Source organism: Pogona vitticeps, chromosome 7, assembly GCF_051106095.1.
Source record: "Pogona vitticeps strain Pit_001003342236 chromosome 7, PviZW2.1, whole genome shotgun sequence".
Classification (NCBI taxonomy): Eukaryota; Metazoa; Chordata; class Lepidosauria; order Squamata; family Agamidae; genus Pogona; species Pogona vitticeps.
In genome coordinates this window covers 27,120,735-27,357,232 of record NC_135789.1, presented here as the reverse complement: position 1 = coordinate 27,357,232, position 236,498 = coordinate 27,120,735, and the positions used below count along the sequence as shown (strand labels likewise).

Sequence of the window (236,498 nt, the reverse complement as noted above, 5' to 3'; positions counted from 1 at the left end):
CAGGAAAGGTGGCAGTTCCTCCGTCAGCCGGCTGCCTAATCCTTCCATTCCACTGACAGGCATCCACCTTCCCCCTCTTTTCTTTCTCTATGGGAACTACAAGGGGGCGGGGGTTCTCCTCGCTGGGGACCGGAGCCCCCTTTTCACAAAAAGGATAAAGAATGCAAGACGGAAACGCTCCTTCGACTCGCTGAAAACCCTCCTTGGCTTCTTTGCAGGGTCGGGCACGGCCCGTTTTGGTTTCCTTCGCTGATTTTGTGGAGCAGGGAGGGTGGCCCTTGCTGTGCGGGATGAGCCGAAGATGGGACACCGCCCCCCCGCCCCCCCCGGAGGCAGGATTTGTGTCCTAATCCTTTCTGGGCATGTCCTCCCCTCCCCTCCATGTGATTTTTTTTCCTGCCCATCCCAAATTTAGAAAAATGAATACAGTTCCACGGACATGCTAGGACAGAAGTGCATACATGGGGGCTCCGAACGATGCACCGGGTGCTTCCAGAGTGGTGAGCCCTGTTTCCTGGGCAATGCGCGTTAGGTTTGGTGGAATCTACATGGCGGGGTGAGCGGAAGGGAGGCTGGCTGGCGACACGGAAGCAGGAGAGGCGCCTTTCGTTTTCCCCTGGTGCCTGGCCCGAGCGAAGAGGCCGGCGGCGGCCGAGAGTTCCCTGCAGATGAGAAGCGTCTCGTTCTGAGCCACGAGAGCCGGTAACCGTTAAAGAGTCCAGGGGCCTGTTGATCTGTTGGGATAGTTAATGGCCAGGCTAATAGCAGCAATGTTTCTCAGGGCCTGTATGCAAAAGGACAGAGGGAGAGAAAGACACGGACGTCAAAGGCGTGATGATGAGTAGGGGAGGACTGTTCTCCTTCTCGAGGAACCCCCACGGACCTCCGGCAGGTTTCCATGCCCAACTTTGACGGTTACATCCTCCTTGCCTGCGGTTCACACAAAAGCTTACACCACATAAAACTCACTAGGCTTCACGCTGCCACAAGACTCTGCAGGAAAATATTAGAAACAGCCTGGGCTTTGACTCTGATAAAGCCTGTTAATTCATTCATTACACACAGCGCCTGGGGCGGGATCTATAGCCAGAGCAGGGAGATCTGTCACCACTCAAGAAGGTCTGGCCTACAGCGAAGACTCCAGTGTCTTCTAACCCTAGAGAACGCTGTCTCTTTGGCTTTGATGGCTTTCACTTGAGGGGGACAAATGCATTTCCATTCTAGATTTCCTCCTGCTAAAGGAGGTGGCTGCATTTCTGGCTTTCTTTTAACCCAGCCGGCGCAAGAGCTGTATGCAAGGCAAGCCAATTTTTACCGGCATCCTTCGGTCTACAGACATGGACAAAGAGAACTGAGGTGAAAGCAGAAACTGCCACCAGTTCAAAGCTGAACGAGACAGCTTTGTAAAGATTTTTTTTAAAAAAATTCTTGGGACAGGAAAAGACGGCGCGCTGCTGAAGAGCTGCAGGGCAGCTAGAGATCGCTGGGTGGCCGCCACCCCACCTATTCTGGGGGTGGGGTAACCCAGGAGGGCTTGGTCTGGGCCCGTCGTGATCTGCGGGACACCCAACTCACACTGCCCCGTGGGCAATGGTGGAAAAAAAAAAGAACGCCGTGCAGATCTGTGCACAGAGGAAGGCCAAAGGATTTCTGCAAAGATCCGTGGGCCTCCGAAGAGGTGAGAGCTTTCCTGGGGAGCCACAACTACGCTGTTTTAGAGAGGAGGACCCTGGAGGAGGAATGCGAAGGAAGGGCAGGGCAGGGCCAAGAGAGAGCGGCAGGAGGCGGGTCTCTCTGTCCCTCGGAGCTGGGTGGGTGGGGGCTCCAGGAAGGCCATTCGCGGGGTGGCTCCAAAGAGGAGACCCCCCTCCCTCTCCCCGCCTCCTGGAGGAAGCTCAGGGCTTCCTGGGCAAAATGGAGATCAAAAAGGCAAAATGGAGATCAGGAATCATGGAAACCCCAGTAACAGCAAGGAAGACAGAGCTATCGACCGGAGGTACAGAGTGAGGCGGAGCAGCCTTGGAACAAAGGGAAGTTGCTGGGCCAACGGGGACTTCCAGAGGTTTTTACCTGTGCTGTACAGTGATGGAGATGGTCTTCCGTGTTTAAGGCAAGCAAGTATTCCTGCAGATGTCCAAGTTCCTACAAGCAGACAAAACGGAGTGAGGCCCACAAGTCAAAGGTCAGAGGCCAGTTCACGCTGAGAATCCCTTCAGAAGGGAAGCAAACGGGTCCGCAGACAAATACGGTCAAGAAGAGGAACCTCCCGGTTCAAAGGCTCCTTTGTTGGGTTTTCCCACAGGCTAAAAACAGGGCTGTAAAATACGCTGAAGACCCCAAACGGCCAATGCCAGAAGGCTCTTTGCACACCAGACTCGGGAGAACGCGACCCCCCACGAGACAAGTGGAGGCCAAAACGTTATTCTAGTGCAGTTCTTAGGGGAAAATCGTTATTCAAAGCAGCAGCAAACTCACTCCAGTCAGACGCTGCCATTTTACATGTCGCACAGACAAAAACGGAAGGAAGGAAGGAAGGAAGATGATGGATAGAAGGAAGGAAGGAGATGATGGATAGAAGGAAGGAAGGAAGGAAGGAAGGAAGGAAGGAAGATCACCTGTGCCCCCATGGATGCAAAAAAAACATGGATAGTAGCAAACCCTATACTGTACGTAGCAAGGTATTTTTCTCTCTCTGGTGGCCAGTTTAGGTAATTACATTGTGGAAATACATATTTCTGTGGTTTTTTTTTCATTTAATATTTTTAATATTTTCAGACCCTGGCTAAGCGAAACCGCGGATACTGATCCCACAGCTAAGGGATACCTAATGTCCCCCTTAACAACAACAACAATGTGTGTGATACAGGGTGATAACAATAAGCCCCATACTAAAAATAAATGATGGGTACAGTTCCGCCCCTCCATATCCCCCCCCCAAATTTTTTACATGGAATATATGTTTTTTCGAACTACATAATGCCTTCTGGGACAGGGGAGGTTCAGTGGTTGAGAATCACGGATGCTGAATCTCCTGAATCCACCGGCAGGTTCCAGCGGCACCAGCCAGAACTGAAATACTTACGCTGACTTTGCTTTCGGTAACAAAGAAAAGTTCGGTGAGTGCCCGGTGGAGAGGGAGGAGGATCCCCGGCTTGGTCACGTCTTGATGCATGTTGTTTTCCATGCAGCTGAAAAGTTGCCAGAGGGGCTTCAGCAAAGTAAGGTCACAGTCCCTGGGAGGAAGGAGAAGCTGGGATTAATACAGGGATGGGGCCACCCTGGAAGACAGTGGCCACCTGCTCCTGGCCTGGCCTGGCCTGGTTTTTAAAAGCTGGCTTTGGACCGACTTTTCATGCACCCTAGGAACAGATCTGTAGCTTCGGAGCTGTGTACAGACTTAGCACAAGGGACGGCTCTGGGTTCAGCGGCCAGCATCTCCAGCTGAAAGCACTCACAGGAAAGGACAGGGAAAGACCACGAGAACAGCTGGGAGGAAGTCCTGAGATCTAGAACCATCACGGGTGGGAAACTGTTTTCCAGGTGTTAAGACCATCAGGAGAGGCCTTCCTCTCGGTCCCACCTTTGCAGGTGCATCTGACGGGGACACAGGAGAGAGCCTTCTCCGCGGCTGCTCTCAGACTTTGGAACTCCCTCCCACTAGAGGCTAGACGACTTCACCATCCTTCTGCAAGCAGGCGAAGACCCTTCTCTTCTGGCAAGCTTTCCCAAAGTGACTGGCTGCCTAAGTGGGTTTGTTTTTTAATGGATGATTGTGCTTTACTGCCCTGAATGTGCTTTTGGTGTTGCTTTTGTTTACTGGTTTTTAGTGTGGTCTTTGTGCGATCCTTTTTCGTCTTTGTCTATTTCTTGTTTTTAGCTGTAAATGTTGTCTTTTAAATGAGGTAAGCCCCCCCCCCGGTCCTTCTTGAGGAGAAAGGCGGTGGAAAAAAATATTTACAGCAAATAAACTTGTAGGACCCAATGGGCAGCGATTGTGCTCCTCCTGTTCCCCACCGCCTCTACGAAAATCAGCATTTTCACACACACCCAACTCGCACGCGCCCCCCCAAGAAATCTTACTCTGGAGGCCCAGGAAACACTTTGAAGGCATTCTGTCGCCCCATGGAGAGCAAGAAAAGGCTGTTTTGGAACAGGAGACCTACAGGCATGGCTGGATCTCCGCCATAAGAACAGGAAACTTGGGCTGAAAGGCAAAAACAAAGAGGGGAGGTGGAGAGACTCACCTCTCGCTGCAGCGCTGGACGATCTTCAGGAGCAAGTGGAGGGCCTTCAGGCGCTGGTGGCCGGTTTGCCGGCAGGCCACGCCCACCTGCCACGCCCACACTTTGTCCAACGGGAGGTGGGGGACGACCCTTTCCTCGGAGAGCATCTGCTTCAGGACCTCGAAGCCTGGGGTAGATCAGAAACGCTTTACACCCTTCGCTCTGCCTCTCCGATGAGCTTATTCTTTTTCCTCCCTCCTCCCTCCTGAAACACTGATTTTCAAGCAGGACGGCTTACAGAACTAAAGGGGGGGGAAGTGCTATTCAAATGACCAGCGCTGATCAAAAGGCCACTCTGGGGCACTAGAGCATCCGACCGGGGTGGGGAGAGCTGCCCCCCCGACCAGGGTGGGGCTCACCTGTCTGGAAACGGCCCAGGTGGCCGGCCGTCACAGTGAACTTGTAGCCCCACTCGGTGTTGCTCATGTCGCTGGTGAATCGGTAGTGCAGAGTATCTCCTGAGAAAGGAAAAACTGGTTTCAGGCTTGGCCAAAAAGGGAGAATGAGGGCTTCAGAGGAAGACTCTTCTGCTCCCTTGTACAGGAGATCAGGGTAAGGCAGGGAGTGCCCTGGCACCCCCAAAGGTTTCCACATCTGCACAAATGATATTCTCGTACTCTAGGAGTTTCGATCTGCACTGACAATCTTGTCTTGACAACCCAGGGGAAAAAGGCCAAGCCAGCCCTTGGAAACCAAGCCCTCTGAGGACAGACTGAAAGAACTGGGCAGGTTTAGCCTTGAGAGAAGAAGACTGAGGGGAGAGAGGACAGCCCTTTTCAAAGACTTGAAAGGTAGTCCCTACAGAGGAGGGGCAGGATCTGCTCTCGATTATCCCAGAGTCCAGGACACGCAACAAGGGGCTCAAGCGACAGGAAGCCGGATTTCGGCTGAAGAAGATCAGGAAAAACGTCTTAACTGTTCGAGAAGTACGACAACGAAACCCACGACCTGGAAAGGCTGTGAACCCTGGAGGCATTTAAGAGAAAATTGGACAACTCAGTGTGAGGGAAGAGGCCATTTAGAAGAATGGGGAGCCCGAGACTCTCCAGGCAGTTTCAGACGACCACCCCTGTCACTGATCACAACTGGATGGGGTGGGTGGGATCCAGAGTCCCACACGTGGAGGGCTACGAAGGATCCCCAAATCATGATCTAAGAGGCGGGACTCCTTGAATTCCCATCTTAACCAGAATGGGGTCCTCGGCAGAGCTGGTGAGATGTAACGTTCATACAGCTGGCTGGAATGAGTGTCTGCCTTTATCTACCATGGCTTTTTAAAAACAAGTAGTGATTAGAAATTATTATTGGAGGACAAGCTACGATTCTAAAGACAACAGAGGGTGTTCACATTCAGAGGTCGTGTCTGTCCAAACGTCACCGGCAAGAGGAAAACAATAAGGACGATGTGCTGTTGTTTTCAAGACCTGTCTGTGGCTGTCCCTTGCCGGATACGGGGTGCTGGGTTCCCCGAATCCTCATCCTGCAGGTCTTGCTTCACGAGTTCAAAAACAGCTCATCGGCATCACGGGCCCTTCGGCTAAGGATCTTTTTTTCCCAGACAAGCCCCCCCCGGGGCTCACTCCCGAACGAATGGCAAAGATTTGAAAATGGGAAGCCTGAAAAGTCCGTCCGCCCGATAAGGCTTCGGCGTCTCTCACCTGGAAGCTCGAAATCGGTCCACTTGTGGGGGGGTCCGCTGAAGGTGTGGCGGTCGTGGGCGAAATCGCTGCTGCTGGAAATGAGCAGCTCATCGCAACCTTCTTCTGTGTTACACTGAGGATCAAATTTGACCGAGAGGTAGATAGCTCCTGGAATGTGGACCTTATCCTATGGGGGGAAAGGGAGGCGGACAGTATTAAAGGAAGGGCTGGGGAACACAGAAGGGGAATCACGGGTCCCTGGGTGGGAAACCCTCGAGGCCAAAATGGTGATGAGTGGGGGCCGAGGGAGAAAAACCAGAACGCCAAGATGCTTGAGATGAAAGGGTCTGCCATCCGTTTCTCTCCCTCGGAGAGGCGTTTCAACGTTTTAGAGGTCTGATCTGATCACAGTGACAAATGCCCTAGTTAACTTCTCGGCTGGATTACTGTAATGCGCTCTACGTGGGGCTGCCTTTGGAAATGTTTGGAAACTTCAGCAGGTCCAAAATGCTACAGCCAGATGGCTAACTGGAACTGGTGACAGGGAACTTATTAACTCCCTTGTTCCAGCAGCTCCAACTGGATGCCGATCCGTTTCTGGACACAATTCCAAGGGCTGTTTTTAACTATAAAGCCCTAACCAGCTTGGGTCCAAACTAAAAATAAAACATTCTCCTTCTGTGAGCCGGCCCAGGCATTAAAATCCTCAGGAAAGGCCTTCCTCTCTGTCCCACCACCCTCACCAGGCATGCTTGGTGGAGACTCAGGAGAGGGCCTTCTCTGTGGCTGCTCCCAGACTGTGGAACTCCCTCCCACTGGAGGCCAGACTGGCCCCATCATTGCTGTTCTTCCGCAAGTAGGCCAAGACCTTTCTCTACAGGCAAGGTTCCCCTGAGTGACTGGCAGCCTGAGAGGGCTTTTTAAAAACGGATGGTTGAGCTCTGTTGTTGAACACATTTTAATCTTGATTTTATAGAGCATTTGTTTTAATTCTTTTTTAAAAATATTTCTATCCTTCCCTCTTTTTAGCTTTTAGATATTGCTTTTTAATCATTGTAAGTCCTTTTAAGGAAAAAAAGGTCGGGTAAACGTATTTTTAAATAAAATAAACGGAAAGTGAGCTCAACCAGCACCCCATGGGGCAGAGGCGAAACCCACACCACTGGCTTTGAGACTACCCGGGGCGTTTACCTCGAAATTGGTGTTGTTGTTATAGGGATGCTTGGATTCCCGCCCTTGGACGGCCATGCCCGGCTCCTCCATGAACTGGCACGCGGTGAGGGCCATGGTGGCCAGCATGCTCTCCCTGCATCCACGAAGCACTTTCAGGAGAATCTGGGGGAGGAGCGGGAAAAAACAAGAATGGGCGGCTTTCTTCTGCCGCTTTGCAAGGCTGACCCCCACCCCCCCGGGATCGCAACGCTAGGATTCTAAAATCCAGGGTGGAGAATGACCGAGGTGCGCCTGCCTCACCTTCTCACTCAGCGGCTTCTCTTCCAGCTGCAGCAGCATGTCCAGGATGTAGGTCATGTGGGCCGGTCCGCTGAGCTCCAACGTCTCCTCGCCGATGGCCACGTCTTCCGGCCACTTGGCCAGTAGCAACGCCAGGACGTGCCTGGCGTAGAGGACGGCCGTGGCCTCGTTGACCCGGTAGAGGTAGCCCCGGATGGCCTTCTTGCTCCGCGCGTCCAGCTCCTTGTGGAGGAGGGCGGCGCTCTTGGTCCGACGCTGCTTGGCGTAACTGAGCTGGAGGTCGCTCTCCGTGTTGGTGATGAGCTTCTGGGTGACGGGGTTTGACTCCTCCGTGGCTTGGCTGCAGGGGGCAGGCTTGGCCTGGGGGACGGAAGCCGGCCAGACAGGTTTAGAAGGATCCCTGTTTCAGATCCCTGTTTCAGAACCCATCACGAGCGTCATCCCCAACATTGCTTTCCCCATCACTCACCATGCGCCAGTGAAAATTCCAAGGCATGGAGGTGATGGTTAGAGGCTTCATTTACAATTGATGCCTTTTTAATATAAGCTTGACGTTCCTCCAGATGGGGCTAAACCGGTGGTTCCCAACCTTGGGTCACCCGGAGGGAATCCTGGACTTGCAATTCCCAGAAGCCTCTCCCCCGCCAGTGGTTCTAGCAACCGCCCTACGCGGCTCGTTAAGAGCAAGCAACGCCTGCTGTAGAAACTCACCAGACAAGGTACGATGATCATATCCGTATCCAGAGCCTTCGAACTCTGCTCCTCCGACCGCAACCGCTTACTGGGCTGCCATTTTTGAGCCAGGGTCCGGATCCTCTCGTCCGTGGTGACCACGTCGCCATCAAACCTTTCAGGACACAAAACATGTCACCATCGAGAGGCGCCCACCCGAGAAAGGGCATTTGCATCGCACAGCATCCCGTTTTCCATTTCTGAGCCGGCTTTCCCGGCCTTGCCCGTCTTTAAGGGCTGCTTTACATTGATAGTGAAATCGGGCCGGGCAGCAGGCTTGTTTACAATGCCCTTGGCTCTACGTGTTGCAAATCAGCTCACAAGACCTGCTTTTTTGGCTGAAGAATGCAAATAAATAGGGCCCCAAAGCTAGCTAGCTCCAGGCAAGACTTCCGCTTGCTGAGGGACCCTCTCTGAGGGTCATGGAACGCTGCTGGACGACGCCTTATCTGAGCGAAATGATCTGGATGCTGTTGGAAATACAAAGCCCATCGCCCATAGCCAGTGCGGCCGATGGTCGGGGCGATGGACCTTGTGGCCCCAACCCACCTCAAGACTGAAGGCTGAGGAAGGCTAACGGGGCTTTTTAAAAAAATTGTTTGACCTCTTGTTAAAAATATGCTGCCTCTCGTGCATTTCGCTGGCCACTGCTTTGGAGACGTGGGTGTACAGATAAAGCCGCTAATAAACAGCAATAAGAATGACATCGGCTTGGGGGTTCTCCCACTTTCTTTTCTCACCCAGAGGCCTCTTTCTAAGATCGCTACTTTATGCACTTAAAAGAGTCGCCCATCTTTTCTTAGCCACCACATTCAAAAACTCTCTTTACCGTTTCTGAACCTCCAGAAAGAAAGAATCTCTCTTTTTCATCTGCAATTCGTACATGGCTCGAAGAATGTGCAACGGAGCATCCAGGGCATCATGTGTCATCTGAAAATTAAGATGAATTAATTAGATGATACTGGATAGCGACTGAACCTGCATGAATCAGCCTTTACGGTGTCCCAAATTCTCTACCAAGTTTTCGAAAACTTGAAAGGAATGTATGTATTTAAAATATTTATACTTTTGTCTTTCTCCTCAAGAAGGCAAGAGGTGAATATTTATTTAGTAGTCAAAAGTACACAAACATTAAATAAATACAGTGAGACCGCCGTATCTGCAGGAAACGAGTTTCAGACTCTCTTGAATAGCAAACCCTATACATGGCTTCTGGCTTCTTCTACTGGCCAGTTTTGTGGAAATATGGTCTCATTTTTCTTTTAATATTTTCAGATGGTGGATAAGTGAAACTTCAGATCCCGATGCTGTGGATACAGGGGGTCCTCCCATATATATGAGGTGGAGGGAGGTACATAGTGAACAATTTCATAGCTGCAGCACCTAAAGTACTTTTATTCCACTTAATTCCAGTAGCCTTGATGGGATTTCACCGAAAGCTCACTGTGTTTCTTAGAAAACTAAACAGATGTAATAAAACCTGAACAGATTCAACATGAGCTTTCTGGGACACAGAAAGTAAAACCACACCAGCTGTGACTTTTCTTTGCATCTCTGCCATTGTAACAGACTCATATGGTGTTTTTTTTCCTGGAATTCGGGGATACAGAGAATCAAACGGAAGCTGACCACAACCCTATAGAGGTAGCAGGAAGAGCTAAAATTCACAGCGAGACAGGCAGTGTGAATTGTCTTCATCAATTACTGCAATGGGAATGTTTTGCAATGAATGAAGCATCAGCAAGCTTGTGGATCCTGCCTCCTAAGAATGTAAAAATATTTATCTTTTTAAGAAAAAGGGGGGGGGGAGTACTCAGTGGATACTGAGCTGTGCTAGACATGCTTCTGGGCTCCACTGTCTGGCACAAGCGCAGCCGGGCTTGTCCTCTTCCCCACCCGATCAGGCGTTTTATCCCCAAGAGGACCTACCAGGAAGCAGATTTTGGTGGTTTCGTCCAAGCCCTCCAAGGGGTCCAGCCGGCTCTCGTCGGCCCCAGCGGGAGAGACGGCGTCAGGATCGCCGGCCTGATCCTGATCCCCTTCGTGGAGTTCAGAGTCCTTGTGCTCAGCCAGGGAGCTGAGCTCCTTTTTGGAGGAGTAAAGCATGATGGACAAGATCTGGCAGAAGGAGGGGAAACATAACGTACAACTCAAACGGACGCTTCCACTGGGATTGGGAACTCGAGTCGTGGGAATCGCTGTCGAGTTGGACTTGAGTCACACCCGGCAAACCCACTTGGATTCGACTCCGGTTTTTTGACTCAGTTTGTGACTTGAGAACCCACCTACTCCTCCCTTGTTTTTAATGTTTGCTACATTCAGCAAAATATGAAGGGTATGTCTCACAAATGCACCTGATACCACCTTTCTTCGCCAGGCCGTTTTCGAGCGACTGGCATGACCAAGTTAAGAGCGTCGATTGGTGGCCCAATGGGCGATCACAAGGGTAGCTAATGCCTTAAGCCCACAAACAAGCCTCTTGATTACCTCCAAGTCTTGAAGGAGCCAGGTTTTGCTGAAGCCGGTGCCCTTGCTACACTTCTTCACGAGCAGTTTAAGCAGCCCCGTCTGGAGAAACGCCGTGCGGATTTCTTCAAAGGCGTGCGTCTGGCGGAGACAGGGAAGAAACATTCGCAGTTAACACAGGCCAGGCTACAGCAGAGCGAGAGGAAAGCTTTGCCCTGCACGGCTGTGGATAAACCCTCAGTAAAAGTCTTATGCGGTTTATCCAGAAACAAGTCACACTGATTTTAAGAAGATTGGCTGCCATACTAAAGGGGTGTATAGGGAACAGCGTCTTCACATGCTAGACTTTATGCTACTTTCTCTGAACTGTAATGAACGTTTTCTGGAGCCGCCTCTGATGGACAGCAATGTAACGGATTAAACTCTTTATTGGGAGAAAATAACTAAATGTATAGTCATTATCATAGAACCACAGAGCTGGAAGGGAAACACTATGGATCACGGAGTCCGACCCTTTCAAGGAGGAACAGTGGGGAGAATCAAACTCCCAACCTCCCCGCTCCGCAGCTTAGAAACTGAAACCACTTTTTTTTGACATGTACTGACACCAAATCAGTTACTAAGACAGTTGCAAAGTTTGTATTCCAAGTCTCAAAAAAAATTACATCCCACCTTATTAGTAACTTCTGCAAAGTGGCTAAGGAAATGATTTAAGTGTTAAGTGAAAATATACCTTCAAAACAGTTATTTCTTCTGTTTTGGAATTTCTTTTCTCCTTCGTTTATGAGATCAGTTCTCGGTTTAAGAACTCCATTGAGGATTGAAATACAACCTTGTGCGGCTGCGCTTTCTTCTGCAGACTGTCCTCAAGCGATTTCATATAGCACAGAATTACTCCATTAAACACACTGTCTCCCAAAATACGGTGGCAGACGAGGCATGAGGGCATAATGTACCTCGGAGACAAGTCACGCTACCTAAGAGAAGTGGTTCTCCAATTCCAAATATATATATATGGGTTGGAAATCCTCCCACTTCTTTTGGGGTTCTTGGGGAAAGGGCACATAAAGGTCCCGGGAAGGGCACATGATTGCACATGGACCACAGGATTCCCACCTTTGCGCTGTGTATCAGTCATTACCTTCAGGGCCCTGTAAAGGCCCTTCAGGGCCAGAGACAAGACCCAGGTGGCCTCCACGGCTTCCGGGCAGCTGCTGTCGGTGTTGGTCTGGAGGAGGTGAGTCGCCACGGAGGCAAAGGCCTGGAGGTACTGTCGCAGATGGCCTTGCGACGCGCTGTCGTCCCGCCCCCAGGGCTGGATCAGCTGGAGGTCCTTCACTAGAAAGGAGAGGAAGATGAGGCCACCGTCCTCCACTGGAGTCTCGGCCACGGGCGACTTTCTTTGCTTCCTACAGTAGGATCCCCCTTATTCACAGGATCAGTATCCACGGATTCACAGAATCAGAATATCAAAAATAGGGCTTATTTTCAGGTTAGGTCTTATTTTGGGGGAAATGGTGCTTCTTGACAATGAAGTCACTAGAACTGGCCGCTAGAGGGAGCCAGAGTCTATGCTATGTATCGCTTTCGGGATTATAATACAGGCACTCTTCATTTAATGATGGACTAGGTCGTTAAGCAAAGTGGTCAATAAGCAAGGAGCAATGATATTGTATTAAGGAGTCTCACAAATCACATGCCTTATTGTCTACAGCATGAAACTGAACCATCCTTACTAAGACACCCAGCATAGTGTAATGGCTACAGTGCTGGAGGCACCTATTCAAGATCCCCTGACTCAGAAATCTCACTGGTCAATGCTGGGTTGGTCACACTCCCACCACCTGATCTACCTCACCGGACCATGGGGGAAGACCCAGAGAGGAGAACACCCATGTTGGCCGTCTGGAGTGCAGTGGAGGAAAGGCAGGACTAACAGAGAAGATGCTTCCTCTCAGAGTAGAATCGTGACCTTCTCACGTTCCCCTTCTGATGGCCACGAACCCCTTGGGAGCAAATCATGAGAGAGAGGGAGAGAGAGCACACAAAAAAAATCAAGTGAACCTGTTTTCCTCTTTCGGGTTTTAACGTCCACCACGACAGCCCTGTTCTTCTCCGTGAAGTGCTTGAGGACGATCACGTTGTGGGCCTCGTTGGCATTATCCATGTACACCGACCGGGTTCCTGTGCACAGCACCTGCGCCAGCAGAAAGAGGGGTTCAGAGCCCCTTCGCTGGATCAACGTGGAAGGACGGCTATGTTTTCAACGCTGCCCCCCCCGTCTCCTCACTGAAGAACACCACGTTCTTTTTCTGGCGCCGTTTCGGAAAAGGCCCACCCCGCCCCGGCTCGATGCGCTCACCTCGGGGAAGCCGACGAGCACCAGGAAGGTAAAGATGTTTGTGTGCTTTAGCTGGAAAGGGAGTTGCTTGATGCAGTGGTCGGTGAAGGCCGCAACCACCGGCTGCCACTGGGCGGAGGCGCTCAGGGCTCGGAGGATGTCCCCCATGGTGCAGGCCCAGTCCAAACCCACGCGGCTGAAAGCCAAAAAAAAGATCAGAAAGGACCAGCTCGGTCAGACTCGGTCAGCGCTTCGTGCTTCCAACCCCCTTTGAGCCTAAAAGCCCTCGCCCTCCATGGCATCTGGGGACCCTCCAGGAAATGATCAGCGCCTTCAAACGTCCCCACCTTGAGAGTTCCCAGTCACAGTGTTCATTCTGAACCATGCCGTTTTATTAATGCTGTCATTCATCTATCATTCATCTATCATTCATTTAAGCATTCATGCAGAGGAAAGCCTTCAGGGAAAACAAACTGGCTCCCAAAAAGCCCCAGTGTGGAGACAAGGAACCACCTGTAATACTCAGAATTTAGGAGAATTCAAAAGCCCATCCGCTACTGAGGAATGGTATGTCGTCCTAAAGGTACCGCAGGCCTGTGGATGTTGAGTTTCGTTTCCTTCCTGTGCAATAACGTAGCCGACGCACAGACGTAAAAGAGGAAGTTGCCAGGATGGGTTAAGAAACAGAATGCTTGCTGAATCGAAAGCCTTTCGCCCAATGACGTACCTATCTAGACAGACAGCTCCGAGGCTGAACAAGAGATGGGTCGTCTTCCAGCCTTCGGGCACCGAAGAAGCGTCTCCAGCCGCCACCAGGCTGTGCTCGGCGGGGAGGACTTTGGAGACGGCGGCGTCGACTTGGGCGGGCGTCAGTCTCCGGATCAGCTGCCCGAGGAGCCCCAGGGTGAGGTGGTAGGTTTCGTTGAGGTGGCCGGCGTTCGAGATCACCACCTGGAACATGACGGGGAGGACCTGCTCCAGGTTGACCAGAGACGTCGGTAGGGCCTTGAAAGAGACAACAGGGAAGGAAGGGCAGAAGTCAGCGGCGCTGGCAAATCGGGAAGGGGTTAGTCCAAGTTTCAAATTTCATCGCGCCGAAGAATCCGCCGCTTGCCATTCCCTTTTCTACCCAGCTGGCAGCAATTTTTAAAAGAAAGTCTTATATTTCCATGTGTCACTAAAGTATAGTGACTGAAACACATGGTGCAAATCTTAGAGGTAACAATCTTGTTAAGCTGGCAACTGTTTAATAAGACCACCCGGTATATCTGTGGGGGATCATTTCCAAGCCCCGCCCAGGAGAATATTAAAAGCAGCAGATAATAGCAAATACAGTACTATACACAGCACAGTAAAAGAAATAAAAAAGAAAAAAAGTTCTCACCACGTATTACCAGAACTGGCCAGCAGAGGGAGCCAAAGACCAGGCTACATGCTCTTCAACAAGAATGCATAGCATGGTCTCTGGCTCCCTCTAGTGACCATTCTGGTAAATACATTGTGAAAATACACATTTCTAGCTTTAAAAAAAAAATATTTTTAGACTGCAGATACTGATTCTGTGGATATGGAGGTCCTATAGCTTTGTCTCCGTTTCCCTCTAGTGGCTAGCTCTGGTAATTGCATCATGGAAAGACATATTTCTTTCTTTAAAAATATTTTTAATATTTTTCATACCTTGGGTAAGTGAAACCACAGCTATGGGACTCCTACTGCATTTTGGAATAACTGCCATTAAAGGAAACGTAACACGCACACTTGAGGACACATGTTTGAGGCATCCTGATCAGAAAGCCGGTGCCTCCTCAGACCGGGAGTTATTTCTCAGCTCTTCTCCCCAGACATTCCTGACTCTTAGTCTTCCTCGCTACGTAGGTGGCTCCTTCCGCACTCGGGGCCCAAGGGAGCTGCAAAGCCCGAGGCTGAAGAGAGGCTAACAGGCCAAAGAGTTTGGCAGACTCTTGTGGCCATCCTTCGTCTTTCCTTCCTGCCCAGACGTTCCCCCCGCTGGCTTCTCCCCCCTTCTCAGGAAAAGTTTCTTACTGAGTTCAGGCGAGGCAACATGGCCGCCAGCAGCCCAAGGATCCTCTTCTGGAAACATTCAGCAAAAATCTCTTCTTGACTAGGAACAGCTTTTTCCTCAGCTTTCTTCAGCGTCAAAATATTGGCAGCTTCAGCATCTGTTAAATAAATAAATAAATCCCTTCCAGGCCTTGTTGACTGCTAGCTGTATCCCTCAAGTTTACAGTGCACATACAGTAGGTCCCCTGTTATCCACAGGGGATTGAGTCCAAGCCCCCCCCCCCCCGTTGATGTAGAAAAATGTGGATTACAGCTAACGCTAAAAACAGCATGGTCTCTGGTTTCCCCTAGGGGCCAGTTTTGGTAAACACATCATGAAGCCACACATATTTCTAGTTTTTCTCTCTCTCTTCTTTTAACATTTTCAGACCGTGGATAAGCAAAAGCGCGGATACCGAACCTGTGGATACAGGGATCCCACTGCATTTCTGACCTCAGGAGAAATCTTCACCTTACCTTTTGTAACCAAGTCTGAGTTTGCAGCAACCGCCTCTCTTTCCTGTAGCTTTGGCTTCTTCACCAGAGGAAGGCCGTTGGAGGCCTTGCTCGCGGCCTTCATTTTGGGCTCTCGTTTCAGGGGCCCAGAGGCCTGAATGCGACTTGCGTTTCTGCTACCCTAGTTAAAAAAAGAAGATCAGGAAGTCTGACTTTGCAAAAGAGGTACTTCCAAGCTACGGCCATCTCTTGGATAGCCTCGGATTGAATTTCTTGCTGATACCAACGTAGTTCCCACCGCTCCCGTGTAGGGTGGCCCTTCCGAGAAGTGAATTCCCACGGTAAGAGGACCCTTCTCGGCATCTGTCTTAAAACTCTCTCGGCCTCGATGCCACTGCTAGTTAGGTAAAACCCCACCTTCCACCCTTGTGCAGCAACCAGAAGATGACATGACTGTATTTAAATAAATGTAGATGATTGTATGTTTAAAAAAAATCCCCTGAAAATAAGCCTTAATGTGGTTTTTGGAGCAAACATTAATCTAAGACCCTGTCTTATTTTCGGGGAAACACGGTAGTATGGTCTTGTCTCCCTCTAGTGGCCAGTCCTATTAATTATATTGTGGAAATCTGTATTTTTTTTTCCTAATATTTTTCATATTTTCAGACCACAGGTAAGTGACACGATGGATCACATAGTTGGGTCCTACTATATTTACGACTGGACTGAGAAAACCACTTTGGGGGAGACAGGCAGAGAGACACAAGGATGGCTTCTGAGTCCATGTGGGGTGTTCACTTACGGCAGCTTTCAATGCACTGTCATATTTACAACAACCCGATGATTATGAGACTGAGAGAAGAGTGCCTTCTTTAAGGTAGTGGCTGAGAAGCTATTTGAACAGGAAGCCCCCCCCGTACTCCCTCTCCCCCTCCTCCCGAGCACACTGGATCTAAGAAGCTAAGCGTGGTTGAACTTGAGTCCTATTCGAGTTGGAGATCACCAGAGCTTATAGCAGGAGTTTCTTGATTGGGACAGGGCAGGATCTATCGGAGGGGCCACAGACCAGTGGAGATGATCCTGGCCTGAACGGAAGCATCTTCCCGTTATGGAGAGAAGAGTCGAGATCCTTCGTAGCTCCAGCTATCATTTTATAACAACGCAGTTGATTCTTATAAATCAGGTGGATAACTACGCACGAGGACCCACACCCACCCGAGGAGGAAGGAACGAGAAGCCGATCTGTAGAACATATTTACATTGCAATGGCTGAAAGATGCGGGCGTCATCTTGCTACTTTCCACGGCCTTCTTAGCAGCAGAATTTCGGAGGTCACTCTCTATGGAAGAATCAACAGAGGGCGTCACACTTTCAGACAGAGGTTCGCCTCCCGGCAGCATGGAGAGGAGGCCAAGGGTTTTTGAACCTGGACGCGAGAGAAGGAAGCGAAGAGGTTGAAAGGTGGGATATGGACGAAAGAAAGTCTACGTGTACACATAACTTGGGAGTTGGAAGGAGGGGAGAGAGAGAGAGAGACAGCCTGAGGATAATGACATGCTAGAAATGCAAATATCAGAAAACAAAGTTCTGCACAGATACTGTAGGAAAGCAACACCAAGTTAGAAAACAGGATAGACCCAAATCCCAACACGCAGATAGGTGGACTTCACCCCGGCCAGCCTCGTCTGCTGGTTCCACCCTCCTCGGTTGCTCCAAAAGGCAGGAAAATTTTCAAGCCGGAAAACTAAATTACATTTCAGAGGAGGTTTTGGAGGAGGGCTGCCTTCTAGGAGTGAGAAAGGGCTGAAGGGGAAAAGATCCGGGCCCCCAAAATATGAGCCAAGTTTGGTGAACGTTCCCCATGGCCCCCCCGCTGATACTGAGCTTGTCCTGCATATTTACAGAATCTCTATATTCTAACATATATGGATATCTCTCTTTTAAGTTACAACGAGGAAGGCTCTCCTCACCTATAATTAAAGGTGCGAGAAACACACTAAGGAAGACACATACACCCCCCACACTGTGCAGCCTGAACCAAGTCTCACGCAAGTGAGCAACAGGGGGAAGTGCAACTGATGTACTCCTGGACTGGAGGATTCGAAAACAAGATTCGGAACCAAAAAGGCCGTTTGATCAGCAGGGATGCAGGGTCGGTGCCAGGAGGGAGAACGCCCCCCGCCCCCGATGCTCAGTCCCAGGTTTCAAGCCACCCCGGGTTTACCTTTGCCGTGCTGCACTTTCACCAAGCAATCTCCGATGATGTGGACGTACTCCTGCTGGAGGGCTCTGGCGTGATCGAGGACTTGCCGGTCGGGAGGCTCTCCGTCCGCCGGTTCGCCGCTCGACAAGTCGGCACTGTACAGAGCCAGGGCGGAGAAGAGCAGCCAGGAGTAGTTGTGGAGGTACGGCTGGATGAGCCGGTGGCGGTCGCTGATCCGGAAGGTCGTCATGGGGTGCACGGTGACGCTGTGGGTGGGCAGGTGGCTGAAAAGGGAGGGACGGAGGGAGGCTTCCCGTTAGAAGGGCAAAGGGCCTGGAAGAGGAGGGGCGGGACCTGCGCCCAACCACAAGGTGCGCTTGGATTCTGGTAGGATCCGGCGATCTGGGCACGGACACTCTACCGACAGAGCAAGGACACTCAGTTGCACCCTGCCAGAGCCCCAGGAAGGAACAAGCAAGAGTCTTAGGTAAGGAAACCGAGGGGCCCAGTCAAATTCCATCCATCCATCCATCCAACTAGGGGGAAACCACTCCTTCAAATATCTGCCGTCCCCCCCATCATCGTCGTCCCCCCCGGCAGCTGTGGCAAACCCCACCTCTGCCAAGGATGCCCGGCCAAAGGACCGGAAAGCCTCACCGGCTTCAGAAGGACCAGGCACGCAAACAGGCCACCCTTGGCAAGATCGTGAACTCCGCCGAGGCTACAGCAGGTCAGAGAAAAGTCTCGCCCCCACTGTTTGAAGGCGTTGCCTGCAAAGCCTGATTGGAAGCTCCCGGAGGGCCACGGCTAAGCGAAGTCTACACCCCAGAGGGACGGAGACTGCCGGCTAACCTGCTGGCCTGCCAAGGGTGGAAGAACTGAATCCAGTCCCGTCATAATAACCGGGTCGGTCTCCTCTACCTTGGCTCCAGCTGCTCAGAAAATGCCACACCAGTTTGGCAGGAACTCTTCCCTTCCCACCCTTCCCGTCACCCCAATCTCGACAGGAACCTCACACAGACCACCTCTGAATTTCCCCAGCCCATGCACCAGGACAGCGTCACTTCCAGCCAGCAGCCCTCGCCAGCTTGGCGAGGCAGGCCTGCTGGCTACAGATCTTCCCACCGCTCCGGGAGCCGGGCGGACCTCCATTTCCTCTCTTGCCTGACATCCAAAGCTGAGCCTGCTACTCCTCCATGGCATTGCCTCTTTCTCTACAGAATACTCCCCCAGTCCTATTAGAGCAGGAATGGATGGAAGAGGCCAGCCCGCCTGCTACGGGTGGGTCCCAATCCGGCACCACAAGCATGACGGACCCACTGTGGTTTGGGAGGAGGAGAACCTTTGGAGGTCTCTGAGCAACCACCCTATTTTTAATGACCCCCCCCCCACACACACACCTCCTCCCCCCATGGAACAAGCCCCCTTTTTTCAGTCCCAGCCAGCGGAGACGAACGGAAGGGCAGCTGCACCTGTCTGAGTGCTTCTTCGCCGAGTAACACCCGAAGCAGAGGTCCAAGTCCTCGCACTCGGCGCAGCTCACGCGCTGGCCGACGATCACGCCTCGGCAGCCGCTGCACGTGTACTCCATGTTCACCATGTCGTGGCTGGCCTCGTGGCCTTCGGGTCTCACGCCCCCTGCGCAGGGGAGGCAAAACATCCTCCAATCAATTCCACATCATCAAGGGCACCGGACAAGGCCTGGGTGTCTCTCTCTCTCTCTCTCTCTCTATTTCACTCTCATTGCAGAAAGGCTGTGCGAGCTAAATGCGTACAGCTTGATTTCTCTGCTTCTCTAAACCTTGAGTATATCAGGAGACTGGGGTTTAAATCCTTGGAGAGCAACACAAATTCTCTCTCTCTCTCTCTCTCTCTCTGTTGACTGCAGACCCCAAGTCTTCCTGTGGCACAGAGGTGCTCCCACCCCGTCTTTGGGCAGGAGAAGCCATTCCTGCGCCAAAGAGTGGCCCTGGCAGATGGGCCATGTTTAATCACATTTCTTTGTCAAAACAGCAGCCGGTTCAGGGTGTCTGGGAAAAAAAAACTCACTAAATGCTGGCCTTGTACTTTGCATTTCAAAACATTCTGTTGCTGACTAAAGAGATGCTATTTATACTCCAGTATCAAAGACTGGAGAGGAACGTGGCCTTGCAGCCGCCCACAACCAAGATCCAACTACCTACATGGATTGATTCATGGGCGGCTTCATCCATTCACTCACCAATTCGTTCCTATGATTTACAATCTGCCCAGAGGTGACCCGAGACAGCTCATGGCAAATAAAAGAACATGGTATTGAATATCCCATTTTTAAAAAATGAAATGCATATTAAGATATAAATAAGATTTTTTTTTAAAAAAAAAGTTACAAATCTGTAACTTGCATACTTCGGCATCCTAACATTGGGTGGGGACTTCTGTTCTTTGTGTAGCTCTCCTCCGGCGGTACTAAACTGGTCCAGGGATTTCTTTCTCTAGCTGTCCAGAGCACATTTTTGGGTGCACAGATAATTGATTAAGGGAGGATTGTCAATTTTGGGGGAAGCAGTAGGACCGAGCAGAAGTACCCTACCGGACAACTGGCTAGTTTTAAATTTGCCTCTCCTACGCACTGAGCAGCCAAGAAATCCCTTGTCTTCCGTTTCAGGAAGTGGGGGACGAAGAAAAAAGAACGGGAAATGGCTGTAGCAAGTTTTGGGACTCTCATCCTTTGTCCTGTGTGAATTATATCATGCATTTTAAGGTTTAGGAAGCTGGCATGGAAGAACAAGAAGCAAAACTCTCTCTCTCTCTCTCTCTCTCTGAGGTTTCATCTTTAAAATTAAAAATCTCAATTTCTATAAGGGGAAACAGAAAATATATGAATGAAGCGATGCGGCTTTGGGCAACCCGACTTACCCAAAAAACAGGTTTTGCAAAGATCCATGTCGTTGCATTGCAAGCAGCGGTAACGATGCCACGGAGCGATTTCATCACACCCGTCGCACGAGATGTCCACGTGAAGGAGGTCACAGTAACGGGCAATGAACATGTGCATCTGGAAGGAAGAGACTTTTTTGCAATAAATGTCGGCGGGAGTATTAGGGCAATCTCAATTCACGAGCAACGCCGCGTCTAAGATCTAGAAAGCAACAGGAGGAAAGACAAGCCTGGAATGCCAAAAATAGGCCAAGGGAGAAGGCCTGAAGTTTGATGAGAAACCTCTCCAGGGCTTTGCAAAGAGAACTCATTGGTTGGGATGACAGCAGGACCCCTGTATCTGCAGGATCAGTATCTGCAGTTTCACTTATCTGCGGTCTGAAAATACTACAAATGTTAAAAGAAAAAAAGTAGAAATACATGTTTTCATGGTGTATTTACTAAACCTTGCCACCAGAGGGAGCCAGAGACCATGCCATGTTACAGTGGTGCCTCACTAGACAGTTAACCCGCATGACAGTTTTTTCGCTAGACACTGACTTTTTGCGATTGCTATAGCGATTCACAAAACAGTGATTCCTATGGGGGAATTTTGCTGGACAATGTTTGTTCCCTGCTTTGCAAAACGATTTTCGCTAGGCGACAATTTTGACAGCTCCCTCCGCGCTCACAAAACAGCTGTTTTCGGGACCTAAGCTTCATAAGACAGCTACTTAAACAGCTGATAGGCGGTTCGCAAAGCGGCTTTTCTATGGCCGATCTTCGCTAGACAATGACGATTCCTCCCCATTGGAACACATTAAACAGGTTTCAATGCATTCCAATGGGGAAATGCTTTTCGCTAGACCATGATTTCACTAAACAGCGATTTCAGTGGAACGGATTATCATTGTCTAGCAAGGCACCACTGTATTGTTGTTGGTTAGTTCTGGTAATGCACAATGGAAATACTTTTTCTAGACCATTTACTATGCTTTATGTATAGTGTTGGCTATTATCCATGGTTTATAGCCTCCAAGGGGGGCTTGGAACCAATCCCTCACAGATACGGGGGTCCTACTGTATTTCTTTTGAGTTTAGCTGTCCCCTAACAATAGGGACAGGCAACATGCAGTCATCCAGATACTGTTGGGCTACAACTGTAGCACAAGTGGGGGGAAAACTACCATAATTTCTCTCTACTAGGGATGCTGGGTAAGGGTGCAAAGGCTGGCCGGGAGCTGTAGGACCATAACATCTGAGCAGAGTGGTTCCCAACTGTGGCTCCCTGCATATTCTTGGATTAAAACTCCCAGAAGCCTTCACCACTTGCTGGGCTGGCCAGGATTTCTGGGAGTTGAAGTCTAAGGTCGGGAACCTTTGGAGCAAGATGCAACCCAACCCAATAGAAGCCCATGCCTTTTGCCCTGTCCTCAAACCCCCACTAAGGCTTCTCTAATGACCTTTCTCTGCTTCTCTGGGTCAGCTTGGCTTATTTTGTCACACCAGCTCTCAAAGACGGCTTCTTGACACTCGTCCATCCAGTCCATGTTCTGTTTATAGTCTGCGAGTTCTTCCTCTTCGCTCCGCGGACTAAGAAGGAAGCAGACAGTTAAACCTCGGGGAAGAAGGGCGAGGCTAAAAAAGGTCATCAGCTGGGGAACCGGCATTCACTCAAAACAAAGCTGGAGGGTTCCAATTCATTTAACAGTTCAAACATGTTTCAATTAACTAAACCATTGTAATTAACTAAGGCTAAAAGACAAATCAGGCAGGAGAAATGATCCAGCTAATATTTATGAATGAAAACGCAAATGCTGTCTCGTAAGATACATTTCAGCGTCTGTCACACAGAGAAGGAAATGCCTCTAACATGGTATCTCTTACGCTACCTGATGCTTAGTGGCGGAGATTGGCTTCACAACTATTACTTCTGCTGATGTGCACATTTAGTCAATCAAACCAACACACTGCATGATGAATTGCTTTTTATAAAAGGATGACCGTATCACACACATATACCCCCAAAATAGTGGAGGATACAGATCTTAAGGACAAAACTGAGATTCCCCCCCCCCTCGCTTTTCATGTTGATAATGCTCAGGGCTAAGTCAGCTCAGTCAGAATTTGTGACTGCCACTTGCTAGGTAAGATAGTCCGACCGGGGTCTTTTTTCTAGCAAACAGCAAAAGCCAATCCCTAACTCTTTAAATTAATTTCTGAACCTGACAAAAAAAATGTGTTTCTCACATATTCTCATATTGACAAAAGACAAAAAAAATTAGGGCTGGCTCATCCATCAGCTGAACACGTGGTTTAACTGAGATTTTGAAACTTAGCTGGCTGGATATTCTCAGTGGTTTAGGTATATCGCTGTTGAGGCAAAGGTGGGGAGTTCGATTCCCTGCCGGGACTCCTGGGAGAAAGAGCAAGCCTGTGTGTGTGTCTTGGGCAAGCGGCCTATTGCCAGGGGACCCCACAAAAGAGGGGGGGGGACAATATATCACTTTTGAGGACTTTTTCTACCTGGAAAACCCTGAAAACTCAGAATTGATTTGGTAGCAGAGAATAATGACGATGAACATAATGATGATGATGAAACCTTACTTAATGAGCTGCTGCCAGCTTAGCAAAAGATGCCCCTGGGGTGCCCACCAATTGTCCCCCCCCCCGCTTTCCCCTCACCGCATCAGACGTTGTACGGAACGATCCCCATCATGCCTGACCTCCCAGGGGAAATGGGCGCCTCCTGGCTCGCCCACCCAACGCTTCGAGGTCCCGGACTTACCAAACGGTGCTCTCGTGGGTGCTTATGTTCTCCCGCGACATGGCAATGAGGAGACGCGGCAGCTGCAGGTCAACAAAGAAGGAAAGGTCACTGGGCTCCCAACCCATATCCAGGAGGTAGAGGAGGGACGTCTGGACGCAAGACAAGGCAGGGAGCAACGATCTGGACAAACGAGGAAAACAGATCAGGGCAGCGTGATTAGAACACGAGGAAGACCAAGGCGGCAGGAGAGGAAGGGGCCAGACGGCTTTCGCTTGGAGTTCAGAAGAACAGGCTGCAGCCAGGGATGGTGGCGAGTCTTTGGTACCAAGTCCCAAGTCTGAGTCTCTGGTATCAAGTCCCAAGTCTGAGTCTCTGGTACCAAGTCCCAAGTCTGAGTCTCTGGTACCAAGTCCCAAGTCTGAGTCTCTGGTACCAAGTCCCAAGTCTGAGTCTCTGGTACCAAGTCCCAAGTCTGAGTTCTTGGTACCAAGTCCCAAGTCTGAGTCTTTGGTACCAAGTCCCAAGTCTGGGTCTCTTGTACCAAGTCCCAAGTCTAAGTCTTTGGTACCAAGTCCCAAGTCTGAGTCTCTGGTACCAAGTCCCAAGTCTGAGTCTTTGGTACCAAGTCCCAAGTCTGAGTCTCTGGCACCAAGTCCCAAGTCTGAGTCTCTGGTACCAAGTCCCAAGTCTGAGTCTCTGGTACCAAGTCCCAAGTCTGAGTCTTTGGTACCAAGTCCCAAGTCTGAGTCTTTGGTACCAAGTCCCAAGTCTGAGTCTCTGGTACCAAGTCCCAAGTCTGAGTCTTTGGTATTAACTCCCGAGTCTTTGATACCAAGTCCCAAGTCTGAATTTGAGTCTTTGGTACCAAGTCCCAAGTCCGAGTCTTCGGTACCAAGTCCCAAGTCTGAGTCTCTGGTATCAAGTCCCAAGTCTGATTCTTCGGTACCAAGTCCCAAGTCTGAGTCCTTGGTACCAAGTCCCTATGAAAAACAAGCTCCCCCCCCCCCAAAAAAGGGAGGGAGCCGGTGGATTCTAAGTCTTGAGTTGAGTCAGAATCATTGAAGAATAATAATAAGAAGAAAGCCCTGAGTCTAGTCGCTGGTGTGACTCAAATCTGACTTGACGCGGCGACTTGAGCCCCCATCAACCCTGTGAACAGGTGGGAGGTGACATTCAAAGACCCATTTTCAGATCCTGAAGCCATTTCTTTAATGGCTTCTCCGGAATTCACAAAGCCGCACGCTCTGTCCTAAACAAGACAGGCCAACCGAATCGGTAAGATCTAGATCTGTGGCAAGAAAATCCAAAATGAGGCCCATTTGGTCTTTTGAACCGACCATCAAGGAGCCTGGCATGGAAAGGGCCGAGACGCTGACGACGGCAGGGATTAATGAATGAATGAATCAGTCTTTGCGGTAGGGTTCGCCTACTGGTGAAAAAGGCACAACTACAAAGGAAGGGTAGGATAAAGAATGCCATAAATTTGGGGGATTTTTAAAAAAAAATTGCATGCATGCATTCCAAACGAGTGATCCTCCTACTTGTCACTGATGCTGCTGAATCCTTTCAGGGCATTGACCAAAAAGCGGAGAAGCTGGTAGTAGGATTCCCGTATTTCTCGGTGAAGCTCAGCCCCACAGCCTTCTAAGTGCCCGAAATAGCTGCAAGACAGAAGAAGGAAGTTGTTGAATCATGCCCAGGTTGTATCATGGTACAATCCAGCCAATACCCCAAGACCTGCCTTGAAACATTGGTATTTTTTTAAAAAAATCTTCACCGATTCCACCCTACTTTTCGTTTTGACAGACCCATACGCTAAGTAAAGGCCAAAATATTTGTCTGTGCCCTTTATCGAATAGGGATCCTTCTTTTTCTCCAAGAACGGGGCATTCAAGTCATGTACAAACTCAAAAACCAAAAACGTTCAATGTTTAAATCCAAATTAATATTAAATTAAAAATAAAATTAATTTAAAATAGCAGTGGCCAGTTCCAGTAAATACATGAAAAAGCACTTTTTTCCTGGATTTTTTTTTTCCTTTTACCATGCGATGCATAGCATTCACTATTATCCACAGTTTTCAGCATCTGCGCGGGGGGGCACTTAGAACCAATCTCCCATGGATATGCGGGTTCTGCTGCATTTTCTAGCACAAAATGCTAGGTAGGTTAGTAATTTGACTCCGCATTAGCTAGCGATCCACATTTCTACTTTGTGACTGGAATTCACAGGAGGAAAGTGTCTCCCCTAAGCTGCGGGGTTTGTCTCTCGCCTTACTTTGTGAAGTCTTTCTGGCAGGCAAGAAGTTCTAGCAGGAAAATGATGCAGGAGGGAACGAAACAGTGAGGCTGCCCGAGAGATTCCAGGCACCGAAGGATCATCCTCAGGACTTCCAGGATGTTTTTGGCCTGAGCTTTCCGCAACGCCAGGACTTTCAGTACACTAGAAGGGAACACATGCGCCCAGATGTTGACAGGGACAAACAGCGATACTGTAGGACCAGCGGTACCCATCAACCAGATGTTCTCGGACTGCAACTCCCAGAACAGCTTCCCCCCCCCCAGTACAAGTAAAGGCTCCTGGAAGCCGCAGGCCAAGAACACTTGGGTTCTCCAAGGAAGCAGAAAAGCTAGTTTTGGCCGACGGGTTGCCTGGCTCACCTTTCACGAGAAACCGACTGGTCCTTAATGAAGTCCAAGGTGTGCTTCAAGATGGGATATGTCTCCTTAATGCTCGGCGCAGGCCGGGATTCCTCCATGGAGCGGAAAGAGAGGAGGCGGAGCCGTCCGCGGCTGAAGGGGGGCTTGCGGGTGGGAGTCGAGGGAGGGGACAAGGGTTCTTCTTGGTCCGGGGGGGTCCCTTCCAGGGGTTTACTATGGGATGCCCCCCAGGGCAGTTCCGCCTGCGGGGAGTCCGGCGCCGGCGTTCTCTTCAAGTCAGAGTCCGCCGGCGGGAACGCCAGGCTGGTTGCTCCGCAGGGAGATGTCGAATCTGAGGCTTGGAAGTCGGCTTCTACAACAGAACTCGTCCTTTGGCGTTTATCTTTATGGCTCCGCCTCAAGTCCTCCGTGTTCTCTGAATCCTGGCCGTTCGCCTTGGCCCGTGCCGGCGAAAAACTCAGCAACAGAAGACTCTTCTGGATGCACTGCTGGGCTACATGGGTAAAGGCAACCCAAGGCCTGTTAGGATGTCTCGTATTAACTCAAAAGAAGCCTGTTTATTCAGAAAACTCACTTTTTCAATGGAATCGTTTTCAAAACAATGAATGAAACGAAACGAAACAAGTCTTTAAAAAGGCGATTAACAGGACAACAAGGGAAGGACATGAGGAATACCCAAGTGAGCCCTGAAATGGCACAGACATTATTCAGGGGGGTGGGGCCTGAACTACACACACAAATACCCTATTGGCAGGCAGACGCTAACTCAAAAGGCTTATTCTCCATAATAGACACTGCAGTCTTCGAGACGCTTCAAGACTGTTCTATTTTAATTCTGGTTTGTTTTTATAAAGTTGGAAGCTGTCTGGTAGACACCACATTCAGTGAACAAGACTTACCAAGGGTCTCTGGGTTTACTTCCACCGTCTCACCCGCCTGAGTCTCCTCCCTGTCACTACCTTGGTTCACGAGAAACTTCTGCTTCATTTCTAGCTGTAGAAAAGGGTATTTTTAGAAGAGTTGAAAGCGTTTCCATATCTGCACATCTGATCTTTCTGAGATCATGTTAGCAACCAGGTTTCATCAACATTGGCACCGTTCACAAGCCATAAACTCACTCTTAAAAAAAAATAACTGGTACACATACTTGGAAAAATCTCATAACCAGCTTTATTAAGGAGGCTTGTGGCACAAAGCAAACGGCTTTCAGCCAACATCTGCAAAGTTTCGAAGGTTTCGTGGCAAGCCCAAGACGGGACTAACTTGAGCAATGAGAAACAATTCAGAAAAGCCAATAGCCAAGTTTCTCTGGGCCCAAGGAGAGCGTAAGGATTGAGGGAGGAAATCTTACCATCCATATTCTAATCCCATCAGCCAGAGAATACACTTGGGCAAACTCTTCACTCAAGGGTGTTTTGCCTCCACTGTTGACTGGGAGGGCAGAAAGAGGGAAGAAAGAAGAGATGATTTTCGTATGTTCTGATTATGCCATCAACAGCAGAATGAAACAAAAACAAGTGCAGATATTTCAACGGAGCCCTGCTACCTATTTGCCTGGAGCCCAGTTTATATCCCACTGAGCGCACAAGCTCTCCAAGGACTAGAAAACGTTGCCCATGTAAGACAGCTTACAGTCCCCCAGCAACTGTAAGCTGTCTTACAGTTCCTGGGGGGGGGATGGCTTTTCTTGTTTAGGCTGAATGCACAGGGAAAAGGAACACTCAGCACTGCTCCGAGGCACTTGTTTTCAAGGAAAAACCCAGAAATAGAACTCATGTAGCAAATAATGCGGCAGAAATGCAGCTGTTCGGACTGGAACCACAATCGTAAGCTGTCTTACAGTTGCTATTACTACCTGTCTGCGGTTCATTCCATTAAAGGTCCAAAGCTCAATGCTTTTCAAGACATAAATTATTCCTGGTTTTATGGGAAAACAAGGATTTCTATCTCGTATCCTCCAGGAAAAGCCAGCATCCTGGTGATTCTTCCCCCTTCTCCCACAACACAACAGTTGTGTTTCCCAGGACTGGGGCTGCACGTTTCATCCTGCCCGCAAATGTCAAAGAGTATGTGCGACGTGGAAGGAATGTGTTGGCCACACTTTTACTGCCAGTTTACAGATTTAGGCACCGCACCAGAATTAGGCTTCATTATGGATGTGGAGTCATTGATGGAGAGTTACCGTATTTCTGAAGCTTCCCATACAAATCAGGAGAGAGATACACCAAAGCAGCGAACGTAGAGTGGACAGCTTGATCAACCGTAGAACCAGAGACTATCTCCGTCTTCGGGGCCTGTTTTTTGCATGCCTGGATAAGTCCTTTGAAAAGCTCAGAATTTGGCCCACAGAACAACTCCCAGGCGGGGTCTCCCTTTGAGAAGTTGTGGAGGAATTTGTGACACTCGGCGTCGGAGGAGAGGGCCTGAGAAGAAGATCAGGAAGATCTGGGTGAGCAAAAGCCACTGCCCCACCCCCACCCCCACCAGCGGTCCAAGCTCACGGCTTCCAGAATCCTGCCCATGCATGTCTCAAGATGCGGATGCCAAAGCAAGATAATCAGGTGCCCAACAGAACCCGCAGAGCTAAAAGCGAGAATGATGCATGAACTCTAGAAGAAGGATCCCTGATACTGAGAACACAAAGGTCGGGAGTAGGGATGGGCACAAACCTTGGTTCGGAGGTTCGTGCTGGTTCGTGTGCACAGGAGCAGGAGCATGGGCTCGCGGAGGCAAGGGGACTGGCTGAACAGCCCAAAGGAAAGGAGAGGAGTGCGCGCTGGCTGGCGGGTGAGTGGGGAGATCCAGCTGGGAAAGGGAACAGACAGCAGCACAAACCAGCACAAACCTCCGAACCACGGTTCGAGCCCATCTCTACTTGGGAGGCGAGTCGTCCTGCCCAGGAAAGAAAAAACTAAAAATAGCTCAGCTTGATCCCATGGTCTCATCATCCACCGCAGGTCAAGCCCCTCTACTCCTGGGCTCTACTCCCTGCACGATGACACTGAGCTGCGGTTATCCCCAAATTTTAAGATGGGAAACATGTCCCCCCATGGGCCAGATGATGCCCCAAAGGCATTTCTGTGGGCCACACTTCAGAGAGAAAACTCTCTGTCCCCCCCCCCCGCTTTAATACCCTTCCTTCAACAACAAATGTTGCCTCCAGGTGACATGGCTCTTTTTAACCTTCCTTTTCAGGCAGGTTTTCTTTGAAATGACTGACTGACCAAGGGGAATTTTTTTTTAAGGGATCATTCTATTCTGCATTTTATTTGTGCTTTTCCTCTTGCTCTGAGTTTTAACAGAACACTTCACGCTTCGTTCATATTGTCATCGTTTATTCTTAGTCTTTTAAACATTTTCCTTTCTTCGAGTATGGCAAGCCAAGCCTGGGCTTCTTGAGGCGGCACGTAAGCATTTGAAATAAATGAAAATAAAATTTAAAATGAAACGAGGCTTCCCTACACCATGCTTCAGCCACTGACCCTTAAAAAAAAAAAGAAATCAATTTTAAGGGTCACTTACAGGAAGCGACCCATGGCCATACATTGGGTCTCATTCTCCCCAAACCTCGGGAGGCTGATTTAACCCAGCTCTGAAAGTTCTTGAGAAAGTCGGAAAGCTGTTTTGTAGCTTGGGAAAGCTATATTCATTCAGTTTTGGGGTGGATGGGCTAAGGAGTACTGCCTTGGGACTAGATTTGAGAAACTGTCTTCATACCTCCTTGCTTTCTGAATCCGCCTGGCATGGCCGAGGGGATTTAGGCATCGGCTCCGAACGTCTCGGATGCGTGAAGACGGGTTTCCAGAGAGGAGAGTTAAGGACGGCGGCCACTTTTGCAGGAGGCAGTTCCATGTCGCTTCCTGTATCTAGAGAACCATGGAAGGGGGGGGGGGGAGAAATAAAACAACTGTTAAAAGTTGTAAGAAATGAGGCTTTACATTGAGTTCCCTCAATGCCTTATTAAGATTATGAGATCGGAAAGATTTTGGGGCTAGATCGAATTCTGAAGCTCAATTGGAAAATATTTCAATGTCTGGAATCCTACTATGTCAGGTTTGTGTCATTCATCGTGGCTAATAAGCCAGGGGACGCCTTTCTCACGACTGTTTAAGTACCTGATTGAGCATCCAGATGTGCCCAGGCACTGTGCCAATTAGCCACGAGAGAGAGAGAGAGAGAGAGAGAGAGAGAGAGAGAGAGATCATTCATGAGGTTGTCGTAAGTCAGAAGCAACTTGGTGGCATGTAACAACAACATCTGTTGTTAGACAAACTTGAAGACCAGTAGGATTCTGATGAATGAATCAACAGCTTTGCAAAGCCTGCTGAGTCAAGGAGCCCAATCTAGTTAGGACTAACAATTGCATTTAGATCAACGGCTTCAGTTTTCCGGGTCACAGAATCCTAGGCTCAAGGAGTTGGAAGGGGCTTACAAGGTCTTTGAGCCGAACCCCCCACCCACACCCACCCCTGCTCAGGGCAGGAATCCAAATCAACGTAGATTTGGCTCAAAAGTAAATCCAACTGCATCGTCCATTTGAAAGACTCCACCCCTTGAAAATGAAAGAGACAGGAATCTACCCACCCAGTGGGGATTTTAGTGCCATGCTCTGGGAAGCCAGCTGCCCCATCAGTCTGGCCACCAAAAGATGCAGGTCCAGCCCCCAGGAAACCTCGATATCGGGCAAGCCGTAGGCGGTGACGGTGAACTTGTAGCCCCACTCATTATTGCTGCTGTCCGAGTGGAAGAGGAACTGCAGCCGAAGTCCGGCCTTGAAGGTCACTTTCTATGGAGGAGAAAAGAGGTGCCGTTTTGGCCAAGCAGAAGACAGCAGGAAGAGATGCCAGGGGAACAGAGAACGCCAACTCAAACCTTTCCCTGATGCTTTCCTGTAGCATAATCATACACACAAATACAGTGGTGCCTCACATAACAAGCGCACCGTTTAACGACGAATCCGCATAGCGATCTATGTTTTGAGATCGCTAATGCGATTGCATTGCGATGTTTTAATGGGCAAAACATCACATTGCGATGTTTCTAAAACAGCTGATCGGCGGTTCCAAAATGGCCACTGGGTGCCCAAAATGGTCGCCATAACCATTTTCGTGCGCTGCCCTCGCTTACCGAGGCAGCGAAAATGGCGGCGCTATGGAGGATCTTCGAATAACGCGAGTTTTCGCCCCATAGGAACGCATTAAACAAAGTTTAATGCGTTTCTATGGGGTTTTCCCGCCTGCATTGTGATGTTTCCGGATAGAGACGATTAATCCGGAACGAATTAACGTCGCTATGCGGGGCACCACTGTACACAAACACACACAGCTAATTCACAGCATTGTACTTCAGACCACAATTTAAAAAGACATATTAAAATGTGACACTTTCATAACCATCAAAGTTTCTGAACTCCTTCCAAGAGGTGCATGAAAAGCTCACCAGGGCGTCTGGAACTAGAGAACGGATTTAAACACCCTGCCATGACACACACTGAAATGTCACTCTGAAACAAGAAGTCCAAAACCCTGAAAAGGAGTCTTAAAGGGGGCACTGTGTGGTTAACATTCTTGTCTCTTATTTTTCTGTTTTAATTTTAATTTTTTGGGGGGGGATTGATGGGGTTAACATGAAACATTCTCTCGCATTCTAGAGTTGAAGTTAAACCAGAATGAAGCTGCCATGTGAGAATCCCTGGAAAGCAGTTAAAACATGTTCTAACTATCACAAGCTCAGGCAAAATTTCAGAAGCATTTTGCTAAGGACGATTGAATGTGGAGTCTTCTCCGGACAATGTTCTGGCTCCCCCATCATGGAAGCAGAACTTGGAAATATAGCTTTTATGGGACTAAGATGCACCGTAGACAAGGTCTGCTAAAGACTCACGGATCTCCTTAAAGAATTACACGCATGCACAGAGTTGCAAGAAATTCACAGACTACTAAAACATGGCTGTTTAGACAGGCCTTTCTGGATTTTAGAACATCTTAATACACCTTCAACCCTTCTGCCCTGTTGTTTTATTATTCCAATTATTTTATCTGTCATCGCTGTCGCATTTTGTTTTAAGTTGTTACTTGGGTTAACCTTTGTATTGTTGCTTTATAACGTTGGAATCTGTAAACTACCCAGAGCAGCCTTCGTAGCCAGACAGGCGGTATAAAAATTCGACAAATAAATTAAAATTAAAATGAAATAATGGCGTAAACTCCATGAAGCTATTCTGAAACTTCTAAAACGCGGGCCTCATTTCGGCTGTTTGGGATGTGAAATCTGCTCACCTTGGGCCACTTGTCTGTGCCAACTTTGGTATCATAGCGTGTTTTGGCACCTTTGGCATCCGTAAATTCCAGGTAATCATACCTACAAAGAGGCATTTGTAAAAAGGAAGAAGGAACATGTTTTAAAATGGGCTCACATGGACATTTCCTCTGATTCAGAAAATGACGCATGTCACTAGCCCGGCATGACAATGCTCCGTGTCAGGATAGGGAGTGGCAATCCCCTAGAGCCAAACCTTCCCCCCCATGAACCCTTAAGAAGTACGCAGCCCCCCCCCTCAATTTGCTGCAAAGGACAAGGAGAGAGACAGGAATCGTGGAGCCACATGGCCATTAGAGAGACCTGCGTATGGCAGCCGTGGCCGCCTTAAAAAAGGGAACTAAAGTAAAGGGAAGCTCACTCCCTTAAAATACCGTCAGCGATAAAAGGAGGAGCCGGGCGAGAAGTCGCTTCCGTGAGTTACCTCCTCTCTGTTTCGCATCTCTCGTCGAACTCCACCTCAAAGTAAGTTGCCCCCGGGCAAAGGAAGACGGTGACGTCGTGACAGTTGTTCTCGTAGTTGTGGGGAGATTCTGCCGTCCACGTGCGCAGCACCACCGGTTCCTCTTGCTGCCAACTTTCCAAGCCCGTCTGGCAGAAAGGGAAACACAGACACAAATGCATCTGAAATCCGGTGAGATGCAATTTGACCTAGAGAGAGTCCTGATCAAGCAGGTGGCCAGCGGGAAGCTGAGAGCAGAGGTCTAAATGAGGCCCCCTGGCCGTGCGAGGCCAGCCTGCCAGCCTGCCTGCCTGCCTGCCTGCCTGCCTGCCTGGGTTTCTCTCATTGTGGCTGCAATCCCAAGATGTAAAGAGGAGCTTCTTAAGCCAGAGAGTCTCACAGGAATGGCACCAACATACACACTCCCCACCCCGCCTGTTTTGCTTTTTTTAAAACCTAGCCTCACAAAGAGTTTTAGAGAACGCACAAAACTCATCGTAAGAGCAAGACTGAAAACACAGAATAAAATGATCCCTTTATAAAATATCCCCTCGGGCAGCTGGTCGTTGAAAGCAATATTAAACAAGCATTGAATATATTAGAATTCATAACAAGAACAGTATGAAAAGCACAAGTAAGACGCAGAATAAAGCCACGGGGAAGCTTTCTCTCCGGCTACCTTGTCTGGCCTGTCCTCGGGGTCTGCCGACAGGGCGTTGAGCGGCTTCGTCAACCGGCTGAGCTCTTGCAGGAGGGGCTGGTGGGGAATGTCCAAAGCCGCGAACTCCTGCAGGAACATTATCTAGGGAGCACACACACAAAGAGGTCCCCCTCGTTTCAATCACAGACGTCACGCAACTCTTCGAGGGGTTGGGGGAGGGACGGGCTTGCCATCGGCTCACTCACCAGCTGACGGGCTACCATGGAGAAGACAGAGTTGCTCAATCTTTCCACGATGGTTTTGCTGTTGTGTTGGGAAAGGAGGGACTCCAGGATCATCCGGACACTCGAGAGGAACTGCTGTACGTCTGGGCAGGGGGAGAGAAAAAACACACACGACGGGTTTGTCTGAGTGATGACTACAGGGGGAATTTTAAGGTACCGCCATGGGGATCCTGAGCAGAATTTCTCCCCCCCCCCCCAAAGTGCTCACTTACGCTTCGTGAGAACTTCTGCCGCCAGCTTCCGGGCAGCAGCATCACTTCCCTTGAGCTGCAGGTAGCACCAAGACAGAAGGCTGCCCTGCACGGACCAGAACAAGGTCGAGAGAACCGGACCGGTATCCTGCTGGGGGGTGCCCGTCATCAACCTCTCACACTGGGGAGACGAAAAAACAAAAGACCCCCCCCAAGCCTTCAGAAATGTGAGATACATTGTTGGAATCAAAAACTCCAGAGGAAGAAAGGAAATCTCAGGCCAGCCGTCTGAATCCACCCCAAACAAGGTTCCAATTTATGCTCTCGACGTCTCCAACCGTCATTTCTGCTTCCCCAGGAGGCCGGTTCAACAGTTTGAGTGACTTTCCCTTATTCTAAGTGACTGAAAGATCTGTTTTCAATCACCTCCTTCTAAGGATCTGTTCTCCACCATCCCATTCTAAGGATCTGTTTTCCATCTTCCCAGAGTGCAAGACACATAAGAATGGGCTAAAAGCTACAGGAAACCAGATTTCAGGTGAATATCAGGAAAAACGTCTTAACTGTTAGAGCAGTACAACAACAGAACCAACGACCTGGGGACTTCCCACTGAGCGCTCCAGTGCTGGAGACATTCCAGAGAAAATCAGACAACCCTCTGTCAGATCTGTGTTGATTTGGATTCCTGCACTGAGCAAGGGGGTTGATGGCCCCATAGGCTCCTTCCAACTCCATGATTCTATAGTTTTATAGAAATCCATTCACCAAGGCTGTTTCTGGCAGAAAGAGCTTTCATGCTAAAAAGCGTTCGTATTTTTTGTCCTGCCCGTTGGTGGAAAAGCAGTCCCTGAAAAAGACTCTCCTGCTGAAAGAGATTCCTGATCCCTCGAACAACAGCGAGGGATCCTTCCTGGAAGAACATAATTCCGGCCACTCTTTTATTGCCATTCTCAAGCCAGTGGCCAGAATCCCGTCTTCAATTTGCACATGAGTAAGGGAAATTTGCACATGAGTAAGGGATGTGCTGGCGCTGCGGGCTAAACCGCAGAAGCCTGTGCTGCAGGGTCAGAAGACCAGCAGTCGTAAGATCGAATCCACGCGACGGAGTGAGCGCCCGTCGCTTGTCCCAGCTCCCGCCAACCTAGCGGTTTGAAAGCAAACAAATGCGAGTAGATAAATAGGGACCACCTCGGTGGGAAGGTAATAGCGTTCCGTGTCTAAGTCGCACTGGCCATGTGACCATGGAAGATTGTCTTCGGACAAACGCTGGCTCTATGGCTTGGAAACGGGGATCAGCACCGACCCCCTAAAGTCGAACACGACTGGACAAAAATTGTCAAGGGGAACCTTTACCTTTTCTTAAGGGAAATTGCCCAAACTGTGGCAGCAAACTGCCTCCCATTTACAACGGGCTCTCTGTAATCTTGGCCATGCACCTCTCTAATTCTAATAATAATTTTAAAACGCCCAACGGGAAGGGGAAAGTTCCCAAGTCAGAGGATTTAAAAACTCAATGGTTAAATGTTATAGGCAAAAACTGAACTACACCAGCCAAAGGTTACTAACCTCGATCGCTAACTGCACAGCTTACAACCTACCTTACATGTCATGAATTTTCTGCTGAAATCTAATCGTTCTGCTGAAATTTAATTTCTCCAGGCAAAGCAACTCACGCTGATCTCCACCTTGGACAATATCCCTATTACATAGTTACACTGGCAGACGAGAAACAGCATTACCTCCAGCAGCAAATTGCTGCTAATTAAAGAGTCCCTGTTCTGATTCATTGGTGTGAGTGCCGGCTGGGTGGCAACTCGTGCAACCAGGAACCCAATCATCGGTGAACCAGACGCAATCTGCCATGGTGAGTTATGCTATTTCTGTTCTCGTGGCATAAAAACGCAACAGGATATTGCCCAGTAAGTGATAAAAGAAACTGGGGCACTTCCTCTGAAACTGGGACTTAGCAGAGCAAAACCGATGGCTATTTGGCACAGAAATCTCACCAGAAACCTACGCAGCAAATAAAGCATAACAGTTCTCCATGAAAAGAAATAGAATTTTTTTTTTTGAAAAGAGCTATCACCTCTTTGTTCATCACCATCAGGAAGGTTTCCATCACAGACAGCACTTGGTTGACGTCAAAATCTGCCAACGTTCCTCTGTCTGGTAGTAACAGAAGCCCGCCTGGATCCTGGTCACTGCCAAAGAAAGGACACGTGTGCCTTATCAACACGGAGCTGCTCTTCAAGTCCACCGGCCCCCAACCATCTGAGAACATCCAGTACCCTAACTTTGCAACATCGCAAGCATTTCCACTGTTTTCAACTGGGGGAACCATCATCTCAGAGGCAACTGGACGACATACTCAAAACTGGCTCATTTTTCTTGCCCGAAAGCTCGAATTTCCAGACACCATTCCACTCATTAGCAGACGCGCGTTAAGAGAATTACAGATAGTTTGGAAATATATATTCATTACGGGACAATCTGTGGCCAGAATCCTATTTCTGTTGTGCCTGAGATCTGCGTAAAGTCTGAGTAACTTGCAGAAGCTAATTGCGGTTAGTTACTGGGGTGCCTGGGCATGTCCAAGGATGAATACATGGTCACATGCCTAATTGCACAATGCAGATGCATCCTGGCATCGCATCAATTAGCTACAATTAGCTGCAACAAATTACGCAAACCTTCCATAAATGCCAATAGGATTCTGGCCAGTACAATCATCATCCTCATCATCTTGGAACTGCAGAGCTGGAAGGGACCTAACGGATCCTTGAGCCCAGTCCTTGCCAACTTCTGGCTCTGTAGCCAGAGACCTTAACCACTGAGCTCTCCAGCCCATTCAGAAGTAGTTTACCCTTTCCGTTCCTCTGGGAACGTGCAGCTTGCTCGAGGCTACGCAGGCTGGCTCTTTCTCTTGGGAGGCCCCAATTAGGGGAATCGGACTCTGGACCACTGGCTCTGCAGCCAAAAACTCAAACCACTGAGAAACCCAGCAGTCCATGAAGCATCTCCTTACCTGAAATACGTGCAGAGGGATTTAAAAGCCAGTTGGACAGAAGGCTTGTGTTCCTGCTCTGTGATGTTCTTCTAAGAAACGGAAAAGATTTGTTTTAAAAAATACCAACTTTTTTTTCCGCAGCAGGACAAACTAAAGAAGCACCTGCTTCATAGACGGGGAGACCCAACATTCCATGACATCTAAACACTCACTCACTCGCTTCCACTTCTCATTTTTATAAGTTTTTTTTTCTTTCTAATGTATTTGTATGAAATGTCTGTTATATTTTGATAAATTTGTTCATTATAATAATTTTTTTAAAATAAAAGACTATAAACACCCACAAGAGGACTTCTAAGGACTCGATCTTAAAGAGAGGCCCAGTTTCTGCCAGGAGCAAAAAAAAAAAAAAAAACCAAAGAATCGCGGCTCTCCTTTCTATGCCCGCTACGTACCAACATTGCAAAAAGCTGCTCCCGCCGGGAGTGTCGGTGGGGGAAAAAGATGGCTGCTCCATTAATGAGCGTGTTATTCACTTCCTGCTTCAAGGTCGTCAGGGAGGTGGACTCACTACTGCTGTCCACCACTGTTCACCAAAGAAAGAAAGAAAGAAAAAAGACAAATAAAGACGTAGAAGAAGCTGAATCCCATTTCCTTTTTCATGTGTCTAAACTAGAGGCTCAGTTGGCCTCACTAAGCCCTATATATTTTAGAGTATATATTGTAATTGTAATTTAATTGTTGCAAGCCACCCAGAGACCTTTGGGTAGAGTGGGCGGCATATAAGTTAAATAAATAAATAAATAAAATAAAATAAAGGGGGCCACTTCAGACAGCTGTCTCCCCCCCCCCCCCCGACTAAGGACTCCTGCATCACAGGTGCTGAGATTTAAAGTGGGGGTGTTTTTGTATTACTTCTTGCTTGTTAGGCACCCCAAGAATCCTTTGGTGGAAAGGCAATAAATGGATCTTCAAAAGAAAAGGCCAAGAAAAGGCAGACCCGTCCGTCCCATTTTGACAAGCAGGACGTCCTCAGGGGTTTAGGTAGAGAGAGGCGTTCACGAGCCCTGCTGTCAAAAACCCTGGACTTTGGACCCTCGACATTCAAAGCAGCTGCCTGACTGCCGGATGACTGCTTTGTCTTATTGTTTATTTTAATTTACAAGACAGAACCTTCAGCTGGCTCAAAATGCAGCCGCCGGACGACTGACTGGGGGGGGCACCTAATGCCACCGCTCCAACAATGGGACTGGCAATCAGTCCGTTTCCGGGCCCAATTCAAAGCCCTATTTTGGCTTGGGTCCAGGCACCTAAATTTCCCCATATGAGCCTTCTTGGCACTTGAGATCCACCCCAGGAGGCCTTTCTCTCGGGCCCACGGCCAGCGCAGGCACGGATGATGAGGACACAGGTGGGCGCCTTCTCTGTGGCAGAACCCAGGCTATGGGATGCTCTCCCTCGGGGGGGGGGGGGAGATCAGGCTGCCCCCCTCCCTTTTTCTCCTTCCTCCAACAGCTGAAGACCCACCTTTTTAAGCAGGTTTTTAACCACCGTGACGGAATCCCTGAAAACTTTTTTTTAAGTTAAGCTAGTTTTTAGCGTTTTACCAGTTTAAAATTATTCAATTGTCTTTCAATTTGTTTTATCATTTAGTTTTTTTTTCTTAACGCACAACTTATTTTGTTTTTAATTCCCTTCTTTTCAGGATTGCAAGCTGCTTGGGGTCGTTTCCCCACCACCACCTTTGTCGGGAGAAAGCCACCCTCTATAAAGCAGAATAAAAAATAAATAGATAAATGTTTACTCATCAATGAAAGCACACCCAGGAGGACCACCATTTAGTGCGCCATCTCAACGCTACCGATACGGTGCCGGGTGGATCTCTTTCAGAGAGCCGGGCGGGCCACGGACAGAACCACGGGTGAAAAGAAGGTGTGTTTTCAGGAGGCAGGGTGAGGGCCAGAGGGGGGGGTGTCACCTTCACACAGATGCTTGTAGAGTTCCCCCGCCGCTTCTATGCTGTCAGGCGTCTTGCTCGGAGCCGCTTCCGAAGTCTTGGTGGTTTTGCCCTCCGAGGCAAGCACCGGGAAGCAGTTCTGGAGGAGACGCAGCAACAGGATCCGTGCATCGACACACTCTTCTCTCGGGCTAAAGGGGTGGGTGGGGGAGAAGCACAAGACTGTGGTCTAGGCATACACAACAGCAAAACGAGCGCTCGTTTAGAGGCAGGTTTTCAAAGGAAAGGCAAGAGACAGGATCCCATCCATCCACTTGCCCGCCCACCCACCCGTCCTAGATGTCACTCCCAGGGACCTACAATTGATGGAGCTGACTGTAGAAATTCCAGAAAAGCTTCAAATCCAGGCCTGAGAAGTCCAAGTACGATCTGTATCGTAGGCCGCTTTCTTTCTTCTGTGCCTAGGGAGACATGGCAAGACGGGGAGCCTCAGGGAGGTTTCCGGACCTGGCGGCTCCTTCCGGGGAGGGCAAGAGACCGGGCAGAGAAGACGGTGGTAGCCGATGGATGGCTCGCTTGCTTTTAAACCCCACTCTAGGGCGGGGGCTCCCACCCATGGGGGCCCCCAAAGGGTCTCTGGATTAAAATCCCCAGAAGAGAGACCTTCCTCCCATTTTCAGGAAGGAGGGCTCAAAGGCGGAAGTCTAGTCTTGGCGGAAGAGGCCACTACCCAACACAAACAGAACAGGCTTCTTCAAGACGGGGTTTATTCTGCATTTTGATTATTGCTAGGCTGCCTTTCTCCTAAACTAGGATCCAAAGTGGCTTACAGTCATGAACGAAACGAAGTTAAAAACCAACTTATAAATGGTTAGAATGTCTGTTTTTAAAAATGCATTAAACAAACATATGAAAACTACTAATCACGGCAAGGTTAAAAAAACCAGTGAAGCACAGACTAAAAGGCTCCCTTTAAAGAGTCAACCAGTTATTTCAAAGAAAGCCGGCCTGAACAGAAAGGTCTTGGCCGGCTTGCAGAAGGAGAGCCAAAAGGGAGTCAGGCTGGTCTCCAGTGGCAGAGAGTTCCAGAGTCTCTGGGAGCCGCCACCGGGAAGGCCCTCTCCTGGGTCCCCACCAAGCATACCTGTGAAGATGGTGAGACTGAGAAGAAGGTCTGAGGATCTTACCACTCAAGCAGGCTCATAAAGTGCTTCAGAATAAAATAATTCACCATATTTTATTAACCAGAATATCCTTTTTTTCCCCATTTTGTGTTGTGGGTTGCAACACACTGCTCACCGGCTGTGCGGTCAAGGAGGCTACCGAGGACTGAGAGTCAACCCCAGAGCACATACCATGTCCTGGGCCACCTGCTGGATGAAGGAGAGCGTCTTGAGGAGCAGCGTCATCCCGCACACGGCATCCCCCTCTGGCTTCCCGCACTCCAGGCAGCTCTGGCTCCTGTCCGGCTCCACCGACGGAGGACGGAGGTACCCGAAAACGCTCAAGCCTTGCACCCCAAGGCGCTCGGCTTTCTCCTGCCTCGTGCACAAGAACTTCACCATCAGGTACTATGGAAGGAGAAGCAGAGAAACACCTCCAAAGGTTTATATGGGAGAAGACGTGGCACCCCTTTCGTCCCAGACTTCACCCTTCTGGGGTCAGCATACTATATTTTCTATGCTTTAATCGGGAGTTAACAAACTGAGAAGAAACCATGGGGCTCTAAAAGGGGAGACACAACACGAGCCGTTAGGAGTGTGATGCTGCAAAATCTGATTGATCAGGATTGACCGGACTGCTTGGGGAAACCTAACCAACACAACCACCATTCAAATTTATGTTCCAACTATATACGTAAAAGAGGAAATTGGACATTTTCGTGCCACAGTTTCAGGACTGGCAGTAAACAATAATGACTTGAAATGATTCCTGTTGGTGAAAGTGTCCAAGCAAGATTGCAGTAAGAGTGTTCAAATTAAGGACTACAAAAGACCTGTATGGCCTTAAGGAGGGCAAGGAATAAACTGAAATGGTTAGGTTTTTTTCAATACTATGGTTCCATGATCAATCAAAAGGGAGCCTGCAAGCGAGAACTCAGAATGGGCCCATAACCGTCTGCAATGGTGGCAGCGGCGACAGCAGAGTGAGAGAGACCAAAAGGTTACCTTAGAAATTCTGCACTGCTGCATTCTGACTTCCACTTCATCCCATTCCTCTTCCAACTCGAACCAACCGACCGGATCCTGCTCTCCCAGCTCATCGCGAGAAAGGTTGCTCCTACACATTGAACACACACACACACACACACAATCTGACGGTGACCAGCAGGTGGAAAGCTTAACTCGAACAAACCCAAGGTCTCCTTAGACCTTTCTCCTTTCCATCAGCGCAACCCTCCACCATGGTGCAGCAATCGGAAGACGACAACATGACTGCATTTGAATAAATGTAGATTGTTGTACATGAAAAAAAAACTATCCCCTGAAAATAAGCCCTAATGTGTTTTTGGAACAAAAATTAATACAGTGGTGCCTCGCACAACGATGTTAATTGTTTCAACAACAAAAAAAACCCTTCTGTGAAAACATCGTTCTGTGAAACACCATTTCCCATAGGAATGCATTGAAAACCGGTTAATCTGTTCCAATTGGAACGGATTGCCGTCCTTGAGCAAAAATCCCCATAGGAAACATCGTTGTGTGAAACAATGTATCCCCCATTCAAATGCATTGAAGCCGACTCAATGCATTTGAATGGCATTCCGATGTCCGTTTTCGCTCCTGTAAAAGTGCCTTAAACTGTTTGAAACCTGTTTTAAATGCTTGGCATCGATAGTCCAGCTTGTGAATTTTTTTCTCTCTCATTGAGAAGCATTGCTTCACCAAAAATTAACAAAGACTCAGAACAACACCAAATTAAGTTTGCATACGTTTCACAAACTGGACTATCAATGCCAAGCATTTAAAACAGGTTTCAAACAGTTTAAGGCACTTTTAAATGAGTGAAAAGAGACATCGTTGTGCGAAAATTCCCCATAGGAAACATCGTTGTGTGAGGCGGCAAATTTTTCAGAAAAAGCCATCGTTGTGTGAATTTATCGTTGTGTGAGGCACTCATTGTGCGAGGCACCACTATAAGATCCTGTCTTATTTTCAGGGAAACACAGTAAATCGCCTGGATGGAAACAGACTTGTAGATACTTTGGAAGTGTGCCTATCTGTGGCTTTGGACTACACTTCCCAGAATTCCCTGGGCACCCTGTGGAATTCTGGGAATTGCAGTCCAAAGGCAGAGGGACATACACCACCCTCCAGATAGGATGCCAAAACCCGTCTTCTAAAGCAGTGGTTCCCAAGCTTGGGTCGCCAGGAATCCTTGGTCTACAATTCCCAGAAGCCTTCACCACTCACTGGGCTGGGCAGTATTTCTGAGAGTTGCCGTCCAGGGGACTCAAGCTTGGGGACCACGGGTCTAAAGGAAGAAAACTCACATTTAGCTTGGTTCAGCACAACATGTATAAATCAGCAAGAATTCTGGGATCAATAAGACCAAACAAGGAAGCACCTTGTGTATTGCTAATAAATAGGGATCATTTAGCTGCTCAAAATGATGTGGCCTGTTAGGCTTCTATAGGCTTCTTGTTTAAAAGCCACATGCTGATTCTTAGACAAAGCGTGGCAGCAACATCATCACCCATGGGCCTTCGAAAGCTCCACCCACCTCCCCATAGTCCCCGCCCACAAAGGCAGGTAGGGTGAAAATGAACAAGATTTCGGCAGAGGGGCCAACGCAACGCATTTCTCTCCGCGTTTACCTGGTCTTCAAGAAATGCCGGAAATCCTCCAGCTTCCACTTGTCGTAGCTCTCAAATCTTTTGAAGTGCTCTTCCGCGTGAAATTTTTCCGAGGGGCAGTTGTAAGCGAACACCAAGCCGCACCGGGCTCCGATAGCTCCCTTCCGTACCTGGCAGGAGAACAAAGCGGTCCTCAGACATGCGCTGGGAGGAAGAAGGCAAAAACGCTTCGTTTCCGGAAAAAGAGTACAAAAGCTGTAACACAGCCAAAGGTACGGACGACGTTCCTGTGGTGCCTTTCAAGCTAGGAAACCTTCCCAGCACGGGCTCTGGATGGCCAGCGCTATCCCTTGGCCGAGATTCCAATTTTCTTTACTCGCATTAAGCCCTCCTCGCCCTGCCCCCCCCAGTTATTCCCTGGGAATATTGTTCCTTCCCATGATTTCAGGAAAAATATCCCAACTGATCCAAGAGCAGCCATTCTTAAAGTAAGGGAGGGAAGAATGTGTGCTGTTCATTCTTGAAATGATGGTTTGTCATCACAACTCGGCTAAAATAGCAGTTATCTGCCATTTCCCTCCCTGAGTTTCTGTGGAGTGCAGCAGCAGGAGAGGGTCTGGATTCCTGAAGGGCTGCTGGCCCTCGTCTCAACCCACAGTTCCTGCCTGATTTAGGAGAACTTGCGTTTTGATTTATTTTCCCTCCTGGAACAGCCTGAAATTTCACGGAAGCACAAGGCATGTAAGCAAATGGACAACGAGTTACACAAACCAGCTGCTCGGATGTTTTGTGTCTCATTTGTTAGTCTGGAGACGAGTTTCCGAAGTCCACGAGGGGCAGAGTCCGTAAACCGACATCCTCGCCTGCCTAAGACTCTCCAGGCTGTTCAAAACCTCTGGCCACTTTCAGACACCCCACCCCCCAGCCCTCGACAAAGCAATCCACCCTTTCGAAAGAAAGGACATCGAATGTTTCGCGAGAGCGTCCAGACCTTGATGCGGATCTGTGTGACCTGCAGAGCTGACTCGGTCCCGCTCGAGAGGATGACACTGGCTCTCCTCTTTCCCGTCTCTGTAAGGAAGCCTTTGAAGAAAACACAGGTCTCATCAGCGTACCCTGAACCTTCTGGAGGCGGGCGTTTCAAACACAGAGCAACCCTGGGAATGAACAGGATCAACTCCTTGCTGGCTTGATTTCCTTCATGAAACCCAGAACAGAGATGGAAATATGGCAATCCTCCCGGTCATTAGTTCCCAGACCCTGGGTCTCCAGGGGTTCTTGGACTACAACTCCCAGAAGCCTTCAGCACGAGCTGTGCTGGCTAGGATTTCTGGGATTTGTAGTCCCAGAACACCTGAGGACCCAAGGCTGGGAAAGCATTGATGCAGAGGAGCGCAATCCCAAAGCCCCTCCTTATGGGTGCTGCGGATTATGGCCCATAAATCTGGCCCTGTGGTTCAGCGTTTCACAATCCAGTTTTGGATATTACACTTCGAGGAGGATGCCAGCGAACTGGAGGGCAAGAAGGATGGTCAGGGGGCTGGAAACCAAGCCCCGTGAGGAAAGATGGAAAGAACTGGGCACGTTTAGCCTGGAGAAAAGAAGACTGAAGGGAGATAGGATAGCCCTTTGCAAAGACTTGAAAGGTAGACCTACAGAGGAGGGGCAGGATCTGTTCTCAATCATTCCAGAGTGCAGGACATGTCATAATTTGAGTCCAACTTAAGCTAAATCTAAGGAAAAACGTCTTTACTGTTGCAGCAGTACAGTCATAGAAGCCATGAACCTTGGGAGGTGGTGAGCGCTCCGACGCTGGAGGCCTTCCAGAGGAAATCAGAAAACCATCTGTCTGCTCTGCTTTGATTTGGGCTCCTGCCTTGAGCAGGGGGTTGGACTTGATGGCCTTAGAAGCCCCCTCCAAACTTCACTATTCTGTGATTCTATATAATCCAGAATTTTAAGGGCAATGTTGGCTCTTTAGAATCTGACCTCTGACCCTTCTAATTCCCACTTGGAGGCTCCAGGCGGATTCCCAGCCACCCTTGGGGAAGACCTGTCTCACACTGCAGCTCTCGAAAATCAACCAGACAGCCCATCGCCACACACTGGTGGGCAGTCTGTAAGACACTTTAGGGCTAGAGCACCCATCTGCATATCCTCCAATTCACACGAATGAAGGAACCACTGGTTTGTGCGATTTGTGACAGTAAAAAAGATTTAATGTATTCACCTGGAGGAAAGGTGGATGGATCCCTTGCGGGAGCAAAACCAAATCCAGGCTTTTACCCCTTTCAGATTACTCTACTGTGGCCTCCAATGGGCGTCACTCCATTTGAGACAGAAATAACACCCGTTTCTGAAGACCGAGAGTCCAAGCCGGTCCTTACCGTCCCCAGTCCAAGGTTCCACAAGGAGATTTTCGGGTCCTGATTTATCTTCCTTTCCTTTGACATCACAGGCCTGCAGGGTCAGCCGCAAGAGAGTTCCTGGGGAAACAGGACAAAAGAGGGGCTGACCCACAGCTGTTCTCTGAGAGCAGAAGCTCACCTACAAATAGGGTTGGAAAACCTACACCTCGGGGTATTTTCCATCCAGGAGGGAAAACGTGACTAACGAAGGATACAGCCGGCTGCTTAAAAGTCCCAAATACTTTTCAAACCTGTATATATTCCCTAAGCCTCAACCTTAAGTGGACTATTACTACCTCCAAGGGGTAGGGAGAGCGATCTTTACCATATTTGTACAGCAAGTTTTGTCTGACGTTGGCCATGGAAGCGATCAGAGAAGCCGCTTTATAAGGGGTCTCCAGATGGCCCGCGATGGCGCTGAGCGAATTCAGCACTTTGGCGATGCTCCCTCTGGCCAGGGAAAAAGCCAGCAAGGTAAGATCGACGTCTGGAGATGCACAACAGCTGAGAAAGAGGAGAGATACTTTAAAATTAAGAATGCTCTAGTTCTTTCTGTTTTAAAAGTTTTTTTTAAAGGTTTATAGACCATCTAGACTGGCAATGTCTTTGCAATGGTTAATAAATATGGGCACGGGGGGTGGGGGAGTAAATTCACAGGTTTTCCAAAAGAAAAAAAATAAATCAGCCAAGATGGCGTCAGAGTGTTAAAATACTGTTATGGTAAGAGGCAGCAATAAGACTTAAAACAAGTCAAAGGAGGGAATGTCTACTAGAGAGTCTCAGTGCTAACAACGAGGACCCCTGGCAGTATTTTATGAGAGGGCCTTGGACAGAGGCGGCAGCTACAGAGAATGCTATTTTCCTCCCAGTCATTTTTTTTTATTAGTGACGGAGAGAAAAATCATCCAGAAATGACCTGGTCAGGAATATATAGGACATTTTTTCAATACTCAGAGGCTTTGGGACAAAATCGATAAAAGCCCAAGGAAGACTCTACTTTATCAACCTTGGAAATAACGTATTCGATTTAACACCTTGATGTTAAACCTGTCGTTTTGATGTTAAAAGGGAGCAATGCATTCAACCCCTTAGAAAATTTCAGAAGTCTTTTTAAAAAATGATTCTTTCAGATTTATCAGGTGCCTTGTCTACCTGTTTAACACGAACATTTGTGTTTTTAACATAAATGCACCATGTTAACACGTCATTTGCAAGCGCTGGAGGAGACACAGAGGAAGTGCATCGTTCCTGCCGCCCCCATTCACCACTCAAGATTTTGTGAACATCAACACTATCTTCCCCTTTTCTAGTTCATTTTGACATGCGACGGAAGGTCTGAAGTACACAGCTGCATTTGGGATTCTGTTCACACTTATTTAGCATCCTCCTGTTTATGTTCTGGCTTCGTTCGGGCGATACCTAGTGATTCCCAGGAGGAAGCTGTCCACTTCTTCCAGAACGCTGGGAGATAAGAAACTGGAGACGTCCGTGGAACCGGGGGACAAGGAGAGGGGAGGCATATGCTGGAGCGCCTTCCTGGAGGACAGGAGGGAGAGAAGGAGCCATTAGAAACCCTCTGAAGTGGATCTCCACAAGGAAGTGGTGCCGAGGCTGAAAATCGAGGAGGTGGTCCCAAAACACCACGCAAGAACCACAGAACCATGGAGCTGGAAGGGGGCCTATGAGGGCCATCAAGCCCGAACCCCCTGCTCAAGGCAGGAATCCAAATCAAAGGGTTAAAGGAAGTGTGTAGGTGAGATAACGCATCAAGTCTGGGCCTGGCTACTCTTACTTTATTGCGTTTTATTGACAATTCCTCATTTTTAGTCGGTCCCGTCTAGGAACCAGTTTTGTACCCCATTTGAGGCAGCCCCCTGCCCCAAGAGCTACTCATGGTTCAAGTGGTTAAACTGCAGTCCTGCAATCAAGACTCTGCTCATGGACCCAAGTTCAATCCCCTCATGGACCCAAGTTCTATCCCAACGGTTTCAGGTAGCCAGCTCCAGGCCGACTCAGCCTTCCATCTTTTGCAAGAAGGTAAACCCATTTCACTGGGCGGGGGGGGGGGGGAATGTGTAGCCGGTGTAACTAAACTGTAAACCGCCCAGAGAGTTCTTTAGGTGCTATAGGGCAGTATATAAGCAGCACAGTTTGCTGCTGCTTCTTCTTTTTTTTTGCTTTTTACGATAAGTTCGTGTCAAACCATAAAGCTGAAATTCAGCAACAACCCCAGCAAACATTTACAATTTTTCGTTGCATGAATTTTACACTCCTAAAGCCCAAGAAGGGGAAAAACATCTGCGGTTCTCCATGTTGCGGTGCAAACAGACTCATGGCAAAGAAGGGGGCTATCCGGAGAACAACAGGGCCAGAGGAGAGAGAGGACACTCACTGAGTATTCTGCAGGATGGCTTGTACGATGGCGGGGTTGGTGTCCATGGACGCCGTGATCAGAGAGGTCAGGAGTGACCAGTACCATATCGCCGAAGCGTCGCAGACGGAGACACCGCCCTTCTTCACCCTTTGGTAGCCCGTGGCCCGGAGGCCGTGGATTCTGGTGTCGCACCCGTCGCTCAGGCAACGCTTGATGTTGATCTGTACGTCTGTCAATGGGAAGCAAACCAGGGTAATTTCTCCCAGCCATTGCCCGGGACGAAAGCTCAACAGCTCAAATAGAAGTTTTAGCTTTACCCAAGAGGGCTTCGGAAAAGCTAAAAGGGAATCCCATTCCACGGGTGAGGAGTGTTCCAAGCCCAAATCGGGGCTATCGAGGGTGGGCTCAAGAGCAACCATAATTGGAGGGCCCCAGGTTCCCCATTTACAGCTTAAGCATCTAGTGTCAATACATACAGAGTTGCAACATATATATATAGAGAGAGATCTTTAAGAAACAGATGTACAGCGGAGCCCATTGCAACTTGGGACAAAACGGAGGGATTGGGTTGACGCCTCGGTCCCTCACCGAGCCGTGAAAAGCATTTGACCCCATCATCCTGTCCTCAAAGGGCAGAGCATCCGTTCCACCAGCTCTCCAAGGCACACCAGAAAGTCGACGATCATCGCCTAACGCCATTCCCCCCCCCCAGACAAGCCTTTTCCAGAAACCGTACCAAACATATGCCAAGCTTCCAATTGGGGCTTCACCCCACGCCATGCGATGACCCCACATTCAAGGTGACAATACAATCCACAAATGGGCAATATATTTAACAGGATCAACGACAACTTCGTAAAATGCACCAATTCTTCACCAAGCCAGATAATAATAATTTTAAAAAAGCTGGGGTGGGGGAAAAACAAAGGAACATCATCTGGGAAACTCAATTCCAAAATTTTCCAGCAAACGGTTACTTCCCCTGAATCCTTTACACGGAAGGCAGAGGAGGACCGGTTTCGAGCCAAGCATCCAAACTAGGACTGTTCTGCTCCTCTGACCTACAACACCTACACACTCAAGGCATCAAAGAACTGGTGGCGAGCTCAGTGGTTGGCGTATCTGGCTGCTGAGCCCAAGGTCGGGAGTTCGATTCCCCCACGGGGCCGCCTTGTCAGGAACTGAAATTGATGGTCCAGAGGGTGCCTTCCAGCTCTGCCGTTCTAAGATCATTATTATTATGAACACATAGCAAGAGGTCAGGAGGCCGTCAATACATGGATGAGAGGGGCACCTGTTTATGGATTGGCTTGCTTCCAGGCTAAAAAAAAAAGGCTGCTTTGTGAGCCGAATGAGACAATGATCGGGCAAGCTTTCCCACAGGCTCCAAACCTGCTTTAAGACAAGTGAAAGCAAGGCAATCCTATCACGTCTCCGGCCACCCGTTTCAGCCCGTTTTAAACTCCTGGGGCTCATCCTAGCTTCGTTCCCAAGTGCAGACAAGCTGAAGGCAACACCCTTGATCTCTACACCCCGGACAAGTATTTCTTAAATGTTCAATTCCCAGACACTTAAAAAAAATCTACAACACGTGTTGGAGGGGTTTCCTGGTGCCGCCCTGAGAGAAGCATTGCTCCGACTGAGCCCTGCATATCCCTTTTAGAGAGAAGTCTGAGTGGCTGAAGCCATTTGGCCATCTGTACGTCTCTAAGGCTTCTTCTGCAATTAGGTGACATTTGGAGATGGCGGAAGACTCCTTAAGACCTCACACATCCCTATCAGGTTACTGATAGGGATTTTTTTTTCGCTTCCTTTTTTAAATTTACAAATTCAGACACTTCTGCATCTCTGGGCGATCCCCTACCCATGGGCAAAGAGGCCATTCGCCCTCTTCCACTTTTAAACTGACAAGCCTTTCATCGCTGAAGTCTGATATTGGCACATGGGCTGGTCCTAGCCAGTGACTGGACCAAAATCCCAAGAAGAGATAAAATTCTGAGAAATGCAACACTTCTTCTCATGCTAGGGTGTCTGTCCAGCTGATACGTTCCACACTGTAATAGAAAATAGCCTTTACCAAGGGACAGCACCCATTCTGAATGAAAACCTATTGCTAACCCATGGTTTCGAGATAGCAACACGCTTCATCACCGCAGGGTGGCCCCCTCTACTGAACAGCCACGTTTCCACTTAAAAGCCAAAGCATGCGGTTTAAAAGCCCTGCCTGCGGCTCTCTCTCTCCCCCTCTCTGTCTCCCAGGGGAGCTCCTGTCTCTTCAAGCTGGGCTTTCGTTAAAGCGCCAACCGCACCTCCTGGCTACTTCCTGCAAAACCACAAGGGGAATGAATCCACTTTCCATGTCCTTTCTTTAGAAAAAAAAATAAAGAAGATTCTTTCCTTTCTACTTGAGTGCATGCAGGAGGCAGCAAAAACAGGCTGCCGGGCCTTTCTCTCAAAGCCCAGCTCTCTGGAAAACAAGAGAGGAAAGATCGATTCTGCTTTAAGTTGGTGCTTTTTGGGCGGGTCGGACAACCTCATCAGACTCTTGTGCAGATAAAGCAGGGAGGGGGAAAGCAACAAAAATCATCTTGGCCTCAGAGGAGGAAAGGAAGGATATTAATGTAGCAGTAGTAGTCATTGTACTAATACTGGCCAGAGAGTGTTTGCACTAATGAGGCAGTATAGTGGTGTCTCGCTTAACGGGCGCTCCGTTTACTGACGAAACCGCACAGTGATGAACTTTTTGCAATCGCAAAAGCAATCGCATTGTGATGTTTCCTATGCAGTTTTTTCGCTTTGCGATGATCGGTTCCCTGTTTCGCTTACCGATCATCGCAAAGAGATGATTTTTTAACAGCTGATCGGCGGTTCCAAAATGGCCACCGGGTAAAAAAAATGGCCACCCGCTGTGTTTTCGCGCTGATTCCTCGCTTTAGAGGCAGCGAAAATGGCTGCCGTATGGAGGATCTTCGCTTTAAGGTCAGTTTTTTGCCCATAGGAATGCATTAAACAGGTTTTAATGTGTTTCTATGGGCTTTTTAAAATCGCATAGCGACAAAATTGCTTAGCAGTGATTTTTGCTGCACGGATTAACGTCGCTATGCGAGGCACCACTGTATATAGGTTGAATTGCAGTAGGAACCTCGTGTGGATCAGTTTCAAGTATTCCCCACCTTCGCAGATGCTGAAAACTGCAGAGAACGCAACCTATACATAGCATGGTCTTTGGTCCCCTCTAGTGGCCAGTTTTGGAAATGACAGGGTGGAAATATATTTCCTTAGCAAATGCTATACTGTGTGTGGTCTCTGGCTCCCTCTAGGGGCCAGTTCTGATAACTCCCCCTTTAGAAACATATATTTCTAGGATTTTTCTTTTAATATTTTTAGTATTTTCAGACTGCAGATAAAGGAATCAGTGGATCCTACTCCCTCAGATAAAGGGGCCCCTGCTGTCATTAATTAATTGATGATGACAACGATGTCACGGGACTTGGGAAGAAAGGGGCCATTGGTAACACAAATAAGAGGGGAGGGGGGAGCCTGGACAGCAAACTAAGCCCATTAATTTCAATTCACTGAGTCAGCCAAAACTCGGCATCCTGCTTTTCCAAAAATTTTCCTCCCCTCCTCTTCCAAAGCCATTTTCTCTCTAGAAAAAGAAGAAACACCAATCGTATTGTTATTGACTCACACATCTGACTAATGTTAGCGTTTTCCAACAATGTCACATATCCAGTAACATTGCTGGGAATGTGAACATCGCGGACCTCCTGGAGATTGCCGACGGTCCTTCCCACCGCGACAGTAACTTGCTGAGGCATGTAGCTCTGGTCGCTGGCGGCCACGGCGATGGAGAGGTGCCTCAAGACGACCTCGGGTTTCATCTTTAAACTGCAAGGCAGAGAAAGGAGACATGAAAGAGATCAGGGCATGGCAGCACTGGGGGGGGGGGGGGAGAAGGGGGATCCTTTGGACTATCTTCCCTAAGAAGGCCTGCGACAGATAATAGACGAAAGCAACGGAAGAAAGCCAGTGAAGGCAGTTCTCAGAAGTGGCTTTCTTATGTCCCAAGGCACGACAAGAAACTCGTTTCCCTTTATCGGTGCTTCTCTTAAAGTGCAAACCACAATACACCATTTAAACTTTGTTTAAATTTTAAGAAAAACATGGCCGTTTCACTTTAAAAAAAAAAAGTAACAACATTTTGTTTATAAGGAGTCACCAAATTTGAAATGGACCATCACAAAATTACTGTTTTCTCCTTTAAAAAAAAATTTTTTTAGCTCCCAGTACCCAACCGACTAGTTTTAAACGAGTTGTGTTTAAACCATCCCTCAACGGATCACCATAACTAGGGGGGGAAAAAACAACTACGTTAACTAGCAAATATAACACGCTTTAGAGGTGATTATACCAGCTATGCTAGTTGTTCTTGTAGAAAAATGGTTTGGAATAGACTGCAGAGTGGATTTGATTCAAATCCTAATTTAAAATTTAAAAACTGGATCATTTTGGATGATTGAAAACTTTAAGAAATCAATTGTTCACTTTTTTGTGATTTAAATCCATTTGATCTTTTAAAATCACCAGTTTGTATTCACCCAGGTACAGAGAGAAGAGCCGTTTTACCGAAATAGGGCTTTATTCATCATAGAACAGACCGGGCAACTCGTCTTACCGTATCCAGTGGGATCGAGCGCTCCCGTCCGACTGCCAGAACGAAAACGTCTCTCCGTCTACCATTTTGTAAATATCGGCGGAATTGGAGGACGTCTCTATGTGAGCGTAGCACTTGGAAACGAACTTGAGTTTCTCTAGCTCCTGGGTGCCACTTAAGTCACTCGGACACTCTGCGAAAGGACAGCCAGGGAAGGGACAAAGAAAGGATGATTAGAAACCGTACGGTCAACCTCCAGACCTCGGCCTTCCTCTCTGTGTAGTCCTGTGCACCTGTTTTTCATGCTTTGGGCAGTATATAATCCCTCTGGTTTGTATACAAAAAGAGAGATATTTTTCAATTCCCTTGCAGCTAATAATGTAGCAGCAATAGAAAAGGCCTATAAACCATAGACCTGCAACCAACTCCTAGTCTGAGCAGAGAGCAGAATTACTAAATCAATGCTATTTACTTACATTTTGACCCACCGGGGATGTCGGCAAGCCTTTGGGTCCAAGGATCAAGCACTGAATCCCTAATAAAAAGAAGCTTCTCCCCCCCACCCCCAGGAAAAAGGGAAATGATTAGAGTCCAGGTTGTTGGGGGGGGGACCACCGAGTAGAGTCACTGGTGCAACTTAAGACCAACTCAACAGGGAGTCCCAAGACTCAAGTTCCCATCCCTGTGACTCACTCACTGAGCAATTAATTGAATGGGCCTCCTGTCTTCAGACCGGCAACTTAGAGGGTACGACTCTGCCAACACCGGCACCCCCTGGGTGCCAAGACAAAACCTGCTTATTCATTAGCGCCTCTGGGGGGGGTTGAGGATCTTGGCCGACACAGGTTTGACTGCAACGGCTTTAATCTTTTAACATTACGCGGTCCCAACTGCTTTAATTTTCAGCTGATTGAAAAAAGATCTTAGGTCTAAACTGTCCTATACGGTTCCGCAACCCACCCTATGATCTTGCGAGACAGGAGGGGGCTACAAATACTGAAAATGATTCACACCCACGGGAACGGGCAATGCGTCGCCGGCAGAGCCCATGCAATCACCCTCAAGGGCATTTGAGCAGCCTCTTAGTTCCCAAAAAGTATCTGCGTATGAATGAAAAACGAAGGGAGGAAAGAAAGCATTTTTTTTAACGGTCCATGGAGGACTCTGGGAATGAGTCTGTTTTACTTTAAGCAAGTCAGGAGGAGTCCACCAAGCCTTGCACAGACCGCCCGTCCCCATCCATGTACTTCCCAATCTGATTTATAAACTATATTTCTTCAGCCCTTTCTGGGCCTGGTGTGGCCTGTGATGGTGACTGTAGGTGAGAGGGGCCTTCTCAGAAACTCTGGAACTCCCTCCCACTGGAGGCCAGGCGGGCCCCATCTTGGCTGTCCTTCCGTAAGCAGCCAAAGACCTTTCTCTTCAGGCAAGCTTTCCCGGAGTGACTGGCTGCCCGAGTGGGGTTTCTGAATGGATGGTTGTGCCTTACGGCTTTTGACATTGTTTTTAGTACTACTTGTGTTTACCACTGCTCAGAGTGGTAACTGTTTGCTCCTTTTTAATATTTGTGCACTTACTGTTTTTAGCTTGTATTACTTTTTATACTCATTGTTCCTTGCTTTAAATATTGTCCTTTCACGATGTAAGCCATCATTGCATACTCACTGTTTTTAGCTTTAAATATGGTCTTTTAATGATGTATGCCACCTTGTAACAGTGTCGTAAAAATATAATAAATAAATAATAACAAATAAAATCTGCCCATCAGGGCCACCAAAGTGGCCCATTCCCCATTTATACCATAACCCTGGACTGTGCTGAGATGGTGTGTTAGTCAGGACTCCTCAGCAGACACTTGTGTCTATGTTCAAATGAATACAGTGTGTTGCAGAGAGCACAATATACATTGTGTTAGTGGACTTCACAAAGGAAGCATGAAAATATTACAACAACCCAAGCAAATAACATTTCATCCCCTAAATAAGGCAAAAATCTTGATGTTCTTTTTTCTGTGGTGGTTGTGCAATCCATAACATATGGATTTTACTGCTAAATATTTCATAGAATCAAAGAGATGGAAGGGGCCTCTAAGGCCACTGGTTCAAGGAAGGAATCCAAATCAAAGCATTTCACTGAAACTGAACTTGGAGGCTCAATGTAAGGAACACAATATATAAATAACGCAAACTAAGGAAAAGATAAATGGGGGCCCCCATACCGTTTTCTTTTAGGAGAAGCCGGTCTAAAGAATCCTTCAGGACCGAAGACCGCAAAGTGCAAATATTGTTGAAGTTCTCCAAAACCGGATAGGGGATGACCGTGCTGGCGATACGATGCCGATGCAGGAATCTCAAAATCATGGAAGCATGGAGACTAAGGCGCTCATTCGATTCTGAAAATATGTCTACAAAACCTGAAGAGAAAGACAATGAGTTTCCATGAAATGTTGGCAAAGAGCAATCTTCTCCTGACTTCCTCTCCTCTTGGATCAGCTGGGTGGAGGAGTCTCCTTCTGTCCTCTAAGGTCCAGCTGTCCAGTCTAATCCAGCACCGTCTTGGCCATCAAAGAATCTGAGAGGGCTCTTCCCAGTATGCTGATTATCTCTAATCAGCAGACTGGGAAGAGACCTTTTGGAAGCTGAATCTTTCTACCATTTGAGTGAAAAAGCACAGGATCTCTCCCTAAGCATCTGCTACTGGAGGACTGATACACCATACTCAGTTTTGACCCACTGAAACCCCTAATCCAACAGAAGAATCCTTTTTTAGCAGAAGGGATTTCCTCCCCCCCCCCTCCAGGTCTCACCTGGAACCAGGGAACAAGCCTGAAGCTGCCGGATCACGTGACTAAGTTCTCTTTGTATACTGGCTCCGCTGGAGTTCTTCAGCATCTCCAGCATGTTCTCCACGTCAATAATACCATCACCCTCAGTGTCAAACTGAGCAAAGACCTAGGAGGAAGAAAAAAATAGATGAGCAGACTGAGAGAGGACCCCTGTTTCTTTCTTCCTGCTGTCGTTTAAAGACAAGTCATCTGCAGCGGCAGAAAAGGCCACCATATTGGTGTCTCAGAATAAAACAGGTTATGACATGGACAGAGCAACCAGGTCTCTGCAATGAATTCTCAGAACTTCCTATTCTGCAACTAAATTTAGAGGATTATTTTTCAAAGCAAGAACCTATGCCCTAAAAAGGTGTCCAAAGGGGAGGGGGGGTCCTCCACTATTTATTCTTATGGGGGAGACAACATGGAACCTGGTCATCCACTACCATTTAATATGGCCATACATATCACTGGACCATAAAGAAAGCAGACCACCAAAGAATTGATGCCTTTGAATTGTGGTGCTGGAGGAGACTCTTGAGAATCCCCTGGACTGCAAGGAGAACAAATTTATCAGTTCTAAAGGAAATCAACCCTGAGTGCTCACTGGAAGGATAGATCCTGAAGCTGAGGCTCCAGTACTTTGGCCATCTCATGAGAAGAAAAGACTCCCTGGAAAAGACCCTGATGTTAGGAAAGTGTGACAGCAAGAGGAGAAGGGGACGACCGAGGATGAGATGGCTGGACAGTGTCTGCGAAGCAACCAACATGAATTTGACACAACTCCGGGAGGCAGTGGAAGATAGGCGGGCCTGGCGTGCTCTGGTCCATGGGGTCACGAAGAGTCGGACATGACTAAACGAACGAACATATCACTCTGCTTATTGAAAAATCCTTGAAATTGCATATCCAGTCTGCACACTAACATGGCGAGTGTCAAAGAAGTTACTGGACCTGGTCCTTGCTTATATGCACTTTTCCTTTCTATGAGATGCCCAAGTCCAACGTGCTAGAACAACGTTGAACTTTGTACCCCTTCTTAATTGCAAAGCCACCATGACCAAAAAAATCAAACAGGGCCATGACAACTCACGCAGAAACAATCTAGAAAAATGGTTCCCCAACCTTGGGTCCTCGCACATTCTTGGACTACAACTCCCACTAGTGCCTTTACCACCAACTGCGCTAACCAAAGTTTCTGGGAGGTGCACCTCAAGAACATTTGGGTGACCCAAGGTTGGGAACCACTGTGCGGAAGCAATACACAAGTGCACCTTGCCTTTCACTGACATGATATACTTCCAGAGAACATTACAGCCCAATACAAATGCAGCTGGAAGCCAAAGTCATCAAACTCCTGCCCCCCCCCGCAATCCTACCTGCCAGCTACAGATCTGAAGACTGTCCTGCATATCAAACACAACACATAAACCTTTGTCTATATTGTACCCATTTGGGAAGGTAATTTGACCAAATAACACTGTGTCTACAAACACAGAGCCACAGTCTCGAGACGCCCTTGGCTGCGCAACCAGCCCTTCAATTCCTGACCTTTGAGACTGGAAGATAATAATCCATCTCCCTTTACCAACAACAGGAGCAGCAATGATGCAGCTTATATCTAGACTAGTCTTAATTAGAGTGAACTCCCTAAGTAATAATGATGTGCCGCCAATATTCATTATTATACACAATCACAATAATTACGGCAATCCTCCCATGGTCTTTCTAGGTATCAAATAGAAGTGGTAGATCAGTCTCTCCTGCTGGTGTTTTTTTTTCCCCCTGGGACCGTGGCCACGGCTACATAGCTAGCAAGTCAGATATTCCCATCAGCCACAAAGATTCCCAGAGAACTTGCCTGGCCCCTCTCCTCGGAGGCACAGTGGGGATTCAAACTCCTGTGGATAAGTGAATCAGTGGATAATGATTCCGCAGATAAGGGGGTTCTTACTGTCAGCTTAATAGTGGTGAATACTTTTACCCCATTTGCCATGTGCCAGCCTGTAGCTTCTGCCTCAGGGCAACCCTAATACAGTTTTCAATCCGTGTGAGATGTTCAAGAAGCAGTTGACCGTTGCGAAATATTCATGGCCGTTGTGGGGACTTGAAACCAGACCAACCGAGTCCAGGGACAACGTTCTTTCCACCACACCCTCACTGTGTGTCCATGGCATTGGCAATGTAAAGTTCCACCATTCACTCAAAGCAGCATAACTATAAAATCTACTCAAGGGTAACCTTTGAACAGCCCCAGATGTACTGTGACCTGGTTTCTAAAATAAGCACCAGCCTGCTTTTGTGCACTTCGCCAAGGGAACTAGAGAATAACGGAACCCTGGTTCTTCTTCTTCTACTTCATTATGAGGATATGGACACAAAATTAAGGTTCCCCCTACATTAGTTCAATTGGCAGTTTGGACTAGACATGGGCTATTTGTATATCTGGGGAGGCAAATGAATCGTGGCACTACAGGGAACATTCCATCCCCCCCCCCAGAACTGACCGGTCCATTCATCAGTTGTTGTGCCAATCCGGGAAGAAACCCGGCAGACACTTCCCCACCTCCCCACACAACCAGCCACTTAGCAGCTGAGTGGGGAGACTCCCCGTTCAGCCTCCTTGCCAGAGTGGTCAGCTGCGTGGGGAGTCAGGGAAGCATCGGCCAGGTTCCTTCCCGGACTGGCACCACAACAACAACGACAAAGGACCCGAGTGTTGTGTGGCGACCGGTGAGTGCACCGGCCAGTTCTTGGGGTGGAGGAAATGGGCCTCCATGGCACCTGTGGTGCCACGAATCTGCCATACAGATTATTAGTGGAACTTGGGGCAGGCAATCAAAACTGTATTCTCTCCTAGGCCCCACAACCCACTGGGGCAGGAAATCAATTTTAAACGTGGCTTTTAGAGCTGTTTTTGGTTTGTTCTTAGAGGGGACTTCATTTCGTTTCTTTTGAGCTTTTTTCTGTGAGCTGTCCTGGGCTGAGAAACAAGATGTACAAACTTTTAATAAATAGATAGCACAATAAATTGGAATCAATTTAGCAGAGATCAAGTATATTAGAAGTATTCTTTTGTTGTTGTTGTTATGCCCAAAACCAATAAACAGTTCTTACTTACACATAAAGAATATTTCCACAAGACACCATATATAACGTATTTCCCTGAAAATTAGACAGGGTCTTATACTAATTTTTGCTCCAAAAAACACATTAGGGCTTATTTTCAGGGGATGTGTTTATTTTGTTCATGTACAACAATCTACATTTATTCAAATATTGTCCTGTCATCTTCTTCTGGTTGCTGCACAATGGTGGAGGGCGGAGTTTCACTTAAGTGGGGCTTATTTTTGGAGGTAGGGCTTATAAGCATCCTGAAAAATCATACTAGGGCTTATTTTCAGGTTAGGTCTTATTTTCGGGGAAAGAGGGGTATTTCTAATTCTAGCTTGAAAATATCAGTCTCAAAAATAAGCTTGATCTGTAAGTACAGATGGCTGATGAGAAGATCCTATGGATCTCCATTCCACCCACCCTTTAATCTGGTTTTGCATTTATATCATCACAGTTCCATTTAAGAGCATAACCCTGTAGGCAGATTTCATGGATCACGTTTATTCCATTCTACCCATAGAAAGGAGTGGTGGTTGTGGTGGTGAACCTTTGGCTTTTCAGACCGCAATTCCCACCAACATTCACCAATGGTTTGGTTAGTTAGGCTTGACAGGAACTGCAGTCCAGTTACGTCTGGACTGAACTAGGCAGACCCCTAGCTGCCCACACCCGAGGCAAAAAGGGGAACCACAATCCTTCCACTGTGTTCCCGATTGTGTTGCACACCACAGCTCTTTTCAACCTAAAACCAAAAGTGTAGGCTTGCTTCCACTTTCAGAGAAGGATCCAGGACAGAGATAGGAGCAAAAATGGAATCCCTTGCAAAAAAAAGATGCCACTTACTAAGGTTTGATGGCAAGATAAAGCAAACAGCTTCCTTGACCAAGTAACCAGGAGATCATGTTTCCTAATCGGGTGTTGTCCTCTGAACCTTTGCCCAGAAGCAGAATGTCAGCAATACCAGCGAGAGATGTTACATAAAGGTTACAACTTCCACACCCTTTCTCGCAAAGGCTTTGCAAATTCTCAGTACCTTCAACTTCCGTGAACACCTTGACCAGCTCCCCCTTCATTTGCTAAATTTTGGACAGGTTTCTGCTCCAAACCGATGAGCAAGAGATTAAGTCGGAATCCTGCTTCTTAATTTGCTTCTCTTAGCGCTCCTCTTCTCCACCTTTCCAACTTTAAATTTAAAATTGAGAACTCACTGAACTAAAATCTGCACACACTTAATTGCAAGAGACAGCAATAAGAGAAATAGCAAAAAGAGATAACCCTTTCCGATCTCACATGGAAAGGAACGAATGAGTGAAAAATACAGAGTAAAAACTTTCATATGATTGCTGGATAGCTCAGTGGTTCAGGTGGGTCTCTTGGACAGGGGCTGGCATTTATGATCTATTTATTTTAGTTTAAAATAATTTTACCTGGCCTTTCTCTTTAAAAAAAGATCCAAAGCGTCTTACATCGTTGAAAGTCAAGATCTAGAGCTGAAAACACTTGATTTACATTATTATAAGACCACATTTAAAGCTATCTCTGAAGTACTCAGATGGCCATTATTGCATATGAAAAACATCCTTTGCTGATTCCTAGTTTGGCAAACCTCCATTTTACTTAATACTTCTCCTAATGAACTGTTTGAGGAACCAACACAATGTTGTCAACATGACGCTCGTGAAGCTGCTCTTTTGCACCCACAGCCTTGATATGGAACATTTCTAATTTTAAACTGCCCTTCCAGAACATCCAGCGACTTGCAATCCAACACACACTGCTTTCTACACTCTTGGCCAGGGGAGGGGTAAGCGGGGGCACAATTGTGTATAGATCCACACAAACACACCCCTCTGGATTGAAGGTCACTGCATTCAAAAGCATGTGTGAAATCTTTCCTTGGGAGTCAGAGACCTACCCACAGGTTCAAGTTACTTATGGCCATGTGTCATTGGGAACGGGTTGCTAAGTGCCATACGGCAACACTGAACTTTGCACTCAACCGCAATGTGTCACATCAATCGTATAAAATTCCAAGAACTATTGAACAGGGCAGTGCCCTCCCTAGGTTCCTTCCCTTTTGTCAATATCAGCATTAATGCTGGCATTCTAGAAAAGGCAGTTTTCCCAACCTTCGGTCCCTGGATGTTCTGGTTCTTAAAACTCCCAGAAGCCTTCATGGCTTGCTGGGCTGGCCAGGACTTCTGGGAGTTGTAGGCCAAGAATATCTGGGGACCCAAGGCCGGGAAGCACTACCCTAGAGAATCCTTCATTCTGTCAACAACCTGCTCGAAAAACATTCTTGATCTAGGAAACCCGGACACAGCTGAAGCACTCAGAATGGTCGCTTGACACTCCCTCGTGTACTTTCTGAAGCTCTTCCTTACGCTTGATTTGCGCAGGGTTGTCTAGCACTGGTGATCACATGTCACAAGAAATGAATGATTTCAGGATGACAGCCAGCGCTTCAAAAGGTGTTGCATGACGAGCTGTGATCCCCACACACTTCACTTGGCCCATGAGCTCACCAATTAGACTTAGCAATTGGTGCTAATACCAAAGTGGGGAAGGGCTTCTCCCGTGCAACTTTTGCATACAGTCCTTTGAAAGCTCACCACCGACATTAATATACAATTCCTGGTTTTTGTATTCCATTTCACTGTGCCCCAGCCCTCACAACCACGTAGACGGTACCTCTGTCAATATTATTCCAGGTACATACATATAAACAAATGGATTACAATCCACCAAAGTGCACTTTAAAATCTTAAATGCCCCACAAAATCCATTCTCCCCCCCTTTTTTTTCCTCCTCTCCCTCTCCGATGAAGTATGATCTCACAGCTACCCTAAACTCAGCAGGGAAGAGAGCAGCTGACACTCCAAAGCTACTGTTGAAATCGTTTGGATGGGTTGGCGCTGACCAACCAAATACAAACATGTGCCGTTAGCATTTTCCCCTTCAACTCCCCTCACCCAGGTTTACACAAGCCTTCTCAAACAAGAACAAGGAAGTGTGCCACCTCATCTCTCTTTCTCTCTGTCTTCTGCTAAGTCCCTGTCACAAATCAGGCCATAAGGATTGGGAATACAGTACGGCAAGGACAAGTAACTCTGCCTCCCTCCCTTTGTACAGCCGAAAATCCAGGACACTCTTTACATTATCAGGAAGCAAACACAAGCTTCCTTGGTAGCAGGAAGATCTGTTCCCAATTCTATTATTATTATTATTATTATTATTATTATTATTATTATTATTATTATTATTATTATTATTATTATTATTATTATTATTATTATTATTATTATTATTTATTCCATTTATACCCCGCCTATCTGGTCATATTGACCACTCTAGGCGGCTTACAGCATAACTTGGCATAACTTTTAAAAGGTATTAGATCTGGGAGGTTTGTTTTAATTTTTAAGAGGGATGTTACGTCACCAGATCCATTCGCTGTCAGGAATTGTTTGATTCCTCTAATGACATTCTCTCCTCTGATGACAACATTTTTGCCAAAAAGACCTTAAGACTCAGTGTCGCTTTTGATCTCCTTAAAACAGAATGGTTTGGGCTGTTTAAAGTTCTCCTTTCCACATCCAGTGAAACTTGTTCAGAACCAGCTTAGGGAATGTTTAAAAGCGTGCAAAAGATATGATAGCGGATCACTATATACAACCCACCTGTGCCAGAAAGACCAACAACTACCAGTTTGGATGGCTCTAAAAGGGAATGAAGACAAAATCATGGATACTAAGACTGTAAAAGGCTACTAATCTATATTACTGTCATAATAGCTGTTAGGTTATATGTGCAAGGGCAGTGATACACAGCATTCATTTATGCAATTTTCAAAGACATGTGGAGGACTACTATGACTGTTCTTATGCTGTTATGACCACCCTTGGATTCAATTCTATGATGAACTCATACAATAGAGAGTAAGCATGTGTGTGCAAGAAGGCTTTCAAAGGCTGCAGCCCTAGACGCACTTCCCAGGTGAAGGGCCCGAAACAAATGCAGTGGAGCCTACTGAACAAGCCCACTACCAGGGTGCATATGCAAATAAGCAACTATTCTCACATTTGAGACACTCACTAAGAACGGACGCTGAGCAGAAGTTAGTAGGAAGTCAACACTGCTTGGGGTTGCAAGAAAACACTGAGCAAGGTTGCATCACAAGACCCACAATACTTTGTCCTACAGAAGCGGTTCCCAATCTTGGATCCCCAGATGTACTTAGACTACAACTCCCAAAAATCCTGGCCAGCACAGCAAGGCAGTGAAGGCTTCTGGGAATCACTATCCTACAGGAATGACAGCCGCCGCAAGGGTGAGCTGGCAACAGCATTTCTTGCAAAATCTGAGTGGCTTTCAGCCTGGGCAACAGATTTGGCTGCTGTGCTACTGAACCCAAAGGCCAAACTATCATTTGGCTGATGGCTCTTCTGCAATCAAAAAGATGGAGAAACCCGCCAGCTGGGACACGGACAATTTGCTTTGCAATTAGCTTTCAGATCCAACAGGCCTCCATTAGGATGGGCACTGGACTTGAGGAGAAAGACAAAATGCATATCTATCTATTTAATCTATCTATCTATCTATCTATCTATCTATCTATCTATCTATCTATCTATCTATCTATCTATCTATCTATCTAAATCCCAGAACTAATGTCCAGATGTCCAACCTAGGCTGTTTCATTTCAACTGAGCTCCAAAACTGATATTACAACCTTTGGGAATGAATCCAAGACATTTGATTTCATTTCAGGCTATGTTGGTTTTACCGTCTTCCTCTCTAGTTCCATCTGTACAAGAGTCTATCCACCTCCTAACATTTACACAGCTCCTGTCTGGCTAGAGGTGCAACACCTTGAGACAGGTAGATTTTTTTTAAGGGCCTGGTAGACGTTGCTGTCTTCCTCCAGTTACACCGACCCAATTCTTCTCTGCCTCTGACAGCTTTTGGTGTGTGGCCTCGGGACAGATAAAAGGGCACCAGAAACCCCAGGGGTTTGAGGTCTCTGGTTGCAGAGACCAGAGGCTGGGAGCTGGATTCTCCCAGGGTGCCCCTCTTGAGAGGGAGGCCTGGACTCCATCATCCACAGGGTCCCTTCCAGCTCTATAGGGCTAAGACCAGTATGTATGATGGCTCCTAATACTCCATCCCCCGAAGCATGCAAGAAGCAAAGAGTGCTCTCTTCCTTGGCAAGCCTCGGAAAGGGTCGCCGTCCCAAGGAGGGCTTCGAGGCCCACCCAGCGACCCACCCAGCGACCCTCGACCCTTTCCCCTCGCCTCACCTCCTCGTTCCTGGCCCGCTCTTCCTCGGCGGCGAGGGCGGCCGCCCCTTCCCCTCCTCCTCCTCCTCCTCCTCCGGCCACCCCGAGGGTAGTGGCGGCGGTGGCTCCGGCCCCTCCTTGGGCGCCGGGAGCGGCTCGGCTCTCGAGGGCCTCCGAGAGCTGCTCGACGGTGACGGTCTGCTCGCCGCGGCCCAGCCGCTCCTCCAGCCAGCGGACCAAGGCGGCGTGGTGGCGCCAGACGAGGGGCTCGGCCGTGGGCGCCTCCCGGAGCCGGGCCGCCGCTTCCTCCCGCAGCCGGGCCTGGCCCAGAAGCACCGAGGCTGAGGGAAGGGCCACTAACGAGGACGACGAGGAGGCCGGTGAGGCGGCCGCGGAGGGGGCGCCGCCCGAGGAGGCCTCCATGGCGCCTGAGGGGAAGGCCTCGCCGCTGCCGGCCGCTCCTCCGCCGCCGCTACTGCTCTCGCTGCTCCGGCCGCCTTCTTCTTCGCCTCCGGCCGCCGCCGCCGCCACCGCTTCCTCCTCCTCCTCTTCGCCCTCGCTGTGGCTGCCCACCGCCCCCATGGAGCGCCCGAGCCCGGCTTCTCCTTCGCCTCCTTCCTCCTGTCAGCCTCGGCGAGGAGGAGCCTCGGCCCTCTCTTTTTTTCCCTCCCCTCAGGCCGCCACACTTCCGCCTCCGCGTCGCAAAACGACAACAACCGGCCCCTTTCGCTTGGCGGCGCTTCTTACGACGCCCGCCGTAAAGTGCGCCGCGCGCCCCCCCTGAGACCTCTCGGGGAATTAGGAACCGAAGGAGGGAGATGGGAATAGAAAGGCCGCTCCCCCCCCCGCCCTTTTTGGTTGGCGCCGGACGGCAGTGTCGCCAATTTGTCGTAAAGCGGGGAGAGCCCCGGCGGAAAGCCCAACGCCTTGCCGTAAAGCTATCCCCCACCCAGTCCGATAGAGACGGTGTTGTTTTACGGCTTCGTTGTAAAAGACGACGGGCCACATGGGCCGCCTTGCCGGCTTCCGTCGTAAAAGTCACACCTCGCTTTCCGGCAGCTTGGTAGGCTTGATGGAGGAACAGTCCCCGCCGGCTAATAAATTAAACGGGCTGCGCTTTACGGCAGTGTCGCAAAACCACTGGCTTGCTGTGGCTTTCTGGCAACGTCGTTAAAAAACACTTAGGGGAATATTTATTTATTTATTTATTTATTTATTTATTTATTTATTTATTTATACCCCGTCCATTTAGTCAACTGACAATTCTGGGCGTCTAACCACATATAAAATAAACAATTTAAAATATAAGAAGAAAGTGTAAGTCTTTGTTTTATAGGCAGATTTAATGCAAACTTGCCCTCTTATGGAAATAAAAAATATGTGCACGGAGAAGAAATAAGATACGTATGTAACAATGAAATCAAGCTACAGGAAGACAAATTTAGGCTGAATATCAGGAAAAACCTAACTGTTAGAGCGGCACAACAACAGAACCGATGATCTCAAGAGGTGCTGAGCGCTCCAACCCTGGAGGCATTCGAGAGAAATTTAGACACCCACCTGGCAGATCTCCTTTGATTTGGATTCCTGTATCGAGCAGGGGGTTGGACTAGATGACCTTACAGGCCCCTTCCAACGTCACTATTCTTTGATTCTATTATGACAGCAAAGATCACAGTGTAGGAATGAAAGGTGGAGGCTGATGTTTGCACCGGATGACAGCTTGTTCTTCCTCATCCTGCAGCATCTGCATATGGAGGCGTGCAACGTGAGCGGGGATCCAGAATCGACACTATAGGAATATACAGCCTCAAGCACCGGATCCCGCTGAGCTGTAGCTAGCTTGTCAGATTCCACTCAGAAGCGCTCTGTTTTGGACCCCCGCTTAACGCAGCCCTATAGGGTAATTCACACAAGCCTGCCTTTATTTATTTACTTAAAATATTTTTACCCCGCTTTTCTCCTCGAAAAGGACCGGAGGCGGCTTACAAACAACGAAATACAACATGTAAAGCTGAAAACAATGAGGAGACCACAGGGGTTAACATCCTTAAAAGACAACATTTAAAACCCCAAACAATGAATAAGACGGCATCTCACAGCATTGTGAAAAAAGTGTTCTAGGTTCGTCTTAGGGCGTGTTTCCATTTACACTTGACTCACAATATGCTTCGTTCTAAATGGGATTGATTTTGAAACCAGATGGTAGTCACATGGTATTTGGGTTGGGGTGTGGGTATACTCTTGAGAAAGCTTCTGTTTGATGTTTTTGTCCTGCGAAGGGGCCTTGGTTTTATTAATCAAAAAGGGGCTAATTCAAGAACGAAACTGGACGATCATTGACAAGCATTTCAACATTCATCTGGATGGTGGTTGTTTAGTCGTTTAGTCGTGTCCGACTCTTCGTGACCCCATGGATCAGAGCATGCCAAGCCCTCCTGTCTTCCACTGCCTCCCGGAGGCTCCCTTCCATAAACATAACACAAATTCTCAAAGCATTAAAAAATGTGTTAACCTTTGAGAAGTCACTGCCACATCATCACCTCTTGCAAAAATCTTCCTCACAGCTATAAGAATACTGTATAAGAACAGTGAACTTAAGCTGCAAGTGCACAGTTAAGTCCTGTTATAATCATGTTTCAGAACTGTAGGAGCGTAAATTTTAAAATGTGGTATAGGAGATTATACCTTCAAAGGGCAGATAATCCATCTCTTTGAAATGCTAAAACATTTTAAATTTCAAAAGCTCAAACTTTTTCACCCATGTACAATTGAGGTTGACAAGCAGGGGGCGAAGGCTTGGGATGGATTTTCCTGGCAACGATACAGTAGGACCCCCTTATCCACAGGATCAGCATCCACTGATTCACTTATCCACGGTATGAAAATATTATACAGTGGTGCCTCGCTAAACAGTTACCCCGCATGACAGTTTTTTCGCTAGACATTGAGTTTTTGTGATCGCTATAGCGATTCGCAAAACAGTGATTCCTATGGGGGAATTTCACTGGACAATGTTTGGACCCTGCTTTGCAAACCAATTTTTGCTAGACAACGATTTTGACAGCTCCCTCCATGCTCGCAAAATGGGTGTTTTCGGGACCTAAGCTTCATAAGACAGCTATTTAAACAGCTGATTGGCGGTTTGCAAAGCGGCTTTCCTATGGCTGATCTTCGCTAGACAATGACGATTCTTCCCCGTTGGAATGCATTAAACAGGTTTCAAAGCATTCCAATAGGGAAATGCTTTTCGCTAGACAATGATTTCACTAAACAGCAATTTCAGTGGAACGGATTATCATAGTCTAGCGAGGCACCACTGTAAATATAAAAAGTAAAACCCTAGAAGTACGTACTGTATATATTTCTAAATATGAAGTTACCAGAACTGGCCACTATGGAGAGCCAGAGACCATGCCATGTATAGCATCTTGCATTAGAATAGGATTTGCTATACTGTAACCTGTATTTTGCAGCATCCACAGGCTGGGTGGGCTTGGAACTGATCTCTCATGGATACAGGGGTCCTGTGTCATTATAAGCTGCCCTTATCATTGTGCAAAATATTGGGAGGTGAGGAGAGGCTTTGTTGTGAATGGATGAGTAAGAACCATTGGCCTTGCAAAAGACCAGCTCTCGGTCGTCAGGAAACTACTTAAAAAAACAACCCAAAAAAGCATTTTCAAATGCATTTAAATTTGAGATGTGTTTGAAAACAGGCCGCACTGTTTCTGGACAGTCACGATGAGCACCTGCTTCCAAAACCCGATACTGTACTGTACTTTGAAACCCAGCACTCTTCAAAAAGCCCAGCCTGTCCCTTCCCAGTGGCTTGCAAAAGGAGGCCGTCCTTCACTCAGAGCATCCATCACTCTGCGAGAGAGAAAATAGAAAACGGAGCCCAGCGTGCGTCAGGTGATAGCAAAATCTCCAAGCAACAGGCGGCAGCCTGGAAGGGAGATTTTAAAAAGAAGGATGTCACAGGACTGTGTTCAATCACTTCCTCTCCCTGGCAGGATTAACAGTCTTGACAGCTCCAGCCCGGTGTTTCAGATTCAATATCTTTTTTCCCCCCACGGTTTCTTGAAGATGCAAAGCATTGCTTTTACTTAGGGAGCACTTGAACGGCAAGATGGAAAGACCATCGCAGGCAATTGCAGAAAGAAAACACTGAAGCTGGAACCGGTGGGGCGGGGGGCGTCTCTTCTCTCCGAAATACCAGGCTTAACAGGTGGGACTCCGAAACCCGGGGGTGGCCTCGGCCGAAGTTGGGGGCAAGTTCTAAGGTAAGTGGGGAGTCTGAAGGCAGAGTTCCCCCCCCCCCAAGCTAGAGACACCTAGCTGGGCTTCCTCTCTAGGGTGGAACATGGAAAAGTTACTCTTGGTGGATTCGATGCCCCGAATTGAGTGCCCATGCTATCTGGGTGGGGTTTATGGGATTTGTAGTCCAAAAAAGTCACTTTGCTTGAGCTTTTCTCCTGATGAGCTATAAACTGCTGGAAGTACGAATCCCCCCCCTTGTGCTTTCTTGACGGGAGCTGGACTGGATGATCCAGATGGTCCTGATCCAGCTCTGCAAGATTATTATTATTAGATTCATTTTGCTGTTTTTTTAGCATTCATGTGTAGAGAGGATCACATGAGGTTCAAGGGTCTTTAATGACTCCCTGTTTGCCTTTAATATTAACCCAGGCCAGTTCCTAACAGGAGAAACTTAAAAACAAATTCCTGGAATATGTGGACCTAGTGCTATGAGCATAAGGACCCTCCATATGCAGAAGCAGTCTACCACTGAATGGCACTTCCAGGAGTAAGCAGGTCACTATTTATCCATGCCTCCTGTTAGTCTGGACGGGCTGTTGGCTTGATCAACCCAACTCTTTTTATCCTTTCAGCATCCTACTTGGTGATCCGATAAGGAGCAGAGTAAGTTTTGAGGGTGGGGAATGGCCAATTCCTGCTTTTTAAATGAAATCTCTCAGAGAATTTAATGGAGAGAAAGGGCCCTTGGGCTTTTTGTGATTAAGGACTGATGTTTGGGTCCCCCTTCCCTGCTGATCAGGAGAAAGAAATGAATTGCCGAAGTTTTGTTTTTAAAAGTCTTCTGAGTGCCCGAGAATGAAGTTTTGTCTCTGGCTTTCAACAGGGAGCGCAGAAACCCACATGTGAGAGGGAAGGAAGACTTGCACCCGGCACCCACAGGGCTTATGATACATTAACCCTGTGTGATCTCTCAAGCTGCGTTCATCCCCTGGATTCCCTTGAGCCTCACTGTCCCGTGGCGATTTGAGACCCAGATGCCGTTGTGGCCATGCCAGGGAAGAACGAAATCTCAGGAACCTTGGTAGATCTCCTTCGAAAAGTCCAAAAAAGTTTGGCATATCTCTTACTTGTCTACACGCTCCTTTTGGGAGGCTTGATTTGCGTTGGGTTGATGTTTCGGCTCCTACCTGCGGAGTAAAGGGCGTGTTGAGAACCACCTTCGCCCTGTGTTTACAGAAGGGAGCAACGACTCTTTAATTGAATTAATCAAAGACTCCCCACCTTTTGACTCGTTAAAAAAACAAAACCCGCCCAGCAGAGCAGCTGAGAAATGCTGCCCAGAAGAGAGTAAAAACAACCGTCTCTTTAAACACACACAGAGAGACAGAGAGAGAGAATTCACAGGGTAAAGTCAACGGTGGTCATGGTAGACCCATTTCAATGAATGGGACCAGTTGCCCCCAAAAAAGGAGAAGAATTCCATTGATTTCAATGGGTCTGCTGTCGTTGGAGTCAACACCGGCTTTCGATCCCAGTTGGAAATGAATTTTGGAATTTTGTCCTTCCCCCAAAGCTTGAGGAAGAAATGATGGCACACCACGGACATTAATGACGGTGCCCGGTGGGCTTCTTTGGAGAGGGAAAGAGCCACCCTAAGCAAGACCGCTGCTCTTTATCTCTCTCTCCCTTTGCTAACCACCCATTTGACTTTTGACAGTACCAGAACTGGGAGATATTCTGATTGTCGGGTGGGGTGGGTCGGTGCTGCCTGGGGGATTCTGGGATCTGTAGTCCCAACCCAGGAATCTGGACACTTCTGTGGCCCTTGTGGTTTCTGTGGTTTGATTGCTTCTCCTTCCCTCCGTTTTCATACTGCTCAGTGTTTGGTTTTGGCTTCTAACCTTGTGTTTTGCAGGTTCCAATTTTTTTGCCCTGCGATTCCGTTTCAGATCACGGCACGGGGAAGAAAATCCTAAAATAATGAACAGATCCACGATAAAAAGCACATGTGAGAAAGGGGAGGTGTGTGTGAGCGAAACAGGTTTCAAGCAGTAGACTTAGCAGGTTCAAGGACAGCAAAATAAATTGACAAACGCCCAGACAAAAGCGGGCATAAGTAAGAATAAAATAACCAATTTAATTGTGTGGGGTTTTTTTTTAAAAAATGAGCTTACATAGCAATTCCAAGGTGTCGTTTTTGCAGGCTTGTATATATCCCAGTGTCAAAAATAAAAGATATGTAATATATTGAAATCTATTTGTATTTAAAAATGCACCCTTGGTGGCTTCTCCCAGTTGAAAGAACGGTTATCTTAATCTTTAACCCTGTGCCACCTTTTACAAGAAAATCCCTTCAGAGGAAGTGGGTAAAGTCCACGAAAGCTCACATCGAAATATAGCAGTTCGGCTTCAAGGTGTTGGAATATTTTTCTTTCTTTCTTTCTTTTCATTTTTCTGTTGTTTTTGGCCCGACCTCCTGGCACAGACCAACACGGCAACCTCTTCTAAAATTGTAAAATCCAACGTTCCGGAAGAGGGGGGTGGAAAAGGCTGCCCCATTTACAGGCTTAGGGGCATCCTATTCTTGAATTAGCAGCCATCCTTTCAAACTCAGAGCTTGGCACTGTGATATTTGGACAACAACTTCCAGAATCCCCCCACCCAGCATGCGTGAAGCCATCATCTCCGGTCGACCGCACTCATTTCGCTTCCAGCCCACACGGTCACATTCATCCTCGTACGGAAGGCGGTTCCGAGTTCGATTCCCAGTGGTGGATCCGAGTGCAGAAATCAGCTCCCCCTACGCAAGACACGAAGGCTGGAAAAGTTCCTTATTTGGGAATAAACTTCCCATAGTCCATGCCGGTTGTGTGACTCCAGGAGTTGTAGCCAAACCTAATGGTGTTTCTGGCTTCTGAGAAGCGTCATCTCAGAATCAAAAGGGAGAATGCTCAACATCTTCCCTAAATGAGAATCCCCAGGTTTCTCAGGAGGTTGGGAGGTGGCGGGTGGAGAGCAATGAGGATTAACCTCCTATGCCACCAAACCTGGGTTTTAATTGTGGATTTGTGCCAAAAGGATACCATCCTGGTATCATCAAGGATGTGTCGCTGGAGATGAAGACCGAGATCATCCACCCTCTTGTGTTTCTGATCACCATGTTAGAGAGTAAAAGGTGGACTGGGAAGAAATCTGATGGTGGGGGCGGGGAGAGAATTGATTTGTCTCAAATTGGTGTTGGCGGTGGGAGCTTTGCAGATACCTTGGACTGCCAGAAAGACAAAATATGTGGGTCCCGGAGCAAATCAAGCCCGAGTTCTCTTCTGGAGACAAAAATGACGAAACTGAGGTTGTCCTGCTTTGGGCACATCAAGAGAAGGGCGGAATCTCTGGAAAAGACAATAATGCTGGGAAAGGTTGAAGGCAGCAGGAAAAGAGGAAGACGCAAGGAACCTATGGACTTTTGTTTGCAAGAACTGAGCAGGGCAGTTGAAGATAGGATATTTTGGAGATCCTTCATTCATAGGGTCAACCTACGTTGGAGGAGACTTGACGGCATGTCGCGAAAAACCTGGGGCACAGAAGATGACGGTGGTTCAAATCCCATCCTCCCCACTTTCCTTTGGTTTTGCATGCAAATATCTGAGGTCTGGACGTCCAATTTGGGTCTCGAAGATCTCCAGATGTTCTCCTGGTGACATCCTCATGAGCAGAAGCTAGGCGTGCAGGAGGGAAGCACGGAAGTTCGGCACGCTGGAGAAGCTCAGAACTTGTTGGCCGGCTGGTCGTAGATATGGTGGGTCGTGTAACGCATGACGGTCGCCGGGTCCCGCACGGTCACGATATCGGCACCGCCGCAGACGTCGGAACTGTGCAAAAAAGAGACAGACAAGGAAGTACTGGCTTCCTGTGTTGCTTCGGAAAGATTGTCCTCTTGTGCCCTCGTGGCTCAAATTTTTTTTTAGAGGGAGAGTGTTGCAGGCAGTTTCCAATTACATTAGGACTCCCCTATCCGCGGATCAGTTATCCGCTAATTCACTTATCCACTACCTGAAAATACTCAAGCTAGAGACTATGCAATGTATAGCATTCTGCGTTTTCCCAGCCTCCGTGGTGGGTGGCTTGGAACTGATTCCCTGCGGGTACCATGATTCTCCTGTACATCCAGTGTCTCACTACAGCTCCCATCGTCCTCAGCCACCATGGCCATTGTACTGAACGGAGGGGCCGGCAGGGCACCCTGAACTGCATTGTGGAGCCACAAGAGGCCAACCAACGATGGCCAGCACCCATGCCTAGCTCCTGAAGGCTCGAGCCAGTGAGCCAAGCCCCAGAGGAGAAGACAAGCCCCCTCCTTCCGGGTTCACATGGTGGTGCCCCAAGAGCAGATGTTGGTTCAGAGCCTAGAAGGGATCCTCCCAGAACCCACCCAACTCCATCCAAACATCTGGGATGACCATCCCAAGAAATAAGGGCTCCCCCTTTCTATAGATGTTCCCTCTCTGTTCTCGGGGGGGGGGAACGTACTATTTATAAATCAAGGCAGCGATAAGGGCAGCAAGCAAGAGGGCGAAGAGGATGGAGAGGATAGTGGCGATGGCAATCGTTCCGGCACTCAGGTGCTCAGGATTCGTATCGATGGTCTCTGGGCTCTTCCCTGGGTGAGGAAAAAGAAAGAGAATCATTCTGACAAAAGCAATTCCATTCATTCATATATTTTGTTTTTCTTTGTCCCATCATTTGACTTTTCTGGTCAAATTCCTTTTGACGACATAACAGAAGTACAGAGACTTACAGAGGAGAATAGCATCAAGTTCCCCAGACAGTCCACCCCTTTCTCGTTCACCGGCACTTAAGGTCCCAGGAACTCACTCTGGGACATTTGTGCTAGAAAGGACAACATGTCACGACTTTTGGCGGTGAACCGATCAGCTGCACATGAACCGGCAGTTTCGAGAGAGGGAAAGGAACACTCAGTAAATTATGTTCCTGTTTTTTGGGGGGGAAGAGGGGAAAGAGGGCCAACCTAGGGCAGGTCTACTTAGAAGTAAGTTATTTGGGCTCAGTCCTTTGTTACCCAGAGGTCAGCGATTTGAGTATGCTTCCAGATCGGTGCATACACAGGGTTGCAGAGTAGGGGTGTGACTCCCACATGGGAAGATGTGGGATTTTGATGGGCTCAGATTGGGGCCTGTATCGCCATTCATAAAACCGGAACGGAATCCCCGCGTCTGTTCATCGCTACCTTGAATCAGGGGGATCGGCGACGACCATTTCGTCTCGGCCGTGGGGCCGCTGGAATTCATAGCCAGAAACTTGACTCTGCAAAGAAAAAGGAAAAAAAGGATGATAGTCATTCCACAGACCCGTTCCGGATCAAGCTGCTCTTATGACCCACTCCGTTCCACCTAAAGATCAGGTGGGAATTTTCATAGGATAGTTTGGAACTTTAAAAATAAAAATAAAAACCACATTTCCTCCCCCCTTCAGCCTGACTCCCTGAGCGGTCTGCTTCCGTGCCCAATTCAAAGTGCTGAAACAATAGGGCCCCCGTGTTTGTGGGAGGTCCTGCTGCAGGATCTGCAGTTTCACTTATCCACAGTCTGAAAATATTAAAAATATTAAAAAAACAACAAGAAATGCATATTTTCATGATTCATTTACCAGCACCGGTCAATAGAGAGAGCCAGTTCTGGTAATACATATGGAAATCATGTTTCCTGGATTTTTTTCTTTTACCACGCTTTATTTAGTGTTTGCCATTATCCACGGTTTTCAACATCCGCTGGAGGTTGGAACCGATCTCCCATGGGTATGGCGGTCTGATTGTACGAGGCCTTAAATGGTTTGGGACCACAGCGCTTGCTGGAGTATCTTTCCTTGAGATCTTCTACCCAGACTACCTGATCATCCCTGGCTTCCTTGTTGTGGGAGGCTATCCTGAGGGAGGCTTCGAGAACCACCATCAGGAACGGGGGCCTTCTTGGTGGTGGCCACGGCACTTTGGAACTCGCTTGCCTGTGGATTTACGCCAAGCCCCCTCCCTTCTGTTCTTCAGGAAGCAAGCAGATCAAAGTGGTGCTATTCAAAGACACTTTCAGGAGCATTCTCCCTATAGATTTCTCGACCCCTTCTGCGTAACTGTGATTTGCTTTAGCTGTCGCCCTCCGGGGAGATTTAGCTTATGTTCATGTTTTGTTCTTGTTACTGCTTTGTGTGTGTGTATGCGTCGTTTCACCAGGTGATGCGGGAATGTGTTTAACTCTTGCAGACTGCCCAGAGTGGGGGCTTCAGCACTAGACGGGTGGTTTATGGATGGATGGATGGATGGATGGATGGATGGATGGATGGATGGATGGATGGATGGATGGATGGATGGATGGATGGATGGATGGATGGATGGATGGATGGATGGATGGATGGATGGATGGATGGATGGATGGATGGATGGATGGATGGATGGATGGATGGATGGATAGATAGATAGATAGATAGATAGATAGATAGATAGATAGATAGATAGATAGATAGATAGATAGATAGATAGATAGATAGATAGATAGATAGATAGATAGATAGATAGATAGATAGATAGATAGATAGATATCCTCTCACTGGTAAGGCCCCGGTCCCGGGAGGGGGCCGTTACAATCTGGTCTCGAGAAATCGGCGATGCACTTGGTTTCGTCTCCCACCCGCAGCACCGTGATCTCGTCGCTGTTCTGTGTCGGATCCGGGCAGGGATAGTTGGAGGGGACGGTGCTCAAGGTCATGTAGACGTGGTTCTTCTCAAACTCCTGGTAGGGCAGTTCCGTCGGCGAGCGCGGGTTGGTGAAATTCTTCACGGCTGCCGAGGCAAAAGGAGCAACGAAATGATTGCAAAGTTCCCCCCGGAGGAGAACTTGGAAGGAAAAGAAGGTCGGGGTGTTTTTTTACAACCTCGCAGGCTGCCTGTGGTTTGAGCGGCGGGGAGGGACTTTTCTGGCTGTCACTCTGGCCAGCACTAGCCAATCCTTCCCTCCTGCCTCTGAAGTCAAAGACCAAATGCGAGATAGACCGACTCTCTCAAGGAAGCCACAGGTCTGAGTCTACAAGAGCTGAGTCTGCAGGATTGTTGAGGACCAGAGATCATTCATTCATAGGATCGCCATGAGTCAGACGGGCATGTAACGACAACAACATGAAGGGCCACAACATACCATTGCTCTGAGCCACCACCAGCCATATCTCATCGGTGGGGTTGACGACCCCGTTGAACACACACCGGGGCTGGTCCAGGACGAAGGTCGACGTGGTGATCTTCCCCCCGATTTGTTCTGACGTGAGACGGGGGGTATAGACAGAAGGCCCTGGGGGGAAAAAAGCCAGCGAGAAAACTCATTGAGTTTACTCCTCCCGTTTGGATCTCCTGCTCGGAGGAAGAGTTCATCCATGCACCAGATTTTCCCTGCAGTAATGGTGTCACCAAAACAGGAAAGGAAGCAGGAAGCACCTCCAACCAGAGGATTTAGAGGAGGGTCATAGGTCAGCAGAAGAACACCTGTTTTTGCCCACTATCTTCCAACACAAGTTGGGAGTTCAAATTTCCAGTTTCTGATTGAATTCTTCTACCTGTGCAGAGAAGTGCAAGGACCCACAGAGCAGAATAGTTTTCAAGTTCCCTAGAGATGACCACCCCTTTCATTTAACCGACACTTAAAGTCTCCAGAGCTCACTCTGAGGCATTAGCAGAAGAATTAAAGGTTTCATTACTTACAGTCAAAAGGTTCAAACAGCAAACTGACAGACATGACTGGCTTTAGCAACAGACCTCAACAGACTACTAGCTGCCAGCAGGCAACAGAGAGAGGAAAAAGCACTAAGCAGAGAAAAGAGGCTCTCTTTAAGAGGCAGTGAAAGAATGATTGGTTACTGCTGGATAGATTGGCAGTCACCCCAGCCCTGAAAAGTCCCGCCCAGCCAAACTTACTAAAGGCAGCATGCTTGGTTGTAAAAGTGTCCAACAAGGCAGACCTCCTAGGATGCCCTTTTGGAGCAAGTCATGACACAATGGAGCGGAAGCTACGTGCTTTGGTTCTTATAATAATGGTCCCACTCCGGATGGACTTATTTTTGTCATCAGGCAATACAAGTAGATATGAACCTCAGGTATATATATGGACAGACCAGGGGGTACCTCACTGCCAAATCTCAAAATTTAGGGGGCCCTGCTCCACTCATGAGCCATCTAAGGTCCCATCTAGGGTCAAATTACACAATACAGAGAGTAGGTTGATAAAAGCTGAAAGCATGTTAGTGTATATAGCAACGAAACTGCTATACAATAGAGTGGAGCCTTGTGGCATGGTGGTTAAATCGCAGTACTGCAGCCAAAACTCTGCTTACAACCCAGGTAAAGTCCCAGGTAGGATGGAAGGCTGAGTGAACCTGGCTTGAGGTTCACTCAGCCTTCCATCCTTCCTAAACTGAAGACCAAGCTTACTTGGACTGGGGGGGGAGCAATGTGTAGCCTGCAGAATTAAATTGTACATTACACCGAGAGTGCTTTGAACGCTATGGGATGGTATCTAAGCAGCACACTTTGCTTTTTGCTTTAATTCCTTCCAAGCTCAGTGCTTGAGTAATCCGAATGGCAAACTAAGCCCATGTTTACCTTTCCCTGACCAATTCCGAGACGAACCAAGCTGGCTGCCCAGGAGAGATACAAACGGAAGAGGATCGCAACCCGACTGCGCCAGAGTCACACAATCGCCAGAGAATATGGGACTTTCAGTCACATCGGAAAGTCCCATATTCTCGAACGGAAGATTGATTTCCTTCTGGAATCTCATCGATTCCCAGAAAAAGTTTCCCCCACATTTCAACGTCCGCCGCTTCTAAGTTAACACATTCAAATGCTGTCCGTGTGAAATTCCACCTTTCTTAAAAACAGATTTTATTTCACTGGGCAAACGGGATCGGGCAGGCAGAATCACAGGGGTGAGGCTGCCTAAATTAGACCAAGATGGGAAATTTCCTTTATTTAATTTTTAAAGACGGGAATTCCAAGAAGTCTCCCCGACCAAATTACCAACGCGATTCAGGGTGTCTTTTTTGTCGTTTCCCACGAAACCAAAGCAATCATGGCTAAGCTTTCTCCGCCGGGGCTACGCTTACGTTGGCGAATGCCATCTTTCTGTGGACAGAGTGTGCATTCAAAAAAAGGATTAAATTCCCCTTAAATTGAAAAGAAAGCCGTTGCAAGACAGACATACCTTGTCCACATGCGGCGCCGAACACCATCATCAACGAAATGGCCAGAGAGCAACGCATCCTATCTGCCACCTTTCGTCCTTCTCCGTTCCTCGCAAGAGTACAGTGGGAAGCGCTCTGCTTTGACTACCTCCTTTGTGTTTTCACCTTCATGGGCCTCACCCATGCTTGTCATCTATTTTTTGGACACCTGTATATTCTTAATCCCACCCCCCCTTCTCTCTCATCTCTAGGAGGGGTGAAGATTGGCAGGAAACAAGTCCGGCGAGTTTCGGAGAGCGGCCGGATAAATCGGGCATGACTGAGCAATGGAGAACCCGAGGCCAATCGTGCGGACAAAAGCAGGGTGTGTAGGGAGAAGAAGCAAACGCCCCTCACAAACACTCAGCCTCTGTCACCGAAGAGCATTGTCATTAGAAGCAGAACTGCCTTAAGAAGTAAAAGACATCCCATCATCTTAACAGGAGCAGCTCTCAATTGACATTTTTTACGAACTAACTGGCTTTTCTTTGCAGATTGGTAGTTGGGAGGCAAACACAGCCTTCATTTGAAAGTCTGGTTTGGTGGTCATGTTGTTTGGGAGGGTTTAGGTGCCCGGAAGGAAACTTATCCAAAGCAAGAAAATTGGGTTTCGCTTACTGCGTGACTTAAACTTTAGGGGTGGTTGATTTCAAAGGAAGAATACTCGGGATATAAACATGCTTCAAAGCTAGGTCTTGTTTTTGGGAACACATCACCCGAGATCTGTTGCCGAGGTTCTTAAGGACATTCCTGTTTTTCTTCGTTATTTAAACACTCTGGTGCGGGTGGATCATAGTGGTTCGTGTCGGTGGTTCGTGCCGGTTCGCTTGTTGGCTGAACGAGTGTTCAGCGCCTTCCCTGAATGGGCGCCCATCAGAGGAGGAGGGGCTGGGAAGCGCCAGACGCTGGTTTGGCTAAGAAACGAACTGGCACTAAGTTCTGTACTAAGAAGCAGCACCAACTCTGTGACTCAGAAACTGTTAATGAATCAGGACTCGGAGGATTAATGTTGTATTTTTTTTCGTGGGTGCAACCTATGCTGGGGAGATGAGATCCTCACATACCTGAGCGACTTGGTTGAGCAAATGCTGTTTGCTCACGTTCTTTTGGAGAAAGAGGACATGAAGCCATTTAGAGCACCGTTTTTAACAGGTCTACTAGGAAGCAGGTTCCATGGCCTGAAAGCCAGTCGTAAAGTCACAACTAGAGTAGGCCCACTGAATCAGTGGCAGTTTGGTGAGTCAACCCCTCTGCAAGTTCTGCTGGTTCAATGGGCCTACTTTAGACTATAGGATTTCAGCGGCTGAATTCGCCCAAGGTAAGTGGAGATGTAAGATATTCAAGGTGTTTATGCCAGGCGCCTCCTAGTGAATTTTCATGTCTGAGCAGGGATTTCCTTTTTCCATTCCTTTTGTTGTGATTACTTTCTTGTGACATAAGCGGAGCAGAAAGGCGATAGCCCTTCCTCTGTTTTACAAGTATTTGGTACTAACAGATAGACTGCTCCTGATACTGGAGGTTCTCTAATGTCTCGGGGCTAATTCCGTTGTCGGTACGATTCCTTCTGCGTTAAAAACCAGCTAAGTTTCCGGAGTCATGCGGCCCCTAATTCCATAACTGTTATAACATCTAAGGATTTAAAGGTGGTTCGTTAGTTGGCTCTCCGATTGGGAAACAGCTCTTGCAAACAGAACACCTCCTCCCGGACAGAAAATTAGGAGTGATTGGAAATCACTGTTATTCAGAAGGGGAAATTTGCCTGCTTCAGCTCTGCCTGACTCTGCGCCAGGCTGGCCTCGTTTCAAGCCCATCCCTTTTACAAAGAAAACAGAGAAGCGCCAACTGAAATGTTCATACAAGCGGATGAAAATTGGAATTCATGGTTGAACGAGCAGATGCTTCTAAAAACCTGGTTTGCTTCTCTGCCAGAACAGGCTTGTAACCTGGGTTTGACCCTACCTAACCATATAGATCATGAAAATCGCATGCTCGTATCACTTCTGAAGGATTGTGATCCTAAAGGGAAACAGATCGCCCTTAGGATGGCTTGTGGAGCAATTCCCTACGATCTCGTTTCCTGGCGATCCCACATCGTACAGCAGCATGTGCTCCCACGCCCGAGTCCAATCTGTGCCCTTTTTTTTGTCCAGTTGTAAGGCTTCTCCGATTCGGAGCCGGGCCAGAGCGATTCCTAGACAGACAGGAGATCTGGTTTAAGAGAGATCGTCCCCAACCAGCACAAAAGCCTGGGGTGATCACGTCTGCACCGTTGCGGCCGTCCGATTGCCCCTTAAATGGAGAACGAAGAGGAAAGTCGGAACAGGCCATTTAGAGACGCTCAGAACCACTTTTGACTTTTTCGTAACCCTCACACGCGATGCAGCGACCACGGCTGGCATCCACCAGATCACGTCCTGGCAGGGCCCCCCGACGTTGCCTGTCCCGCACCCAACCGTCTGTTCCTTTCCGCCAACGTTAGCATCAGGCCCCACGCATCACACCCTTTCCCCACGGTTGCAGCCACCTTGGGTGGGGCTCATCTCCTCGCACCGGCTGACTCACCGTGGTCCACCACGTTTCAGTGGCAAGGTGGTATGACTAAGGCTGGTCCACACCCCACCGAGGGTTTCGCAGGCTGGATCGAGAGGCGGCTCCTGTCCTCTGAGGAGCGGGTGGAAATTGTGTCCGGGGGGGAATTATTTCCACCCCAGCAAAAGAGAAACACTGCTGGTGTGGCTCGGACAGAAAAGGGGCTGCCCTTTTCTTCCTAGTCATGGTCTTAACCCACTCCCTTTTTGCCAGACAAACAGCTGGGTTAAGGAGCCTGATGCAGTTGGGTTCAGGGACCCAGGGTTCAAATCCTGCACACACACATCCTTGCAGTATGCAGAAATTAAAGAATAGGTTATGGATTTCCCCAATCCCCTTGCAATGTGTGAATGGCTCTATGGAATAGGGGAAGGACAGCCCCCTCTCCTGTGGCCCAGACGTCCCCAAAACAAGCACACCAACGGAAGCATATGGGAGTCGTTGCGAAACATCGCAACACAGCATCGCACCCGCGAGATGCACAGGATTTACACCCGTTCCCCTGTCACAAGGGGCGGTTGTGAGGGGGTGGATCCTGCAACCACTAGCAGGCCACCTGCCCTCACCCCCTAGTTCCCCCCCAGTGGGCCTGACAAAAGCTCCAGGAGGGGGCAGACAAAGAGATGGTGGACTATGCCCGAGTGCAGAATCCATGGTCAAGGGTTTGTCTTGAAGCCCCAGGGGCTAAGGGGACACGCAGTGGCAGAATGATGATCTTCAGTCCCACTACCACCACCTCTTTTTAAAAAAGAGATTCATGCAGATAATGCCACGGACCTGGAGGTTGGAATGTCTCCTAAAGGGAACAGGGTGGATTGGCCCCGATCTGTGTCCTCTCTACTCAAATGCAGAATGGGTCGGAGGGCAACTTCTTCAGGCTGTCCATATAAGTACCTAATATGCCCCCAAGTGATAACAAAGGACCTTGTTCTCCAGGCAGGGTCAAATCTGGAGATAGGCCAGGGAGGAACTTTGGAATGCTTCTTGTATTTTAGAAACCAAACAAAACAGTAGCGGTGGTCATTTGTGACTCTGAATTTAATGGTAGCAATGCATCTTCCGCGACATGTCCGTTTGTTGTCTTTGGTGGTGATGGGTCCTTCCCTTCCAAGGAACGGGGCCTTGGAATTCTTCACCAAAACCCTCCCAAGATGCCACCACCAGATGCTACAGAATACAATCCGGACGGATCCCCCTTATTAAAGAAATGAAGAACCCCGGTCATTTTGGTTGGAATGCATGGACTTTTGACGGCCAACACCCAAAGGGCGAAGAGAGACAAAGGGCAAACAAACCAAAGGTCAACCTCTTTCAACCCAAATCCCATTCCAGAGATGTTTCCGAGAGCCAGAGTCTACTTTGGGGGCAGGGACGAAGGCTGTGCATTTTCACCTACAGCGGTTACTACTAGGAACGGGACCTTAACAGAGGATTCCCAACCTTGTCAGATAGGGAAGAACTTCTACAAAATCTTGAAACCCCCCCCCAAAGCCATGGTGTTCCTGGGAAAAGGAAATGTGGAGCAGAGGGCTGGATTTGGCCCCAGAATCGGAGAATCCCTACCCCTGGAAAAAGGAAGACCTGGAAGGTTTGAGGATTTGTGCCTCGCCGGGGAAAGACAGGGAAGAAACTCAGTTGGGAGGAAACCGAGAGGCGTGTTGGATCCTGGCTCTAAGAGGAGGTGGAAATGAGCTGTGGGGCAGGAGGGATGTCCATGGCCGGTGGAGGTGGCGGCATAGGTGGGGCGGGAGGGATGTGATGGGTGTCGTAGCGACTGCCTTGGAAGGGCTCTGGATCCGGGCGCTGTTCCTGTTGGTCTTCAGGTGGCTCTTGCCTCAAACGCTTAAAGCTGTCGAGAGAGAAAATGGTCATTAAGGGATAAGAAGCAGCCTTGAGCAGCTGGCTTGACCTCTTTATCCACGGGATCGATATCCGCTGATTCACTGATTCGCGGTCCGAAAATATGAAAATTATGAAGGAAAAATCCTAGAAATATATATTTCTAAAGATGACGTCATCAGAACTGGTCAGAGACTGTGTTATGTACAGCGGTCACTGTTAAACTAACATTTGCTATAAACCCACATTTTTCAACATCCGAGTAGAGGGGTGGTTTGGAACCGATCTCCCACAGAAACAGAGGTCCTACTGTGATCAATTCCAAATACTCTGTTTACTGTTTGAAAAGTAATCCACTGTGGATGCTAGTTACGGTCTCGTAGAAATAACTGGCGCATTACGCTTGGGGTTTTGTTGTTGTTGTTGTTGTTGTTGTTGCTGCTGCTGCTGCTGCTTTACTTTGGAAAAAGAAAAGCAAGCAAACCATCATGGATCTAAATCCAATTCTAATTAAAACAGATCACCTCAAATCAGTTATTGAAGGGTAGCTCGACAGGTGTGTGTAAATGAGGCAATGGGTCTACTCTAGTTGGGGGGCGCCCAACGGGTTTCAGGCGTTTAGAATCGATGACAGAAGGGCATAAAAATGAAGAAACTCCTCATGAAAATCCCCCTGAAAATTCAAGTAACTGGAAGGAAACAATTTGTTCCGCTAAGCGAGCCCTGGTCACTCCCACTGATGAGGTCACTTTTGGAAATGAACGTCAGTCCTTATTACCACGGATGACAGCTCTTTACTTGTGACTTCTTACTGAGGTATTTGGGGACGTGACGCGAGTCCTTTCTAGAAGTTAGAAAACACAACTTCCTAAATACTCCAGGAAAAGGGAGTTTCCCCTGTTTTGGCCTTGTTTTCTTTCAGACAATGAAGGAAGAGCTCGGAGATGAAGGGTTCCTACTCACACGTAGACCCAACAGGTCTTGCCTACATGGAGAGCAGTAGTTCCCAACCTGAGGTCCCCAGATGTTCTTGGACTAGAACTCCCAGAAGCCTTCACCCCAATCTGTGCTGGCCAGGATGTCTGGGAGTTGCAGTCCAAGAACATCTGGGGAACCAAGGTGGGGAGCCACTGATAGAGAGCCTACATGTATACGTTGGCTCTCAAGCGTTGCCTCTTACCATTCATAGCCGACCGTGCTAAGGAAAGCGATGGTGACGACCCCGCAGAGCGAAGAGAGGATGACCGTGATGACAATCATGTCTCCGCTGCGTCGTCCGGGCCAGGTGTCAATACCTTTCCACGCCTCAGCTGAAAAGAGATGAGAAATTAAGCCGTGGCATCTTACCTGGTTCTCAGCTGTTTGTCTAACCTTCTTACGGCTTGGTCTTAAATATTACAAATTCCCAAAGGGTCACTGAAGGGCTCCTCAACAACAGAGTGGAGGGCCACTTGAACCAAACAGCTGGAATCCCTCCTGGTGTTGACATGAGGCTTGTAGAGCTGGCTACGGCTAATTGCGGCTAATTCACGAGCTGGCAGGGCTCACCTCCACCTTGCACTCAGGGACGTGACTGACTCAGGCACGCCACCGAGATACACACTTACACCATCAATGAGCAGCAATTATCGGCTGACCTGCAACAGAGGGTGGATTGGCCCGGCGGAACTAAGGGATCAAGGTGGAAATGATGGGAGTTGTAGTCAGCCAGAGGCAGAGGGCCCCAAGTTGCAGAAACCTGCCTTGGTTCATCACAAAGTCTCACTGTTTTCCAGTTAAAGTATTGTTACTGAAATATATTGTAGATCTGATTGCTTCTCATTAAAAAGATAGATATCTGTATGTTTCTGCAACCTCGCATGCTACGTGTAGTTTGTTTGGCTGGGCGGGACCTTTCTGGGCTGGGCTGGCTGCCAATCTATCCATACTAACCAATCATTCCTTCCTGCTTCAGCATTCAAAGACAGCCCTGGTGCTCTGCTGAGTGTTCTCTTTCTATTGTCTGTTGGAAGTCAACTATTTTTTGGTTATTAGAGTTTGCTGCTATCTGGTTTCAACTGTATGTAGCGAAACGGTTGAATTCTTTCTACTGCTACTGTCTCAGAGCGATTTACTGAGACTGTAAGTTCCAGTTAATGAGAAAGGGGTGGACAATCTGAGCAACTTGAAGCTGTTCTCCCTGGTGAATCTCTGTACTTCTGTTGTGTATCCAAAGGAGAATTGTAACTAGAAATTCAAAACTCTGCAACCCAATCTTGTTTGTCCAGAGTGTCAAAGCCTACATACCCTTGTTGGGCTCAACCCTAATAGAACCATTGACCCCATGGGGCCGTGGTAAGCCAATGTGTATGTAAGTCCCATTGAATCAATGGGATTTACCCGTTAGGTTTGGACCAGACTTTCCACCATATATCTCTCCCACTTTCTACCCGTCTCTCTGCTTCTTCTGACGTACCTTTCTTGAGAGTGATTGGAATTGACCACCGTGTTTCTGCTTTAGGACCTTTGGAGCCCATGGCAAGGAATTTCACTCTGAAAATAAGTTAAAACACCAACAAAGGGAGGGCAGAAAGAATATTAACAACATTCCAATCATCATCATCATCATCATCATCATCATCATCATCATCATCATCTCGGCTGGCCAGAAGGCTTGGTGGGGATTGGAGCGTCTGGCTCTGCAACCAGATGCTCCAACCCACTGCTCACCAGCTTGACCGCCCCCCCAACACACAGGGCTTTTATGTAGAAATAAAGAAGTGGAAGAAGGGAAGGGGACTTGACATTTCCCATTGACAACAACGAGGTTACAGACTTTCCCATTGTGGTGAACTGAGGGTGGGTTGGTTTCCAAATTTGCATCTAGGCATCTATGCAAATTTTATGCAAATGTGCATCCTCATTTGCCTTTGGCTTGTGTTTCCTAGGGTAGTGGTGATGAATCCTTGACCAACTCTATATGTTGTCTGGGATTGGTGGGTAGGTAGGTAGGTAGGTAGGTAGGTAGGAAGAAAGAAAGAAAGAAAGAAAGAAAGAAAGAAAGAAAGAAAGAAAGAAAGAAAGAAAGAAAGAAAGAAAGAAAGAAAGAAAGAAAGAAAGAAAGAAAGAAAGAAAGAATCTTGTTCAAGAAGCAGGGCTCTACATTCTAATCTCCTTTTTTATTAAAATAGCCACCATGAGAAAATGGCAATAAACTCCAATCTAATATCCTTGCACTGCTGTGGGGACAATCTCTAATAATATAATATAATATAATATAATATAATATAATATAATATAATATAATATAATATAATATAATATAATATAATATAATATAATATAATATAATATAAAAGCTTTATTTATGTCCTTCATAACAATAACAGGAATATTCTTATAATCCTATAATAACATAGTAACTTCTGTATCTTGGTGACCAGAGTGCCTCGAACGTGTGGCCGGCTGCATTCTCACAATCTTGATTCTTGTCTTGTTTCTGTCCCCCTCGGTAATATCCGCTCTGCTGGACAGCGATGTGGACAATCGGGTTGAACGCACCTCCCCTGACAGGAACGTCCAGGCGGAGGGACCGGTTCTCAGTGAGTGTGAGAAACTGGTCATGCCTCAGTCTTGAAAATATCAAGCGCTGACACGGTTGCTCAATTTCGAAGAGATAAATACCAGGAGAGATTACGCAAAACCCTTGAAAACCACTTCCAAGTAATGGTGGTGGTGATTTCCATTGTGATCTCTTGGAGAACGTGACACATGGGTCTGATAGTCTCAACGACAGGTCAACAAGACATAGAACTACTAAGGGTTCCCCCCGCATTAATGTTGTAAGCCCATGGTAGACCAAAATTAGAGAACTTTCTAGATATGGTCGAACGCCAGCCGACACTCCAGCAACATCTAGAAGGCTATAGATTACCTTAATATTTTTCCTCACTGCTTCTATCTCTACCCTGTTCTTGGCTTTGAAGTTTATTCTCTCTCTCTGTCTCTCTCTTTTTATTTGCTTCAGTTGTTTTACTTCAAGGTATACCATGTACCATCTGGTTGCTAATTGTCAAGTGTTGGTTATGTGCTTGTCAGCACGAGACGTGCAACCAAGCATGTAACCAGCACGTGACAATTAGCCCAACTAGCTTCTGCAATGGTGGTTGCAGGCGGGAAAATTCATACAGAACACTGCCCCTAGGAATTAAGATTTATTTATTTATCGACTGCATTTCCTCTCAGGCTCTCATGCTGAGGCGTGCCAGAATCTGGGATCTATACTCCAGAACACAAATCTGCACACCTCTAATCTCACGGTGCAGTAAACACACTCCAGCTGCACTTCAATCCTCACAACAAGCTTGTGAGGTAGGCTAATGGAGTGATACACAGAGAGGAGAGAGAGGAAGAAAGAGACAGGGACAGAGACTGGACCAATGATTTGGCATTTATGCTAGCTGAGTGCAGTGGAATACAGTAGTATGAAACTTACGGCAGGAGTATTTACTCCAGAAACTCATAACTGGCAAAAAAATTTTCCGAGACTTATGTTTATCTCTTCAGGAAAGCCTCTAAAGCCATAGAGGTTTCAAAAGCCTCTAAAGCCATTTCTGTATCTGAAGATCTACTCAGACATTATGGAGAAACGAAGCAATTCTATAGCTTTCTGTTGGGAAGAAAATTAAGAAGGAAGAAGGGACCTGAGAAAGAGAAGGAAGGAGGAAGACCTTTGCAGTAGCAATCCGCATGTAGATCTAGAAAAGACCAAAAGGGGAAAACAGAACCAAGCTATCTACCTATTGCCTGGTCCTTAGTTCAGGGTGCTTACCCACGCACATGGGCTCTGTTCCAAAAAGAGGAAAAATGGATTGACTCTGGGTGATATCAATGTGTCCCAGTTATGCTCACCTGAAAGGACCTGCAGAGGGCAAGGGGCCATTACAGGTAGTCTCGGTGTCGTCATTTTTGCAGCTTGACTCGTTGCCAATGCGGAGCACTTTCCCGGGCTTGGCTCCTTTGCACGGGTAGCTGGAGAGGGTGGCTTTCATGGTCATGTAGCCATGTGAGGAGAACAGGGCTTCATACGGCGGGATATCCTTAGGACTCGTTGGGTTCTTGAAGCTGGCCGTGGCTGTTTGCAGAGTGGAGAAGAGGAGAGCAGGAAGTTGAGCTGAGATGCTATTAGTGGAGCAGCTGGACAGCTCAGTGGTTTAAGTTTCTAAGCCATGGAGCCAGAGGCTGGGAGTTCAATTCCCCACTTGAGAGGGGATGGACTGGATGGTCCCATAGGGTCCCTTCCAGCTGTGCAATTCTAACATGATGATGATGAAGGACTATTATTGCAGTGGCTGCCCCAGATCATAAAAGCAATCTGCCGCTCCTTTTCACTAGTCACAAAGAAGAGGAGGACTTGACAACTCTGTTTGTCCTCCACCAGCTGATGTATTCGCCTGCGTGCAATTTCCGATCACCTCTGGCTACCAGGAGGGAGGCTTAACAGCAAGGCTAGTATAAAACCTCCCACTCGCCCCTTACGCTGCTCCATAACCTCAAGGCCATTCGAGTCTGTATTTGGTGTTCAATCTATTAAGGAGCGTAACTAGATGGAACATAGCCGCTGAGTCCCCAGGCTGGAGGCAGTCTGGATCGGGCAGAATTTGGCTCAATTTCCTCACTTCCCCCTCTGTCCCATTTCTTTTCTTTCATTTGCCCATCTTAGGTGACGTAGCAATTTTCCCTGGCAGATCCCCCCCCCTGTGAATCCCAGGTGATTAAAGAGAGGGCTAGGAAAGATGCCGATCCTTTTCTAGCCCAATCTTCAGTGGCCGCCGGTCAGAGTTGGACAACACCGGACGGCATGGACCAACAGTGTGACTCATTCAAAAGCCCCTTTGATGGACTAAAGTGAAACCAGCTAAAAAATAAATCCGGAAACAAAAGTGAAATTAATGATTACAAAAATCGAAAAGCTGTCTGAGTGAAGTAAGGAGACGGTTGTCCACCGCTACTGTCCATTCCCAGATAAACAATTTGAGAGGACAAGAAAAGTGGGCCGTAGACTCACCATTAGCGTATGCGATCGCCACCCAGATCTCGTCCGAGGAATTGACAAAGGTATCGAAGACACAGTTTGGGGGCTCCAAAGCAAAAGTGGTGCCTGTGGTCTTCCCTTCTATGTTCAAATCCGAGACACGAGGGACGTAACGAACCACCTCTACAAAGACACAGAGATTCAAGGGGTGGGGGTGTGTGTCCAGGAGACCCCGGTAGGTGGGGAAGAAGTGAATCATAGCATGTTGAAAAGTTTAACAGAAGATACACCATCAAACTCTTGTAAACTGTTCTTCAAACGAAGTAACTTCCAAAAGTTACTTTCGCTGAATGCCTGGCCCGCAGGACTTTTTATTCCGGGCAGGGTAGTTGGAAAAAAAAAGTAACAAATTGTCTGCTGATTCTTTCCAGGAAAAAAAAAGGCAGGGTCTCCGACTCAAGGAGATTACAGTCTAAGCTTCACCAAACAGAACCAAGGCAAGGAAGCATGAAAAGTTGGAGAGACAGACAGAGCAGGACAAAACAGTGGAGTACATCAAAGTATCCCAGACACGGTGTATATGATCAATGCCTCTTTAAAATTAACTTCTAGTTTAGAAAAATAATGAGCAACCTCTCAAAAATTTAAGAACTTGTGCCTGGTTTTGCTTTTTTTCCTCCTCCCTCCTCACCGTCTTTTCCTTTTGTGTTGTCTCTGTTAGACTTTTAATTTTTTTTTTTTAGACTAAAGGCAGGGACTCTCCCACGGGTTATTGATGGAGTTGTTGTTCCAGGCGCCTTTTTGTGTGTAGAGCAAGGTTTCCCCCCCAAAAAAGGCAAATAAGTAGATATTCCCCCCTTTAAACAACAACAACAACAACAACGTGATTGAACCATCCTTACCTATTTGGCCGACGGTCCCACCAGCAGCCAGCAACAGAAGCAGAAGGAAGGAGGCCATCCTCGCGGACGTGACTCGGTCTTCTCAAGATGTTTCTTCAGAGCCAAGTGGGGACAGAATGGCGATCCTCGCTCGCAGCCCTCAGCGTGTGGGTGAAGTGAAGCCCACGGGAGAATGATCTTCCGCCCAACCGGCCAACCCTGAATGCCTTCAGGGTTTGCCCCCGGACTTCCTGTGCCAACGGTCAACATTCCTCCCACGACCGGTCTAAACATCTCGACTCCGACGACAAACAGGTTCCTCCCGTTTGGTTCCCAAATAAAAACCGAAAAACAAGGCGCGTTGAGATGGGCAACGTAAGGAGAACACAACTCTGGGACGACAGGGGTTGGATCGGGGTGAAAGGCAGGTGTGTGGAACATAACACGACACCAAGGATGTTTTAAGGATTTCATAAAATGGTAGAACTGAAACGGACCCCGTGGATCATTGAATCCCTCCAAGACAGGAAACCCACAGCTGAAACATCTGGTAGCCACCCAACATCTGCTTAAAAAACTCCTGCGAAGGAGTGTCCACTCTTTTCTCCAGGCGGAACAGGCCAGCTCCCCTCAAAGGGCTTGGTTTCTAAGCCAACCTTGGCCCTCTCTTGGTTGCCTTCTGGCTTCTTCACCTGTCTGAGGTTGGGAGTCAATCGGATGGCCTAGCCAGATCACTCCCGGTGGCTTCGGGCAACAGAGGAGGAGACTTATCCTGAGCTAACCAGACCCTCCTGGGCTCCAGAGTGGATGAAAGGAGCATGAGATCAAGTGTCATTGAGGCTCAGTGCAGTCTGAGTGGTCGGTGGCCCATGGGTCCTCTCCTCTCCTTTGACCAGATGCTGCATCTCTGAATGGGATGTTCAGCAAAGGACGTGTCTAAACAGACAATTTGTTCTACTTTCCTTTCTCTCCAAATAATATGAGTTTTTCTATCCGTCCTACTGAACTAGCGCTATGCCATAGCGCTATGTTTAATGGTGGTGCTAGTCCTCTGATCACTTCCGGGGAGCAGCCCAGGATGTCGAGGGATTGACCGCCTTGTGCCCCTGATCTATGTTGAACATTAGGCCTCATAGACCACGGGGTGGGCCGTGAGGGTTTTCGTAAGTGTCATGAGGGATTCTGGGAAACTGTAGTCGTTTAGACAGTGGCCAATATCCGTTGGGCGTCTCTAGTTCTTTCAGAAGGATAGTCACTGTGGGCCGTGCGTGACTCCCATGCTGAGAGAGGCTGAGAAGAATGGGGGGAAAGGAAAAACATTTGAAAAATGCCACTGGACTTGACGGGACTAGGGTGTGCACGGTGGTGTAGTAAAAAAATCGGAGCCACGCAACCTGCTGCACAAGTTGTGTGGCCAAAGGAGGTCGAAAATGCAGCCCACCTGGTTCTCCGAGGCAGGGCAGAAAGGCGGCTCGCCACGTGGCTGGCCTCAGCTAGCCCAGATAGTCTCAGACAGACGCACAACCACACCTCCCCATGAGCTCAAGGCACATGGCTGTAGAAAAGGACACCCGCTGTCGCTCTGGATGAATGACCGCCCTGGTCTTCCTTCCTCCCGGCACTGCCTTTGCAGGGGGTTGGCAGGATGATCATCATGCCTGGAATGAATCTCCCTTCCCAGGGATTGTGGTTTGATATTGTGTTTATGGCTCAGGCACATGGAACCCTCCCATTTATAGGCTGGTGACGTTGGAAAGTAACTCAGAAGTAACCTAGTTACTTGTAACTTATAGTTGGGTAACAAGTACTGAAACTAGTAGTTATACTTTTATTGGCACCTGTGTCCTAACAAGTGCATTGATTATGCACTTTATCTAACTCACCTGTGTATTGATATAACTAATCAAGTTACGCATTTTAATTTGCCAACAAAACCATGGGAGATTTCCCAAAAGGGCTGCCTTTTAGCTATTCACGTCTGAAAAAGCGGGCACCGTATTGTGTTCAGTTTCTTCACAACAGCCTTAACATGAGCCAAGGATTGTAGGCAGGACCAAGGAATGTGCCTGTTTGGATAGGCGGAGTTTTGCAACCTCGCATGCTGCCTTTAGAAGGTTTGGCTGGGCGGGGCCTTTCTGGGGCAGGATGACTGTCAATCTATCCAGCAGTAACCAATGGAACTTATTCCTAGATAAGAACAGAGGGCTTTAGGGGATAGACGTATTTATGGGTGTAGAAGAGCCCACCAGACAAAGAGCAAACTCCTGTCCTGAAGTCCGGCTGTGTTAATTGGCCAAGAATTTAAACGTAAAGACAAACAGATGTTAACTGATTGTCCTGTGCATTAAACGGCCATCAATACAATTCAATCCTTACATTAAGGTTTCCCTAATTCTTGCTTTCTACCCTTGAGGTATTGTTGACACAAAAGGTCTTTTGTTTTGCTTTTCAGGCTAACGAACGCCACTCCCTCTCTCCTATTTGCTTGAGATAACAGACGTTTCCAAGCAGTCTGTACCTGTCTAGGCCATATCTTGGTTAAGAACGGATAAGAATGGCATAATATGTCAAGAAGGGGTGCAGGAACCCCTCTTAATAAAGAACCCGGTGGCAAAGAAATAAGACTTAAACATGGGCCCAATAGTTTCAGAAATGTCATGTTTTCAGTTGGTATTAATCCCCCCATACCCCAAATTCCACACCACTTCTGAAACATAATACTGTACGTAAACAACCCATAACAGGTTGTTATGATGTAGCTATATAGATATATACATACACATAAAGATCAGATGTTTTGTAAACATGTCTATGAGACTCATGGCATGGTTACATTATGAAAGTGAATTGGGAGATGGATCATTGTTTTTGAAACTGGCTTAAAGTCGCATGGCTTCTGGGTCAGTCAGTGTGTGCCTCCTCTTAGGAAAACGTAAACTGTGTCGTATCTGGATCGAGAGAGCGACATGGGCTTTTGAAATCGTTGCGTTAAAGGCAATGGTTTACGGCAGTACCGCAGCTGGGGTGTCATTTTTAATACTGCATGTATTCATCTTATATCTGGCATAGCGCTAGTTCAGTAGGACGGATAGAAAAGCAATTGAAACAGACCAGACCGCAAGCTTTCCCTGCAGCCCGAACCTTTTATGGACCTTTAAAACCCTGTTTAGATTTGCCACAAATCCGAAGCCATTTGAAGGCATAGAATAACAACACGGGGGTGGGGGCAAAAACAAGAGTCACTTCAAAAACACGGATTGGGGCAGAAACAAGAGTCCCTTCAAGCATTCCCTCTTTGGTACTTCGGGTTTTTTGTTTTTACAAGTCCCATTATCCCCCAGAAACCTGATTGGGGCAGTATGGGATCTGTAGTGGGTCCCCCCCTCTCAAAAAGGCACCCTTTCTAAGCTCTGCTTGCTCTTGCTCAAATGCCCTCTTCCGCCCAAGTGTCCAAGATCCTCCTGCTTCGGCATCGAGCCGCCCCAACGCGGCTCCTCGAGGCGAGTAACGGCGTTATTTGTTGCAAAGGCACCCCTTCCGTTCCCTTCCGTTCCAGCTTTTACATAATCTCCGGGCAGCTGCGGGGAGGAAGGAAGGGAGGGAGGGCGGCCGGCTCCCTTCCTTTCACGCCAGATTCTGCAAAAGGCGAAGTCCAGTTTACCCCTTTCGCAAGAATTAAAAGAGGCGGCTCCGTTACTTGTGCTCGTTTTTTCTTTTTTCTTTTAACTTCAAGCGAGGGCCATGGCCGCCCGCTTGTTCGAGGGGAAAGACCACGCAGTTTTCTACCAGAAATACCGGTTCTCCCTCCAGGAGAACCAGCAAAGGGTGATTTTCTCATACCTGGATGAAAAGGTAAGAACTTCTGGAAAGGAACGAGGGAACAGGAAAAATAGGGAGCGCTTCATCGAGCAGGGCTTAGAAAATATATGTTTTGTGTATGTGTGTGTGTGTGTGTGTTTGCATGCCACAAACATTTTTGGGTGTAAAACTCCAGCATGACTCGGTGGGTCTGGAAAAGGGAGGGACTGACTCAAGAATCAGGGTGGGCATCCTTGGCTGAGTTTATTTCTGCCCCTCCCAATTAATTAATTCGATTTATAGACTGCCCCATTAGAGCAAAGCATTCTTCTGGGTCGTTGGCAAACAGAGATGAAATATACAGTCCTAATCAATAAAAATGCACAAGAATTAAAACAGGAGCGAAATAAGATCAAGCTCTTTCCTTTCGGCCTCTGGAGGACTAGCAGCTTACTTTTCCTTTTAAAGGAGGAAGGCTTATGGGGAGATGAAAAGCGCCCTGCATCCAGATGTTTGAGGCTTCCACTTTACAGCATCTCTGAGGAGGGCTAGGAGGGAGCCTCTGACGGACCCTTTGAAGGGTTTGGGGTGGGTGGGTTGCAAGTAGACCTATAAAGCCCCAGCTTCTTGCACCCTGGGTGAAATCTCCAGGTCACGAAGACCTCTGTGCTTGTCTCTTGGGCAACGATGGGGAAGCGAGGCTCTCCAGATCCTTGATCTCAAAACACCCATCCAGTGGAGGAGGCTGGAAGATAAAGCCCCAAACCATCTGCAGTGGACAATCTGTGTGTGTGTTTTTTTTCCAGTGGATTGTGGTGCCCAGTTGCTTTAAACATGTTTGAGTCTTGATTTTAGTTCCCATCAAGCAGAGCACAACAATCCGTTTAAAACCCCGCTCCATCAGGAAGCAGGCGTGTGAAATGACCGGTATATGTAAAAGCAGAATATTTATACAGAATGTTATATAATATGCTAGTCAAAAGGTTTGCCAATTTGTATCCTCCTCTTCCTCTTAGACCTGCAGGGCTGGAATGGACCCTATAGAGCAGTGGTCCCCAACATCGGGCCTCCACATGTTCCAGGACTACAACTCCCAGAAGCCTTTTCACCGCCACCTCTGCTGGCCAGGATCTCTGGAAGACGAAGCCCAAGAACATCTGCAGGCCCAAGGTTGGGGACCAGTGCTATAGAGGCCCAGTGAGGGAATCAAACTCCCAGCCTCTGGTTCTGCAGCCAGAGACCTAAACAATTGAGCTATTTTTTGAACTACAGTGTTTTGATTGTTGATATTACTTTTTTTTGGTAGAAATTGCTTTCCTCTTACAGTGGTGCCTCGCATTACGACGTTAATGCGTTCCAGCGAAATCGCTGTAGAATGAAAACGTCGAAATGCGAAAATAAAAAGCCCATTGCAACGCATTAAAACCCGTTTAATGCGTTCCAATGGGCTGGAAACTCACCGTCCAGTGAAGATCCTCCATAGAGTGGCCATTTTCGGTGCCTGTGCAGTGAGGAATCCATCCCAGAAAACAGCGGGGAGCCATTTTATTTACCAGGCGGCCATTTTGAAACCGCCGATCAGCTGGAGGAAAATCATTGTTTTGCGAAGAATTGGTTCCCAAAGCAGGGAACTGATCATCGCAAAGCGAAAAAACCCCATTCAGACCATCGTTTTGCGATCGCAAAAAGATCGTCTTAATGCGGGGCAGTCATAATGCGGGGCAATCGTAAAGCGAGGCACCACTGTATTACATTCTCCAGACAAAATTGGGCTGATGCCCTTCTTGCGCTTACCTAGCCATGAAGTTTGCTCGCCTTTGGCGCATCCTTCTAAGCGGACATGATTAGGAATGAAGGCATTATATCACTGGAGCTGAACCAGAAGTAGAAGGTGTCTATAGATGAAATAATGTGATGGAAGGGGTGCATTTCTTACTGTTCTTCCTTCCTCCAAAGTTGAGTTCTTTTCGTCTGGCCGTGGACGTGGGGTGCGGCTCAGGCCAGTGCACTCACCTGCTGGCCAAGCGTTTCGAGAAGGTGGTCGGGACCGACATCAGCGATGCTCAGATTGAGGAAGCCAATCGGGCGCCCCACCCTCCCAACGTCTCTTACCTGTAAGTAAACACAGGTGGACACACACAGCATGCTTCCTGACGCTTGGTAGCTGGAACCGGGCACGGGACTCTGGGTGAAACCTGAGAACCCAAAGCAAATGAGACATGGAGCTTCGCTGTTAGAAGCAGAGCTGATTTAAGCAGCAATAGAGGTGTGATTGTCCTTTCATGGTTGTTCAATTTGCAACTTGGCTTTGTTTTCCTTGGTAATTTGTTTTTCCGAAGGAAAGAACAAGCCTTCTAGTTGCTTCGGAAACAGTCTTCTATTGGAAATGGTGGTGCTCTTAATTTAGTCCCAAAATCTGAGCATCTTCCTTTTAAAACACTCCCCACAATCCTGTGAAGCAGGAAGAGGATTCTGTGGCAGGTGGCGAGAGGTTCTAAAGGCCAGGAATTAACAAAGACACTTCCTTGGTGTTGTTTTTAAAAGATCTTATCCTTTAGGGGAGATGGAAGAGCAAATATAAAACAGTGGAAATGAGTGGCTCTGATTTTGTGGCACTCTCTGTGTTTTAGTCCGAACTTTATAGCATTTATCTGAGGTGCTGGATCCTACACACACACCCCCAAATAGATCCCGTATCTTGCACTGCTTGATAAAAATCAAATAAATTAATTAATTCAGCATCTTGGCGCGCTCCTTAGCCTAAGTCACCAGCGTCTGCCGACGTAGACTCTCACCTTGGCAAGAAAGTCAACGTGGACAATGGATGGTTTTAAAAACCAACTGTCACAGGAAAAAAAAAACAGTGTGCCAGGCTCAAGATGAGTACGTTTTATTGGGCTCCAGCTTCCAGGGGCTATGTGCCACGGAAGCCGATGCCCAATGAAACGTCTTTGTCTCTTACGGGCCACGTGAAAGGCTCTTGGGTTTCGGAGGCTAGCAACGGCCACCGCTCCCTCCCGCCACTTCGGTTTTTGCTGTCGTGAGTTCTCTCCGAGAGGTTTCGGCAAGGCGAGCCGGTGGCGGTGTGTCGTTCTAGCCTTGCGGCGGCCCTTCCTTTTAATGCAGCGTCTGCCCGGCGGAGAAGCTGCCCTTCGAAGACCACTCCGTGGACCTGGTGACGGCGTTTTCGGCGGCCCACTGGTTCGACATTCCTCGCTTCATGGTGGAACTGGAGCGGGTTCTCAAACCCACCGGTTGCGTGATCTTGTCGAGCAGCACTTTGGACATGAGGCTGCACTATGGGGATCGTACGGAGAAGCTCACACAGATTTTCACGCAGGTAACATCTTCTCTCTCCGACGGCCTTGCGCAGCCCAAACAGCATTGCTTTATCCGAGAGTTTTGCGGGGGGGGGAAGCTCTGTAGAAACACCCTAAGGTGGCGTGTGGATCCCAGAAACAGTGCAAACCAAATTTGCATGTGGTACATCCTCCACGCTGATGCTTGCAGTACAGTATGACAGGACACGTCTGTGTTTAATACTGTTGAGTCACATCCAACTTATAATGACATGTCAGAATGAAGTCCCTGAATGCCTTTTTAAACTTAAGATAGCTTTTAGGGTTTGCTTGCTTCTTAATTATTCAAGTGTATTTTAATTAGCATATCATTTAATTGTTTTTTTTTTTACATTTCCATTTTTTTTTCTGGAAGAAATGGAAATTTTACATCTCTAGGATTGTCCAATGTCAGTGAGATGTTGAAGGAGAGATTTTGATAATGTTGATGTCCAGGAGGTTTCCATGGCGGAGTGCAGATTTGAACCCAGGCCTCTTGAGTCCTAGTTTGTGACTCACTAGGCCACACTACGCAGAATTATAGATTTTCTGTCAGCCGGAATTATATACAGTGGACAGATGAGTAAAACTGATAAAAGACAGTATTTAAAAAAAGAGATTCAGAACTATCTCCGTCCGTCCGTCCGTCCGTCCGTCCGTCCGTCTGTCCGTCTATCTATCTATCTATCTGTCTATCTGTCTATCTGTCTATCTATCTATCTATCTATCTATCTATCTATCTATCTATCTATCTATCTATCTATCTATCTATCTATCTATAGCAGGTACAAAACATTTTCTAAAAGCCAGTTTTAAACCCTGGAAAAGCCCCTGTCTCATGTAGTCACAACTATCCTCGCTTCTCAGGGCATGCCACAGAGCCTTCCTCGAGGATCGTAGATGATAAGTGTCGAAACCATGCCTTAAAAAATAAAGACAGCATAGCAAGGCAACAGTGCATTTCTTTTGAATCCTGGTCTTTTATAATAATTTAATAGAAGCGCCAAACCAACTGAGAAATAGTGCAGTGTGAAACCGGAATAGACGATTGCATTCTCTCTGTTAAAGCGTGCTTCGTCAATGCTCATCTGTTTTGTGGAAGCAAATTCCAGAATTTGACTAAGCACGGAGGGAGGATTTCATTTTATTGGTCCCGTTCTGCCAGTGGTCAGTGTGTCTTTGCATCGCACAGCAAACACACACACACAGAGACACAGCTAGAGCTCCGTTCTAGTACTGAGAGAGGCGGAGGATGGGGGAAAAACAGGGAGGACCCATGTTTTGAAGGTATGACATCCAGGAAAAATGTTAGTGGAAACACTTGCCGGAGACTTGCCATGTGGATCATGCCCTCCCCCCCGTTCCTTCTTTGTAGTTTCAAGAACAGCTGTCTGTGTATGCCAACGAAAAGATCAACCGAGTTACGGACGACTATGAAGAAATATTCATGTCCCTGCCCTTCCAGGACAAAAAGAGGTGAGTGGATCGTGACCTTTTGGCCAGCACGTTGGGGCCATGGCAGTGAAAGCGGTCTAAAAATCCTATTTTTATTACAGTGGTGCCCCGCAAGACGGGCGCTCCGTTTGACAACAAAATCGCTTGACGTTGATGTTTTTGCGATCGCAAAAGCGATCGCAAAATGATGTTCCCTATGGGGGAATTTCGCTTTGCAATGATCGGTTCCCTACTTCGGGAACCGATCATCGCAAAGCGATGATTTTTTAACAGCTGATCGGCGGTTTCAAAATGGCCGCCGGGTAAACAAAATGGCTGCCTGCTGTGTTTTCGCACGGATTGGCCGCGCTATGGAGGATCTTCGCTGGACGGTGAGTTTCAAGCCCCTAGGAACGCATTAATCTGGTTTGAATGCATTTCTATGGGCTTTTTAAAATTGCATTACGACGTTTTCGTTCTACAGCGATTTCGCTGGAACGAATTAACATCGTAATGTGAGGCACCACTGTATTCTTTTTTTAGTGCAAACTGTTCTTAGTTCAGAGTGAACTGGCTCTGAATGCCATTGGCTCAGCTAGATGGCTTCCCTCTAGAATCAGGACCATTCTTGTTGAATCTAAACTGTGAAATGCACTTGAGGCAGAATTGTTCCACACGAGCGCCTTTAACATGTTTGCTTCCTCCTAGAATTACCGGTGTGCTTGATAAAGTCCCCATGACTGTGGCTGAGCTGATGGGATTAATCCAGTCGTTCTCCATGTACCAAATGTTTCTAAAAGACCAGCCTGAGGCAGCCAAAGCTGCCCTCCAAAACACCGAACAAAGGTAATAATAAATCCCGCGCCCACTGAATGAGCCCAACTGGTTGATATCAAAAAAGAAGTGTTTCAGGAATTTATTTATTTATTTATTTATTTATTTATTTATTTATTTATTTATTTATTTATTTATTTATTTATTTAGCATATGGGCAAATGCTTAAGAAGTCCCTTTCGGTCATTTTTATTGGTGCATTATAGTTCTGTTTAAAATTGTGTTTTTAATCTCTCTTTCAATACAGTATTTTTATTTGTTTGTGTCTTAACTGCGTTTTTTTGTTGTTGTTCTTATCGTGAGCTGCCTTGGCTCTGTTTTTAAGGGAGAAAAATAAGGTATAAGTGCCGGAAAACAAATAAAGCCATTTTTTTAAAAAAAAGCATAAGTTAACTTCTCCTAATACATTCTGACTGGGTTTGGGAGGTAAGTCCTTCAGGGACTGCTCTTGAAAAAGAGAAGAAAATTAATTTTAATTCTTTGGCTCAGAGAAGGCAGGAGGAACGGTTACGTAGTCGTCACCTCTGCAGATCCAGGATCGAGGATCTGTGTCATCTTGCATTGCCTTGTGGCGCTGAAGCGGATCGCTCTGACCGGCTGCTTATAAGTGTTTTAATTAATGAAAGTCTTAAGCAATTTAGTGCTTGGTTACTGGAGAAAATCGTTCAATCGCTGAGATGTCTTGGAGATAATCTCCTGGTGGCACCACACTCTCATGAGATCTGCCCTGCTGTTGTTTGGAGTAGGGTAGTTAATACAGAGGCACACTCTATACAGAATATCTTTTTTCTCTGAAACTCAACAAGATTTTTTAGTTTTAGACATATGCAGAAAACAAGAACCGCCTGCGTGACCCAACCTAACCTCTGTTTTCTGAATAACATAAATATTGTATTTTAATTTTGTGCCTTTTATCTATTACACATTGCAAAATTTGTGCACTGCTTTGACAGCAGGATATCTAAGTGGCTTACAAGTATTTGATAACAATAGTATGGTGTTGTTCACTGTTGAGCTGTTAATGCATCATGTTTTCTGCTGAACCCCATCTTCATTTTTCTCTAATCTGCTGTCCCTTTCCCCTAGGATCCTGGAGACGATGGGAGTTTCTTCTAAAGAAACGCAGCTGGAGTATTGGACACGACAAGTCTGTGTTCTGGGTTGCAGGAGCTCTTAACTGCATATCAGTGATGCCGCACCCCAAGAGAAAAATCAGGCCATGAAGAGGTGGGGTTGGGTAGGGGCAAAGAGAAAAGTCCCCAAATTATCCTGATCCTCAGGTACTGTGGCTCAAAGGTAGACTGCTCCTGCAGCTGGTGTTTCCATGGAATGCTCAGGGTATCATTTTTTGGGAGATACACTTTAAAAAGCTACTAATGCTCACAGCACACAATACAGTGGTGCCTCGCTTAACGACGATAATCTGTTCCAGGAAAATCGCTGTTAAGCGAAAACATCGTAAAATGAAATTAAAAACCCCATTGAAACGCATTGAAACCTGTTCAATGCGTTCCAATGGGGTAAAAACTCACCATCCAGCGAAGATCCTCCAGCGAAGGTGCCTGTAAAGCAAAAAATGGCTCCTAAACACAGCGGGGAGCCATTTTGTACACCCGTCTGCCATTTTGAAACCCGACAATCCGCTGTTTTTTATCGTCGCAAAGCGAAAATCGGTTCCCGAAGCAGGGAACCGATCATCGCAAAGCGGAAAAACCCCATTCAAACCATCGTTTTGCGATCGCAAACATCGTTGTCAAGCGGATTTGTTGTTAAACGGGGTAATTGTAAAGCGGGGCACAATGGGTTATATGGAGAGAACCTGGTTTGCAGAGAGTAGCAAAGCAAAGCAATACTGATGTAGAAAGAACTCAAACGCGTAGGTTGATATATCCCATTTCTGGTCTCAACTAGAGCAGATCCACTTGGTGGCGTTTAGAGAAGTGTTGCTGTACAGTTCAGACCTCGGTTGAATGGCCTGCTTCTGAGCTCAGACTAGTTACAGGAGATGACCCCCCAAAAGACTGAATTACATGGAGAGAGGAGGGTTTTGAAAATTAAATCTACGAACAATAAAGCATTCCTTGATGCAGTATCCCTGTATATCGGTGATAGGAAAAGTTACCCTTTTTCCAGCCATAGTAGTTCCGTCCCACACCTTTAAGGATAGAGAGGATTGTTAACACTGGGCCACACCGCAGGGTTGTTGTTCAAGGTCTCTGGTCTAGTGCGTCTGTCATCTGTCACAGAGTGATAATTATACGCGATGACATAGCAGGACTGTTGTGTGCTGGTGTCAGCTTTGAAGTTATGTACCTTAGGGTCAATGTTGCATTAAATGCAAGTAGATATGAAACTGATTTGGATTTCCATCTTTAAAAAAAACCGCAAAACCCAAATAGGAATTTAATCTAATTTCCAGCACCACTAAAGAGGCATGGGGTTGCATTTGTACTTCTTGAACTTTTCCTTCGTTAAAAACACTCAATAAAGTTTCTTTTGCACACGAAAAAAATTAATAATTAAGACCCGTGTTTTCAAAAGCGGAGCTGGCTTGGGTTGCTTATTTATGATCATCTGCCTTTAGCCTCAAAAAAAAAAAGGCAAAAGAGAACGAATGGGAACCCGAAAGTTTTGCGCCACCCGGCGCCCGCCAAATGGCTTACCTCTATGGACGAAGCGAGGTGGCACTGCCGGGGTGATCGCGCTGACCAATAAGACTTCGGAGCGTCTTCTCACGTGACGGTTCCAAGTTGCTCCGCCCCTAGGCCTGTAGAGCGCAGGCCACGTCGGCTCCGCCCCACTCGGAGCTGTCCAATCCACGCCCCGATGCTGCGCGGGGGAGCGCTGGCGGTCTTGGCTCTCGGCTGCGCGGCCGCCTGGCTCTGGCGTCGTGGGTTCGATCCCCGCTCGTGGCTCGGGGATCCCGTCTTGAGCGCCGCCGAATTGAGCCGCTACACGGGGACGGAGGAGAGCGCCGGGCTGTACCTGGCGGTGCTGGGGCAGGTCTTCGACGTGCAGCGGGGACGCCGGCATTACGGGCCCGGGGGCGCATACAGCTTCTTCTCAGGTCTCCCTGCAGGGATGGGTCTCTGGAGTCCCCTTCCTGATTCCTGGGTGGCTGGCTGGGGGATTCTGGGAGTTGTTGTCCCAAAGGAGCACGGGACACGGCTCCTAGGGCTGAGTTGATCCCCTTCCTCTGGAGGCGGATGGGTTTATCCTCTTCTTGTTTCCCACTGTTTGCTCTCTTGTTCCATTTTGGGCTGATTTCTTCGTTGCATTCCTTTGTTGATTTCTTGTTTGTTGCATTCATAGAATGCAATTATTTGCATGCAAACACCGATCTATTTTTTTTAATGCGCAAAAGCATCTCAGCCTTCAACCAGAACTTGCCACTCGCTTAACTTTAAAAGAACCCCATTCTAATCTTCTCCAGGGTCTTTTCGGTTGCTTTGCAGATTTCCTTCCTGACCTTGCAAAAAGAAAAATTTGGGCTCCCATCGGAGCATGGTGAGGCTCTACTGGAGAAAGCAGTGTTAAAGGTTTTATTTGTTACCAGGCAGGACAGAGGGTCCTGTTCTGTCTGGGAGTAATTGCAATTTGGGTTGAGTGGAGGCAGCCTAAATTAGTGGAGGAGAATCTAATACCACCAAGAATGGCCCTTCTTCAGCCTCCGGAGGCCAGAGAGAGCTGATTCTTAAGTACAATGATGTCTCCCCCTTGGCAGGGCCATATCATGATTCCTACCTAGCTGTCCACTTTTCCTTGTGATAAAGTAGGTAAAAAGTGCTTAGGGAAAGCTAGATCTAAATGTACCTTGAGCTTTTTGAAGGTGGAATCTATTAGTTAATAAATCACAACCCAGAGAGATGATATTCAGTAAAGGTAGTCTTACAGAGGAGGGGCAGGATCCGCTCTGTGTCATCACAGAGTGCAGGATGCGCAACAATGAACTCAAGTTACAGGAAACCAGATTGATGCTGGAGATCAAGGGAAACTTCTCAACTTTTAGAGTAGTAAGACAATGTGGAACCCAATGACCTCGGGAGGCGGCGAGCGCTCCAGTGCTGGAGGCTTTCAAGAGAAAATTGGACCACGCTCTGTCCGATCTGAATTGCTCAGGTTGGCCTCGATGGCTTTGCAGGCCCCTTCTGAGTTAATTGTATTGTTTTATAATATTTCCCCAGGTAAAGATGCTTCCAGGGCTTTTGCAACAGGCGACTTTACCCCAGCTGGACTGGTGGATGATATTTCTGGCCTTTCGCCCTCGGAAATGCTGATCATCCAGAACTGGCTTTCCTTCTATACTAAGAATTACGTGCGTATCGGTAGGTGATGGGAGAAATCCGCCCCCGTCCGATTTGAGTTCCTCTCGCCTTGCTTTCCAACCTTACTCACGGTCCCCATGCTCAAGCCAGTGGTAAGAGTCTGTGGCAGCTGTATTCCAGCCAGAATTGACTTGCCGGCCCATAATTATTCATTTGACAGCACATTAACAATTATTATTATTATTACAGAAAGTATGCTTTCCCCTCTGTGGTGATTCAAGGAGACCATACCCTAAATAGACAAGTGACAAGACAAAGGGCTTTCTGACATCGGTGCCAGAGAGGAGTGCGACAAATATCCACAATCTAAAGTCTGCCACAGTGACATGTGGTGATCCTTTGGCCTGAGAATTCTGGGAAGAGCATTTATTTATTTATTTATTTGATTTATACCCCACCTATCTGGTCTACTTGACCACTCTAGTAGTCTGACCCCCCCCCCCGAAATCTGTGTCTCTCTTATTTTCATTGTTAAGTCAATAGATATAGAAACCAAGTCTAATTTTTTTAAAATCCTCTACTTTTGGGAAGGTAAAGTGGCCGGGCGATTCTACCACGAAAACGGGACACCTACCGAGGTTCTGCGGCAAGCCCGGGACCTCATTGAAAATGGACAGAAGCTGCAGGCTCAGGAAGAGGAGAAGAAGCAGCAGTTTCCGCCATGCAATTCAGAATGGAGTTCCACTGGAGGAAGTCGTGTCTGGTGTTCCAAACAGAGGTACATTCTTCAAATGCAGAGAATGAGGCTGCAAAGGGTTAGGGAAGGGCACCAAAGATGCCGGAAGACAAATGACTTAGGCTGCAAAGATGAAATGTATTTAACTTTGCAGCGTGCTGATGTTTTTCCAGATTGAAAGCCCATTGTTATCGACTAGGACTATAAACATCCTTTACACGGTAGGACCCTCATCTCTGTAGGATCAGTACCCACAGTTTCACTTACCCGTGGTCAGAAAATATTAAAAATATTAAATGAAAAAAACACACCTGATATATTTCCAGGATGTAATTACCAGAACTAGTCACTAGGAGGAGGAAGAGACAGTGTTATGTATAGTGTTCACTATTATCTGTGGGTTGTAGCATCCATGGGGGGGGGGAGGCTTGGAAACTGATCTGCTATAGACACCGGGGTGCTACTGTAATATAATATATCAATCACATTTATAATGGAAACGATCAGATTGCTATTTTCAATCAAGAAAATTATTGATTTATTTATTTAATTTATATGCTGCTCACTCTACCGGCTCACAACAATTAAAATACAATTATTCACTAACAACCATTTTAGGATTTTTAAGTAGCAGTCCACTGATGATTCATAGCTACATTATTTACACTGTGCCTCTTTAGCCTATAGAGCGACAAAAGAGAATATTGAATGCTTGCCCCCTCGCTCTTCTGACTTTTGAGATTTGCATTGCACACCACAATGAGGACTAGAACCTTTTAGTGGAAGTTGATTTTCTTAAGAAGTTGAGTTGGGCAGCAGGGCTCTTGATTTAGAACCTAGGGACCAGTCGGTCTCTATTTCAATGGAAGAGATAGCAAGTGGGACCATAAGGATATTGACTGAGGCTGTCATTAAATCCAGGGTTGGGCAACATGGGGGCTTCCGGATGTTACTGGACGGCAGTTTCTATCAAGTCTCACCCAGCAGACCCAATGGTGAGCAATGCTGGGGACTCCGCTGGCTGAGCCCATCAGAAGGGTTACACGTTGCCAGCCCCTTTTCAAATACAGGTACATGAAGATTATTATACAGAGGGAGGGCCAGAATCTGTTCTCAATCATCTACGTGCAGGGCACACACCTATGGGCTCAAGCTGTGGGAAGCCAGATTCTGAGTATCAAGAAAAACTTTGCAACCGTTAGAGCAGTACAACAATGGAACCAGTGACCTCAGGGAGAGGTGGCGAATGCTCCAACGCTGGAAGCATTGAAGAGACAACCGGACACCCATCTGTCAGATCTATTTTGATTTGGATTTCTGCATTTATTAGGAGTAACATTCGATGGCCTGATAGATTCCTTCCGACTCCATTATTTTATGATTCTGTAGTTTCATCATCTGTTACACTTTCCCGTCTCTCCTTTATCTCTGTAGTGGAGGAGTCAACAGAGACTGGACCGGTGTCCCCAGGAAGCTGTATGAGCCAGGATCCCACCGCAGTCATTGCGTGTGTGTGAAGACGGAAGGGTCATCTCATTACAGTCCCAATCTACAAGAATACGAAGGGTGCCACCCACTCTCTGACTGGTGTGCTTTGAAAGACTGAGCCACTTCTGTTTCTCCAGCCGCTGTTAGATGTGCGTCTGTCCTCTTGTCACTCCCACAGACCTGTGAGATTCAGACAGCCCACTGAGGTGGGTCTCTTTTGTAATCCTTCCTGCCAATACGGGAGTGCTCATCCAGAGAAACAGGGGATCTTGCCCGCTCTCCAAGTGAGGGGAGGACTTGGTGGTTCTTGTGCACGAAAATAAAATAAAATCACATTTTCCCTTGCATGAGATGTAAAATATTTTCTGACCGTCTTGAGAGGGGTGTTTGTGCATGGTGCAAGAAAATGATGTTTGATACTCTGTGAAATTCTTATTGTTGGTTGTTCCATAGACTCTTGAGAATCTGAAGCAGGGGATGGGTGGCTTGCCTCTTTTTGAACCATCACTCTGCCCTTCTGTGCTTGCTGGATGTATGCCTCTTGCTTTGCTAAGGTGAAAGTCCCAAGTTTTGCCCAGAGACCTCGACAGGGATTCTAAAGAGGCCTTAGAATCACAGTTGTACTGAAGTCAAGAAATCTCACAGCCCATGGACATGCTTTCTCTGGGTCACATGATTAGCCTAATTTAACAATTTTTAAACATCTGCCTTCCCCTTCTCTCTCTTACACACAGCCTCTCTTTCCTACACACAAGGCGTTAAAAGACATCCATTAATGCTATGTTTAATGAAAATGATTTGCAGTTCAGCATAGCCACTAACTCTGTAAATCATGTTTGAATGAATCAGGAAAGCATGATTTTTGAAACTGCGGGGGCAAATCATAGTTGGGTAAGACATTTGAACTAAACAAATGTCTGCCTATTGTTCCACGTCCAACGGCTCCTTTTGGACCACCAAGCAGCTGGTAAGTGCAGAAGAAATTCTAAATCCTTAATTTATACCACTGGATGCTTGGAACCTTCACGTGGATTTTTACACTTTACTACACATCTTCCCTGTGATTTCTCTAGCAAATTTAACAGTCCTTCTCTACGTGATGGTATTCACCATGCTCCCTAGTGGCAAGAGAGCAGGAGAATTCAATTATCACATTAGACTGATTTGCGTTAACCATAGCAGATTCCAAGAAGGTCTTGTTATAGCAGACATGGGGGGAGTTTTGCCTTATTCCTTCTTTGCATCATCAAAACAGGCAATCGTGAAAGCGGCAACAGCATTGTACGAGGCACACAGCCACACAAGTATTTTTCCAGTTGCTGGTGGTTCTACCGGAAACGCACCAATACCATCTAGGCCAGTTTGATTTAGTGCACAAAGTTATACATAGGAATGCAAACACTGCAAAAGACACAACTGTCTGCTGAACAAAAATAAAAATTACCTATGATGTGTGGCCTATCGTTAAGCCGGCCTTCAACAAAATCCAGTTAGTTTCCACATTTATGTACAGGGAACTTTCTGAAGCTGTCTACTAAACCAGAAACAATTGTAATAATCAAGTGATGACTTTCCCCCCTTCATTTTGGTTCGCAGCAGAAACCACATTCACCCTGTCTCTAAAGCAAGGAAAATAGAAAAGTGTAATGACTAAATGTTTTTTTTTTAAAAAAAAACTTTTAATGCTGCTTAGTACAGAATAAGTTTATTGCTTACTTTTTATATTATTTTGATATTACTGCAATTTTGCTGTTATTTAAAGTGGTTGTCGTATTTTGTTGAAAACCGCCCAAAACGGCCTTTGCAGCCTGATGGGTGGTATACAAATAAAATAAATAAAACTGGCTTGCGAGTAAGGCCAGATAGAAATCATGAACACACCAGAGTTTGGAAGTTAATTGTGGAATTCAATACTCAGAGATCAACCTGGGGCTGTTGCAGTCCGAGAAAGTTAAGTTGCTCAAGGTTTTGTAAACACACACACACACACACCCCTGCAAAAAATAAAACAAGCCTCAAGGCTTCCCAGTTCAATCTCTCATTGCTTTCAGAGACAGGAGAGTGAAGAATTTTTTGAAGATCTAGAAATCAGCAGCAGGTTCTGCACAAATTCCCACAAAGCATGACAGCTCCTCTTCACGGGAAAAAAAAAGCAGATTTGCTTCTACACTCCTAGGGAAGTTTGAACCAGTCCTTATGAGAAAGCCAACCCAACCTTCTTCAGGAAAATGACTGCAATGCTTATTTCGGGGGGGGGGGGGACATGAACACTGTAACCTGTGGTATCCCATTTTTGAGCTCCTTCTGTAATGAAATCAACCCAAAACTTCATGCATTCCATCCACACAGGCGTTTCTGGTTAACAAACGGGGCCAGCCAGTTGCATAGACTCAGTCTTAAATGTTTTATTAAAAAGTGCTTTACAATGATCGTTTCTGTGCAACACCCAACCGAGGTTCACGCAAACCGAACTGCCTTGAAGAATCGGTTCTAGTTCCCGGGGTATTTCCAAATTCTGCCCCTGGTGCTGTGGCTTTTTCCTCGTCGTTACTGGCACCTCTGATCATCATTTGTACAAACATTTACAGCCTGGAGAGGGGCTGTGAATTGATCCGATTAGTCAAATGACCGATTAGTCCATTAGTCACACGCATAGAGAATGCCGGTTGAGAGAAATATTTCTCTCTAAAGGGAATGTTTACAGAATCTCTCTCTTTTGGGTGCATTACCGAGACCAAGTCAAACCAGAGCGTACGAACGTCTAGAGCCTCCAGTTAACCCTGGACAAAAAGACTATGGACGTTGTGATCTATTCCCACATGAAATGTTGGCATCTCACTGCTTGGCTTAGTCTTGCACCCCTGGAATAAACCTGATAAAAGGGCTTGATTCTTTTAAGGTGAAAAGTGAGATCAGTCTGGCACAGGGTTCGGAAAGGGGGAGACCCTCCCAGCTAGCTGGAAAGAGGGCGGGATTCCAGTTCATTCCATGAAGGCAGCTGGGAAACGACCAAGCAGCAAATCCTGGTATTGTCTGAAATGTATTGTTTTTACCATTGCACTGTTGAGACCTTATTTCCCAGAAAGCCTTTTCTTTTCTTTTTTTTTTTACTGCACAAGCCCAGGCTTTTTACTTAACATATAAAGCTGTTATATTTTCTATAAATCACAGTAATATATATATAAAAAAGAAGTAGCACTATGGTTTCAGCTCTTTTTACATATATATATAGGAGACATCATTAGAGGACTTATTAGCATTCTAGAAAGGCGGAGAGAGGACGCAATCCGAAGGTATGAAAGACCGCTCGCTCTCCCCCGCCTTACGTTATACACGCACCATCAAAACTAGTGGTTATGGAAGGTTAAGATAAGACATACATCCCCAACTGGTTCTTTCAAGGAGCAATAACAGAAGGTACAAGTGATGTCCATTGTTCGGGGGGGGGGGGTTGAGTTATTTTTCGAAGAAGGCAAAACAAAAGAAAACAAAAGCTTTATGCTAAAGGATGTGGCAGCTGGACCTCCCCACCCTCAGTGGGTTGGCTTCTGTCGGGGGGAGCGAGTCACCCACTGTGTTGCACCCGCCGTGCGCATGACAAGTGTCTGCTCAGAAGTGGCTCCGTAGGGTTTGCGACAGAGATAAGAGCCGACGTGAAATGCAGGGGGTTGCAGACCATCTGCATGAGAGGGAGCCCAAGTAGGTGTGAAGGTGAGGTAATGTGCGTGGGTGTGTTTGTGAGAAGGTGAGTACGTTTGTGCTCCGGTGGGTCACCTCTAAATCCTCCAGACTCCGAAGCCCATTAGTGCCGGCGAGCATTAGCTAAGAGTGAGCGCCAACCCAACAAGATCTGAAGATCATTCCCTTTCCCCACTCTTGATCGTAAGAGACCAGAGGCCGGGCTAACGTTTATCTGGCAATGAAAGCTCGGGTCCGCTGTGTGCATGTTTGATCCAGAGCACCTCGACGGGGCCAAATTGCCGACACAACAGAGCAGGCTCCCTGCTTCACCATCTCCCAAGGTGAAGCTGTGACTTCCCAGCTTCGAAGGGCTTGCCACCATTTTTACAAATACATATGCAGGAGATTACAGATCAGGGGAGTTCTCTCACCACCCTTCCCGTCCTGACAAACACCCACAGCACAGACTACACCACTAGCTGTGCTTACATGCGCAAAGGTGGCTCCAGCCCTATCTTTTCACTGCTAGGTTGCCGCCCCCCCCCCAAGCCAGGACTTCCTCTAGCATGGATGGTAAACACAGGACTACCTAGGCAACTGCATCAGCACATGACTAAAAGGACCAGCCACGAGCTTAGAAAAGCCTTCATCACATCTAGTAGCTAAGATATCTCCAATTCTTTCCCAAGACCCAGACTTCTTAAGATCTGAGAGGGTAACCCTGAAGGGAAGGAAGCTGTAACACTGGGATCCCTGATTTTTTTTTCTTTCAACAGAAGAAACGGTAATGCTTTTGTGATAAGGCCACCAAAGAAAAGGAAAAAAAATTGCACTAAACCAAACCCTGTATTGTAGATCATGCCTTCTGGACGAGGCCATCACTGTGTGTAGTTACAGCCGCCTGCTTTTAGGACAAAAAAGCCAGAGAAGAAAAGGACACTCCCAATTCTCTCAACAGAAAGAGAACAGAAAGGGGTAGGGGGACTCTGTTCATCGCACAGAGTCACCCAGAAATGTAAGTGCATCTTTTTTTAAAGAAAGAAACTGATGCGAGAGAGGGCATCAAAGGAATCCCCGTCAGCTTCACAGCCTACTAAGGCCTGTTTTTGTTACATGATTATTGGTAAAAAAATTTCATTATTATTATTAATTATTTGGTCAACCCTCTGCACTGCAGTAAGCTGACGGCCAAATGCAGTTCACGCTTACTTCTGCCGCAAAATGGTTCCGATTTGTTTCCCCGAATCCAGTTTCTTACCATTTGTCCCCATTAATGTTCATAGAAAAGAAAACAACCCCGTATATACTAGGATACAACGCTCGTGTGGTCCCTTAAGCCGACTGGTATGTCGTCACAGGAAGACAAAAGGAGGCTCTTCCGACGTCTCTCTGCGAGGCGAGGAGGGAGGGGTGGCTACCGGGAACCCCTCCCCATCCCTGCAGAGGACTAGGAGACCCCGCCCAGGGTTAAGACGTCAAAGCAGATATTGCAGACCCGGACCGGCTTGTTCAAGTCGAATTTAATGATGGGGATCTCCTTGGTCGAACACTTGTGGCAGAGGAGACGCCCGCAGTGCCGGCTGCGAGGGAAGGAAGGGAGAAAGGGAAGAGTCAGCGTGCCCTCGCCTGTCTTAGCCTGCGCTCCCTGGTGTCCTGCTTCCGTGCAAAAGTTCGGAACAGGGCAAGGGAACACAGATGCAGGGACGTCGGGAATAAACCAGTCCCGAGCCCTTTTCTAGGCTTCAGAAAGAGGAACGGAGGAAGCGGCCCGACAGCAAATCGTACCCTGCGCCCATCGAGCCCAGCCCTGCAAACTCTGAACGGCAGCAGTGGGTCTCCATGGGGTCTGGGCTTTGTTTGGGGAGGACTTCGTCCCAGTCCTGTCTGGCAATGCGGGGGGGGGGGGGCTCAGCCTTGAGATCTTCTGCACAGAAACCATTTGGCGGCCCTTCCTCTCCCCAGCCCGTGGCATTCCTTGGTGGTCTCTCACCCACGCACTACCCAGGGTCAACCTTGCTTAGCGTTTGGGCTCCAGAGTGCATTCAGGGTGGCATAAAAAGAAGGGTCAAGAATCTGGAGAAGAGTTCTGGATTTCAGCCTGCCAGGCGGAGGGGCTTGCCCTAAATCCACCCGTCCTGACCTCTGCCCAACGTGGAAAAGGACGAAGAGTCGAGCGGTACTGCCCAACGCATCTGGGGGGCGGGAGGGCGGGACTGTGATCCAGGACAAGTCGTCTCAAAAGGGAATCGAATCTAACAAAAAGGCGTCCCCCCAGAAAGCGAGAAACCCCCTGGGGAGACCCTCGGGGGCTTTTCCAGCAATACAATTCTAAGATTTCCTGGCTCTACAAGCCATGAAGCTGAAAGTTTCACCTCAAGGCACATCAGAGTTTGTTTGTTTGGTTTTTTTTGTCTTAATTAACAACAGACACGGGATTGGAACGCAGATTTTCATGTATAAATCTGCCCCCCTCTTTTGTTAGTGTTGACCCTTTTTTTTCCTTCAGTCTTCCAAACCTCAGTCCCAGGGGGCGCGTGCGACCTATTCTCTGGCCCCAGAGGGGGAAGCCCGACCTGCTCTTAGCCCCCTTGCCCTTTTGGGTAGAAACCCGTCCCTCGGTGGACCAAAGAAAAGACCCAAGAGGAGGGGAGCCCAGTTACCAGTGATGCTTCCTTGTGGTGACCCCGAACTTGGCGCTGCACTCGTAGCAATTGGAGCCGTCGCACCAGGGAGGTTCCTTGGACAGCATGTCTGCAAACACAAGGGAAAAGCAGGAGACTGCAGAGGTGGCTTGAAAGGGAGAGACCCCCCCCCAGGCCGTAACAGGTCCACGACTTGCTCATGGATTGAGAGGAGCCCCTAAGGTGACTCATGTGAGAGATGAGCACGAATTGCCCATTCGGTGGTTCGTCCTTCAGATGAATAGGGGTTTGGTCATTCCCAGCCTTGCCTCCTCCGGTGGGAGCCCACTCAGAGGCTTCCCTGCCCTGCCTCCACTGGGCGCTGCCTCGGAGGGGGCGGCTGCTGGAGGAGGCAAAGTTGGTAACCACCAAACCCTGGTTTGTCCAAAGGAGGAACCGGCACGAACCACAGGTCGGCCCCATCTCTAGTTCACACACAATAGCTGGGATGTTAAGAGGCTCCCCTTCCCTTCTCCACCTTTAGTTCTGCCAGATGAGGCAGAGCTCCAGCTCCCTTACCCAGAAGCCTGAAGAGCAGCTGCTTGGTCGCCACCTGGTAGTTGAAGATGTTGACCCCTTGGTTGTTATTGACGCCCAAGCGAGCCCCGGCTCTCACGATGGCACGGCACAGGTTGGCGTTCCCCTTCATGTAGGCCAGGAGAAGCACTGGTCGTAGGAGCAGGAGGAGAAAAGAAATTGCATTTTGGCCCTGAAACTACACTGGATTTCATGAGAGCTTCCTTGGTGACTGCTCTCAAATGTACAAGTCTGCTACGCTGGCTCCTTGGGTTGCTAACTTTCTGCCTGCGGGCCGAGGCCTTTCTGTCGCACCGGCCTCTAGGGAAAGGCCCTGCTCGCCTGCAGAAGGGGTGTTTTTTTTAAATCACTTTTGGAAAAGCGACTTGGGTTTTTATTTGCTTTAAGGGTCATTCTTCCCACTACCAATCCAAAGGGACAAGGAGGTGGCGCCGTAACGTCTTACCCGTGTGCCCTTCGGCGTCGGGCTTGTCCAGGGGGTATTCCGGCATGCATTCCAGGAAGAGGTCGAAGATGGCTGCTGCGTTATCTTTCCCGTATTGCCCCAGGATGTGCATCGGGGACTGGCCTCTGACAAGGAGACACGGTGTGTGTGACCCACATGTACACCCACAGCCCAGTTCCAACTGCAGTTCCGCCTCCCTTCCCCATTAAAAAACCCCTAGTCTCTCACACCTCCTAAAATTTCTCCACACATGGAATTAGGGGATGAGAGCACTTTAAAATCCAAATAAACTTCCAGGTAGAGACTAGAACAGTAGCTAGAATAGAACAGTACCCAGTGTGGGATAATGGATAGAAGGATGGACAGGAACTCTGGAGAACAGGGTTCAAATCCCCACTTGGTCATAAACTCACTGGGGAACTAGAACGGGTAAATAATAATAATAATTGCTTGCCGGCAAGTTAGTTCTGACATAGGATGGCCACTTTTCAAGGTTTTCGAGATAGAGAATACACATAAGTGGTTTCTAATTTCCTTCTTCCAAGGGGCATCCCTAGGATCACTGTGCAGCTTGCCCAAGGCCACCCAGGCTGGCTCTTCTCCCAGGAGGCACCCAGCGGGGAATCGAACTCCCAACCTTTGGCTCTGCAGCTGGAGACCTAAACCACCGAGCTGGCCAGCCAGCTGGAGCTGGAAAAGCCACCCCCTAAAAAAACCTCATGTACCTTGAAAACCCAGCTGTGGGCGAGTTCTGACGTTTCTGGACTAGAACTCCCAGAATGCCCCAGGGCAGCAATCGTGGGGGATTCTGGAAGCCCTCGTTCAAAACCACAAACCTGTCACATCCGGTAGGAGAGAAAAGCTGCAACTTGGCTGCTAACCAAACCAAGATGTGTTCAATAAAAAGAAAGGCAGGCAGTTTTGAAGCCGGCGGAATGGGAACTGGGTTCTACCCCTCAAGGTCCTTTCAGACACCTGCCTCAGAAAGAAACAGGGACCCCCTCCCCTCCCCGATAACCTCCAGAGCCCAAGGACAGCTGGTCCAAAGAGGGGCTCTTTCCCCTTCCTCCTGGGGCGGTGGTGGTGGTGTAGGCTGCAGCACCTACCTGAGATTAAAGGCTTCGGCATCCACCGTGCACTCCGTCAGGAGGACACGGATGTTGGTCAGACGTCCTTGCATGACCGCCAGGTGCAGGGCTGCATGTAGAGGCAAAGGAGCGCCCGTGAGCACGATGCAAAACATCAGACAGTCAGAGCCTTTACTGACACTGACACAAACACACACAAATCACATATACAAGGTAACAGACAAGCTCTTAATTAACTAGACCCGTGAACTGATGATGTCTCAAGTCTGGGGCTCCTCGTTTCCTGGCTCAAAAAGGCCGCCACGTTCGCCACTATGACTGACTGTCCTGTTGACGGAATATACCTCTGTGTGCCATCGTTCCCTCTTCTTTAACCAAAAGGGGTCTAAATGTTTTCTGCGGGGAGCTGTACAGAATGGACAATACAAAATCACGCGGGACTGCGACTCTTCTCCGTCCAGCTCACAGAAGCAGCCTGTCTTGCTTCTCTGCCCTTTTTTTGGGGGGGGAGGGGCTAAGATCACAGGTCTCTTCAAAACAGAAATCAGGGATGGATTTCAGTGCCTCTTTCTCTGTGAAGCCATGCTAGGGTTGAGCTGTTCACCCCCTTAGAAATGAGAACAAGAGCCGGATCTCTTTGGATAAAAATTTGGATTTTCAACCAAGGATTCAGGGTTCGTTTTTTCCAGCATTTATAGCAAGCAACCCACCCACCCACAGAAAAGATGTGGCATGTTAAGGGATGATTCATTTCCGTGGCTGAGGCCGTGGACTGTCATCTAGGAAAGTTCACCCTGAAATGAACCCTTTTATTTTAAGAGGCCACAAGGCTCTCTCTCTCTCTATTTTGTTTTTTAAATGTTGAAAAGGCTGGGAACCCACAAGGCCAACGTGCCGAATCTTTGGGAAAGCCCGGAGAGTTACCGTTGTTCCCGTTCTCGTCCACAGCGGCGAAGTCGACTCCGTTCTCCAGAAGGACGGAGCAAATGGTGGGAAGGTCCTGCTGGGCTGCGAGGTGGAGGGCCGTTTGGCGGTGCTTGTTCAGCTCGTTGACTTTGGCGCCTGCCAGGAGCTGGGAGGAGGAGGAGGAAGGATCAGGGCAGATTTGTTTTCAGTAGGGCTCAGCTCCCTTAGAGGGTTAATAACACACAGGCAGGCAACTCCGCTGGGTTTGGGGAGGGGGGGAGTCTTGCTTCTGTCTCTGCTCCCCACCTCCAAGAAATAAAGCAACTTTGCTAACCCATCAGGGCCACCGGATTTAAAACCTGGTTAGCATTGATTCTTGTTTTTTTTAAGGAGCAGAGACATCTTTAGGCCTCCCGAGTTAAGGCACTTGTGCCGTTTTAAAATCAACCGCATGGGCAGAAAAATAATACATATACGTACCAGGTTGCGCACAATGATTTCGGAGCCAGCCTGCACGGCGAGATGCAACGGGGTGAGTTTGGAGGCGTCCTGAACCCTGGAGTTCACGTTCGCCTGGACGCTGATCAGGAAGAGGACGCTCTCAATGTCTGAATTCTGAACAGCCACGTGGAGGAAATTCCGGCCTTTGTTATCAACCTGAAGGAGCACCGAATGTCTGGTTTTAGAAGTCGGGTGAGCGAAATCATCCTTGCACAGAAGTCTGGGCAGCCCAACGGCCAACGTTCTTCACAAAGATTACAGACAAGGAGCCTGGAAGCAGTAAAACCTGAGAGGTGTCTAGAAAGGTTTTTAACCACCGAGATAGTGTAGGTGATCTGGGCGTGACTGGCCCTGGAGCAGCCAGGGAATTAATTGCACAGCCAGCTGGGAGAGGACTGCCCCAGAGAATGGCAAAAGGCGGAGGGTGACTCCGAGAGGCTCCCATCGCTGGAGCAAGCCAAAGGGAGTCCCCTTTGCTCTCCTGTACCTGCTCCGCAGCTCCCGGCTCCCTCTTGAGGATGGACTCTGCTGCCTTGTTGTTCTTGTAGGTCATTGCGCAGGCGAAAGGTGTCATGCCTTGCCGGTCCCGGATATTGAGCTGGATGTTTGGGTGTGAAATCATTAACTGGATGATGACGCCGTGCTGGTTGATGATAGCCACGTGGATGGGCGTCCTCCCTTCTGCATCCTGCAACAACAGATCCCATGAGTTGGTAGCACAAAAGAAGACCCCAACACACACACACACACACACACACACACACACACAGAATCTGCCTTCAAGCCACACACACACACACACACACACACACAATCTGCCTTCAAGCCAAGATTAAACAAACTGTCCAGAATACTAAAAAAGTACAGGACGTTGGCGGCTCTCACTATGCTAGGAAGCATAGGTCCAAGCCCAGCCGATAGCATGGCATCTTTATCTTCTTGGGCAAACTGCTGCACATCAGCAAGGTAAACAGTGAGAGCCTGTGTCTTGAAGAGAGCAGAGCAGAACTCAGGGAGGCCTGGATTCCAATCCTGCTGGGCCATGGAAACTCGCTGGGTGATGAAATGGGAAACGACCCTTTGATCAACTCGCTTTAAAAACTCTAGTAGGGTCACCCTGCGTTAGAAGTGTCTTGGTGGCGTCCAACATAAGAAAGTGAACCAGAAATTTGGTTATCAAGTCTTAAGAGGCTTCTATAAGAGGAGAAAAGTATGAGAGGCGGCTTCAAGAAATGGTTCGGCTGATCCGTGTCTGGGCACTGTGGCCAAATTTCAAAGCATTGTGTTTGTAAGCCTTTAGAGTTGCAGAATGAAAGCCAGAGAAAGGAACCAAGACAATGGCTAGCTCCATCTGTTAACCCCAACTGAACAGGACCTCCTGAACGAATGGAACTTGTTAATACTTATGAGAATCTCATTATTTCAAGGTTTTTGGAGCTCTAGCCCTATCAGTCTGTGCAAGCATTCCACAGCAAGGAACACAACACAAAACAAAAGCAAGAAAATTTATCACGGAAGCCGGAAGACACGCACAAATGAGGGCCCCCATTCTCTCTGCCTGGATTGACTGCCAAAACACTTACCCTGGGCAAGAAGGCTTTAAAACTGCAGAGGCTGAGATACGTGTAAAGATTTGCAAGGCAGAACAGATCCCTATTGCCTCCCCCTTGGTTGATGAGGGGGACTGCCTAGCCACGAGCTTCTTACGGCCACCGTGTCCAAGTTCAATCTACACTGTCAAGGCCCTGAGAAGTCACTAATAAATACATAGATGAGGAAAATGGCGTGAAGAGTTTTGAATGAGCAAGCCCATTCATGGCATTTCAACTTGAAGCTGCGTAAAACAAGAGAACCATCGTCCACCAACCTGCTGAGTCTATCAGTGCCCGTCTCAGAGGTAGGAAACCTCTGGTGATCGCTTGCTGGGGAAAGGGAGACAAAGGACTCATGATTTGCTGATGGGCTGGCCACTCTGTGAACAGAAAGTTGGACCGGGCAGAACTCTGGCCCAATGAGAACGGCTCTTCTTACGTTCTTTGGGCAAGACCGAATGAACAAGCAAGGACCGTCCCTCAGTAAGTAGTTCATTTGCAGACATCAACTATAAAAGAGATGAGCTGATGAGCAGCTACTGACGTGGCACAGTTTGGAGAGGAGAGTCATCTTTGGGCGCAGAAAACCACGTGGCAGAGAACAAGGTGTCCAGCAGAGAGAGGCCCACTAGTGGCTTCTTTCCTACCTGTGCATTCACGTTGGCGCCAAATTCCAGAAGGCACTGGACAACTTCTTCAAGACCCCAACAGGCGGCCAAATGCAACGGCGTCTGCCCGTCGTGGGCTTCCTCGTCGCCCTCGCCGTCGGCGCCGGGTTGCCGCGGGCTGTTCACGTCGCAGCCGCTGGCGAAGAAAAACAGCCAACCGTCAAACCTCCACCCAGGCAAGGTCCCGAGAATGCAGAGTGAAGGGCCGCGGCGGTGGTCTTAGACCAAGTCAGACCGAGGGTCCACCTTAGGGCGTGGGTGTAGCCCTAAAGCTCTCTGGGAGGCGGGCCGGCCCCTGACCTGCGGATGAGAAAGCAGGCAATCTGTTCGTTGTTCTCGTCGATGGCTCTGTGCAGGAGGGTCTGTAAACAGCCGCCCGGTCCCGGACCCCAGCAAGTGGCATCACATCCGTGTCTGACCTGCCGAAGGAAGAAGGATTGGGCTGCTCAGTGGCTCACAGGCCGGTCAAGGTGTCTTGTTTTTTTCCAGTACTGCAAAACTCAAGAGATGGACCCTCTAGATGTGGGCATGTCACTATCCCACTGATCAGGGATCACAGGGAATCTCCTCCGGGCATTGGGCTTTTTCTTGCATAGGGAAGGGGGGGAAGCCACTGTACCCCTCAACTGAACGACCAGCTGGAAAAGCAGAAGCCCAAAGAGCCAACTGGAAACCAGAGCAGAGGCTCCGAGATGCTTCCTTCTACACTGACTGTAACCTCAAGAACAGCCTTCTATAAAGCATGTTGCAATAATCTAGTCACAAAGGGATTAAGGAACGGATCTGCTCAGGCTAAATCCACCTTCTCTAGGAAGGGCCCCCAAGGTGAAGCTGGGCAAAAGGACTCCTCGGCCAAAGCAGCCACCCTCCTTTCCAGGAACAACGTTGAGTCTGAAGTCCTTCTAAGTCAAGAACCCTTCAGACTTTCTTATCTTCCAAGAGTTTCCTTCTTTATCTTTTTAGACACTCCTATGAGCAAAAATGAACTGTTGATTTTTAACATGTTTTAGCATATTTTCTTATCTCTTTCACCTTTCATTTTGCTGCACTGTTATACAGTAAAACTGGTATTCGTAAATATGCCTGTAATGTTATATTTGTACATCTCTAGCTAGGATGGAGAGGGGGCTCAGAAACATCCTGGCTGGATATTTATAAGTCCTGCAAAGGGCAGCCAAATGAAGTTTTTTTTCTGGAGCATTCAAAATTTTAACCTTTTTTTAGTAATACTTTAGTGGCCCAATAAAATGTGGTATTCAACTCTGGTTTTTGGATTACAAGCATTGTTACCAATTACAAACACGGGAGAATAAGAATTCTATAATAAAGGCAGAAAGAGAATATTTTTTAAAAAGGACATCTTCCTTTCGTATCTCATCCAAATTCACTGTATCTCCACTCTCTGCGCCCACTGCTTAAAGCGGTGCCCTGCTCCTAACTTTGCGTGGAAATATTTCCAAACTGAGTTACTTGAAAGATGTTGGAGACAACAAAAAATTAAAAGGTAATGCTTGTTGGCTTGATGTCTCAGGTGGAAACGAAGGGGGAATGTTCACCACCACCACCACCAACGGCCCTTACCAGCGTTGAAGCGATGTCTTCCAGATTGTTTTCCAGGGCGAGCCAAAGCGGCGGGTTCCCTTTGTCATCCGGCACGGACATGTCCGCTCCCCGAGTGCAGATGGCATCCACCACCAGGGGAAGCTGGTTTTTGATGGCCAGCTGGAGGGCTGTCTCACCATCCTGAGTCCTGCAATGAGGGCGTCCTGCTGTTTCACACAGGCTTACTCGGCTCTCAGCTCTGCAGACCTCTCTTTCTCTCTCTCCCCCTCTGTCAGGATGAATTATTTCCCCTCCTCAAGAATCCCTCTGGACCGAAAAACAGTATAGGAACCAATGACAACCCCCGCCCAATAACATAATTTTCAGTTTCTGTACAGGGAGAGTCCCCAACCCCCCCCCCCCACACACACACACAGAGTAGCCCTTCATGGCACCCAAACACTGCTCACTGTTCATTCTTATACAGCCACAGATCAGAATAAAATATAACAGCAAAACCAGGAGAACAACAATTGCCCCCAGGAATTGTATTGCTGGCCCTAATTCCTAATTTCACAGAGAAGAACAAACTTTAACCCAGCAAGAGCACCAAAGGCAGTTTTAAGCAATTCTGTGTGAAGGCTTGAATGGGTCACAACAGTACGACCCCTGTATCCGGGGTTGGGGGGGGGTCCGTTCCAAGCAAACCCCCCCGCCCGGGCTTGGCAGAAATTGAAAAAAGTTGATTACAGCAAGCATATTCATAGCATGGTCTCTGGTTCTCTCTAGTGGCCTGTTCTGGTAGCTTCATCTTAAGAAATACATATGTCAAAGATTTTTCTTTTAATATTTTCAGACTGTGGATAAGTGAATCAGTGGATACCAAACCCACAGATAAGGGAGTCCTACTGTATTTCATTCAGGCACAGCCTGGTTTGAAATCAGAGAAAAACCAGCCATCACCTTCTTTCCCTTCTATCTCTCCCCACTTAATCCTGCAGATTTTTGGGAGTCAAAACTAGCCACTAGCGGAAATCCCCTTGTTTCTTTCGGTCTGCCCTAGTTTCTCCCAGAAACTGGGAGAAACGTAACGGCCGCCCTGCACGTCCACCAGGTCTGCTTCTTGCGGTGATTACCTGACGCCAATATCCGCCTGGTGCTCCAGGAGGAAGAGGGCGCTCTTGCTGTCCTGCCTCTGGATGGCCATGTGCAGCAGAGTCTGCCCGTCGGACATGGTGTCGTTGATGGAGGCCCCCGACCCGAGGAGCTGGGCGGCGATCGTGTGCATGCCTGGACGTGGCAAAAAAAAAAGAGAGAGGACGATACATGGACTGCCTTTCTAACCTGCCCCTCCATCGGCAACTTCCCTAGCACCATGTTGATCATCCACTTGTTTGTTTCCTAGATTTATATTCCACTTCGGCGCCCCCTCTCATTCCCTGTTTCATCCTCCTAGTAATCCTGTGAAGGAGGCGAGGCTAACAAACCATGAATGGCTGAAGGCGACCCACTAAGTGTCAAGGCACAGCAAGGACGAGAGTCCAAGGTTCGAGTCCAACACCCTAATCGCTAAACCACACCGGCTCCAATTTTTGCACCACGTTTATTTTTCCATCTTGACGGTTGCTTTCCATTATCAATACACAAGGAGGACAGAAGCCATTGAAAAATAAACAAAATCATTATTCAGGGAATCTCTGCATTCTTATCCTCCTCACCAGACACTTCCAACTGGCTGCCTTCCGGATACTTCAAACCCCCAGCCAGCCACGGCCTACGTCTGGGGAGAGGGAAGAGATGACCACACGGACATCTCTGGAGGGGCCGACCAACCTTTGGTTGTAAAACAAGCCTCTGGACCTTGCCTCGTTCTTAGGTGACAAGGTTTCCACCCTCCTCCACTCCCTACAAACAGCTCAGCTCTAGAGGAATTGCAGTCCTATGTTTACTGATGGTTTCTTGAAAGTGCGGCCCCATGACACATGTTTTTACAATTTCATGCCACGCCTGCCCCAGGGTTTACCTGTCCACAGCGCTAATCCCAAGACCGTCTGGTCTCTGGAGTCCTTGAGGCTGAAATCAGGGATGATCTGCAGGTTGTTGGTGGCATGAAGGGCGTTTGCTGAAAGACACATAGAAGAAAAACATCTTTTCTCTGAAGCTGTTGGCTGTTTTGTTGTTGTTGTTTTTTTGTTTTTTTACAGAGTGAAAGGAGACAGGCTGGTGTTACAGGGCTAGCTCACTTTCAGTTTAACGGGTTTTTTAAAAACAACAACAACACAACAGCAACCAACACCTGTGATTCAGGTGAGTCTTATAAAGCTCAGTGGTAAAGTACACTACCATCATCGGTACCATTATGATTGTTATTAGTGTTGGCCAGAACCCAACATAATATGAACACTAGTGTAAGCGGAGCAGTGTAACTCGGAGTGGACTAATTAATGTGATTGCAACTGAATTCCTAGTTGGCTCAGCATGCAATTAGAAATTGGCTGGGGGCTTGTTAATTTACAGTTACTTGCCACTCTGAGTTACACCGCTGGCCATGTGTGCGGGACGCTGGCCACTGTTAACAACGATAGGCGTGTATGCTCCGTCTATAGACTCTCTAGGATTTAAGCCTCCATATTTTTTCTTTAAAAAACTATCAGCAAAGATGGCAAAGGCTCTTTTCTGCCTAGCACCTTGGACCACAGCTGCCGCCAGTTCAGACTGGACCATACTGGGCTAGATAGAGCCATGATTGAACTTTGCAAAAAGCAGCCATTGCTCTGTTTTTTAATTATCACCCGTCAAAGAATTATAAGAAATCTGCAATAAAATCTAAGATAGGTTATTCATCCCAACATGTCAGGGCTCATTTAGAAGAATACCAAACCAGCCAGAATTAAAAGAACAGATATTCCGGGCCAGAATGGTGTATCAGTTCTTCCAGAGAAGACTCATATTTGAAAATGGCGCGCCCTCTCAAGACCCTGCTCAAGAATTTGAACAAAAGTTATTCTGGTGTTTAAAAGACCAGAATGTCAGGGGAGAACAAACCACTGGAGAAAGACTTGAGGGCAGAATAATGTACATGCCTTTGTTAAAACCAGTATAAATCCCTTTTTAATGCCAACTCCTTCGCCCCAGGGTTGGACAGCTGCTGAGTGCCCAGAGGGCTACACCATCTCATTTTCAACCCCCACACAACCTTGGCAAATATTGCACATTCCAAGCAGGTCCAGGAGGAGGGGAGAATGACCGTTAAAATACCAATCACACTTCCCTAGAGCAATGTGGCACAGCAGTTAAACTGCAGTACTGCAGCCAAAACTCTGCTCACCACCTGGGTTCAATCCGAGGTGGCCAGCTTGAGGTTCACTCCGCTTTCCATCCCTTCTGAGGTCAGTAGACTGAGTACCCAGCTTGCTGGGGGTGAGGAGCAAGGTCCGAACTGAATGATTATATTGTAAACCACCCAGAGAGTGCTTTAAGAACTATGGGGCAGTCTATACACCACACACTGAGCTTTTTTTTTCCTTTAAAAAGTCTTCTGGGGAGCATAAAATCCCGTTTTGGCTGAAATCTCTCCATGTGTATGTATGCGGCCTGCAGGCCTGATTGGCAGCCTCATCCACCCCTACCCTCACAGACAGGCTTCACTGTCTTCCTTCCAGGAATCTTGTTCAAGGTTCCCCTTCCCTAGGCACAAGGAATAGAGACCTCCCTCTACTCTGGCCAAATAAGAAGGTAACTCGTGCACACAGCAGAATGAGCTCTTCCCCTCTGTACCATCTTCCCGCTGACCTCCAAGGTCTTCTCCGCTTTCTTCCTCAGGTAGCTCTCTCTCCCAAAAAGCCAGTTGTTCTTGTTGTTTTCACTCTTGCACCAAAATTCTTCCCCCTCCCAGCCAATGCCCGCCTCGACCTCCCTTTTTACCTTTTTGCTCCAGTATGACAGACACCACGTCGGGGTGGTTGTAGGCGATTGCCATGTGAAGAGGGGTCTGCAGGCTGACGTTCTCCGCCGGGTTGGGGGTCCTCCCCCCCGCCTTGGGGGCAGGCGTGGCTTTCTCCGTCTGGATGTTCGGGTTGGCCCCCTGTTGCAGCAGCTCTGCCGTGAGGTTGGCGAGGCCGTGCCGGCAAGCGGTGTGCAGCGGCGTCTCCCCCTTTTGGCAAGAAACAAGGATGGACAACAAGGAGGATCAGGAGGCTCGAAACCAAGCCCTCTGAGGACAGACTGAAAGAACTGGGCAGGTTTAGCCTTGGGAAAAGAAGACTCAGGGGAGATAGGACAGCACTTCTCAAATACTTGAAAGGGAGTCCTACAGAGGATGGGGAGGATCTGTTCTCCATCATCCCAGAGTGCAGGACATGTCATCATAGGCACACACACACATACAGAGAAGTCCACCTTCCCTATCCTGCAACTTTCAATATGGCTCATTTGCTGGAAGGGAGAAAGCAAAATTATTTCCTAGTCCTTCCTGGAAATCCCTGCCTATTTCCTTGTAGCCCTCCATCTAATGGTAAATCAGACTGCAGCTCCCAAAAAGCATAGAAGTCCAGGTGTATTTTGGGCGATCAGTCTTTCTGCCACTGAAAGATATACCCTATCACTGCATTTCTGGGAGGAACTCTGGAGGTCACGGCATCCCTTCCACCGGCTGCAACGACCAGCTCTTCATGCCGGATCTGGCCTTGTTTTGCTTGACGCAACATTTCTTTTTCTCCACTTACCCATTTATTCCTGTGGTTCACTTTGGCCCCGTGCGTGGCCAGGAAGAGGGCGGCTGCCTCATTTCCTGCTCCGGCGGCTCTCTGAAGCAAACAGTTCCCTAGAAACCAACGAGAGAGTAAAAGCAGGAGACCGTGAGGGCAGGAGGTGAGGTTTCAACCCAGACATCCCGACCAGCTACAACGCAACACGAGGGATGTCACAACTTTGAGAGAGTCCCTCCTGCTTCCAATGAAAGCTGAGATTCTGGAGAATTTTAGTAAGATTGGCATGGTGGACCGGGGAGGGAGCTAGCTGCCCAGTCTATCAGTATAAGGTCTCAGGGGTGAAAAGTACTAATTTCACATTTCACATTTCAGTAGCACAACCTATTTGAAAAGATGGCTTCCTGCTGCCTTTCTTTCTGTCTCAGAGCAGGGGTGCTAACAGTCAATAAGTATAACCCAGGGATTTGATTAACTCTGTGCATTAAAGGTGTGATACGATAGGTGGGTGGGAGTTTAACTAATAGAAGGATTTTGATCTGTTTTATCCGATTGCGGCGTTCTGTTTCATGTATGCCTTTTAATTAAAATATTTTTACCCCACCTTTCTCCTTCAAAGGACCCCACTCCTTTAGGAATATTGGACTGCTTTAATCGGCTGCCGTTATGAATTGATCTTTCAGCACTTTGCTGACATTTTTAATGTTCTCCAATCTTATCTGCTCTGGGTGTTTTATTCAGCCTGAAAGATGGAAACTAAGTCATTAGCAGGGGCAGATGGAGGCTGATTAAAGGCTTCCCTGTGTGATTCTAGGGTTCATCTAGCTCATACGCAACATGGCAAAGTCACACAGACCTCCAAATTGCCAAAGGGAGTCTTTAAAACAGCCCTGTCTCCTTGGCAAGCACCCACTCGGGAGGCAGTGTCCCAAATCACCTGCCCCGCCTCCTCCAGGCACTGCCTCTCAAGTGAGCACCCGCCAGAGGCAGGACGTCAAAGCACCAAACATCTGTCTGGCCGCTCAACGAACCGGCACGAATGGACGAACCAGCACTTCGTGTCCATCTCTGTTACAGATACAATTCCGCGCCAGTACCACTGATGACAGAGCCAACCTCTCTGATGGTTTCACATGGGCCTAGCCTTCTTAGACAACACACTGTGTCGAGAGAGAAAAAGGCAGCTGCTTGCAATGGATGCCAGACAGAGCTGGTATTTTTGCCCCGCCAAGAGGACAACAGAAACAAACTAGGTGCTCTTATGTTTCCCATCAGGGCCCCAACCCCTAGGCAGCACTCTTCTTCTCTCACCAGTCACAGTGTCCGGGGCATCCGTATTGCTTCCTCGCTGGATGAGTCTGGCGGCGAAGCTATTCTCGTCAAAGGAGGTGCCGTTCTCCACCGGGACGTCTTCAAAGGGGTTGACGGAGGGGTCGGAAGACACCGTGATATACTGGACGGCGAGCCAGAGAGCCGTGCTTCCCTCGTGGTCCTTCAGTTCCAAATCAAGCCTAGCAAAGGGCAAGCACAACGTCTGAAACCCCACCACCACAACCACGCACCCGTCGGAGTCAGGAGTTCATTCCAGGGCAGCGCAAACCAAGCCCCGTTGGCATTCGGCAATTCACAGGGCTTTTCTCGTTGGCGCTGCTTTTGAGGATGAGCCAGATTTGCCACTAATGCAATATGCTCGACGGGTGGGCAGGAACACACTACAGAAATACTTTACATTTATTTGCTTGTTTGTTTTATTTATAGGCCGCTGGTAAGAGGACCCAAAGCGGCGCACAAAATGAAAAGAACAGAATTAAAAACGCAAGTTAAACCTTTAAAAATCAATTAAACTGTAGGCTAATTAAAATACGATTGAATAATTAAAAGCGAGTAAACATTAAAAGTGATCTTAACTTTAAAAAGATATTCAGGGATGCAATCGTGACTGTTAAAAGCCTGCCTGAAAAGATGGATCTTCAGCTGGCAGCGGAGGGAGGGAAGAGAGAGAGCCGGCCTGACCTTTGAGAGCCTCCCATCCCCTGGAAACAGCCACAGAGAATGCCCTTTCCTGTGTCCCCATCAGCTGTGCCTTATATGGCACCATTTCTGGAAGAACTGCATTGGTGGGCCAACCCTACACATCTGGCCTGGGTTCAAGATGCTGACAGAAGCATATGCCTGCTTAGCCATTAAGACCTGCGGGAGCATTCCATGACTCACCCATTAAGAGCACGAAACTACATGGAGAAGCAGGACAGGGTTCCCCCTGGTGTAACATCCAGGCTGTTGAATGCTCTCACCCGGAAGGCCCAAATGGTGCCAATCCCCTCTTTTGTTTCATTGACAAGCTACATTTTTCCAACCCGTCACTTTGCAATTTCATTTTTGCTTCCTTTGAACTGTTAACTCTATTCCACAGTGGGTTTAAAGTGGTTTAAATTATTTTAAAACAGTTGACTTGTCTTTATTATTATTATTTTTAATCATTCTATTACAGGTTTACTTTATCCGAGATCGGTCAACACAGGATGGTTTAGAAATAATTTAAATAAACAAATACAGTGGCCATTCTGCCACTACAAACATGTCAAATTGTGCCCGATTCTGGAAGCTAAGCAGGATCAGCCCTTCTTGGTGCTCGGATGGGAGACTACCATGGAAGATCAAAGGTTGTGTTACATTCTGGCCATGACAGAGACACATGCACACAAAAGTGTCTGCTGCCAAGGAAATAGTGGCACAACTGAAAGTTTAGAATATAACAACCTTTCATCAAAACTACCCATTACGTCACAAAACCCTGGTTAAAATTCAAGACCGCAATCCCTACAAAATGGTCTCAGAGGGCACCTCACCCTGTGATTTCAAATACCAAATAGGACAGACAAACGTCACATTTCTCCAGCTTCAAAACACTCACTGTTTGCACTGGAGCAGCTGGCTGAACACCTGGTCGTTCCTCACAAGAATGGAGGCATGCAAAGGCGTCCTAAGGAGGAAAATAAGAAACAGGACAGTCCCATTAGGGTTCAAACTGTGCCACAGGCCTGATGCTAAGAACCCCGTTAGCAAGCCTTGGCCCTTTACAAAAAAGGTGGACTCTACTTCTAGGAGTGGCAGTTTTGCACAGAACAGGCCCCTCTGAACCTGCCTTCCCAACAAAACTAAAGAAACTGGTTGCAGACGTCCTTCAAGGTCTAACGCTGGTTCCCCCGCCTTGGACCCACTGACTTTGCCAATCGCCACTCCGTAGGGCAGCTTCACCTCTTTAAGTAATCCACAGAAATAACAAGGCTAAGAAGCCACACAGGAAGATGCCTTCCCCCCCCCCCCCACGGCTGCCGACAGTCACCTTCCTTTGCTGTCCTGCATGTTCGGATTGGCCCCTGCCTTCAAGAGGGCCTCCGCAATCTGCGCCATCTCGGCCATGATGTCCGGTTTGTGCTTCTTCGGGCTGTAGGATGCGACAATGTGCAGGGGGGTCTCCTGGTCTCCCAGAGTGGCTGCGTTCACCCGGGCACCGTGTTTGATGAGGAAATTAGCAGCAAATGTATCACCTTTTGGTAAAGGGAAAGAAGGGGTTACAAGAAAATTACACAGTGGAAATGGTTTTGAAGGCGACGGCGGGGGGGGGGGGACTAAACACACCCTCATGGACGTAGTTTCTTACTTTTCTTGCAGACATCTAACACGCTGCATCTAAATTCCTCCTTGGTCCTCCTACACATAAGACTCACATTTTGGAATGAAAACAAATACAGTACAAGGTCACGTGAACTAAGTGCAGGTTTTCTGGCTCAGCGTTTGCAGTATCCTCACACGATAAAAGTGGGAGAGCAGCCGAGACACGGCATTTTCTAGTGTTGATCATGTCTTTGTTTAATGCGAATGCTAATGTCAGAACCTCTTAACAGACCAGAACTGTGCTACTGCCCTATTCTGGGGGACAAATTCCGAACCCTGTCCAACGGCGCCTTCAATATGGTTGATGAAGAGAAACACGAACCAGCTTCTAATTGGCAATAAGAGATCCTATTTTTTTTTCCCACGAAGACACATAGGGTTTCTTCTCAAGCTAACCCCCTCCCCCCCAAAACAGCAAATGATTGTGTGGCTTTCTGAACCCCTTGGAGGCTCGGCACATTTAGGTGGTCCTACAGAGGAGGGACAGGATTTCTTCCTGATCATCCCAGTCTGGAGGACATGTAACCATGGGATCAAGCTACAAGAAGCCAAATTTAGGCTGAGTATCAGGACAAACTTTTTAACTGTTAGAGCGGTACGACCATGGAGCCCATGACCTTGGGAACGTGGCGAGCACTCCAACCCTGGAGGGACTCAAGAGAAAACTGGACAGCCCTCTGTCAGGTCTGCTTTGATTTGGATTCCTGCCTTGAGCAGAGGAGGGGGTTGCGCTCAATGGCCTTAGAGGCCCCTTCCAAATCCATTATTCTAGGATTCTATGAATAGCGAAAGAAACGAGAAGTAGGATTCTAAACCTGCACGCCTGCTGCTCTGTCCAGGGGATATGACACTGATCTGCTCAGAGAACAGGGCTGCGCCTCTGAACCTATAACAATTTATCTTCCCTAGAGGGCACGGATGTCTCTGTGTCTTTCATGCCTCCCCAATTTATTGATAACCTGCAAGTCACAAACCTTCATCGTCCACACCTTTAGATTACGTTTCTTTTCTCCAAGCCCAAGGAATGACAGAATAGAAACTCCCAGGTATTGTTTTGCATTTGCTAAATGAAACAAGGGCAGACGACAGGCCCTGCGCTCTGCTCTTGCTGGAGAAAGACATTAACTCAAGATGTTATGTTCTCCTGCTCCCTGGACATCACTGCCATGGCAACCGATTCCTATCTGCCTGTACGAATCCTCAAGATGATCCCTGCCCTCACACTAAAAATGTCAGAATACACCAAACCTATCGAAAGCTGGGCAGGCCACCTGGTGTGTTGCTTCTGTCGCAAGGCCAGCTTCAGAAATGTCAATCTAATATTTAATATTAGCCTTTTGCTCTCCAACTTGGTCCAGAGAAGCTGGTCGGGGTAAGAACAACACACAGCAATAGCTTCCCCAATCTGATTAAAGGCGCAAAGCCTTCTGTCAGGTTAGAGGGACCGAGTGGTAAATAAACATAACCCTGTGTTTGCTGCAGAGGTTCAAAAGTGGTAGGAGGTGGGGAGATAGGTTGAGGAGGGAAGCATCAAGGAGGAGGAGGCAATGAATCCAGTTGCCACTTTCCCACCAAACAAACGCCAGATGGTGGCAGAATGGGTGGGGTGTGCATAGGAGACACAACGCATCACTGTGATTTTTGACTTGTGTGATAAATCAGGCAGAGTTTCACACTTCCCAGGACTCTAGTTCTCTTATTATTTTATTTTACTTATTTATGAGCACAACGGTGTAAAGTGCAGCCACGAATTGCTGCCAATTAATGAGTCACTCCTCTCATCCACACTAGATGCAACTGGCACAGAACAAGAGACATAAGCGGCGACTTGCTAACCAGTGGCAATTCACTGCTACCATTTATGGTACAGCCCGTAACACTGGGCTAACTGACTGTATTCTAGTCACAGTTCTTTTGAGCTGCCTGCTAAATAACGAGCATAGTGGAGTTTGCTAAAAAGGTAAGATACAAGACTACATCACAAGGACTAGAGAAGCAGAATATATAACCAGCAGGGGAGAATAAACTGTTTCAGCAGAGAGAACTAAATTCAAACCAGCAGCAAGACAGAAACAAGGAAGGTGTCAAAATGCTTAAGGCCAGCACAACAATGAGCATGGCGAGTGGAAGCGTTGCAGCCGTCCTCCGACTTGGGGGAAGGCAGTGGCTAGTGTGGATCCCCACGTCATTCCTATTTGCCGCATCAGGAGTAGAAGACAGGTTATGACAGGGTTGGGCCAAGTGAGGTTGCCCGGATGTTACTCAAGTGAAACTCCCATCAGCCCTAGCCAAGACAGGCTATGGTGAGGGATACTGGGAGGTGCCATCCAAGAATGCCCGCGGTAAGGACTTCCAACTTTGAGTCCTTGGACTGCAACTTCCAGAAGCCTTCACCACTAGCTGTGCTGGCCAGGATTTCTGGGAGTTGTAGTCCAAGAACATCTGGGGAACCCAAGGTTGGGAAGCACCGATCTAGAGGGTTACTCTGCACATGTCACCTTAAAAAAAAATCCAATGGAAGGGAAGCTCTGCCTTCAATGACATATAATTTGCCAAGAACAAGCAAGGAGTTCATCAGATCATGTACACACTGCCCTAGTTACTTGGCCATTTGGCAATTTAAAAGGCTGTTAGCTATGGAACCGAGATGTTTTCACCAGCCCTGTGCAGAAACGGGGTGTGTGTGTGGGTCTTTGTTGGGGATGGGGGACTCTGCATACCTACCTCTTTTAATCGCTTTATGCAGCAAGCTCCAACCTTTCTTGTCTACCATGTCAATATCTGCCTTGTGATTAACCAAAGTGGTGGCGATGCTTTCCAGTTTCCCGGAGAGGGCTAAGTCTAAAGCAAGGTCTCCGTTTTGATCCAGTTCGTTCAACTTCCCCGGCAGCTGGAGAAACAGGATTAAAGGACAGCTGTTGGGCGGTGTGGCAACGGCAGCAGCCCGTCGGTAGTGGGCAGATACAGCCTGGATTCTATTATCTGATCTACATTTATCGTGGGCTACAGAGGAAAGATATACAATGGGATGTCCTTTTGGGGCTGCTGCTCAGTAATCACAAAGGACATCCTCTGTGAGCAAAATGACCCACAAGCAAATCTAGGCAGAGATTAGATTAGAAGAGCCATTGATTAAGAACCATGAAACATTATGACCTGTGAGGAACAATAGAGAGAACTGAACAGGAAGTACCCATGTCTCAATCACAGCCTTGAAAAGTTAACTTGGTGGGTTACAACTCCCCGAATCGGTGATCAGGAATCAACGATGCTGACCAATGATTCTTGGCCTTTTTTTCAATTCATACACTGCTAGATGTGGAAGACAACTTCCGGGCCACAGAGAGAAGTTCAAACGCAGATATGGAAAACACAATTGTGCACTTCACAATGATTGAAATTATGTTTGTGGCTTTTTTAAAAAAAAAATGGATGTTTGCATTTCTCATTTCTGAGGCTGCTCGGGACACATACGGTCCTATCTCAAAAAAGGCCATCCTCATGCAGATGGGGAGAGGCGGTGTATCGTACCTGCGAGTCCATCTCAATCAGGTAGAGGAACACGACGTCTTCTCTCTCCACTTTAATAGCTTTGTGTAAAGGGAACTCCGTTTTCGATTTGATCATTTTATACAAGAGCTGAGCGCTCATGCTGCTGAAGTCTTCTTTCCTCAGGTCGTCCTGAAAAGAACCAGACCTTAAAGGGGTTGATCTCAAGACAGTTGCCCTTTAGATCACACGTCTAAGTAAATGCTCCAGTGAATGACGGAGGCTGGAATCCAACTGAGAGCTCTATAAATAAAATGTGGCAAGTCGTGGTGGCAACTTGGTACCCATGAACAAGGTGACAGTTGCATTCTTGGCCTGCGACCCATTGCGCACACCTGAGAAGGTAAACAACACCTCTTTGTTTAGTAAAAAAAAAAAGGGGGGGGAGGAGTTGTGGCACCTTAAAGACTAACTTAATGTGAGATTTCATGGACTTGTCCACAAAGCAAACAAACACCTTCTTTTAGGTGAGAAAATGATCAAAGCAGCAAGTCTGTGAAGCCAAAATTTATTTCCCCTGACACAGAAGTTTTGCATATGCCAGGTGGTTTTGCTCTGACTTCTGAGAACACGACCAGCCTACGATTCTCTGGCTGGATGATGCTAAACTAGGGCTACCTAGGGCAGGGGCGGGCCCCATGGGGTCCCCTCGGGGGGGCCCTCCAGTCTCCCCTACTTCCTCTATAAATGGAACAAGGGGGTACAACAAAATGGAAAAATGCACCCTCAGAAACCTGCAGGGGGTGCTACTCTCTTGCAGAACGAGACGAGACATGCACCACCACTTCTAACGGGCCTTGGTTTGGGTCAGAAAACACATTTTTCTGAAAACAGGAAGTGACGTGATAGTCCTGAAGGAGCAGAAGAGAAGTAGGCTGAGGGGGATCTTAAGGGGTGCAGGAAAATGGCTTCCAAACATGACCCGGTTGCCCACCCGGCAGTTAAAGCCTGAAACCGTTCTTCCTCCAAGGAAAAGCAAACACGCAGAGCTCCCAGTCCTGTTTCAGATTTTACACAGCGCTCCTGCCACTTGAACTTGAGCCAAAGCTATGGGCTGGAACGAAGCACGGCTGACCTTCAAACATGCCTCCCTCTTGAAACACGCCACGTTCCTATCGTTCAGCGCTTACCCAGTGGCTAGCAATGATCTCGGCGCAGTAGTTCATCAAAGTGCTGGCGTTCAGCTCCTCTGCTGTTTGGTAGAAGCGAATGCAGTTCCTCACGTTGACAAGGGACATGACTCCCTTTTCACACCTAGCAAGACAGATGTGGAAAAGAGGACCTGGGGTCAGTGTGGGAGGGAGGGAGGGGGAATCTGGATGAGATCCCTTCCATTACTGGCAACAGACAAAGAGAGAGAGAGATTTGGGCTGCGAGGGGCTTTGACTACAGTTCCCAGAATCACTTAGTCAATATGATCCCCTGAGGACACACCACGTTAAACCGGCAATCTTCTTGAATTGGAACCAAGAACCTCTCACAAACTACAACAGAAGTTCTTATACTTACACTGTCAAGCCTCCCATCTGATTTCAAGAGAAACATATTTCATATATAAGCTACCAACGTCGTCCTTTTCGAATTTACAATCGGAGCACTGTAAGTTATTTAAAACAAATACCATATACCTAAAATACCTGGTTTTTGGGGGCAGTCTGGACCTACTTTAGGGCTTAAAATATCCCGAAGGCAAAGAGATTCATCATGGCACTGCAGCCCGAGTCTTTATCACAAAGTGAAGAGCTTTAAAGAGCCCACTTTGATTTTGTGGTGTCCCGAGACCATAACTTGCTGGAGGAAGAGGGACTGAAGAGACCATCGAGCAGCCCAGAGGTCCCCAACCTGGGGTCACCCACCTGTTCTTGGACTGCAACTCCCAGAAGCCTTCACTACTAGCTATGTCAGTTGAGGTTTCTAAGAGCTGCTGTTCAAAGACCATCTGGCAACCCAAGATTGGGAAACAAGGATCTGGAGGGTTATTTGCACACGTCACATTAAGAAATTCAATGGAACTGAAGTTCTGCCCTCAATGATGTATGATTTGCCAAGAAGGTCCAAGGTTGGGAACCACTGATCTAGCCAACACAATGAGGGGGTCAACCCCTAGATATTGTTTTCTCCCAAGGTACTTCTCTCTCTCTCTTTCTCTTTCTCTCTCACGCACGCACACACACACACACAGCGAGACTCAAGAGAATAAAATGTGCCAACAAAACCAATGCTTTTTTTGTCATGAAGGCATTTGGCACCAAGGAACCATAATTTGCATTGGGGACTGGCTAATGACGATACAGATGCAACAGCTTCATTCAAAGGCTTGCCTTTCTCGGAGGAGCTGCAGCTGAAACCTGTTGGCTAGTTTCATCAGCTCTGTCAGGAACACATCATCCTCCCTCAGCTCCAGCTCATCGGTGTAGATCCAGCGCAGCATAGCCATGGTCACCTCAGGGTCAGCATCTGGCAAAACGGCATGAGATCTTTTATTCACATTTGGCTCTGCAACAGCCAGGGTGACTTGGGGTGTGTGTGTCCAACACAGTGATAGTATACAGGTCAAATCCTGCCCTGGCCGCAGCACCCAACCACTTTCAACTCTCAGCAGCAGGACTAGGAAAGGCTAGATTCTGGGACTGTGCCAATGCCGTTTTTGATAGGGATGCCTCCCTAATTAAAGATTTCTTGACACTTGGCCCTAAGCGGTGGTGAAAGATGATGCACCATCCCCTCCTGTTCTTGTGAATCTTCCAGAAGCAAGAACCAGGTGGGGCTTGGGAACGTGGGCTCCGGGACCGAGTCATGGGGATCTGTTTATAAGATTGCCGTGCGGCGCATGCTGGCTGCGCGCCCACCCCTAGAAAGAGGAGCTGAGTAACTCAGGCACTAATATTAGAAGGGGGTCACAGGGCCCCAGAAACGCCAGGGACTAGACACCAATAACGCGGCGCTGCCGGACGGGCATTAACACCTCACCCGCTTAAGCCTGCCAAAGGAACAGCAAAGGTCATAAGTACACATATTCTGGAACCCCTTCTTCCCATCATCATGTTTCAACAAGAGGAGGAATGGGGCTTCCTTTGACCTAAACTAATCCATGACCTCTTATATTTATTTATTAGATTTATACACCACCCATCTAGAACATGTCTACTCTGGGCAGCTTACATATAATAAGAATAAACTGAATAAATAAGAATAAATAAGAATAAGAATAAATCCCCTGCCAACAGAGGTTAAACTATCAGACTAAGAACAGAGGAAGAGCTGGTTCAAATTTGCTCCTCAGTTGGAAAGCACAGCTTGCATCAGCCATTTTAAATATATATATATATAAAAATAAAGGCTGGAGCTGCAACAGTTGCCCTGCAAAGAATTACTACAGAGAGACTCTTTGGACAAAGTCAGTGCTGCCCCCCCCCCCATACAAAAGGCATCATCGGGGCCGTTTTAAGACAGCTTTGTCTCCTGGCCTGTGTCAGGCTGCCACTCAAAAAAGATGAACAGACCTCCACGCTTAACATCTGCATCATTAAAATGAAAGAAGGCTGGACCGTTGATTTAAGCAGTGTTAAACGCTGAGCTTTCAAAGCCCTGTTAGCATGTTTTGAAGACAAAGGCTTCATCATTAATGGATCAAGCGTCTCTTTAGGCAGGCAGGGTCCCTCCTCCCTCCCGAAGCAGATTTCCATTTTTGCACGGCTCTTCAAGACAAAGAAAGCATCTCTCCCCACCACCACCGCCCGCCCGCCTTCCCTCTTCCTTCCTCAGCACTCATAAATGCGCCCCACGTGCATACAACTGCCCATCAGAAACCAACCTGACAGATCTAGCTCTTCCGTTGACACCAGGTTGGCCAGACTCCAAGCCTCGCTGCGGGCTGCCAATACGAATTTATGAGCATGGATGTGCTTGTCTCCAACCTTTATCTTCAGGTCACTGGAAAAAGAGAAAAGACGCACAAGCACACCTGTGCTTAGGATGACTTTGTGAACTGGGTGTAAACGCAGTGGAAATCCAGGAGGATATTCTATCGTGGAGACAGTTTGGAAGTCTTGGGAGAAGGTAACATCAAAGTCCATTTGCTATGACTCCCAAGCACCCGCAAACATTTTGTGGGTGCTTGGAATGAATCCTTTGAGGTCTATCCTGCAGGAAAATTTAGTATGTATTTCCGCTCTGTCAAAATGGAGGGTAAACAGCCTCTGGCTTCTACAAAACTGGGTTAGACTGCATTTCACCTGACATTCATTCAGTCTTGGAATTCTGTTTATCCATGTTCAGAAATAACCTAATGATTTACATATCTGGATGCATATGATTTACAAACCTTCTCTAGGCAATACACCTGAATGTTCAGATATCTCTTTAAGGCACTTTATTGATTTTTAAACTAAGTTCAATGACTTTTTTTCTGCAACGTTCTTCCGCAAGCCTGCAAGCAAGTAACATAATACTATGGAGGGAGAGCGACCAAGTCATTAAACAAAGGTGCAGCTTTCCTAAACTATACTCAGTAAGGAACAAGAGGGAAGTACAGAATTTTTAGGGGTACATAATTAGAAACTAAAGCTCACCTACCACTTAATGACATATGATGTTTCTTTATACTGTCCAGTCACTGAGCCATTTAGTCCAGTGGTCCTCAACATTGGGTAAATCAGGTGTTCTTGGACTACAACTCCCAGAAGCCTTCACCACAAGCCGTGCTGACTGGGGCTTCTGGGAGTTGCAGTCTAAGTACACTGAGCTAATCCAATATTGTCAGCTCTCCGGGGTTTCAGGCAAGATTGTTTGGTAGCTCTTCCCAAAAATGCTGAATATTGCAAAGGATGTGTGCTACCACAGAACTACAGTACAGAACTTCCCCAATAAAACACCGGATGTTATTTGTAGATCTCCCATCCGAATATTAACCAGGTCTGGCTTGTCTTCAGTGTCTGAAACCAGAAGCACTCAGGATGATGTGATGGTACAGGGAGAGCCACACATGTGGGCAAGATGGCAAAGTTTTAAAAGGCAGAGGCCAGGCTCAGATGTTATGACCAGATTATGCTCATTCAACTGATTTAATTCTATTAAATCCCAAGAGCCTAACATTAATAGCATTTATTTAACTGAGAGATAGCACACCAACATTCACTAAAAGCGAGACAACGTGCCATTATTTCCTTTGGCTGAACCACCGTCTTTCAGAGGAAGCTTCTTACCTGTACTGTTCTTGTTCATACAGCTCTGCAACGATGGAAAGTAGTCGGCTGATGAAGGAATCGCTGGAGTTCTCTTTGTTCGACTGAGCGGCAAGGAGAGCGCATTTCCTCTCTGTTTCCGTGAGCTTCTTCTGCAACTTGACATACTCCTGACGAAGAAGCATCAGGTGTTTCTCCAGTTTGGCCACCTCCTCTGCAAAGACAAGGACCCTCCATTCGAAAAGTTCACAACTGAGTAACGCAGCACTTTTTCCATAGGGAGAAGGCCTCCCCTTCAGTCTTCCCACCATGGAAAGGTCGACTCAGCCATGAGAGCTTGGAAAGACCCTGGAAAGCAACTGGAGGAGGTGGCCTCGACCTTTCTCAAAGATGGGGGAAGTGTGTCTTTCCAGATGTTATTATTCACCACATTTCCCACCCTCGATTTTAAAAGATGCACAGGTAAAGGCTCCCCTTGACATTTAGTCCAGTCGTGTCTGATTCTAGGGCACGGTGCTCATCCCCATCTCTAAGCCATAGAACCAGCGTTTGTCCGTAGACAGTTTCTGTGGTCAAAAGGCTAGTGCAACTAGACACGGAATGCAGTTATCTACCCACCAAGGTGGTACCTATTTATCTACTTGCATTTAGATATGCTTTCAAACGGCTAGGTTGGCAGAAGCTGGGATGAGTGACAGGAGCTCCCTCCATTGCATGGATTTGATCTTATGACAGCTGGTCTTCTGACCTTGCAGCCCAGAGGATTCTGCGTTTTAACCCGCAGCGCCACCCCGCCCCTTCTAAAGATGCAGAGTCCTTGATAAATCAGTATCAAGCTGCTTCCAAACAGGCAGGAAGTAAATCAAGTGAATCCATCATACATATGATTTGGGGTTTGTTTCTGCCAGGAGATGATGCTTGGAACAAGCTCCCGTCACCTGGGGTTCTCTGGATGTTTTCTTAGGAGTTAACTATTCAATACAGTCTGACCTTTTTCTGAATAAACATGCATGGACTTCCTTCTATTGCTCATCTGCACATCGTCTCCCAAGTGTGACTAAAGGACCACCACTGAAGAAAACGTTTTGCCAGCAGGGCTGTTAAGCCTTGAGATAAAAAGTAAGAACTAAAACAAGGCGAAGAGGTCTTAAGATGCAGAGTTCTGTCACTGACACGCTGCCAAACCTCTCCTGAAAATCTCCAAGAGGGAACTCTTTTCAGGCCGGCGGCCAAATTCAAACCCGCAGAAGCTCCCAAGGGGAGTCCCATTCAAGGCACAAGGCAGTGCCAAAGTCAAAACAGAGGGCAAAAATACAGGTGCAGTTCAGATTAAAGCTTTCAACTCTCAGTAATGAAAACTTGAGAGGCATTTCAAGCAGAAAAAAAACCCCACATCAAGGTCTATAAACCGAATATATCACAGAGAAACTGGGATGACTATATGGGGGGACCGAGGGTCCTTCTTCATGTGCAAACACCCCGAGACATTTACCACTAAAGCAAGGAGCAAGGGGAGCCTTTGTAAATTTCATATTTATTCATTTTTTACATCAATAAACTGCCTTTCCCCTTATCAGCTCAAGGCAGTATAATGGTCCTCCTCCTCCCCACAAACCCACGAGGGAGGTTCAGATAAGGGCCCAGAGTCCTGCAAAGAATTTCACGCTGTGTTGGGGATTTGAATCCAGGTTTCTCTGCTCTTAATTACAAAGCCACACTGGAAAGCATTTGCCCTCAAGGATAAGTCAAGCTTAGGAGGACTAAAGGGGTCCTGAAGCTCTTTTAGTTTCTGGCCTCATGGCCTAAGAGTGAAGCAGTGGGGAAAAATGTCTCTTTTTTCCTTTCCTCAGATCAGGTCATTGCAAAGACTGTTTCCCACTTTGGCCTAGGATTGCAAGTCCCCGCTTCTGCTCTCTGGACACGAGACAGAAACCAGCGGAGGTACAAGGTTCGTGGGCTAGAATAAACAGCCTGGCGAGAACCAGTCCCCAGCAGTCAATCAAAGCCATATATCACATCACACGTATTTTTCGGAAACTAAGTAACTTTGGAGAGACAGGGACCCACAGCATGACATTACAGCGAGGGTATGAGGGCTCTGGGGTGCTTCTTCACGCCCTCAAAACCCCAGAGACAAAACGGCATTGAGGATACAAGCTACCTGCAGAGTCAAATGCTTGTCTAAATACACCCAGAGTGAAATGTGACCACCAGGTTCACCAAGGATCCTCTACAGTGGTCCCCAACCTTGGGCCTCCAGATGTTCTTGGACTACAACTCCCAGAAGCCTTCACCACCACCTCTACTGGCCAGGATTTTTGGGAGCTGAAGAACATCTGGAGGCCCAAGGTTGGAGGCCCCTGCTCTGGAAGGCAGGAGGCATCTATACTGCCCATATTGTTGGGGAAAGCATTGTGTAGAATCAAGCAAGGGGGAATCATTCAATGCACAAAGCCCTGACAGGAGCGACAGACACTGCCCCAGCTATGATATAATACGAAGATTTTTAAGGTGCCACAGGATCCTTGGCTGGGCTTGCATTTCACTAGCACAGCTTCCCCTCCTGAAAATGGTCAAGAAAGCAATTTCTTATGGAAGGACCAAATCTCTGTGGCGGGACACAGGCTTTGTGCATGCAGAATCTCTGATGGCCAAAGGTTATTCTCCTGAGGGCACGTTAAGGAAAATGTGCTTAAACCATTTTACCATTTAAGGTTTAGCTTCCGCAGTTCTGCTGGCGACGGAGTCTGAAGGCCATACTGTCTTTTGGAAAATCACCGGGCCCCTTAAACTCAAAAGTCAGGGGATGCTTTTCAAGGCTGTGCCAAAATTTGCTGGGCCAAAAGATTCCCATTCTGATTTCATATGGGTTGCAAATACAACGAACTGGTAATATATCAAGTAGCACTAAACTAGTGAAGAAATAAGACACAATACTGTTCTTTATGAATCTAGTCCTAGACCTCAAGAACATTTATTCTATGTTCCTACCTGGGAGATGAGACCACAGAATTTTATCTTATGAAGACAAATATGAAAAACTACACTACACAAACAAGGAATGGATAATACAGAGTTTCAGATGCTCTTAGAGGCTACTCACGACTGGATACACTGCTTAAGGCTAATGGGAGTTGTAGTTCAACATGGTATGGAGATCCACACTTTGCACAAGACCAGCTACAACTCCCAAGCCACCATGAGCGCTCATTCTGAGATGTCCACTCCAGTAACTTGATTCCAATAACTCAACAACTCAATCATGTAAGTTGTCTTGAAAAATGACTGTTTTTAATATAGGGTATTATTATAATATTGCCTATTTTTAATGGTTTTAAAGTTTTAATATTGTTGTACGCCGCTCATAGACCACTGGTAATGGCGCGGCTAAAACAATCTTATAAATAAATAAATAAAAAGAAGACAGCGACTCCGCAGAACCCAGGAACCTGAGCAAAAGGGAGAGAACTTGGAGGACTCCCAATGGCTGTTGGACAGCATCTTATTGGCCCTGATCAGCTATGGGGGATTATGGAGGTTGTAGTCTAACAACAACAGGTTGCCAACTTTTGTTGTAGATCAGCATTACCACCCAGTGTCAACACTAATCGTGGCACATTGATCGGATTCTGAGATGTCCAAGACTTTTTACGAGGAAACAAACTCCACAGCTTTTAAGACAGCAAAAGACAGAGCTATCGATCCATGGACTTCCACTGAATAATGCAAAGAGTTCATCTCACATGTAATGCTTTTATCTACAGCAGTGGAAGATGATGCTAAGCATTTATTTCTCTGCATACAGCTAGGACGCAGACTGAGAATATTTATTCAAACAGTGGAGTAAGTGGATATTCAGAGGTTTCAGAGAGGAATAAATATGGAAACACAACCCTTCTCGGGTTCTCACTTTCGCCCTGACACGGACAAGCCTGTTTTCCCCATCTCCAGGAACCATCAAAGATCAAATGTTGAAACTGACATCCACGTGGTTTAGTTTCATTCTGCACAGCAAGTGGAATACTGTGGCCTGCTGAGGGAGTGTCACTGACAGAATTACCTTTGTTGTTGTTTTTGTTACTGCTGTCAAGTCACCTCTGGTCTATGGGGACCCTCACGAATCAGCAACCTCCACCTTGTCCTGTCCTCCATCCCCCTGCACAGCTCCTGTAAACTCCAGGCTTTGGCTTCCTTTAAGGAGTCATTCCATCTGGTATCTGGTCTTCCTCATTTCCTGTTGCGTCCTCCTGCCCCCTCCCACTTTTCCAGCTTTATTGCCTTTTCCACTGCATCCCGCCTTCTCCTGATGTGCCCAAAATAGGACAGCCTCAGCTTCAGCATTTTTGTTTTCAGAGATAGTTTGGGCTTGATTTGCTCCTGGACACACCTTTTGGGTCCCACCTTTACCAATTACCCTGAGTGATGTTAATCTATCCGGCTTCAATCCAATATGATGTTGTAGTCTGTACGACAGAAGCTCACAACTGCACTCTGTGTAACTCTGGTTCCTAAATGCACACCACCATTCCATCCCTTTCTTATCACCACACACTAGCGTTCCTCTAAACCACTGGTTCTTAACCTTGGGTTACTCAGGAGTTTTGGACTGCAACTCCCAGAAGCCTTCGCCACCAACTGTGCTGGCTGGGGTTTCTGGGAGTTGCAGTTCAAAAACATCCGAGTAACAAAGGTTAAGAACCACTGCTCTAAACCACTGGAGATTCAGCTCATACTCTCACACCCTGGGAGGCCTTAACCAGCAACAGTATCCAGGCTAATCTCCTGATGGAGAAGTTGGCACTTAAGTGGTTTTGGTAGAAAGCTAGAATACAGTATCAAGTTTACATAGAGCTTTTTTGGAAAATCCAATCGTGCTTGTTTTTGCTAGTTTTAACTTACAACATTATCCTGCAATTGTATTATACCTGTATTAAATAAATAAATAAATAAATATTATCCTCCTGCTCCTGGGCTGTGGAACAAACCTTCCCAAGGGGAGTATAAGCCAGCTTTCTCCCCATTGTCCTCCTGTTGGTAAACTAACTCCCCAGTCTCTCTCCACCAGACAAATATTCAGGCAGGCTTCTAGTATTTAGCCAGAGAGAGGCATGAACACATTGGGACTACACATTTTTTATATAAACGCAACAATGTATTTAAAAACCTCCTTCTAATTGAATTGTAATATTATAATTTGTTTTACAGTGTTCTAGCATTATGATTGTTATCTGTAAGTACTTCAATAGTTTTTATCTATATCTTTGTTTGATCTTGAGTCTCAATCCTGGGAGAAGGGTGGGAAATAATTCAAAACAATGTGCCAAATCAATCAATCAATCAATCAATCAAATTTTGACATGAGTCACATTATGGTTCATTTAAAAGAAAGAGAGGAATTGCTTTACAATAAAAAGAAAATTCACACAACTATCTGTGTGTGTTTGCATAGCGTCTGAGCAAGCAGCTTTCTGGTTCGTCACGGTTAGTGCTGGACTGTGACTCAGGAAACCTGGGTTCAAATCCATATAAAGCCACGAAACTGACTGGGTAACCTTGGACTATTCAGAGGTCTTCGCCTGACCCACCTCATCTGGTTGCTGGCAGAACAAAGCAGCAGCGAGATGAGCTCTCACTGGAGGACAAGTGAGATACAAATGCAATTCAGAGGCAAGGGGTTACCTGTCTTTCTGCCCCAACATTAAAGAAAAACATTTGCTCACAATGCTAGAACTACAAAGCAGGACCCTGAGAGTGGGTGAGGAACGGAGAACAGAAAGATACAGCTCTGTACTTCACAGCTATCTGGTAGCCAAATGACAGCTTGAGCAGAGAGAAAAACAAACCTGTGATTTTTCCAGCCATGCTGCAGTACAGAAGAAATAAACTATAGTTTGTTATGCATAAGCAGCTTTTCCCCTGCGCCCTAGAACCTGAAAGTCACAGCCATATATTGGAATAAGATTTGCAGAGTAAGGTAAAGTGCATACTTGGGACGAGACTGGATATAAGACTTCTGTGTAATGTGTGACATTTTGTTTACCGGTCTGGATTGCTAGCCAAGCCAAGCTTGCATGGGAAACTGGGCATCTACTGTTGGCAGCCACAAAGAATTGCAGCAAAAATTCACAGACTACTGTAAATTCCCACCTAGCCACTAATGGGGATTCAGGCGAGACACTCTTGGTCTCTCCTACCTTGTGAAGACAGGAATTTGTGTTAAAAAACTGAACAGGATAAAAATGTGACAGATGTAACACGACATTTCTCTCTCAAAACCAAACCAAACCAAACCAAACCTATGTCCTCCCTGCAGCCACAAGAAAGAACAGACATATTCTGAGTGGAAACTATCGCTCTCAGGATTTCTGCTGAGGAACAAGAGGCTCTGTGTCTTGTAACCCTATTTTGCGGCCAAAATTCCCTGCTTTGTATCTTTCTGCCACAACCTAGAAAACAAAAAAGGCTCCTTTTAGCAGACATTTATTTCAAAAGACGTGTCACCTATGTATAATTTTCTCATAGCAATTTTAGGAATCCAACAGGATAAATTCTCAGGGACCTGGGTTTTTCCCCAGCATGGTTTAACATCCAAAGACAACACATCCAAGTTAATAATTCTTCAGCTACACAGACAGAGGCTGGAAGCTTCAACAGAGATTACTAGTAAATCTTCAGTCTTAAGAAAGAGCACTGTGCTAGTAATGCCCTGTCTGCTTCTATACAGCAAATGTTTTAGTCTAATAATATATTTTAATCAATAAATCATCTCAATATTGCAGGCATATTTTTAAAGTTCTTCTTATGCTGCTGCTACTGCTACTACTACTACGCTGGCAAGTCAATTACACAACATATGATACCCCTTCTCAGGGCTTTCTAGGTACAGACTACCCAGAAGAGTTTTTTCAATGGCGAATTCTTACAAAAACTACATGTGCCTGGAGATCTTTTAAACAAGACAGCCCTCCTCCTTCTCATACATGGTATATATGTGCATGTATCCCTTAAGGCAACTACTAACTACTTGGGTCATTTTTAAGGAGAAAGGCAGGGTAAAACATTCATTCATTTTTAACGCCACCTTTTTCCTTAAAAAGGACCCAAGGTGGCTTACTTGAGAGCTGATATTTAAAGCTGAACATTTTGTTTATTTTATTTATTAAATAATAATTATAATACATTAGCAAAATAAATATTTTTATGCAGCGGCCAAACTCCTTACCGGAGTGAGAAAACACCAACATATTTCTCCTATTCTGGTCATGCTGCATTGGCTGCCCATCCGTTTCTGCATCGACTTCAAAGTTCTAATGCTTACCTATAAGGCCCTAGACGGTTTAGGACCTTGATATCTGGCGGAACGCCTGCTCCCACCAAGATCTACTCGGATCACCCGTGCGAGTCAGGAGATGAGGCTGAGGAGCCTGACGCCGAGGGAGGCCTGGAGGGAAAAGTCATGAAACCGGGCCTTCTCGGCGGTGGCTGCTCGCCTTTGGAACAACCTCCCTACGGAGATTCGCGAGGCCCCTACACTGGGTACTTTCAAATCCCAACTGAAAACATGGATGTACATCCCGGCCTTCCCTCCTGTCAACATCTGATTTCTTTTTGCTTTGCTATTTATTATTTATTATATTCTGCACAGTATTTGTTATTTTTTAATGGTAATGTTTTTATTTATTATTTATTTATTTGATTTATACCCCGCCTATCTGGTCCAAACGGACCACTCTCCTTTTTGCATTCTTTTATGTATTTATGATATGCTGTAAGCCGCCCAGAGTGGTAAAATATACCAGATGGGTGAATAGAAATCAAATAAATCAAATAAATAAATAAATAAAAATATTATAATGAATGAAATACATAAATAAAATGTGCCAAGATGTTATCTTAACCCCCCACAAAAGAGACATGGCTTTTGTTCATAATTATATATTCATATGTACAATTATTCAGTCTCCGATCAATTATTAAATTAAACCCAAATATCTATTTAACTAACATTTCTTCAAATGGGCGTCAGAAGAATGTGTTCGGCTACACGCAGTGGTGTCAAACTGTGGCCCTCCAGATGTTCTTGGCCTTCAACTCCCAGAAATCCTGGCCAGCAGAGGTGGTGGTGAAGGCTTCTGGGATTTGAAGTCCAAGAACATCTGGAGGGCCACAGTGTATGTTTACCATTACATTTATTTACTTTGGGGTTGTGTGGATCCACCCACATTTTGCTTTGCTTATCTGCCGCCATCTGCTCACAAACAGAAAGTCAAACACAAACATTCCAGGAATACTTCAGAAACCTAAAAAACAGATCTTTTTGTAACAAACGTCTGTGTCCTTCCTACTCTCCAGCCAAACTTCCTGAGAAAACAACTGCGTAGACAACACTAAGAGTTCTGACTCTGTGAGGAAGTTATGGCAAAGCTGCAAGGTCATCATACATTTCAACATATGGACTGATAATGCGCAATCCTGAATACTTATTCTGAATGGAAGCGGCCTTCGTAAATCCCAGCAAAGTGGGAAGCAAGCATTTTAAATAAAGAGCTCTCCTCAACAGAAGAGCCTTTTTAGAACTGAAAACTGATTTATTACCCCACCTTGGCCTTTAAAGTAAACTTCAACCAATGTTTGTGAACTGCTGCTACCCTGATCAGAACCTGCTGCTTCCACAACAGGGACAAGCAGTAGTTCTATGCAGTGATTAAATATTCTTACTGAAGAAAGACTTGCTGAAGGTTTTAAGATTTTCAGGATGCAAAATACAATTTGTGGTGCTTTGAAATGGATTGGGTAGAGTGGGCAACATGTGTTTCACCTGGAAAATCATGGCTGAGGGTAAGATTAGAAATTGGTTTCCACAGCTTCGAACCCAATATTTGACAGTATATCATGCCAGCTTTTAAAATGAAAAAGTCATATCCCTTCTACAGTGGTGCCTCGCTTAGCAATGTTAATCGGTGCAGCAAAAATTGCCGCTAACCGAAAACATCACTAAGCGATTTTTAAAAGCCCATAGGAATGCATTGAAACCCCTTCAATGCGTTCCTATGGGCAAAAAACTTACCTTTAAGCGAAAATCCTCCATACGGCGGCCATTTTCACTGCCCGGTATACAAAGAATCCGTCCCAAAACACAGCAGGCAGCCATGTTTTTTACCCAGTGGCCATTTAGGAACCGCTGATCAGCTGTCGGGAAAACATCGCTATGCGAAAATCGGTAAGCGAAACAGCTTACCGATCATTGCAAAGTGATTTTTTTCCATTTAAAACATGAGATTTCGTCATTAACCAGGGCGCTCGTTGAGCAAAGCACCACTGTATTTGTTTCCTCTTCTTTGGCTGATTCTTTAGAGGCAGAACTAGCCAAAGTTATCATCAGGTGATATACAAAGCAGGTTAGCTATCTTTGAAGCTAACCAAAAGAAAGTGTGCTGCTTATATATCGCCCCATAGTGCTTAAAGCACTCCCTGGGTGGTTTACAATTTAATTACGCAGGCTACACATTGCCCCCTGCCAGCAATCTGGGTACTCTGTTTACTGACCATGGAAGGTTAAGTCAACCTCAAACCGGCTGAAGTCAGGTTGCGAGCAGAGCCTTCACTGCAGTACTGCAGTTTAAACCACTGTGCTACGGGGCTCTTACACTACCATACACTGAACACTCTGCCATACACTGAAACAGTATGAAAGCCAAAATGGAGTATTGACTCCAACTTCTGTTTTTTATAAAGTTGACTGGCTGGTCTCTGCCAAGTCCCTTGCTCAGAGCTTCACGTATTTGTCAGGGTTGTTCCAAAGCCCCTCTAAGTTTCCTTGTAATTGGGAAGGATATGAATCACAACACAAGAGCACAACGAGCAGGGCTGCTGTGCATGCACATTTAACAACCAAGGGAAGTTTCTTATGAACTAAGGACAACAAATATCAACTCAAAATTGTTATATTTTACCCCAGAGAGACAGAAACACAGGGAGAGGGACAGGGAAGATCTCTAGCAGTATATCAAACTGAGATCTATCAATTTTTTTCTTCAGCTTTAGATCACCATAAATATATGCTGTCAGACAGCTGAAAGTCTTGCATAACAAATGTATGCGCGCAAAAAAGGAGAATCTCATTATAGGCTTCTTTTCCTGCTTGAAAACCTGTGAGATGCCTCCTAAGAGGGTATTCTACAGCCAATTTTTAAAGTGACTTTAATATGTCTACTGTCCAATTAATAAACACACTTCCCTAATCCATGAACAGTTTTTTCCCTTTTTAACCTGGGCTCTCTAGCTTTCTCCAAACTGGTGCTCTCCATATGCATCAAATTTCAAACTCAGATCATCCCAGCCCAACATGGGACAAGTGCCACTTGTACATACTTCAATAAATCTAGAAGACACCAGGTTAGGAAAGCTCTAACTCATCAGTTTTCCTGGGACCGTGCATTCTAATGACTAGAACAATGAACTAGGACTGGTCAAGAGCCAGCCTCCGGCATGACACTTAAGTAGATGATTAAGACTCTTCACCATTCCTTAACTTACAGCCATCAAAGGGATGTTGTGAGTGGTTCCCAACCTTGGGTCCCAGATGTTCTTGGACCAATACTCCCAGAAGTCTTCCCCACTTGCTGTGCCTGTGCTGGCGGCCAGGATTTCTGAGAGTTGTAGTCCAAGAACACCTGGGGACCCAAGACTGGGAACCACTGATTTGGAAAAGGGGCATCTTAAGGCGGAGATGTTCAACAGCGCAAGGCTCCACAATGCATTTTAGAAGTGAACTGTGATTTCTAGAGAATTTCCAGGAGCTGCTTTTCACTTCATTATTGAGGGAAGGGCTCTTGGTCGCAAAACCCAGACCATCCCACTCAGCCCACCCCTGATATAAATAGTACAAGACTAGGCAAACGACATTAATAATAGCAACTATAAAAATAATACATATTTACACTGTACTCTACACCAGACGCTCTTGCACTCTATGGATATAGTACTATATATACAGTTAAATGCATAGAACACAAAAGTGTCTGGTGTAGAGTGCACCGTGTGTGTGTGTGTGTGTGTGTGTAGAGATATCTATAGAGCACAATAGTGTCTTGTGTTAAGTGCAATGTAAATTTCTGTGTGTATGTATGTGCGTGTGCATATCTATATCTACACACACACACATAAATTAACATTGCACTTTACACCAGACACTATTCTGCTCTCTCTCTCTGTGTACACACATGCAGATAGACACACACACGGTGCATGCATGTGTGTGTATACATATCTACACACACACAGGTGTAGTGGTAGTCCATGAAGGAACCCCCTCCCCCTTTTCCATTTCAAAGAACTTCTGCCAAGAAATATATATGGACTTTCTCTTCCCCTCATTTGCAAACGGGCTGGAAAAAGGAAATTGCTGTCCCCTCTCTGCACAGACACACAAACCCACACCCCTCCTTTCCCACCTCTAAGCAGCCATTCCCCCTTTTCGGACATTCCCCCTTTTCACCGAACACCCCCCCTCCAAGCCATCATCTTTTCCCCTCAGACCGAGCACAGGAGCTTCTCTCAGGAAAGAGGCGCGCCCCAGCCGCCTCCCCACACCCGACGCCGGCGTCTCCCCCGCCTCAGCGTCGCCTTCCCGCCCCTCCCTCCAAAAAAAAGGAACCGCTCCTCCCCACAGAAAGCAAAACACCCCCCCACCAGAAAGAAAGCCGCCTTTCCCTCACGAAGCCGCCGCTACCCCACCAGACCTGCCCCCTTACCTTCCGCCATCTTGGCCCTGGGCCGCCGCCGCCGCCTCGGGCGCAGATCTCGCGAGATCTCCGGCCAAAGAGGGGCGGGGAGGAGAGGAAGGGAGGGGAGGGGGTAGAAAAAGGGAGCGAGCCGAGAGCACAGGCGCAAGAGGAGGAGGAGGAGGAGGAGGAGGAGTCAGAGGCGACCGCCGGCGGCGGCGGCGGCGGCGGCGGCTCAGGGGTTCTTCCCGTGGTTAGAGAACTTCAGGGCGCGGCGTGCCTCTGAGCATGCGCAGAGCGCTTCTCTCGGCGGCGGGGCGCGCGTCGCTTTCCTCGAGTGCGTCTCTGGGCGTGTGCAGAGTGCCGCCTGCCCCTGAGCAGAAGGGGCTGTTTTAAAAAAATCTAGCCGCCTAGAGTGGCCTTTCAGGCCAGATGGGCGGGATATAAATCAAATAAATTAGTAAGTAAGTAAATAAATAAATAAAAAATCTGTCTATTTGACCATTCATTCATCCATTCCTTTATTTATTTATTGGAGAAAAGATGGTCCGGTCGAAAGGCACCTTTTGAGGGTCCAGTCAGGGTTAGAAGATGCATCTCTAGTTCAGGATTTTATTTTTATTTTATTTTTTCCAGCGGAATAAAGCTTTCAGGTTTCTCGGGGCGCCATTTAAAAAAATAAATCACTGGATTACTCTTAGCCACTCAGTCTGATCTACCTGGCAGGGTTGTCGCTATTGAGGATTCAGGAGAGATTTTTTTAAAAAGGTGCATTGCTGTGAGCTGGCTGGAGAAAAGATGGGATATAAATGTAAACGTGGCTCAATAAAGCTTTTCATCATCTTTCATCCGGGTTAACCACCATCATGGTTTCCAACTTCAAATACTGCCTTTCAGTTGTTGTAAGCCGCCTAGGGTCCTTTTCAAGGAGAAAGGCGGGGTAAAAATATTTTAAATAAATAAAATTCTTCCTTTTTGACGTATAAAGTGTCTCTCTAAGTACAGGTCTAGGTTTTCTGTTGAAGAACCCAAGAGCAAAGTGCTTCTCTGCACATCTGCCAAGCCCTGCCCCTCTCCACCAAACCAAAAAAATTAAAAAATAAAAATAGTTTTTATCATTCAGATCTGGCTGCCTTTGAACACAAGCCAAGTGTCCTTTTCAATTTTCTTAAAAGTGGGCTACCTTCATCCTTTCCATCCTCCAAAGACCAGAGGATAAAAGTGCTTCTGGAAGCAGGCCAGGCATCCTTTATGTGAAGTCAGGAAGCAACAATCAGTTTTAGAAAAGTGTGCCTTTGTGAATATGTCAAGTATCTCCTAGATTTAAATATCATTGATCTATCAGATCCTCCTTTGCCTTTTCTGGCTTAATGAACTCATTTTCCAGGTAGAGCCACGAGAGTTCGCCCAGCTAGAAAAAAAAAGTCTAATTCAGTCAGAAACTGCGAATCCCATTTAAACTCAAAGGACTCACTATTCACTGCCGAGCCTTGGAGAAGGCTTTTTAGCACCAGAGAGCACAGCCAGGAAAATGTGAACAGTGTACCTTGAGCATGCACAGAGAAGCTATCTTCGACCACAACCCACCCCATACATACGGGGTTCAGATAACAATGACACCCCAGAAAAATTCTAAGATTAGAACTGAAAAAACAGGACCATTCATATGAACAAGAGCCTTATTAGTAACAATTTTACAAGAGGTAGGCATGTTTGTCTGTGCCAGCATATCAGGCAAAAAACTAATTACTTAGTATGTTTTACTTCTGACATTAAAATATGGCAGTTAGTCTTTAAGGTGCTGGCTTTGGCTTTAAATAGTTTTGCCCTGCCTTTCTCCTTGAAAAGTATCGGGGTAGTTTTGTTTCTTCAGATTTTTCCTGATCCTATTAATAAGAATCTTCAAGAGTCATGTGACAATGTGTATATTAATTAGGAGAGAGACATCATTGTGCTTTAGATTTGCAGCCTTATTTATTTATTTCATTCATTTCATTTGTGAACATCACCCTCTTGTCTGTCAGGTCCCTAGGGCTGGAAAAAAAATACTAATAAAAATAAGATTAAAATGTATAACACCAAAGAAGAAATTTTCAATAGCTGGCTGGACAGCTAAGTAGTATAGGTTGGGAGTTTGATTCCCCACTGTGCCTCTAGTTATTAAAGCCAGCCTGGATGGCCTTGGGCAAACTGCACAGTCCCAGGATTGTGCCCAGAAGAAGGGAATGGTCAAGCAGTTCTGAGTAGTCTCTTCCTGGGAAAACCCCCCAAAAAGGGTGCCATTAGTCAGAACTGACTTAATGACCCATGATTACTACTATGATGCAAGATAATGTGCTTGTTCCAGCACTCCTCATGCTGAAAGTAAAAACCACTGAAGTTAACAAGACCTAAGTGAGGTCTAAGCCCGAGGTCATTTCAACAGCAAACAAAACCGCCAGGTTTCTGGCAGCTCAATGATTGCCTTTTAAAGAGTGCTGCACATTTTGATAATCTGTAGTTATTTTAACTGATCCCCTTGTGCTTTAATAGCCAGAAGAATGCTTAAGAGTTGGGTAGCTTGCAGCAGCTAACACAAGAGATGCCAGAATCCTTATCACATTCTCAACTGTGCATGCACCTTTGTCAATGAGCTGCAATTGGCCACAGCAGATTACACCAACTTTAGGCGAATACCGATAGGATTCTGGTCAAACTTTATAACATATCTTTAAAAAAAACCTGTACTTCCAAAAAATTTTTTGAAACTATTGTAAGCTACCTGGAGTGCAAGGTTATGGACAAAAGAGAGGCTATTTAAAAAAAGAAATCAATTTAAAAAAGTCTTAGTGTAAGTAAGTACGGGTTTATTGCTATCATATGCAAAGCCAATCAATACAAACGAAAACCGAAGAAGCACAGTGTTCAGGCATCTGCAAATAATACTGTACTCTCCTTCTACATACTGCAATCAGGAAGAGATTAGCAAATTGAGCCATTATATATATGAGTTTTGGTCCGACAGGCAGTACATGACCAGCAACCTTGAAAATTATGCAGCAGATGATGATTCAGATTGATTCTAATTTTTAAAAAACTGTACAGTATAAGAGTATGTGACAAAAATTTCAGACATCCTATACCTGCATGGTCGATGTTTTTCTTGGCTTGGAGTTTCCTGAAATTGACCATGAAATGTCCGATGACACAGACCTTCTGGGGTCTGTCAACCCCGCAGTGGGTCCGTCGACTTCATGGTCCCCAACAGACTTGCCTGTACTGATCTTCAGTCCCAGAAGGAAGCCCTTCGTTAAGAGTTCTCTGCCAGATCCTGCTATCAGTAATGTCTCTCTTGATCTGGACCACAGCCTAGTTTAAAAGACATTCAAGAATTCGATGCATTGGATGAAATGGGCTAAAGACTGTGCTGGATAATAATAATTGCGTGCTGTCAAGTCAATTTTGGTGCCCCTTTTCAGGGTTTTCCAGGCAGAGAGTACTCAGAAGTGGTTGACCATTCCTTTCTTCTGGGGGTATCTCTGGGACTGTGCAGCTTGCCCAAGGCTACACAGGCTGGCTCTACTCCCAGACGGCACAGTGGGGAATCGAACTGCCAACCTCTGGCTCTGTAGCCATAAAGCTGAACCACTGAGCTATCCAGCCAGCTCAGAAGTGGTTCAGCATTCCCATTCCCTGCAGGCATTCTGGGACTGTGCAGTTTGCCCGAGGCTACACAGGCTGGCTAACTCGCAGACGGCACAGTGGGGAATCAAACTCCCAACCTCTGGCTCTGCAGCCATAAAGCTGAATCACTGAGCTATCCAGCCAGCTCAGAAGTGGTTCAGCATTCCCATTCCCTGCAGGCATTCTGGGACTGTGCAGCTTGTCCAAGGCTACACAGGCTGGCTAACTCGCAGACGGCACAGTGGGGAATCAAACTCCCAACCTCTGGCTCTGCAGCCATAAAGCTGAATCACTGAGCTATCCAGCCAGCTCAGAAGTGGTTCAGCATTCCCATTCCCTGCAGGCATTCTGGGACTGTGCAGCTTGCCCAAGGCTACACAGGCTGGCTAACTCGCAGACGGCACAGTGTGGAATCAAACTCCCAACCTCTGACTCTGCAGCCATAAAGCTGAACCACTGAGCTATCCAGCCAGCTCAGAAGTGGTTCAGCTTTCCCATTCCCTGCAGGCATTCTGGGACTGTGCAGCTTGCCCAAGGCTACACAGGCTGGCTAACTCGCAGACGGCACAGTGTGGAATCAAACTCCCAACCTCTGACTCTGCAGCCATAAAGCTGAACCACTGAGCTATCCAGCCAGCTCAGAAGTGGTTCAGCATTCCCATTCCCTGCAGGCATTCGGGGACTGTGCAGCTTGCCAAAGACCACACAAGATGGCTTTCTTTGCAAGAGACACAGCGGAGAAACAAATTCCCCGCTTCTGGTTCTGCGGCTAGATGCTTAAACCACTGAACTGTCCACCCAGCTCCTAAAGACCACGGAAGCTTCTGTCAAATGAAATGTGTTTGTTTTTTAAAAAGGCCACAGGACTCCTAATTGATTTACTAAATGTCTCCCAAATTGCACTCTAAACAATATTAATTGAAGGGTGGAATGGGAGAGTCCCATTCATGTTTGTTCACTTTCCTTTGGAGAGAAAATGTCAAAACCATTAAATCAGTGACCACATCAATAACTGCTTAGCATCAGGGATTTTCTCAGAACGGTCCTTTAAGTGGCATCAAAGACTCACAATTAACTCAGCCGCAAGAGCTACTAAGTAGACACATTTGGACCTCAAAACCATGTCTCATGCGGGCAAGAGCAAGGACTAAACTTTATTTGAACAAAATTATTATTAACGTGTCGCAATGACTCAACTGCAGTACTGCAGCTAAATCGCTGCTCACGATTCAGGTTCAATCCCAGGCTTGAGGTTCACTCAGCCTTCCGAGGTTAGTAAATTGAGTCCTCCATTTGCAGGGGGCAGGGAAGCAATGTGTAGCCTGCATAATTAAATTGTAAACTGCCCAGAGAGTGCTTTAAGTGCTATGGGGCAGTATCTAAGCAGCGTACTTTATTATGGGCAAATTCTGATTTTAATCTACTGTACCTGAAAGTCAGGACAGATTATTGATGTAAAACAAGTCATGTCCTTTGACTAAAGAGAAGCAAGGCAAGAATAGAATGTAAGTGAATAGAAGGAGCACCTCCTTGTAAAGCTCTCCCATCCCTCCTGGATCCTTTTGAAAGGTCATAGATCCTTCAAGCCACTTGCTCCCTCATTCTCCTTTCAATGGAAAAGGCTCCTTTTAGGTCCTCTGCCCAACTTAGGAATTCTCCAAGGATGGGGAAACTGTCCCTCTCAAACAGTCATCATCCTGCTGCCATTTATGTCCAAGGGGCAAATCAATGAATGCTTTGTGTCCTGACAAGTTGGGAGACCTTATTAATTCCACATCCAGCTGGCTGCCTTTTGGATCACAATAGCTGTCCTAGAAACACCGGGGTATTTTCCCTTCATATTTTAATTATGGAATAGACAGCCGGGATGCAAGGCAATCCGTAAGACCCCCCCACACACACACTCCCTCCCAATATGCCTTACGCAGGCAGAAAAGCACAAATGTTAGCCAGCTGGCTAGCAAGCCACTGCCTCGCCTCCCCGCCCCCCGCCTCAGCAGGAGCCAGGCAAATTTGGTTCTTGTTTGAGCAATTGTCTAAACCCAGCTATTGTGTCTAGGTCCTAACAGCTCAGTGGCGGCAAAATAGCTCTGTCTGGCTCGAAAGAGAGCGCTCGTAATTAAGGAACCCTTTCTAATTCATGGCAGCTTAAGAATAACTTCATCTGCCACATGTATCCAGATCAACCGGACTAAAAAAACAAAACAGGAGACCCTTTTTTTTTTAAAGAAGAAGAATGGAAGCAAGACTCTGCCACCTCCATTTCACATTTTTAATTGCTGCCGCTTCTAATTGGCTTGTACCAATCGGGGTTCCTCTAGCACTTGTAATTGGTTCACCGTTTGTATGCCTTCCCCCAGGCTTGCCTTTGTTCGAAACTCTAGACCCTGAAGCGAGCGAGTCTGGCCGACTGCGGGTTTAAAAAGTGTTGTTTTTTTTTAGTCGAGAGGTTGCTTTGCAGAGTAGTTTTCGTGAACTACTGTAGTTTGGAATCATCCATTCAGGCCCTGTGCAATTAAACATCATGGCGGAGGAAAAGCCACAGAAGGCTCATTCACCAAAGTCACGTTTAGCACATAAATGATTCCTTTTTCCAGATGGATCCTTCCTTGATGTTTTATTAGAGGCTGGCAACCTGACTTTAAAACCAGGGTGAGTGACATGTCTCATCAGGCAAGGGTGCCAGCTGTGCCTGTCCTGATTACATGTGACATAATGACTGGCATTCTGCTTAGATTACTGCTAAGCGCTTTGTCTGGGGCTGCCTTTGAGGAGCGTCCGGGAACTTCAGCCGGGCCCAACCACTGCAGCTGAATTGCGGTGCAGGGTTCTTTATAAGGCACAAAACACTCACACTACAACAGTGCTGCTGACTGCAAGGTCCGTTCCCAGGCCAAATGGAAAGCACCCATTACCTGTCTGTTATCTGCCTCCTGCTGCATTTTAGTTTCTGCTTCACGTCTCTTGGGAGTTTGCTGTTGGGGGGCTGCCCACTTGTTTGATCGATGCTTTTGTGCTTTTATTCTATCGCAAACCACAAAGAGTAAAGCGCTGCACTCATGAGGAAGCATATAAATGAAATAAATAACAATAAATAAATAAAATGTATAAAGCCAAACACAGTCAGAATCCAGCCTATACTCAATCTGGTATAGTAGACAGAGTGACAAGCTAGGACTCAGCAGTTCAAATCACTGCTCAGCCATGGAAATTCACGAGGGGTGTGGAACTGGTAAAGCTACTCCTTTGAATATCTGTTATCACCTTCCCTTACGAGCCTCCCCAAGTTTTAATATGTTCAGGGGAAGCCTTTATCTTGTTGGCTGCCCAAGGAAATAGGGTGAACACATAAGAGCGAGCCCTCTGTGGGGCTGCTCCCAGACGGTCAAATTTGGTTTAAAAGGAGGCTAAACTGACTTTCCTCCTGCTGCCTGAAGTCCAAACTCTTTCTTGACAGGCAGGATTTGGGCAACTAAATCTACTGTTGAGAAAGGTGTTGTAATGACTTCAAGGGTAACTACAGTGCTTCATGTTTTTTTTTTGACTTAGTGGCCATCTTGACATTATTAAATGCAGCTAGTATTATCACTGGTTATTTATGCTGATGTAAGCGCCATGGTGTCGAAATCACACTGGCAAATTGGTGCGAGTTAGCGAGTCGCTGTTTGCGTTCCTTGTTGCACACCGGTCACAGGACTTGGCAACCAAACAAGAAGACAAACCATGACTCGTTCCTAAGTGGTTACCACTGCCGCCGTTTACGCCCCTCCACTTTTGCTGATGTAAATCACTGACAGAATTTCGGCGATTCTGGTTTTAAGACCTTCTTTGGAAGCCAACCTGGGTTCCTGAATTGGGAGAAAGGCAGCATAGAAATGAAATAAATGAACGAACAAACCGAGGGCTCTTACAAAACAAACCTCTGATGCAGCACCACTATGGACGTGAGCCCTTTTTTCTTATCCTTGTCGGGTAACTCATCCTAAGTGCTACCTGCCCTGATGCTATACCAGAGGGACGTTGCTGGTATCCCTTTGGGGGTCTAAATTTACAGCAAGCAATTGGCCTCCAGCTGCTGCTCTGAAACACTGGTTATCAGGTGCATGTTATGTACACACTCTTAACAAGGAAAGACATACAAAGACATCCTACTATATATATCACGTCTGCAAGACAAAATGCTTGTAACAGAGAGCGATTTGGCATCTCTGGCTTATGGACCAGAGATTGGGGCGATTTTTACAAGGAGTTTTATCTTTACAAATTGTTGTCCTCTGCCTCTCTCTTTTTAAAAAAAAACACTTTTCAGATATATCCTGTTTCCTATGCCAATAAAGGTTACCGAATTGAATTGATATATCCCGTTTCCCTGAAAATAAGCTCTAGTATGATTTTTCAGGATGCTCGTAATAAAAGCCCTACCTCCAAAATAAGCCCGTTAAGTGAAACCCTGCCTTCCACTCTTGTGCAGCAACCAGAAGATGACATGACTGTATTTGAATAAATGTAGATTGTTGTACGTGAACAAAATAGAACATCGCCTAAAAATAAGCCCTGATGCATTTTTCGGAGCAAAAATTAATATAAAATTGTCTTTTTTGGGGGGGGAAACATGGTATGTAGCACAACTGAAGATTAGACTTAGCTTGTTTGATAGTTAACTTCCAGAGGGACCATCATTTCAGCTACTACAGTAACATTCAGTGGCTTTTTTTCCTGCCTCCTGTATTATCTTACTCCAAGATGGATGTTTTTTACTGTGAAGTGCAGGCTGCTTTTCATGCTGTAAATAAAGATTCGTGAATTCATGAAGAGGTCACTGGACATGCCACCTTCATCATCTAGAACAGTTAGTTGATGAAATCTTTTAAACAAGTATTTGCAGCCTGTCTAAATGTGGCCACCAGCATGGAGCTCTTTGCAATACAGTACTTAAAAACAACAACCCAAGAATGTATTTTTAAAGAGCCAGCTTGACACAAAACTATTGGAAAAATTTATATTTTGGAAGAACTCACTACAGAAGGTGACAGAATTCCAAAATCAAATTACATGAAAATATACATCGCAATTTCTCTTTGTACATTTAAGTGAGGAAAATTTGCAGATCAGAAGGCAAAGAAATATGAAAGGGTGAGGCAGGGGGAGGGGAGAAGTAGGAAGGAAGAGTGAAAAGGAGTAGAATAGCATTTGATAGCAAAACCAGAACTCACTTGAAAAGACTACAGTTCTTGCATGCCTTTATTTATCCAACTTCAAACCAGGCAAGAAATTAAAAAAAAAAAAGCAGTTCAACCTATACTGGGCTAACTTACTTAGCTGACCACTTCCAAAGCAAAATGCTCGCAGCCCTTAGGGAAAGGGGGAGCAGAAAGATCAGGCTTAAAGGTGCTCCACAGCTGTAAATCTTATTGCTGCATTGAAGCCAGAAGATGAGCACAGCTGGGTCACAACACAGGGAAAGAAGCGCACCTCCTGGTGATGGTGCTCAAGTCATTAATTCGAATCAAGGAACAGATTCTCAGTGTTGTTGTTTCTAATTAATGTAATCTGGAACAAAAAAAGTTAAGGGGAAGAGTTACAAAGGTATTAAACTTTATTAAAGTGAAAGATTTAAATGAAGCTTCAATGGCAGAAAAGAAAAGGCGTTAAAACGGAATTTATTTTTAAATCCTAATTTGTTTTAGTCTGACATGCTTCACGAGAAGTTTTTAAAGACTTGTAAGAAAAACATGAATTGGGGAGGGCTGGGGGGGAGAAGAAGGAGAACCTGCTAAAAATCTTTTAGAATTTACACGATTCTTATTCTAACTACAAGACAGCATTATTTGGTACAATGTGTATCTGTGGATGTACATGAACAGTATATATATTATCCGGATCATGTTGTGCTATGTACACATCTTTACAATTCTTCCTGAAGGTTAAAGCAGTTCCATTAGTTTTCAAAATGCGCAAATCTTTGTTGGCACTTGTTAGGCGCTTTGTCAGCATGAATGACTGGCGAGTTTTATTGCAGCCCAGTTCCAGCCAGTGTCTGCCAACTTGGTATAAACAGAAGTCCAGCAGTAGGTGGAGAGAGTGCAGGGAAAACAGTGCCATGTTTCCTCATTGGAGACCTGCAAAGGCAAGCAGAGACGGCCATCAGATAAACTGGATCTAGATGTCACAGCACAGGCTGGCCACAGGCTTCAGCAGGTTTCGAGAACATTTTTTGCAACAAAGAAATTCCAAGAGGAGCCACACAATGCACGTGGCAGAGGTCTGCGTAAAGAAGTGGACTCCTTTCGAACTGCTACTCAACGGTCCGATTTAATTTAGTCCAGACTAGTCTTCAGAATTCTGACCTTCAGACAGCATGCGAATGCACTGAGCATCTTTTGCAGTTAAATATTTAAAGAGGCAGCATTTCCTGCAATGGTTGTTTTCTGGGACTAAAAGCGACAGTAGTTGTGTAGGAGGGTCCTTCGGCCAGCTCCATTTAAAGCATAAAACTGACATCTGTAACATTGCCCTGGCAAAATATTTTGGAAGTTTCACGTTACACAGAACTCTTCCAAAACACATAATGGGAAAAACAGTTTTCAGATGGAACCTAAAACTACAACACAACAGTTTTTAGCAACTTCTGGCTTACTTAGCTATACAACACACACACACACACACACACAGAGGAGAATCCTGTTGAGTCAGCTAGTGGCGTGGAACGACCTCTGCAGAAGCATCCGGGGTGTTCCAGTGCCCTTCCACTGAATATATCTGTGTAAGCTTAAAAGCTTGTATACTTTAGTTGGGCAGGTTGTTGCTTAACAAGGTCTTGACCTATTTACTGCAGAAAGGGAACAGGATTTGTAGAAAGGGTTTGAAGTGCCAAAGCTTCAAGACAGAGCTCATTTGCTGAGTCTCAGAACATTACAACCTTAGCTGTCAAACCAAGTTAACTGTACATTCTGGCAGGATTTCATTTTCGTGCAGCAGCCACAAAAATCAAGCAACCCGAACCATCAACAGTAAGCAGGAGTCTATTACACTGTGCTAAGATGGTAAGTTAAGGAGAATTAGCATGCCAACTGCGGGGGAAAATACCTGCTAGCACTTCTGAGAGCTCAAAAATCAAATTATGTTTATTACACATACAGCCGCTCTTCTAAAAACACAGGGATCTTTTTTCAATATGCCTAGGCATTCTAGTCAAGATCTTGGTGAGTGTGAAAAGTTTACTGTCATTCTCCCAATAAATTTCCCACATATAAAAGTGTTTTGACTGGATCATTCAAGAGTGATCTCTTCCACCCTTGATATCTCACATGCATTTTTATATGTTAAAAGTCCCATTAACACAGACACACACATACCTCCCCTGGCCACCCTTAAACCAATACAGTGAAAGACAGTCTTGAAAAACTACGGTAGCTCACATCAACATTTAATTAAGCTGAATGGGAATCTTGCCCACTGGGCCTGTAGAGCACACATACTGACACAAACAAGCAGAGGTTTAGTTACCCAAACCAGCTCATTCTCATATATATATAGTCTTTACAGTGCTACAACTCCTGGATTTCTTTTGCATGTAATTAAAACAGCCCGCACACACACCATTTTTAAAGCTAAGCTAGCAAATGCTTTTGTGTGTGTGTGTGTGTGTGGTGCTCTGCGTTACTGATGCTAGAATAGGCAAAAATATGATGAAGAGCTCACATTCCAGACATCACCACTTTACAAAAAGTTCTGCTCCATTTACAACTACCACTTGGAGTTATCAGTGATACCCCTTATCCATGGGACTGACAAAACCTATATCAACATTCTTTCAGGCAAAACTCTGGCCTGGAGTAGTCTCAGTGTACTACAACCTATCTTTTTATTTTCTCAAAGTCAATGCTAAATGTGAGATTGCAGTATCCTTGGGGATTTTAAACTCTGCAAATGTTCACACGGTTGTTCAAGTGTATTAGTCATTTAGACCACTTCTAAAATAAACAAACTATGGATAGGCAAGAGTTTCTACACTAGTACTGTATCAATTTTTTTAGACTGTGGCTGCTGTGCTTCCATCGAATTTAGCTGCAGTACCATAAATAGATTCTGACTCAGGAGTAAAAGGGGACAAGGGAATCAGACCCGTTCAACAAATGTAGATGCAAGATGCACAGGAAATATGACACTGATATTATGCACATCCTTACCTCAGTGTCCTAAGTGTTCACCATGTACCACTAACATTTACTCTGCAGTGCCTCCAATTCAAAATCAAATTTTGTGCAACTTAAAAAAATATTACTTACCCTGAAAAAAAGTGAAGCTACTAGCTGCTGATTAAGTGTCACTCAAAAGCAGTCTCTTGGCTTTTTCTTACACAGCGGGCAACTTTCCTTTTAAATTCTCCATTTCTATCTTCCCTCCATTCTTTCTGTAGATTGAAACCCAGATTTCAAGTGATTCCTCCATACAATACATAGTTCTTTCTTTTTATTTTTTTTTCTTTCTTTCTGGCAGTTCCTCAGTACGTAATCTGAAGGGCTGTAAAACTACTTGCCTATTCTTTTCATGTAAGCGATACTGGCAATTTAAATGAGATCCCCCCCCCCTTATTTAATTCCAGTCCTTAAAAGACATTTTCAATGTGTAGCTTTCTGGATAGCTTCACAGGAGAATTCTACAAAATTTTCAAAATGTTTCTGGAGGAACAGGATGCAAGCTATACACTCTGAGGTCCAATATCAAGGCTATGTAGACATTCTGTGCTAGAAGAATCAATCTTCTGTGCCCAAGTTTGCATCTTTAATCTACATTTTGAGCAGATACACACAAATATCCAGTTCTTCTCTGCCATCAAGAAAGAACCTAGAGAAAACAGAACACTAAAGCCTCATGCTTCAGACCAGCATCTTCCAATGCCAGAAGATTTGTCAACCACTTAATTACATTTCCAGGCCCAAATTGTCACTTAAACACTGGAAAACTGACTCCAAGAGTTGTACTTCCATGTTTCTACACTGCGGTTTAAAGATAATCATCCAGAGGTTTAGAGATGCCCAGTTTTTCCCAAGAGAAAGAACTCTAACAGTAGTGATCTTTGTGCCATACTTGACCCACTGATCTCTCAGCTGCTACACAAGCAGAAGGGGAGAAGGTGGGAACATAGGCACATGCTTGATATTGAGTAAAAAAACAGATCTACTACCTGTATGCCTGCATCTTAGGAAGTTTCACTACCACAGTACAGCAGCCATACTTACAGTCTGCTTCTATGAAAATAATGTGGCAACATGTTAAAGTCAGTTGAGTGATACTGGACAGCAAAGGCATAGAGCAATTCCTATTTAGCTGTTTTAATACTACTGTATTCCCACAATACTTTTTCCACTCCTGTTTTCTTTATTATTAGGAAATTAGTTACGGGGAATAATCTTCACTGATTAACATGACTACCCGACAAAATGCTCTTAATTCAGTAGAGCGCACCAACATACTATACTTATTTATCCAACTCTAGAGAGATATTTTCAAGCCATACCGCTGCATCAACGTTAGCAGGAGAGTCGCCGTTGGGGTCTGCCAGCATAGAAATTACACTAATCATTATGGTTTCCACAGTATGGATGGGAAGCCAGCGTTCTTCAGGTTTCTCATAGCCATACTTGTCTTCACCAGGCTCATGAAGGATGGAAATACAGACATCACCATTTTTGTCAACTACAAAAGACAGAAAAGGTGGTTAGAGGCTCAATGTGCAGCAAAGGTTTTGCCTTTAAGAAATGGCGCAAAGGCAGGTCACAAGAGAGGATGTTGGAGAGCTGTGATCTCAATTGTGACATTATTAAGAATCATGTTATGACCATAGTAAGGTAAGTGTGAATATTTCAGGCATCAGTGCTAGAAATAACATATACAGAGAAGGGGTAGGATCTGTTTTTAATCATCCCAGACTGCAGGACATATAACAATGGACTTAAACTAAGGGATGCCAGATTTAGGCTGAATATCAGGGGGGGAACCTCTTAACTGTTAGAGCAGTACAGCAATGGAACCAATGACCTTGGGAGGTGACGAGCACTCTAACACTGGAGGCATTCAAAAGAAAATTGGATAACCATCTGTCCTATCCACTTTGATTTGGATTCCTGCTTTGAGCAAGGGTTTGGACTCAATGGCCTTATAGGCCCTTTCTAACTCAATTATTCTATGATTCTATGGAATAAAATTGAAGTTACAAGAACTCAGGGCAGATGCAATATCCCTTTATTTAAAAAGAAATTGCCACAATACAGTCGCGCCCTGCTTTACGATTGCCCCGCATTACGATGAAACGGCATTACGACGACATTTTTGCGATCACTTTATGATTGCAAAATGATGATCTGAATGGGCTTGTTTTGCTTTGCGATGATCGGTTCCCTGCTTCGGGAACCGATTCTTCGCAAAACAACGATTTTCAGACAGCTGATAGACGGTTTCAAAATGGCTGCTGGGTAAATAAAATGACTCCCCGCTGTTTTCTGGGAGGGATTCCTTGCTGCACAGGCACCGAAAATGGCCGCCCTATGGAGGATCTTCGCTGGACGGTGAGTTTCCAGCCCATTGGAACGCATTGAAGAGGTTTCAATGCGTTTCAATTGGCTTTTTATTTTTGCATTATGACGTTTTCATTCTACAGCGATTTCGCTGGAATGAATTAACGTCATAATGCGAGGCACCACTGTACTTAAGAGATGGGCTCTACTGTCTGAAACAGAAGGTCCGAATACAAGGAGCTTTATATTCAGTCTTTTAGGCTTAATGGAGCCAACGGCCATTCTACATGTAATTACTATTGGTTATCCTTGCCCCCAAATCCATCAGAAATATAGCATTAAGTATTTAATACACTTAACCTAACAATTATTATGTAACACAATCTGATCAAGTGGTTCCACCTTAGAGGTAGATTCATGCTGGTGTTCAAAATCACTTCAAGCTAAGGCCCACAAAACAAACATACATACAAATCATGATAGTTTGGGTAGTTTTTTTAAGAAAGAGAACAATGGATGTAATTACAGGGAAGGCGAAACATCTATAATTTGCTGAGGAATGCTGTGCAGAAGGTGGCCACTCAGGATAAATTCCAGAAGGATACTTTCTCAATGGCAGGCAGAAAGGAACTGAGGGGAATTAATAGGATAGAGTATTTGAAACTAGGGCTTTTAAATGTGTTCTAATTAGAGATTGGAATAAACTGGGGGTTCAGCATGGTTCATTTCCTGGCCGAACAGCTGATCTGAGGTTTGGCACCATACCCTGGCACTGTCCTGCCCCGCCTCCTCTGGGCACTGCCTCCAAGTGGGCACCTGCTGGAAGGGGGCAGGACATTGAACCACAGATCAGCTGGTCAGCCAGGAAACACACCACACCATACTGCCATTTCGCGCCCATCTCTAGTTCCAGTTCATTCCAGATATAAGAAAGGCCATGAGATTTGACGGACGATCAAGTTACTTACCATTTGGATGCCATATTTCTGTGATAAATTTCATTTTTGGCGGCCTGAGGGGGTAGTCCTTTGGGAAGGTAAGGTGAGCCTTGAAGACACCGCCTTCACTGAAAGAAGAATAAAAAAATATTTTAATAATTGACCTTAAAAAGCCAGTGTGGTTTTGGCTGACCACTGCTTTGATTTTTAATGGTTTTATAGTTTAATTTCCTTCCAGCAACGATTTTAAAGAATTTATTGGTTAACATGTTTTTCACTTTTTTCAGTCTGTGCCCCCTTTCCTGTGAGGTGAGGGTAGTTCTCTCCCTGCTGTCCTTCCCCCAGACAATCAGATGGATAAAGTTGAAGAGGAAGGAGCTGGATGTGGGATGCTACACTCTTCTTATTCTAAAACTACTTTTAACATATGTGGTTCTGCTTTTAATGCTTTTTCAATTGTTTTGAGCTAGTTGCCTTTTAATATGATTATATATCGATAATTACATTTTTTTATTTTTAAAAAAAGTAACTGAGTACATCATGATTTTCTCACCCTTACCCTTTTTGTCTCTGGCCCCTGAATGGGAAGAAAGGTGGGATAAAAGGAAACAAATAATAGATAAATAAATGTATCTGTAGTGATGTTAGTTGCCTTGAACACCTTTTAAAAAAAGAAGGGTCAGAGAGAAGTGAAATGAACAACAAATCTGAGTGTAATACTTCAGAGGACTGCTAGTGGGAACTGTGTTCAGAGGAGTCAGTGGCCAAGTTAGGTACAGATTTTTCAGTTAATATAAATATTGGATTTCAGCTTTAATGTCTACCCCAAGACTAAGACTCAGAGATTTAATATTGCCATAAATTCTGAACCATGGGACCAACATCCACCATTTTCTTCCCCTGGAAAAAAATTAGAAATGTTAGAAAAATTGAAATATATACAATATATATTTGCGTATTAAACCTAAGCACAAATGTTGTAGTAAACAAAGCAAGGTGTTTTATTTGGAGAGAAACACTGCCACTAAGGACTATCCAACAAAATAAGCAGAAGGCGGCCAGTTGCCATCCATAAGCAACCCTATTAAGCTATATTCATGAATATGTAGTACCCACACTACACACATAAGTATATCCTGGATTTAAGCAGTGGGATATGCACAGGAATTACTGCTCAGTTTCTCTTACGTAGAAATCTTCACACTATTCAGTTCCCAGGATTTTGAGCAGATAAAGCCTTATCTTAATAATAATACTTTGAGCTGCAGAGCAGGATGGGACCCTATGGATCATCTAGTCCACCCCTGTCAAGGAGGCACAGTAGGGAATCAAATTCCCAACTTCTGGCTCCACAGCCAAATCATCCACATTTCTTTCAAGGTTTCTAAACATTTCCAGCTTTCCAGTGGGAAAACCACACCTGGGGAAAAGTGGGGAAACCATCTTTTCTTAATGTTTTCCAGCGCCCCCCCCCCCAGCAAGCTTTATGTGTCTATTAGGATTAATCAATAATTCAAACAGCTTTTTGACTCTCCAATGATTTTTTCCATATAAAGGAAGCCTGCAATTTCAAAAGCAAGTACTATAATTCTTTTAAATTTAAAACCAGACTTTTACTGCCCAAGGACTGGGGCTGCAAGTTTTACTGACCTCTGTTGAAGTTTATTTCTAACAAACATTTTGATCTACATGTACAAAGGATAACATCTCTTGCTATGTGTTTACCATACAGGTTTTAGAGATGGCTGCATTTCTTTCTTTCTTTCTTTCTTTCTTTCTTTTTTGAGTTGGCTGTAGTAGGGAGGAAGTACTCTAAACCACTAATGGTGCTGAGAGCCACAAATAGATCATAGCAAAGAAAATGTACAGTATTTGCAGTGCAACTCTATACTGGATCCATACAAAGTTACACTCCCAACCCTCCTGCCTTCTCATTCCCACCACCAGAACTGAAGTTCAGTACAGGTCTAAACATTTCATGCTAGGAGATCTCTATTCTATCCTTTCTAAACAGTCTCACAAAATGACGTGCAGGTAAGGAATTATTAGTCAAACTGCTGTGTCTGCAGCACAGAAATAGCTCAGGAAAGACAAGCGAGAAAAAAGAAAGCAAGTAGACAGGGACTCATGCATCAAATTAAAACTGAATCCCATCCTGTAGATCAAAGAGAGTCCTGGGATCTCATGCTTGAAGCTTTTTCCTACCACTTTCCAAAGCAGTAGAAAAGGACACATCGAAAACTTTGCACACGGAGTCAGAAAGACGTTCAGATTTCTACAGGCAAAGGACTGACAAGAATTACCACATTTTTCACACCATAAGACACACTTTTTTCCCCACAAAACAGGGGGGTGGAAAGTCTGTGCGTCTTATGGAGCGAAGAAAACAGATTATATTTTCCTGTTTTCTTCTCCTAAAAAATTGGTGTGTCTTATGGAAAGGTGCGTTTTATGGAGCGAAAAATATGGTAGTTGCAAAGCGAGTGCTGCAGACCTGCCTGGCGGCTGCTCCGTTCCTGTTAAATGAAAGAACCAGCTTATCTGGCCATGTGCCTAAAGCAGCATTCTGTATGTGGCAGGTGTTAATTGAATAAACACTAGGACAAATGCCCGAACATGTACTTGTCAAGCAGTGATAGTAGCAAGCCATGAACTTCCATGTAGCAACACCATTTGTGTCCAGCACCTGTTCAAGAGAAAGGAGACTTATTCTGGGCTATTTTCTTTTTTAGCAGAGCTGTGTCTTCAAAAATGCTTCAATCTGATCGGCAACAGCATCTCATTCTAGCCGTCTGTGATGCCGGGCAGATTTTGTGCCAGGTGTTACCATCGTCCATCCAAAATTTATCCTGACAAGCAGGAGATTTTTAAAAAAAATTTTTTAACAGATGATGAACATGGAACTCATGGGAATGTTTGTGAAAAAAATTCTACATTTAAAGTGGTACATAGTCAGCTATGGAGAACATTAGCCCGGACAGCCCAGAGCACATATGCACCCCAGAGATACCAAGGAGAAGGGGGCAGGGGATACAATTCAGTGGCTGTACTACTTGCTCTTCATTGACAGGGGCATATTCATTACTTTTATATCCTGTTTTGTTTCCATAACGCTTAAGGAAGCATGAATCAAGTTTACTGGCAGTACTGCATCCAGACATGTAACCAGGTTCAACACTTCCTCTGCCTCAGAAGAGATGCTGGATGACATGTTTTCAGATAATGGCCCTGGCCTTAGGGATGTTACTCAGCTATCCTGTCAGGGCTTGTGTTGTTGTTGTTTAGTTGTTAAGTCATGTCCAACTCTTTGTGACCCCATGGACCAGAGCACACCAGGTCCTCCTGTCTTCCACTGCCTCCCGGAGTTGGGTCAAATTCATGTTGGTTGCTTCGATGACCCTGTCCAACCATCTTGTCCTCTGTCGTCCCCTTCTCCTCTTGCCTTCACTCTTTCCCAACATCAGGGTCTTTTCCGGGGAGTCTTCTCTTCTCATGAGATGGCCAAAGTATTGGAGCCTCAGCTTCAGGATCTGTCCTTCCAGTGAGCCCTCAGAGTTCATTTCCTTCAGAACAGATAGGTTTGTTCTTCTTGCAGTCCAGGGGACTCTCAAGAGTCTCCTCCAGCACCACAATTTAAAAGCATCAATTCTTTGGCGGTCAGCCTTCTTTATGGTCCAGGTCTCACTTCCATACATCCATGGGTAGAGTGCATAATCATATTAGAATGTTCAGTTTGTAGATCCCTTAGGCTTCATAAACTATGGTGTTTTTCTAGATTTGAACTGCAGCTCACAGTGCAATCTAATATATCTTTACTTCAGAAGTCAGTCCAACAGAGCTTGTATCTCAGTAAGCATGCTTAAGTCTGCAGCCTCAGTAAGAGAGGGAAAAGTCTGGTATCTCTTCTGTGGGTCTCAAAATTCATGTTACCACCCTACTCCAAAACCTTGCCCTGCCTCAAACCTGGATTTGCCATTCCATCCAAATCCTAAAGGTGAAGTCCATATTCAGGTCTTTCTTTCATCCAACTATTCATGGTGGAAATCTAATCCTCTGCATTCTGCCGCAACACCAAACAGCTTCCAGCCAGGGATGGGAAGAAGCTGCTAGGGTTGCTTATCAAGTATATAATACTACATTCAGCCTGATAAGTTAAACCTTGTTCACATAAGATGGGAAGCAGCATCAAGCAATAACAGTTAGAATCAGATTTGGAACACATTAGCTGTAATACTGGTAACTAGCACCCCACAAAATGAAATATTCAGCCCAGTTTTTCACAGTTGAATTCATTATATTCCACCTATGTAAAAAATAAATAAATAAACACACTGGTCATCAAAATACTAGATTCTTAAAAATGGGAATTTTACTTAGGCTGCTACTTACTACAATGTATCTGGAGGACCAATAATGAGGACTTCCCATCGGTAGAGATCATTGTCATCTATCAAGCCTGCTGAGAAGCCTTCTACGGGGTTTTTGTTAAGCTCTGTTTAAAAAAAGAAAAAAATCCTGTTATACATATGTCTTCTGCTTCATTCATGACAGAGAACATCGACGGCATATTCAAGTACAGTACTCTCATGGCTAAGTACTCAATTGCTTTGTTCTATCTCCTTGAGGTCCCACGTTTACCCACAAGCGAGCAAATGTAAGTCCACATTCAAGGACGTACCAAGTACTTAGAGCAGGCAGTCATCTTATAAAGGCCAAGTTGCTCATTCCTTTTTAGACTCTCCTATTTCCCGGTGAGCAACGCAACAGCTTGTCTCAAAGCTTCTCTGCCCCAAAGGATGGTTAACTTAACAATTATGCTGCGACCCACAAGTAATTCCAAGGCAACTTAGGAACCAGTCACCATGAACAAAAGGGAAGTGAAACTCCGTAGCCTTCAATTAGTGTTGAATTGGGACAATGCACCAAGCCTAATAAAATCAACCCTCGACCTCAGGTTGGTATGAACTTCCTTTAGGCTACTAAGCTGGTCTGTTAGCATTAAAATTCTACAAATACTTTATTTAAAAATACAAAATGATACAAGTTCTTTCACAAGAGCTGGGTAGAGATTATAATAATATTAGGGCAAACTGCCACCATATAAATACACATGCTCTTCTCCATATTCCCCATGTTAAGGCAGGTTGCGACTGGAGAACAGACCTCTTTTGTAGAGGAACCCAAAACAGTCTAACTCCCCTTTGTTTGCCAGGCATCTAAAAATGTCTCAACTTGATGCTACCAACAAAGTCTATCCTGTACTTTTACATGTTATAACTATTCTGAATCTCTACTGTATTTTATTTGGTCCTGGCTGTTTATTTTAGAGACTGTTTGCTGCCTTACTTAATGTTTTACCCTCTAGAGACTGTCTGTGGTGAACTTTAAGGAAAAGATGTGTGAAGCTATACATACAAAATTCAAAGACAGAAGTCTGCTCTGAAACACCCACCTCAAATCCAGAGACACGTTTAAATTATAATCCAACTAGCAGGTACCACAAATTCGTAGGCAATAAACAACCATATTTTCTTCATAAAAAAACCCTTACATTTGGGATGTATAGAAAGCTTACATCAAGGTTTTGCGGCATGGGAGAATCCAGCTTTGTTTATTTAAAGACAGAAGGACAAAAGCAGGCTAAGGCACTGACCCAAATGGATGCCACAGCTTTATTCCAAGAATGAAAAAATTTAGCATCTATGCAATGTGGACAAAGACATAGGAAGATACCATTGTGTCTTTCTCAGGTCAGTACACTGGAGGCATGTTTCAGCTGCATAAAGCAATTTATTCCTTATGCTGCAGTTTTTACATTTATTTTTTAACCCTGATTATTAACTGCAACCCATAGAGGGAGACAGCACCCATGTCTTTGAACAGCCTTAATTCTTTAGTTTTCTTTTGGGTTTCCCACAGCAAAGCTAGATTTTTATGTTACAGAACCTGTTGAAGTAGTCTTGATTTTATGCTTTAACTACCCACCCCCCACCACACACCATAAGGTGTTTAAGGCTAAGCAGAATGCCTGTTGCTCTCAAAAATTTGTCTCTCTGTTATGCTTTAGGGAGAAGGTTATGATATGAAACGGAAATGGACTCATTCTTTCCCACTAGTTTTTACTTGCTACCCAGATGGCAAAGTATTGAGACCTGTAGTTACAGTGACTTCCATAACCCCATCCAAAGCTAAAAAGGACGCTTTCATAAATAGTGTTTGAGCGATGGCTTTCGTTCAAAGGCTTTCTGAGCAAGCGGCACCGTCTTTGTTGACTTTGCTTTATAGGGGGGAAAAAAACCTGCCGTACATTTCCAAGTGAGTCAAAGCAGCCCAGTCAACAAAAGTGACTAAGCAGAAAGAGCCCTATGGCTAAAGGAGCAGCTATGCATGGCATCTCAACTCTTCAGCTTGCTTCAGTAGTTGCAGCCTGCCATTTTGTAATCACCTTTCAGCCAGAATGTCCTGAATACTAAAGAAAGAAAAATGGTCATGGTTCTCTGAGACGGCCTGTACGGCTAACAGATCGTGCACCTTACAATTCGCTATAACATTTAGATTAGGTTTTCGGCTGAACGTTTAAAGGTTTGCATCTGGCGCTTTGTCAAATCTGTAACTAAAGAAACTGGACAGGGCACATCTAACGCTCAGGTTTCTGGTTGCTCTGAACAGCCAAGGGGTTTTGAAGTAGTCAATCCAGCTCCTTCCTTCCGCTGTATGATATAGATTGTCCTATCACCACTGACTTCAGAAAAAGAGTACAACGATGGAAGATATCAAATCAACAAAACAAAAACAAAACGAACTACAGAAAATCATAAGCTAATATTTTAATAACAACAAAACATGGGACTGATCAAATCTCCCTGGGGGGGGGGGTTCAACAAACATGTTGCTGCAACCGACAAGGCCTTCCTGAAATTGTTATGCACCTGGTTTCTGATGCTGAGAAATGACAGAGAAGTCACCCTATCTGCAAGAAGTTTATCTAACTACAAAGGAAAAAGAACTGACTCTTAAGCGTGGTCCTTATAAAAATCAGAGGCAGGGAAGGAAAAACTGGTTACTGCTGGACTGATTGACAGTTATACCAGCCCAGAAAGCTCCCTCCCAGCCAAACCTACTAGAGGCAACATATGAGTTGCAATAATTCCAGGAATAAAAACTGTCAACTGAGTCAATTACTCTTCAATAGGTGGCTATTATGTGCCCCTGTCCCTCCTTTTCTGTAAGATCATAGCATGTTTACACATCATTCTCCAGCCTGCGCTGTAAGAATCACAGGGCATGTTTATGCAGGATTAAAGCAATCATCTTTTGACATGTGGGAATTCTCAACTGATAACACAACTCCAAGCTTCATTGTATACATGAACTTTAGTTCAGATTGTACATTAGATAATGTTAAACATACCAACAATGACTGTGCAGAAGAAAATTCAGTAACATTGTTGCATATAGAAACCAAGTTTCAGTTTAAAGAGGGCACTGGGAAAGCGTAGTAACAGGCTTTTAGAGTTGCAGGGGGACAAGACAAAGCTAGATATGCATAAATATGTAGCTTTGCATGAACACTAATATTAGATCAAGATTTTGCTAATGCATATTTGCCAAGAAGACTGATTTAGGATGTAGAATTATTAGATTTGTAAGGTATCAGTAAATTGTACACCTGTTTCAGAAAGGATTATATTTTCCATTAGGAAGTACTAACCATATATCTGCATCCATAACATAAATGGCCACTGTGCATACTCCTGCCATAAACAGACTTTGACAGAAACCCTAGAAGCAAAATAACTAAATGATTTTAACAAATAAAGGTAAGCATGAGAAGCGTTAACACAGGAAGTATGCAGCTGCTTCCAATCCATGTTAAAATCCACACACATAAAAGCATACGCAGAGTCAGACTGTTGGTCTATTTAGCCCAGTGCAACACTGGATCCTCAGAGGTTCTTGGACTACAATTCCCAGAAACCCTGGTCAGCACAGCCAATGGTGAATGCTTCTGGGAACTGGAGTTCAAGAACATCTGCTCTGGGGAACCAAGGTTGGGAATCACCAATCTAGCCCACTGTCTGTAGCGGGCTGCTTCGGATATAACATTTAACTCATGGTTTGGCATTATGAGAATGAGCCACAAGAACAAAGATAGGGAAGATACGCATCCTCACTTTGTGTCAGTGCGAAGAGTTAAACGTTCTTGTTTGCAGTTTGCCATGTTGCCTGAACCTCAATGAGCTGCTGATAAACTAAACTGCAGTGAGGCATAAGCAAGCCAATTTTGAATTGTGATTTACTATGCTGTTTTGCTTCCACTAACCATACTTTTTACACACAATGTACAGTTCAGATAACACACTAAGCAGCAGTGAATCTAAAACAGAATCCTCTGATCTCAATCCCATACTGGAGGAAGTACGTAGGAGCATGGATTCACTGTGGTTCATTCCTACAATACTACACTATCAGCATTATGTCCAAAACAGGTATGTCAGCCCCTAGCAATCCAAGGGTTTCAGATATAACTCTGCTGGCAATCCCTGGAGACACCAAGGACTGAGCCTAGGGTGGTGCACATGCCACGTATGTGCACTTTCACTGAGCTACCAATCTCGCCATTAATGTAGCAGTGAAGATTTTCAGAACTTCCTAAGCATACCATACACGTCTATTACAGTATTTCAGTTCATATACCAAACAAGAACCTGGAGAACAGAAGTTACCCTATTTTGGGAGAGCAATCCCCATGATCAGTGTTGCGCTCTATATATCAATATAAGTGTGAAAGAGGAGGTGGTAGTAGAAGCCATTTTATCAGGAGGTCCCTTTATGGACGGGAGCCATTCTGAAGCCATTTACAAGAAGCATACCAGATGAACCCTCTAAATCACCACTGTGGGTTAACACCTCAAAACTATGTTTTCAATAGTAGTTCTTTCAGTACTGTGCAGCGGTGTGCATATTTTGCACACTCATGCACACAGACACCATACTGTAGCAAGCAAATGAAAGTATCAATTCATGCTTACTCTCAAGGGAGATGGCTAGAATGTGCCAGAAGTCCAAAATTGATCTTACTCCACAAAAGTTTGTGGGAGGCAGGCAGCTCATTTATAAAGTAAAGCAGCCCTCCTCGCAATAGAACTCAACAATTCTAAGCAGAAATCTTTTGAGCGACTGGACTAAAATCTGGTCTCCTGAACTGAGAGCAGGAAAGCTAAGGTGACTGAAGATGAAGCCATCTGTTTCCAAGACAAAATGGATTTTTTAGACAGGAACAGCCATTCTGAGGCAACAAGACCATTCACTAAGCTTACCTTCTCTTTCCTGTTTTGTCAGTATGGTCTAATTACCAGTAGCATCAGCTGTAAAATAGTCCTGATGCCACAGCTCAGGCCTGTCAGCAGTCTGTGCTCTCAACCTGCTTGCAGTTGTTTCATTTTACACTTGGCTCAGCACAGTTCTGCTTGTTTACCTTTCCCACAAGCCAGACTTACCACAGGACATCCTTCGGTACTTATGATGTTTCTGCATCACTACTCTCTAACTTACAAAAAACAAAACAAAACAAAAAAACAAAGTGAGCATGCTGGTCTATATCTTCACATGGTGTTATCTATGGCGAGAGTGAAAATTTTCCAGAGGGACAGGGACCACAATGGTCCCCCTTTGGCTAAAATCTCAGTGGTTGATGTGTATTTCTACAACAAGATTTGTTGGGGTGGCCACAAAATCACTGCTTGTTTTCCCCTGTAAACAAGTCAAAAGGTGTATTCCTAGCTTTTTTTTTTTTAAGGTAAAATGTACTTTCAACAAAGAGGCAATTGCACCTGAAGAAGTGGGCTATAGTTCATGAAGCTTGTACCAAACAAAACCAATTAATCTCTAAGGTGTCACATCACTCTTCAATGTTCTTAAAAATAAAGCTTATGGCTCCCATCCATGTTGTTTATGTTGAAGAAAATGCTGTTTTTGCCACCCTAGTTCAGGAAAAGGAGAACAAAGAAACTACTGAGGGTTAAAAAAAATAATGCCTAGGACATATTCATGAATCACCCATTACTGGTCTAAAGGGACTTGTACAGTCACTAGCATTGCAGTAAACCTGTTGCCATACCCAAACAATCCAGCCAGTCTTCAGCCTACCTGCATATCCAGGAAAAACTATCTTCTGCTTTCTGGTCAAAGCACATTTATTAGATACACAGAAGCAAGTGATTAGCATCAAGGGCTACAAGTTAAAACTTCTGCCACTTCAAGAGGTTGGGTTTTTTTTGGGGGGGGGCTGCTCTAATCAAACAGATTTTGCTCACTGATCAAAATACACACCGTTTCAGCGGAGAGAAGTCTTGACACATTTTGAGTATGACAAAGTATACATTAAAGACAACCGAGACATTAAAGAAACATTTCCAAGAATCGTACTACAGTATTACACCACCCCAGATTTAGGGCATGCTTCAATGCCCTTTCACCCCTCCCCAATTTTAACTTAGTATCTATAATGCTCTCCTCACGGTGAACTACAGTGTCAATATTTGCAACCGAAATGTCATGCGGTGTTACTGTCATTGCTTCGCAAACTACAGGTTGCTATGACTTCCAACGATGATGGGTATGCTACAGCAAGCCAACCAGGCAATAAAGGGGCTTATTCTTGTCTTCCAAGTCTCCCACCAAGCACCCCCAAGTGTTCCCCTATCCTGTAGACATCATGAGTTCCCTGTCTAAAGGTGGGCAGAGTACAACACTTCAAAATCCAAGTTATGACTTCGTCCATCCCCAGAGTATCAAAACATTTTAAAAGCTTATTAAGTGTTCCTAACTAACAGTTTTATAAGATAAAGCTGATGGGCATCAAATATTTCAGCTGAACTTATGCCGTGGCACTGCGTGTGAACAACACAGGAGAGAGGTTGCTTTAAGCAGGGATGGGATAGGAACTCCCCTGTTTTCTAGAGCGTGAATGCCCAAGTCAATATTTAGACACTGAACTGGAGGAGAGATTTGTCTGGTAGCGAACAGCATTTTGACACACTGTGAGAAAGGAGGTTGAAGTGAGAGAGAGAATATGTGCCTATGTCTTGTAGCCCCTATCCACTTCCATTTCCAATTAACAGTATTTTTATATTACAAAGTATTATTATGAACCATGAGCCCTTGGAACATAGGTACTCAACTCAAATAGCTTTATTCTGCTACAAAGAGCTGGAGCTCTTTCCTGTTTCATACAAAGACAGATGACAATAAAGTTAATCAAACTACAATTTAGCTTCAAAACCATAAAACACAACACTGTATAAACTGCATGACACAGTAATAGCGCCTGCAGGAGAGGCAGTGCATGGTGCTAAAATTCCAACGCACATTACTTTAGAAACAGCATTCTGAAATTTGAGTTGCGCAAAATTTTGAGATGTTTTTCAGTCTGTCTTGCCTTGAACTCCTTCTCTGGGTGCAGCTGGAAGATAAGAAATAGCTTGTGTGCTAAACATATGACAGAGTATTTTTTTTCCCATGCCAGTTTGCTTTTATATTAATATGAGAGGGACTCATTCTCTCTGCCCTGCTTAAGAGAATAACTTCTCTGTGGTGAGAGCTCTAGAATACCTTCCCACAGAAGATAGGCCCAGTGCTGACATCACCTTCTTTTTTGGTACCAGGTCAAGGCCTTTTTACCTGTTCAGGTGTTTTTTTTTAAGAAGTGCAAGTTTTACCTATTTAAATTTAAATGTGCACCTGAGTTTTCATTTGACAGTTTTAGGCCTCTTGACATTACTATTCGTGTTTAGATTAAAATTTTATTGTACTGAATTATTAATGATTATACACACCACCCAGAAATCTTCTGAGATTAAAATATGTTACATGAATAAGATTATAATCTAAATAAATAGAAATTCCAAACAGCTGCATGCATGAATGCACGAAATTCTTTGCACACAATTAGATGAGCAGTCTAGGAAAGGGACAAAAGATATATATACTCTGTGTGTGTGTGCGTGCGTGTGCACGCACACAGTGTGTATATCTATATCTATCTATCTATATCTATATCTTTTGTCCTTCCTTTCCTTATATATATTGTTGCAGGCCTGGGAATGAGGAACAAGGCTGCATTCCACACAGAAAGGGATATAAGGAAACAAGCAGGCTTTCAAACAACCTGGTCTGAAGCCACAATGGAACTTAAAGGTCAAAACTAATTTTTGATCTGGGCTTGGGAAGTTAGCAGTATTCATGTAACTCATAATGGGACATGTGCACCAATTTAAGTCACATATATGAAGTAACACAGACGCTTGCTCAGACGCTTGCTTCAACTGAACCATCTTAACCTTTTTTCCTGGAATAGAGGAACAACAAACATGTTGCTGATTTGGAAGCTGCAAATTCTACCTCCAATTAGATATTGTGAAAAAATTTTGCACAGAAGTAATAGGCATATTAATCTTTGATAATATCACAATACTATGGATAAAGACAAATTAATTTCCTAACTTCTCAGAAAAGGTGAACTGACATTCTACACACTTACCTTATGTAGATGTTACTGATACATTTCTCCATATGGTTTTGCAAGATTTACTGGGATTTTCTATTTAATATTCTACGTCAGAAGGAAATTGAGATCAAGCAACACACTTGATCAGGTAATTAAATTTTCACAGAACATTGGGAAATTCAGATTTATGAGTTAAGGAACAATATGGTAATAAGGGAAACAGTTTAGAGAGTTGAGGAATGGAACACTAAGAGATCAGTAACTTGTTGGCACAGAGAAACACCAACCAAATACTAACATTCTGAATCAAAGGTGAGGAATATTGTGGCTTTGAACTGAGAGTCCTATCAGCTTTCACCAATGGCTAATGGCAGCTGCTGCGCAAAAACATCTAGAGGATCAACTGTTTTCTAGCTTTGCCCAAATGCTACATTTTTTATAGCCACTGCCTTTGGGATTGTACATGCACATGTCCTACACACATATGTTGTTTGGGGTGGTTTTTGAAGCACGAAGCCTGAGATTCTCACAAAGCTAAGCCTCAGTGCCAGAGACTAGATCCCTTCCAGAGTTCTGCGCATGCGGATTTACAAAAGCCAAGTAGTCCCCGACAGTAAGCTGCTCTCATCAGTGAAGTGATTTACTGTGCTTTATGGTCTTAAAGCATCTGTTCAGAGCTTTAGCTCCATTTCCCATTTCTACAGACTAGGAATGAGAGGACTGAAGGCATCAATTGAGATGCTGCCTTGAGCAGCTGAGATCATTTCCACAAATTCTTCTCTTTGTGCCCTATATTCAAGTAGGATTAATGCTGCACTGTGCTATGTAAGAACTTCATTCCACCCCCACATAATGAAAACCCATAAGATTTCCATACCTGGCTCTCCATTTCAAGCGTTAGGACATCAATAGAAGGGGGAAACTGTTTCCTTGAACCAGTAGTTCCCGCAGCAAAGTTTAATTGTTCTCTCAGTGAACAAGACTGGGTTATTACGTGGATTACTGTAGCTTCAACATTCTTTACAATATTTATAGTCAAATTTGGGCCAAAATATATATTTCAGGAGGAAAGGATGCATCAGGGGACTTTTAATAAGGCTGGGTGGGGTGGGGGTTAAGGAATTAGCTGGTCAAATATATTCTGAAACCAACAATGTCTTAGGCTAGGAGGAAGCCTATCTTAATTGCAACACTTATTGTGTCATCCGAAAGTGAGGCAGGAGTCAGCACACTTTGCTCTTAGCTGTCGAAGAGGTCAGGGTCCATCACTCCTTTCCCCTTGCCAATACAGTTTACAAAGCACCACCTGCCCTGTACGATAGCTGTATTTTAAAAAACTTCTACAGTTACTGCAAGCATTATTTAGGTTACGCCAAATGGCTCTAAAATAATTGAGACTGAAAATGCTATTGTTTGATAACTGAACTTGGTTGCATTTTCGTTAGTGTAACATAATTCTTTTAAGTAAAGTCTAAGCTAGGCAGGCAGGCAACTCTAGTTTTTACTTTAGATTGCAATTCAAGCTGCAGGTACCCTAGGAAGAAATAATTCATCCCACCAACAAGTCTCATTAAAAAGAGCTGATCTTTTCTGGTTTAAATTGCAGCTGTTATGAAACACCCCAATAAGAAGCATCCTGCTCTTAAGATAAGAATGATTACCACACATTTTTGTAGCAGTTTCACTAAGAGATTAGAGGTCACCCCTTCTATAACCATAATGATGTTCATTTTCTTATCATTTGTGGGTCAACAGGTTTAAATTTGAAATAACCGCAGGCTTTATTAGGAAACAAAAACCTCTGTAAATCCAACTTGTATTCAGCCACCCCTGCTTCCAATCTAGCTGAGAAAGTATTTAAACAAAATTATTTGTATAGACAGAACAATGCTACTGAATGTTAGGGGCCTATTCAAATATCACAGTAAGCCAGAATTCTTTCTCGCTATGAAAGCTGACCAACCCATCCTGCTGCAAGTGGAAGGGTCTGAACAAACTCAGGCTCCCATCCATTACCTGTAATGTCTGAACACAGCAATCTGGCTGTTCTTCACTCTAAAAAGTCAGATACATAACGAAGACATTGCTCTGGTCTGCTAGGAAAGGGGCAAGACAGGATTCAAACATCCCAGTATACAAGCCATACACAAAAGACTGGGTTAAAAGTGAGTGGACAGAACACCAATGCCTGCTTATCTCAGGAATTTTGACCTACTACAAACCAAGTCTGTAATATTCCCCTTCTTTCACTGAGTTGTTGGTAGAATCAAGCCACATTAGTACAGTCACCTCTCACATCTACTGAGAGTCTTAATTTTTTGCAAGAATTGTTCTGCTTCTGGAAATTATTCTTTGGTGGGGGAAGAAGGCTATTATAACATACCCTAATATTCCAGTCCTTATGAGTTAATAGCCATCTGTTTGGGGGAACAGGGCAGCTGTTTTTGTTGCTGTCTTTTTAGCTAAATTGCTTCCATATATTCACTGGTAAAGTTGGGAATACTCCAGAAAGAAGATACAGTATCTCTTTTTGCATTACCATTAACAGAAGGTTACTGAGTATCCTTGTTAAGGAGGAGTCCTGACACCAATCGCTCTTCATTCATCCTTCTCTTAGAAACTCCTACTTAATACTGTGGCAAATCATGAAAAAAATGTTCACCACAGAATTCTAAGGCCACACATACAGTACTAATTTCTCTTTGCTTCCCTACCTTCGTTAGCATATATGCACTGCTAGCAGATACACACATTTTCAATTTATATAGCCCACAATTATGTGGCAGCAGCTCTCAACAGGAGTTGTAACAAATTAATTCCAGGAATGGTTTTACAAAATCTTTTAACATTCAAAACGAGGATGAATTACTTGTTTTATTTAAAATATTTTTACCCTGCCTTTCTCCTCAAAAGGACCCAAGGTAGCTTACAAATTGTTAAATTTATAGCCCACCTTTCATTCAAGAGCTCAAGGTAGCACATGCGGTTCTCCACAGCTTACCCTCAGAAACAAATCTGACACAAGTCAGGCTATGACATTGTGACTGGCCTAATGTCATCCAGAGTATTTCATGAGTAATTGGGGATCTTAATCCAGGTTTTGCACGTCAAGGTCATACATCCTAAACACCACACCTCACTAGCTTTTCCAAAAAAAAGTTACAACTGTAGTTTTGTGAAATCCAAATGAGTAAATGTAACAGTAGGTTTAGAAGTTACTAAAAATGTCCGCTCCACAGTAAATAACTGTCCTGCCAGGTCCAACAGCTTCTGAAGTATCCCTGATGAGAAGTAGTTTTTCCTCTCAGAACTACACTTTCTAAAATATCACTGTCTGTTAAGGAAAACTCACCCATTAGGCCAAAAAGCATTCATTTTGAAATATGCTGCTCTTTTGCCATTGAAGAATACACCACTTGCAAAGCACTGTGTATCTCTGTTTAGTTTTCAAGTTTGTGGCCTTATAGGCATTCCGCTCTTGTAGCTGATGCTAATTTACCAGACTAAGGGAGACTATGTGCTGTAGTAGACACTATCACACAAGACCTTTGGAAGTCTAGATTCAAATCCCTGTTCAGCTATGGAAACTCACTGGGAGGTGGCAATGGGAAACTGCTTCTTGAAAATCTCACATTCTTCAATAATCCTCTTAGGGTCAGTACACATTGCAAGTGACCTGATGGCACATAACACACACACACCAGACTCAGGAACTGCTGGTAGTTCACACTTTTAAAGCAAAGTGTGCTGCTTATATACCGCCCCATAGCGCTTCAAGCACTCTCTGGGCGGTTTAGAAGTTAATTATGCAGGCTACACATTGCCCCCCCCCCCAGCGAGCTGGGTACTCATTTTACCAACCCCGGAAGGATAGAAGGCTGAGTCAACCTTGAGTCGGCTACCTGGGATTGAACCCCAGGTCATGAGCCCAGTTTTGGCTGCAGTACAGCGGTTTAACCACTGCGCCATGAGGCTCTTAATAATACTTTACAGATATATTGTCAATTTCACTAACCATAAAGGTGAAACTAACCAATGAAAAGCTTCTGCATCTTTGTAACCCATCTGGTCCTCTCTCAACCACAGGAAATGTAAAACAAATTCCTGTCAATGCTTAAGACAAGGTTCCTGAATTCTCATGGAGAGGAGGGTGGAATCATTGGCCCCTACAACCTTTTAGAGGCTTCGTTTTTCTTCCTTCACCCCCCCACATTTCAGCATCAATGACCCCCATCTTTATGGTCCAAGAGAGTGTAGAATATCTCCCTTAATCTGCAGCAGCCTGTCACAGATAAAGGAGGAGGTTCAAGAAAAAAGTGGCCTTTGGAACAACTGCCATAGTATTATTTTATTTTATTGCAAACAATTCACTACTAGCACATGGACTACAAGAAAAGAGGTTCACAAGGTGTGTGTTGCTCAACCCTGGCTTTAATTAGGATCAAACTCATGCATAAATACCTACTTAAATCTATCTCAATTCTTGCAACAACCACCTCGTAAGATGCCTTTGTACATGGGAGAAAACACTATGTGCCCAAAATTCTTACTTCCAGTTAAAAACAACAACAACCTAACCCTTTCAGCACTTTAAGAACTATCAAATTTAACATAGTATAAACTTCCATAATTGCTAAAATTCTATTGATAAGGTCATCTGCAGTGGCAAATAACCGCCGATTAAAATATTCCTTTTGTGATTACTTTGTAAACACAACTGGGTTGCATTGTGTACGAGGCACATCCCCACTGACCACATTATCCTTGTTACATATGTGGAGCTGCCCAACAGGATTTCAGCCAGCAAATCTAAGTTCTTCAGTTGTCACCTGGCATGGACTTACTTTAAATCACTATTTAAATGACTAGCCAGTAAGCATTTTATTTTTTTTTAAAAAACGGATTCAAATAAAAAATAAACAATCTAATTTAAATGAAAATAATCTGATTTAAATTTTAAAAATCCAGTTTTAAAAAAGAAATTAGATTTTTTAAAAAAATGCTTACTGATAAATAATTCAGTTTGATTTAAATAAAATCCACCGTGCTAACCCCACCCCCTTTTTTTGCTTCAACAGATTATCTTGGTTACCTTTCTGAAAATAAATGTCTAAACACAACTGACATATGTGCAACAGAGGTGGGCAGTAATATGACTTGCTCACATTCTGACTGTTTAAAGATTAGAACAGCTGTAACTTGAATGTACGTGCCAGCCAACAAGCTGGGGTTGTGGTCGTTTGAGAACATTAGCTGCACAAGGGAGTTCCCTCTTAGACTAGACAGCCATAGGAAACAGCGCTGGGAAGTCTGAATTTCCTGATGACTTTTTGGCGAGTCTCAATTCTCTTATCAAAAGGAAGTCCTACTTTGCAGAGATTTTAACAAAGAACATGAACAGAGGATTTATTTTATTGCTATTATGACTGAAGAAGGACCTATTACTACACTGTGTTATAACACGAACTGACACAGAATACGTAAGGATTGCTACACCTGCAATTCTCGAAGGCATGCTGAACCACAAACCTTTACTTTGTAAGTTTCCATTATTCATGTTAAGCCAACATTAATAACAATTTATAGAACTTATCAGCAAAAGCCTTTAATTTTTGACAGGAGTTAGTAGATAAAGCAAAAATTGGAGTCAGTTGGGATTTTTCCCAACTGGTCGTTGAAGTCACAGCTCTGCAGAAACTAAGGAACAATATTCTTCCTATTCCATGTTTGGAGCAGGACAGGGGTTGAGTTTTTCTTCCTTGGCTTCCACTGCCAAGGTATTCCAGTTGCTTCAGTGGTACGGTGGGTGAACAGGCCTCTTAACAGCCTTCCCTGCTCTAGAGTTGTGACATGGGGACAGGGAAGAATATGGGGACAGTTGTATCAGCCATACAGCTGCTGGTATGATTCTGCCTCTTTTTGCGACTTTGTGATCAGCAGAGACTCCATGGTCTTCTCGCTTGCCAGAGAGTATCAGCACACACATGGTGGACAAAAACGTCAAACCCTGTTAAATCATTCAGTCTAATGAAGCCATGTACAAGCAGAATGAGAAGGTTCCATATCCACATCCCTTGCTGTAGCATAAGCTAGAAGCATAAATTAAGATTTCCACCCAAACATAGGATGTGTACTCTATGTGTCTGAAAAAGTGGATTCTGATCTACGCAAGCTCACCCTGAAACAAACACGTGGGCCTTTAACACACCACAATAGTTTGTCCTTTTTTGCCTCTCTTCCCCCCCTTCTTTTTTCCCATTTCTGCCAACATGCTGAGACAGACTAGCCGGGCTACTTCTCTGGAAACATCCAAGCAACATCATCAATCCATACAACACTTTCAGCAAGTTGTGCTGACCCCATTCTTGTACAGAGCCATGTGTTTTATGTGTCGAGAGCAGTTTTTGGGTTGCAGATCGCTCGAACCCTACAGTTTGTGAAGGATTAATATATGAAAATGTCTCAGGCAGGGACAACTGGTATGACTAGAGCTGCTCTGAAAGATCGATCTCAGGGAGAAAGCCAGTTGAATTTGGGACTTCCAAATCAGGTACAGTACTTGAACAATGAGCTATAACCACTCCTACAGAGGTACAGACACCCTATCACCTCTCACAAATCTTGGTCAGCCCAGATTTAGGCCAGGGTCGGCAACTGCAGCAGACCTAAGGACTAATTTTAGTTTCCCAAAGATTATGTCAACAAGAAATAAACACTTCCAGCGTCACACATTTGCTGTTCCATCTAAAACAAGGCAAATGCATGTATGGCTTAAGAGAAGAACTAAACTTCCCAGAGGCCTCCAGGAGCACGAGTCTTCTCTAAAATAAGATGTATGTCCCCATATGCACAATGTTTTACTGCAGAGATGCAGTTTATTTTCCTACGGTAGTGCTAAAATTTAGCAGTGCAGCACCAAGTTGAGCAAAGACAGGTGGAGGGATATGTTCAGCCATTCATCAGGGCAGATGTTCCTCCTCTTTAATGGCTGCATTCTATCTGGGTATTTTTGTAATGGTCACAAGGAGACAGTCTTGCAGAAGCATTTCATTCATTTGATCTGCTTGCTTCAGTTTATTGCTCCCTCAAAAAACTACAATGAAGATTTCCCCAGCCACCATACTGCAATCTACATAAATCTTTTCATCCTTTACTGTCACTAGCCCACCATTTTGAAAGAGTCTATAGCTACAAACTCTCATTATTACATTAATGAAATGAATTTCTGAAATTTCTCTTTTGTTTTACCATCTCCTTTGCCTCTTTCAAGGGCATTAGAAAATGTTGAAATAGAGAAACAACTGGAAGGATTTCAATTGGATTTGAAGTAATACAAATACAGTCCTGCTTCTATTTTAACTTATACTATTCTGGTTGCTCTACGGATTCTAATGTTGTTATGGCCTACCAAGTTGCTTCCAACTGATAGCAATCCTAATGGGGCTTTTGTGGTATATAAGATGCTCAAGGAGTTGTCTACCATGGCCAGTGAGCTTCCACAGTTAAGCAGGGATTCTGAACACTTCATCTTCTACACTATACTAGTTCTCTTCCCATGAACTGATACAGAATACTGAACATGGTTCAACATGAAACAGTCCCCAGCTTTCATGTCACTATGTAAGGTATTCGGCAGCTAGTACAACACTTCACACTGCTTTTAAAATAATGAAGTATTTGTATTTATCTGCCATATATTGCCATTATTAAATGGCAGATTGCACACATATAAAAAACAAACACAATCTTGAGTGTTTTCCACATGTTTATATTTACAAGCAGTTTTAGAACAACTTCTATGTCACTACAAAGCTTCTAATATATTAACCTAAAACTGTAAATCTTCCATAAGCATTAACCCGGGTTTTTAGTATAGACTGCCACACCAATTTCTTCCCTATCAAACTCTTAAGCCAGAACTTTGCTGCCCCAAACATCACTAAACTCAATCACTTACGTTTACCTATTTTAATCTAAAGTAATCTTTTTATGCAAGAGAACAGAAGTATAATCAAGTCTGACTAACTTTTTTTTCTAAAATTACTAGTAAGTACGTATGACAGAGATTGCTTCATCAGCAGAGTAGAAATCAAAGACACCAGAGGTCTGAAAGTTTCATGAACACAAGAGATGGGAGGAAAGCAAGATGGAAAAAATGACACATGTTTTCTCCTTCTAGTATAATAGCAGTTGCTGGCTCATTTCTATGTCATCCTGGAAGTGAACAGCACATGGGGCTGCACTGCAAGTCTAACTACTCAGACAACCTATGTGCATACCTGGCACAACTGGTGGGAAAGTTCAACCACATCCCCTTGTACCAGTAGCCAGAAAATTAGCAGAGCTGTGGAAGAAAACCAGGGAAGTGAAGGAAGCAGCCAAATTTTGAACAACATGCTTTCCACACCTAAACACACTAAAATTGGGTTAGAATCCTCCCTCAATTTCTCCTCCCAACTCTTTGGATTACCCCTATTCCAAGATAAAATCATACCTCACCCAGGTTTTTCTGCTCTGAACACAATTGTGACAGCTTCAAGAAAATATTGCCCAAGGATGTTTAATGGAAGAAGTTGGAAAAGGACAGCCCTAGCAGTGGTCCTGACTACAGAGAAAGTTAAAGAACTGCAACAGCGCCCTATGATTTGAAACAAAACTAATTAATTCTCCTGCAACCCCACCCTATTAATCCACATATGTCATCCGTACTCTGCTTTGTTCAAAGCAAGGTACCGTATGTACATACAATCTTCTTTTATAGACTAAGCACAGAGAAAGATGAGACCAAGGCTCTAAATCTTCTCTAAATAGTGGGCTAAATGTTCATTGTTAAATATGGAACCAACCTCTTTTACGCACAAAAGATGCCTGCTAGCTTAAAGAATGCCTTCCTCCTAAAAGCAATAAGCACAAAAAACTATCAGCTCCCTTTCAATTTTGAAGGTATAGCCAGTTCAATCCTTAGCTTTTCAAATTCAACAAATAAACCTACCCCTATCCTGTCCCTTATGCCCGCCCTGTTCATGCAGTACATATAATAAACCTCAATGTCTCTCTTCCCAACCAAAGTCTTCTTCCAAGTTATAATTCCCTAACTCCTACCTAACAATTATTTTCTGAACATTCCTCCTCTATTCTTTCATATCTTCTTAGGTGTACCATTTTCCCACTCCGCCGCATCACCTCTTTGTACTCTAAACACTCCAGGAAGGTAAGCCACCACTTTGCCCACTAGTATCAATTCTTTAACAATTCTGTTGCAGTTCCGAGGTACCCTCAATTTCAGCTGTGCTTCTTCTCCCACCTCTTCAAAGTCTCAGAACAGGCAGTCGACAAGAGCAGCTGCCCCAGGCTCGCTTCCCTTCTCTCTTCTTTAAGCAATGGTTTCCTGGCCCGAACACCACCCTCTGCCGACTCCCGTCAACCCCTCAGCCTGCACACCACCACACCAAGAAGATCGCTGCACAGCGGCATCCCCTTCTGCAATCTGCGGAGGCCTCTCCATACCTCTCCACACGCTACCTCCAGCCCCCCCCCGCCATTGCCTACTCCCAAGCCACACCCCCTTGCTTCAACTCCAGCTGCCCTACATTGCTAGTTCCCAGCCCTTTATCACTCTGTCGATCTCTCTCCTCATGGTGCCTAGCTCTACCTTCCTGTGGGCTGGCCTCTGTTAGGCCAAGGGACAGATAGACCATTTAAAATTCAAGATGGACCTTTTCCCATTTTCAAACTTCCCTCTCGCTCGTTTAACCCAAAGATGACCACCTACCTTAACCCCATCCCCTATATACTTTACATACCTCCTTCCCAGTGCCATGCTGCCAAGTTGTTTACAACCTCACAAAAAGGCACACCACACCTGATGCGGGGGGGGGGCGGGAAGAGGATGGTGGAGGTCCCAGAGCCCCCTGGCTGAAACCCCTCCCCTTCATCCTTCTAGATGAGTCACCCTTTCCACCCTTCCTCTGCACTCATGCTTCCCACGAACTGGGGAGGCCAAAGAAAGCTGGTTCCCTAGTCTAGTGGACTTTTGCCCAGTCTCTTTGCCACCTACCCAGGTGTCACCAGACTCTCTCTCTCTCCCCCAACTCTGATTCCTCGCTCCCCTCTCATCACCCCATACTGACACGCTTTTAATGCCAACACCATCGCTGGGCAGCCCTCCCTTCACCCCCTTCCTGGCGCCCACCCCCAATCCTCAGCCTGCCTTCCCCAACATGGAGAAAACCCTCTTTTTCACTTTCCCTCAGCTCCCCAAAATCCCGGGGCTCTTCCCCTCCTCCCAAAAAAATCACAGACCTCCCTTTACCTTTTTGGACAACCCCTCCCCCTCTCCCTCCCCCACCCCCTCCTCCACCACCTGACCAGCCAGCCTCTCCTGGGGGGACCCCTTAACCTTCCTTACACCCCAACCCACAAAAACAACACCCCAACCATTTCCTTTCCTCCCCCTCCTTTCAACCAACCCCTCCAAGCCAACCTCCCCCTCCTCTCTCCGCGCCCCCCCGACACAAAACCTCCAACTTTTTCCCTATCAAGTCTCCCAAGGGGGCCCTCAAAAACTGCCCCCTCCCCCATGTCTCCCTTCTCTCAGCGTCTTTCCCCTCAGGAAACCCTCCCCCGGTCGGTCGGTCAGTCAGTCAGTCAGTCAGGGCCCCGCTCCCTTTCCCCCCCTTCGGGGGGGCTTCTCCTGAGGGTCTCCTCCTGCCCCCACCGAGGCGCCCTCACCTGCCAGCTGTCTCCGCAGTAGCAGCGCGGACTGGAGCTCCGTCATTCTCCCCGCCGGTGCCCGGGGAGGGAGGCGGGCTGGGGCGGCGGCGGCGACGGCAGCTCCCGCTCCTTTCCCTCCTCCTCCTCTTCTTCTTCCTCCTCCTCCTCCTCCTCCGGCCTCTATGGCCGGGCTGGAGCCCGCCGGCGACCCCCGCTGTCCCTCCTCCGCCTCACGCCGAGCCCCCCTCCGCCGAGGGCCTCCGCCGCCGCCACAGCAGCGCCTCGAGGGGGGAGGCGCGAGGAGCCCCTCCTGAGGAGACTTCTCTGAGGGGAAAGGCGACGGCCGGCCCTCCCTCGCCCCCCTCCCGAGCCTCTCCCCTCAGGCTTCACCTTCTCCCACCACCTTCTTCTTCTTCTTAATTTATTTTTTTAATTACAATTTGTCTCCTTTTCCTCTTCTTCAACCCCCCCCCTCTTCACGGAATTTCACTGCACTCGGGCGCCGCGGCGCGCAGGCGCACTGAGGGGCTGGCGCAGGCGTAGTGGAAGCCTTGCCTTCTTTCCCCCTCCCCCGCCTCTCTCCTTTTTCACGCCTTCCCTCGCTCTTTCTCAAGGGAAGCCAGGAGGCGGCCCGCCATCTTAGGAAGGTCGGAGCCGGCTGGCCCCTTCGCTGCGCGCGCAACGCGGCCGGGGCGAGGAAAACGCGGGCAGCGCGGGCGGGGGCGGGCTTTAAGTGATTGATTGGCTCCGTCCCGCTCGGGGCCATCTTGGGAAGGGCAAGAATGCTCCTGACTGGACTTTATTCTCAGGTTTAAAAGTTGGTCGAAGAGCAAACGTGGAGGAAGAGGCTGAGGAGGGGTTTGTGGTTTTTTTTTATTGTCCTCCTTCCTCTCTCTGATGATATTACCAGATTAGAGAGGCCTGGTTTTTAGTTGCACGTTTATTTCCCTTTGCTTGCAACCCGGGTCCACACGCGTTGTGGGAACGCAGGCGCTCCAAACCGGTTCACGTGTAACAAACATGTATTGTTTTACCACAATACCCATGCATGCCCCTTAAATAACAAAGTAGCGTAAAAGATACAGGACGCTTCAACTGAAGGTATTAAGGTTAACTGAGAGTATTTATTTAATTTATTTAATTGAGAATATTTAATTAATTTAATTCACTTTACTTAATTGAGTAAATTTCTTTAATTGAGCGTATTTATTTAATCTATTTAATTGAGAGTATTTATTTCTTCTCATATTAGGCTTTAAATAACAGCTTGAAAACTCTCAGGCGTTAAGTACCAGAACAACACTCAGAATATATTAGAATATGCTGTTGTGACGCTAAAGTTCTGGATTTGCTTTGCATATTATGGTGGTGGGCTGTTTTTTTTGTTTTGTTTGTTTGTTTGTTTTTAATAAAGCATCAAACATTTCCCCCCCTACTCAGTCCTGAAGTCCTTTGGTTAAAAAGTGACATATAAATTAATATCATTACTGTTATTTAGTTAGTTAGTTAGTTAAAGTATTTACACTCCACCTTTCTCAAGAGGATCCTAGGCGGCTTACGGTATGAAAAACAAATAATATAAAAACTGGAAGCAAAGTGTAAAAAACAAAAACAAATTTAGGGACTTTGACATTGATTTACTGTACTATATTATTATAATAGCATTAACAGCCCAGGGCTTCCCGTTGCTATTTTATTTTTAACCTGAAGAGATCTACACCCTATTTAAATAAAATTTAAATTCTGCCCTGTTGCAAAAAAAGAAAGAAAAGAAAAAAAGAAGTACCTCATTTAACTTTTAACATGTGGAAATTTCCACTTATGGAATTTCTGCCAGGGAGCAAAATGTCTACACGGTTGAGTTTCTGCCTGGGAGCTGCTTGCTAAAGATAGAAGAGCACTGGTAGGAAGGAAAGTTGGCAACCTCTCCTGCCTGGTAAGCAGAAGGCTTCTGCCCAGACCTGTGGATCAGGTTGTGGTTGCATGGTAATAAGGAAACAAACACGTCTGCTTTTGCACACTCAAAAGGTGCATCTTTCATGCACACCTGGGAGCAGACTTGGTAGTTCCTAGACAGCCCTGCCTGGTCCTTACTTTCTAGAAATCTCCAGAAGAAAATATAGCTTGAGCTTTTATCCCTTTCCTTCAGGAGCCCCCCCCCCCAAGCTGCTTTCATCAAGAATTAAAACCAACACCAAACCATTATTTGATTACTGATGCTGTATATTATTGTTATATTCTAAATTGTTTTATCTTTATCTGCTGTTAGCTGCCCAGAGTGGTCAATTGACCAGATGGGCGGGATATAAGTAAGTAAGTAAATAAATAAATAAATAAATAAATAAATAAATAAATAAATAAATAATTTAAAACGCTTCCCACTGCTAAAACAATTTGAAAGATCAGATTTCGCTTTGTAAATTCCAGAGTTAGGTCTAGGCTAAGGAAATCGATTACTGTTAATTACACCTTTTTAACTCATATGTGCCTTTACTGTTTGTATGTGTGTGTGTGTGTGTGTGTGTGTGAGAGAGAAAGAGAGTGTGTGTGTATTATATAGTTATATATAGGGATATTTAAATATAATCCTACACTTCCGTAGAGTTGCTATGCACAGTTTTCCCAATCCTGATTTTGTTCTCACAACATCCCTGTGCAGGAAGTTGTGCTTGGAGCGATAGCCATCGAGTCTGAGGCCCCAAAGGGGATTTCATCCTAGGTCAGAAATGCTTTCATGGAGCCCCCTGGGAAATGTTGGACTGCCATGGCAAGGGCCGGTGTAGCTGGCCACGTGGGCTGAAATCCTGTTGGGCAATAATGCAGAAGGTCTAGCTTTTAGTGATGAACCGCCTCAAGTTAAGAAATCTCTGCTGGCATTATAATCTGTTGCTTGCCAAATCACACAACTCAGTACACACGCAGGCAGATGAAAGTATTTGACTCCATGGGCCTAGCTAAAGATCTGACTGGGCGTTGTGGTGCAACGGGTTACCTGGATCCCTAAGACAGTGAGTGCGAGGTTGGGTGAGCTGGTGGAACCTTTCCCTTTGCCGTTCCAACATTTGTTTTTTTTTTTTCCTGCAGTCCAGGAACCGGCGGTGGGTCCAAGCTGTCTAAAAGACCACCTCTCCTTCAGTGAGCCTGCCTGACAACTCCCACCATCCCCCAGCCACTACAGTGAATTCTAGGACCCATTGTTCTGGAAGTCAATTTTCCAAATTCTGGATGGGTGGGTGCTTGAGGTTGGACCGATGTCACGTGGCTACTTGGGGGCGTGAGCCCAGTGCAAGAGCGTGCTGGGCTTTTGGTGCTATGGTGGGTTGTGATGGGTGGAAAATTTGTGGCTGACTAAGGGGATTCTGTCATTTTTCCAGGGGTATCTTGCAGCTCCTTTCTCACCATCGTTTCTTCTTCTGTGGCAGCCAGAGGACCTTTTGACTGCTACAGGCAGAGCTGACCCAGACGCCTCTTTCCCACCCCCGTGCCTTGAATCTGTGCTATAATGGCATGGGTAGCCTAGCACTAAGAACCTTAGTCTATGCCACTGTGGCTGAATACTGGCCTCAATGAAGCCTTTGGCTCAAAGCCCGCCCCACTTTGTTAAGCCAAAGTGGTGAGATTTAAAATTAACCACAGGGTAATCTCCTGAGGAACAGTCCATTCGGATAGCCAGGATATGGGCATTTGGGGGGGAAAAAGAGAGAGAAAGAGAAAGAGGGAGGGATACATGTGGCTGTATTATGGAAGCAAAAGAGAAATAAAAACTGGTACAGAGGTGCTGGCTGTTTAGAATACAGTAATGTGCTTTCAGTGCAGCTGTTCACATTTGAAGATTTTTAATGGAGTGGAAAAAAAGCAGCAGAGGGCTTTAAAAACAATCAATCAGGATATATATTCCTGCTTTGCTGTCTTTGTGTTCTACGAAGCTGTTCTCATCTGCAGAGACCAGTTTCAAAGCTGGATCTATATTTTGCCACAATTAGACCAAATGCCACAACCATGGAAGCTGAGGTCTGAACACCCCCCCCCCCCCGATGGCAGGATTACTTGTTGCTATGTGCCAACAACTCCTTTCTGGCTCACGTTGACCATATGTATTATTCATTTCTGGAAAAAACCTATCTCTAACAGTCGTACTTGGATCTCACAAACGTAGAAGCTGTGGCTTCCTTTATTGAGTCAATCCATTTTTTGATCTTGCATCCTCGTTTATTCCTGACTTTAGCTTTCTTTCCCTGTTACAGTCATTTTTTACTGAGGCTTCTCTTCTCATGATGTGTTGAAACCTCAGTTAAGTCATTTCAGCTTCTAGTGGGTGTTTGGGGTTGATTTTGTGTAGAATCCACTTATTTCCCTTTCTGGTGGTTCATGGTATCTGTAAAGCTTTTTTTTCCAATACCACAGTTCAATAGGACTAATTTATTCACTCTAAGATATCTTTAGTCTTCAGCTTTCATAACTATTCAAAGTTATTGGGAGTGCCATAATGTGGATGATCTTGGTCCTGCTCTCAAGTGACACATCCTTACACTTAATCTTTTCTAATTCCAAACTCCAGTTTTCTGATTTCTTGGTTTCAGTCTCATTATTAGTCATTGAGTCAAAATTTAGACCTTTTTTAAAGTTATGTAACCCTTCTGTAATCATTATTTTTGTCATCTTAATGATCAATTCTAACCTTGGTTTTGCACTTTCTTTTGTAACGTTTCTCATTAGTTGTTTCATGTCATTGCTATTTTATTTTCATTCTTCCCTTATATGAGTCAGGTCCAATTTTTTGTACAACATGTTTTGCATAAAGATCGAACAGATAGGGAGATTCTGTGCTAGCAAGGTGTCTGTTGTCTGACAACTTTGCCAATTGAAAACTGTTCTGTTTCTCCATATACTTTCCTAATTGTAACTGATTACTCAGAATAACGATTGCACATCAGGACAATCAAATATTGTGGCACACCTGTTACTCTGAGGACAATTCATAGCATTCCAAGATTCATATAGTCAAATACTTTACTGTTATCTATATAGCACTGAATGCTTTTCATCAGAACGTCTTTGGTGCTGTCCAAACCAATACTATTTGCAGTATGATCTCTAGTGTCTCTCCCTTTTCTAAATCCATCTTGAACATATAGCTAGTTTCTTACTCTGAATGCCATAAAAGTTTTTGTTCGAAAATCGTGAATATCACTATGCTTGCATGGCAGATTAAAATGGTTCTGTATCCATTGCAGTCTTTGGCATTTCCTTTCAGTGGAATGAGAATGTATATTGAAAGTTTCCATTCTGTGAGCTACTGTTTGGTTTTCTGCATTTGTTGGCATATTCTTGTTAATATTTTGATAGATTCCGTCTGTGAGGCTTGGAATAGTATTATGACAATTCCTTCCATTCCCTTTGGTCTTCCCCATTAGTTGATTGAATGGCTTCTGATGTGGAAGCCTCATCAACACCCCTTTGCTCATTTGCAGTTGTCTTATCATAGATACCTCTAGGTATAAATACAGTATTCAGAAGTGGTTTACTGTTATATTTTTCTGTGCATCACTAACAAGAGTTAGCTTGAGTGTCACTGCTGCTATCAGATATTTCTCTTCTCCAACAGCACTGGAACTGTAAATTCTCTTCTGCTGTGAACTGGAGAGGAATCTTAGTTTGGTATCTCAGGTGTAATCATTCTACCTCAGGTGACCCTCCTAAGATTCTGGTCTAGCCTCTTAACAGTATTGCTCTCAGCTTCTTCGACAACCTTCTCATCACATTAAGGGGTGCATCCAAGAGGAAAGAACAGGATTTCCCCAACTTCAACTGCTTTAACTGTTTGTCTGACGTGTGGTAACCTGGCAACTCTTACTCAGCTGTTTAATAAAGCCTGTGCTGTATAGGAGTGAAAAAAAGGGAATACCTAGGCTATAACGTAAAGTTTAAAAATACTGTAAAACTCAAGGAAAGATTCTAAGGATTTGTCACAGCTTAGAAAGACAAAGTTTCTTTCTTCAATCATCAAAGGTGAAAGTTTAAATTCTCCACAGTAAGGTAAACTGGTACTAGACTGGCAGATAAACTTGATATAAATAAGAATAATACTTGGCAGGGAAGCTGTGGACCAGTTCAGGTTGTATAAGGGCAAAATATGTTCTTGGCCATCCTTCTGACATTTTTAATTTGGTTATATACGGGAAATAGCTGGTACACATGTCTAGCACTGGGAACAATTTTGTTGTCAAAAGTTACTTTTCCAGGCATGGATGTATGGATGCTCTCTTTCCTCTTGGCTTCTTCTCAAAAGCTTCTGCGATCCATCTTAGATTTCTCTTTTATATATATATATATAAATTTCGCCTTGCTTCTCCTTTCAGATCCCTCCTCATACTCTTCCCTTCTGTTTTTCACCTTCAGCGCCTGGTCTCTTGAAATCTGGAGACTGCCAGCACCTTGGAGCAGGGACCCTTCTTAGTCTTTTGTTTCAGGAAGCACAATAATAGTCTTGGAACACCTGGTAATGTTAATGCATATCCTTGCTAAAGGCATTCAGGCAGCTTTCCTTGTGAGTCAGATTGCTTCTTAATGGTTGAGAATGGCTGCTAGAGGCTTCCTTAATAGGAGCCAATGTTTAAGTAATCCCTGAAGGCCTTCCTTTAGTGTTTTGAATGGGAACAGCCCTTGGCAGAAAGATGACATAGCTAAAAAGCCTGAGGAGCAGAGATGGCACTGCCTGCGTGCATGCATGCATGCCAGCCAGCCAGCCAAAGGTAACTCTAAGAGAAATAGTGCTTTTGCACCAACACAGTCCTTTGTGAGTGTACAGAACAACAGGTAGTTTCTCCCCTATGTCAGTGTACTCTATGCTCCTCAACATGTCCTATGGAAGATGTGATGCTATTTGCCTCAAATGCTCTTGATTTTGCCTGGTTATTGGACAAAAATGATCTGGTATGTTTACTAATTCTACTGCGGTGCTTTTGACACGAACAAAGAAAGAATGTGTATATATACTGCATTTTTTTTGTGCCAAGAAAAACCAGTTTCTTGGGAGACAAAGAAGCACAGATTGCTAGGTTTGGAAAAGCAAGTTTTTTTGACTACAGCTTGCGTAATCATGGCCTAGCATGCCCAGTAGCTCCAGTTCCATAGTACAAGGGGAGTGTACTTGAAATCCTTGCCAGGAGAGGTGGTGGTGAAGGCTTCTGGGAACTGTAGTCCAAGAACATCTGGAGGCCCAAGGTTGGAGACCACTAGACTAGAGCTCTCTAGCAGAGAAATGCCTCACTGAACTACAAATCCCAGAATTCCATAGGATGGAGCCATGGCAATTAAAGTGGTGCTGAGCTTCTACCTCTCTGTCATGTAGACCAGTGGACCTTGGGTCCTCAGATGTTCCTGGACTAAAACTCCCAGAAGCCTTCACCACTCGCTGTGCTGGCCAAGATTTCTGGGAATTGCAGTCCAAGAACATCTGGAGACCCAAGGTTGGGAACCACTGGTGTAGACGCACCCTGCCTTGTTCTCCTCAGCCCTGTTGAGAAAGATGGCAGGCATGTAGTGGAGGGGGCAGGCGCCTCACCACCACGGTGGCCGGTCAAGTGGATCTTCCTGCCGCTGTTCAAGGATGCCGTCTCAGAGATATCCACTCCAAGCAGCAGCACAGGATTTACTGAAATTATCTGGTAAATCTTTTCGCAAGTGCCATTGAACACCATCCCCCTAGTAATGTCTACTCATAAAGAATGAAACCAGCCCAGTATTTGGCAGGCCTCGTCGGAACTCATGGGAACAAATACTGGGCCTGCCCTCCTCTGATACAGTTAGTGGGCAGAACACCCCCACACCCACACACACACAAAACTCAATGGGATCTGTTTCTGACCACTCTTGGAGTCAACTTTATAACACCGTTAGCTGGAACGTTTGCCGAGTGCCAGGCGAACCCCAAACTGTTATGTATTGTTTTCATTTATATGCCGTTCTTCTCTTCAAAGAGGCCCCCAAAGAGCCCACAACATATAAAAACAATGCAAAGAGTGTTTGGAGAGTATTGCTGCCGCTCGAAAGCTGTATGGGAAGGTCTTTGTTGACAAATTCTAGGCCAAGAGTGGTCACTTGCGCATCATGAGAAAAAGAGAGAGGGAAATGAAAAATATTTGCATAAAATGTACACACACTTATATAGACGGAAACCTAGAAGTGTTTGGTTTTTTTTTTAATTTAAATAGGAAGGGAATATAGCGGTACCGTCATGGAAAAGACTAATAACCAGCGGCTGTGCACCCACTTCTGGTTGCTGATGGTGGACAGACAACTTTCAAGGTTCCTTCCCTCCCTTCTTCGTCTTGCTCTTGGTCGTGAACCTGGGTTGGAATTAGGCACCCTTTCAAAAAGAAGGTCTTCAAGCCTCAGTCTCAGGTAAGGAGTCAGGCAGGAATGGGCTGGCGGGTGGATCGCCTGGGTCTGAGGCAGTGCAGTTCACCATTTGCAAAGACAGACCAACTTGCCTCCACCGCAGTACACACAGTGGCTTCCCTAAGGAAAGAACTCTCTCCATTCTACCATCTGTAGAAATACAGAGGCAAGAGAATGCGGAGCATGGGTTTCTCTTGATCTCCCCGCACTCGCCGTCTTCCTCAGAATGGTGGCAGGGAGCAGATGAAATGTGGAGGCAGAGATGGCAAGCAGCATGTCACTGGTGTAATATTGAAAGCGGGGGGGTGACTGGGGCAGGTGAGTAATGCAATAGGCACCAGCCGTCAGCAGAGTCCGGGCTCCCTCCTTGGTGAAAGCTGGGACTGAGTAATGGTGCTAGAAAGTTATTAATATCCATGGACATGAGCCAGAGGAGGTTCAGCCCTTACGCGCACCACAGTCATCTGTGCTCACCCAGAAGTAAGAGCCTCTGTGGGCGGCGTGATTACATGTGTACCCACCACTCAGATGTGGAGCAGAAGGTTGGGGGTCTTATTTATTTATTTATTTATTTACAATATTTTTTAGCCGCACCATTGCCAATGGCTTCTGGGCTTCTTCTGCAACACCCCCATTTCTTACCCACAGATGGTGGCAGAGAGGAGAGAACACCTCTCCTTCAGAGAGGGCAAGTAAGGCAGTTTCTACACACACAGTCTATAACAGAATCATCAGCTTGGAATGCAAATAAGAGTGCATTTATTTAAAATACCTGCTCACCCGTCTTGCATGATATGGGCAATGGATAAAGGACTGGTACCAACAGCTTGTTTATTGGAGAACCAGTGCTTCGAATGAAAGAGCCCTCAGATGCCATATTAAAAACTGATTCCGTTGTGATTTTGGTCTAGATGATGACCAGAAATCTTTCCTTCCTCTGTGTTTTGGACAAGAGCCGTGGTTCCCAAGCTTGACTCCTCAGGTGTTCTTGGACTAAAACTCCCAGAAGCCTTCACCACGAGCTGTGCTAGCCAGGATTTCAGGGAGTTGTAGTCCAAGAACATCTGGGGACCCAAGGTTGGGAACCACTGGATGAGAGAAATCATTACTGAAGGGTAATGTCAGACTCTGTCAGAGTCCATAGTTCAAAATGCCCAATGCAAACCTTGCAACTTGTTAAAGAAAGATAAATCTGTTGGAGGTCCTGCACATCTGGGTGTACTTGGACCAGCTTTTCTTTTTAAGATCTAGCTGGAAGGATGCGCCTAAGGCCATCTACTAAGTCTGTGGAAATTCAAACGGAGGCTTTCCTGATTCATCCTCTTCTTCTTTAGCACTCCATACCAGCAACCTAAAATGTTTGCAGCCTGTTGAGAGGTGCAGAGGGAATCCTTGGTTCTTTAAACGCGCTAGGATCAGCAGTTCATTCGCTTCGTTAAAAACAATATTGTTTTGCTAGCCATCAGTCTGCTTGTGAACACACATCTCTGACAACTCTATTAATAGAAAGCCTGGACACTGAAGGTTACATGCAATCCTCCAGTATCTGAGCCATCCCATGCAATATCATAAGGTCAGCTGCTAAGCAGTGAGAGCACTGGCTGATGGAGCCGGGACTCCACCTTGAGGACAGTGCCAGGTGCTAGCAGCCTGGCAGACCCAGTCTGACGTCCTTTGGATTCAAAGCTGAATTCTCCGGCCACTCAGTCACTGTTCAAGATCTGGAGAAAGCGGCATTTGATCTGCTCCTGGAACTTCTAGGGCTCACTTGCGTACTAGCCAAACCTTTGGATAGCTGTTCGTGTCAGCTCTAGTACAAAATGTTCTCTTGATCAGCTGTGGTCAGAAACACGTGTCAGCAACACCGTGCCTGGGCTTCCCAGTGTCTAGTAGCTATTAATTAAAAACTCCCTGATTGAATTCATAGTAGCATGCGGGTTGTGTGATTTGGCATGTGGCTAGGAATTTGATTAATTAGCAGCCATATGTTTATCCGAGTTGTGCCATTCCACCTACGCAGGCATAAATATTAACTTGGATTTTGGTCAGAACTTCCATTCTCTCTTAAGGTTGGTAAAAGGCTCTCATGGATCCTGAAGAACCTAAGTCAAAATGTCTCTAAAAATGCCTTGAAATTGCATTTTAAAACTTCCGAAAGGAACTAGAATATCGTATACTTAAAAAGTATCTGTGAGTGCTTGTTATATGACGTCTATTGTAACTTTTAAATTATTCCTTATATCATCCAAAGGTAACTAGTTATATGTAACTACAGTACTTGTAACTAGTTATCTCCAAAATCCTGATGTGTACACAGATCCTCAAGGAAGAGACTGAAGAAGCAAGCAAAATGTATTAAGGAGGCCTTTGCTGTAGCAGCATCCAAAATAAAGACCACCCAGTTATGCTGCGTCACCCCCATTAGCGAAATGTTACGGCGGTGTAACCAAATGCTCAGCATCCATACAGAATGCTGATTGGCTGTTGGGAGGAGGAAAGGAAAACCAGGGTGGTAGGTAGAGGAATGGACTGGGGCCCCCCTTGGAAATGGCATTACTGGCAGGTTGGTTGACTGAAATGATGTATCAGTCTGATCTGGGTATCTTCTCCAAATATGGATAATTTTCTTTTCTTCTGCACTGTGCCCTGAGACACCCATTAGAAGCAAGAACCCACAACCACACAGTTATTTTTGGTGACTGAATTTCTCCAGGGCATTAGTCCGGCCGCTTTGTTTTTAGGTATTCTCAGGAGTTCCTCGGAATACACTCGTGTTGCTGTAGTTTCATAGGACCTCGTTGGCAAAGTGTTATTTTTCAAAACGGATAGCTCTGTTTTTCTGCACGGTCCTGTTTGAACTGGTCGAGGGCTGCCTTCTGTTCAGAGGCAGAACACCAGGTTCCAGATTTCTATATGATAAGATTTGCTATATCCCTTGTCAGGTTTATCTATTCACGGGGCTGCTGTGAAGCCAAACCATCACCCGCTGTCCTTGAAAAATTCAGAAAACCAAGTTACATGGTCAAGAAAAGACACCTGTATTTATTCAATAATTTACTAAACGTGCCTTGGTTTTTAATTATTGTTAGGTTTGGGTCAGCATGCCTTGTGTTTCCTGGGAGCAGTAAGAATTCCAACATCTACCTTTAATCACAAGTGATTGAAAATGGGCCTGGACATTTTTGAAATCTCAGTACAGTACATTGCGTTGGCTGAAACCAAAAAGTGTCCCGTGGCAAAATGTAATAGATTTGTTGGATTTTTGGTTTGTAAAAACAAGGAAGTAAACAGAACTATACTTGGCAAGCGTCTGTAACTTGGGGATACTGCTGATAAGACTTCCAGACCCATAACTAGGGGAATAAAATAAAATAAATGTGGATCTAATTATGTGCGAATTCTGCAACAAAACAGAAGTCTGGGATATTAAATTGCCCCATCTGTTTGGGTGAAGTCCCCAATTCAGCTTTCTTTCACTGAAATGCAAAGCACACTCCTTTTTATTCGTGAAGGCTTCCACGGCCGGGATCTAATGGTTGTTCTGGGTTTTTCAGGGCTCCTTGGCCGTGTTCTGAAGGTTGTTCTTCCTAACGTTTCGCCAGTCTCTGTGGCCGGCATCTTCAGAGGACAGCACTCTGTGCTCTGGTGTAGTTGGCTGAGGGTGCCAGAGCACAGAGTGCTGTCCTCTGAAGATGCCGGCCACAGAGACTGGCGAAACATTAGGAAGAACAACCTTCAGAACACGGCCAAAGAGCCCAGAAAAACCCACAACAGCCACACTCCTTTTTATTTTTATTTTGCTTTTACCTATAATGCTTGCACTGACCAATACGGCAGCCAGTCATTAAAGGATGGCTTGCCTGAAGAGGAAGGTCTTTGCCTGCTAGCGGAAGGACAGCAAAGATGGGGCCAGCCTGGCCTCCAGTGGGAGGGAGTTCCACAGTCTCTGGGAGCAGCTGCAGTGAAGGCTCTCTCATTGCTCCAAATGTGTGATTGGCCCATGTAATCATGAAACCCACTGGGCATCCTTTGGCCCATCGTTCTCTCCCTTTGCCAGATGTTCTTGTAACTTTCCAACTTTGGTAAAAAAACAAAACAAAGCGGGAAGGAATAAACCAGAGACTGTCTTTGTCACGGCACCCAGTCTCTGCTGCCAGAGGTGACTGTCCCTCTAATATGTCTCAGCCCAGTTCTAGCTCAGAATGTGATGCATCCACTCCAAGATTTAATTTCTAGAGGTTTTCAGGGAAAAGGACACCTGTAGCAGCTCATCTTCATATAAAACATTCTCCGAAGTGAAACTGCAGGCCGTGGTTTACCAGAAAAAGGCTTGAAGCAGTGGTGTAAGTTTTGGCTTAGGTCTGTATCTGAACCTCAGCTCCCCCATGGAGTTTACTAGGGGGACTTCGTGCCAGTACCTTGCAGGGTTGTCATGGAAGTAAAGCGGAGAGAAAATGAGCTATGGGGTGCTGCTCTGAGCTGCTCACCGGAGGAGCGATGGGATCTAAGTGTAACAGATAAATAAACAGCGAAGACAGGCAGTTGGAGGACTGTGTAAACAGATGGGTGCATTTGCCGTCCGTTTTGGATGTAAAATCCAGATCAGCGTGACACATGCTCGCTTGTCACAGTCGGCCTTGCCTTACCTTTTCCAGGCATCGCTGCCGACGACCTCGGGTGTGTTACCAAGGCAGAATGCGGAGCCCTGAATCACGAGGAAGGCAGAAGCGTGAGTTCATTACCCAGGTTTCTGGATGGCAGCCAAGTTGCTGTTTTCCTTCCCAGAAATTTCTGCTGTGGAAGGGGGTGGGCTTCCCCACGGGAAGAAAGAGAAGAGACGTCTAATCCCATGTAGATGGTTTTAATGCACACCCCGCGCACGTTCCTCTCGGGAGCGCCAATTGTTTTAGCAAATATTGGCCGAGATGCAGAATGGGCCAGACGTCAGCTGTTCCCATCATGTGTGTTTTATTCCTCCTTTAAAGAAAGAAAGAAAATATTTAATAGGGAAAGCGCAACGAATTGGGCAAAAAGTGACCTATCTTATGCAAAATACTCTTGGACGTCTATAAGGAATCTAAAGTACACACTGTCTTTTGGAGCCACCAGCCTGAGAGCATGTTTGTTATATTGTAGAAGTGGAAAAAGAACGTGGAAAAGATTCTTCCTCCTCATAAAAAGGATCTGTGAACATCCCCATATCCATGTTTTGCAAGTGAAAATGGGGGCATTTGTAACACCTTGATTTTCCTGTCCAACTCAAAGCTTGGTTTGGCATCCCTGCCTTCTTTTGTTCTGCACCGGCTTGGCTTCCTTCACCCCAACATTCCAGCACTCTGGAAAATGGGATCGGAGGAATTGTAAAGCTGGAAGGGATTCCCGGTGGTCCTCTAGTCCAACCCCATGTCACAGACAATCCACAGCTAAAGCACCCCTGATAGATGGCCATCTAGCCTCTGTTTGGCCTCTCATTGCTTTAAGAGTAATGCATTACTAACACATTCGTTTTTAGTTATTATCTACAAAAATACAGGTAGAAATAAAAAAAGATGACCTTCCCACGCCACACATCGTTTTAGAAGTAATGAGTGAATAACAGTTGTTACGCCAAGGAAGGGATTATGTTTTAAGTTGCTAGGTTACTTTTGTAAAGGAATAGCACTGGTGGGGTTATTCCCCAAAAGTGTGGTATATTAACATTTTGACGTTTTTACTTGTACTGTATTGTTTCCAAATGGTTAATGTGAGATAAGAAGTAAAAAGTCAGAGCTTAGCTCTTTAAGGTCTAATTTGAGACTCCTCCAGTATCTCATAGTACAATATCCTTATTCTTATTTTTAAATTGATTTCTGTATTTCACAATACTTCTAATGATATCTCAAAGTGATGTAGTCATTTAGGGCTGAATCCAACAGCTCAGTTCCAAATAGAGTAGATACTGTAGTTCAATCTGTTGACTCAATTCAATTTATGTTAGTGCCAGTTTAACTAGTCCTACTTACCCCTTAATTTGTCTATATTCAGGAGAATGCTACGTGCCAGCAGCACAGTACACAATTCAATACTGTGATATTTAATCACATAAATCTTGTAATATTTGCTTAATGCTTTTAATAGATGACAATAATTTATTATTTGGCTTTTAACTTTGTTTCTTTTATTACGGTAAGCCATCTTGGATGCCTTAGGAGAACGGCGGAACGTAAATGTTTTAATTAATTAAATAATCAATTAGTTCTCAGCACTTGAACTCAGTTGCTGTCCCTCCGCTTTGAATCAGAACTTCATCCCTATCTCATCACCATCTTGAAACCAAAAGACAGAAGTGGTGGCTGAAATCCTGTTGTTTAGCGTAGTAGTTGACGACCAGAGGAAGCTCATTGGATCATTGGAACTTACAAAGGAGTTGCCTTGCCAGATACCCACTGAATTAGTGGGCCTACTGCAGTTGCAACATACTCTGCTGAGCAAAAGGATTTATATATATATATATATATACACACAGTATACCGTTTTCATTGGGGGATTGATTCCAAGCCTACTCCATTGATGCCGAAAAAATACTAGACCTAGCGTGCCCTCTGGCGCCTTCTAGTGGCCCGTTCTGGTAATGGGACAGTGGCAATATAGTGAACACTTTCCATAGCATTGTCTCTGGCTCCCTCTAATGGTCAGGTTCAGGTAACTTTATCTTTAGAAATATATATTTTTGGGGGATTTTTCTCTTAATATCTTTAGACTAGGTCAGTGAATTCGTGGATACTGATCCCCGCGAATAAGGGGAGCACACTGTATGAATATTTATTGATCTCCGGGTCATAAAAAAACAGAAAGGTAAGAAGCCCCAAACAGCTGTTGCCTAGCAGTGTCTCTTTGAGCATCTTTGGTCTCAAGTATCAGCTATCTTGTTTAAAAACTGCAACATTCACAGCAAAACCCTGTCCCATTTTAAGTGCTTGTGCTGGACATTGGAATCCAAAGAGGGCACTTTTCAAACAGAACCTTTAAACCCAAAAGTGCCTCACCGACTCCAGCCTGCTAATTTTAATGTTTAAGAATGAGAGAGATGGAATATAAACAGCAAGGACTCATGGGTCTTGAAACACAGAAATGATTCGTCGCTTTCTTTCTCGGATGTTCCTTGCGCACCTTAGATTCTCTTGCAGTAGAGCCTGCTCACGTTTCCCCGGGGAGACCGAAACCGAATGCACCTTGGTTCCCCCCCCCTTCAGCTCTGATAGTCACAGCGCTTCTGTCAACTCTCTGCACCAAGCATTAGTTGACTGTGTAACCTTTGCAGACGGTGATTGGAAGTGAATAGCATTCCTTCTATGAGCGCAGAGCCTTGGGGAGAAAAACAAACATCATTTTAAAGCAAAACAAAGTCATTACTGTCACCAGCTCCTTTTGAATCTTTCATTATTGGCTTATTTACCTATAATTTTTGAAAGTGGGTGGAAAAAGCAAGCATTTCTCCTTGCAAACTTTATAGCTGGGCTGTAGAATCTGGGGTTGCTCTGTGACGTGTCCATAAACTCGGGTATGAATCCATGGGGAAGATGCTCATATTTTCGAAAGGAACTGACCTTAGAGATACCCAGTCTTTCCTCTTTCCAGGCAGTACCAGGTGCTTTGTTTGGTTGAGACCAATGAAAACATCATTACTGCTTCCTTGCCTTGATGTCCATGGTGACTGAGTACTCTGGTTCAAGGGGTGCTGGGAAATCCATTTGGGGTTTTATTCTGACCTTTAAGGGAGTTATCCATCACGGCACCTATTTTGAGGATGGGATTCAGTGTCAAACTGGAAGGCTAACCAAAAACGAGGAGAATGGGATCCAGGTAGCTATTTTAGTATGGAAATACAGTGGTGCCTCGTAAGACGAACGCCTCGCGGGACGAAAAACCCGCAAGACGAATGTTTTTTGCGATCGCTATGGTGCCTCGCAAGACGGCTTCTTCTATGGCTGTGCTTCGCAAGATGATTCCCCCCCCCAAAACTGATGCCTCTCAAGATGAAAAAAAATTCATTCGTCTTGCAAGGTTCCCATAGGAATGCATTGCAAAGCATTCCTGTGGGAAACCGCTTTTCGCAAGATGATTTTTTCGCAAAACAGCACTACACGCGGAACGAATTATGTATGTATGTATGTATGTATGTATGTATGTATGTATGTATGTATGTATGTATGTATGTATGTATGTATGTATGTATGTATGTATGTATGTATGTATGTATGTATGTATGTATGTATGTACTTCTAAAGATCAGACAAAAACCTGCAGTGGATTCACTACCTTCATGAAATCAAAAGTCACCAGCCTGGCCAATCTGGTTAGGAGATTGCGGGAGTGGTAAATCCAGAAGGACGACCTTCCCCAGTTTGGTCTTGCTCAGCACCACCTGCTTCCACATCCATAGACTCTGAAGGCAGTCCTACGGGGTGACCAGGTTCATTGGAGTGGCCCAAAACATGAGAAAGAGGGTGCCTTTCTTTCCTTGGTGAGATCCAATCCAGGGTGGATGTCATCCCCTCTCCGCACCACCGTGATTGCTCTTCTTCTTGTGCTTTTGGTGCTTCCCATCTTGCTGAACATTTGGGGATGTTTATCAGCAGATGGCAGAAGAAACAACATTTAGGAGTGGGGAGCCAGTGTCTGCGCCTCTGCACAAAAGTGTACTCTCCGTCTGTGTCCTGCCGCAGCCCCCATCTTAGACGAGAGGGTGGGATTGGAGGTGGGGAGTGGGAAGGGAGAGATCTGGAAACTCATCAGGAACCTGTCACCCTGCAACTTGCCATAAGTTGAAAATGCTGCCCACATGATGAGAGGCTCTCTCAACTTCAGCACCTCAGATTGGCTGGCCCTATAAAGCTGTAATCAGTTTGGAGGCATAATTTAGTTGGACTACAAGCGTGTGTATGGGGATATTCTGAAAACTGTAGTCCAAACAAGTGACTTTTCTTAGCTCCAGCAGTAAAGCTTTGGCTCTCCCTTTTGCCTATTCCCTCTGATATTTCTGAGATGTTTATTCATTTGTTTGTTTCTTTGAAACTGCCATTTTAAAGGGCTCTACGCCCTGACACATGCTGCTTTCCCCCTATTTGGTCAGTTTAACATCTCTCTTCTTTGAGACCTCTGGCGCAGTGAACAAAAGCCAAGCATAGGAAGCTGTTTCCCACTCCTGTCCGGATGATGTATCGTACGAAAAACTTTGCTAAACCTAAGACGCTTTCTAGAGAAACGTCGATGTAGCAAAGCCCTTGCGGACTCGGTCAGTTGTGTCAAAACCTGCAAAGAATCTTGTGGTGCCTTATAGGCTTAACTAGTTTTATCAACCATCCTGGAGACCAAGATCAATATAATCTCTACTATGGTGTTCACAATACGGATGTGAAGATTAGACAGTGAGGAAAGGTAACTGGAATAAAGCTGACTGATTTGCAGGAGTGCTGGAGAAGAGCTTTGCCTTTAAAAAGGCAACTTGCAGACCTTACACAGCCGTTATATGGTGGTACTTTGGGGTACCAAGATTACCCTTTTAAAAAAAAGTATTTTAAAGCCCTATTTCCACTTCTGGGAGTATCCAGGGGCAAAGATAAAATTCTATGAAGATGGGTAGGAAAATAAAATCCTGAACTCCTTGGGGAGCTGGAGAGATTTCTGTACACCCCCTAAAAAGAAGAAAGCATTTGCCACATACTTCCAAGTTTCACATTTTTGGGAATAAAGAGGGGAAGCTGACAATGGCCATTTCCTGGCCTGGTATGGTATGACTCACCCACCCCCGGACTGCTGAAGTTGTCTAACTCTGCATTAGATGCAACAATTTAAATTATTAGTACAGTATTACTTAGTGATTTCAAGGAAGTGTTCGCAGTATCTGATAAATTGTCAAAATTTTGGAATTATGCTATAAATTTTGAGAAATGAATGTGGCTGCTAGAGATGGTTTCCTCTGTGCTCACACTGTTCACGTTCTCTGTAGTCAAAAAGACCAGCAGGGCTTTGCAAAAATATGCTAAACTATCCTAATCTATGATATGCTATGGAATAATCAAGCACCTATTCCCTAAGTTAATCACAATACATTTTGGGCAAATGCGGGTAAAGGTCCTTATGATTTTTGTTCCTAATTCTTTGTTATCCTGAAATCCAGGAATGGATGCATGTTACACACTCTGCCCTAAAGTTTTTGGTTCTTGGGCGTTCTTAGCTTGTTCCTATTTTAGCCCAAGGAAATATATATATCTTAAAATAGTCTGGTGACACCTGGCGGCCTGTTACATTACTGAATCTCAAACTGTTGTGTTACACAGAATTTCCTATGCACTTCTATGGGCATCTGTTCAGGACTATTGTGTGCAGTGGTCATTACTCCCAAGTAAGTGCAGGATGTAGTTAGTCCCAGTCATTCTGTGCTCCATTTAAGTAAAAAGCCTGGGGCAGGTTGCATCTAACGAAAAGGAAAGTGGGGAAGAAGATGCTTAACCCTTTCCCATCTGGTAATTTTAAAGCACAAAGCTGCCTTCTCCATCCACAGGAAGGAGAGGGAACAGCCTCTCCCATGGATCAATGATCCCAAGTGAAGATTTCTTTTGCATAATTCAGTGTAATATGCTAATGTAACCGTGTTCGGGGAGAAGTCAGCTCAACTGCTGTGACATCACAGAAGGTCTGGGCAGCCTAATGCAGATTGCCTACAGCTGTAAGTCCAAATTTCACCCCCATGTTTGCAATGTGCCTTTTGTTCTGAGAAAGCATTATAAATATTGTGTGGGCCTGTAGATTGCCGAGGGGACGTGGTGGCGCTGCGGGCTAAACTGCAGAAGCCTGTGCTGCAGGGTCAGAAGACCAGCAGTCGTAAGATCGAATCCACGTGATGGAGTGAGCGCCCGTCACTTGTCCCAGCTCCCGCCAACCTAGCAGTTCGAAAGCATACAAAAATGCGAGTAGATAAATAGGGACCACCTCGGTGGGAAGGTAACAGCGTTCTGTGTCTAAGTCGCACTGGCCATGTGACCACGGAAGATTGTCTTTGGACAAAACGCTGGCTCTATGGCTTGGAAACGGGGATGAGCACCGCCCCCTAGAGTCGAACACGACTGGACAAAAATTGTCAAGGGGAACCTTTACCTTTACCTTTTTACCTGTAGATTGCCAAGAAACAGGAGTGCCCACAACAGGATGATAGTAAGAATTCTGTTATGTATAACATCAGTAATCAAATCATGGCATTGAGTGAGTACCTTAAACGGCTCTTTGAAGAGAACAGACTAACAGAATTTGTTATCAGAGAGACCAGAAAGAAAAACATCCAAAATGAAGTACAATAGAAAATGTCAAGAGTTTTTGAATTTGATGATAATTTTGCAGAAGTATCGAAGCCAATAGAAGAGACTTCAGTGATTTTCTTCAATCAAATCTGAAGAAGAGGCATTGTTCTGGACATTGGGTTGGCTTTCGATTGATCTTTATTTCATTACTTAAAAAGGAAAATGCCAAAGCTTGAGTCATCTGCTTGTGGTTTTCTCAGATAGCAGAAGCGACAAGAAATGTAAAGATGGGTAGGAAAATTGCAGTCTGATTTCAGAGAAGGAAAGGTTCTGCCTAAATGTACTTGGAGATGAGTTGCATGGCATGCACACAGATACATATACTTGGTATGATGAGATGAAAACTTTTGACTAAGTCCAACCCAGCAAGGGAATGGATTTGTCAACAAGCGAAAGTCTTGGTTCAAGAAAGACAGTGTGGAAGACTAGCTAACCAAGGACATCAAGATACGAAGAAGACTGTGTCAAAGATGTACGCTTTGGCCATTGCCTTCCAATTTATACTCCTAGAATATTTTTAGTAAAACCCTTGCCGATTCAAATGGCAGTAACATCGTCGGGCGAAAGGTTATCAGCACCATCTGATGTGCAAATGGTGTAGTATTACCAGCTAGCAATTTAGAGGGTCGAAAAAGATTACTCAGTAAAGTTAGTGGGATAAGAAACGCCCGTGGACTAAAATTTTAAGGAAACTGAGTTTATGGTCATCGGGATAAAGAAGCAGTCCAAGACATGAGGCTAAAGAGCCAGAATGAAAGTATGGCGCATGCTGATAGATATTTTTTGGAGTTTTGAACAGTTGGATGAATAGCGAGAGCATCACTACACAATATAAAGAGCCATTTCCTTACAATGAGGAATATAATCTCCAACAAAGACCCAAAGCTAGCTTTGCAAAGGCACTACCTGGAAAAGTTCAAGTGCCCAGGCTTTAAAGTCATAGCACAGAAAAGTCAAGTTTTTTCCTTCTCCACCATCGCTCGCCTGAGTTTTGGGCTTGCTGAAATGTTCATACTGACTTCAAGGGCAGCCCTATGTAGAGAGCATTGTAGTAGTCTATTTTAGAGATTACCCACACATCTCTCCCTGCCTGGAGAACCTGGAGGAGACTTTGCAATTCCTTGAGCCCTCAGGTGATAACCCCTGGATTTGGCAAGTGTGCACGCATGCGTGTGCAAACCCGCCCTCCCACATTCCCTTTAGCCCTTGGATGCCTCCACCCTGAGTTCCTCTCCTCCCTAGAATGGCAAATCACACTGAATCTTGAGGGCCAGGGTTTCCAAACGTTGCTTTGTGGACTTGGAATTCCCAGAGAAACACATCAATGACGCGTGTAGCCCATCCTAGGGCCAACGGCCGCAGTGGGTGAGGATCTCAAGAGGAGGAAGTGGCTTTGCTGCTTGCCGGTGCCTTGGCCGCATCTCCCTGATCTTACTAGCCAAAGATCACTTTATCTGGGAGACTCGGCCGCTGTGAGAAAGACCAGGGTGGCTTCCTGGTGGTTCTTCTCTGACTTCCTCTTTGGGTCTTCTGTGTTTGTGAAGAAGCTGCCCGGTTCCTCTCCCTTGGCCAACCTCTCGGTGGTTTGGCTTCAGGAAGTTTGCTTAACGTGTGCAGTTCTCGGGCCGTCTTGCCTTCTCCCCTCGCTTGCGTAAGCAGGCGTCCCTCACCTGCACCATTCGGCTCCGCTCAGCCAGCGCGGGAGCCCCCTCTGCGCGTTCTGGCCCCGCACAGGGGCCAGGTTTATCGAGAGTCTAAATCAAATGCCTCTTAAGGTGCCAGGTTTGTGTTGGGGTGTGATCAAATGACTAGAAAGGTGTGTGTCTGACTACACCAGAGAGGGTTGCTTTGTAGGGAGGAGAGACTCTTCTGTCTGCTAAGGATTGGCTCTAGCCGGCCCCGAAATATAACAGAATGCAGACGGACCCAGTGTTTAACTTCAGACGACGAGTCGCAAAACAATTCAAGGTGTTTTGCAGGCTGTGGGGGATCAGAAAGATTCACAAGAGGATAGCTAACTATCTTCTGAGTTTAAAGGAATGGTCCCTCCTAATAAGACTCAGGATAATCTTGTTTGAGCACAGTTTCAGAAAAGGAGTGCATGAATTTGGGAACAAAACCGGCTATTCTATGTCTGGCTGCCCAAACCTACTGTGACATCACAGCAGCCGGGCCAGTGGCAACGCCAGGGGAGCAAAACTCCCCTAGTCGTACCTCATGTTTGAGTGGTTCCTTGTGGACACGACAGGGCTGGATTATACAAAAGCAAGCCACCTCTTGAAACCTGAAACTCAGTTACCTTTTGCCATGACAGTAGCTAACCGCACTCCGGACACTTAATTCAGAAGAGTTCCTAATCTCGTCATGAGTTCTTTCTCTGGAGGGTTGTCAACTTCCCCCAAACCAGCCTCTGTAACTGTGCTATTAACAGTAGTTTAATCTGCAGACATTATCAGTTGGTGATGGCTATCTCTTATGTCTTAAAAATATTTTCCAGCTAATTTACATTCATCTATACAGACACAAGAGCCTATCTGAGGAAGGAGGCAGGAAGGAGTTGGCACTTCCTCGTTCTATGTACTTAATACTGAAGGCTGATTCGACCATCCAGAAATAGCACGTGGCACAGCCCTCCTAGAATTTCCCTGTGTAAAATAAACTAGGAAATAAATAAACTAGAGGCTAGACAAGTTCCATTTTGACTCCCAGCTGAGTCACTGGCCGTGTTCTCTGGAGGATTCTGGGAGCTTTGCACCCCGCCAAAAAAGAAAATGGTCCAGTTGCAAAATAGATTTCCTTGCACACAGAAAGCTAGGACATTAGGAGCTCACTCAGTTCCTTCCCTACAGAAATGCTAGCTTTCTCTAAGCTGCAAACGCTAGTGTTCTCTTAGGACAGGTCCAGAATCCTGAACCAGATCAGACTGCTCGGATTTTTGTTTTCATGGGATGCTCATCAAAGCAGATTTGGACAGCTCCAGTCTCCCGGATGAAGTGTATTTGGACTGACTCCAGGGTTCAAAGGTCTAAAAGGTGGGAAAAACCACACAGCAGGGAGAGATTATGTGAACAAGTGCTTGGGAGGGAAGACGGGCCGAGCTGAGCTTTTTCTCAACGGCACCATCAGACTCAATCTGCTGCCAGAATTTCATTTCAGGCTCAGGGCTGGTTAGGAGCAAAGTTTAAAGTTGCTCAGTATGCAAGTCACTGGTACTAGCTGTCTGAAATTGGATGCGTGCGGCCCTTTCTTTGAGATCTGCCCTGTTGCCAAATGTTGTATCCATCAAGGCCGGGAGAAAAGCATGACAGCGGTTTTTGGTTTTCCGAGTGACTAGCCAGTGGGGAGGGCATATCAATCAGAGTTCACAGATCTGGGACACAAATCAAATCGGGCAGGACTCGCATCAGCACAGCCCAAATCAAGAGGCTAACCTGGGGTCTGAATTGAACTGAGGGTGCTGTGGAAAGCGCTATGGTGTATGATCTCTTTCAACTGCAGTTTGCCAAAGTGGTAAAGGCAGAGCCTGATCAGGCAGCTGGCAGCAAACAGGACGAGCTGTTCAGTAATATTTCAGGGCCAAAACCAGGATCTTCTGCAGCCTGTCGTAAAGGACAAAATGCTGCCTTCTTGCTTACCCAGGGATGCCCCAAAGGACAGTATTAATCCTTAAGGACACCTGATGGCAGCATGTTAGAGGCAAATGACTCCGTATGAATAACCTCTTATAAGTTGCTGAAATCCCATTATGGTCTAAAGAGATATTTCTGGCCGCCTTTGTGATTGGGCCGTCAGACTTGCAAATGAAGGCCATGTTTACCTCCCAGCAACCAATGACAAAGCAAAGGGAGCTCATGGGCAAGGTATGAGGAAACCCCTGGGGTGACAGTCAAACATCATTCACCATTTAAGGAATTCCTCTTCTATGCAGACCAAGACCAAGATCCTCCTTCTTCTTGTGTTCCCGATCACCATCTGTGGCTGTGAAAGCTGGCAGGAAGAAAATGGGTTCGTTTGAAAGGCGGTCCTGCATGAGAGCTTTTGCAGAGACTCTCTGGACTGCCAGAAAGATGGAACAAAGGGAGTTGTAGATGAAATCAATCCTGAACTCTCTCTGGAGGCAAAAATGTTGAAGCTGAGGCACATTGGGAGAAGGCAGGGTTCTATGGAAAAAAACCCATCGTGCTGGGAAAAGCGGAAGGCAGCAGGAGAAGAGGAAGACCATCATATGAGATGGACAAGCTCCTTCAAGGAAGCCACAGGCTTGAGCTTGCAAATGCTGAGCAGAGCCATTGAGGACAGCATATTCTGGAGATAGCTCATTCATGGGGTTGCCCTAAATTGGAGATGACTTGATACCACAGCAACGGGTCACTCGTAACATATAGTTTGAGGATGCATGACAACTTGTGTGTACTACACAATGCTGAATTTTCGCAGAGGGGACCACTAGAAGATGCCAGAGGAAGGACTGGGAGATACCTCCTTCTCTCCCCCCCACCAATGTGTAGGTAGCCTGATGCACTGACTTGATGCACACACTTCCTTTGCTTGCAAAAGCAAACTGCCTTGCGCGACAAATGACACATTTTTGTCAGCCAACGGGTCTGCAACTTAGGAAGGGAAGCTGCAGGATTTCGCTGCTCAGTTTGCGGGTGGCTTTTTTTTTTTTTTTGCAGGAAGTGACTGAGCACTAGCAGGGTTCCTCTTTGTGTAACAGTGGGGCTCAGGATCGCCGCTCGAAGCCAATGGGTGGACAGTGAATGTGGCTTTACATGCCACTAATTTCCCCGGGGCTAAAATGCCTGAAATCACAGTCCCAACCTTGCCTCCTCTCTCCCCTCTCTCCCCAAATGCCTATGGGACTCTGGATTTTAATACACAGCCTGAGGGTCCAGGCCGATCTCCAACCAAAAGATCTTACCTCACCGTGACTGTGCTGTGCTATCTCAACCTGGTGAATTATATGGACTGGTTTCTCGTGGCAGGTAAGTTTCCCCCGCCTCCCCCTTGTCAAGTGAAAGAAGCCTCAGGTGACTTTAAGGGTTGGGGAAAAGTTGGCTTCTTTAGAACAGACCCGTCCAGCGTGATGGCAGCTGAAAGAAAGGGTGGGATTGAAGTCGAAAACCTCTAAAACAGTGGCTCCCAATTTTGGGTCACCCAGATGTTCTTGGACTGAACCCCCCAGAAGTCTTTGCTACTCGCTGTGCTGGCCGGGATTTCTTGAGAGTCGTAGTCCTAAAACATCTGGGGACCCACAGTTGGGAACCACTGATCTAGAAGGCTAAAGATTGGAGGGAGGTGACTTCTACTCAAGTTTAAACTTAGCATGTATTTTGAAACAGCGCTGCCGTAAATATTTGAGACTTCTCTGTGAGTCCTAAGCAGGTCCTTTCCACGTCTCTCTAACTTACCAAGTTCTTGTTCTAATTATTATGTGGGATGTGTAGTTGGCCTCCCGCTTTTCTCCCAGTTTGTCCCACACAGGCGTCCAGTGTTCACTGGGATTCCCGTCCACGCTGTCCTTTTGGAAGCAATGTCTTTTAGCACAGTTTCTCTCCACTCATGTTTGTGCATGCCTGTGTTAGGTTTTTTTTTTTGGTTTGCAGCTGCTGGGATCCCAGAGGAATTCGGAAAGTGATCATCCAACCAGGGGGGTTCTTCTAAGCAGTGGTCTGGATGGATTGCAGTGTCAGCTTTTATGGCCTACCACCTACAAACTCTCTTCAAAGGGGTCAAAGGGGTGGCGGGAGCGGGCGTCCCATTGGGTTGTACAAGATAATGCCCCCTGCCGGAATTCCAGGGTTGCTCTTGCATGTCTCCGACCCGTCAGGATGGCACCTCTGCCAGGTTGAAACGAAACAGAACCGAGGGTCTTATCATGAGTTCCCCTTGGTAATCCGTTCAATATCTTGGAGGAGTGGGGAGGAAATATGGGGAGCGGGGAGGTAAACAGGCACCTTGAAACTAATTAATTCGAGATTTTGCTGTGTGATAACCTCGTAAGTTGAAGTGTTACTAGTGAGATTAGGAAGAGGGGTAAAAATAAAACCAGAAATCCTTGGGCATGGCTCCACCTACCGTAAAATCTGGCCTCGCCTACCGTGGCTTCCAGCTGTGCCTATTGTTAGCTCCACCTGCTGCTTTCCTTGCCCGTTGTCCAGATGCACCAAGGCTTAAAATATCTACTGCCACTTTGCTGACACCTCTCCCACTTTGTACCTGCGTGTATAAATAGATTTGCAAGCCGAGAACGGTGGAGGGACTGAATTTCTGTTCTTGCAGAATCCGTTACCCTGTAAGATATCAAATTTTTTTTTTGCAGGGCTGGAGGAAGAGTGGGATAATAAAAGTGGAAGAATTAGTAAATGAACTTGCAGTTGTGTCTCTTGGTGGTTGTGATGAGGTCTTCCTTTGTTCTAGGAGTGCTTCTCGACATACAGAAATATTTTGGACTTGGCGACAGCAGTGCGGGCTTGTTGCACACAGGTGAAAACATTCTCCTCTATGCATTTCAGGGGACCAGCTGATGATGGAAAAAACCCTAGTTCCTAGCTGATGCCTTCCTCACCTGTCTTGGATGTGGACAGAACATGGTCTGAGAGGATCAGGTGACACAGGCTGATATTCTTAGGGAAAGACGCCCCAACAAGTAGCTACGTCCCAAATCAGATAACTATTTTTTATCATTAGAAGCTGTCATTTCTCAGGCAGATTAATCTTGCACTGCAGACCACATCCTGTACTGCTTCCCCCCCTGCATTTCTGTGAAATTCTGGCACAGTCCTGCATTTACCAAGACTCTGTTTTGAGTCTTCTCTAATTTACTTTCCTTGTTGACCTCATTAACCAAAACCACAGCAATTTCTGTGCCTTGAATTGTTAATGAAATCTAGGTTAGAGCTGTCCTGGCATGCTTTAAAACCAGTATGCATATTTGCCTGGTGTTTATCCATCTATTTCATTATAGGGTGTTCTCCACATGAAAAGGGTTGCCATAAGTCAGAATTGATTTGATGGCACATGTTTACTATTGTTGACAGGCGATGCCCCACATTTTAATTGGGCCAGAAATACATTTACTTATTTAGCTGGTTAGTTAGTTCTGACTAACCTGTATGGACAGATTGTAGGGCAGGGCGCCATCAGTCACCTTCAAAGAATCTAAAGCAAGCAGTTTTAAAGCAATTTAAAATACTTTGTGTTTTGCCTGTAAGCGCAGTGTGAACAGCATAGCTGTTGGAGGTGAGTCGCCACAAGCTGCAAGCAACCTGTTGTGTGGGACTCAGCACGCAATATATCACGGTTCTACTGACTTTGTAACTTGCAGCGATGCGTTGGCTAAGCTTACTCCATTCGTGTTGCACTTGTGTAAATGAGCAGCAGGATCTTGGTCTTGGAAAACACATTAAAAACAGTTTTAACCAGTCAAACAAAGAACAAGCAACTGTGCCCCAGCCTTCCAGAAGAGTAAAAACTAAACCATGATCTCTCGTGTTGCTCTGTGGTAGATAAATACCCAGGTTTTTACTTGATCTTTAAAATAAAGGTAATGTTGACGATCATAGGGAAGGAAAGAGCATGTCCCCGATGGAGTGCTACAGCTGAGAAAGTCTTACTAATGTAGCACGTAGTTAAACTACTGGACTTCCTGCCACAGGAGGTGGCGGCAGCCAAGACGAGGGACCAAAGGTAGAAGGAGTGCTCCCTCAAGTGGTGAAAAAGCTCTGATTCTGAAATGATGTTCAAGCAAGCAAGCAAGCAAAAAGATGTTGCTGGGATTATCTATGGGATGCAAGCCATGGTTTCCTTTGCCATTTAATTGTAGAGTCAAGCATAACAAATGGCTTCCCTGGAGTTATTTGCTCCAGCCCAGAGAGACTCCACCAACATCTGAATTTTCTCACACTCAGTGTTAAAAACCCAGGTTTAAATTCCGCCTCTGTCGTAAATTCGAGCTCCAGGGGTGGGTGGTCTCGGGCCAGTTGCTTTCAGTCTCGTCTCCATCACAGGCTTGCTGTGAGGAGGAAGGTAGGGGGAGAGGGTGTGTGTGTGACGGCAGCCATTCCTCTTGTCTTGTGCAGCCCAGAGAAAAGACAAGAGTGGAATTCTGATAAATGCAAGTGATAACGGCAACCCTGGTGAAATCTTCGTTGCCAGCGCTCCTTCGCCATCATCAATCTTCCCTCTCCTCTCTTCCCATGCCAGTTTTCATTCTTTGCTTCTTGTTCTCGGCACCTCTCTTTGGATACCTTGGCGACCGATACAGACGGAAAATCATCCTCGCCGCTGGAATATTGCTCTGGTCAGGTGTTACCCTCGGTAGCTCGTTCATCACTCAGTCGGTAGGAGTCTGTTGTTTATTTGAAGTTTTTTATTTACGTCCTTACCTGCCTGTAGGAACAGAGGCTTCATCCAGAGACCAGTCTTTATCCTGTATCTGTGCTGCTTAGTAATAGTTTGGTACCTTTCAAACCGCCACGACTCCCTGGTAAGGAATGCTGGGATTGGTAGTTTGATTAGGATCTTTGAATTATCTGCTGGAAATATTTTACACACACACACACACACAGAGAGAGAGAGAGAGAGAGAGAGAGAGAGAGGATGTGCACTGTTCTCAAATAAATTTGTGAATACAGGCCAAATTATATCTATTTATGTGGTTATGAATCTGACCCAACTCCGGGAGGCAGTGGAGGACAGGGAGGCCTGGCGTGCTCTAGTTCATGGGGACACAAAGAGTCAGATATGACTAAATGACAACAATGTGGTTTTTAGGTGAGAGTGGGGTGGAACAAAGAGCCCAGGGGCACTCAAGGGGTAGAGTGGCACCTGTCACTGATCCTCCATGTTAAATCATTCATTCATTCATTCATTCATTCATTCCATTTGTACCTTACCTTTCCGCTAAAAGAAAGTGCTCGAGGTGGCTTACGAAGATTTTTAAAGACATAAAATGTAGCATTCCTGGAATTAAAAATGTTAAAGTGAAAAAGATATGATAGATAAGATTCAATTAAAAGTGGGGAAAGGGGACTCGAAAGTATCGATACCTTATAAGGAAGATGTTGAGCCACCAAAGAACAAGAGTTCCCCAACAGCCGCCCATGTTTTTGGATGAAGGTCCTTAAGTCCTCCTAAGCAGAAAAAGAAAGGAAGACACATCAAAGTGTCTTTATCAAGTTCTTCTCATGCATCTTCTCCCCTCCAGATGGCCTGGCTGTTCTTTGTTTCACGGGGCCTTGTGGGTGCTGGCACCGCCAGCTATTCCACCTTAGCTCCCACCATCATTGCTGACCTCTTTGAGAAAGACCACCGGACATGGATGCTTTCCCTTTTCTATATCTTCATCCCAGTTGGAAGGTAGGTTTGTGTGCTGGTTGGTGGTGGAGAGAATGGTCTGGGCATCAGGCTGAAGGGGGTTGTTTTTAGACTACAAATCCCAGAATCCGCCAGCCAACATAGCTGTAATCCGAAAAAGTAACTTTTCCTGACTTTGGAGTAGGGATCCACTCTTGAGTTTGCTATTTCATATATATAGAACGAGTGCCTTTTTAAACAAGTTGGAATATACCTACTTAAAGCCAACAAGAGAGGATGTAGGAAGCCAACTTCAACCAGATGAGACCAGACTACACTGTGAAAATGTTTTGCCATCACCTATCACCTGATCTTTTCGATTAGTGGTTCCCAACCTTGGGTCCCCAGATTTTGGACTACAACTCCCAGAGGTTTTCACTGCCAGTTGGGCTGGCCAGGATTTCTGGGAATTGTAGTCCAGGAACATCTGGGCACCCAAGGTTGGGAACCGCTGCTTTAGATTATAAAATTGGGAATTTGGTGGGGATTGAACCTCTGGTCATCTGAAAGTGGGTGCTCCGTCAGTGAGCCATATACATCTTCTTTTGAGAAATAATGGACTCTGCTGGGTCTTGGCGTGCCATCGGTGCTGACTGTGCCGTATGGGATTGCAGGGTGATTGGGCATCGGTTGACCGGTCCTTTTCTTCTCTTGCAGTGGCCTTGGTTACATCTTGTCATCTGGAATGACCCAGGCGACTGGCCACTGGAGCTGGGGTTTCCGAGTGAGTGTCTTACTGGTCTTTTGAAGGAAGCTTGTTTCTTGGCATGATTTAACTAAAGAGTGGGGATTTTTGCTGTTTCAGTGCAGCTCTGGCGTGACCCCAGCACACACCCCTGAAAAAGATCAATCAATCAGTCAATTCATTCTGCCATCTCAGTATGGCCCCAGCATCAGACACACTCCAAAAGCAAGCAGCTCACGCACCCATCCAGTTTTCAACTATACAGTCATATCCACAGAAGCCTCTGTGGGGCACTGCTGTGCATTGCAATGCTTTTTCCTGCAGACTGTCCTGTGTTCATTTTGGGGAGGGAACAGAAGGCAAGCGTCCTCTGAGGTTGAAAATGGGGCAGAGACAGAGGAAGAAGGCATTTAAGAGGGAGGTCTAGCCCCAGAGTCTTAGCAGGTGCTTGGCTCTGATTGAAAAGGATAGCTTTCTCTCTGTCATTTCATGGCCACTGGCATTTCATCCAAATAATCTCGGGAGGAAAAAAGACAGCTTAAATGAAAAAAAAATAGAGGTGGGGTGGGTGGGGGGGAAAGCCATCATATCTTGTAGTGTGGTGCCAGAATACACCACCTTTCGTGGAGAGTGAGTTAGGAGACTCAGAAAGCTGTGATGGGAGGAGGATGAAGAATTCCATTAACAGAAGAGGAGGGTTGTTCAGAATGTGTTTACAATTCTGCACCATCCATGCCAAAGGCCAGTTCTCTCTGTCTCTGTCTACCTCTCTCTCGCCCTCTGTCTGCCCCCTCGCATATGATTATGAAAAAGGGTGTCTTAAAAGAGGCGGGCTCACCGGCAAGAAAGAGAAGCCATAGAAGTATGCCTCTGTCTGGTTTACAGGATCCGGAGATGGGAAAACTCCCCCCCCCAAAATAAAACACCAGTGAGTTGGGCCACCGTGAATGCTGATGGGTGAATTTTGGGAGCTCTCCTTCCGGATTCTGGGGTATTTGGTGGGAGAGGGTCCCTAAAAATAAATTTCCCCATCTCTGCCAGATCAGAAGCTGGGAATGTTATTTTTTTCAACTGCAGCTAGGAGTAATCGTTCAAGAAGATTGAGTTTGACCTGTCTTTAGGTTGTTTCTTACGGCAGGGCCTGGTGCAGAAGACGTGCTGTTCCTGTTAAAGAATCTATGCTTAGGAGTTGTTTCTGAGCCCTGTAACGGAGTGAAACTCACCATTCTTCTGTGCCAAAAAAAAAAATAAAAAAAAATCCACTCTTGGTTTACCCCAAACTTCCTTCCTTTCAGCAATGTCATTGAAAACTGGGTGGGAGGGAGGCATTTACTCACCATTATCATCATCTTAGAACTGCAGAGCTGAAAAGGGACCCTTAGCATCGTTGATTGCAGCCAAAGTGAAAGAAGGGGGTGGGTGCTTAGTTTCAGGACCCAGGACAGCTCCTTCAAAGTTTGGATTGTGCTTTAAAAGAATTATGTTTGCAAAGATACACAGAACCCTCTGACCTGCTGCCTTTAAAAGAGACGACATTTCCTGGAGGATTTGTGACAGCCATCATTTGTCTTTCAAGTGGGAAGACAATGGGGAAGGTCTTTGAGGACTACACAACATTAGTCCATGTTATGCAAAGGGGAGATAGCAGAACTAGGAAATACGCCCCTCCCTTTTTTTTTTTGTTGGACCAAAAAGGTCCAGAACGTTTTGTAAAGTTTCCAAGTTCTGGGTGTTGAAAAACCTTGTATCTCAACTTTGAATCCACCAGACACCTTCCAACACACGGAGATCTGTCTTCTGGCTACCCGTTTCAAGTTTTAACGGCACCCCTTCAGAGCCCCTTGGAATCATCCTTGATCTTGTCATGTCATCCCATCATCTCTCCCTCCATAGGTTACTCCCTGTATGGGGATTGTGGGCTTGGTTCTCCTCATTCTCTTGGTTCCGGAATCAGCTGACCATGCTACCAAGAAGCCGTCGGCCACCAAGGAAAACAACCAGACCTCCACCTGGCTCCAGGACGTCTCCTCCCTTTGTAAAAAGTAAGGTAGCCCGTCTACTCCCATATCAGGTTTCTAGTAGGGCTGCGCATGGGTCCCCTGATTTAGTTTGGGAGCCAATGTAGGGCTTTGGAATGTGTTCTGATTCAATCCAGAGCGTCCAAATGGCTTCATGCCCTAGATCTGAATCGATTTTTAAATTTGCCAAGTCAGTGCCTTGACTTGCTTTGGAAAACTGAAATGCTTATGTCTTCTTTTTCCCCTTTTTTTGCACTGATCTACATGTACGTTGGAGACATGCCTACCCCTAAATAGGGGAGTGAACCAAATTTCAGCCATGCATGTTCATGGGTTTGTCTACCAAACACCTTTAACATTTGCTTTTTTAAAAAAAATTAAGATGGTTTGTGCACCAGGTTCAAATTGTGTTCCACAAGAGCTTGATTTGTAAATTCCCTGTGTGTCATCCTGGAGCCAAATTTAAAATTTAGTCTTCGCCTTCAACCTGGACCACGAATCAGGAATTTGAGCCCAGTTTTCAATTTGGGATTTCCCTGGAAACTGGTGCACAACTCTAGTTTCTAGGTCTTATGGAAAGTGTGGTGAGCCTCAAAACGTTAGTTTTTGGAGACTCTCTTCCTCTTTTCCCTTGGTGTACCCATATGCTTCAGTGCATATCTGTGAATGGAGCCTCTAACACCCATGCATTTAATCAACGGGATTCTTGTTTATGAAATATTGCCCCAGCAGTCGATCACAACTAGAGCAAACCCATTAAGTCAATGAAGATTTGGTGAGTCAACTACTCTGTATTGATCCATTGATTCCACAGGCCTACTCTAGTTGCAACTTACTCCTGGATTGCTGTCTATAACTGTGTGTGTCCTTGTAGTGGAGCAGTTTTAATTCTGCATGCACTAGAGGGTGCTGCTGACCTCCAGAATTCTTTCATCCTCATTTAAAATAAAAAAATAAAATCCCGATCTGGTGCCTTTTAGATACTTCAGACAGCAGCACGTATAAATCCTTAATTTTTTACCCAGTATCGGTGGCTGTAGTCTTACAAGAGTTACAGTCTGACATATTAATAGGGCACCACGCTGGAGAAGGCTACTTTAAATACCTGTAGCCACAAGAGGCTGGGAGGACCTTGTTTTTATGATGGTATTGTTTTCAAGAGTTGCTGGTTGGTGGGATTCTGGAAGTTGTCATCACCGAAAAGAATTTTTTTTTTCCAAGCTCTGAAAATCAGTCTGTCTCATTCATGTTGTGTGGAGATCCTCGGAACCCCCAAAAAGGAATTCCTCCCCCCCCAACAAGCTCTGCAGAGGTGTCTCTTTTCATGCTTAGTAAGGGGAAGTGGATTCCCTGTATGGTGCAGCAAGAGTCGAAGGCTCTGGAGATCAGGGTTCGAATTGTCACTTGGCCGTGGGAACTCACTGGGGGGAGTGGAACCGGTAAAACCAATCCTTAAATATCTCACTTACTTTAAAAACCCTGTCAGGGTCTTTGTCCGTCCGTTCCAGCTTGTTGGCACAGAACACATACAAAGGGAAGATGGGGATTGTTGTCCAAAAACAGTAATTTTTCCAAGCTCTGTCATTGTGTCTTTCTTACTGGCTGAAAGTTGCCATCCGAATAATTAAAATAAAAGAGATTTCCTACAACAAAGCCAAGCTACATTGTGGACATGAGCTGGGAAAGTTAATTTGCACCATATTGAACAATTGTGTTGTGTTGTTTGGCACAGGGTGTCTCCGACTTGCAGATGACATGCCCTCTTTCATTGCCTCTAGGTTGGTGCCAAAGGCTTCGGTCTCTCTCTCTCTCTCTCTCTCTCTCTCTCTCTCCCTCTCTCTCTCCCTCCCTGTAAGAACAGGGTTTGTAAATTAATTGTTTTTAAAGAAGTAATGTGTTCCCATTACTATTTGAACAGTTTGCCCTTTGTCATTGCACATGTCAACACGGAAGAAGCCATTTGTAACATTATTTGTTCGCCCTCTTTATCCTTCTGTTTCTGTAAGAAATCCTTCGGATCAGTAGAAAAGGGCATAAACGTTGAAAAAAAACAGATATCACCGGCCTTGAATATGAATTAGGAAAAGAAGAACAGCAACAGCAAAACTATTGCTAATTGTGCCAGTAAATTCGCAGTGATCCTACCTGTTGGCTGAAATCCAGGAGTAAGTCACAACTAGAGTAGTCCCATTGAACTGATGGAACTTACAGAGGAGTTACCAAGTCTCCACTGTTTCAGTGGGCCTGCCTTAGTTGTACTACTAAATATCAGCCATTCTGTTGCCCCCGAAATATAACTTAATCACGCCCTCCTTACTAAAATTGAACTCGTTGCATGTAAGCATGTGTCTTGTGATGCGTTACTTCCAAGTTCTGAAAAAAAAGAAGGAAGCAGAAGAAAAGAGGGCACCGATTTGCATAAAACTCACACCTGCTCTTTTATGGAGAAACACATTTGTGAAGTATTATGATATTTTAAATAGAAACGCAGTACATCTCAACCTTTTGGGGAAACCATGATCAGTGCTCAAAAGTCTGCCCCACTGGAAGAGCATCATGCAGCCTGCACCCATCTCTCCTTTCTTCCGAGTTCTCGGTCTCAAAATCAAGAACTTCCAACAAGGGACCTGCTTTCTTTAAAGTTGTCCCAAAGAGCTTGTAGGATCACGGTCTAATAGAAGCGAGAACAATCCTTTAGGGGGAACGCTTCCCTTTTGCAAGTCCTGCAGCTGTATCTTTTTCTTTCTCCCCATCAGCCAGAGCTTTATGTGGTCCTCCTTGGGCGTCACGACCATGGGCTTCGTCACCGGCGCTCTTGGTTTCTGGATCCCACTCTTCCTCTACAGAGCTCAACTCATCCACCACAGTGTACCTCCGTGTGAGAAGGAGGAATCTTGTAACACCGCCAACAGGTGAGGTGAGATTCTTTCTTTCCCCACTTGAAGGGAGCATCAAGACAAGCAGCTTGATGTTGGAGGAGAAGCCTTCTCTGTTCCTGCTTTCTCCTGCTGCTTGTAACCCCTTCTGAATCCTGCACGGGACCACCTAGAAAGCAAGGAGGGAGGGGAGGGAAACAGTATCCGTGGTGTTGGGGTGTGTGAGCGTGCGTGCATGCAAAATAACTATGGTTTGCTCTGAGTTGCCCTGGTTCCCTCTTCACCTTGAAAGCATGGCTCCTGTGCCGCCAGCGGCTTGCCAAAGGCCTGGGTCTTTAACCCAAAGCATTATGGGAAGCCGCCCCTTCCCATAATGCCTCGGCCCTGACAACCCAAGAGTTTTGGCAAACAGGCAGCCATGCTTCAACGGTGGCTAGACAGATAACACCTATGAACCGCCTGGGGAAGATCAACAGCAGCACCTTCCAGCTCAATTCATCTTCTTTTTTGAACGTTCTATTCCTCAGTTTATGGGGAATATTGATTTTGGAGCTTTTTAAGGAGCAGTGTTGCCAGTTCTCCTCACTCCCCCAGTGAGTTTCCATGGCCAGGTGGGGATTCGAACCCACATCTCCAGAGAACTAATCCATGACACATATACCACACTGGATGCCATTATCTTCCTATTCTTCCATGATGTGTGGGGAACTATCTGAGTTATCCTTCCGCTGTATCAGTGGCTTGGAAAATTAACTTCTGGGGACTACAAATCCCAGACAGTGTTGTGGCAGACAGCTCCCATCACGCCCATTCCGCGTCTTCAGCCCTTAAGAAAGTTCTTTTTGAATTAACAAACCCAAAATCCACAGCCAGAGGTTTCGTCACAGCTTGAGCTTGGAAACATGGCTCCCAGGACTACAGTGCCCATAACCCCCCCTTCAGCATAACCTCCCCTTCAGCCCCCATCTGTTGCACCCAGGAGGCCAGTAAAGGGGGGAATGATAGGTATTGTAGTCTGCTGACCTCTGAAGGCTCACAGTCCTTCCATAGCTTGTCACACGGGCCGATAAAGATCCTTTTGCGTGTCTGTGTTCCCCCTTGCCCCCCAGCCGGATATTTGGAGGAATCACCATCGCCACCGGCATTTTGGGGGTCGTCATCGGTGCCGAAGCTGCCCGAAGATACAAGAAGATTAATGCGAAAGCCGACCCTCTGATCTGTGCCCTGGGCTCGCTCACCTCAGCGCCGTGCATGTATCTGGCCATCATCTTGGCTCAGGACAGCATCCTAACAACATACGTAAGCGACCGACGGGTCAAGCGAGAAAATGGGTGGGGCAGAAGGTAAAATGGAGGAGTCAGGAATTCTTCCTTGTACCCCAATATCCTGAGAAAGAGAGGGTGGCTGTCTGGGGAGTCAGACAGAACCGATCTGGGATGGAGGGAGGGCCAGGTTTGGCCCCAGTGCATAATGTTCCCTGGAATCCCCTCAATTCATGGGCTCCTCTGAGCTGGAGGCCAGTCCATTTACGATGCTATCGATGGCTGTCAGAGGAAAATCTCAGTGTTTTCCACCCTGACTCTGTTATCTACATATTCATGCAACCCAAATTTCTGAAAAAATAATGGGTAGCGTTTGTTTCTCTGCATGTTTGCTTCTAGGCGTGTAGCATATTTACCAGCAGTTCTCAAGTGGCTCTTCTTGGTCAGCTTGTGAGAGTTTATCCTCCTTGCTTTGTTAAATATATATATCTCTCTCCCCCCACAGATTTTTATTGCCCTCGCAGAATTTCTTTTATCTTTGAACTGGGCCGTCGTGGCTGATATCCTCTTGGTGAGTTCATTTGCCCTTACTGTCAGATCGATTTCATGGGTGACCTGACCTCTCTATTCTTAGCTCTCCACTTTCTCTGTCTTCCCTGCTCCTTCTCCCTCCAGGCCCATCACCAGAAATGGTGTGGTGTGGTGGTACAGAGAGACCCGATGCAAAGGTGATACAAGAGCCTCATAAAACCATTTATCTCATGTACGATCTGGTGGAAATGACCCAGGAGGTAGCTCTACTGGGTTCTGTGGGGCTTATTTCCAGATTAGGACCCTCTAGGTTGAATGAATTCATCATTGTTTTGTTTTGTTTTTACAACGATCAAGTCATTTGCTTAATCATTTAAATCCATATTTTTGTAAACAAAAAAGAAAACCTCTCACCCCATCCTGCCCGGCTTCCATTCAACAACACAGCATCAGGTTATAACATGTAACCATTAGCTTTAGTTTTTTTTAATTATTATTATTTTTTCCATTTGTATAATGTTGGGGAGAAATAATAATGTTTTGCTGTCCCATTTTGAGCGATTGAGATGGGGGAACGTGTTGTTCGGTCGTCGTCTTGATTTAATTTTCCTGCACCAGTATTTGGTACAGAATACAGTGATTTTTCATACTGCACCGTTCTCTGTATTTTGCAATATATTATTCTGTACACAAACACGGGTATCGTGGGAGAGTCATATGCCAAAAAAATTAAAATAAAATATGTATATTAGGAGAGAGTTGCCACACAAATATGTGTTATCAGGTTATGTTCTGCATAAAAATGCACAAATCTTGCTTTCCCTAATACTGAGGGCATCGGGGAGACAGGAGCAGGAAGGGGGAATTAAATACCCCAAAGGGTCAGCATGGGTTATGATGAAGAACAAAGGAGTAGTAGTCCATGGAGATGATGATAGAATGGGATAACTGATGAAACAAGGTTTTGATCTGTTCGCAGAAGCAACATATGATTAGGCAGCCTTAGACTCTCTTTCTTCAGTGGTTTTACACAGGGAGCCCACTTTTTAAAGTGAGTCCTCCCCAATCTTGAGGTCCTTCCCCCCCTTTTGTTGTTGAACTACAACTCCCAGAATCCACAGGTGGGATTCCTGAGAGTTGGAAGTCCGGCGACAACCAGGGAGCCAGTTTTCCACTTTCTGGGGACTTGACGCCCCCAGTCCCCACCAGCTGTTCTCGGCAGCCTGATTTTTCTCTCCCGCTTCAAATCATCTTCTCTCGCCCTTTCAGTATGTCGTCAAGCCAAGTTGCCAATCGACCGCCATGTCGCTGCAGATTTTTCTCAGCCATTTGCTGGGCGATGCTGGAAGCCCCTACCTCATCGGAATTGTGAGTTGCGCTGGTTTATCTACTTAATTTCGATACCTCCCAACTTAGTGGCCAAGCAGTCCTCCTCTGGGCGGCGTGCGAAAGGGAAAAGATAAATAACAAACCATCGACGAAAATGACAATACAAAATCAGTAACGCAACCTAACGAATAAATAAAGGCCTGAAGAGGAAAACGGTCATCTGGTGACGATCCAGGATCGGTCTGTAATGGTTCCCTCCGTGCAAGAATGCCTCTTTTTAAGGTTCTGCCTTAGCCAGTTTTCTGAAAATGCCAGGAGGGGTGGAGTCTGATGCCACCTCCAGTGGAAGGGCATGTTACGCCCCTGGAGAGGCCCAATTTCTAATGAATATTCTTGTGCCTCTCTCCAGGTAACCACCTTAAGAATCACAGTCCAGGAAATGAATTGGGTTGTTGGGTTGTCTCTTGGGGAAGAAGAGGTAGAAATATCATCAAGTCATCTCATTTTGTAACAAGTAGAAGAACGTCTGGGCTTGTAGATCTCATCTGGCTTGCAGAGAGCCTAAGTCCGGTCACAGGCAGTCTGGAGAAATCCCCTCTCTGAATTCGGGAGGGTGGGAGAGGGTGGGTGAGGGAAAGCTCCTATGTCATTCCATTAGCCTGAGTGGTGACCAGAAGGTACCTACGCTTCTTTGTGTCAGTCATCTGTCAAAACTCTGGGAGTTGTAGTCAAAAGATTTAACTTCTCCAAGTTCTGCACCTCGTATGAAGTTAGAGAAGTTTGTATAGAAGTTTGTATGTTTTTGCTCCCTTAGGCCTGTGGTTTCAAAGCAAGGACTTAGCATCAAACTATATGTTACATACCACACATCACTGGGAGTGGGGATTTCTTGCGTGCTGAAAGACATCTGATGGGCTCAGCAGGAGCTTTTTCACCTTGCAGCCTCCGGATTAGCCGGCTTTGTTTCAGGGTTGGGAGATGCTCACAAACCTCGCTTGCCTATTTGGTTGCTCAAGCACGGAGATCTTCCGAGATGACATCTTTGGAACATTTTGCCCCCTGAAGTGTGTAACATGTAGTTTGCCCCTCGAACATCAAGAGATTCTGCCCAAGACTCACGGTTGCGCCCATCCATAACTGACGGGAGCGTACATTGTTTGATCCCCAGATTGCTGATGCAATCAAAGCCCAGCAGGCAGACCACACCTACATCTGGGACTTCCGAAGCCTGCAATACAGCCTTGTTGTATGTACGTTCGTTGGTGCCCTCGGAGGAGGATGTTTTCTGATGACTGCCCTTCACATTGAAAAAGATCAGCTAAAAGCTGCCCAGCTACCTCCACCACCATCATCCATCCAAGGTAACTTTGAGTCACATTCCTGCACATTACAGTAGGACTGCCCTAACCATGGTTTCACTTATCCGCTGCCTGAATGAATGAATGAATGACCCAGAAATACATGTTCCCAAGGCGTAGTAACAGGATTGACCACTAGATGGAATCAGAGACTGTGCTTAATGGAAACACTTGTGGTCAGATGTCTCCAAGGGAAGCCACTTCTGGTGAAATGGAGAAGCCAAATTTTGGCGGCGGGGGGAGCAGTTGCTGGTTTCGGAGAAGGCTCCTTTGTGAACAGGAAGGCAGGAAACCTTATCTTTTGGCAAGATTGGGCCAGAGTTCCCGCTGTGCCTATGAGCAGCCTGGGAGAGGCCAAGATGTACTTTCCTTCCGGGGGGGATCTTGGCTCCCTCTTCTCTCAGAAGGCACTCTGGGGGATTTAAACTGCTGACCTCTGGTTCTGCCAGACACTCCAACCCACTGAGCCAAAGTCATTGCTTTGTAATGCTAATCGTGATGGAATTATTGCAAAAAGGGAACTAACTAGTTATTTGAACTAGTTACCCCCCCCCCCAAACTTTGAGAGGCATACCAAATATATCGTATTAAATGAATATTTGGCTTTTCTTTCCTCCCTCCCTCCCTTCTTTTGATTAGGTTTTTTCCTAATTTTTTTCTTTCGGCTTGGTTTCTCGTCTGTTACAGGCATTGAAAACAAAACCTATATCTCACAGGATGAAAACCTCTGAATGAATCTTTCTATGACATAGCACTATTTGGTGGAGAAGAAAACACTGGAATTATAAGCCGGCATATCGACAGTTCCCTCCATCTGATGGTGGGGAACGTCCGTGACTGACGTCTTAATATGGCATTCAAATCATGCTTTACATTATATGGCGACCCCTCCAAATCTCTCCTCTTGAAAACTGGCAGAAGAGTTTGCCAAGGAAGGCGACGGCAGTGGAAGCCGAGAGCATCACTGAGCTGTCAGAGAGAAAATTCCTTCTGCAGAAAACAGGACCTGTACAGAATAGCACAAATGACTGGCAGATGGAAGCCCATCATTCCCTGGAAGTTCAAGATGAGGCAGCTCGTTCTACAGCTGGGGTAGGCAAGGTGTGGGTGCCTGTAGCCCTCCCCTCCCACACACCTTGGTTCCCGATGCACCCCTCAGCACCCTTGTTTGTCAAACTGGGAAATGACTTCCCATCGCTTCTGGTTTCCAGAAGAAATAAAAAATCTCATCCAAGCCCTAAAACAGGTCCATGGGGGGGGGTCCGTGTCCCCGAGAGAAGAAGGAAGCAGTTTCTGATCTTATGCCAACCACTGTCTCTATATAGAGATGAGTCTTTCTTAAAACTGAATCACCAGGGGTCCCCTGGAAAAATGCCCATGCTGCAGGGTGGGTGATTTTCCAAACTCCTCCTCCATGTGTTTCTTGGGACTGAAGTCACAGCCAGTTCTATACAGAGCTAACGTTTGGCATTCCGGCGGGTTCTGGGAATTGCAGTTCCATCAGGCTTAAGGGCTAGAATCCTGTGGCTCACATATGCCAGGGTGTAAACACAGTGGCATAAATCTCAGCCACACATGGCTGCTAGGAAAGGTGTCGCTGCTCATATTCCTTGTCGTGCATCAGTTACATGGTCTGGCACACAGCAAAGAATACAAGTGTTGACTTACTAACCAGCAGCACTTCGTCAGTGAGATCTCCACCATTTCACTTGGGTACCTAAGCATCTGAATTCGAGCTGCACTTCCCAAACTCTTGAGTTTGACTCTCAAATTAAAATTTAAAAAATGTCATGCATCTTGTTTAACTCACTCCTCTTTTTTTAGAAAAAACTTTGAAATGTCCCTTATACTTTGATTGGGGGGGGGATTTCTATGACATTTCACGTTTTCTCTGCAACCTACACTTGCAGAAAAAATATGACATGTCATAGAAATCCTCCCCCTTTATCAGCCTTTCAGAGTGATAGCCTTTACTGAGTGCTGTTGGGATCTCCTTTCTATCTACATCCAAAACCCCTCCCCATTTCTTACGAGCAAGAAGGCTGCTGCTAAAGGGACCTCCATCTCTAGGTAGCACTTGCCTCAGACGTTGTAAATCTGTTTGTTTCCAAGGCAAGCTGCCTCTGAGACCAAGCTCAAGGACCAAAAGACACGTAGATCTAGAAAAGGCAGGACGGAAAACACTCAGGCTATCTTGTCATCTATTAGTTCTCCCTCTCCATTCAATTGGAGTTGATTCAAACAGAGCGCCCAGGTTCCTCCTGGGAAATGGTTGACCTGGGCATCTTGTCCCCAGATCTTTATCATGATGGCCCCGTTGGTCTTGGTTCAGGACCTCCGTGGCCTCCTTCCCATCTACTTGTTGTTCTACCTCCCCAAAGGTACCCTAGGCAAAGGCTGCCTCGAAGCTTTGCATGTGTCTCCATAGCATCTCCTAAAACTGATAAGTGACAACAGTCCATATCTCTCTTTTTTTTTGAGAGTAAGAGGATCCCGTAAGCGTTGGTTTGGTCCGATCGATTTCCTCTTGGGTCGTGCGGCTGGATGCACAGCCGATCCCGCAAAGCAGCCTACCAGCGGGCGCTCAAAGGAAGAGAATACTCACGCAAGCGGGTCACACAACGGCATCCTAACACATGTTCTTCTTCAGGAATATGATCTAATGAACAGGAGTTGGAACACGTTCCTCTCTTGAGGGGCTGTCATTTTCAAATGTAGGCGTTTCCCCTCCCGACCTGCTGTTTCCCCCTAATACCCGCTTCATTAAATATATCTGAAACTTGGAGGAGAATTGTTTTGCAGATGGAGAGTGGGAAGAAGTCTCTTTTTTTCCTGAATAATTAAAAAAGAAGAAAGAAACACCCACTGCATGGATCTCTTATATGAAGGGAACACTTGCTGCTAATTTGCAATCTATTTAGTTCTGCAGCATTCACGGCTCCATTGCTCTGTCTCCTGTGGACACAGTGTTATTATACCTGCCACTTTTTCTTCCTGAGCGCTGCACACAATGCAGTCCTCCCCCCGTTACCCCCCTGCCCTGTAATCGGCTTCTTTGATTAAGTCCTGATCGTTGACCCTGACCTGGGGTGACCTTAGCCGAGATACATCCCTACCATGCAGTGGGAACTCTGACGTGGTGAGATCTCGGTCCTTTTAAAAAAGAAGAAAGGAACTCCGCCAGATTGGCATGGATTGAATAAAGCTTAAGCTTGAAAGCTGTAGAAAAGCAGATTATTTCATTACCCCCAAGCATGCCTGTCTGCTCACCTCTTCCGTTGGGAGACATAAATTTCCGCAAAAGAGAGCTTGAGAGTCTGAAAAGGTTACTGTCATGGCTCCCATCTATTTCCAGTATTGAGGCTTTGAGCAGTTGCTTCTTGTAGCTGAAATGGTAGCATTCTTGGAACATGTCAGCTTTTGGAGGAACTCCCAAGATTTAAAGGAATGCAGAACTCTTAAAGGAAGAGAAACCTTTCAAGAGAAGGGTCTTATGAGGATGGAGCAAAATCAGTCATTGGAGGATGCTAAGGGGGAAAGTTTGTGGGAGAGAGGTGGAAAGGTAAAGCTCCATCAAAGCCCATCCTGTTGACGGCCTTTATGCTGCATTTGTCCTGTGTTTAAAATCTCATCATTAGCAGCAGTGACCGCCGAGTTGGATTTTGCAGGGCTTTGGTGAACCTGCTCTGGGTTTCCAGCCTCGCTTTAGAGAAGTCACTCAAGCTGCTGAACCTGGTCTCCAAATTAGGTCTTGGAAACCTGGACCTCTCTTGTAAAGTTTGGAGGAAAACCCAAAGCCAATTCTGCAGGTCCTCCCCCATCAGAGTCACCAGCTTCCCGTGACGACCACCAGTGCGTGGATTCTTGGACTGTTTTAAAGAACTACGAGATATCAATCTTTTAAGGCTCACAGAGAGAGAGAGAAGAGATCTCAAATTAAAGCTGGACTTCAGGTGTGGAAGGACAGTGTGTGTTAAAAGTCTGTTGTGCGAGCGGTTTCTGCTGTTTGTGAAAGTCCATCGCAGGACCGCTTGCCGGATCAATTGCACAACCGGGGTAAAAGTGTGCGGCAGGCCACTCACAAGATAGTGCGATAGGATGGTGTCCAGAACATATACTCTGACAGACAGGGAGAAGAGGAGGAGGAAGAAGCTATGGGTTGCTTGTTTTCCCCCAGAATAAAGAGAAACGTTTCAAAAGACAAAAACAAGTTACTAAAGAGGACCTTGAACATTTATTTTTAGAAAGCTCAAGAGTTATCATGACTTGGATGCAATGGAACTGAGCCAGTTCAGCAGAAAGAGCCAGGTGGCAAAGGGGAAAGTTTTCAGAAGTAGCTGGGCTACCCTGTCCCTTCCTCCAGCACCTGTGGGAGGCTTTGCTTTCCCGTGATACAACATAAGCCCCCCAAATCAGGGCAGAGGCTTGCCTCTCAAAGGACGAAGCCTCCACACACAGAAGCGAGGGGGAGCCAGCCAACAGCAGGCAGCGCTGGATTGCCCGAACACGCCAGAACAGAGTCAGAGATGAGAGCCGGAAGTCAACCCGTCCAACGATCTGACCAGACTGGGAGGAAGCAAACAGGAGCGAGCTTACAACCCTCCGCATCCACAGGCAGGCGCTTGGGGCCCACATGATGCAAGGAGAGCTGAAGGGAGAATGTGCTTACAAACGTTGCTTCCCACAGGCTGGGTTTGGCTGAGATGCTAGCATTTATTCACCTTGGCCTGGACCCCATTTCTCACGCAGCTAGCTGTAATTACTATATATTTACTGCCAGTAACGTTGGTGAGTCAGCGGCGTTCTCTTGAATTGGGAGGTTGTGTCTTCACCAGGCTCCTCAGAGTCCTTTTTGAATGACCCCCTTCCTGTCCTTCTGGTCTAGTTGTCTGGGCTGGACTTCCCTAGATGGCCACGGCTCTTCTACTTCTAATGCTACCATTTAATGGTTCTACCTTGTGTATCATCCTGTCACCCTCCCACTCTGATTCTGAAACACTGGAGTTTTCGATCCCATCCTCTCTCCCTAGAAAGGACCCTCTTCAGTACTTGCCTGGAGCTGTATTTGGTCCTTTTTCTGAAGAAAAGATTCCCTGTCCTTTAGTCAGAAGGATCCACGGGTTGGAACCATTGTCTCTTTTGGGCTACATTTCCCAGAATTCCGTATCAGCAAGTCTAGTGAGGGGACTATGGGAACTATACTCCAGAAAATAGCATTTCCAAGCCCCGATGTACCTACACCTCTGGCATCTGTTCTTCCCAGATTTAAATGGATGGAGATCCACATGAAAATCACTTCTCTGTAATCGTTCCCACCCATCAGCAGAGATCTGACTGCGAGGGCTGCCTCCACTTGAAAGCCTCCAAGGCCATAGAGGTGGAGCTAGAGTGGCTCTTTCTCTCCCACCATCGAACTTGGTACCCGGGACTCGGCAGCTGGAATTGCAGTTCCTCCCCAAAGTTCCAGATGGCAGTGCGGAGATGTTGCCTCTTGGTGCATCAGCCTAAACGATGCATCGCTAGTTGCACAATTCTTGCGGGCATTGAAATAAATAGATTTAGGATCTTAAGAGCGTTGGTTCCCAAAAACTTGGTTCCCCAGATGTTCTTGGACTACAGCTGCCAGAAACCCTGGTCAACACAGTTAATGGTGAAGCCTCCGGGAGTTTTAGCCAAAGCACATCTGGGGACCCAAGGTTGGGAACCACTGTCTTAGAGGGAAAGCTGCCCCTGTGGACCACAGTGGTTCGTCCCACTAAGTCCAAACAGAGAAGGAAGACCAGGGATGACAGAGGGAGAACAGATAATTGTGGCTGTATCTTTGGGTGAAAGGAACGCCTGGTTTATTGGGGTACACAAAGTTGAGCTTCAGAGGTTCGAATCCACTTCTCCCCTGGTTTAGTTGACTAGAGAGGATGGAAACTAAACTGATCACATTTGGAGAGCTGTGCGTCCCCCCCACCACCACGCTGTAGAGGATGTTGGGCCCTAACTTTCCTGGAACTGATCCAGTGCCTCCACATAGTATATTGTGATTAACCTGATTAAGAAGCTCTTGGAGGGGTCTCCACTGAATTAGAGACTGTGGAGAGGCTAATTAAGAGAGCTCCCTGCGGGATCGGCTAATAGCTGTGCTGGAACAGGTGAAAATTTTCAATTATCCTCCCGTTCCCTTCTTCCCCCCCACCTTCATTCTTTCCTAAATAGCTTAACTGAGTCTCTTCAACAAAACCAGATTGTCGCCATGACCCAAATGGCTGTTTTTCTGGAAGGAAAAAAGAGGTTTTTTTAAACCACTCCTTTTTAAAAGGCCTACCAGTCCAGGAGGTTCTTCCAAACTCTGGAGGTAATGTATTTCTCTTTTTATGGGGAGCAATATCCAAGGTAACAGTGCTCATATAACCTCCTGTTTCCTCCATACACCTCCCAAGATTCTTCTAGCCCATAGAAACATTCTGGAAGTCATAGAGTTGAAATGGGATTTCCTCCCATGCTCTTCAAAACAGCCATCCTTGAGGTGTGCCAAGATGAGTTTGTGTTCATGACAATACTTGTTTCATGGGTAAAGGGTACATTCGTGTGTGATGGGCATATGGGCCTTCATCGACATGGGGGGCTCTCTCCCAGACCCTCAGAAGACCCTCAAGCATCACAGTAAAAAAAGGTGGTGTGCTCCACTTCCGATTCATCAGCAGCCCACAGCTAACTTTTGCTAGATGGCAAAAGTTGGCAATATGGTGCTTCATTATTTGACTGTCTATTACAGAGAGATGTGCTTGTGGTGCTGGAGGAGACTCTTGAGAGTCCCCTGGATTGCAAGGAGAACAAACCTATCCGTTCTGAAGGAAATCAACCCTGAGTGCTCACTGGAAGGACAGATCCTGAAGCTGAGGCTCCAATATTTTCTTTGGCCATCTCATGAGAAGAGAAGACTCCCTGGAAAAGACCCTAATGTTGGGAAAGTGTGAAGGGCAAGAGGAGAAGGGGATGACGGAGGATGAGATGGTTGAAGAGTGTCAACGAAGTGACCAACATGAATTTGACCCAACTCTGGGAGGCAGTGGAAGACAGGAGGACCTGGCGTGCTCTGGTCCATGGGGTCACAAAGAGTCGGACATGACTTAACGAATAAACAACAACAACAAACAGATGCACAACTTTGACGTTGACAATGAAGGAACAGAAGTGTTTAGAGACTTTGTATACCTTGGTGCAATTGTCAATCCAAAGGTCGAGACTGCAGACAAGAAATCAGGAGACGGAGACTTGGAAGGGCAAGCCATGAAGGAACTAGAAAAGATCATCCCGTGTGAGGATGTGTTACTTGAGACCAAGACCATCCACACTCTGGTCTTTCTGATCAACCTGTATGGGTTTGAAAGCTGGAGAATAATATATATATAATTATATATAATTATATATATATATATATAAATATTGATTTGTTTGAAATGTGGCGCTGGAAGAGAAAGACAAACAAGTGGGTCCTAGATCAAATCAAGCCTGAAGTGTATATCTCTGGAGGCAAAAACGTGGAAACTGAAGCTACCCAAAGCACAGCATGAGAAGGCAACATTCTCTGGAAAAGACAATAATGCTGGCAAAAGTGGAAGGCTTCAGGGAAAGAGGGAGACCAACATGACCATACGTAACAACAACAATCTGTACCTGCTTCTCAGGAAAGTTTGTGATGTGGAACATCTTGGCCGGGGGGGGGCATTGTATAATTTGGAGAAGAGAGGTTAGCTCCTGGCAGCTGAAAGCATATAGCTATCTTTAAAGGTGCTTGTATAATAGCATTTGGCTGCATGTGGCCAGAGTTAGCATGAGGGTGGGGGTCCAAGTATAGTTGGTGTGACTTTGCACAGTCATGCCACAATGTAGCTCTTTGCAAATGCTTTGGATTTAGGACGAAAAGGTCCAAATCCATTAGTTATGCCTGCTGGCCTCAATGCAGTTGTCACGGATGTCATTGGCAAATGGCACACAGACGCTGCAGTAATTCTTAACTTGCAGGGCTTTGCTGCTGATGTAAAAACCCAACTGGGTTTCACCCAATAGGTAGCCCACTTTCATTTGTGTATTGAATCAGTCGTATTTCATGTGGAATAAGTAATGTATTTGAATCCATAAACATTTATGCCTATTATCTTAATATTCCTCTTTCTCTTTGTAAATAACACTGAACCATTTACGTATTTTTCGCTCCATAAGATGCACCTTTCCATAAGACGCACAGTTTTTTAGAAGAAAACAGGAAAATATAATCTGTTTTCTTTGCTCCATAAGACGCACAGACTTTCCACCCCCCCCCCTGTTTTGTGGGGGAAAAGTGTGTCTTATGGTGCGAAAAATACGGTAATTAATTGCACTCCCTGGTTTGAGTTCTATTCCATGGAGGAATTATTTCCCCCTCCCATCCAAAAATGTAGTAAGATTTTCTCAGGTCCACCACTGTCTAGGAAATGAGAATTGATCAGTTAGTGTTCAGGAATGCTCTCATGCTCATGTATGTCTCACTGGTGGCCTTGCAGAGGCAACTGGTTACCCCCTATGGCAAGAGAAGGTGGGAATATAAAGCAAAGCAAAGTGTGATACATACATACCACCCTGTAACACTTAAAGCACTCTCCATGTGGTTTACAATTTAATTATGCGGGCTACACATTGCCTGCCCCCCCAGCATTTTATCAACCTCAGAAGGATGGAAGGCCGAGTGAACCTTGAGCCGGCTATCAGAGCCTGTTGGGATCGAACTCAGGTTGGGAGCAGTGGTTTGATTTGCAGTGCTGCTGAGGTCATCACAGGAATTGCACAGGTATCTCCCACCGAGGCACTTAACACAGACAAAACGGGCTCCAGAGAGAAGACGGAGCTCTTGATCAATAAGAAAAGACATGGGTTTTCTTCAGACACCAAACATAAAAAAAAAATTCTGCTGTCATTTCGTGGGATATGAAATGCCCAGGAGAGCTGCCAGTTCCTGACAGTGATGGAGTTTGGCTTCAGGGAAGAGAAGATGACAGGTCCCTGATGAGATTATTCGCATCACTTCCTCTTTCTTCTTGGTTGATTCGCATCAAAACCAGGCTTTCCAAGGTATCCGCTGAGGCAAGCATCTCAACCCCGAAACTGGCGTTCTCTGGTCTGTAAGCAGGCCCTTCTGCAAATCCTTGGCGGTCTTCTTTTACTCTCCGCTGGCAATCTTTTAGATCTTTTCTCCTCTCAGCTCATGAGGAGCTCTGTTCGAGAAGCCGCAACCCCGTCCTCACGATCACGTCTTAAAATAGCACACCGGCTGCGCGGCTTTAATGTCGAGTTCTCCTTCCAGTGGTGTCTGGTCTGTTTCCCGCCCCCAGCATCATGCTTGATGAAGAGACCCAAGATCTCAAGAAGGTTGGATCTTTTTTTAGTGGACCTAATAAAAATATTACCCAAATACCTAAGCACAGTCTGGGCGGAGGTGAATAAGAGATGTGTGAATAATAATGACGTGTCATCAGGTCCTTCCTCATGTAGGGTGACTCTTTTTAGAGTTTTCTAGGCATAGGATGTTGGGGGTTTTTGCAATCTCGCATGCTGCCTTTAGCAAGTTGGGCTGGGAGGGACCTTTCGGGTCTGGGGTGACTGCCAGTCTGTCCAGCACTAACCAATCATTTCTTTCCTGCCTGTGAATTCAAAGGGAGCCTCACCTCTCTGCTCAGTGCTTTTTCCCCCTTCTGTCTCGCATCTGCTGGCGCCTGTTGTTGAAGGCAGTCATGTTTGTCAGTTTGCTGTTTGATCTGTTCAATTGTAAGTAATGAAACCTTTTTTTATTCTTTCTACTACTTACATCTCAGAGTGAGTAACTGAAACTATAAATGATGAGAAAAAAGAATGGTCTACTCTGGGGAACTGTTCTGCTCTTTAAATCACCACACTTCCGCTGCACCGCTAACCAAAAATTCAAAGTTTTTAACCAAAAATTCAAAACTCTGTAACATAGGAGTGCTCGGAAGGAGCTTACGATTCCCTGTTTGTAGGGGTTCCCTGGGACAGTGTTGCTTGCTTGTGTTTGCGTTTGTGTAGAATGGCACCCTAAATGTTATGCACACCACACCTAGAACTTGTTCAGCTGTCGTCTGATACCCAAATACTGTACCTGGGAGTATCTGTGTGATTGCTAAGCAAAGGAATAAAATCAGAAGCTGAAAAAGTTCCTTTTACGGCTTTGCAAATATATCCTGCTGCCATCTTGCAGGGCGAATCTGGGATTTTTTTGTCCTGAAAAGGTAACTTTTCAACTGTCTGTTTGAAAAGTTAACTTCTCAAACTTCAGTCTGAGGGGCTGCCTCACCGTTCAGAATAATTCCTGAGGTTTTGCTTGAAAAGGCTGACTTGAGAAATTTTTCACTTCCTCTCTCTGGTATTTACACTGTGGAAAATTATGAATGGAAGACGAAAGTGATCTCTCTCTGTTTTTTTAATTAAAAAAAGAAAGAAGCAACACTTAGCTCTTCATTTTAACACCTTGTTTTCATGTAAGATTCTCTCCCTCCCTGAATAGAAGCAGGTGTTAATTTGAGCTGTAAGGTAGTGACATTAAAACACACACACACACACACACACACACACACACACACACACACACACACACACACACACACACACACACACACACACACACACACACACAAACAAAACATCTCAGGTCAATGGAGCTTATTCTGTGCTTCTATAGTAGTGGTTTAGCAAAAGCTTGGTGTATGGTTCTTTTTGAAATAGAACAACCTCCAGTCTGCATGGGGATGATGGGAGTTTTAGTCCAAACCAGTAGCAGTTGCAAGCTGTCAAGTCAACAAGAACTTTGCAGGATTTTATATTCATAACAGGCATTTCCCCACCAGCTGGACAGATGAAAAGAGATAATTAGGACATGATTGTTGATACAGTAGGACCCCTGTATCCATGGCAGATCAGTTCCAAGCCCTCCCAAATGATATTGGAAAATGTGGTTTACTGTATAGCGAATGCTATTTTAATAAAAAAATGTATACACAGCATAGTCTCTGGCTCCCTCTAATGTCCAGTTCTAGTAATGACTGTGGAAATGTATTTCTCTAGCAAATGCTATATAACCTAGCATTGTATGTGGCTCCCTCTAGTGGCCAGTTCTGGTAACTTTATTTTTAGAAATCTAGATTTCTAGGATCTTTCTTTTAATATGTTTAATATTTTCAGACTGTGGATAAGTGAATCAGTGGATACAGATCCCACGGATAAGGGGGGGCTACTCTATACTTCCAGACACAACAAGCAATGTTGACATTAAATATGTTTTGAATGTATGCCTGAAAATTACATTCTTCCATTTCATTTATATTTTGCCTTTCCATTATGCCCAGCACTCAAGGTCACAAAACACAAAGTAAGACGCTAAATTATAATTGAAAACAGAAAAATCAAACCAGTTAAACCACATCCATAAAGTTTTAAAAATCATCACTGTTTCCCATCCAGTTGGAAAACAATAACAAGTTTATACTTATTTCTAGGAAGGGTGAACTTCTCTGCATTGATTCATTATCCTTCAGTTAGGTTTCTGCAACTTACTGTGTTTGGGGCTGCCCTTGAAGAGTGTTCAGAATCTCCCACTAATGCAAACTCGGGTGTCACCTGTGCCTTTCAGAGGCCATGGGGAAAGCCAGATGGGGTTTTTAATTATACTTCGAACTGGCATATAGAGATGGGACATACCAGAAGATGCTTGGTCTTCTAAATACAGTACTTTATCCCTATCTTAGCATCCATGAAATTCTTGGAAAAAGAAGGGACAAGTTAGAGAGAACTGTGGATGTTTTCCCAGCCATTTGAAATGTCTTGCAGTGTAACAGAACAGCAGCAGGGGTCTAGCTGATACAGCTGCAGGAAAGCTCATGTCCTTTCATTCTATACTGATTGGATTTCCAATTTCCATTTGTACTTCTTGTTGAGGTCTTCTTAGGAACCCAGTTGTGAGAAAATGCAGCAGGAAGTGTGATGTTTAGAGAAGGCCTTTGAAGGACTACGGCACGGTAATGATCTTTCTCTGGATTTCACCCATACGTCTTTGATGCTCAACTTTTTGATTTATTTCAAAACTCAATTTAAGTCACTCATTTTGATGTGCCATTGAGCTGTAACAGGGGGATCCTAATAGGGTTTTCCAGGTATATGAGAGATCGAAGGAGTGATTTTACCACTGCCACTGCTCCAGTAGGTTTCTATGGGCGAGTGGTGATTTGAACTCAGGTCTCCTGAATCGTAGTCCATCCCTGTATCCACAACACCCCACTAGGCACTAGGAGCAGGATAGCTGAAAGACTGCCTCCTCTGATATAAGCCTGTCCAAAATTTTGGGATCTTCGGTAGACCTCCTGTGGTGCATCACACCACCCTAAGAGGCTAGGTTGACGATCACATGATGCAGAGGATCACAGGACGAGAGAATGGGACATGACAT

General features: G+C 46.0%; 8 protein-coding genes and 1 long non-coding RNA gene across 12 annotated transcripts; 4 read left to right on the top strand and 5 right to left on the bottom strand.

Annotated features, from left to right (window-relative positions):
• Positions 1 to 222: 222 nt before the first annotated feature.
• On the bottom strand, positions 223 to 64,016 carry ZZEF1 (zinc finger ZZ-type and EF-hand domain containing 1). 2 transcript variants are annotated; one of them, XM_020812137.3, is made up of 55 exons: positions 63,317 to 64,016; positions 54,885 to 55,029; positions 54,297 to 54,491; positions 52,100 to 52,271; positions 51,113 to 51,312; positions 47,440 to 47,650; positions 46,467 to 46,583; positions 45,373 to 45,551; positions 45,027 to 45,125; positions 43,631 to 43,722; positions 42,661 to 42,809; positions 41,012 to 41,123; positions 40,199 to 40,414; positions 39,204 to 39,304; positions 38,865 to 39,034; positions 37,342 to 37,472; positions 36,905 to 36,975; positions 35,966 to 36,080; positions 33,901 to 34,060; positions 33,650 to 33,771; positions 33,423 to 33,545; positions 32,726 to 32,892; positions 32,262 to 32,343; positions 30,568 to 30,769; positions 29,701 to 29,849; positions 28,166 to 28,406; positions 27,335 to 27,414; positions 26,883 to 26,976; positions 25,984 to 26,476; positions 25,601 to 25,765; positions 24,865 to 24,984; positions 23,342 to 23,503; positions 22,017 to 22,146; positions 20,554 to 20,692; positions 19,128 to 19,293; positions 17,677 to 17,939; positions 16,712 to 16,878; positions 15,474 to 15,633; positions 14,979 to 15,115; positions 13,663 to 13,940; positions 12,957 to 13,131; positions 12,659 to 12,791; positions 11,736 to 11,932; positions 10,616 to 10,735; positions 10,058 to 10,246; positions 8,958 to 9,058; positions 8,108 to 8,243; positions 7,397 to 7,756; positions 7,115 to 7,258; positions 5,942 to 6,110; positions 4,643 to 4,741; positions 4,245 to 4,410; positions 3,083 to 3,233; positions 2,071 to 2,142; positions 223 to 784 (listed from the first exon to the last, which is right to left on the bottom strand). In XM_020812137.3, exons 1-55 carry the CDS (start codon positions 63,875 to 63,877, stop codon positions 710 to 712), a joined length of 9,123 nt encoding a protein of 3,040 aa, XP_020667796.3. In that variant the 5' UTR covers positions 63,878 to 64,016; the 3' UTR covers positions 223 to 709. The 2 variants fall into 2 exon arrangements, with proteins under 2 accessions (XP_020667796.3, XP_072834560.2); XM_072978459.2 differs by having other exon boundaries at positions 16,712 to 16,791.
• Positions 64,017 to 67,133: 3,117 nt separating this feature from the next.
• Positions 67,134 to 69,811, top strand: LOC144584055 (uncharacterized). Its single transcript, XR_013538065.1, has 2 exons — positions 67,134 to 67,581; positions 68,442 to 69,811. It is a non-coding gene; the product is annotated as an uncharacterized LOC144584055 (long non-coding RNA).
• On the bottom strand, positions 69,676 to 76,914 carry LOC110089236 (uroplakin-3b). Its single transcript, XM_072978458.2, has 6 exons — positions 76,813 to 76,914; positions 74,758 to 74,907; positions 74,174 to 74,405; positions 72,804 to 72,880; positions 72,086 to 72,215; positions 69,676 to 71,427 (listed from the first exon to the last, which is right to left on the bottom strand). The coding sequence occupies exons 1-6, from the start codon at positions 76,868 to 76,870 to the stop codon at positions 71,322 to 71,324; spliced, it is 753 nt and encodes a 250-aa protein (XP_072834559.2). The 5' UTR covers positions 76,871 to 76,914; the 3' UTR covers positions 69,676 to 71,321.
• A 3,523-nt stretch (positions 76,915 to 80,437) lies between these two features.
• Positions 80,438 to 89,298, bottom strand: LOC110089235 (uroplakin-3b). Its single transcript, XM_072978454.2, has 6 exons — positions 88,175 to 89,298; positions 87,306 to 87,455; positions 86,150 to 86,372; positions 83,715 to 83,791; positions 82,440 to 82,569; positions 80,438 to 81,269 (listed from the first exon to the last, which is right to left on the bottom strand). Exons 1-6 carry the CDS (start codon positions 88,230 to 88,232, stop codon positions 81,092 to 81,094), a joined length of 816 nt encoding a protein of 271 aa, XP_072834555.2. The 5' UTR covers positions 88,233 to 89,298; the 3' UTR covers positions 80,438 to 81,091.
• Positions 89,299 to 91,569: 2,271 nt separating this feature from the next.
• On the top strand, positions 91,570 to 100,069 carry LOC110089230 (putative methyltransferase DDB_G0268948). Its single transcript, XM_072978455.2, has 6 exons — positions 91,570 to 92,005; positions 93,908 to 94,065; positions 95,078 to 95,291; positions 96,665 to 96,765; positions 97,432 to 97,569; positions 98,644 to 100,069. Exons 1-6 carry the CDS (start codon positions 91,895 to 91,897, stop codon positions 98,732 to 98,734), a joined length of 813 nt encoding a protein of 270 aa, XP_072834556.2. The 5' UTR covers positions 91,570 to 91,894; the 3' UTR covers positions 98,735 to 100,069.
• Positions 100,070 to 100,336: 267 nt separating this feature from the next.
• Positions 100,337 to 104,393, top strand: CYB5D2 (cytochrome b5 domain containing 2). Of its 2 annotated transcripts, XM_072978457.2 has the most exons (5): positions 100,337 to 100,624; positions 101,742 to 101,882; positions 102,414 to 102,600; positions 102,713 to 102,779; positions 103,993 to 104,393. In XM_072978457.2, exons 1-5 carry the CDS (start codon positions 100,384 to 100,386, stop codon positions 104,038 to 104,040), a joined length of 684 nt encoding a protein of 227 aa, XP_072834558.2. In that variant the 5' UTR covers positions 100,337 to 100,383; the 3' UTR covers positions 104,041 to 104,393. The 2 variants fall into 2 exon arrangements, with proteins under 2 accessions (XP_072834558.2, XP_020667801.3); XM_020812142.3 differs by lacking the exon at positions 102,713 to 102,779 and having other exon boundaries at positions 100,350 to 100,624.
• A 2,043-nt stretch (positions 104,394 to 106,436) lies between these two features.
• Positions 106,437 to 146,627, bottom strand: ANKFY1 (ankyrin repeat and FYVE domain containing 1). Its single transcript, XM_020812139.3, has 25 exons — positions 146,557 to 146,627; positions 134,825 to 135,017; positions 133,435 to 133,553; positions 131,942 to 132,077; positions 130,751 to 130,874; positions 129,603 to 129,752; positions 128,796 to 128,961; positions 125,740 to 125,944; positions 125,308 to 125,376; positions 123,705 to 123,904; positions 122,412 to 122,509; positions 121,612 to 121,840; positions 119,711 to 119,809; positions 118,824 to 118,977; positions 117,727 to 117,895; positions 116,446 to 116,564; positions 116,125 to 116,281; positions 114,373 to 114,573; positions 113,865 to 114,041; positions 113,403 to 113,550; positions 112,497 to 112,587; positions 111,391 to 111,515; positions 110,928 to 111,074; positions 110,388 to 110,478; positions 106,437 to 109,307 (listed from the first exon to the last, which is right to left on the bottom strand). The coding sequence occupies exons 1-25, from the start codon at positions 146,564 to 146,566 to the stop codon at positions 109,175 to 109,177; spliced, it is 3,510 nt and encodes a 1,169-aa protein (XP_020667798.3). The 5' UTR covers positions 146,567 to 146,627; the 3' UTR covers positions 106,437 to 109,174.
• Positions 146,628 to 155,174: 8,547 nt separating this feature from the next.
• On the bottom strand, positions 155,175 to 185,244 carry UBE2G1 (ubiquitin conjugating enzyme E2 G1). The gene is made up of 6 exons (XM_020812145.3): positions 184,884 to 185,244; positions 166,034 to 166,136; positions 161,675 to 161,772; positions 159,710 to 159,888; positions 158,478 to 158,602; positions 155,175 to 156,308 (listed from the first exon to the last, which is right to left on the bottom strand). The coding sequence occupies exons 1-5, from the start codon at positions 184,927 to 184,929 to the stop codon at positions 158,516 to 158,518; spliced, it is 513 nt and encodes a 170-aa protein (XP_020667804.1). The 5' UTR covers positions 184,930 to 185,244; the 3' UTR covers positions 155,175 to 156,308; positions 158,478 to 158,515.
• A 378-nt stretch (positions 185,245 to 185,622) lies between these two features.
• On the top strand, positions 185,623 to 225,808 carry LOC110089245 (SPNS lysolipid transporter 3, sphingosine-1-phosphate (putative)). Of its 2 annotated transcripts, XM_020812148.3 has the most exons (13): positions 185,623 to 185,723; positions 193,079 to 193,268; positions 211,022 to 211,087; positions 212,683 to 212,943; positions 213,810 to 213,961; positions 214,616 to 214,682; positions 216,537 to 216,685; positions 219,418 to 219,573; positions 220,647 to 220,836; positions 221,305 to 221,370; positions 222,600 to 222,698; positions 223,828 to 224,020; positions 224,705 to 225,808. In XM_020812148.3, exons 4-13 carry the CDS (start codon positions 212,716 to 212,718, stop codon positions 224,746 to 224,748), a joined length of 1,344 nt encoding a protein of 447 aa, XP_020667807.3. In that variant the 5' UTR covers positions 185,623 to 185,723; positions 193,079 to 193,268; positions 211,022 to 211,087; positions 212,683 to 212,715; the 3' UTR covers positions 224,749 to 225,808. The 2 variants fall into 2 exon arrangements, with proteins under 2 accessions (XP_020667807.3, XP_020667805.3); XM_020812146.3 differs by lacking the exons at positions 185,623 to 185,723; positions 193,079 to 193,268 and adding an exon at positions 208,389 to 209,586 and having other exon boundaries at positions 212,807 to 212,943.
• Positions 225,809 to 236,498: the final 10,690 nt, after the last annotated feature.

Excerpts from the sequence above, each read along its gene's own strand:
- ZZEF1 (XM_020812137.3), bottom strand. The coding sequence starts at position 63,877 with ATGGGGGCGGTGGGCAGCCACAGCGAGGGCGAAGAGGAGGAGGAGGAA. Across the intron at positions 36,976-37,341 it reads AGCAGCTTTTTGCAATGTTG|AAGAACATCACAGAGCAGGA; the intron begins GTACGTAGCGGG and ends TCCGTTTCTTAG. Across the intron at positions 24,985-25,600 it reads TGCCAGAAAGACTTCACAAA|CTATTTCGGGCACTTAGAAG; the intron begins GTAAGGCGAGAG and ends TCTGTCTTGCAG.
- LOC110089236 (XM_072978458.2), bottom strand. The coding sequence starts at position 76,870 with ATGCGTTGCTCTCTGGCCATTTCGTTGATGATGGTGTTCGGCGCCGCA. Across the intron at positions 72,216-72,803 it reads GCCGATCCCCCTGATTCAAG|GGAAGAGCCCAGAGACCATC; the intron begins GTAGCGATGAAC and ends TTCCTCACCCAG. Across the intron at positions 71,428-72,085 it reads GCTGCCTTGATTTATAAATA|TTCCGACGTCTGCGGCGGTG; the intron begins GTACGTTCCCCC and ends TTTTTTGCACAG.
- LOC110089235 (XM_072978454.2), bottom strand. The coding sequence starts at position 88,232 with ATGGCCTCCTTCCTTCTGCTTCTGTTGCTGGCTGCTGGTGGGACCGTC. Across the intron at positions 87,456-88,174 it reads TGGGACCGTCGGCCAAATAG|AGGTGGTTCGTTACGTCCCT; the intron begins GTAAGGATGGTT and ends GTGTCTTTGTAG. Across the intron at positions 81,270-82,439 it reads AGCACGGTCGGCTATGAATG|CTTTAAGCGTTTGAGGCAAG; the intron begins GTAAGAGGCAAC and ends CTCTCTCGACAG.
- LOC110089230 (XM_072978455.2), top strand. The coding sequence starts at position 91,895 with ATGGCCGCCCGCTTGTTCGAGGGGAAAGACCACGCAGTTTTCTACCAG. Across the intron at positions 94,066-95,077 it reads CCTCCCAACGTCTCTTACCT|CGTCTGCCCGGCGGAGAAGC; the intron begins GTAAGTAAACAC and ends CTTTTAATGCAG. Across the intron at positions 95,292-96,664 it reads TCACACAGATTTTCACGCAG|TTTCAAGAACAGCTGTCTGT; the intron begins GTAACATCTTCT and ends CCTTCTTTGTAG.
- CYB5D2 (XM_020812142.3), top strand. The coding sequence starts at position 100,384 with ATGCTGCGCGGGGGAGCGCTGGCGGTCTTGGCTCTCGGCTGCGCGGCC. Across the intron at positions 101,883-102,413 it reads TAAGAATTACGTGCGTATCG|GTAAAGTGGCCGGGCGATTC; the intron begins GTAGGTGATGGG and ends ACTTTTGGGAAG. Across the intron at positions 102,601-103,992 it reads GTCTGGTGTTCCAAACAGAG|TGGAGGAGTCAACAGAGACT; the intron begins GTACATTCTTCA and ends TTATCTCTGTAG.
- ANKFY1 (XM_020812139.3), bottom strand. Across the intron at positions 117,896-118,823 it reads CAGGCGGATATTGGCGTCAG|GACTCAGGATGGTGAGACAG; the intron begins GTAATCACCGCA and ends CCCTCATTGCAG. Across the intron at positions 113,551-113,864 it reads AAATCATTGTGCGCAACCTG|CTCCTGGCAGGCGCCAAAGT; the intron begins GTACGTATATGT and ends TCCTCCTCCCAG.
- UBE2G1 (XM_020812145.3), bottom strand. The coding sequence starts at position 184,929 with ATGACGGAGCTCCAGTCCGCGCTGCTACTGCGGAGACAGCTGGCAG. Across the intron at positions 159,889-161,674 it reads AGAAATATGGCATCCAAATG|TTGACAAAAATGGTGATGTC; the intron begins GTAAGTAACTTG and ends TGTCTTTTGTAG. Across the intron at positions 158,603-159,709 it reads CTGCTAACGTTGATGCAGCG|AAAGAATGGAGGGAAGATAG; the intron begins GTATGGCTTGAA and ends TTCAATCTACAG.
- LOC110089245 (XM_020812146.3), top strand. The coding sequence starts at position 209,400 with ATGCCTGAAATCACAGTCCCAACCTTGCCTCCTCTCTCCCCTCTCTCC. Across the intron at positions 212,944-213,809 it reads GCTCGTTCATCACTCAGTCG|ATGGCCTGGCTGTTCTTTGT; the intron begins GTAGGAGTCTGT and ends TCTCCCCTCCAG. Across the intron at positions 222,699-223,827 it reads GCCCCTACCTCATCGGAATT|ATTGCTGATGCAATCAAAGC; the intron begins GTGAGTTGCGCT and ends TTTGATCCCCAG.